Here is a 288,358-nt window from a genome sequence, read left to right as displayed (position 1 = left end):
TGTGAAGTGTAGCGGATAGTCTTTTCACGCAGTGTAGACCCAGCACTATTCTCATTCATCAGCTTGTGTATTTGCATTTTCAATTAATTGCCAGCGTCACGCGCGGCGACTCCGAAAGCAGCCCCAGCATTGTGTGTGACCCTTAATTGCAATCATTACGCAACGCAAGGAACCCGCCTTTGAGTGTTCAATTGTACACTGGGTTTAATTATGGGAACGGAGTTAAAAGCATTACTCAACAGTCTAATAGACCAGATAGCTGGGTTTTTTTTAACTGAATGAACTGATGGTGGAATGCTGAACTGGTAATTGTTACAGATTTGCATAGCTGCATGGTTTCAAAGAGGATGTAAGCATATTTGAAAACACAGACGGCACTAATGCAGCTTAAAGGAAAAGTGTCACATTCAAGCAAAGCAGCTTATTATGTCTCACTGAGAGTTAGTTGAGATTAATATCCATTTCAACACTGTGTGCAATGTAAAGATGGAGGTAACTCTGTGAGATAGGTAAGCTGGTTCCCATCCACTTACTGTCTTTCTGCTAAGCCATTCAAAATGTTTTGCATATTTACACAAAAGATCAAATTAATATTTATCTCCACATCTAATTCTGGCTGAGACAGCAAATAAAGACTGAAAAGTATGAATATTTTTTAAACACTAACACAGGCTGAGTCTCATATTCATTCAGATGCACATACTCGCAGGCAGCCAGACTCACTCTTATTTATTCATCTGCATGCTGGCACGTTCTCACTCACAAATAGATTTCGCTTCTTGCGTGTGAGCGGTTAGGAACAAAGAGACGGCATGATGCAGAGGGATGAAAAAAAGCAATTATTCTGTGCAGGGCTCTGTACCTGGGGTTAGAGCCTCGCCTCTGGAGTAAATAAGTCACTGTGAGTGTGTGTGCTCACGTTGCAGATCTAAGGAAGCCACATACACACACACACGTATATATGCATGCTTCCTAGCGCAGGCACACAAATTCAATCCTGCATCTCGCTACAAATGTAGATCGCACACATATACGCTCCTTCACAGACACGTACGCTCCCCATCCTTCTTTCTGTTGCACAGATAGTCGTCACGCTCCAGTAATGAAGCCCGGTGTGTTGCATTCACACTTGGCCACTGAGCCAATAACAGAAAGACTGCAGCAGAGAGCTCCCCTCTGCTCTCCAACTCCATTTTTTTCCCTCTCTCCCCTTCACCCTTTCCATTTTTGCTTCACGTTTTTTGCTCCCCACTCACTCCTACACTTTCTAGAGCCCTGATGACAAATCATCCTCTCAGTGCCATGAAAGAAGCAAGGACAATTTGACTTGAGCGAGAGAGCAGGAGAGAGCAAGAGAAGAAGATGGAATCAGTGTGCTCGTGAAAAAGAGAGACAGGTAGAAGAAGGAGCAATTGTGTACTTGTCAGTGTACTACTGGAGTCTGATATAAATCTTAATACCCTATTTAAGGCTTTTCTTCATCATGAGCCCTGATTTATTAGTGGGTCTTCCCCTTCAATTTATCAAAATAAACTATGAGCTCACAGACACGGCCAGCAGGGCAAATTAAAGCAAACAGCCAAGTGAGAGGGGGAAGGGGTGAGGAGACTTACACACACATATACTTAGATATGTCTTTTTGTCTTCCTTTCTTTACCTCCTTCCATCTCCATCAGTGGCTCAATGAGGTCAACTAGTGTAAATGGTTGAGCTTCCCAAGAGCCAGACAGACAGAGAGAGGGAGGGAGGGAGGGAGGGAGAGCGATGGGGGAAGAAGAGCGGGAGAGCCGGGTGGGGCACGGATCTAAGACGCCGGGGAGAGATTTGTGTAAAAGCTGGATAAATTTGTTTAGGGATCTCCAGTGTATCAGTTGTGAGGAAGTGAAATCTGAAATCCACTCAATTAGTTCTGTGTGCATTGCTTTGGAGTGTGTGTGTGTGTGTGTGTGTGTGTGTGTGTGTGTGTGTGTGTGTGTGTGTGTGTGTGTGTGTGTGTGTGTGTGTGTGTGTGTGTGTGTGTGTGAAGGAGAGGCATATTCTTGTGTGTGTAGATAAAGGGTTTATTGTATTTGGTTACTATGTATGAATGCAGATCTATGCACAGCAGATTTTGCAAGAAATTCTTGTCATTATTTGTTTGACAATACAAGATGGAGATGTTCAAAACTGGGTTTTTTCTTGCAAATACACAAAATATTTGCACTAGTAGGTAATATGGAGAAGATGATATGATATTGTACTGATTCATTACAAAGAGAGAGCGTTACATTTACTACATATGTTGAATTTTACATGTGAACAGTACTACAGCGCTTTAATTGGAGCCCAACAAAACTATATCCAGTTTGGTCTTAAAACAGGAACGGTGGTCACAATGGTGTCAGATGGTGCAACAATGATGGAGATGGTGGCATTGACAAGAAGACAGAAGACCGACCTGCAGGATTAGAAACCACAGGTGCAGCTTTGGAGACAAAGTTAGAGAAGCAATGCTGAGATGGGTTGGACATGTACAGAGGAATGATGGTGGGTATACAGGACAAAGGAGGCTGAATATGGAGCTGGAGGAGATTCATGGATGTAGTGAGGACATGAAGGGCGACAGTGTTACAGAGGAACATGGGGCTCTAGAGAGAAAGATGTTCAAGCAAAACCTTCATTTGACCTTTAACAACTGCTACCTGACTCTAACGTAGCTATAAAAATGTTTAATAATGCTATAGTTACCCTAAAATCCCCATATTACAATGTTGAATATAGTGGCCCTCGACCAGTAAACTGATTTTAAACATTTCCCCATTATAGAGAATATAAACCGGTTGGCCTTTCTTATTTAACTTATATTTTATTTTTGTTTTCTGTATATACTCTAGAAGTGCCTTAACTTGCACTCATTTTAATGGCCTCCAGGGGGCAGCCCAAGTGGGAGAAAAAAGACTTTTAGTTGTATGGAAAGTTGTATCCCCACAGCTTTGTGACATCAGTAAACACTTTACTGTTGAATTTATGGGCTCAGTTACCATTTTTGGGGTCATATTGAAAAGAACATTAAGTCCATTTTGTAAATTATGGTCCAAGAGTCAGAAAGGAGCATCATCCAGGATGTCATCACCGGAAAGCTTGTGGGTTTGCTGTCAGATGTACCTCTTACTCGTCAGGCTTTAAAACTCTAAGCCAAGGATGGCAGGCTTCGTAATGGGATATCTCAACCCACTGGGTGGTATGATGGGAGGCTACATCAATCTTTGATATTGTACCATTAGACTAAATGTGAAATGAACAACAATTTGAAAGCACTCTAGACACCGATGGCATCGCACCAACTAAGTAAACACCATTCTTGGAACACTCATCTTTGATTGTATTATATGTTTAATTAGGGCTGGGCAATTAATTGAAAATGAATAAAAAATTGACATTCAGAACCTGAATGCTGGGAGCCTATCCCAGCTGTCATTGGGCAAGAGGCGGGGTACACCCTGAATACGAGGAGAACATGCAGAAAGACCGTATCTGAAAATTAAAAATTATAAAATCATAAAATTATATTGTTAATGCTAAAATAATTATTGTTGTTATCCATAAATTTTCACATTTACTTTGTTCAAAAAAGCAGAAATGTTTTTAAAGCACATCATCATTTTTTGATTAAAAAGCCAAATTACGGTTATTTACTTGCATTACTGAACAGAAGAGTTTGTTTTTGTGGTTGAATGTTATGCTTTATTAATTTCTGACTTCTCGGAGAAGTTCATGTGTTTCACCTCAAATTTGGGTGTAAATGTTTTTCTAAATGTGAATTCAGTTGATTTGCCTAATAAATCATTTTAAAGGATTTAAAAAGCTTTGAAATATTTGGGTTTTCTAGTTTTTATGACAGATGGTCTAATAAAATTGTTAATGCTCTTTCTCTATCTGTCTGTCTGTCTGTCTGTGAGTGGCTGTATTTAATTGTTACTTGTTCATTATTCAGAACTGAGATAAAAAATTTATTTGAGGTCATATCACAACCTGTGTCAGATTGGCGACCTGCCCAGGGTGTTCCCCCGACTCCTGCCCTATTGTAGCTGGGCCAATCCCCCCCTAACTCTGAGTTAGAAGTGAAACAGAATGGATGGATGGATTTTTAAATTTAGAGCATTCTTGCAGCTCTATATTACACTTGTTTTGTGCAAGAACTCCTTATATTTCTTCTTCTTGTATTGCTTTATTTTACAATGCAGCAGATTTTATTGTTAAATTATTGAAAAGTCACTTTTGTGGGGAGAAGAGCTCCAAGAAACTCTACGTCGCTCACATCTATGAAAACCCAAACAACCTACCATTCAAAGCCAGTCGATACACTGTACAGCCAGGGAGGCTCTCTGGGGATCCCAGCCTCTGTGTGTGTGTGTGTGTGTGTGTGTGTGTGTGTGTGTGTGTGTGTGTGTGTGTGTGTGTGTGTGTGTGTGTGTGTGTGTGTGTGTGTGTGTGTGTGTGCGTGCGTGCGTGCGTGCATAGCAGCCATAATGCACATACAAGACACAGAGCGGATTGGTATGGGTGCAGACATGAGCACACTGTTGGATGAGGGAGGGCTGCAGGGAATTTACACAGGAAAGGAGGACAGAGATTTAAATGATGCACACTGATAAGGGAGAGATGGAAGCAAGAGATTCAGAAATGGATCAAGTTTTGAAGTGAACAAAGAAAGCTAGCAAGAGATCATGCTCTTATTTTAAAAAAAAACATTTTTTATATAAATACATGCTTTCCATTTATTATTTCAAATACTATTTAGGAAGTATTTTTGCCCTGATGCTAATGCTGTTCTTGTAGGATTTTCTTCCTGTGGGGCAGCTGTGATTTCATCAGACATGATTTCCCCGCAGGCAAGACGTAGCAATGATTTAACCCACCGGTCAATCAGCTGTGGGGTGACTGATCGCCAGCCATGAGTGAAAAGGCTAGATGAGGTCGCCAACCTTGTCACCTTGCGACCTTGCTCTCGTGACCTCTGGCTCTGTTGTGGTGGGAGTCTGGCGTAGGGATGCTGGGTTAATCAATAGCAGGGGCAGCATGTAATAAAACAAGGGCTCCCCAGAGAGGATCCCAAACAAGCTATCAGTGTCCTGAGTGACCAGACTGTCTGTCAGACAACTGCTTTATCTCATTTACAGCATCATGCTTTTTTGTAGGCTTGTTTGTGTTAACAGTAGCAGCAGGAGGGATGTATATATACACAGAGGGGAACACTCCTCTGTCAAGAACAATCTTCGGAAACTCTTTTGCTTTGTTTTATTGCCATTAAGGCTGCAGCAGGCACTATAGGCACAAACAAAAATGTAAAATATATGGCTCTCCTGCTGTGGCTTTTCTCTCCCTCTGCTTCAATCCTTCCCACCAGGAAGGATTCACAGTCAAGGTCACATCTTACGTCCTCTATGAACTGTTTCTTTTTCTGCTGTTTCATAGGGCTCACCTGATCTGGTCTGAGAAGGCACGGCCAAAGCTTCTTGACATTTTTCTAAATCTTGAAAATATGCTCAATTTTTACATCTTCAAATAGCTGATGACACAGTTCCAGATGATTTATATATGGTCAGATTATTCTGTCTGAGGTATAATTTTATGCTAACTGAGGTTTGTTAAACAAAACAAAAAAAGATTCCTGAATGTAGTTTCTTATTTATTGGTAAATCTAGTACATCAATTTATCTATGATGTTACTGTAAACCCCCCTGAACCCTACACCGTAATCTACAATATAAGGTACCTGCACCTCACGAGAAATGTAACTGGACATCAGGTTGAAGGAGCCTGTATCCTGCACATTTCTGAGACTTTTTCACTGTAGTTTTTTAGTTTATCAGTGAGAGAATAACAATCATCACCTCAGTATAAGGAATCATCATCATAGCATCAATATAGGGGTTCACAAATCTCAGCAAATTCCTGGAGGGAGATTGCTGAAAATATCACAACAGTTGTGATAATATTTTGTACAAAGAACTGGAAAAACTGGAGGGGGAAAGAAATGACCACGGCAAAGAGTGGAGGCCCTGGAGGGAAAAAAGTCCTGGCATTTAAAAAAAAATAAAATAAAATATTGAATATGAAACACCGGGACACGACCGGATGGTAATTTAAATGTAACGCAGCAGGACAAACATAAATGTCGGCAGCAACTTTGGCCACTTACGTTGTAGACCGTTCAAAGATTTCCTGCTCAAGTCTAAATCAGCCTGTATCTAAACTGCTGAGAGTGAAAGCCAGAGAGGGAGTCTGAGAAAACAAAAATGTCTCTTAAAGAATGTGTTAGATGAAGAAAAGAGGGGAAGAAATGCCTTTTTGCACATTTGGTAAATGGAGTGATTTTGTATGGTGCTTTTCTACTGTACTTGAGCACTCAAAGCACTTTATGCAACTCATTCATGTCTCATTCCAACAAACTTTTCTCTACGCTTTTACAGATGTGGGCATGATTCTGGGTTTATATCGGATTGTCTGTTTAGTGATGCACTAACTGAACTCACTGGGTTTGTATGCTCGGCTTACGGTGACAAATCACACAAGACTTTTATTTATTTATTTTTTCTCTGTGCACTCTAGTCCTACCAAAATACTGTTTCTAGGCAGATTTATTTTCACACACCCTCCTGCTCCTCCCTGTTTCCCCATTGTGTTTCCATCAGAGAAAACAGTCTAGCTGTTTGGCTTGGCTTCTTCAAAACCTGGGGTCCCACCTTCCATCTCATCCTGCTCTTTCTGTCCGACCATCTCTCCGTTCATCTTTCTTTTATCTTTGTCTCATCAAGGTCTCCGGTGGGAGTGGAGAGGTGACAGGCTTGGCCCTGCTGTCTGCTTTTCTAATGAGCCTGAAACACAGGGGGTCAGCCTATTATGGAGATGAGGAGATGCGGGCAGGCCAAAAGGTGACGGACCTTGCTAATAAGGGCCCTCTCCATTGCTCCACCCTCCTACCCCTCCTCTTCTTTCCTCTTTTCTTCTTCAAGTTCCTCATTCCCTCCATCTATTTATAAGTCTTTCAGTCAGCCCTGCAAGGTCTAATGAAGACACTGGTATGCTAAACAGGAGCTACTGCCTCCTGCTTGCACTCCTCTTCCTCCCCATCCTTCTTTCCTTATCCCTTTATCTTTTCCTCCTGGAGGTTGTTTGAAATTTCTCTCCCTCATCAGTTCAATCATTTCTCTCGGCCCAAGGCCACCTCTGTTTGTCTGCTCGGCCTCAGTGGGGTCTCTTTGTAGCCTCGTGCTGGAGCCTACCACTGCTTCCTTCAGTAGAGAAGTGCGTGCTTTGGTGTATGCATGTGTGTGCGAGCTCACCATATTTCTTCAGACTTTCTTCAGTCATACGCAGCCCTCCCTTTGCCTTCTGGCCAGGCCGCCATCCGTCAGGTTGGCTTTGAAATGAAGCCAAGACTTAGCTATGCAGGGATGACAAAAGACGGGGAAGCTGTTTTATCATCTTTTACATTTTCTTTTTGTTTGTCTGAAGGAGGAGGTGGCAAACACATATACACAGAGACTGGCACATGCAGAGATGAGCGATCTGTTTTTTATCAGATGTGAAATACCTGATACACACTCACCCTCCCCCCGCTTTTTTTAAATTTTATTTTTATTATGCAATTTAGTTTATTTCTCATGGGGGCCAGACAGTGAATTTACCCTGGGTAAATATATACCTGTGACTGTTTAATATTGAATTGTAGCCTTGATGAATCCATGGAGGTGCATTCAATAACCTTGGTGCAGTGTGAAGCAGCAGGGTCACCCACATTGAGTAGTGGCTCATTAAAAAATGAAAAAAGGCTCAGAAATCTGCCTCATTAGCTCTTTCTTCAATATTTGATCTTCGGCGGTCCCAGGGATGTATTCTATTTTACTCATCGGCAGTCAAAAGCTCACCAGGTGCTTTTGGTTGCCAGGTCAAATGGAATGATTAAACAGGAAGCGATTCATTGGTCAGATCAGGTGATATGCAGATTAGAGCTACCGTGCTGTTCCATTGCTTGGCAAAGAGGAAAAAAAAAACACATACTCTGAAATGGTTGTTGCTAGGGGAACTTTTGGGGGTTGGGGGAGCTGTGACTTGTAATGAATTCACCTGCATCATTTTTAGCAGGCTTTGTGCATCATTTGATATTTTCCCGTTTTTGAAAGCTGTGATATTTATGAAGGCGTCCTTCCTTTTTTAGTTTAAAAAGAGCACATTAAAAAGACCGAGTTAGAAAGGTTAATATAAGACTTGAAAATTAACAGCGACAAAAGGGGTGTTAGCACTTCTGAGGCCATTCGCGTGTCATATCAAATCGCACACACACGCTAGTTCAAATATTTGAGACGATTTATTGAAATTTTATTAATATAATGCTCCAGGCTCTCGTAATTATCTGATTGCCTGCGCCTGAGGTTCCTGCCTCTGAGGGATATTTAGTGTCATAGCTGAACTCACAGTGAGAGGTTGTCTCGATGATTAGCTCCTGTTAGCGTCAGGTCTCATCCACTTTTCTGTGTTATCCCTTAGCATTAGTCTAATGGCCCAGGAAACGCAGATAATGGCTTTCCGTACAGATTAGCATCTGTCGCCACCTCTGCTGCTGCTGCTAGACGCACACACTCACATGTTATACAGTGAAATTTGTTCTGGGAAGGTCAAATATTTCCGAGATGCAACATTAAAGGAAACACAAAAACACAGACCTGAAAGTCTGAACTGAAACTGACTATCGCACCAGTCAGTCGGCATTGAAACAGGTGAAGTGATTAACACTGATTCTCTTTTTTACAGGTAAATGTTCAGCTGGAAAAACCACTTTCTTGTCTGTCTAAAGCATCTAGTAATTGCTTCTAGCCTGTCCAGAAACGCTGCTGTGAGGCTTTTGATCCACTCAAATAAATCTTCTCATATCGCTCCATTTTTAAAGCTTTTGCACTGGCTACCTGCCAGGCTTCCATATCAGTTTAATTCTTGGTTCTTACTTTAATGATCTTATGGAGGGATGTGGTCCTCTTGCGATTCCGCACGCTAACGTCTGAAAGCTAACACATTGTGCATTTGAAACCTTAGCTGGAAAACTTTGGAAGAACACCCTTGACTAGGTGGCTTCCTTTACAAAGTAGCTGTTCAGACAGGCGTTTCATGTTTGAGGTGACATGTGCTGGTTTTTATTTACCTTTGGAAAGCACTTTGTGACTGTTTCCTTGCCTTGAAAAGTGTTATATGAATAAATTTTATTTATATACTTGCTTGGTTCCTAGAATTCATGTGGATATTATTTTGAGGTGTACAGTATACCTGCATGCAACTCGGTTGCATGCAGGTATGATGATATGCCTCACCACACTGCAAAAAAGCCCAGGAACAGCTTGAAGAACACAACAAAGAGCCTGAGGCATTGACCTGTCCTCTAAGCTGCCCAGATCCCAATCAGATTAAGCTTCTGCAGAGACAAACCCGGTCCACGGAGACTCCTACTTTGCAACCCACGGGATCCAGACGTTCGGCTGCCTTTAATCACTACAGCTCTAGAAAAATACTTAATCAGCTTCCACTTAAATTGATGACAGTTCTGCTGCGGCTCTCTGCGAGTGTCAGCAGTACAGTGAGTTTTTCAGCACTTACCCGAGAACTAAAAAAACCGCACCGCGTGGCTGTGTTTGTGTGTGAGCGCTTAGAGGAGGCCCAAGGCTTCATCTGTGATGTGTTTGAAGAAGGAGTCGTGTGAGTGTTGCAATGCAAATGAGTGTGTGTTTCTAAACATTCCCGCTCCACCGCATGCCCATGAATGTTTACAACCATATGGGTGAATGTTGTGTGTGTCTGCCTTGTGCATGTATGCATGAATGCAAGCCTCTGTGTGCAATCCCTCCTGCAGGGCAGTGGAGTGGGCTGGAGGGAGGAGGCTTTTTTTCTGTGCTGTCTGAAGTCTAGCCATCTATAAAGAGGCCTCTTCACATGTGGAGCGCTGGTGATAGATAGTCACTTATGTTGCAGCTGACATCCAATCTGGCATCAGTGATTATAAAGCGCTCACCTCTTCATGTGTCCCTCTGTAGCCATTGGACCCCCTCTGCTCAAACACAGAAATCCCATTTTGTGTCACGGGGCAGTGAAATGAGGTTGTGTCTGGGTATGTCTGTATATGTGTGTTTTTCATGTGTCTCTGATAGGAGTGTGTCTCCAGCGTGTGAGAGCCCACAGGCTGAACGCATGTGTGTCATTGCTCATTCTGTCAGTATCTCAGCGCCCCCCCCCCTCTCCTAAAATTGTTTGTGTGTTTTTATCCAGGCTGAACAAATGTTAACATTTCTGAGGCACCTAAGTGGTGCCTGACTGCCTGCCTGACTGCCTGACTCTTTTTGGCTGTTTTCATACACACGAAGAAATATCTGCTGAGTTGACAGGTGTCTCTGTTTCAAGATTGAACAAAGTCTCCTTGTTCATGTTTTATTCTCGTCCTGTCTCACTTCTCCATTCCTCTATTTCTCTTCTGTTTTTTCTTCTCGTCTGACCTGTCCTGTAGCTTCTTGATACTTGATCCTTTTTGATCCCCGTGTGTGACAGCACCTGGCGCTGTGATTCCAGACATGATCAAGACACATGCACACATTGGGTTGGCGTTCACAGGCGAACTGTAAGCCCAGCACAGAAACTCCTTTGAGAGAGCTACACAGAAATGCATACTGGCTATGTCATTAGGCTCGTATGTATCTACATGTGTGAATATGTGTATGTTTTTGATATGGTCACTTTGTATGTGATAATCAGAAGCCTGTACCTTCTGGGTTTTCGCACTGGCCCTCTCAACACCATTCTGTTGATCCTGAGAGAGTCTGGCAGTCTTTTAATGAGCCTCGACTCACAAAGCACAAATAGCTCTAGAGCGAGCCTTCATAAGAGAGCATGAGTTTAACTCCCCCGGGTCAGTCCCTGTGTTCTCTCAGACCAGGTATCTATGACCCCGCCTGACCAACCACATCCATCATTGCTACATCTTATAGTATGCCGTAGTTCTCTACTGTAATTCAAATATTCCCTATCTTTGTTGTAATAACAATTTTACCTTTAAATTTTATGTTAACAAAGGTTTAGATTAAGTTTTTTTTTATATGAATATAGTCACTCATAACAATAACAATCACCACCCCTTTTCATGTTTGTTTTTAGGTCTTATTTCCAACAAAAAGATGAAATAAATCCACCGTTCACTGCTCAGAGTACCAGAGCCATATGTAGAAGTAAGCATAGAAACAGATGGCACCTCAATTTTATATTTTTTTTCTGTTTAGGTACAAGAAACTGTAAGAACAAAAAATGTGCAGTTGTTTTAAAGTATTGACTGAATGTGAATAGACACTGATTTTCAGTCCAGTTTTTGTATATGATCGTTGGAGATTTCTCACGTTTCTTTGCATTATTGTGGGGTCTATACCTGACAATATAAAGTGCCTTGAGGCAACTGTTGTTGTGATTTGACGCTACATAAATAAAATTGAATTGAATTAATTTGACATACATCAGTCTATTGCCTGACATCCTTCCACTGAGATCATTTCTGATGAAGCTTCAGTGAACAGTAGATGGATCCGCAAAAGGACAAGATGCGTCTCTCCGGTCCCGTGCCAGTTCTTTGCTTGATATCTTTTCTATTTCTATTTCTTAAACTCATCTGCTGTGTATAGTTTGGACCAGTGGTCCCCGGGCCACGGACCGGTACCATCCAAGAGTTGTTTGGTACCGGGCCGTGAGAGTTGAGGCTCGGGTGTGAAATACTTGGCTTTCAGGGTTTTTATCGGTTTTTAGCTTTATTTTTAAATTGTTTTTATCGTGAACTCGGTTTCCCTGGGTCTTTTCCTGTGTGTTATGAATAAAAAATTTTTTTACCGGTACTGGTTACAGTGGTGATTGTTCTTATTAAACATGGCCACAATTTAAATATGTGTGTGTGTGCGTGTGTGTGTGTGTGTGTGTGTGTGTGTGTGTGAGAGAGAGAGAGAGAGAGATGAAATATATTAAACAGTGCAAATCTACTCTAATAGACCTCTGTAGTAGAAATATGGAGCCTAATGAGCAATACATTCCCTTACAACACTGCATTACATTACAACACTCTAACATAGTTTAACATAATGGTGTTTTAAAGTTATTACATCTGAAAGCAACTTCACACAGCCTCAAGGATGCCAGTACAGAGGGAAGATAAATGGTGTGTCAGAGACAAGTGGATTTAGATGCAGATCAGAGATTTCTGAAATTACTAGATAACTGTGGTCATGGAAAGTAGTGCTACTGAGTTTACTAGTTTTGTATCCTTTTCATGTGTCTCCACTGCTTTTTGTGCTTTTTGTTTCGCAGCAGATGCCTTATTCTTAGTAACTGGATTTCCAAGGCCGCTTGTATCCCTCTATTTCAGACATGTCAAAACTGATTTTCCTTTGTGGAAGTCTGATTACAGTATACTAGAAACAGACATATCCGTGCCACATAATACTCTACAAGCTCCAAAATGTGTCCTGACACAAAGCCGACGTGATGGCTAATGGAAGGACTTTATGTCGTTTCAGCAGAGGCATAAAAATGGCTTTTAATACCACCTCTGCTTTTTCCATTTAAGAAATCTCTCCTCCACTTTTCCTTTTTCATGTGGTATTTTGAAACTCACCTCAGAGGAAAATGCCAAGAAGACAAAAAAGTCAAAGCCAGGATATTGTATGCTTAAGCAGCTGGTGATAATGATGGTGCATTGAGTCACTAATGGATTTTTGAAATAGCTTTTGTCTGCCAAGAAACAGCTTGACCCCTCTTTGGTTGTGTCTTTTATCAGCCAAAGTGCGTGCCGCATTCTTTCACATTTCCTCACTTTGACTACACTATCTTTGTCATTATGATGATTTTGCCAGGAATTCAGAGAAAAGTCACAATTTAAATATTTACCGGAGACTCTTGAGGGGAAAAAAAGATTTTACCATCCGGCCTTTGGGTCTTCTATTTTAGACTGACTGCCACTAGTTCTTAATGAAAATATTACAATCATTTTTAGCTGAAATAGATACATTTGCTTGATTGATTTTTTTTTTACTCCATTTAGACAAGAAGCTCTTTTAATTTTTTTTTACTTTGAATAAATGTGCCATAACAAGAACCTTGGCATTCATCTCACAACTCGTTTTCTATTAGTCCTAAGGTGGTTAAATCTGAACATTGCAAAAAAACTAATGTTAATATCTCTAAAGTCAATTAAAGATGAGCATCTGAAATGAAGATATTATCTCTCATTCATTGTGGGAGCTTGCCTACAGTAAAGATTCAGTATCACTACTCTTCTTCTTTTTTCAATTTATGTTTTTGAGCATCATAAAATTGTAATAAATTCTCAAAGTATCTGTCCTGTCATCTCTTAATGGGGCTGCGGTAGTAGTTGGGATAAATTACTGCCTCAGTAGCCAGGTGCTGCTAATCTTATAACTTGATCATCAGCAAGTGCTGAGCACCTCTATAAAAGCAGAATCTTTGGCATTTTGCCGGCCTGGAGCATTCAGGTGTTTGTTAACGCAATGGCAAGAAGGGAAGGCTCAGCAGTGATCTGAGAGAAGCAATTGTTGCTGCCCATCACTCTCAGAGGGGTTATGAGGACATTTCTAAATCCATCTTTCTACAGTGAGAAGGATTATTCACAAGTGGAAAACGGCTAATAAGGTCTTGGGTCTTCCCTGGAGTGGACGTCCTCCAAATTTACCCCAAGGTCAAACTGTGCAATGCTCTGGGGAAAAAAAGCTGTCTCAGACTAAATGTTGGAGTTCATGACAGGGGTTCCAGCTTAGCTCACTGGGTCACCAGGCACCCATATGCTTTAAGCCTGAAAAGCAGCAGTACAGGTAAGAGTCTGACCTGCAGCCCTTTGCCACATGTCTTCCCCTTCTCCCTTTATTCCCTGTTCCTGTCTACTCTTCACTACTGATCTGTTTAATAAAGGCAAAGACTTCAGGAAAAATGTCCTTTAAACAGATGACACCAACTGGAGATGTTTGACCATAATGAACAGCACCATATTTGCAGGAAACCAGACACAGCATATCAGCATAAACATCTCATACTAACTGTCAGTCACAGTTGCGGAGATGATTTGAGTTTATTTGCAGCCACAGGACCCTGGCGCCTTCCAGTCATTGAGCCAACCATGAACTCCTTTGCACACCAAAGTTTTCCAGAGTCAAATATGTGTCTGACATCTAAAGACTGGCCGCAACTGGGACATGTAACAAGGTAAAGATTCCAAACACAGCAGCAAATCTACAACAGAATGGCTGAAAAAGAAAAGAATTGTGGTGCTGAAATGGCCAGTTCCAACCCACTTGAAATGCTGTGGTGGGACCTTAAGGGAGCTGTGCATAAATGAATCCCACAAACCTCAAAGAACTGAACCAAGGCTTTAAGGAAGAGTGGACCAAAATTCCTCCACAGTGATGTGAGAGACTGATAAAGTCATACAGAAAATTCACACTTCACGTTAATTATGTAAAGAATTTCTACAAGCTACTGCATCATGAGGTGTACTTTTTCACACACTTTACACTCTTTAAGTGGCACATATACCAATCAGGTTAGCAAGCTGAGGTATGCAATAAGTAGCTTATAGTCATTTAAACAGACTCCCTCCTCTGGGTTTGAGAGCTGTTTTTCATGGTAGCCATGCTCTCCGATAAGGTCTGGGGGCAACTCAGAGCTAGTTGATCATGGTCTAAGGAAAATGAAGATGGTGTCAAATGTTGGAAGCCACTCAAGTAGGACCATTTCTTTCACTTTTGTTTACTAACATTGGCATTTAATCATCAAATTTATTTTATTTTCATCTCTTCAGTACACTTGAATGAATATATGTTGCAGATGTGAGATGAGTCTGCAGCAGTCACACTGGATGCTTTCAGCAAAGACCTTACAAGAATCCCTCATCCTGAGCTAAATGCACTCTCTTCTTCTATCACTTATCACTTTTTATGCCTTAGCACCATCCTAAGAGCTGTTTACTGTTCATTTTCACATGGAAAGTAAAAGGCAAGTTGACTAGTAAGGACAAATGTGGTAGTTAGCGAGTGAGTGCTAATGTCTGTAAATTTGTGACTAGTATATTTTTAACACCCAGTACTTGTTAAAAAAGGAAAATTGAATGTAAGTTTTGAGGATAACAGCAGATAAATGACTGTACCCTGTAAAGTAGGACGTTTTCATCTTGAGTGCAATAACTATTAAACCACACAAACAGAAACAACATTACCAAGCATATTGCACAGTGGGGTGTTGTCACGTTATATTTACTAGGATAAGAAACAGATGCTTTCTTTCTTCAATGTCGTACATCCTGTTGTGTTTTTTGTTCCCCGTGGGCAATTCCTGCCATCATTAATTAAAGCTTCAGTTTTAACAAGTGCTGAAACCACTCTGGGAGGAGTTAAATTAAATGCATTTGGGCTTGAATGACTTTTTTTGGTTTGTTTTCTCAAATTCCTTTTTATGTTTTATATTTCTGCAGATATGTGAGGATCATAATTACTTTTATCAAGGAATTCACTTTGTTATTGTTTATTTAACCCACTTTTTCCGGTGGAACATGCTTTTTTTTTTCTAATTTCTTGCACACTGTAGTTGAAACAACTGATTTTGTAGTTATTTTGACAGAGGATGCATAGTTACCAGTTAATGTGTGGCCTGTGACATTACTATATGTGTGATAAAATTCATGCAGTACTCAATTTAACTCAACCAACTTTTTAAAATTTATTTTCAATACAATTCAAATCACACATATTCTGTTATAGTGGGCTAATATTGTAAATTATCACCTGTTGCATGTTATTCCAGGTTTTCATCAGGACCTGGGAAACAATGGCAGTAGATAATGTACTAAAAAAATGAATTAAAAACTTCTTGTATTTATATTTTTAATCCCACAGAATAATTTTCACATTTACTAAGAAACAGCTTTACATCCCAGTTAGACCTTTGTGGTTACGGATGATCTAAAAAAAAAGAAGAAGAAGAAGAAGAAAGAACGAAACAAATTGTTTGATGCATTTATGGGCACCAAAGCCCTCTCAGCTCTATGGTCTGTGAAATTGTGTTGCTCCATAAGGACCTCATCATCACACCACTTCAGCTGTGTAAACAATCACACACACATGCGCTTTGGTCGGTGTACAAAACACATCCACCTACAGTGCATACACATGCAGTCACACATTATACAAAGAGGGGCTCAGCATTGTCCCCATCCCTCCTTTGATCACACACTAATTTACAGGCCATCATTGCAGTGATAAAAAAAAAAAGACACTAGCCACAGAAAAGGAGGCTCCCTCTCATCGCAGCGGGGTGCCTCATCTTCCCACATGCCTCCCCTACTGTACCTGCTCCCCCAGTCCCCCAGTCTGCTCTTCCCCTTGGGCCCGGCTAGATGCATCCACACTAATTGGATTAGCCATGACAGTAATGCACTACTGGGTCTCAGCGGCACAAACACACACTAATAAATTGTGTGGGTGGGAATTAAAGCTTTCACTATCATTTGCCAGATTAAAAGAGATTATGAGTGGCAGAATTAAGTAAGTGTGAGTGCCCCTTGACAAGAGGAGGAAAAGGTTCCTGACCTTGGAGCTGTGGACCAGCACCATGCCTGGACAGTCAGACGCAGTAATTAGCCTGCAGACTAAGTAGCACACCAGCAGACAGGCTAATAATAGTGTCATTGCTATTAATAATGAGAGTGATAACAGCGCTCGTAATTATGACAGTCATAATCATAATGATGTAAATCATGTTCCGAGTTAGCACTTTAATCGTGTGTATGTGTGTGTTAGGAATAACATGAAGGTGATAGATTAATTCGAGGGTGTGTTTATGATTTAATGTCATTAGCGCCCTGTGTGTATCCATTGGGTTATCATTTATGTTGCACTGCTGTGCTGTGGGAGCTATCGTTATCTGTCTGGTTGTCTATATATAGCTCACTGATACTTGTGCTCATTAAAAAAAACAAAAACAGGTCCTTTTCACTGCTGCTCTCTTTATTTTTTAAGTCACACACACAGAAGAAACACTGAAGTGTAGCTCAGGCTGGCTTTCATGAAACACACACTCATGAGTACTGCATGTCAGCTTCACACTTATTGCAGCCCCTCATCAACTTGCTCATTCTTTTCTTTAGGCATCAGTAAGCCTCTGTGCCCGGTCCTTCCACTGCGGTTAGTGAACATGATGTTCCCATCTCTACCACATTATTTTTTTCACATCTAGCTCATTTTTACTGGTACCAGCCGACCTTTTCCCAGTGCCTCGCTTCCCGTTGACCTTTCGCTAGTCGTTGTGTCTGCTTTGTCCTTTTGTTTCGCCCTGAGGTAATATCTCACATTCATGTCTAGCAAATTATTTACTGCCTTCCTTAACACTGGGCACAGGCGTACGCAACCACACAAATGCCCGCCACAAGTCCAATTTACATCTTTAAAAAAAAAATCATTGCCTTTATACCCAAATGTACACACACTTCAGGGTGTATGAAAGGGAAAAAGCCCGGATTGCCCAGTGGAAAAAGATGGGTTTTTTTTATCAGTTTAGTCCCTGGCTAAAATGAGACGTGGTCTGATTGTGGCATACAACTTGAGCACTTAATTTAAGTCATTCATTGCTCTTTGAATAGGTTATATCAGCAAAATACGCTGCTGATTTGGATTCCCAGAATTTACCTGCAATACTTAAAGAACACTGGGCTCAGATTGCAATCCAGGTTATGGTTGTGCCGATGCCGGATGAGCTCGGGGATCTACCATGATCAGAATAATTACTAATAGCTTAAAAATCAAGGTGTTTTATTTGTCCTTGTTTTCCCGGGAATGGATTAAATCATCCGTCTATCTATCAATCTTCTTTGCTGCTTATCAACTTAAGGTTTGTGGGCGGCTGGAGTCTATCCCAGGTGTGGTAGGATGAGAGACAGGATACATCCTAGACAGGTCGCCAATCAATCACAGAGCTAACGTGGAGAGACAGACAATCATTCATGCTTGCATTCACACCTACGGCCAATTTAGAATCAGCAATTAACCTGACATGCATGTCCTTGGACGTGCAAACTCCACACTCAACCGGCCCAGCCAGCAGATTCAAACGTTAAGTAAATCAAATTATTTTTATTCGATTCCTAATAAATTTAATCTCTTTTGCTATAGCATCATGATGGCTTTCTGTATGTAAACAATACTTGTGACATAGATGTGCGTGTACATGTAAATGTAAATAATCTCATGTTAAATAACAGGAAGCCTCTAACCCACACCAACACAGACTACTTAACATCACAGACAGCAGAAACCAATTCTCCTCAAAATTCAGGCAGTTTTTGGAGAATCTGGTTGGGATTATTTCCACACTTGTCCTTTCTCACATGTAGCACACATTGTAATATTACCATCACAGCTGGGAAGCTGACATTACTATAAACCAGATGATGTCTGATTCACGTGTGTTCTCACATGCACTTTCTTCTGGTGATGTTTAGAAAAGGTTGCAGTATCGGTGAACATGGCTTTGGACTCAGTTGCCCATTGGTGGTTTAAGGGGACCAGGGTTGCAGTCATAGGGGTTGGCACAGTTTTAGACATTGCGGTAAAGTTTGTCAGTCCTCGGGTGAACCCTATGTTCTTGAGCTGCCATGCATATGCCTGTCTTGCTCATTTAAGCTGTTGTGAACAAGAAACATGAAGCAGCCACTGATCCACTTCCTGGAATCCCCAGCCATCAGCCCAAGAAGTGTGAACTGGATCAGACGAATGGCTGGTGAGAAAAGCAGAGCACAGAGAAAGGCACCAGTTCATTACTCCCTCATATCAACTTAGCATGAGTGAGCGTGAAGTTCTTTTAGAAATTTTACAGTTTTAATAAGGAAAAGCAAACTAAACAAATGACTTCAGTTTCACCTTCTTCAACTCTGTTTCCCCTTTTAATCGAGGGACTCGTGCTTCAGTTTTGACTGACTGTCAGTCAGCCTAAGTAGCGTATGATTGAGGTTTATTGCAGCAGATTTGGGAACCTCTGTTTGTATTTGCCGGAGGGTTTCTCTCTGCTGCTGTGTGCTGAGCTGAATTCATTACCAGGCGCGGATTTGGTACATTTCTGCTGTAGGTGGCAGCATCTCTCATACAGTAGCTCTGCCAAAGTTGAAGTTTGCCTCAGGGGCACAGTTTGGTGTAAGAGTTTCTTTACTTTGATTTCTGAGATACTGAGATAGCAGATTCGCTCTGCTATTGACCTAGACTTCTGCACTCACTATTGCAGATATCTCAATTTAAACATCAATCCTCCATCAAGGGAGCGCCTGCCAAAACAAATCCTTAAATCTCCTAAAGATATTCAAGAGAGTAATGTATAAATTTATAAAAATGTTTTCTAACAGGAGTAACTTTCACAGTATAACAATTTCTTAATTCCTTTGTTATTATGATTAAAACAAGACTTTAAATAGTTGGTTGCTTTTTATGTGACGTATACTTCTCCTTATGGCCACATAAATATTTTAATTGATTTGTTTACAGGGTTTTTAAGGCAGCTGTTTCAAACCTTTCTCACTTGTGATCCACCTGTTATTCCTCACCAACTCGACTTGACTTATTACCTCAGTATTGGCAGGACTGTTTTTATAAAATATGGTTTTCCTGTGCTACATGAAAAGGTGAATGGACAGTACTGTGCAAAAGTCTCACGTCACCCCTCACATTTGTACATTTTTTCCAGGATAATTGGAAAGAGGTGCAGCAATTTATTGAAATGGAAATTGAATTGGATATTTAAATGGATATAGAATATATAATCAAACCTTTAACACAGCCTGAACTCTCTTATGCATGCTTTCTTGTCATTTTTGAGTACATCTCAGAAGTATTTCTCCAGGCTTCTTGAAGGACTTTCCAAAGCTCTACTTTGGCTTCCTTTTGTCCTGTTTTCTCTCGAGGTGATCCTAGACTGCCTCAATCATGCTGAGGTTCGTGCTCTGGGGAGGCCAATCCATGAATGACAGTGTGTTTAGGATCATTGCCATGTTAAAAAAATGAAACCATTGCCAATGAGGTGGATCGACTAAATTGAAATCTCTTTTAGCTCCCGTATCAGCTCTTTGCTTGATGCTTTTGCTATTTCTGAAGGACATGACTTTCAGATACTGTTCATCTGCAGCAGATTGTATTTTTGTTTGTTTGTTTTAGGCCCGGCACTACTTTTATCATCCATTTATCCTGTTTTCTCAGTTTATTTTTAAAATACAATGCGCAACATGCCAAGATATGTCAAGTGTTCTTCGAACCTTTTTGGTGCAGAAATACAATGTTATATCAAATTTTGTATCTTTAGCATTATTTTAGGGATCAAGTAAGAAATGGGAACAATTTGTCTGTTTTTGTGTCAGACTGGTAGTAGCAAAGTGTCTTAAGATACAGTTTAAAATTGGTTCAGCACTGGTTCATCCCCTGAGGTCATTGCCTAAAAATAATTGAAAAAGCAGCCAATGTCCAAAGAAAAAACCTCCAAAAGAAAGGTTGGCTCGTTGGAGGTGAAAAGAAATGAGTGGTTGCTCAAAACTTTAGGCAAAAGGTTGAATTCATAGACACATACACATACAATAGATAGATAGATGTCTATCTATCTATCTATCTATCTATCTATCTATCTATCTATCTATCTATCTATCTATCTATCTATCTATCTATCTATCTAGTGACAAGTAAAACAAGGGACTTCATGCTAAGTCATCCTTACTGTTGTTTTCCTTACTAATATAAACAAAAACACCAGAAATAGATTAATTCAAGCATTTAGATAATTGTTTCAGTCAGGCTGTGTGAACAAGCAGACTGTCAGCATTATCCGTACTACAATACCCATAAGCCCTGGGGTTTAGACTGTCAGCCAACCAATTAACTCCAAATGGCTCTGTCAGCCAATTATGCTAAAATAATATTTTGGAATCCACAATCCAGAAACACATACACACAAACACACAGATACCACCTTATTTCATCAACTTTGTGCGTTTGTATGCGTTTGTATGCATTTGTATGCGTTTGTATGCGTGTGCGAGCATGTGTGTGTGATGATGATGAAATAGCCATCTGCCACGGGCAGTTGTGTGTGAATCCCAAATGAAGATGAGTGGCTGGCTTCAAACAGCAAAAGCCTGTAAATTTAAATGAATGGAGAGAATTTTTTGCCTTTGGGCAACCTTAACCTACACAGCACCAACACTGCACAGTGCCTTAGATAGAGAAACGCCGGTCAATTACTCCGCTTTATTCATGTTAATCCCATTTCTCCTCCTTTCTCCCCTTTTTTTCTTTTGATTTTTGCTCCCTTCTCTTTGAAGATGATACTATCAGAAGTGGGTCAACAGAGAGCTGTGTCAGCTGTTTGCTGATATTTGTGGAGCATGATGTGCACTGTGTATATAGTGTGTGTGTGTGTGTATTTTTAAAAAAAAGGAGAGAGAGATTTAAGTGAGCCCTAGGAATGTGTTCATTGAGGTGATACTTAGTTACGCATATTATTGATTTGATGATGTCAGTCCAGCCCTAATAGTTAATGGCATCTTAAGCACCTCCTGGCACTGTGTAAAACTGAAGAAATACATCTAAAGTCAAATTGAACATTTTCATCTTTTTGATTTCAGTGATATTGTTCAGTTAAAGACATTATTTCTTTTTTTCCCTTTTTTTCCATCTTCTGGGGAAATATTATATGGAATAGCTGAAGCACAGAGCTGAAGTTTCACCTCTAATGAAATAATACGTTTTGACATGAATGAATTAAGATTGCAGTTCCCGAGTTTTTACCCTATCCCGACTGTTACCACTGTAATTACTCATAATTAATTATTCCAATGACATTGACCGGCAGGTCTCTGAGGGTGGGAGTGCAACTTTTCATTCGTTTTTCTGGTTGCCCAGAAAACCTCTCCATTAGTAGCATGCATGCATTTTAATTGGCTAAATTAGCCAATAATCCACATGGATGCAAAAACTTTCCCTCCAAGCTGTTTTTTGTGTTTGAAGAGAAAATAAGATTAAAATCCAAAACATAACTGAGGAACATCATCTGGCATAAAAGACTACAAATGTTTGTGTGCGATAGCAAAGCTACAACGTGACAGCAGTGGTGGCTTGTTGCCCTTCAGATCTTATCAGTGTCAGTCACTCTGCAGCTGCTGTGCAGGTCCCATTGTGCTACCATCTTTGTGTGCGTGTCATGTCAATGTGCATATATACCTGTGTTTGCTTAAACGACATATGAGACGATTCCTATAGAAGTGTATGTGTTTTCATATCATGCTGCATATGCATCCCATCCTCTGTGCCTGGGTGTTTATGGAGTGCTGTGGGTGTATACAATTGCTTCTGCATGGGTGTAGACAAGCCCCATATGAGACCTCTCAGACACAAAGAACGTAATGTATGTATAGAAGGGCCTCTATGTCCCAGTCTTATGGAAATACGGTCTAGCTTAGTGTCTCCATGCTTCCTGGTAATGCCTGCTGCTAAACCCCAAATGGACCATTATGTGTCTGCAGAGTGGGAGGTCAAGAGACCTCCATTGGAAATTGGAATGGGGGTAGGAATGCATTAATTCAACTTAGGACTAGTCATACTCAGAAAGGATATGTTCATTTGCGTGAAGCACATGCAAACTAACACACACATACACACCGCAGAAATGCATACACCAACATAAAGAGGATAATTATGTACACATACAGATAGGGTGGACGTATACCATGTGTGATATGCATGCATACATGTATAATTAACTGCACTGGATTTAAATCTATAAACGCACGCACGTGTAAGTATACATATAACCACTTATCTCAAACTCCAAAACTCATCATGGACCTAACTCAGTCCCATAATCTACACCAGCCACATGCTTTCAGAGATCAATACAGTGATTACTCCAGAATCGGCCTAACACCCCCTGCGCTCCCCACCCCCAGCAGCTCTGCTCTCCTCTCTCCTTGGCGACCTTATCTCCTAGACTTAATCAAATTGCCAGCCAGATGTAGAGGCTGTTGCTGAAGGTGGCGGATGGAAGATAGGTTGGGAGAGAGCGTGAGAGAGAGAATAATGAATGCACCCATGCAGCTTCAGTCAGCCTCAGAAAAGGAAAGGTGTTATAATAGATGTGGACAGACGTTCTCTGTCAGCAGACAGGGCTCCGTTCAGCCTCTCATCTCCTGCTTTAACGCGCCCTCGCCATCCCTTCCCTGCCTTCCCCACTTTCCTTCCTTCAACAATCCACTGTAACCTTTTGCTATCTTTGCCCGTCAACCTGTCTCCGTCCCTGTCCTCATCCTTTTTCCTGCCGCTGTCTAACATCACACCTCTTTTCGGGTGTTTTTTTTTTCTTCCCACCCATTCTTCTGGTCTACGTCCTCTCTTCCTTCTTTTTCTCTTCCTTCATTCCCACTCTTTCTCATTGCAGCAGTGTCTCACTCAGATCTACATATCTTCAGCAGTAATTGACATTTTCTATTTGCCAGCCTCTTTTCCTGTCGGCTGCCAGCCAGCGTCACCAAGGCAACTGCAATGGGTCCCTGTGCCTGGCGTGAGAGAGAAATGGGGAAAGGGGAGGAGGGTGAGGGGTTTAGTAGGACTGAGTCTGAACTGGTTTTCCCTCCCCTGACACACACACCTACACAGACATGCACACATGCTTTGACCTGATAGGACCTTCGGCAGCCCACTTAGGGAATAGTTAATAAGCAAAAAATAATCATGAAGGTGCTGTTCAATAAGGGCATTTAAGCTAATTTAAGGAATTAATGAGCATTTTACGATCCCCCAGGGCAGAAAGGGTTGTCGAGAATGGTTATGTGCTCTGTGTACACACACATATAATCCCTCAATATGTTGTGTCCATATGGATTATGATACAGAGGGGTATTAAATGAGTATTTCAAGCCTTTGCTGGGAACACAAGAGCAGTGTAGCTGTTTGATGTATATATTCTGAAGTAGGTTCAGATGGCGCGTCGTTCTGTTTATCTTGGAAGTGTTTGAGGCTCTCTTCTCCCATTTTCCTTCTCTTTCTCACATTTTCTTTGATCTCTCGTTAGTCACTCGACGTCTGTGTCTCCGTGTGTGTGTATTTCTCCTAAATTTATGAAGTAACTAATGTCCTCATTGAGGTCATTTGTGACTTTAATTATCGCACTACATCTGAAAAGCAACTTTTTCAGCCAAACATCCATACGATGCTTTACCCTGCTTCCCTTCAGCCATCTCCAGCTTCAGTAATTTATACGTGATACATGGGTATCAGTGACATAGATGAACAGCTGTTGAGTAATTTTTCTTGTTACGCTATTTTTATTTCTTTTTATTTGATATTATGGTTGTGTTGCCAGATCCTGATAGTGGTTTTGGAAATGCAAACTGGCAAATGAGATCAACTTAAAAATGAAAGTGACAACGGAGATAAAGAAAAATCAGTTTGCCTTAATTAAGGACTTGATTCTCACTCTTCCTGTGTATTTTCCTAATGATCAGCCATTAATGTGAGCAGATTTCAAATTGCAGTCAATGTAAAAGCAGACATAGTAAGAAGATGAAGATCAATGTGATCAGTGGGATAAAATGTGCTATTGTACTTTTTGTGTGTGTGTGTGTGTGTGTGTGTGTGTGTGTGTGTGTGTGTGTGTGTGTGTGTGTGTGTGTGTGTGTGTGTGTGTGTGTGTGTGTGTGTGCGCGCGCAGCAAAAAATCACACACTGTGTCCTCAGACCAAGTAATGAGAGCCCATAGTAGAGAGAGCTGACATTCAGTAGTTTTTCTTCTTCTTTTAGTCATTATTTTGTTTTTTCTATACAATTCCAGAGATTTTATTTGGACTCTCATTCTTTCAGTCACTATGAGCTCATAACAGAGATCAAGATCAACTGCTAGAAGGTTTAACTTTTTCCTCAGCTCGCTCTTCACCACATTTCAGTGCACTACATTCCTCCTAATGTCACACCAACGAATCCACCTGTCAGTCTTTTGTTACATTTTCCTTCACATGTGAACAAGGTTCAGAGATACTTCAACTGCCTCACTTCGAGCAGCGACTCAGCCCCAACCCTGAGGAAGCAATACAGCATGTTTCCCACAGAGTGTAGCCTCTTGGCTAATTTATAATACTGCTTTTGTGTCCATCTATGGAAAGCCTGTGCAGAGGATGTTATAGTCTACACAAACATACAAAACACCAACAGCGTGTATCTCAACCTGGACGATGGTGCATATAGGTCAACAGCTGATAAAATTATCATAACAATCCTCGAGACACCAGTTGTGATTTGGAGCTATATATAGATAACATTGAATTGAAGTGAATAAGAAAAAATACATCTTGAGAAGTTTTTAACACTCTTTAGCTCTTTGTTATGCTTTAACTTTGTTCTTCTCCGTAGCTGGCTGAAGGACCTGTAACAGCACAAACAAGAGTAGCCCACAGACTGATTGTTTGCCACACTGCCCCCTAGTGACTGTAAGCTGCTATAGTTTGTTTTATGGTACCACAAATGTGTCGATTCTGGTCGGACAGAGGGTGGAGAGGGGTTTTCACCCACCCCAGTGCACCCCACCATTCTGCACAGTCCTCCAATACCCTGACTGCACATTGCTGGAAGCGGATGACGTTAACATCTGCCAGATTTTGTTTGGAAAAGTGGGCCGAAGAGGGGGCATTCTACCTTTGCAAGACCATAAAACCAACTTAAGCTGTGCATAGAACTGCAGCATCTTCCCACTCAGCTACAAGCTGAACATTTTGGTTTGCAGCCAGCAGAATTGCATCCTCTGCAAAAAGTAGAAGGGCATTTCTAGAGTAGGAATAAGTGACAAATGGCACCCTTGGCTGAGAAACGCATAGACTGGAGACGTGACTTCTTGATGAGATTATGAAACCTCAACCATACAGAAGCATCTGTCTTCAGTGACAAGAAGACCAAGCAGTGCAAATTCTATGGTTCTCACAGCATTCAAAGGCAGGGGGTGGTTACACTAAATATTGATGGAACGGTGTGCGCTGTTTGAAGTTTGCAAATTACTTTTGAAAGAAACCTAACTTTACTTTTAGTTTCCAAAGAATTTGCTCGATAATGTGTATCTGATTCATGCTGAACACATGTTCTCGGTCATTACTAAGTAGAATATAAATCATATTCTGCTGTGAAATTTCTAGAAGTAGCCATTTACAGCGTCAGTAATAATCATAGGTTGTCACACATGTACTGTTGTTGACAGAGCTGCATATAAAAATGCCTGAATTTGTCGGATTAGACATTCATTGGTCTTTTCCCTGCCAGCTCCCTACTACAAAGTATGTGTGATGTGTAATTGAGCCCATGCAAGAAAAGAGCAGGTAACTATGCAGAGAACTCAAAGAAAGCAAGTGGGAGTTGTGTGTCATGTATTCTGCCTCCTGCATTCACTACACAGGTGCTAAACCGAACAGAGTTTTTCCATTAGTGTGAATTTCCTGTTGTTGTGATCTATGCTTGAGACAGTCTACAAACGGCTTTAGTGTTTGAAACATCACCAAAAACCTCAGACTTCTGTCAAAAGTACAAGACAGAAATCAAACTTGTGCTCTTAAAAGTTACTTCAAAATTGTGCTACTGTCTCTCATATTGTGAGATGTGGGTTTCCCTACCATCATATGGAGACGTGGGAGCTCAGAGTAATGTGTGTGTTGGAAGGTGGGGCGGTGGGGGTGTTACAAGATCGCAAAAGCAGATTATCAGCACGACCGGAAATACGCTTCGTAAACTGCAGCAATGGCTTTATTGAAGACCCGCGTGATCTCAGTTAGTATTGGGCTTTATATTGCAGCCAGCGGAGATGCATGAGATATGGACGAAGTCTTCAATAAAACAACATGCAAAAGAAATGACATACATCCACAATCTAGTCTCCATCAGGTTCATCTAACACATATCTAGTATGTCTTGTCATTAAAAATGCATCTATTTGGCTTCCCTGCAAAGCAGTCTTATAACTAGGTTGTTGGCATGGCAAAAGTACAGCCAAGAATTACTTTCTCCGCTTCCATTTTTATACAACAAGAGACTCAGTCAGCAGCTCCAGGACTCTGCTACTTTTTTTTACACGCATCCGCGAGCCACGGAGAAAAAGCTCCTTCCAGATAAATTGCTCCATTATTTTTCTTCTTCGTCCAAACTCCTGTTTCTATCCACACACGTTGGTTTCCTGCCTGCTTCAAGGTTCAGGCTTCCTCCCTTGATGAGCAGCTAAATTATTTCAATTAAAGTGTCACCTGTCAGTCTTACAGCTTCAGGTGATGCTTTGTAATGTTGAGCCAACATCAGAGATCCCAAGCCAAACCAAACTGCCGGCGGAATTCATTTCAATCATCTCCGCAGCGAGCGGCAGAACCCAGGGACCGAGACAATCCCCCTGCCTCCACTGCTACACACACCTCCTGTACTGTCTCACCTCCGCCACCTCCTCCACCCATCCTCCCCCTCTTCCTAACATCCCCCCTCCCTCCTGTCCCCTCACTTTAATTAGCTACAGATTAAATTAAAAGCTATATGTTGGCGTTAATAGATTTATCTTGAGACAGGGTCTATAATTACAGGTTCTCAATGGAGAGATCGACGCTGTGAGGCTAGAGGCTTCCCTCACTTCATTGTCTGGCTCTCTCTCTATGCGTGTGTGTCTGTGTGTGTGTCTGTGTGTGCATGCATGCACTGCCCGTGTTTGTTGTTTCCGTGTGTGTGATCACCACCCTAAGCATAATAAGCATTGTTTAAGACAGCCAGAGGTTAGTGAGCAGGCACCACTCACCGAGCATGGGAATAAAAGATGATGCAAATAGATGTCGTCTCGCCATAATGAAACACAATTACAGCTTTATTAGAAGATGTAATTGCTTTGTTAGAGCATCTCAATTTGTCCTTGTTGTGCGCCGTTTACTCCTGCCATTATACAATGCACATGCTCATCCGTACTTGACCTGCTATGTAATACGTGACATCCCCCTTCAGTTATTATTCTACAAGCATGGAGAGAGTTGTCTTTATTGTTTTCACGGGGAGTAGTGAGCTCTCACTGGTAATGGGAGGCTTGCTATGAAATACGCTGAGCGAGTCTGAAGGCTTTGGCTGTATCACTGGCTTTTGGTATTCTGCATCATTACACACACACTCACATATGCACAAAGGTAGACACAATCTGACAAAAAACGCTTCCCCAAAACACACTTCAGCATTTCTAGGTGCACAATTTTTAAGACTCACTCAAACACTGGACCCACTCTGCTTTACACGCACATGCTCACCCTTCTCCCACCCAATTCATTTAATGGGGGGAAAATTAACCTGCCACACTCCAGTATTTCTTTCACCCCCATTTTTTCCCTTTCAGTCCACTGTATGCATCCTAATCAGGGCCAGTAGAGTGCCAAGAGCCGTCTGTCTGTCAGTTGTAACACCACGAGCGGCTGACTGGCTGGCATCATGCCCAGAGGTGTGAAATGAGCCCACTGGGGGCTATAGTCTGGCGTGAGCACTAGTCAAACCGCTCAGGACATCATAAGAGAGGAAAAGGGATGGGTTGGAGGCAGAGTGAGCGCAGTGAGATGGAGGCAAAAAGAAGAAGCGGATGAGAGGAGAGAGAACAAAGGAGTGAGGGAGAAAGAAAAATATAGAGCCAACTCATCTGGAGAATGAGGGAGAGGGGAAAAGAAGGGAGGAGGATGGATAGAGGGGGGAATGAGAGATGGAGAGACATGGCTCATCTGCTTCTGTTTTCTGGCTTCTGAGAGATTGCAGGATTTCCTAGATCAGCCAGCTGTGGAAGTGAATTTTTCCCCCCGCTTGTCTCCTCTCACCGCCTCTCTTTCTCCACCTCTCACTCACACTTTCTCCCAATCCCTCATCACATACTGCCTCTCACTGACCAGTGGATTCAATTCCAATTTCTCTTTCAATCCTACTGTGATGTTACATTGTGCTCCTGTATCCCCTGTCTGTATGTAACCATATTTTTATACCTACAGCACATAATTCATAAGAGCCCATTTTCATAATTAAAGCCTTTCAAAATAAATGAAATGATATCTTTCCAGTGTTGCTGATCTCAACTTACATTGTGATGTTCGTTAATGTCATTTTTTTGTCCTTCAAAAGAGGCCAAAGAACACTAAGAGTTGTCTGGTTAGTTCACCAGTTCATTTGTTCATCCAACAGTTCATCATTAGACAGACTGATGTAATTCATTGGGTCTTTTTTTCACCTTTTAGGTAGAAAATGTTTGCAGCACACACTTCTAAAGCGTCTGAGATGTTTATTTCCTTAAGAGGTGTCCAGTCAGAGAACATTTCTGTCTCTGTAGGTATCATTAGTAACCCTTCATGACAACTATACCAGCCATGGATATTTTTATAACCCATCCACTTGGATATTAGACACAGGGAGCTCTTTTCCATGAACTCTGTGGGTTTTTGTCCTTTCTAGATTATCCTAGTGGAATTATCTGATGTATAACTTGTCATTTGTCAATGAGTAATGACTAATGAGTTTGCTATGAATGTAGTAGCCATGTGCCTTTGAAACCCACATAAATATTGACCCCGTTGGTGTAAGGTTTAATGACTAAAATCCTTCTAGCAAGAACTTCTTTTTGTCATCACAGCTGTATTTTTAAATTTGAAAGTTTAAACAATTATCATGTCATGTAGGTCAGCGGTCCCCAACCCCCGGGCCTCGGACCGGTACCGGTCCGTGAGTCGTTTGGTACCAGGCCGCAAGAGTTGAGGCTCAGGTGAGAAATGTATAGTTTTCAGGGTTTTTATCGGTTTTCAGCGTTATTTTGTTATCGTTTTTATCGTTTACTCGGTTTTCCTGGGTCTTTTCATGTGTGTTATGAATAAATTTTCTTTTTTTCGGTACCGGTACTAGTTTTATTTTGCTGTATTTATCCGCGACACCTTAAAGGCCGGTCTGTGAAAATATTGTCGGGCATAAACCGGTCCGTGGCGCAAAAAAGGTTGGGGACCGCTGATGTAGGTCATTGCTGGTTTTGGACAATATGTAGCTTAATCAGAACTTGAGGAGAGTATTAATATAGTTATAATAATACTGTGGCTTCCCTTAATTAATTCTTAGATTTGGCTACATGTTGTCAAAGCAGCATCATTAGTAACTAGACTATGCAATTTTTGTAGAAATCGCAGTATTATTGTTGCTACTGGCCAACTCAGTCTGTAGTTTGCCTCTGGTGCAGTTAAAAACTTGGAGGTGAAAAGGTTGGCTAGCAAAGTTGAAGGGAAATGGCTTATAGACACATAAACACACGGGCAGCTACTTTAATGAGCCACAAGTGTGCTGTACCTGAAATATCAGCTACTCTGTATCTAATGGAATTGCTCTGAGTGGTTGAAATAATTTTTGTCATACAAGTTTATGTATTTGAAGTGTAGCCACCCTCACTGTTCAGGAACGTTTACCTCACTTTAGTGAAGCTGTTCCTCTGCAGTATGAAAGTTTTTTTCTGAGTTCATAAGGAGAAAAAAACATTTATAAAAACTGTGTTGATGTGCAATGCACAGTCCATCCATCCATCATCCATCCATCCAGTTCAATTCAATACAATATAATTTAATTTTACTAATATAGCACATTAACAGCTAAAGCCCATATACACCCATCCATCTAGCCATCCAATTGACAATAATGACAAAAAGTGTCATTGTGAAAAATATTGCATGTTGTACTTTAACTCACAACCTTGAACGTACAGCAGGAGAGGTCAGCAAGTGGTGACTTTGCCACTGAACCACTAAAGACAAGGTGAACGAGGCCTCGCTCTCCAATCAAAATCAACGGGATTTTATCACAAGAAAAAATTGAACGTTTCAGAAGTGATCATTTGTAGCAGTCCCACCAAATAATTGCCAGGAGCTAAAAAATACTGCCTGATTTAAGTTGGGGCTGAGTTAAGTGGGAGGAGTCAGAAAAACGTGATCAAAGTCACCACAGTCCTGATCATCATCGCTAACATCTGTCCTGAGAGGAGTTCAGTAGGCAGGAGGCTAGGAGAATGCACTGTGCAAACTAAATATCAGGTTGTAAATGTTATCATTGCAGAGAGTTTAAACTCTCTGCTCAGAATAAGTGATGATGCGTAAATTTTCCTGTAGTTGAAGCAGATACTTCCTTAATTTATCCTTGTTGTAGATTTATTATCAGAGTGCTAACTGTGGCCTGTGACCATTTCTGGTCAATGAATGCCATTCTGATTATCACGCAGGCTACATGTCATCTGTCAACACTGGTGAACTGGATAGTAAAGGTTAATATCTGTCGTAAACATTAAATCTCAGCAGAAGTCATTAAAACGTCTGATCACGTTCTGTTTTATTGCTCACGGCACTCCCATGAGGTAAGCGCAGCGATCACTAAAAAAATCAACACAGATAAACAGAAATGAGACTTGATTTCTGTTTTTGCTTTGTTCTGTTGTTTCTTTATTAGTTTGCCCACTTTTAGATTAAACTGGAAAACAGCCATTTTAGTCTTTGACAATGAAAATGAAAAACCTGTCAGAGTGAACATACAAGGCTAACAGTAATCTGCTAAAGTGATGGCATTTGCTTACAACACCATTGGTTCCAGACCTTTATGCATTTGAAAAATGGATTTGCAGTGTGTCTGGGACAAGGGCTTCTCAGGGGTAGGTAGTTACCTGCATCATTATTGAACACAGTGCCATGCTGTGTGAAATTCATCAGCTTGGCTCTATTTGAAGGCACAGCCTAGACAAACAAAGCCTCCCCAAGGCGCTCTACCTTTTGTGTGGGCTCTTCAGACAGAAATAAGTGCCTCTGAAAGCTGTAGCATTTCTGCCAGTGGTAAATCTAAATTAAGCAGCAGAAGCATTGCCAGACGTACCTGGAAGTCTGAGTACTCAAGGAAAACTTACCTAAATATGGAGAGAATACAAACTACCGCCAGGAATTTTTATCCTTAGTCTTTCAATAACTGAACCATTCAGTTACCTCTCCCACAATACTACAAACTAGCCAAATGGGATTCTGTTCATCAGTAATGTCACAAGAAATCATATTTTTACTTCATGAGGAAAATTGCTTATCTGTATTAATTTGAAAAAGCCTTTGATAAGTAGCTAGCCTCTATCTTTCCATGCTGGCCAGCTGTCAAAAACTCTAACCAGCTATCCTTCGAGATTGCAGTTTGCCAGCCTTCCTCCATCTATCTTTCTCTTCTTCTGGACGGATGGACAGCAGATTAGGCCTGCCTTCACTGTAGTCCCCATACCCCATCCTGCGCTAAGTGACCTATGATTAATTGCACATTATTAACTTAACTGAGATAGTTCTCCAGATACATAGGCGTCGATAATGTCTGATTCCTCTTTAATAGGCCACTACTGACAGTATTCATAATGTGCCATTTGCCCTGATCTCTCCCTAATGTATTCCCGCTTTGTGAAATTTCAACTAATTTAGGGGTGGGGGAAATGGGCCAAAGGGAACAGCAGATCAGGAGTGGGATGATACTCCCATCGGTTAGTTAGCCCACAGGCACAGACTCATGCCTTTTGGGGATGGAGGGAAAAAGCAAAGTTTGCTCATGTGTGAAATCCTCATTCTGGGGTTTTTTCATGAAGGAGATGAAGAAGAGGTTTACTGAATACAGCTTCTCCATGTTTTACAATAATGTATTTAGAAATTATTGCTCTATTTGCATCTCTCTTTAGTGTTTTTATTTAACTGCATGAATCGTTTCCTTTTCAGTGTTAATCAAGCTAATAATTTAGACTGATGAGCAGCTGCTGTGCAGCCTTATACATTTGTGTCGAATCGATGTTGATTGCTTTACTTTGAAAATCTTGCACTTGACATTTTTTTGCACCATAGGTATTTTTGCTCAGTGATTATTCTGCTCTATCCAACTTGTAATCGTACCATGACTGCGCGCGCGCACACACGCACACACTCACACACGCGCACACACACACACACACGCACTCCGTATCTCCAAATTGCTGTCCTTACAGCTGTCAAAAACACTCCAGTCAAACACTTCAGCTGACCATCGTCTTTTCCACTTTTGTTAATCTTCTTCTCTCCAATCTGCTGTGTTCATCAACCTGCACAGGTTATATCTTCAAATAAGGTGTCCACACAAGAGTGACTTCATGTCTGTCTAGCACTCACACACACACACACACACACACACACACACACACACACACACACACACAGACACACACGCACCTTAACCAACACTTTCCAGTCATTCTAGCAGTATCTCTTGAATTCCTCATCACTGTTAGACATATATGTGTGTTTCTGTGCAAATCTGTCTCTATGTTTTTTTCCTATATATCAGCATTTATATGTGTTGCAAAAGAGCAGCAGGGTTTATCTTTCTCCCTGTATGTAATGGGGCACTAACAAAGGTGTCGTCCACACGGCCCCAGACTGCTCTGCAGCAGGACTGTAAACATTGTGCCACTACAAAGGGAAAACCCTTGCCGCCTGCGTGCCTGTGTAAATCCCACTGCTTTCACCAATTAAAACCCAGCGATGAAACAAACGGCTGATATTTGCCACTAGAAAAAGAGAGAGACACACACACACAGGGAGAGAGAGAGGCAGGGACAGAGAGAGAGAGAGAGAAAACATATTACTTAGTTGTACGGCAACTGTGGGTGGTACAGTATGCGCGAGATGACGTTTATGACAGTTTAGATAACCATAACCACAGCAGGCGGTGATGGTAATAATGCTATGTTAACAATAGCCCAGGTGGGAATATTACACATTGAAATGCTACCATCTAATTGCCACTTCTATTGTTTTGTAATTAATGCTTAATTAGCAAGCTTGCTTCAATCAGCGGTGGGGTCGTTAAGAGGAGTGTCATACATGCGATAAACAAATGTTACCTCTGCGAATGCAAATTGAGCTGTTTTTTTTTTTTTTCTCGTGCCCTCTTTCTGTCCTTGTGCTGCCAAGCATGAGAAGTGAATGCACCGAGGCATCCATCTTGAGAGCTGGATGTGAGTGCTGAAGGGCTGAGTTGAGACAAGGTTTCTCATGTGGTGCTTTACTCTACTGGTGATTTAGTTTTTTTCCTACCTTGTTTCTTTCTAAGGGAACTCTGTTTTTGTCAAGATTTGCGGGTGGCAGATCGTGTGGAGTGGAGAGTGAGGACCCAAATGCAGACAGCGGAGGCAGGAATGAACTTAAACAAAAGGCGAGCCCTTTATTCAGGCTGATTCTCAAAACAGAGCCAAATAAGAAAACCAAACTAAACGAGGAACTAATTGTCAAAACTTAAACTGTGAAAACACTAGGGAACCTGGCCCGCTAGGACTAGAGAGACACAGGAGTCGGTGAACAGTTGCTCTGACAAAGGACCGAGGAAAACAGAGACGATATATAAACTGAGGGATGATTAGGGAAGTGGAAACACGTGAGAGCACAGCAGGAACAAATTAGACATAACGAGACAGGGGAAGCAAACCTTGAATACAATGCACATGAGACAAGGACTATCAAAATAAGACAGGAAGTAGCACGAAGACCGAGACACAAGCTTAAAACTAAGACGGGAATAAACAAACATGCAAACACACAACAGACTGGGAAGACAAAGGATGAAACACAGAGAAGAACATGGGAACCGGTAAGGAAGACAGAACACCGAGACACAGGGGAAGAGGGTGCGCAGGCACAGGTAGGTAAATAAACACGGAGACAAGACACTGACTTCCACAGGAGACACTGAGGAAAAAGAAACAGAGAAAGGGAAACACTAAAGGGAAATCAACCCGAACCACAAGAGATAAAGACAATAATCAGAAAACTCATAAACGCAAGAAAACGAAACTAGGAAAGTAAAGTCACTCTAAGAATGCAACAGTAATGATTAAACAACATTCAAAACACCGGGTCTGCAGAACCATGACAGTTTTGGTCTTTTCTGTTCTCTGGGTTATTATTTAGACAAGCATCCCCTAAGCAACTGGGCTGTCATACTCCAGCCTAAGCAGAGAGGCTGGCGGGAGCAAGGGAGGATGGATGGAGTGGGTGGTACAGGCGTTGGAGAAAAGGCTGTGTGCGTTTATAGATGGGGGAAGCAGAGAGTTGAGGTAGGGAGAAGAAGGAGCATACAGCATGCAGCTGAAAGAGGCAGAGAGGAGTGGAGGCGTGAAATTGGCACTGCACTGTCCACCACCCACGGCCCCCACCCCTCAGTCTCAACCTACTTGCCCCCTCCATTTTGTTCCACCAAGGAAGGGACAACTGTGGTGTGTGTGTGTGTGTGTGTGTGTGTGTGTGTGTGTGTGTGTGTGTGTGTGTGTGCTGGAAGGACGGGAGACCTATGAGTATAGGTCCTATACATGCTCACCCTGAAGCATCAACAACATAAAAAACGCAGGCAAAACCCTCCAACACCTGCGCATTTACCTGACGTAGTATTCATATTATTAGTTGTTCCTGCATGCATTTGTATATGAAGGAGCTCTTCTCCTTTATTCAACCTTTCCTCAGCTGTTCGTTCATTCTGACCTTGAGACATCCCAGTGAGATATATGGAACTTCACATGCATCAGTATCATTAGTATCTTTTTTTTCTCCTTAGATGCTTATCTATCTGCAGCATGATTTCAGTGATATGCACGGAGACAGCCGTATTTGCAAACACATGTCTACACACATGCACGGGCCACCTTTTTGTCTTGTACAGCCTTATTAATCAGTGTCAAATTAAATCAGGGTCATGGGGTGTGAAGGTTGGGGGGCATAATAAGCTCATCAGGCCAGTGAGAAGGTGCTTACCGCTGCTGTGTTGACTGTCATCTCAGGTAATTATTGCAACATCCACAACTATGCTGTCCAGTCTCTATGATTTCTCCATTGTCACTCCATTAGGAACTTACCGAGACAACCTGCAGTCGGGTTGACTCACTCCAAAGCAAGCCGATATGAAGCTGATAAACTGTGGTGGGAGTTTATTGCAGGGACTAATATGGTGTATTTATTAGAACACATCCTAAAGCTTGAGATGAAAAAGGATGGCAAACAAGAAATGGCTTTCATAACACAAGAGAAGGTGGAAAAAACGCTGTCTATCATCCCATGTGTTAGGGTAAGCAAACTGTCTATTGTGAGTATGCTGTCGTTATATCATAAAGCGCGTAGCAGGCAGGGAATTTATGTGTTAACAATAAAGATTCATTCATCAAAAAATATCATATTAGGAAACTTGCAAGATGTCCAACTGATGAACACCCTGTTGTCATTTAAGCCATTTTTATTTGATAGCATCTCAGTCTTTTTCATATATTGGGTTTGATGATATTTCTCTTGAGAGTGAGCTAAAGAAAAAAACTGGACTTTGAAGAAACTTTATGATGACCTTGGTCTTTGTATGTGGGGGGGAAGGGACTATAATAACAGATTTGAACATCTCATTCCTTTTTTGTCTGTGTTTCTCTCTCAGCTGTCTACCATTGCAGAGTTTCTTATAGGAGGACATCATTTTCTCTTTTTTAGTGGGTTTGGCTTTTCTTGTGTTAAGAAACTGAACAAGATCAAATTACACTGATTCTGTGGTAAAAGCAGAAATAAATAGGCTGGTTAAGTTTGATATTTTCATATAAAAATTGTAGAGCTTTATTTCTCATGTTCAGATTGAATTTCAAATATAGTTTGGAAATTCATATTTGGTTTATGTTAAGTGTAAAGTTACATTTTATTGCAGTCTTAAAGGGATTAAACTGTAAATGTAGCATGTGTAAGTGTGGTCATCACATAGTACTTACAGCTAGCTGTGAGTCATTGTGTCTACAGTTAGCTGGTGTTTGGAGGAGCGATGTTCCTTTATCTTTGCAATGCTTCCTGTACCGCCGCTTCCACATAACCACATGCAGATCATTTACACCTGCATGCTGAACAGCTTGCTAGGTGTTCTGATAAATAAATGCTGCTCTAAACATTTTCTCGTCCACAGAAGTTGTTTTTTTCAAAACCATTTCTGGCGTACGCAAATGTTGCTTTGCAGAGCCGTGTCGTCAACTTTTGTGATTCGGTTGCAGGTAAGGTTAGTTTCAGATGATTTTTCCATGTAGGCTGTCTTTGTGCATCATTGCTGTGCACGATATGTTGAAGCGGCACTGCCAGTCCTGTCTCAGCTAAAGCTTCCTGTGGATTCTCTGCAGTTTTTAGCTTTGACTTTCTGCCCAGCAGGCAGAAAGTCAAACTTATCTGAAGTTTGACTTGGTCTTCTAGACCATTCCATGACTGCAACACTGTGCACCCTCTTAAGCTTCAATATTCTCACAAAGGCTACAACATTTCAATAAACAGGCTCTATTTCTGGCTTGTGTCTGATAGTGTGCAATTTCTTCCCCCTTTGTGCCTTTAGCACCTATTTTTTTTTCTTGACAACTCCAAATGTACCCACTGTTTTTTTTTTAAAGACAATTTTTGAAGAGTGCCACTTTCAAGATGGAAGTGCTTTAAATTTCTTTTGATAGACTCACTCGGCTTTACATCATTTAATTTTCATGTTCCAATTAGTTGTTTAGAGGATCCCATGGCTGTTGAGTGTTAGCATAAGGTTAAAGAGTATCAGGCTCTGAATTGTCATCTGTTGACAATTCTTAATGAATTCTTAATTCTTCAGCTGCCTGGCAACTTCTGAAAAGTCAACTGAGGTCAAACTAGTTAATCACACTGCAACAATAATTGTTTTTTAGCCCATGAAATTGTCACAAAATGTGCATTAAGAATACTGTTTTTTGGGGTGCCTAAACTTTTCCATTCAACAAGGTGTATTGTAACAAATGTGTATGTACACTGTATGTAAGCATGGATGTGCCCTGTGTCGATATAATGTGGGCATCTATTTAAAAGGCAGTTTAGAAGACATATAGATCCTGATGCCATCCATTTTTCAGTTTCCATTGTGCTTCCATCAGACAAAGATTTGAAATGATACACTTTGACTTTCCAGCACCCAAGACGAAAGAGAACCAACCTCCCATTGTTATCTCTCTTCTTTTATTCCTCCCTCAGTGGTCAAAAGAAGGGAGGTAATTCCAGCCAGGTCCTACTTAACACCTTCAATTTGTCTTTTGCTTCCCACACCCTTGCACTCCCTCCTCCTTCTCATCCTCCTCCTCATCCTTTCCTCTCTCCACTTCACTCCCCCCCCCCCCCTTCCATGTCTCTCCATCTATCTTTCGATCTCTATCCCTCGCCTTCTCTCTCACTCTGTCTCTTTCCCTCATTCCCAGTGATGGCTTTCCCTCTCTCAAGGTGATGGAGGCGGGTGTGTATAGGTCTCAGAGAGCACGCCTCAGGGATTATACAGCCCGCTCGCATGAAAGATTCATGATGCTCAGGAGTGTCGGTGTGTGTGTGTGTGTGTGTCGCTCACGCTCAGGCACTGACTGGAAAAAGGGAACATGGAGAGACAGAGAAAAAAGGAAAGGAGGTGGGGGATGGAGGGTACAGAGTGTGAGACAAATTGATGGTGCACACCAGGGCTAACTCTCCAGGCTGTGATTATACTGCTGGCTTCTTTGTACACACTTTTGGATGCCATCTTAGTCAGGTCTGTCTTACAGATGACAAAAGTTTTGAACAGAAATAAACTGCATTGACTGGACTGGTGGAAAATACCCAAACATGAGCTACATGAATGAATTTTCAACAGGAGAAACGTGATTGGAATAAAACCCTATCACAGTCAGTGCCGATGTGAATACATGTAATAACTGTCTAAAAATGAGACCTTATCCAAAATGCTATTTGTTTGAATGGACCGAGAGAGAGCTGCGCGATGCACTATCAATTAAGAAGCAGCCATAGTCAGAAAGTGCATTAACTGGATTATTATAAACTAAGAAACAGGTATTATCTATTCATTATGTATTCAAAAACATATTTACATAAATCCATGAAAAGTCTAGTGTTTCATCCAAGAATTAAATATTCTCTAGACAACTGAACAATTAGTAGACAGAAATGAATATTTTTCAAACCAATTCAGTACCTGGCAATGCAAAAGTCATCATTTTATACAATAAATCTCATCAACGCCTGATGATTTCGTATGATGTGGAATCTGCTTACCTTTTTTTGGACCTACTGACTTATTTGATAGCCCATGCCTATTGAACAAGATCCTACCCAGCCTAATAAGAAAAAATTTGGGCCCAATCTAGCTTTAAAGTCATCAGTCAGGTCTTGGACTGAACCAGTAAAGACATCTGATGTACATTTTTACAAAGATCTGCCATGTGGTGCACACAGACAGATAAAAAGACCTGTACATCAAATGCCAAGTTTCCTTTTCACAGAGCTGTACAGGTGCTCAGTCTGAAAATAGCACTGTGGTAAAAAGCAAGCATTTTGTTTGTGTAGTTGTACTGTTACAAGTTCTCATGAGATGAAATGCAATCTGGAGGTTCAGTTTGACCCATACATCCACAAGAACACTAAAATAGGTTTATAATACAATGGAAAAAGAAATGGCTTCCAAGAAAAAACACCTAGAAGAGCCCTGTGCATCGGGACTCCCCACTGTGCCAACCCACAGGTTTCACAGAAACGAATGAACAGGCTATGTTTCAAGCAAGTAAAGCTGATCTGAACAAAGCTCACACAGAGACCGACACGAATACATATTGTGTACTGTCCAGAGGATAAGTGTTGACAATATATTATATGTAGTGAGGATTTCTATAGATGGGGCAAAAGGAGATTAGTAATACAAAACTGGAAGAAAAAGCTGGGAAATTATCAGGTTAATCGGGGACTAACAAAAAACGAACAACTGATAGAGTTGGGGAGTTGAGTAGAAGGAAAACTAACTTTTTCACTGCCCTCCTCATGTCTCAGCCTTCGTCTTTCTCTCTTCCTCTCTTTGTATGTACATGGCTCCCTTCTTGTCAGGTTCATGCCAGGAAAGGCCGTCTGGCACAATAAGTAGCATTTGCTATGAGCGTCTCTGCCAGAGGAAGTGTGTCAGTGCCAAGTGTCTATTGGTGTAGGACAACTCTATTCATATGCCTTCACCTTGGCAGTCTTTCTGTGAACGGAGAGAGGGGAGGAAGTGGTGGTTGTGTGGAGGTGAGCATGTGTGAGAAATGTGAATGTGTTTATCTAAACCTCTTTCGGTGGCCTAATGGCCCTTTCCCGGCCTGTTCTCTCTCCCTCTCGCCAGCGTCTTCAAACACATTGCATTATTGCCACTTTTGATTGCATTTCAGATTAGAGAGTGCTGGTGGCGAGCACATAAGAGTCAAACAGAGGGAAAGAGAAATGGTGGCAGAGAGAAAGAGATGGATGAGGACCAGAATGAGAGAGCCCGAAGAGAGGCGGGACAGAACGAGGGTGGGGAGGGAAAAAAGAGATAGACGGACAGACGGCGAGGATGAGAGAGAGAGATAGAGCTTAAATGAGGGACAGAGAGGAAAGTGGAAACAGGAAAAACAGAGGAAACTCTGGAGGAGCATATTATATGGCCCTTACCCCCCTCTGGTAAAGCAGCAAATGGGAGCGGCTGAGTACCCACTATTCCAGTGACCTTGGAGGTCAGTTGGAGGAAAGCAGCATTAATCAAACTGACGCCCAGGCTCAGGCGGATGATAGCAGGCAGCAATGCTCACAACAACTATGCACACATACACATTCAGCCGACTGCCATCCCCAGCACCCCCACCACACCATCCCTGCTTATATACACATCTACCTCCCTCCACATTTATTTGTATTTTTCCTCTCATTCTTTCTTCTCTTTGCATTATACCCTCTTTTCTTTCGCCTCTCTTTCCCTCCCATTATCCATTTCTCTCCTCCTTCTTCTTTGTATGCCCTAAACTCCCTCCGGATCTCCAGCTACACACAGTGAATTAACCCATCTCCACCCTGTGTTAATGGACTTCTAAATATCAGCTCTTGCCTGTAGATATGCCACCAACATTTACATTGGTTCTGGGATTAAGTCAGTTGCCTTCTGGCCACTCGCAGACATATAGATATCAATTTGCTTGTGTTGCTCATTGGTACATATTCCATGTAAATGGCTGGTGGGGTGTCAAATATGCATATTCTTCTCTGTGTCTGGAAATGTAATGTTTGTATAGAGGTGTGGGGAAAATGATATCCAGTGCCAGACCTGTATATGTATATCCATATGGGCTTTATTCTGCCCTTTTCCATAATGTCAAACACGCATGTAAATACAGAAACAGTCATTCATATAATATTACATTGACAAGCAAGTCAGTTATTTTTTAATTTTTTTTTAATTGCAACATGTTTGCAATCATAACAAGATGAGGGCAGCAATGGGTAGATCGCCCTCTCCCCTTCCTGTAGCTGGGGATAGATACAGCTACATTAGGACCCTTTCACTCTTTATACTGTGCAATAAAAGCCAGCCAGAAAAGTATAATCAACAAGCGCGTACGTGTGGTGTTTCTGCGTGTCAGTCAGTACAAACCAGTCAATACACCCAGGGCCCTGCTAAAAAAGATGCGTGCACGTTTGTTGTTGTGTATGGGAGAGAAAAGTGTGTGCGCACGTGTTTGCGTTGAGAGCTGGGGGTTGGTTAGAGGAGTCTGGGTTAATCTGTGACCGCTTGTCTGTGCCGATGATAGTATTGATCTGATGAAGATCATCTGAAGGTCAGGATATGTTGTCTTTGTTCAGGGGGCGCCTTGATCGTGAGGCGCTGGCTGTCTTTTCGCTGTCTGTATAACTGCTTATAATACTTCATTTTTTAGTAGACATTTTTTAAATACAAAGTGAAAAGTGAAGAAAAATAAATTTCCAGCTTTGGGCCAATACTAGTATGAGATTAAGTGGAAAACGTGCTTGTATCGGTGTTTTGACAGCATTATTATGATCAGTAGATTACACAGGCTGAAAAGCAAATATTGTTATGTTGGCATTTTGTGATTGACACTTCTACTACTTTCCCTTTCTGTGGGTCATTATCATCATTTCAGAATGATGAAACAGAAACTAGGCTTGTTAGTACTTAATTATTCATTTGAATCCATAAAGGCAATCAATTAAGCTTAAGTGTGCAATAAATCTGATTAACCAGTCAGTTCCCAAAACACCATAAAATCCATGCAGGTCTTATATGCTGGTAATGAGTTTGCAAGAAGGGAGGGGGAAGGGGCTAATAAGTGAGAGTGCTCACCCACAAACACACACACACAAACCTTGGTGCGCAAAACACAATTGTGCTTGATGCATTTTCTTTTTCGGGTGATAATTTGATGTATTAGCTTTTGGGGATGAAAGATAAGCAGGGCTTAATGTATGCTAATATTAAGGTCTGCAGCTTGTAACAAAATAAAGCAAGGTCATCAGAAAACGGCGCATGTGTAATTAATAGATGAATTCATTACAAAAACAATGACTCAGTTTAGAAACACTCATTAACAAGATAAGGCATTTGAAATGGAAATACAAATGTTAACGGTAATGTGTTGACAATCAGAGCGGCTAAATTCAACCTTGAAACGTTTTTAATGCAGTCCGTGCCCATTCGATTGGGCGAATGTGCTGCCCTCTTTTCTGCCACTGCTGTATCATTCCTTATTATTCTCTGACATACTTGCTTGCTGATGCTCTCCCTCCCTCCCTCCCTTTTATCCCAGCCTTCATCTATCCTTCTCTCCCTCCCTCCCTCTTTTGCTGGCCTTTACCTGCTCGCTTGTCTCGGGGGAAATTACCACAGCTCAGAAACGCTGTCCTACTGCCTGCACTGCAACGCTCTGCTCTGCTGTGCTCTGCCTCCCTCCCTCCACGCATACAGCACACATATGGACACATGCAAATGCATACACACACACATGCACCGCAGACACACAGTCAAATACAGGCGTGCACTTAAAAGCACCAGCACATACACACAAAGACTGCATAACCCCTTTCCCACCCCAAGCATAAACCCTTTACCAGATGCTGCTTTCTGTTTATTCTTGCTATTATGCTACCCAAAGCAGTACACGGGTACAGAGCAATACAGAGGATTAGAGACACTTGCTGCCAGTGCTTAGACTGAATTTGTGTGTCTTCATGAACTTCATACATGCTGTATGTGGCTACAGCTAAAAAGAGCACGACTTTTGTACATCAGACCTCTTCTTACACTAATTCGCTCTTTAGTCTTAATGAAAGTTAATGAAAAGGATCCCTCCTCCTCTTCTCCTGCACTAGCATGCCTTTAGCTACTAGCAGTCTTCCTTATCTCCCAATGCAATGCTGCAGACCTTGGAGATGAGCAATGAGCAACTCAGCAGGGTTTTCCCACTCTGTGCGTGTATTTAATGGATAGGCACTTCAATCAGCACTGCTAATCAGAGTGAGAAAAGCTTCCCATGAATGTTTCAGTTCAACCACAAAGCAACCCACTTGCAAATTTCGCCTTGAAGTGGCAGAACTGGAGGAGTCACTGTGCAACATTCTTCTTTTATGGGCAGTTAGGAGATGGTCTCTTCCTGTCAGAATTATCATCATGACGGCCCTTTTGCATATGTCAAGTCATGCCTTTGGAAATGTCACTTTGAGAGAAGCGACAGTAGCTCGCTGTCTGCATTTTGATTACTCACATACATAGAGTCCAGACTGATGCAGAGGATTGTGTATTCATAATCAATACCAAAATACTGACATCACCAAGTCATCAGTTACCCCACATCATACACCAAACTGTAAATCTCTTTTTCTGCATTATGTAGTGAGTGAGGTTTTAACACCGAGACCTGCTTTTGGACTTGGTAAATCCTCAGATCATGTTTAGCTAATTCCACAAAATGAAAGCTCTTGGTAGTACCTTTGAAGAGGTGCTTTGTATTTTTGAGTAAGGCAAAGAAACATAGACTGTAAGTGCTATGAATTCATTTAATGATCCCATAAATCTACCTGATCTTTCATAAACTAGATTTTGATCTCAGAAGGAAAAATACAGTTCGGGATTCTGGTTATGTAATTTGTCTGATGCGCCTGCGTTTTAATAATGTGTGTGTGCGCATATTAAAGTCTCAAGTCTCAAGTAGGAGATACTTTGTCTTGATAAGACGTAGCCAGAGAGCACGTGCATTAAATTTGCATGTTGCCTTGTAACATACAAGTGTGTATGCGTGCTTGTGACGTGAGTAACGTGTGCGCGGTAAGCATAGGAATTTGTGGTTTGGTGTATACACATGCATACTTGGGTGAATATGCATGTGTGTGTGTGTGCGCGTGTGGCAGACTCTGGCAGCAGGCTTGAAATTAAAACCTTATGCGGAACAGAGCTCGTGATTGAACTGGAATTAAAACAAAAGGCAGAAGAGCACGGAGTAAAAAAAAAAAAAGAAATGGGGAGAGGAGAAGGAGATGGCGAGAGCAGCAGGAGGAGGAGAGGTGTATTGTCTAAGAAGAGAAGAAGTGAGCGATTGCCACCACTGCAGTACTACAGCTCGTCTGGGTTGTTTCTTATCAGAATGTCAGGCAGACCTTTCCCATTGACTCGCTTCTGTCAGCAGTCTTCTTAAATGTGAAAGCAATTAGGGAAATTGGCGAAGTCAAAGAAACATCTCAAAGACACCTAAAAGAATAGCTGTGATGAGTTGGAGAGCGCATGTGGAACAGGGAGGGATGAGCGCACACTCACATAAAATACATGTGAATGTCTGCACTCAAGGAGAGACACACTCCCTGTCTTTTTTTTTCTTAATGCACATACACCTGAGTAGCTCTTGCCTTTGATGGCTGAGATCATGTCGAACCACAGTTTTCGTCTCAAGTCTGACCTGTCCTTTGTGCTGCATGCATTTCTGTGTCTCTTTGATATCTCCTAAGTAATGCACTTTAGTTTTCTTGACCTAATAAATCACTGAATTGACGCTTCAAGTAAGCGTATTATATTAATTCAGGGACAAAATGATTACTAGGAACACAGCTTATTCAAATGGCACACATTACAAGCGAATTCCTGCATTTTCCCTTTTAATAGCCTGCACTACACTTGCCTTAAGGCGTTTCTGAAGGCATTCCCCTCTGCTCTCACCTCTCTTAACCCCTGAGCATGGAGCATCTGCTTTCTCCATTCAGTTGGAGCTTGCTGATTTAATAGCTCTGGGCATATTGCCTTGAAAAGGAGGAAGAAAAAAAACTTTTGGCCAGGGCACCTGGCTTTCTCATTAGTAGTCTCTCCCTGCGATGTATAGGAGCATTCTCACTGGTCAGCCCTCCTCTTTGTGGAACACAGTCTTGACCTGTTCCCACCACACATTGTCTGTCTGTGTGTGTGTGTGTGTGTGTGTGTGTGTGTGTGTGTGTGTGTGTGTGTGTGTGTGTGCATGGAGCGGTCATTTCCATGAGAAAGGAGTGCAGAGAATGGACAGGGGCTGCGTTTTCTTTCTGTGAGATGGCTGCAGACGCGACTGAGGGTGCACAAGGGCGACCTCATCCATCATGTTGTGAATAGCCTAAAATTATCACCCAGTGTTTCTGGACATCATGTGATGAAGAGATTCTTGACAAAGGTCATCTTGGGTAAGAGCAACCCGGGGCTGGCTCTCTGACCCCAGTTTTTGGGGGGTTTATTTTCACTTGCTTAAATAAAGTTCACAGTGTAACTGCCAGTTGCTTATGGAATTTATACACATTTACCATTTTAGTTATGCATCACATAATGTATTGTACTAGATAAAATATGAAATCTTATGTAAAATATGTGGCCCTTTAAACAAAAACTATAGGTTAAAAGGAGGCTAAAATGATTACACATGGTTACTAACAAAAGTAGCTTTGCAACTATGAACATTGTCTTTGCTATTATATTGAGTAATTTGATCCATTCTTAAAATTAACTGATTGGAGCAACTTTAAGACTTAAATAGCTAATCTGCTGGGTATATAATTCAAAATGCCTATACTTTCTTCATGTATGTTCTTTCCACAGCATGACATGTCTCACATTTGTTTCTTTTTTAAGCACACAGTGCTTGCTGCACGCTTCAGCAATTACCCTGGACATATGAGCTGGCTGCCTCTGTCCCTTTTTTGTTTTGTTTTTTTCCTGGTTGTCCGTCGCATGGTTGTATTAAAAAGGTCCATCCTCGGTGGCCAGTCGGGAGGTTTGAAGACCGGAGGAAGGCGGGGCGAGTGGGCGGGGTTAGTGTTTTGGTTGGTCGGGAGTGACGTATCCGGAGCGACTTCCTGGTCTGTCTGCTCCCTGGGAGGAGGAGACGGAGACTGCAGTGTTGTTAGTTTGAACAAAATGGCTGCGAGACCACTGTCAAGGAGAGCTCACTGAACGCCTACCATGAGTGTCCGCTCCGCCGTCTGGATCAACACAGAATGTATTTCCCCGGAGTCGCTACTCATTTTGCATTTGCGGTAGCCAGTCCGTCGCTAGTCGTCCAACCGACGACTTAAACAACAACAACAAAAATCTTTTGCACTTTAAAACAAGTTGGGTGGCTGGCTGACGGCCGTCGGCTTGCTCCGCGAGAAGTCATCGGCGATTTTTTTTTTAACGAAAACTGCCTGATTTCTCTGGTTTGCAAAACCTTGCAACGGTCGACGACTTACGACGCCAACCAGCTAACGTTAGCTTACATAATTTAGCTGCTTTTAAAAGTCATTTTAATCGTGTTCGTATTTTTTTTGTTTTTGTTATTAGTGGTGCTTCGTCCGCTTCCCCGCCCCCTCCCCCCGTTAAATCGTGACGTTTTAACAAATTGTTTTTTGGTAAAAATAATTTCACAGCGTATGTGTTTTGGGTTTTATTTTTTAATCTTTTTTCTTCTTGCTCAAAGCATAAATTACCGTACTTGCTGTGTATATATCTGGCTGAGTAGCCGTTGTTTACCTCGGTATCTTGTCACCAAGCTGCTACAGCAGCAGTCGGCTTATCTACCAAGTCTGACTTTAATTACGACTAAATCTCTGCTCCATCTCTTTACGGGTAACTTTAGAAAAGACATCGGAGAATGCTTTTATGCATTTCCCCCCCCTGCCATGCATCGACTCTTAACTGAAAGCTGCCAAAGCTGTGATTAAAGCAAGGTAAGTTTATACATGTAATTTATTTATATATATTTTTAGATTCTTGGCAAACTGATGAATAATGTTAATCAACGTTTGGCAATCAAAAATTGTAGCGGCAGCCGAAAAATGAAAATCGCCGTGTTCCTCTATAATTAAGCTAAAGTATATCACTCAGCTCTAGTCTCATTGACATACAGACTAAGCCCGGTTAACAACAGCGGTAATGCCCCGGCAAACGCTCAAGTACTACATCATTAAAACATCCATTAACAGTTTACTAAGCGTGTTTGTTTTGCCCAGATTTCTGCTCACATTGTTTATGCAGGGCATTCTTCGGCAAAGGAAAACACTGATTGAGCCGAGGTATTCTTAGATGTGCCTTTAGACACGGGTTTGATGACTAATTTTAGTGTATTTATTTGAAGGGTCTTGAATATGTTGGGAACTTTTGTGTTATATCATAGCCCTTTTATGATTGGCTGAGTGCGCTGGAGCACACTATGTACATGTGAGTGTGTAATGTGATGGTTTCTTGGAGCCACTGGGAGAATTGCTTTGCCTTTTCCAATGTCTGTGTGGTTATTAGAAGGTAATGGGGCGCTAATTTTATAGTTATAGTTTGATTGCAGATAGCACAGAGTTGCATTAGGGCTGTAACACCTTTTTATATTTTCGTTAAATGTTTTAATTCGTGCCTATCCGATGTAGTTACACTTTTCTTAAATGTGGCAAAGGCACAGTCCCATTTGTTCCCAATTTTCGCTACGCTTCGGTCTGTGGTTCAACTGTATCACATTATGTATCTTGTACACCATTGTACATTCCACTACACTAATTCTTAGTACATTATTAAACATAGCTGTCCTGTCTCTCTTCCCTCCTTTCCTCCACACCCCTCCTTCCCAACTCGGATTGAACTGTCGCTTTCCATTGCTTCCCCCCCCTCGTGCATCCTGTCCCCAGGCGCTGGAGTATAGCTTTTAATATCTCCACCGCGTGTCTTAATTGAAGTACATAATTTCCTGTTCAATTTCAAACCCCCTTTTCCTCCACCCCTCCTCTGACATCTCTGTCACCACTGTCTTATCTCTACCCTCACACATCAGTGAGGTGATGAAATGAAAAATGTGCCCAAGCTGTAGTGGCACACCGTACATTTGCAGTCAGATGGGGATGGTTTATTTTTGTGTATGATGGATATATGCACTGTCTGTGAATGTAAATATTTTTGTGGCATATTCAGCCAGTGTCTGCACATGTGCAATGCCTTTCATTTTTTTGGCCATGGGACTGTGTGACTATTTATGTCTAGCTCAATACCTTTGCCATTAAGTAATGCCCTCCAGTTGTTAATCAGGACTTGAGTGCACCCTAGACGGCCAGCTGACAGACGGGCACAAACACACAGCCCTTTTTTGCCCAGAGCTAAGGGTCCTTCAAGGCTGATGAGCATGCAGTAAGGGGATAGCTCTGAAAAGATGTTTTGGGGGGTGTCCAAAATGAGTGGAGAGAATAGGATGCTCTTCACCGTGGAACAAAAAGGAGGAGGGAGTTTAGTTTTTCTTAAATACCATGCAATTACCTTTACCATTACCAGACACAACTGTAACTAGCACTTAAACCACAGCAAGTGGTTTAAGGCACTAGGGTAAATTTTGGGATTGCACATGGACCTTAGATCACCATTGAGGGGGTCACTCCTTAGGCAGTGCATGTTATGCTGCAATGAAGGTGCAGGTTTTCTGCCAGAAGCAGTCAGGAGCAGTGTGGAGTATCTGGGGGTGTAGCACTGATTTTTGCATGCCACTGTCCACTGTACTGTGATATTGAGGGAGCAGTGCAGTAGTCTCTGTGTACATGCAACTCTAGCAACTGTTGCTAATGAAAGCAGACAGAGAGAGACACTCTGGGGAGTTTATTCCCTACTTCCAGCACGAAGGGAAAGTACTATACCAACAGTATCGAAACATGTATCGAAATACGCTTAATGTCATTCACCTGCAGCAGTAAATTAGGTAGTCTGCCCTGCTGGAATTAGTCAACATAAGCAAAACATTATAAGTTGAACTGCCGATGGGAAAACAGTGTTAAAGATTTGCTTGGTTCCTTTTTACTTTTAACTTTAAAAAAAAAAAAACTTCAATTCATTTGAACTGTATTTATGTGTGGAAAGTGGTTAGCCCACTGTCACTGTTAATGTAACAGTTGTAGTATAAAAATAACCTAAATGTATTAAATATGCAGAAAGTGTGGCATAAATATTGGTATATGTCCTATTGTCATTAAAACATTTCTGAATTAAATTAGCTCGGTCTTGTGACGTTTACCTTAGTCCCAAAATGCAAAAGGATTCAAAATGAGAAATTTCATCTCACAGAGGCTCAGACTCAATGAATTGTATTACTTCTTTTGCCTTTTTGGCAGCATTGCAGGCAGGAAACACATTACCCATGTTGGCTCTGGATCTAACCAGGCTTTAGGCTGTTGGCATTTAGACACTGTTTTGATTAGAGTGTATTGTAACAATGCCGGGAGGACAAATCTTGGCAGTAACTCCATCTGCAGCCCCTTATCACTAAAGGGGCAGGATCATTTATTTGAAAGGAAACCCAAGTTGCTTATCCTTAGTTGACCCTTTGCAGACAAAACATGAACACCAGTGTAAGTTACTATCATTAGCCTTGTTTCCACTGCAGGGCCAAGTGTAAATATACTGTATCCACCATGCATTTTTCTGTACAGTGGTAAAATAGTTTATTTTCCTTGTCAGATATTTTGTTGTGGCCCTGGTGAAGCCCCCTGTAGTTGGACTTGTGTGTTGCTTCTGTTGTCAGTCCTCTCCCCCTGTCATTGACCCTATCCCAGGCTTTAGTGTGGTAGTTACTGAGCCTGTGATTATGAGGCTTTTCAAACAACTGGCACAGTCGCGATAGATAACACGCTTAACACCGCCGCAGGGTGCTCCTCAAGTAAGGGTACATTGACAGTAGAATCAGCTGGATTGAATAGGGGGCTGCCAAAAGCCATTAACCTCTTCCTCTGCTCACTGTATTGCTATTTTAATGTCAAGGGGGGCAGGATCTAGATTTACCAAGCAATGGTGTTTGGTTTAGCCATTGTACCAAATGAGTAGTGTTTATGTGGGCACACCCCTAAGGGGGGAGTGTGTCTGTACTTTGTGTTTGCAGTTGTAATAACAGAGTACCAGAAAGTCATAAATGGTTACAGTGTCCTTCGATGGATGTAAACTAGAAAACAAAGCTTTTTAGGTTACATCCATCCATCGTGTAGACCAGGCTTTACTGTTGTTTTGGTATAAGATGGTGATCTCATGTTATGATAGATGTGATCTCCACGTCTTACACTCTCATACCCATATCTGGCATTTCTTGTGAATTTGCAAAAATTGAAGATGCACTCTAAATAGGCATGGATGAAATTAGTTTAAGTTGTGAGTAAAAGGTGGCAGTTTAAGGAATCTTCTTGTGATTAGTAGCCACACATACAAACTAAAGGGAGGTGGGTGTGTAATTGTCCTCCTTATCTAACTTCTGTGCCAATTGAGGGGGCAGGGGCTTTAGGGGCCCACCAAGGGTAAGCTAGGACTGGGTGGAAGCAGGGGGATGGGGGAAGCGAAGCTGAAACCCATCGAGCTGCTGCCTGAGAGTCTTGGCAGGGATCCAGGGGAATGTTCAATGTGCCGAGGTTTGGTTGAGGCCCCGGTCCCTCCCTCTACTTCATGTTAGCTAATTGGAGAGACGTGGACAGAAGGAGATTGGCATCAGATAGAAACTGACAGAGAATATGCAGGACAAGCAACCATATAATATTCCCATTTCCTGCTCAAAATCAACAGACATCCTTACTCATTATGTAACAGGACTTGGTCCCTACAGCACTAACAAAGCTTTCAGTTATGGCAGTGTAAATCGCACTAGCATGCACTAGCTCTCCCTTCACTGGGGTCATGGCTTTGGTTGATAATCCACGTCAATTCTTACCCCTGAACACAAACTTGAATACAATCAATGAACTTTATCCGTCTGCTTTTACTTTTATTGATGTATGGATGTAAAGTGGTTTTCACAGCTCAATTTGCACTTCAATACATGACAAATTATAACAATAGGAAATAAAAATAAATCATGTTTGTTGGTGGCAAATCAGGTCACCTTACAACACAAAAACAACAAGAACAGTATTAAAAGGTAGGAAGAATAAAAACATATAAAACAAGATAATAGCTGATATGCAAATTAGCATAGTACAGTAGGCACAAACCATTGAAGGCAGCAGGAATGTCATTTTGCAAGTATTTTTCATATTTAAATATCTTTATTAGTAGTTTTCTCAGTTTTTTCTCAACCAATAGCTGCAAGACATTTCTGAGGATTGTTATTGGCCACATAGACCTAGGGTGGGTATTTATTCTTATTAGATCAGTTAAGCCAATTTTTACTTTAAATAAAAAAAAAAAAAAGGTCTAATGTTTCATTTCACTTTGATAGATGTAGGCTTTTTTTTGTGTCAGAATATCTGTATCTCATCTGCTGTCCAAACAGAAGGAGCTGTTGTGGCTTTTTCTGCCATTCTTTTCCTCTAGGCATTGTTCCTGCATCTCTTTGCAGGCTTGCTTCTCACTTTCAGAGACTGACTGATTGCTTATACTGCTGGCAGTCAGTAAATTGCTGATGGGACATTGTGTATGCCCGTGTGCTTAAATATCAATCTTTTCTGAGTAGAACTTTGTCTTTTCAGCCTTGGGTGTGTGATCATTTGGTGGAAAGTAGGGAAATTTTGGTTAGTCCTCACTTCCTGATATACCTTCAAAGGACTCTTTGATGGTTAAGTCTCAGTTTATGACTCAGGTTAGAATAACATTTAGGTGTGGGTAAGGTAGCCAGATGTACTAGCTGACAGAGACAAGTGCCACTGGCAATGGTAGAATTGCTGGTACGCCGACAGTGCAGTCAAGCTATAGAAAGCACTCAAAAATAAACACATACACCAACACATTCAGCTTGACAGCTTCTTCTTGAATTCACTAAGCTTTAGCAGTGGCGATGGCAAGGACCAGGCTTTGCTTAGTCTTGTGTATTGTGCTGTTTTTCAGTTTAATGAGCTGCCACTGTGTTAAAGTTTCATATCTGCTTGGCAGAGGCAGCAGCCAAGACTGTGAGAGAGAATTTTCTGGAAGCAAACCTCAAAGCTGTTATTTATAGTACAACTGACTCCTAATATGTGGTTGTTTGACATTTCTTCCTCCCCAGTATTCCCCCCGCCGAACCAAAACACTGCTCTCCAGGGGCCATCTCTTCTTTACAGGTTTTACCAACATACAATATGTATTCCACAATTCACTGAGCAAGCCTAGTCTAATAGCAATAAAGTGCACTGTATGTTTTCATAGACCATTTTGACCACCGGCTGTAAGCAAAGCCGACATGCACTGTATGCACAGGATGCTTACAAACCGAGCACTCACTGAGACTGAAGGATAGAAAACACAAGAAGATTGTTATTAGCACTTACCAACCGTGGAATTTACAGGCTTGTTTTCCCCAAGCTGTTCAGGTTGAGAAAACACAAATGCACTCCCACACACATTTGTGGAGATTAGTTGGGGTGTGTTGCAGTATTAGCAGGTATTGAGGAATTATTCCCCAGGTAAAGGCTGCCTAAAATGTTCCATGTAATAAGGCTCTGGAGAGTCTCATAGCTTCCATAATACGACAGGAATGGGTGGTTTTCTGAATGGCAGCGGTGGCAGATTTACCACAATCTGTGGTCATGAGTCTTGACTCTGTTATTCTCCCCCTGCCCCAAGAGAGGAAACTCCTCTTCCTACTCTTGTGTTTGTGGTGTTGTCTGTAGCCATTCCAAACATGATTCTCCATGTTTTGATTGCTCTTCTTTTTCTTTTGAAGTCCTGTGTCTCCCTTTCATTGTAACGCAGAGAATAACATTAGCACAGTTATCCTCCATTTTTCCCATTCTCTACCAGCCTTGCATTATCTTTTGCCCTCAACCTTATTTTTGCTGTCTGGTTCTTTTGACACTAGTGATCAAGGTGTACGAATATTTCAGCCCCCCCCCCTCAAACTCCACCCCTGTCCTCCAGTCTCTCCTTGGTCTGCCAGCCTCAATAGAGCTTCATTCAGTTTTGTTTCCAACTCCTCTCCAGTGAGGATTCTTTTGGTCTTTGCCCTTTTCCAGCAGTATTTTTTCTTTCTCTGTGTGCCCTGTCTAGTTCTCTGGCGGCTGTCGTTCTTAATTGGTATTGCTCTGCGTCTGCTTTCATCCTCTGCCTGCTCCCTCCCTTTCCTCCATCCCTCCTCCCTCTTTTCTGCATCCCTGGCGGAAGAAGACAGGCATCAGACTGTCTGGTCCCGTGTGTGTGTCTGTGCTTTTATGCATGGTTGGTGTGTGTGTAGTGAGTTTCTAACCTCTTTCCTGTATAATAGCATGTTTCTTGTCATGTCTCCTCCTCTGTAACTTATCCCCACATATAGAGATATTAAGCAGTTGTATTTAGCATAGTAAGAAAGGGGGATCCTGCTTGGATATGAAATCATGAGTTTCCAGTGGTCAGTTTGGTCAGTAGTCAGTTATAATAGTTATAATACACAATTGAGCTCTGCAGTTACAACATGGAGACACATTAATTTTTATTTTTTTGTTGGGTTAAATGCACCTTTGCATTGATTTTTGTCTTTTTATCTGCAAATCTCCATATGTCATTTAACCATATCTTTTTAAGGGGAAGAATATGAGCTGATTGCTGGTTATTGGCTGTGGTGTTGCAAGTCCCTTTAATTTAAGAGAACCTTAAGTGACACACGCTGGCTTTGTAGGTCATTAATGTCAAAATGGGAAATGTTTCCCTAATTGCAGAGTCTTACTGCCAGAGGGGGTAAACCTGATGCTGGGGAGTGTGGCAGAGAGCGATACAGCCCAGAATCACTGCTGAAGAAGTGCTGCTGTCAGCAGTACTGAGAAAGGGGGAGAGAGGCAGGTAATGCAATATGTAGGGTCAACAGAGGTCAGGATGGAAGCTAACTTTGACGATGACTACATAAGCTCAAAAGTCAACTGCCCGCTCTCTGATTTCACATTCACATGCTGTTAGGACATTACCCTAAATGATATTACAGAGTGTGACACATAGGAAATCAGGATAATAACTTTGTTGTTTTAATACTTGGACCTGTTTTTGTCCAACCCTCATAGTGACAGCAATACTTGTAAACAGACACTAGTGCAATCTTTTGTGTATAAAGACTATCAGGAGGAGCTGTAGTAGAAGAGACTCTGTCACTAGCAAATGAAAGGAAAACAAAAATAGTTTCTGTCACCTAAAACTCCTTTGTCCATTTCTTTCCTCCAGTCGCTCCAATTTGTTCCATCGGCAAAGCTTTTCATTCACTTTTTTCCTATTCCTATTCTAGATGTTTATAGCAGTGCAGCATTTTCTATTATTTTCTTGTTAGGTGGCCAGAAAGAGACTTAATACTATACTTAATAATGGTCTCAAATACGGAAGAGAATTAATAAAGAGTAAGATCACTTCACACTGTTGTCAAAATAGAATTTTTTTTGTTGCACATTTATTTGAAGTGGTTTCAGTGGTCATTTTTCACAGTATCGATGCAGCATTATCAACATCACGAAAAAGGAATAGAATATCATTAATCTATTGGTATTGTGTCAAATGTAGAAATCCCAGTATTGAAATTTCTAACTTTCCCACTCCTATCCACAGTGCACATATTCCATACCGTTATCTGTATGCACACTGGATCACACAATCACATCCACACATAATGGAACCCCTATTTATTCCCCGAGGGCAGCGTTCAGTGGGGCTGTTTGATATAACGATATATATCGGATGACAATATAAAAACATCTATCGTTTCATTTTATGCTATCGTTTGTTTCGTGGTGTGGCAAAATAAACTGTTTACGGTAATATTTTTTCATCGTTTTGATGGTCACTGTAGTGGCTATATTAATTTCTTAAAGTACTCTCTTTCTCTCATATGTAAATAACCACACTACTGACGGACAAGCGCCTGTTTTTATGCGTTGTCATTAGCAACAACGACGGTAACACCATCGCGTGTCTGCTTGTTTATGTTCCACATAAACCTTTCACAATAAAGCTCAAGATCCTGTTGAGACTTTTCAAAATAAACAGAATCACGTGAAAGAGCAGATTATTAACGGATTAGAAGTAAAAAAAGAGCCGCCAGGTGCTAAAAAATAAACCTTAGACTCAAACGTTAGAACAGGCTTTTACCCGCAGCACGCCGTGTAATAAATACAAAGAAAACGGCGGCCGTTACAACTTATGTCTAAAAATGTATAGTTTCACGCATTAGTTAAAACAGTCGACTCCAGGTAAAGGACGCGCAGCTGGAAACACTTCACGCAAGTCGAGCTGCCCGAGATTCACAGAATTTACAGAAAATGTTAAATTTTTGTGATTTATATCGTTATCGGGACGATAGAATTCTTATATCGGGATATGAGATTTTGGTCATATCGCACAGCCCTAGCGTTCAGTGAGCTGTTGAGATAGCACAATGAAAAATGGGATTGTGTTGAGTGTATGCGTGAATGTAAGGGAGAAAGGAAGAACAATGAAGCAGGAAAAGGAACAAGGAAGCTAAAATAATTTCCCCCAGGGATCAATAAAGTATTCTGATTCTGAAAAAAAAAAATACAGTTGGAGGAGCAGTAATGCAAGATCTGTATGTTTGCCCAAACCCCTTTATATGATTCCTCTTCCGTTGCTGCCATAGAGACATTACTGCACCATCAGACTGTCTCATTGAAGCCTCTCCTGTCTTTGTGATTGACAGCTCCCTCCCACTGCCAGTGGGCAACACAGTGGGAGACAGGCCTTCCATTAGTCTTCTGTTAGGAGAGTTATGATTCATTCATATATTCAGACTTTGATTCATATCCATGCTTGTGTAGGCACTTTTTATATTTAGTGTTTTGTTCAGTTGTGGTCGATAACACACATTTATCAACATTGGGATTTTAACTAATGATTTTTCATCATATTGATTATTATTGTGCTAATTGTTTCACTAAACCATATATAATGTCAGTCTTATGTATGTATGTGAAAAAATGCTTTATTCCCTTCACTGAATATGACACATGCATTGATGTCCATTGCACTTGGTGAAGCCTAAAAGCATGCACACAGTCACTGCCTGTGTTCTAGCTCATGCCTTTAATAGTTTCCAGGAGCTGTCACTAAAGCTGAGCCAAAGCAAATGGAGACTGAAATGAAGTACTTAGTTTCCCCTGAGCCCTTAGGCTAGCTATCTAGCTAGTTTGGAACCACACTCCCACTAAAAGGAGATCTTCGTTAGAAGAACTCGTGCTTTATTTTGTCTGTTGGCCTTCATGTTTTATTCCTTTTGCTCCTTTAAATCCTTTCCTCTTTTTTCCCCTTGACTCGTTTGTTGTTTTTAAGCCTTCTTGTTCACACTCACTTCATCTCCCCCTCTGTCCCTTTCCTTTTTGTACTCGAGTAGTCCTCCTCTTTCACCTTCTACATTTTAGTTTCTGATCATGAGGGAAAGTGTTTATCACAAGTTCCTGGATTGATTTTTTTGTATGCAGTGATGCTTGTAGATGGAAATGTTGTTGTTTTTGTTTTTTACGTTCTCTGAGTGCACTTTGGCCCTGACTTACAAATGGCTCATAAGGAAGGTACTACAAGTTAATGTGTGCTTTTGAACATGCTTGAAATCCCCTGAAATTAAAAAAAAAAGTAACAGTAATATTGCATTACCATTTAAGTTCATTTAAAGTTTAAAAATGAACAAAACAAACAATTTACAGTGTGGGGCCAAGATGTTTCTGAATAACTCTTGATGTCCAAAGTCTACAATGCAGATCATACCAGTTATAATGTGTAGAAGTATTCCTTAATTGTGCTCTTCTTTTTTTCTTTTTTACTCATCATTCTTTCCCCTTCTTGTTGAACAGCTGAGAGAAGCTAGCAACAGAAGAAAGAGAACCATTTGATGGAAGAAAAGAAAAAGAAAAAACAAGAAGAAAAGACCAAGAAGGAAATTGCTCAGAAAAAGGTGAATATAAAACCCCTATTAAGGCTTTGCAGACATGTGAGTGCTAATCAAGTGATGCTGACTTGTCCACCATTTTTGGACATGTGACAATCATTGTGATGGTCAAGTTAATAACCGGCAAGTCAGACAGGCCTTTGGACCAGTCAGTGACCCCCTGTCACTAGGGAAACATGTATTCCCCAACCTCTTGGTAAAAACCTCCTTGTGGTTGCTAGCATATTGCTGCAGTCTTGTTTTGAGTGGAAGTGGCAGCCTTGTAGCCTGACCAGCTACTCTCTGAGCTGTGCTGAAACCGTAAAAGTGTGATGCACAATGGAAATTTACAGTTTGCCCTCACAATAAAAGTTGCACACTTTGAAACATGTTGGCTGCAATGCCGAAGTACAGCTTTTACTGTGAAGATGAACCCTCTCCATTTCTGGTATATAAAGTACTTCCACTTCTAGCTGGCAAGTATTTGCAGACGAACATGAAAAACTCTAGGCAACCGTGGCCATCTGTGAGCAACCAAAGTACCACCTTAGTTATGACTGATTTCACCAAGCAACAGCCCAAACATCCAGCGACCTAACAAACAGTGATTGTATCATGTCCGATATGTCTCGCACAGTGTGCGCATGACGTCACGTGAGAAACCTCAGTGCTATCCATTACACACACTTTTCTGTTATTAAAATAGATAGGATACTAGCCTTCACTTAAGTTGCCCCTGTGCATGGAGTGGTTTTATTGTAAGTGCTTAATGGTTGATTTGTTGAAATGTAGGCAGCAAATTTCCATTAAAGGACCAAATGACTACTTCTGTTCACTGATGTCTTGAAACGATAGGCTCACTTTATTCGGTAGCACTAGTCGTTTGATTTATTTGTGAACATCATACTTAAACTATTAATTTCCTAAATCAGTTTCTCTTCTCCTCTGCAGGCTGCTGATCAGAAACCCAAAGGTGAGTGTCATGAGCAGACAAACTACACCCTCTCATATACTTCATTTTCTAACACTACATTCCAGCCACTGATGTACATTAATCAGCTCTGATTAATACATAAAGGCACACACATTATTTATGCATTATACACACGTAGCATTTAGCATTCTTGTACACAGATGGACACACACATTTTGCACATGCATGCACAATTGTGCTGTTTGACTCGGCACACACACATGCAGACGCTCATTAGAGCAAATACAGGGGCGTTTTAATGCAGAGTGACGCTCAGTATGCCAGGAGCACCAGGCAGTGAGGCGTGAGGGGACCCAGACAGCTCACTGAGTGTGCTGTAGGTAAAGCGATGGGGGGATGGGCTATAGAAAGAAGGGAGAGGATGAGTGGGATAAAAGAAGCAAATGGTGTTCAGCTGAAATGCAAAACTAAAGGAACAGTGTCCTCATATCCCCTCTGCAATTTCTTAAGATGTTAAAATAGTTTCTCAGCGTTCTTGTTCCTGTAACAAGTTTGTAATTTGGATTGTTTAAGTAAGACATGTATAACGATCTGTACAGCCAATAGATTTGCATGCTTTTGTTTTATAAATAGATTTCTAAATAGAGTTCTACTTTAATGCAGTAGCTTACATCCACATGCATACCGGTATAAAATGAAATATGGAAGCGTTGTGTCCCAGCTGTCTGCATTAAAAGGAATGAACAATTGTTAGTTAAGAACATCTAAAATGCTCCATTGCCTCCATAATTTGCGATCTGCTTTCAAACCTGAATTTTCATACATCATGGACGAGGATAATTATCAAGCACACCCTCCCGCTTTGTTGTCACTTAGCAACACAGTGAGGTTATTCCTGTGTTGACACTTAAAAAAATGCTGTTAATGCTAAATACCTAAACTAAAGGTTTCTGTTAATGCATGGTAGTGTTGGATTGAAGATGGCAGAAGATTTCATCCTGTCTGGGTTTTTTTCTTAGTGTGTCTCTTAGCACCTGCACTTTGCCAGTTTGAGCAGCAGTTTGGCCATCTGGGTGAAACTGTGAGGCTTTAACAAAGGTCACCACAGCTTGCCTTGGACTCTGACCTGCCTATTTAATTACCCTCCCTGTGTTTCACTGCACTGTCTGTGAGTTTGACCTATTAACCAAGTTTCAAAGCTGCCTACAAAGCTGAATGCATCCAATTTCAATAAGCATTTAATGCCACTGTTCTTCTGCTTCAGTGAGAGATTAAAATATCAGACTCCTCTAGGGCTACAATTCAATTCAACATTTGTATGACTTCTGCTTGCATAGTACTCAGATGGGGGCTTGTCACAAATATTAACAAAGAACATCAGGAGTGAAGAGGCACATTTTATAGTGGGTTTTCTTTTTTGTACACAGGACATATTCACTGAGATCTTTTCCAGAAACAGTTTGTACTAATATACGTTACTTTCACACATGTATGCTGGCATTTACAACAGAAAATGTATGTTTTGGTCACTGATGACGCATTAAAGGCAAGCAGGACTGCTGCACGTTTATTTGTTTTCTCAAACTTTACCAATGATCCGCATAATGCATTAGACAAGGAGCATGGAAAAGATTATGTTGTTAGGCTGTAGCCATCCACCTAACCACAGGATGTGGCCAACAATACGTGTCACATGCTGTTTTGTGTTGTGAAAGCCTGCATTGTTTCTTTGTGCATCTTCCTATTTGTCTTCAGAGATCTTGTATTTAAATATGAGGCAATACCTTTTGACCAGTAATGTGTTTTGGCCCTGCAAATCTGCAGCTGTTGCTATTTTTTTTTTTTTTTTTTTTTTTTTTTAAAAACCAAACCCTCCAATTTAGTGCACTGAAAGTAATTAGATGCATTATATACATGAGCAGAAATGTGCTATAGCCACCGGTGGTGCTCTGAAAAGCATGTTTTACAGCCATCTTCACTGTGCTGCTCAGTTCAGGAGCCCTTTTTACTAACTTGCTTTAAAATGTAGGCACTATATATAAAGCACATCCTGCTACACTGATGTTTCCATTGTTAGATTTGAAAGCCAGTGTGCCAAATAAATGTCTAAATAATGAAAAGCATAGCACAGTCTTCATATTTTCTTGCTGCGCTGTATGAACTGTGTATGTTGGATGTGTGATGCAGCAATTGAAATGCCAAGAAGGGAAGGGGGGAAAACTCTTTTTAGGAGAGAAACCCATGGATTAGGGCACAGTTACGAAGGGAAAAAAGGGAGCGAGAGAGAAGAAATAGGAAGTGTAACGAGCTGTTTTGGTTCCACATAAAAGCAAAAATGAAGAAAGGAAAAGAGGAAGGGAAGTAATGAAGCAGCGAGCAGCAGACAAGTGCCAAAAATGACCGTCAAGAGTCAATGACGACACTAATATAGCAGAGGACTAATGACATGGAGATTTATTTTATGGTGTGTTTAATGAGAGATAGAGAGGGAAAAGGACATGGGATGAGAAACTGATTGCGTTTATGTAGTGGGTAGTCATGCAAACAGACAGATAAAGAAAGTAGGTGAAAGAAGACTAATCGAGAAATCAGGACTTCTGTGAGTTTGCTTATAACCTCCCATCTGCAATAGCTTTTAAAAGGAACGTGGCATCGACTAGAATGAGATGGGTTTTCATGCATGACACTAAATAATAGAGGTGTAAGTGTGTGTGTGTGTCTGCTCACGTGTGTGCACGCAAGACCGGGGAAATCGGTATGCGGTAGTGATTTGTGTCTTTCCATCCATATCAGTGCATTCTGTCTTCCTTATACACTTTCAGAAATTCATAGTCACATACACACTACCACTCCCCACCCTCTCTGCCTTTTGCTGCTTTCCTCTCTGCAGGCCTCCCTGGTCCCAGGCATTTCAATTTGTTTGCGGTAATCGATCTCGGCCTGGCGCGTTCATATGTATGAAAATGAGATAAAGCTTCGGCGCACTGGAATTAACTTCTCTGCCCCCTATTAGGCATGGAGCTTCACAGAATGCAAGGTTCCAGGAGGCAGTGTCCCATTGCCCCAACCCACCCCCACTCCCTCTTACACACACACACACGCACAGACAGGCTGGACCTCTGCCTATACAGAGCCTTTCCATCCTCCCCCCTCTTGGTCCCCCAGTACCTCGGAGACGCTGATTATTCACCCCCAGCACAAACGCACCTTCATCACAATCTTTGCTCCTGCTGCAATCACAATCAGTCGATTTGATTGCTACACATATCTACTAACCTTGACAAAAGCATGTGCACATACACAGAGACACAGGGTACGTAGTGAGTTTGATACCCACAGCCATCAAAACGTGCTCATTGCAGCGACTTGGAGCCTTTCAATATGTTTTCAGTGAAGGAAGCTTACATTGTTTAACTGCAAAACTGCCAAGATAATAATGTCCTTGCCAAGATTGCTCTTAGCATGCACAAACACATGTGCGGACATACAAATATGATTGAATTTGTAAGAAAACATGGCCCAAACAGGAAGTTAGACAAACGGAACTCAAAAATACAAAACAAAAAAAATTTAGAAAACTACATTTAGAAACAAAAAGCCACAAGGAACACCACGCTGTGTCTCTTACATTCCTACTCTCCGATAATCAGAAAATCTGCAGTCTCTGTTTCTCCTGCTTGTGTGCTTTTCCCTGATGAAAGGTTGGAAATTTAATGTGCTGTCTGTCAGTACCTCGTTCCTCACTCTCCTCTTTGACCATGCTGTTACTTCCGCCTGTTTCATTACCCTCTACGTGTCCCAGCGACCGCATCTGAGGAGAAACATATTTACACGGTGTCACCATGGTGGTAACAGCATTATGTTTTCAAAGTGGCAACAGACACACATAAACACAAGTGTGTCCTTTTAATACCGCATTGGATTCATTTGCAATTTCACATGCTATTAATTGCGTCAACACAGCTCAAATGGAATTTCATGAATTGCAATCTAATTAGAGGCTAATTTACTTTAACATTTGGGCTGCTTTTTTTCCGCTGTTAAACACATTTCTAAACACTGAATGAATTAATAGTGAATAGCTTGTGAATTACGTCCTGTGGATTTATGACTGCCAAGCATAATTGTTTTTCCTTTACCCCCTGTGTGCTCACCCCACATGAATGTCAAGTGTTAGGGGAAAGTGAGGGATGTAGGAATGGACCAAGGGAAGCGATAAAGGAAAACAAGGGGGACGCTCAGACTTAAACAATGCTCTCCTCCCTCCGTATTCATGTTGTATGATCACTCACAAGCTGCTGACAAGAGAGCCTCACATACCTCCCCCATCACCTTGTTCTCCCCCACCGGAGAGCTGCTTTATGTCAAATACCAGGCAGATTAATAGGATGTATCGAGAAGGATATGAATGACACTTAAGCCTGTTTTTGAAGCGCGAGGTCTATGCCAATTTGTTTGTTTAATGTTGTAAAACTGTCTGGTCTCCCCCTCATATGGCAGCTTGCTCCCCCAAAAAGGTGATCTTGTCCATATGGCAATTTATACTTGTAGCTGACTTACAGTTCAAGTTCAATGATGTCCATAATCACCGTGACCCATAGGTTTGGGAAGCCCAGTTTTAAGTCGGACTTAAAACTGACCTTCAGCAGCCAATACTTCATCCAAAGACTTTATGGGTGCCTCCCATGTATGCAGAATTAATAATTAAGGGTTCTGTACTTGATTGTTTAGATAGTTGGGCATAGACGTCTATGGGGATTGACTTGTTTTTCACCCATGTAAGTGGTCTTTTGTATAAAATGTAAGGCAATAATGTCTGGGACCTGTAGTCATAAAATACCTATGTATGAAAACATTCTTTTGTAGACCCCCAATGAGTTCTGCTCAGATTGTTAAACTGATACTCAAATTGAGCTCCCTTGACTCTAATAACACTAACATTATAACTGGGGCAGACTTTGTTCCTCATTTATGTATCAGCCTTTAAAAGTTTACAAACCTTGAATCACACTATGGAGCTATCAGAGCCAGAGGGATTCACAGCCGATCGTTGCACTCAGGCACTGACCTCGGAGAGAGGTGTAGTGCGATCTCGTTAAGGCTTTTTACCTCGTTTGAAGTTGGCTGGTATTAGGGTTAAAAAGCAAAAAGGGGTTCTTGAGGCCACTCTGTCATAATACTAACAAGCAGGTGAGACACGGCTGAGATGAACCTGGCACAGCCAGAATATGGCGGCACTAATTATGGAGAGAGTGTAGAAGAGGCGTGGTGGGAGAAGGGGTCACAACAGGCACATGGAGGTGCATTAGGCAACTGTCAGTCTCTATAGTAGTGGTCCTTTTATAGGATGGGTGAGGGGTGAGAATTTTCTCTCTCTCTGTGTGGTTTTTTTTTTTTTTTTCTTTTCTTATACAGACAGATGGGGCTCTCTATAGACACACCCACTTGACCATTTGAGTGCAAAATCGGACGCACGCACATGCATTTGCCTGTAAGTGAAGAGTCATCTCATCGAAACAGCCAAACCTAATTTCTTTGTAGAACCAACGTCTCTTTGCAGAACATTGCCATCTGCTTTATACTCACAATGCTTGTTGATTATATTTAGACATTTATTACACTTGCTATAGAAAGTAACAAATTACAGCAACTGGCGTCTCCAGGTAAACAAGAATATTGTGCCAATTGTGAGAATTGTAGATGAAATGCACAGAGCAGTGTAATGAAAGGAGTCCTGATCAGATTTCTGGGGAGGGACTTGACTCTGATGTGGTGATTGTGGTGTTAGTGCCTCTGCTTACATATTGCCTGCAAATTTAGTCTGTGTTCCACTACTTTTGCTAGGGTATAGACATGCATTCTTTCTTTGCCTTGTTTACATATGCAAAGAGGAAGCACTGCAGCACACACAGTCGAACACAGTTTGTAAAAAGTTATTGTGTGTAATGCACTTTGTAACCTTCCAGGGGTTTTCTTTACCTTTTCTGCTTCTTGGATGTTGTTACATTGAGAAATTTGGCACCGTGTAGGGCATAGAAGCCTGTGCGTTGCGTCTGTCCCTCCCCCCTCTATAAACATGGCTGCATAATAAAGTGGCTCAGCAGACAATAGAAGAGATCTGTGAACCTGCACTGCCTGGCACTAAGCTCAAGGAGCAAATCAGTTCTTTATAATAGCAGATACCCTCTTTTTGTGCTTCATTCGTGGATTTTCAGTTCTATATGTGATTTTGTTATAAACTTCAGTTTGCGGCTGAAGTTTTTTGTTTTTTTTTAATGTTTTTTTTGCAGACTATTCTTAAGCCACTGATCCTTTTGATTGTGTAATTAACCATTTAGTGAAAAGAGTTGCTTTAATTAAAACTTTGGTGCGAGGTTGCAGAGAGTCCTTGAGCTGGAGGGTTTAATGGAATTTGCAGGGCACTTGATACAGATGCTTACTTAATTGGCTCTCATTTTCAGGTTCAGTTAGAGGCACTAAGGGCCAGACCACCACATCATAAAAGCCTAAATTTGGTTTTCACAGCACTAGTTGAAGTTTCAAATAGTTTTGTATTTACAATTGCTAGTAAAACAGTTATTTCCAATAGTCCATTTGTCTTTCCTTGCAGTTTTAAAAATTAGTTTCTTATCGAGATATTGTCGAAAAGTTGTAGTTTGATTTTAAATGCCCAGTAAATATGTCTTCAGATTCTTTTAAATCCTGCTTGTGAGTGAATATTTATAAAATGTTTTCTTTTGCTTTTTTGTTTTTTTAATCTGAGTTAGAATCTCTAAGAAAAGATACTGGACCTTTTAGAAGAGCTTAATAAACAGTGAATTATAAATTATGAATTTATTCAGTAAATTTCATTGCCATTCCCAGTGAACCAGCATATGCTTCACTTTCCTCTTTTAATCTTTTATACTTATACACTTATCCAAGGGACCCCCTCCACCTTCCACACACACACACCTCTTATTTTATTTTTTTCTCCTTGGCTCTCTTTTTCTGTAAACCCCCCCCCCCCCACCTCTTCAAAAGCACTTAACCATCCATCATGGATTAGGAATCTCTCTGAGCAAAATAAAAGACGTGTCTCATTAAATGTATTTATGTTTGTGCAGGGTAGAGGGGAACAGTGTCTGTACTATTTTTCTCACCTCTTACGCACTCAGACAGCCATTTTTGACGTCTCATTTTTGTCTGTCTACACACACACACACACACACGCGCACATTACTTCCCTCTCAGGAGAGCATTAATTCTCATTCTCAATTCTGATGTACTTATTAAATACAGATTACACTGAGGGTGGTTACACATTATCCAGTTTGGAAGTGTTATAGAAGAGATGTTTTTTAAGCTTCCTTGCAAGGAAGTTTTGACAGCATGATTTAAAAAAAAAAAAAAAAAAAAAAAAAAAAGAGTTTAATAGTTATTGTATATGTGTGAAAGACATTTATTGTCTTAAAGTACCCTTGTTACTACCACAACAAACAGATTGTATTGTAGTGTGTGTGTGTGTGTGTGTGTGTGTGTGTGTGTGTGTGTAGCTAATCAGACAAAAAAAAAAGATTTTCCTTTTTGTAACAGAAATGTGGAGAACTGGAAGCAAAAGATGTATAGTAGAAACTTTGGGCTGGAGTTTGAAGAAAGACCAAAGAGAGAAGAAAGAAGGTATAAAGGCAGGTTGAATGAAAGGTTGAGATTCGGAGTGGAAGGATAAGGAAGTGGAAACAAGAACATGGCAAGGAAAAAAGACAGAAACAAGGCATGGGTGAAAAGAGACAGAAAGGCTAGAGATGAGGGATCAAGATGGATAAAGGCCCTGAGGGAGAATAACATAGTGAGCAGTGAAAGACAAGGAGGCATGGAAAAAAGGAATGGCAAGAGAGTGAGTGAGCACTGGGGCTACGAAGTAACTTGCTGGTGGGAAGATGAGGGGAGAAACGGGTGGAAACAGTGGGTAGAACAGAAACGGAAGGGGGCAGGGCGGCGTGTATTCACCATACCGGTGTACGATTGGCTGAGACAATGTCAGGCGGGCAGCGCTGAATTAAATCAGATGTGCGTCACCAGCTGCAGTTCCAAGCCAACAGCCAACCACATACTGCTGGAAGGGGGAAGGTTCTTCTTATCCCTGTCTCTCTCACAGGCTCCCTCTTTCTCTCTTTCTAAAAACTCAATTGAATTGGATGAAAACAACTATGAAAGTGTCTTTTTGCCTGTATGTGTCAAATACTATGCAAAATATAAAATTCTTACCTTAAATGTGCGTTTGTATGCCTGTGGAATAACACTCTTTGTGTATGGGAAGTGGATGTTTTTTTAATTTATTTTTTTAAAGATCATTATGTTTTGATTTCAAATAAAAATAATACAAATACTTAAAATACTCTCTACAGGAAAAAAACATATATTAGTGAGTGGTTGTAATTTGTATTTCTTTCTGATACAGATCAATGCAAATTCCCCTTCTGTTAGTGTGTTTCAGCAGGTAGGCACCCTGAGAGGGCCTCTGTTTTCAGCTGTGCTTTTGGACAAGCTTTTGGCAGCCACAGCGAATACCTCTGCACTCTGATTTATTTTAACCTCCTATGCGGTAATGTTGGCTGGTGTGTGCATGTCACTGTGTGGTTAATTACTACCACTGCAGTATAGGCCTGCTGTAGGAGTAGTTTAGACTCTCATACCAGAGAGACTGAACCCCTAAATATAGCTGCAAGCAACTATGGTCAGAGTGCAATAACCTTCCAGCGTTTGGTGATCTCAGTGGGCAGTTTGACCCCATCTTATCTGAGTGACCTTATAGTACCATCTCACCCCACTGGAGCTCTTCCCTCTCAGACTCTCAGAGTAAAATTTGAAATTGAATCTAATTTAATTTTAAATTGAAGTTGAACATATTCAACCAATTCACACGTGTAGTATTTTGGCAAACAGGACCTTGAATCTTTTTATCACTATAGAAAATGTTTATTAATTACCAATGCAAAAACATGATTGTCAACACACCCAATAAGGTGAGCGTATTGCATTATATTTTATTATAGGTTTATTTGTGTATTTAAATTTATAATGTTTAAATATTGAAAATGTAGGTCTTAAGTGGTTCTCTGCAAATATATTATTTGCTAAGTGACATGTAACTGAGTAATAAAAGCAGTCGCCTCTGTGGATGACCTCCATTTTCACCTTGTTAGACTGCACCTGCAAACTGGTAAGCCTTATTCTGCTCTGCCACCAAAGTGAGCTTTGGTTGGAGCACTGGCCTTCTAGTTCACAGCAAATCTCAGTAGCAGAACAACTACTAGAGTCTGTCCAACCAAGGGACGAGACCCTCTTTGGGCAAAGAGCTGAGTGATATTGGGGAATTCCCCAGCAGTGCCCTGACTAGAGAGAATGCAAAGGTAGGGAAGGACACAGCACATTTTTTAGTTTTAAAGGGACATGCCAGGGTGTTGTCCGTTAGTAAATCAATCACATGGGTTTGTTCTTTGACGAATATAAAAATATAACATTAGTTGCCAAGTATAGATCTCAGATAATGAGTTGCGGCCACAGCTCTGGCCTAATGTAACTAAAATGAGCAATTTTCTTTTTGTTTTATTTCCTCCTGTTAAATTCTAAATTTTGGAGGTACACCGGATAGTTAAAAGAAAATGTTTGGATGCAAATATTATTGTAAAGTTTTTCTTAGCTTGGTCGCAATATAAGAAGATGAGATCACTCAATTATTTTTAAGTAGATAGGCATTTGCAGCCAGTAATGATAAGAATAAGAAATTCATAACTAATTTAATTAACTAAGTAATAAAGAAAGAGAATGTAAGTAAATACAGATAATAGGATATTTGCAGCTTGGACTAATTAATTTCTATTCCATTTATTTTTCATTCGAACAAACTGGCCATCCTACCTCTACAAATACAAGAACTGTCTTTCTGTCCCTCTCCCACTCCCTTGAGTCAAGGCAGTCTCAGCTGTTGTGTAGAATGGTTGTGTCTATCCAGGGACTATAGAAAATAACATCATCAACTATTCATCATGTATTTTCCCTTGGACCAAAAAACTGTAATTCACAGCAGCTATTGAGTTACAAGCTATTGATGTCAGTATGAAAGCAAATATTTCTGTGCAGCAGGAAATTGTGAGGTAGAGTACTTATACATGTACAGCCACAGACTCACACCAACAAGCTGCTCAGTTCCCATGACGATAAAGAAGTGCGTAATCTTACAGCACCCTGTAGAGAAAACTTTAGCAAAGCCAATCTGTTTGGTTGCTGACTATCCAAGTCCTACTAATAATAACACCTTTCAGGCTAACACTCGATTAGATGGCTGGCTGGTCAGTGTAACCACAGGGAAAGGTTCAGACTGAGGCCAAACCAGCAGGGAAGGGAAACGTGTGTAAGTGTGCGTGTCTGTGCTGGGAAAGGAAGAGATAGAGAGGCGAGTTTAATTAGGAGAAAAGGAGGTATCTCATCGTGTTTGTGTGTTGGTGTTCTTTCAGCAGAAAAAATCTGACCTTTTCATAGATTGCATCTGGGTCAGTAACATATGCTCAACAACAGGCTACATGAGGCAGTTAACTTCAGGTGATAGTTCACAGGAGAAGTGCAGAGAAAAGGTTAGATTGCTCACTACCTGGATAGTACCATAAATAAAATGAAATACACTGAATTTACAGAAACTGCATGAACATCTATTTTTAGTAAACTGTCTTTAAAGCTTTTTTCATCAGACTTCAAGTGTCATTAATTGTAGTTAAGACCATTAAATATGCTAGGATATAATTTGATAAGATGACAAGTTTAATGTGCTGGCATGCTGTGGGCTATACATATGGCTCTGTTAAAAAGGTTGACAGCTCTCTTATAAAAAAAGAATAGCTCTATATTTTCAGCCTTTTTCAGTGTTGGTACTGCCCAGACAAATAAATATCTTCTGCTCTGTGTAGTATTAATAGTGACTTAACCCCGACATTAATACCTTGCTACCTGCATCTGTCTTTCTGTGTGTGAATGCTTGTGTGCCCATGTATTGTATCTGTCCAGTGCCAGAGCCTGCTCCCACTAAGCCCAGTCCCGGCCCATCCCACCACCCCGCCAGCCCCACGCTGCCCCTCTCCTCCTCCTCCTCTTCTTCTGGCAATGGCAAGCGCGCCTCCTGCAGTAGCCAGCTCCTGACTCAGACTCCCCCTCAGCAACAGTGCCAGTTGTCCTCTGCCAGTGCTCGCTACCCACCCAGAGAGGTGCCCCCGCGCTTCCGTCAGCAGGAGCACAAGCAGCTACTGAAGAGAGGCCAGCCACTGCCAGCAGGAGCCCTCAGCACTCTCACTCTCTCCTCCTCTTGCTCCTCTTCCTCCTCTTCACCCTCAGCATCTTACTCTTCTTCTACGAGTACCAGCAGCACTACCACAAACTCTACCACGTCCACTGCGAGCAAACACCACCAAGGTTTGTGTCAGTCCAGTAAAAAACATTGCGGCCAAATGGCTTTCTCATATAAATATATATATTTTTTAGTGGTTGCTTTAGGGTGATGTTGTGACTTTTGTCCTTGTTAGATGTGCATTTTAGTGAGTTTAAATAATACAATACATATACATGATATACAAAAACCCTCCTAAAGCATTCAGGAACCATTATCCATCTTGGGATGGATTATGAGAGAGAGAGATGTTTGCATTTGTAGATGTAACTTCATTTCAAACTTTGCATCCTTTTTTCTTCTTAGAGACGCATAAGAAAAGCAGTACTGGCAATACAGTAAAAACAGTGATTATAATTGCACTTTCTCTGTCAGCAAATGTAATGACAAGACTCGCCACCTAAAATTTTGTGGGTAGACTGACCATATTAAAACGGGCCTCAGACTTTTTTAGTTGATTGCTGCTTTTTTCCCCATTTCCCTTTGTGGCTATTCTGAAGTAATGAGGTTCTGGTACTTGGATGCATGTTTTCAAAGCATGTCTGTGTTTTCTACGTGTATTAGTGTGAATAATGATACTTATAACGGTGACAATTATGTCTTTTTTTTCTTTTTCTTTTTTTTATAATCAAAGGCCATCTGGGATATTTTAGTGTTTGAAGAACTTGGTTAAGTGGTTTTAGCCTTGTGCACTGTTTTTAAAATCACCAGCGGTAGGCTTTTAACGAACTCTTTGTTGGCCCTGAAGTTCACTAATGTTGAACCTGCCTTGAGGGGCTCATTATACAGTGGTTTGTGTGTATTTGTAAGCAAGTCATGTGTTCTTAAATCATGGCCATTTATATCAATATTACAACTATATTTCTCTGGTTTTGGACATGAGCATTTTTCATACAGTCACTTTTTATTTTTCTTCTATTTATTAAAGGAATCTTAACCATCTGTTTAATGTACACAGATGCAAAAGTGAGGGTACTTCTCATCCTCCAACGTAACAAGCCGTAGCTTTGAAGACACAGATGTGAGGCTACCTCTGTAGAACACCACACATTGTTTGCGCAGGATCTAGCACGAGCATCTGCTTGCATCTTTGTTGCATCTCCTGTCTCTTTTTTTTCCACTCTAGCTTTTGATCATGCTGCTCTGTGCTGCTTTTCATTATTGTCTCTAAATTTGCTGTGCGAACACGGATTACTCAGTAAACAAATCTGCAGCTGCTGCGGTGTATGGTTAGCTAGCCAGGAGGCTACAGTCCTCAGCATTACAGTCAGCTGGTCTTTCTATGCTCTGCTGCTGCTGCTGCTGTTGTTGTTGTAGTCAAGTCTGTGCCACCAGTCACAGCATCAAACAAAGGCTTTAAGCCTATGCAGCCACCCAGTGACACTCTCTTTGCCAGAAATTGTGCTTTTCAGTCTATTTAGTCAATTTACTATGTTTGGATGTTATTTTTCACTATGTAGCCATTTGATGTTGTTTCACAAATAGTGTTATTAGTTTTTTTTAACTTATTTTTTAATGTATTGTTTTTAAAAATATAATAATAGAGCTAATTAATTAAAAAAAAAAGAAAATAAGAAGATCAAAAAATAATTCTAATATTATGACATCATATAAAAACACAGAATCTATATAAAATGGATTCATTTTAATATTGTCTAAAGAATTTTCACAGGAAGTAAATTCAAGGCAACTGCATCACTGTATTTTTTAAATTCAGTAAATATATTAAATTGGTGCAAAAATTCAACAGATTCAATCTGTCGGCACAAATTTCTTTTTTATTACATTGGTAATAATGTTTTTTTCTCTATGCACAGCTATTTACTGCAGTGTTTCTTTGGCTGTGGGCCAAGAAAAAATTTAGCTGCAGGCGTAACTCTCTTAAGAGAAACATTAAGTCAGAACCTTCAGATTTGAAAGCATATGTTTCTTCTTTGAGCTCTGGACACGTTAGGATGCCCTGGCTGAGTGTGTTACGTTGTAATGCTGTATTATTGTCCTAGTCCAGCACTTGTTGTCCTAATTGGCCTTTACCTACCTCTGGTTTCCCCTGGAGTCTCTCTGTACAACAGCCTGTGACAGAAGTAGCCATTGGCTGGGTTTTCACCTCCTTTTCCACTCATGTCCTTGTCCTGAGGGCATCCAGTCCACAACATGTTCTTTCCTGTCTGCACAGCCAATAGCCTGAAGCCAGTAACCAGTTGTTGCAGTGCGTCTGCGATACATAACTTAGGGATTGGACACTGAAGTTAAGTCTACAATGCAGAGCAATTATTTAAGTCTGTGGCTTCTTTCATTTCAAACATGACTTTTGCTGCAGAAAATCTGAAAAACTTCTCACCTAAAAATGTAAACCCAGCAAATGTATGTTTGCTGGATTTACAAGTTAATACTGGACTGTGATAGATTTAATGAAGTTTTTCCTGATCATAAATACATCTTTTTTTTTTTTTTAAAGTCAAAATGCTTATATCTCAAAGACAATGTCTGCAAATATAGAGGTAAAGTTTCATTTCATTTTGCAAGTTACAGATGAACTTTGTTCCGAGGACAGTGTTTCTATTTTGTTTTCGAGGACAGTGTTTCTGACCTCTGGTGAGGTTACTGAGGCCCTAAGGGTGGCAGTGATGTGATGGTTCACTTTTGTAGTTGCACACATGCAAACACTAACACATGTATATAGATATAATGAATGTGCAGCAGAGAGAGTACTCTAGTCTGACCTAGTTGTGTCCCCTCAGATATGCGTCTCCCTTGCAATCTGCCTCACACTTTAAAGAGGAGTGTACTCACACTGTAGTTTTAGTTAGTAGAAGTACACTGTAAAGATGTTAAATTTATTTCTTTGACACATTTTTGATCACTCCACATTTGGCTTGGAAAGTCAAATTTTAATTATTGTAGAATCTATATGAATTCTGTGTAAATCTGTAACGCTTGAGATTCCAACAGGCTATCCAAGCATCCCATCCCCAGTGTCTAAAATGCAGTCTGCTCTCGACACACCACCCTCCCACACAACGTCTTTTCTCAACCCATTCAATTGTCCCACCAGACAGAGACCCCCTGTCCCATTTCCATCCCCCTGTCACACCCACCATTCCCATCGCTCCAGCTGACTGGAGACCATTTAAGTAGTCCGGAGCATCCAGCAGCCAGACAGACTCCCCAGTAGCAGGTGCTGGAATGGGGTCTCTTAAGACTGTGGGAACTGTAGCCCAACAGCTGTTTGCCGGTCACCCAGACAGCACGCGTAGCCAGAAGGCACTCTGCTGGGTGCGGTTTAAAACACTTGACCCTTTCATAATGCTTCCTTTGATTTTTAGGTAAATTAGCTTAGATTTTGAACACATCTTAAGTAAACTGTTTGGTGTTGCTTTATTTAAAAAACAAAACACGTTTAGAACACTTGCGCATTTTTACATTCTTTAGATATAATCTTATAAAAATGTTGTTTACCTCTTCTGACATCATCAAAAAAATAAATCTGTTATTTCTACGTTTTTTAAAATCAAATGAAAAGATCACTTGGCCCCAAAGAAGCCACGGAGGTATAGATTGGTCCATATGCTCAAGCTGTGACACACACATAGGCACACACAAGTGAGAGAACCCCCTAGTGGCTTCATTAATGCAGCCTCTCTCAGGGAAACCAGAGAAGTCACTATGGTCTCGCTCTTCTATTTTCTCTCTTCTCTCAGCAGAGGTAAACAGACATGAATGATGAGCTTTTTAAACCCCACGGAGACCGTCCCCTCTGTTTTTCTTTTTCTCTATGTTTCCGGAAAAACATGTGCATGCCGTCCTCTATGTGAGTGGGCGTAAAGTTCTTCTCAAAGAGAGATGGAGAGGGTCAGTATGGTGACAAAAGACTAGTAAAGGTTCCCTCCTCCTTTGATTTTGGGTTTATGTCATCCCATAATTTTAACCGAGAAGCCGAGCTGCCTCTGTTGCTCACACTCAAGCTAAAAGAATCACTTTGTCACTACAGTTATTCTCATTCTGTTCATGCTTTCTCTTTCGCTGTCTCCCTTTCTTTTCCCTCACCACTGTATGTGCCGACCTCTCCCCACCCCCACAGACTGTCTTCCATCTCTCTCTACCGCACTCTTCTTCTTTCTTTCTGTCACCCAGCCCTTTATTTCATTCAAATGGGGAATAAAGGCATTTAATTCTTGGCTTATTGCCCATTTCCATGATGGCAGCTAGTGTCATTAGCAGGAATTCACCTCTTGCTTATTTGTGCTTCAACTCCGGCTGGTATCACACAGCTCCACTGCAGTGTTGATGCTGCTTGTCCGTGTTTTGTAGTAAGCACTGTCGGTGTACCTACATTAGGATGTTTTTATTATTAAACTGATGTCCACCATTTCTGTAGTTCAGTGCAGGTGAGAATAAGCTAGACTCCACATACACGCATACAAAAAGGCTGTCTTTCTGTCCGTTTGAAACGTGAAGAGCTACAGAGATGCTACTTTTTTTCCCTTTCCGTTTTTGACCCTTTTCATTCACAAGGCATAATCATAGGCTGCCCTCCTAATTGCAACCAGAATGAAAGCAACACATTACTGACATATGATTGCAAATGGTAGATGGAAATAATTCTCCCCTTGCCTTTGTTTTTCATATTCAGCTTGCTTTCATGCCCTTCCCGCAAATCAATGATTTGCCAAGAATCAGCAGTACCTTTTTCTGGAATGCCTGGAAAGGGAGTTGAAAGGGGAACAATGGAGGCACATTAAGGTGAAAAGAAAGGAAGGCTGTTTTGCATTAGTCCACTCGTACATGTTGGCAAAGATGCACCAACATTAAAAGCTTTGCAGTGTAATGCAACCCTGTAATCCTGTTGTAAACACTCCTTTTGTGGAGCTAATAATGGTCCGGTTTTGTTGAGGTAGATGTCCACATGTGCTGCCTCTGCAAAAGGATTTTTTTTTTTTTTTGCTTCACTGACTAACCTGTTGCAGATGTACTAAGATGATGTCTGCTGTTTCTTATTCTTGCGTGGATCTGTGTAAGCACTCTTAAGACGAAGGCTGCTATACTTCTCCTCAGGTATTTTTCCATTCTCTCGCTCTCTGACCTCCTTTCTTTTATCATGTGCATGAGAGTCACCTTTTCTTTCATATTTTTTTATGTGTGTGGTTTGGGGGGGCTTGTTCAAAATTAGCTTTGTACATTTCCTCTGTGACAAAGGTGTTGAGTGTGATAAAAGAGGACTGCTTTGCAGAGTTTACATTAGTCAAGTAATCTTTTATTTTCAAATTGTGCGAATGAAGGAGGAAGATATGCTGGGTGGTAAGGAACTGACTGAACAAAATAGTTTTACTTTGACTGCCCTCCCCTGAGCTTCTTGGATAGGGTCCACAGAGTGATAAAGTAGTGCTCCTATTTGCTTGGAAATCGACCACGTACAGTTGGACAAAGAGAAAACAGTAAATCAGTGGGCTTTGCTGATCAGGATTTGTTTTCCTACTGACTACGGTAGTAGTAAAAAGTTGTTTTGAACAATTTAATATAAGGCCAATTACTTTTGCAGTCTACATCAGTTTAAACTAGGAGTGCACAATAAACTTTCCCAAGGGGCCAGAAGAGAAACTGAGTATGTTGTGGAGGGCTGCATCAGTAAGCTAAACTCAGTTCTGCTCAGTAGCTCTGGGTTTTGAAAAGTCCTATACAAATAAAGTTATTATTATTAATGTTATGTTTTTATAAGCTGGTGTAGCTCTCACTACCAGTTTCTGAGTTTTGACCCCAAACTTTTTTCTTATATCAAGTTGGGCTGGGCGATATGGCCTAAAATCCATATCACTGTATAATTTGAAGCATGTGCGGTAATATGATATATATCGCGATATATTCTTTTCTTCTGTATTAAGTATTTTACACACTATAGGGACATTTAAAATCCTTTAATTTTCTCAAAAATCGACAGTGTGCCTTATGTACGAATTCTGGTTGTGCTTACTGACCTCAAACTGATTTTATGTGGTTCACACCACTCAAAAATCTGTCAAAAATGTTTTAGTACGACTTTGGTAAGCTACGAAGGCGCACAGCTTGATGGATTGTCGGAGCATTATGGCTGCCGTAGTCAGGAGCCTTGCGGAGTAATCTGGTTCCTAAACTCCGTCTGGTTCAGGTCCCAAAGTCACACGATCACTGCGGCATCACTGAGAGTTAAAACTGTCTAAATTATTTCATCTTTAATAAAATGATCAGCATTTCTGCTTTACCAAGTGTAACAATTAAGTTTAACATCTAGGCATCCATGAAAATCGAATTTATTACATTTAACGGAGTTAGAAGTTAGCAGGAAGTTAGCTCGCTAGTTTTGCTAGTTACCTAAATATGATATAGCATGTTCTGACTGAGAGATTTCTGAAAAAAATTAAAACGTACTGCTCTGCTACCAATTCCAACATTAATGAAGACAGAAAACTAAACAGCAGTGATGTTTGTAGGGTTACTGGAGTTGGGCTAGCTGGTATATAATGATGTGCTACGTGATCGCTAGCAAAACAGCTACGTTAGCATAACAGCTACATTAGCATAACATTAGCACAGTGAAGTTGAAGGATGGCCGCTAACTTTTTTTTCACTCAATAAAAGTTAACGTGAGGGTTTCTGGTGGTTAGGGACCAATGCAATTGCATGGCAGGATGCTGTAAACGGACCAAACTTCAGTCAGGAGAACAACTGAGATAATCCATCCACAATACGAGGTTAGTCATACTGCAACAACATGGGAATAGAGCAGTTGTTAGGGAATTCAGCATGAATTGATTGATAACATTGATTCATTCAGCAATGAATCAATGTTACGGAAGCGCAGTTTTTGGCTTTCCCTATATTCCAAAAGTGCTTTGTCTCTGCTATTACTGTCGCCCAGCATAATTTGCAGATGATGTTGTTTGCAGCCACTGCAATGCTGTCGACCAAAATAGGTGCAGCTTGATGACACCATCAACATGCGCTACCGTTGGCCAAATTTATATCATTTCTACCGTATACCGTTCACACCGCCCACCCCTAATACCAAGCTGTTGTCAGAAGTCAGAAAACCCATGGCAAGTGTAATTTAAAAACTTTCTGATGATAGGCACACATGGCTTTTTTTCCAGCATCTTTTAAATGAACGTAAAAAGAAAAGTACACTTACAGCAAATATGGGGATTACTTTTGTTGTGATGTTTCATTAGTTATTTCTGTTTTCAGCTGATTGCAAACTGACTGTAGATTAATGTTGGTGTGCATGTGTGTGTCATCAGTCTGATGACCCTGAACGATAAGGCTGCCTGGGAAGTGGAGATAAGTGAAAATGTAATTCACAGCCTCTGTGGCACGTTCAAAGTATCTAAAAGTCATACATCTGCCAGAATATGTGTCTTTGTCTTCACACCTCAAATAAATGGACTTTTCCTTCTATATCTAGTTAGTTGGTCTGCGCAATGGTGATATTCGTAGCTCCTACTTCTCATTAGCTTTTCTGTCATTTGCCTGAAGCTACCCTATTGGTTAGAGTGTTTGGATGCTGGATCAATAGCCTCTCTGCTCTCACCCACTAACATTAATAAGATTATTGATTAGCTGCCTCCCACAGATTGATTACCCCTTTGCAGCATCAACCCAGTCTATTATTAGTTCACCATTTGATGGTGGCTGCTTTTGTGCCTAAAGAATCTGCTTGTGCGTGATTCCATCTTGATCAGAGTTGTAAAAAGCTGCGATTTGGTAGCTTGGTGAGGGATTTGTAGATCATAGATCATAAGTAGAAGGACAAAATCTATGGACAATCCCTCATTTTCAGTTTTGTCATACAGATAATTCCTAGATATACAGAATCGCATGTGCAGTATTATGTATATGCAGGTAGTGAGAAGCAAATAGACACACACTTATTCACACAAGCTTGGAGGAACTGTTATGTGGTTTCTTATTGCAGTGCAGTTGAAGGAGGAGTAGGCCCAGTAAAGCGTAAGGAGTGATGGATGAGACTCTGTCCTGGTTTCATTCCAATAAATGAACGGCGTTCCACTTGGGCTTCCCTTCACAGTCCCAGCCAGTGAAGCCACGATGGAGACGGATGGGTCTCTCGCTGCCGGGTGTTGGAGGAGTGCAGAAGGGAGAGAGGGACAGGGTGAAGAAAGTGGTGGGGGGAAAAATGGAGGAGGGAGACATGAGTATAATAGGACATAGGTGAGAGATGGGATAATAATAAATAAATGACTTTAGAGAGTGAAAAGGGAGTAAATCAGTAACCTCTGTTTAAGAAATGGAAGTTAAGTAAAAACTGGGGAGAAAAAGAGAAGGAAAGAACGATGTAAAAAGAAAGCAAAGGCTCCATCTCAGTGTTTCTGTTTGGCTGACTGCACCAGAGCAAGGATATATGGATATCCTGAAGCTGATATGACAAGAAGCACGCTTGGCTGTGCATTCTGATTATGTTTTAAATCCTGAAACATGCAAGCCTGACCATCTCATCCTGCCAAGTCTGATAGCTAGCGTTAACTAACCAAGAAGATAAAATTGGTTCAGGAAGCTAACTGTAGCCTGGTTGTGAACTTGCATTACATGATTCTCCTTACTCTAAACTTATGAATTTCTTTTCTTTCTCCCCTCCTCCTTGTCCTCCCTGTACTTTTACTCCTCTCTATCTGTCTCCTTTGTTTAATCTCTTACCCCCCCCCCCTTTTTTTTTTTTTTTTCCTCTTTAGACATATCCCTCCAGTGTGGCCCTGGTGCCCAGTATGAGATCTCTTATTGGGGAGCCTCTGTACCAGTTGACAGCCCATCAAGTGCCAACAGCTGGGACAAAGTGATTATTGACAAGAGTGATACAGAAGCTTGGCCCTCCATCAGCCGCAGTAGTGACCCCTGCAACCCTGTAACACCAGAATGCCCCTCGGGCTCCACCAGCTCTAACCTAGACACCAGTGCTGTCACTACTACCAGTAGGAGTAGTTTTGTGAGTATGGCCACAGGCGCAGCAGGCCAGCAGGCCCACTACCCCTCTCTCAAAGCTAACAATAACATGATGACAGGACCTGGATCAACCAACGCATTAGTAGGTAATAGAGGCTGGGTTTCAGATGGTAAACAAGATGGTATGAATAGTGGCAGAGTTGGAGCACCCAATAACTGGGGCTCTTCCAATTTTAACTTGAATCTCAACCCAAATGCCAACCCTTCAGCCTGGCCTGTTCTGGGCCATGAGAGTGTTGGAGGTGGTACCAGTGGGGTGTCCAGCTCTTCATCCCTTCCACCAGGCATAAATGGCAATGGAAATTTAGGAAATGGGAACATGGGAGGTGCTGATAACGGTGGGGGAAGTTGGGTTGGCATGATGAGTGCTACAGAAAATGAGCAACAGCACCCTTCAACCAACACAAACTTGTCCTTCAATATAGAGCCTGTTAACCTTAACACTGATGGACCAAACCACACTAAACAACAACAAGCTCAGGAGCCTATGAGCCCTATCCATGGTTTAACTGGTTGGGGAGGCCAGTCACCCACTGAGTCATCCCAGCTCAATGGGGATACAACCGGCAGCTCTGTATGGGGTAGTGGAGAAACCAAGGCAGCTGACTCCCCCAAGGACTCCAGCTGGGACTCAACAACATCTGGAGGCCTCTCTGCTTGGGGTCGCCAAGGCAGTGGTGGTGGGAGTAGTGGAAGTGGTGGCTGGGGTGATTGGGGAAAATCCTCTGGCGGTGGAGAAGCAACTAAAGGTTGGGACAACATAGATGCTGGTAGTTCTGGCTCAGGCCAAGACCAGCAACTGAGCTCTTGGGGCCAGCAGCTTGGAACAGCCCCAGCAAGTGAGGACAGCGGAGACAGCAGTGAAGGTCGATCCCAGCGTAGAGACAGATCCTCCAGCATGGAATTTGCCCCTATGCTACCACGGCAAGACCTTGACCCTAGAGTCCTGAGTAACACAGGTTGGGGACAGACCCCCGTCCGACAGAACACTGTATGGGAGATGGAAGAAGCAAACTCTGATGATGGAAAGAGCAGTAGCAGCTCAGACACCATAGGAGCCTCCAGCTCCAATGGCGGACCCTCATCTACCAATGGCACCATAACTCCTACCATTGCTCAGAGGCCTGGATCTGGAGGGAAAAGTGACAGTGAAGGATCTTCATCTTCTGGGTGGGGAGCTCCAGCATCTCAGCCAGTCCAGACAGGATCAGGATGGGGTGACCCCCCACAGTCACTCAGTAAAGCTCCGAATGGCACTACTAGTGGCTGGGGAGATCCTTTGCCTTCCAGTGGTCCCAAGAATGGGGGTACCTCATCCTGGGGATCAGAGGACAAGTCATCCAGCTGGGACAATGGCCTAGTGAAAAACCAGCCTACTAGCTGGGGAGAAGGCCCCAAAAATGCCCATAAGTGGGGCAACAATAATGGTGGTTCTAATGGCTCCACCACAGGGGAATGGGGAGAGCCAGACATCAAGAATAATGGTTCCTCTAGCAGCATGTGGGAAGGAGAAGGAAGTAACGGAGGAAATGGTGGATGGAAGGAAAGTCCTCGAGGAGCAAATGGAGGAGGCTGGGGCAAAACTCCTGCTGTGAGTAATAGCAGCTGGGGGGAGACCTCACGTGCCAATGGACCAGTGCAGGGTGGCTGGGGCTCCTCCAAGCCACAAGAAAGCAGCAGCAGCAGCACTGGTAGTGGAGGAGGTGGAAGTATTGGTTCTTGGGGAGGTCCCAGTTCTGTGAAGCAGAACAACTCTAGCTGGGGTAATGTCAGCAAACAAGACCAAGGTATGGAGCCTACTGGCTGGGAAGAGCCCTCTCCTCCCTCCATTCGTAGGAAGATGGAGATTGACGATGGAACATCTACCTGGGGGGATCCCAGTGCCTACAACAAGACAGTCAACATGTGGGATCGTAACAATCCCACTAGTAACCCAGGCAACAGCGGCCCCCCTCCAAGTAAGAATGGTGGAATGATTATTCCCAACAATAACAACAACAATCACTCCGTTGGACCTGGCAACAACAATCACCATCACTCTCACCCTCACCATATGCACCACCATACTCATCATGGCCAGCCCCCAACTCACCTGCAACACCATGGAAACAACAATGGGTCGCCCAACAATGCAGCATCACATCCAAGTGTGGGGCCCCAAGGCAGACCCACCCACTCCAACCCAGGTATTTAAAAGACTTAGACATTAATGACCTAAAATCTTATTTTGCTTAACATTCAAGTAGTATTTGAAATTCAAAAATGAATTAAAATTTGATTTCTGATCTTGTAGTCTCCCACCATACTACATTCAATGAAATGTTTAAAAATTTCAAACTGACTTTTACAAAAGTGGGTATTTCTTTCTAACAGCATATGTGTGTTTTATTCAAGGGATACTGATTTTCTTGTCTGTTAACAAGCCAGGGAGACAGACAAAGACAAAGAGATTTTGTTTTCACCTGTTCCCATAAAATGAGAAAATTATAACAAGCTTGGGAACTATGGTCCTTCCTTTCAAAAATAATTTCTTTGAAGAATTTACAAAGTGACTGTTTTTGCTCTCAGAGAAGTTAAAATCTTCACAGTTGTCATCAGCATATAATAGTAGGTTTAAGTTTGCACTTTCACAAGATCTAGTAAGTCTTTGAAAAACAAAAGCCCTGTGAAGCATAGATATTTGCCAAAGCTTTAATGGCAAACAGTTTTAATTGTGAATGAGACCACTGCCATCTGCTGTCTGCAATTTGTGCTGCAGTGACTAAGGAGCATCATGAACACTTCCAAAACACATTTAAGCCAAATAGCTGCCCATTTCTGCTGATGTCATTAATTTAGGCTTTTCCTAATCTGCTGCTTTGCTTTGTCTTGTCTCATTCACCTACACATTCATAGACACAGCTTGGCAGGCTGGGGTGGTGAAAGGCATATAATTATAAAAAACCACAGCATACAATAGAAAAGGTTACTATCACTTATTGATATGTCACTAAAGCTTAGTCTCTTTAGACCTTCATGCTATGTGATGCTGGCCTTGATGGGAACAGTGGTATTATTCCATTTGTTTTCAGGGAAGCACATAAGAGGATTAACTAATGATGTTTTAAAATTGATGAAAATTTCTGCTGTAAAGAAGCTGATTTCATTCTTTTAACTAATTAATTGCCCTTTCTTCCAGGCTGGGGGGAGATTCCAAGTGTTCAGCCCAAGTCAGAACCTGCTTGGGGAGAGCCAGCAGCTCCAACATCAGCTGTGGACAATGGTACCTCAGCCTGGGGCAAGCCCCCAGGTGGGGTAGGAGGATGGGGAGACGGTGGCCATGAGTCCTCTGGCCCCTATGGCAGGGGAAGTGGACCCCCAGGTTCTGCACCTTGCAAGCCAGGTAACACTCAGAATTTATTGTTAGTGCTGGATGTTAATAATAGGAGTTGATTAGCTGATACCACCAGTGCTATATTCAGTGCCATCAATTAGTTCAGACTTACAAAATTACTGTTTTTCTGCTTTAACCTGTGAACACAATTGTCAACTTAGGCACTGGTTTGCTTTGGGTTCACTATTTTGTTTATGGCAGTAGCTCCATAATATGTTTGCACAGCACACTTCAGTTAGGGAACACAAACGGGAAGTTTCTACAGAACTGTACCGTTTGTGCCAGTTTTGAAAGTTTTTGTTAGTGCTGCTGGAGTGTTGCTTGGATTAAAGCAATTCCACGCCTCAGTGGAGCTTGGTTATTTGTGCTGTTGGTTTTAAATGTTGGAAACGATAGAGGGGAGGTGTAGGGAGAAAGTGCAGACTGGCATGTAGCAACAGTGGCACCAAGTGGCTGTGTTTAAAGTTACGTGCTGCTCAGCTTCTGAAATGGTATTGTGAATATAGAGGACACATAGTATCGAGTAATGCACTGAAGATTTTTTTTCTTTTATTCCTCACAACTTAATCCTATATTTCCCATCCCTTTCTTTCAGGCCCCAAACCTATGCAAGATGGCTGGGGAAATGGAGGGGAAGAGATGGGCATGTCTACCAGCCAATGGGACACTGAGGATGGGGATGTATGGAACAGCCCAACCCCCCAGGAGAGCAGCTCTTCTTGTAACTCCTGGAGCAATGGACCCAAGAAGTGCCCAAACAAGGTCAGTGAACTCGCCTGTCACAGTGGCATTTATGACCTTGGAAACATCATGTAATGTTGAATTCATAATATTTTTGCTCCTTTGTTTTCAGGGGAAGATGGGCAACAAGCCAGATGAGGCCTGGATTATGAACCGTCTCATCAAGCAACTCACTGACATGGGCTTTCCGGTATGAACCCTGCATATTTAGAATTAAGTGTCAATGCAGACTCAAAGCACTCGCAAGCTTTCTTCTGGAATTTTTTGCTTTAATGCCTCTGTGCTGGTGGCAGATTTAGCTGCGAGGCATCATTTATTTAGGTTATCAGTTCTGAAAGTGATACTCAGAGATGAAGGTCACTATGACCTCTAACCAGGAATTTGATATTTATTCAACACAGGAAGAAATTTCTTACGATTTAGCACAAGCATGCACTAGCGCTGTGGAATGAACAAATTGGATTTCAATGGTCAAAGGTTATTGTGACCTTAAACAAAAATTTTGGGGCATTATAAATGAAACCTTTTCAGGCTGGAAAAACTATCAAGTGATGAAATATCAGCTCTTCTGGCAAATTAATCCCAGTCTGGTTATGCTAATTACAAGGTTTTTGTACTTCACAGAGAGACCCTGCTGAGGAGGCATTGAAGAGCAACAATATGAACCTTGACCAGGCTATGAGTAAGTACACCAGCATTTTCGTGTGTCAACCTTGTCTTTACGCTTGCTGTTCTGAGATGTTTGTTTTTATTTGAATAAATCAGTTCATTCTCTTCAGTTCCGCTTGGTTGAATACTGAGGGACCTTTTTCTTTAAAATATATATTTTTACCACTAATGAGATTAAATAAAACTCTCTTTTATAGTGACACAATATATTTATTTGGCTAGATTTCACAACCTCTGCAATCACCTCTTCTCCTTCTAGCTGCTCTTTTAGAGAAGAAAACAGACCTGGACAAGCGAGGCATGGGCATGTCTGATTACAGCAATGGCATGAACAAGCCTTTGGTGTGTCGGCCTTCCGCACTCTCCAAAGACCCCTCCGAACGCAACGCCTTCCTCGACAAGGTACGTCGGGTATAAATGCATGGTGGTATTCAATTCAATTTAGTTTTATTTATACGGCACCAAATCATAACAACAGTCGCCTAAAGGCGCTTTATATTGTAAGGTAGACCCTACAATAATATGTACAGAGAAAACCATATGACTCCCTATGAGCAAGCACTTTGGTGACAGTGGGAAGGAAAGACTCCCTTTGAACAGGTAGAAACCTCCGGCACAACCAGGCTCAGGGAAGGGTGGCCATCTGCTGCGACCGATTGGGGTGAGAGAAGGAAGACAGGATAAAGACATGCTGTGGAAGAGAGCCAGAGATGAATAACAAGTATGATTCAGTGCAGAGAGGTCTATTAACACATAGTGAGTGAGAAAGGTGACTGAAGAAAAAACACTCAATGCATCATGGGACTCTCCAAGCAGCCTACACCTATTGCAGCATAACTAAGGGAGGATTCAGGGTCACGTGATCCAGCCCTAACTATATGCTTTAGCAAAAGGAAAGGTTTGAGCCCTTACTGTAACTTTAGGCTTTTCTCTAATTATATGCTTAGATTGTAGCTTTTATGATATGTTAACACATCACATTGGAAGGTTTTTAGATTGTAACGTCTTGGTTAGTACAAGAAATGTTTTTACACACATATAATTAACATTGTCAACGTGTAATGTTTGATGTTGCACTCATCTGCCTTTATTCCCCTCATTAACTGTTTATTTTCCTCTGGTCTAGGATGGCGTCCTGTCAGACGACACCCCCCCATCACCGTTTTTGCCTTCCCCCAGCCTGAAGCTCCCCCTGGCCAATAGTAGCCTTCCTGGGCAGGGTCTGGGACAGGGCAACCCGGGGCTGGCCATGCAAAACTTGAACAGACAGGTAAAGCAGGTTTTCTTTTCTTTTTCTTTTTCTTTTTTTTAAAAATATATGTAGTATAAAATACTACATATGTAGTATGGGGGGGGGGGGCTTTGCACCCTTGGACAGCTGATACAGACAGTATCACTGTGCACAACCACTAATTTGCAGTGCTCTCTGTGGGATTTCCATATACAGATTGCAGTAGCAGCAACAAAAGATGTGTTAAATTGTTTTATACACATCTCTCTATTCACATGCTTTCCCACATCTCCCTTTTTCTGTTGCTCACTTTTGTGTATAACCTTGCCTGAAGAGCCCATTGAAACCAGATAGTTATGCTCTATCAAATATCACCCCTAGAGGCAGGCATGGCCCAGAAAAACTACAGGATGTCCTTGAAGTCCAAACAAAGGCACTGCAAGCAGCCTTTTTTCAAACTGAAAGGAAAGCCCTCTTCAGCAGTATGGGGTTAGAAATTTGAACAAGTGGCTTTTACAGGCTGATTGTTTTTCGTCAATTTAAAAAATGCAATTTCTGACATTTTTATGATCAAACAAACAGTTGCTCTCACCTTTTTCCCTCAGTATATGCTCTGCTGTAAAACACGTGATCTAGACCTAATCAAATTTTGCAATATTGCAGACACTTCACCTTTTCTTTTTTTTTTCTTCATTTCAAATTTTTTTTTATTTATGTATTTTTGTTTTGACGTTTTTTTGTTTATACTGCCATTACATGGCAGTACTCTTGAATATTTAATTGTACCATTGTGATTCCTGCATACAGATACCCAGTGGAATGTTTGGCAGTAGTGGAGCAGCACAAACCCGGGCCATGCAGCAGCAGCCTCCTCAGCCACCAGTGCCACCTCTCAGCTCCTCCCAGCCTAGTCTACGTGCTCAAGTGCCTCCGTTTCTCTCCCCTCAGGTAGTCAAACACATGATAATGCATATTAGATTTATTATGTGCTACTATGTCAAGTCCTAACACATATAAACAATCGCTTAAAGCTTGAAGATTTTGTGATATGGCCGAGGAACATGATTCTTTTCTTCCCCCACGTGTATATTTTGTATATTTTGGGCTTTTTAACTCATTTTAATTCTGTTGAATATGTCGTCTTTGTCCTCTTAAAATCTCCACAGCGTAGATCGCTTTTTACCTTTTTTTTAAAATCACACTTAAAAACTCATGTGCAGTTTCAGTGATGTGGTTGACATACTGTGGCCATAACTCTTGAAATTGCAAGATTGCCTCCCAGACCTTTCACCTCCCTTCTTTTCTATCCTGCACAAATGCAGCGGTGGCTAGTTTCATCTTGCCAGAAGGTGCTTTTATGTACAGTTATTGTGATGTGCAGTGACTAACTTGTCATCTCTCTTTTGTTCCACCTCCATTTTTTCTATTCGCTTCAGGTCCAAGCACAGCTCTTGCAGTTTGCAGCAAAAAACATTGGTCTGAACCCTGCACTTTTAACTTCACCAATAAACCCTCAACAAATGACCCTGTTGTACCAACTTCAGCAACTGCAAATGGTGAGGTGCCATCGCTCTTTGCATTGCATTTGCAGCGCAGCTTTAACCTTTACAGCTTGTGCGAGAGAATATGTCTTCTGGACCTTTATTTTCATTTTTGATTTGACTTTTTAATTAGATTTTACTTCCTATGAATATGTCATTTTTAAAAATGACGATATCTAACAATGCATGAGAAAGGGAGTGTAGATTTTTTTATTGTTTACATCAACGTATTTCTTTATTTGTCTTCATCGATTCAGGCGTACCAGCGTTTACAAATCCAGCACCAGATGATGCAGGCGCAGCGCAATGTTTCCGGCCCTATTAGACAACAAGAGCAGCAAGTGAGTCAATAAATGTGTCATTACAAATAAAGTATGACCGTGAAGGTCTTTTAAAATTTCATGTGTGTGACTACATGTGGGCCATGAGTCATCGTACTGTGACCCAACTTCATTTATTCCTTTTTTTTTTTCTTTTTTTTTTCACTTATTTTTTGTCACATCATTACAACAGCGAAAAGAATATGCTTTGTAACAACAGGAGTTGCTGAAACGTTTAGATAACACAGGAACTTGTTACTTCCCATTATCTGACAACTTCTCCATTTTGCAAAAGGCGATAGTTTGTTCTCCTTTTTGTAAAAGAAATTATGTTTTGTTAAAAATAACCCACAAGATCCATAAGATATAGGTAAATCTTATCTATCTAACATTTTCTGTTTAAGCTTATCTTTGCAAACCACCCCTGCTTGTTCTTTTTGTTTGTTTTTGCTTGCGTATCTTTATCTATAACATTGAAACATTTTATTTTCCTCTTGCTTTTCCTTTCTATTCTCCACTGTCTCGACTTCCTCTTTGTTTTTCTTTTGTTTCATTATTTCCATCCATAATTTGATTAATGTTGTTGCTCTCCTGGCCTATATTTCCCAGTGCTTTCTTTTGAAATACATAATTATGACAGTCCTCCTTTTCTCTCCCAGGTTGCACGTACAATCACCAACATGCAGCAGCAGATCCAGCAGCACCAGCGTCAGCTGTACCAAGCGCTGCTGATGAAGCAGCAACAACTTCCCTCTCATTCCTCTTCTTCTTCCTCCTCCACTGGTCTGCATCCCCCCGGTGGCCCCGCCGGAGGCCCCGGCTCTGGCAAATCAACCCTGGACCCCTTCACAGGCACTCACCAGGCTCCGAGCCTTGCCGATACACTGCACACCAAAGAGCCGCCGTCGTCGCCCAGCGCCTACAGCACCTACCCTCTCTGTGAGTCTGCTCTAGCAACAACACGGGGCTGAAAGAACTACACTATGGTCACTTTGTTTAAAACTCAAATTTTCCCATGACACAGAAATAAAAGAAGAACCCTCATTGTGTATTACAGCCTGTGTAGCACCTGATTTTGTGTCATGTGAAGTAAAAATAAATCAGCAACTCTTTAAAAAAAAAAAAAAAAAAAAAAAAAAATCGTGCAATTGCTAAAATGCTTGCATCTTTTGTCTTATAGTTGTATGTGCAACACAATGTATCAAACAGTGTATCGTTGTGTTGTGTGTTTGAAATATTTGTTTTTATTTGTGCAAATATTAACAAAAGATTCCTGTGTTTTGTGTTCAGCTGGACTGAATCCAAACATGAATGTAAACTGCATGGAGGTTGGGGGTCTGTCCCTTAAGGAGCCCCCTCAGCCCCAATCCCGCCTGTCCCAGTGGACACACTCCAACTCCATGGACAACCTCTCTGGCAACTCTTCAAATCTGGAGAACAACCTCAATAAGCACGGTACTTTGCACAATAACACAGACAAGCATGCTCACATAATGTAGAGGCTTTGAGAAAATTGTTAGATGAAACCAGCCTGACATTTAATGTTAAGTTGTTCTTTTGCATAAATACTTTCCAACGCCTTTTTAAAAATAATCTTGAGATTTTTGTGCAGACATGCTTCACTTGTTGAGGAGTGATTATAAGGCACTATTGCAAACGCCACACCTCCTAACACACTTAGGACTCGTTGACTTGTTTCCCAATGAGTAACTCAACAACTGACAGTAGCTTTTTGCCACTTGTATCATGCAAGACTTTCGACTGTGCGTTTGTTTTTTTCCGCACGTTCTGTTTGCAAGCTCATTAAGAATCCCTGAGTCTGAGGTGTCATAGTTCCACCCAATAACAATGACAGGTGTTGCAGTCACATCCTTGAATATAATTGTGACATTTCTGTGATTTTCGAGAAGACAAATGCAGTCTTATATTTGTGTCAGTTTGAAACCACTGAAGTACACAAAGCACTCAGTAATGATGTCAGTTACTTTCCATAAAAACAATTTCTGTAATGTTTTGAGAAACTAGTTAACTGACGCAGATTTGTCAACTACTGCATTACTTTCATTTTAGCATTTAAGATTTCGTCAGGTTCTGCATTTCATACACATGATCTGTTTTCCAGCTTATACGTAGATAACAATCTGTGGACTGCAAACAGTTATTCTTAGCTCATAGTTTCATCTTTTTTCTCCCACTATGGAAATGTTTATTGAAGATCTTAATCTTACGTCTACTGAAGCTCAATAGGAGCATCAGTAGACTTAAAAATAGACTTAATGTAGACACCATTTTTAGGGTGGTGTTAAATGTGCATTTATAATATTAATACTTGCAAAAATGTGTATATTTTCCTACTAAGTTGGACTAGGTTCAGGTGACTTTCTTACTTTTTCCTTGTGTGTTTCAGGTGCCATATCTGCTGCCTCTACCCTGGTCCCTCCTGGGAAGCCTCCTCAGCTGGAGGACTCATACAGCCCTTACAATCTAATCTCCAGCTCTGAGTCTCCCACCAGCCCCCTCGTGCCCCCTGACTGGGGCCAGGGCAAGAGTCCCAGTGAAAAGATCTCCAATGGGACCAACATTAACTGGCCCCCAGGTGAGAATGAGATGCAGAGGTATAAAGGTGTAGAACAGACAGGTGTTTTTCTTTAAATTGTGTGAAAAAGTCTCTGAATCTTTGGATACAAAGGCATTTATGAACATGTCGGGTGTTTATCTAGAACGCAGTACAATCTCACTGGACTAATAAAATACAAACAGTACTTTTCTTATGTCGTAATTGCTTAATTGCATCAATTAAGGCTGCTGCTAAGGAAGCAGCTATTCAGTCTACAAAATTCAGAGGAAGATTTAAATACGAAGCATAGCATTAGATCAGGTTGGTTCACCACAATACCATTTTACACATTTACATGGCAGCTCTTATATAAAGTAGGCTAAACAGTATTACTGCTAAACTTAGCCTGTCCAGAGTGGACCTCTATCTGCAAGCCCTCTTGCAATTCATCTCACGCACCCCAGTTGCTGCAGTTGCAGTGCACCAAGTATAATTCAGCGTAACACCTCGCTTCACACCTTTGTGTACATCTAACCTTGAAGTTTTAGCAGTCCTTTATTGTGTGCGTGTGTTTTAGAGTTCTGCCCAGGGGTGCCATGGAAAGGCCTTCAGAACATCGACCCCGAGAATGACCCCAATATGACCCCTGGCAGCGTCCCCAGCGGTCCCACCATCAACACCAACATCCACGACGTCAACCGTTACCTGCTGCGAGACAGGAATGGAGGTATGACAACAGACAAGGGCCCAAATATCAGTACGACCGATAGCCCCACCGAAAAGTCGCGCTTTGTAAAGTTAGATGAATATACGTTAGTAACCACTTCCACAAGCCTATCCATGCTACCATATCTGCTTCACCACAGACCCCCACCATCATGCTGCACAGCATATATGAAATTAACCTTTTTGGGGGTTTGTGTCTGCTCACCACACTGTTCTCTACAACCATATAGCCACAGCTTCTCCACTTCAGAATGGCTCTTTGCCTCCAATCAGCAGCGACTGGCCCGTCAGTGGCTACTCTAGATCTTTCAGACTGTCGTCCTGTGATGGGGATGCCTCAGGTACACATCCCACGTATTCCCACTCATGTGTGGACCTGCTGACCTTTCCTTGCCCAAATGGAGAAATTCTCCTTATCTTCAACCTTACTTAACCTCTGAACTTTATTTATACATGTCCTTACCTCAGTCACACCTAAAAACCTGTTCCTTCAGCGCCTTAAACATCCTTTACCAAAACTCTTTGACCAAACCCACAAAAAAAAACAAGCCTCACCTAACTGGTCGTGACATTGGTACACACCCTATGTGTTCATGAATCTTAAAAAAGGATATTTGAAGTTTTTATTTGTAGACATTTTTGCAAAGTATGGTGTAATTGAAGACAGGTGGGTTTGTGGCTTGTTTTGCTGTTCATTTCCACATTTTGAAGCTACTATAAAGAAGTTCCAGATGATCCAGTTGAACGGTCATATTACATATAAAAAAAATAAATACATTAAAAAACATTTTTTAACAGTATCCTCTTTCTCTTTCTCTGTTTCTGCTCTCCATGTACAGGTAAACTGTCTGACATGAAATCCACTTGGTCCCCAGGGCCCATCTCTCAGAGCCAAGCTTCTCTGTCCCACGAGCTTTGGAAAGTCCCACAGGGGCCACGCAGCACCACAGCCCCATCACGGCCTCCGCCAGGCCTCACTAACACCAAGCCCTCCTCTACCTGGGGAGGCAATTCGCTGGGTCTGTCTCAAGGCTGGAGTGGCTCATACTCCTCTGGTGAGCACTCAATTTCTTTTTATCAGAAATAGTGATGTGAAACTATCTGATACGTCATCACTGAGTTTTTATTGAAAATAAGCATACTATTGGAAAAAGAGAAAAAAAACACCAGTATTGACAGTTTAGTGTGTGATTCAGGCACTTCAGGTGTGTGATTACTCCACTTTACATTTTTCTTCAGTTCTTGTTTTTATTTTGTGTCGTTCTGTTTTGAATTGACTTTAGTTTCAATGAGTTTCCTGAGTGAGATTTCTCATTTCAGTATCTATTGTGTCTAGTTTTAGTTTAGTTTTTATTCGGTGTTAGTTTTAGTTTTGTTTTTACTACACGAGGAAGAGTCAGATTGTGTGATTTAGAAAGTTTATAACGATATGATGTTTCTTTTCAAGCTATACAAACACAGTCATGTAGACAGTCTCAATAACCAGATTCCCCAAAGCCTGCTCAGACTGGTTGCGTTTATAAATTTGATTATAGTAACATAAAGTAAAGACATTATTCCTTTTTTATTTTTTAATGACACACTTTACAAGTAATTTTCTTATTTTCTTTTTTTTCTGAAGTCTCATTTATATTTATTTCAGGTGGCTAAAATGGTTTTTAATGCCCAGTTTTAGTTTTCAATTTCATTTCAGCTTTAGTTAATGATCATCATGTGGGTTAAACTGCTTTTTTAAAGAACAGTGTATCATCATCATAACTGCAATATTGGCTATTTACTTCATGAACAAATAAATATCAGGTTGCTTCTAACAATTTCTTTGAAATTGCTGAGCTTAAGCTGCGTACAGTGCCTGTAATTTACAGAGGACAAATCAGGACATTTGAGCAGATTGCCGTGACCACGAATACAGGCGAATACATCTCTATGATGTATTACACGCAAGCCACAGACATGGTTGCCTATGCATAGGTGTGGTGTTCACAGCTGCGACTTAGCACAACCCAACTCTTGGTATTGTAAAGGTTGCCTGAACACACCCTGCCAAACTGACATCTTGAGGTTTACCAGCTTTCGCGTGACCTCGTTTTGACATGACAGATCTATACTTTATGCAGCAAAGAGGAAATAAATTTAGTGTGTGGAATAGATAGCAACTGGTGTCATGTTTTCCTTAGTAGTTGAGCTCTTAGACTTCAAGGCCCAGAGTCTCAGGGCTCTGGAAAAAGTCTCATAATATCAGAGAGTGTTGTATGTTGAATACAGCTATTTTTCTCTTTCTGTTAGAAGGGCACTGTCACATTGATACACACTCACTTTATCTTTCTTTAGAAAGAAGCCATCTAGGCTTCTTGCAATGCGTGCCTGTGCCTGACCAAGATTCAGTTTTGACATTGAGTCAAATAACTTGTAATGAAAGTATTTCTGCAAATCATTATTCCAAGAAAACTCTTAATTTTTAACTCTGTCTGCATCCGTGTTACAGAGGGAACCACATGGAGTACAGACAGCTCCAACAGAACCAGCAGCTGGCTGGTGCTGAGGAATCTCACCCCACAAGTGCGTATGCTTTTCTTTTTTTCTTTTTTTTTCTTTCCTTTTCTTTTTTTTTTTGCTAGTTTTTCACTGATACCTTGGGCCATTATAAGGAATTCGAGTTTAGTCCGCTCAAATTTGAATCTGCAGTTGTAGATTTCTGCTGGTGTAACCTTTTATATAGTTGCAATGACAAAAGAAACAAAGCAAAAGGAATAAAAACAGAAGGTAGACTGTGTTTGAGATAAAATGGTAAGATAGTTGTGACTGCAACTTTGGTGTGCTAATGTCTTGTTCTTTGCTGCAGATTGATGGTTCAACTCTGCGGACCCTGTGTATGCAGCACGGCCCCTTGATCACATTCCATCTCAACCTGACCCAGGGGAATGCTGTGGTGCGCTACAGCTCCAAGGACGAGGCTGCCAAGGCCCAGAAGTCCCTGCACATGTAAGCGTTAGCACAAGTCTTTTACATCAGCAAAAGTGGACTTAAAAACGGGGGAAAAGGGCACTTTTTACTGAGGCAATATAACAGTGAAAAAAAAGACAAATGCTTGGGGAAAACACAGTGTTCCTGATTTCTTTAGTATCTTTTCTCATGAATAGAACAGTTCAACATTCTCAATAATTCCAAGCAATGTTATTTTTGTGTCTGGGACAGTCACATGGGGGTGGGGAGTCACACCGTGGTCAGATGTATTGCAAAATTACAGAGATTGTTGTGATAATTAGTTCATCATGGGAAAAGAGCAGTGTGGAGACACGTGTTTAGGCTGCACGCTCACGTTGTTATTTCTGTGAGTCTCATGAGAGTTCCCTGATTCGGTTTAGCTAATAGTTTGTTGCCATGGAAACAAAATACAAGCCTTGTGACCCACTTTTCATTATCAGCAGCATTAAATGTGGTTACAGTGTAATGTTGGCATTAAGCACAAAAACAATTGAATAACATTAAAAGCAATCATCTGTCATGTCTGGTTTGCTCCTGATCGTAAAAACCATTCATAATTTTTTTTTCTTCTTCTTCTGTGCGTTAAGGTGCGTGCTCGGAAATACCACAATCCTGGCGGAGTTTGCTGGCGAGGAGGAAGTGAACCGCTTTTTTGCACAAGGCCAGTCGCTGGGGGCAAACACCACGAGCTGGCAGGCCAACCCGGGAACCAATCAAAACCGAATGGGCGGGGCAGCGCAGTCCCACTCAATTGGCCAGTGGAGCAGCAGCACCGGCGGAGGCAAGGCCAGCGGAGGCGACCTGCTGTGGGGCGGTGTGCCTCAGTACTCCAGCCTGTGGGGTCCGCCCAGTGGAGAGGATGCACGCGTGATTGGGAGCCCCACCCCTATTAACACCCTGCTGCCTGGAGATCTGCTGAGTGGGGAGTCCATGTAGGATGATGCCACAACACACTAACCAACCAACCAACTAACTCACCGCCACCATGTCATGTAAGCCATTGGTGGAGGGTGGGGTGGATTAAGAAAAGAAAAAAAAAAAAAAATCAATGTGAACAGGAGCAAAACCCAAGCAAATCATGTGGTGATAATCAGTATCAATTTGAACTGTTTGAACTGTGAATTGTAAATCAGAAGGTTGGGGTCATTACCACAGACTGCAGACCCCAGTCCTTTTGTTTTACTTTGGTCCCTTTCTCATTTGGTTTGCCGTTTTTTGTTTTGTTTTTGAGGGAAAACAGCCCTTTTTGTCCTCTTGGTATTTTTTAAAATGCATTATATTAAAAAAAAAAAAAAAAACTGAAGTGAGACACAACACAAAGAAACCTTTTAACTGTTTTATTAGTTTTTCCATAAGTATTCATGGCATTCTGTGGGAGGATTTCTTTTTAGGAGAAGCAATCAAAGCTGCCATCTGAGACTTTCCTTTTCCCTCCTAAAAACAAATAAAAAAAATCATCCCAAAATAAGACTTACAACAACCATTCCCAGCATATCCATGGCCAATGATGTTGTTCAAAGACCTTTACTAGTTATGTTAATGTTTGTTTCTCAGCACTAATATTAGCCTTAAGTGCTCTCTGGCCCAGGTCCTTCCCAAGCCGTCTTTGTTTTTTGTTCTTTTTTTTGTTTTGTAACTGAAGAAAAAGCTGAAATCTTGCACAGTTTCACCTCTGAGCCAGCGAGCGGTACAGGACACAACTGGTGACTGACTTTGTCGCCGGGCAGTAAGAAGGCCTGGCCACGCCACGTGACTGGCACTACCAATCATCTACGTATTATTTTAATTTGTCTTAAAGGGATTGACACAGTTGTTTTTTTGTTGTTTTTGTTTTGTTTCTTTGGTAGGCCTAAATCCAAGCAAAAGTTTTGACACCCATCACAACGAATAAGCTGAGAGAAGATTATTTGTCAGCCTTGCTGCGTTTGTCCATTTCCTTATGAATATGTATGTCCGGTGGCACCTAATCATTGACCTCTGTGAGCCCGGATCCTTCTGGTCACCTTTAAAATCGGAACCCAGTTGCTTTCTGGTGCTTTGTCGAATTTTCTAATGACAGATTTGTTATGAAGCCCAGCGGCCTTTATGGTCGGCCAATTTTCGGAGGAAAAAAACCTCAATTCTACTTTCAAGTGACAGTTACATTGTGCAATATACACCATAGACCTTTCTTCCGTCCACAGTCGATGTCCACCGGAGCTGGTTTGTCTAATATTTTTGTTTTCTTGTTTGTCTTTTATGTTTTGAATGTTGCTGATTTCAGCAAAAAGACTTTGGAACTTCAAAAAAAAAACAAAAAAAACCCACCTTACCCCCATTTTTCAAAACTTGGATTCCCTCCAGACCACCAGTCCCCTTGAAACTGTTGGGAAAATTCTGCAAAGAGGAAGAAGCAGCTGTTGAACTGTGTATGCAGCAAATTGTACTAAAAAGTGACACTGGGGTACACAACAATGCACACTTCCTCTCTGCGTGCCACAGCCACACCCAACAGAGACTGAAACCACAGCGGGATTGGATGGTTCTGGGCATCTGGCACAATACCAAATAAGAGGGGTTTCTCCTAATGCAGTAGACCTACGAGTGTTCCTTGCGTTTGGTACTGTACAAACAGAAGAGACTAAGATTTTTTTTTTGAGTTCTAAGGGTTTTATCATAGCACTTATGAAGAGCAAATCGCTTCAACTGCAATCCAATAAATCAAAAAGGAGCAGCAAAAACGATGAAAACAACACAAAAAAAGTACTGCTCTTTTATGTACTGTATCTATTCCATGGAAACGTGTCTGGCGTTGTTCCTCTGGTAGCAGGCTGAAGGGAAACAAAACTGAACTGTACCATTGGACTTTTGGGGGGAAAAAACTTCACTCTTGGTTTTTTCCCCTTCTTTGAACTATATCAACGTGATTATCACTGTTACTCCAAAAATTGTTATCCTTGCTCTCTTTGGAGGCTCTAGACTTTGCAGTGTCAGTGGTCTCTGACACCCGCTGGACAGCCAATCCGGTCAGTCGGTGGTTGAGTCAGAGTGGGGTGAGGTGGGGGAGTGTCCACTGAGTGCCTCTTTGCTGTGGTCCTCTGGATGTCGAGCGGCAGCCCCACAGCGCAGCACTTCCTCCTGGGCTCCACTTGACCGTCTCTCAGTCTGGCGTGAAAAACAGATCCTCCGGGACTGGCCAATCACGGCTCTCTGCCGCACACACGGCATCTCCAACAGGGGCCCACTACCACTCGACCCTGCTGTCATCCTGCCCTCTCCCCCACCTCCCATCTCTCAGTTCTTTGACACAAAGATCACTTTAGCTGGAAGATGTAATAGTCATATTTCTGGAATTTTTGCCAGTGTACTTTGTATTTTTTGGAAAAGATCATTTGACTTTTTTTTTTTTTTTCCTGTGTGTTATATTGTTATTTTTATCTACATGCAGTGGTCTACAAAGTACTGGCTGCTGAACTAGCCCTTCACTGTTCATATGCAGAAACACTTTGGTCAGAGGTGCCTCTGTATGTTCATCCTGTGTATTGAATGCAAAATGAGGATCAATACTACAGACCGTTAATGATTGTCTATTTGTTTTTAACTGATCATGCTTTCTTCGTTTGACAGTATTCTGTAGTACTTCCAGGTAGTATCTTGAGATGTGTAAGAAAAAAAAAAAGGTGTCTCAGACGGGGGATGTGGGTGTTTGCCGCTCCAAGCTGCTCCACCTGCCCGCAGGCTGTCCCCCCTTGCCCTTTGCCTAGCTGCTATGCTATGACCTCCTCTCCTCCTCCACCACAAGAAGACCCAGTAGCCCTCCCCTGACCAAGCACCTACAGGCCCTCATATCTGTTTCTATGCAAAAAGACGAGAGGCTGGGGCCCTTTACAGCACGCCAAAGCTGTCTTGGGAATGAGCACTCCTCCCAGAGCTTGGCATATCCTAACAATTGTCCCCCACGCGCTCCTGTCAGCACTTCAAACTGGCCGCAGTTTCTGTAAAGTCAGGCTCAGCCACCAGAACACTGTCATGTATCTAAAAGTTAGAACACTTTATCAAAAGGTCGGCCTTTCTCTCTGAGCTGAAGACGCTTCTGTCCAGCTTGATCTCAGGGTAGGGGAGTTGATGATACAAAGTATGAGATGCAGCTCTCCGTATCTGTCCTTTCTACTGTGAGAGCAAAGTCTAAAACTTCGAAGGCCATCTGCACGCAGCAGGACGTACAGACCTCATGCCTCGAAACTGAATCCTTATTGTTGGGGGGAAGAGGCTCGCATTGAATCCTCTTCCCAAAAAGATGGCCTCTTGTTATTGTTTGGGGAGACATTATTGCATGTAAAAAGATGCCAATGTATTGTGCCAATATAAATTTGCTGTGTCATACTGTATATTTATAGAGAGCACTTCTGTTCCCTGTTTGGAGGAGCTTTGATGACCTTTGCAGAGGGTGTAGGGGGGGACAGGAGGGATCAAACAAAAGGGCGGCAGCATCACACCCTGAAGCGACTGAGATTTTTTTTTATGCTTTTGTGGGGAATGCCCCAAGCTAAGGAGAAAATCTTTACTCAGTTGGGGGTTCCGGTTTGCTACAGTGCACAGTTGATGATGGGTAATCCCGGGTACATATTTTTTTAAAACCAAAAATGAAATTGCATTTTAACGTCATTTTTATGAAGTTTGACATAAAAATCTTAAAAATGCTAAAAAATCTAAATGGAAAAAAAAAGATCTATAATATGTTAAAAGCTCTGCACTTCTAGCTGAAACGTCTCTGGTCATCAGCCTCTGCTACCAACATCTAAAGGAGCAGAGCGGTGGCTGGGGTGCCTTTTTTTTTGTGGATGCTGTATTTATCTCGTTTTACGTTTGTGCCCTGCTCAAAGCAGGCCCACTGAACTGTACATTTCCACAGACCCAGGTGGCTTGGGCCCACTGTATCAGCCTCACTCTCTGATTCTGCATCAGCAGGAGCAGAGAGGCACATTTCAAGAGGTACAAAGTCTTAAAAATGAAACAAAAAAACAAAAAAAAAAGCTTAAAAAATATATATTAAAAAAAAAAAATAAGAAAACGGGAAAAGGCTACCTTTCAGGACTTTCAGTCCTGCAGCACACAAGCAAAAATCACTATTGCCTGTTTCTGTAACTGCCTTGATCCAAGCTCAGACAGACCCAATAGCCGAGGACCTCCCAGCATCCTGTACTAACTGGAGAACCCTGACAGTGAAGGGGGTTTCCCATGCTGCACCAGCATCGAGAGGCTCTCCTCTCTACAGCTCTGTTCTAGATAGCAGTATATGTATACACTACATATAAATATATATATCTATATATATATATACTGTGAGTACGGTGTGTGGTATCACCTCTTCAGACTTCTTGGATCGTAACCTCTGAAACTTTCATTTTAGTTTGAAAGGTCTTGGTTTAACACAGCTGAAAATGAGCAATATGTATTTTCCCCGCAAATAAGTGAGACAAAGGAAAGAATTTGGGTCGGGTATAAACTGATACTTGACTGATCGAAAGCAAAGTCTTTCTTGTACGGAGTCAGATATGCACGTTCTGGTTTTGATGACATATTACAGTACTATGAAGTGTTTGTACTGTATATGTGTGTTATTTGTTTGTTAATTAGGCTGCCTAAAAGCCCAACCTGAATCACCTGGTTTAATGCATATTTTACCCAGTTGATTAAAAAAAAGAAATCACAAACATATCAAAACAAAACAAAACATTGAACAGAAATACTTGAATCATTGAACGCCAATAACATAATGTGAAGTCAGTAATTATTATTTTTTTGTTCTTTCCATCTGACAGGTACACTTAGGGGCTTTTAGAGAACACCAGATGTGTATTGCATTAAGTTACAAATACAAAATCTTTGAAAAAAACAAAGTCATCTTAGATGTGTGCTTGAAAGTCAGATGTTTGTATGAATGTGTGCTCAAGAAACTGTGTACAGGGCACGTGGCCTGCTGTTATGTTCCACTCAGTACGTTATATTTTGTGTCTGTTTATATCTTCTTTTTTTCGTTGTTGTTATTGTTGATGATCTGTCAAAAACTATTCTGATAGACGTTGTTATCTTCTAACGTTGCACTGAGTGTCTTCTACCCCTCACTCAGCTAATCGTAGTTAAACGAGTCTAAGTACGGAGGGGCGATGGTGACAATTCATGTGTACATGTTTACTCAAGGACTTTGTTTTTCCATTCTGTAAAAAGTTTATCTACCTTATAGTGGCTTTTATTGTGGAATAATCCAATACAAGGATTATCTTGAGTATTGCACCATTTTGTTCCAATTATATAAAAAAGGAAATAGGAAAAAAAAATTAAAAAAGAAAAATGTGCAAAAAAAAAAATGATAAAAGGAAAAAAAAAGAGTAACAAAAAACAAAACAAAACAAAGAACTGTGGCCATAGATAGCTGTAGAAGGACTAGTAATCCCGATTTTAACTTCATGGAGAGACGGAAAGGGATAAAGTGTGGGAGGTGAGTTTGTTATAAGACTCATTTCAGAGGTGCCTATCTTTTCTTTTTTTATTTTGCAAAAGCCACCTGTCGTTTACAAAGCATTTCATTTATCGGAGTTCAAGGAAACAGGAATGTTTTTTGGTTTCGTTTTTTGTTTTTAAGGACAAATTTCATCTTCCATCAAATATGGACATGAAAATCTTGCAAAATGAAGATTTATGCTACTTTCAGAACTCTGGGATTGATCAGTGTTGTCATATTTCAATTTTTAATTTCTCTTTTAGTATCGATGGACTATCTCTGTATGTGTTACATGGTGATTTTATGTTTTCTGTAATACTGCAACGCAGTTTACTCACTATCTTGCACACTCATTAAAAAAAAAAAAAAAGATGTGGATTTTGTCTCAGGAAGGCCAGGGTTCCAGATACCAACTCCATCATTTCTAGGTTTGATGTTCGTGTGAAAATAAGCAACTGAGAACTATTAAACTCCAAGAAAGCACTGAAGTTTATGAGTTTAACAGAATATAGAGAGTACCATTGTTTCTTTAAAACAACAAAAAATGTTCGTAGCAAGTCACATATTTACCAAATAAGACTAAGAATCAACTTTGAGAAAAGTGGAGCGCTTTACATGTGAAATTTGAAGTAGAAATTGCTTTACATTTAAACGCGATCAGTGGTTTGATTGTCATTATGACAGTGACAGGAAAATGCATTTGTATGTTTTGACTTTGAGTTTCCATCCTGTAGTTCAGGAGCACGTGCAAGACACTCTTTGTTTGTTTGTTTTAAAATCATCTCTCCTGCCTGTTAACATGTCAGTTCCTGTGACAGGTATTCAATAGCTGAGAGATTTCTTAACATGTAACAGATGGTTTTCAGAGGCATGTTGAAGAGGAGGAATAAAGCTGGTTTTTAATGGATCATGATCTATGCACAAGTGGGAGGGAGGAGTCCAAACCCTGCTGCTGTACTGCGGCGTTTGTCGACTCAGACTCTGGGGTTCAGGGTTTGATGGAGGGTTTTCATTTTTTTGTGTGTGTTTTTTGCTGAAATTTCTTCCACTCCCATCCCACCCATTGTCATCTAATGTTTTAGCAAAATTTTACATTGCGTCGTCATGCTGTGTAATCCTTAACCAATGAGCGCTTATCCTTCTGCTAAAGCACTGTGGGTTGTACTGAGGAAAAAACAAAAAGAAGCCCGTTACTTTTAAGGCTGTCTGTTTTTTTTAAGGGGAGGACGGCGGGTGGGTTGTGGGAGTGGGGGTACTTTGCCTTTGCCTTTCTCTTTACTTTGAAGAAAAAAAAAAGTGAAATTGTCTGTAACTGAAATACAAAGTTGTGGCTTTTAATGTTGTTCTTTTTTTTTCTCCTCATAGAATGTGATTGTTAAAGACATGCACCGAAGAAAAAAAAAATGTTTCCATGGAACTTCTTTCGGACTATATTAATAAACTGCAAATTTTCTTGTCTGTTATTTTGTATCTTGTCCTGTTTTTTTTTTTTTTTTTTTTTTTTTTTTTTTTTCTTTGTTTGATTGTATGTTTTTTTTAATAGTAGAAGGGAAAAAAAGCTTTTTGGGGGGCAACTAAAATCAAACTTTTAAAGCTGTTTTTAGCATATTTTACTTGTGATTCCATACGTGCAGATTTTAAGGTCTGGTGAACATTTTTATAATGCTCCAAAGTAACAGCCAAGAGCTATGTTGAAGGTACAATGTGTAAAATCTCAGCACCTTTCGATTGCAGCCAACTGAATTCTGGTTTCTTACCCCTTCCAATTTAATTGCATAATCCTAGTTACAGTGGCTGCTGTAGGGAAAAACACACTGTGGTAGTTTTGGTAGTTTATCTGTTGTAAATGCAGGCTGTTAGTCGGCTGTTTACCTCAGCTGGCAATGCCAGGTGAAATGCGTGAAAACTAATACAAGTCGCAGAAGCTCACTTCTGCTTTTGATGGTATCCTGAACGTTTGTTAGTAAGCGCTGCTGTTGGCTGATATTAGTGAAACTTTCTTTGAAGTGGATCTAACATTGGACATTCCATTCAGTTCAGTTAAATTCAATTTTATTTATGTAGCACCAATAACAATAACTTAAAACCAGCTGTTTTAAGTTATTGTCTAGCCCACTTGTCAGCTGTCCAGAGGTGGAAGGGTGGCATGTCTCAAAGTAAGTAATAATAATGTTTAGGCATCTTTTGATGTGTTACAGCTCTGATGATGAGGATGAAAATAAGCATGTACAATTCTTAAATGATCATACATAGTTTGAAGGCAGTTTAATTCCCCCCCCCCCCCCCCCCCCCCCCCAAAGAAACAAAAAAAAACTTATAAGGTGTACAATAGGTCTGTAAGTGGTCGATCTCTTGCTAGATACATAAAACAAGATCAGGCAAAACGTGTCCGTCTCAGCTGCTGTATTTAAAATAGCAGGACAACATAGCAGCTTCCACAGACCGGCGCTCTTTCCTGTGTATTTTAAATGGATTCTTTTTTTTTAGTTTATGAGCACATCAATTTGTTGTAGCACATAATCACACACTAATCATTGTATAGTTATGAGTACATTTTTTTTCTATTACATAATCTCAAAAATTACTGTATCTTTAAGATTTTGTTTAATTATTTTTATTTTATTATTATTATGTATTTATTTATTTTACCAATAATCTTAAAACTGCAGAGTTGGCTGTAGCTTACGAGGTAGAGCAGGTCATCTACTAATTGGAGCTTTGGTGGTTGTCTGTTCGCTCTCTGATACATTCATTGGAGTATGGATGTCTGAAAATGTTAGAACTTAGGTGCAGACAAAACATACTTGTATGAATAAGTGAATGAGGCTGTTGTTGTTTAAGGCACTATACAAGAACCAGCCCGTCTTTGCCTTGCATTATAAAACACTTTGAGATAACTGTTGTTGTGGTTTGACACCATATAAATAAACTTGAATTGAATATTCTTTTCTTAGTTAATAATTTGGTTCAGTTCTTGACTGAAAGTCAAAGTGATGTAAAATCCTTCAGAACATTTAATTTATGTACGACTTCACGGAGTGTGATGGGTTAGACAGACTCACCTCCCAGAGATGAGCGTTGTACATGAAGTGAAACTTAGACCAAAATAACTCATTGTAACTGGAAACAAACACATTCTGGGCACTACAGCCTCACTTCACTTCTCCTGATCTGAGGAAACCACTGACTGTGTCTTTATAGGGCTGTCTGTACACACACAGTTAGTTTAGCTGGTGCCAGTAGCTAAAGCCAGTAAACCTACAATTAAATGACACTCACTAACTGATGACTGCTACGTAACTTAATAGCACCATACAGAGACAAATGTTCATAGCAATGTATTTTTTAAGTGATAAAACAAAAGAAAAAAGCCCACCGCCACCTGATTTAGCCCAACTGCTATTAAAAAAAGAAATCAGGCTTTGGAGTCTCAGAACAAATGTATGATCAAAGGAATAAACAACATTTAAACCTGCAACATAGTAAAAAAAAAAACTGAGACTGCATTTGCTTTAAAATGACTTTAATGCAAACTGCAACACAATGCTCACACAAACAAATCTGGGATAGTAAGTGAAACAGTGGTAGCTACAGTAAACCACAGCAAATAAACACATTTAGAAAACAGTACGATGCAGCATGTAAAAAAAATGACATATTAACACATGACACAATTGGTGAGAAGTGAGTATTCACCGACCTTGTCCCAACGACGGTAAAATTTCTGATTCGTGTTAGAATTTCCTTTCATCGCAAGTGTCCTCAATCCTATAAACAGTACAGTTGTGTAGATGAAGTTGCAAAACAATCAAAATCAGCACAACTGCCAAAAATTGAGCCACAACAGTTTCTCATTGTTAACAGGTAATTTGCCATGACTGTTTGCATGAACTATATTTATTATATTTAACTATATTGATGACAACACTAACGGTCATGACGGTTTCAAATTAATAAAAGCAAAAATGGCTTATTGTTAGGCAATGATGCTAGTTTTGAATGTTATGCAACTGCTCGGTTTATAAAGCTGGGAAACCTGCGGTCAACTGAGACTGAAGAAATCAGTTGGATGAGTGATGAAACATTTCTCCCATTTCTCCCTGCAACAAGTACAGATTTCTATCTTTTTTTCAGAGCTAGCTGAAATATAATTTTGTGCTGTTCATTTTGCTTTAGGATAAACTGCTTAGTTTTCTGTGTTGTGGTGATGTTTGCAGCCCTCTGTGCTGGACTGGTGCAGGGCTAGGTGTGGTGTTCATTTTAGATGAAACCCCGCCAGATTCAATTCACGTCTGATTATTTTCCATTAACATTTTCTTACTGGTTTCCTTCAAAATGTTACATTGTATTATTGCATGGTTACATTGTAATGCTGGTTCTCTGAGTGAAGAGACTCACTCACATTCCATATGTAGCCGCTTACTTCCACCTATACTGGCTAGTGTACTTACTCAAAGAACCAGTGTTACAATGTAACCATGCATTCTTCATTCCTTCTTCCTGTTATATAACCCAAATGTTCAGTTTAACGTGTAAAAAGGTGACTGAATGTACTACAAGATAAGTTCAGTATATCTTTGTGTTGTCTGTCTTCACAAAACCTAAAAACCTCAGTTAGAGATAACGAGTATTGCAACACTGATTATCTACTTCCTTTGTCAACTCAGGCTTTCTGCTAAGTTGAGTCACCGCACACCAGAACGAAGCCCTTTGACAGATTATTTGGCTCTTTGTCTGCTAAAACAGATCAACTTACCACTATCTACTCCAATCTGAGACAACTGCTAAGTAACTGGAAAGGATATGTATACTGGGATATGTAACGGAGTGCAGAATAAAATTCAGTAATGTACAGAGCATTTAATCACTATGATCACAGCAAAAGCAGCCAAAGTTATTTTATAATAAGGTTAAAAAAAATGTCAGAATGCAAGCTGTCTAGCAATATGCAGGAGATTTAAAAGATATAAGAATTCTGCACACTAACTGGAGTTTAGTGTTTTTGGACACTCTAGTTTATGATGTTGATGAGAGCACCTCTTGAAATTCATAGGGGTTCCCCAGGTGAAGTTTACTTTGTTGGGAAGCTTCTGTTATTTCCCTCTGATGGGCAGGTGCTTGTGTTTGACTGGGAGGTGTTGCCCTACCCATTTCCTCGTAGACATCGGCTTCATGTGACTTCATACTCTGAGATCCTTTGCACTGACAGTCATTGTGAAAGGAGGAGAAAAAAGACAGAATTAACATACACTCACGATTTCCTGTGTTGAAATCAAAATGCATCATTTTCTCTCAATGCAGCATCCTCTGCGGAAATTTAAGAAGAAGTGACTGTAATACCATTTTATTAGCGCTCAAATAACCTGAAATAAACTAGAAGAGGAGGGGGTTTAACTCAAAGGTGCCAACTGGCTGCACAAAGTTTTGAAACCAGTGGGGGTTTCTGTGGTTAGCTGCAGAGGATCTTGATGGCAACAAACAGGCAGTGTAGGTGGAAATACTTGTGACACATTTCCACCTCTTGCCTCGTGTATATATGTATATTCAAAGTGGCACATAAAAAGCTACTCACTTTAGAAATCACCACAAATCCAGTGAAGAGCAGAAGGAGAAAAACCACAGCTGATGACAAAGCGTACACCAGAAAGGAGTAACTGGAGCCACCAAACTGAGCACCTGTAGGCACAAGGTCAAAGCATCCTACGAGGAACCAGACAGAGACGTTCAGAACCTCTGACCCTGTGCTAACATCATACTTATTGCACAGTTGGCACAATTCTTGATTGATACTCCAAATCTCAAAACGACACAAACTCCTTCACAAACATTTGACTTGTGAATACGTTACAGATGATTTCTCATTCATTATTGCCATCTGCAAAAATGTAATAACATTAAGAAAAATGGCGAGTGCATCTTTGAACAATTATTGAATGTTTATTTCTTTACAATCCAAAAGGTCTATTGCATTATTTATAATTAGGTTAACTCTCACACATCACTGATACAAAAATCCCTGACTACTGTATACTATTCGAGACAATGAGTCATACATCCCCATTTATATCAGCAGTGTCACCAGACGTATTTGTACAGTTACTTATTTAAGCTGTCTCTCACATACAACACTGGCTCATTTGATGTCATTTACAGACTTTGTTTCGTCAGTTGTCCACATGCCCACAGACTAACTTGTAAAAAGGCAAACGGTGCTGTTGTAATACAGGGGTTATGTTTTAGAGCCTTTAAGTGCTCCGTAGCACCTGATCTAATCAATTAAAAGTTATCCAGGACCCTCTGGGAACTAAAAAGAGGAGAAAGACTGCCTGTTTAGAGTCATCCCTCCCAAGCCAAGCCTTCCTCCATGTTTGGGGAGGCAGGGGAGCATGGCTGAACCCCAGGCACACATCTCTGTCACCTCCATGTCCGCTGACCTCTGTCCTCAGCTCCATCTCCAGAGGGAAAGGCAAACAACGTGAAGTAACAGACAGGGGTACCAACAGTAAGGATTTTTCCTAAACTTTTAAAAAGCTAGGTTCACACTTTAATTCATCTTTTGATATTGTTGCTGTGTGTATGAATCTGGCACCGTGTGTTAATGAGCAAATTTATATTTAATTTCAAATTCTTACGCAAAAAGTTGATAAAAAACTGCATCTATGAAAAGAGAAGAAACTTGGGCAACTCAAATATTAAAATCAGACCTGAACTTTCAAGATGTTTGAGACACCGTCTTATGCTTTGTACTCCAAGAGACGGGTACTATAACTCAAACTGGCCAAAAAGAAAGTCGATGCTGGTTGTGTGTAGACCAGTCAGAGTGCCCCTGTCGACTGCTGAAATCACTAAAGCATCATTACTGGACACAATGGAAGAAGGTGACCTGGTCTGTTGAATCACGTTTTCATTTACATCACATGGCACTAGGATGAAGTATTAGAAGAAAGCAACATGACAGAGACGATGTGATGCTTTGGGCAATGTTCTGCTGGGAAACCTCGGGTCTTGGCATCCATGAGGATGTTACTTTGACACATGCCACCTGCCTAAGCGGTTTTGCAGACCATGTACAGCTTTTCATGGACATGGACATATTCCCTGGTGGCTATGGCTTCTTTCAAAAGGATAAAGTGCCGTTGCCACAAAGCAAAAACGGTTTAGGAAAGGCTTGATGAGCACAACAACGAAGCTGACGAGTCGACTTGATTTGATGTGCTAGACAAACAAGTCCAATTCCCAATACAACAGCACCACATACTTACTTTGGAAAAGAGTAGAGAGATTTTTGCCTTTATACTCAACAGTTCTGGAAATAAACAAAAAAAACCCCTCTAGTTTGAATAAAAAACAAAATTGCACTCACCAGCACCAACAAGGAGGAAGAATTCCATCTTTCCACGTATGCGGTCATCTGCAGAGGAAAGATTTTCCACGACAAACTCGCAGTAGTAGCGATCTGTGTCGCTGGCGTTCAGCTGAGAGATGGTGATATTCACAGAATGAAGGCTCGGGTCTCCCCTGACGCGAATGCGGCTTTTGTCAGCAGAATTTTTAACTGTAAAGTCTTCCTTGGTGTACTTGAACAGCACTTCTTCTTCAACCAGCCAGGATCGTTTGAGTGAGACTCCCAGGGGCGCTGGGTACTTCTGTTCAATCTCACAGGGAAGAACAACGGATTCACCCTCATACTGCTTCAAGAAGTGAATCTCACTGCAAACTTGATGAAAATTTTAAAAAAGGAAAAAAAAAGAAAGGCATCACAAACAGAGAAGAACCACACGTGATTTATTTTTAGCCCGAATATATTTGTAATTTATCTCTGTCTCCTCTCGCTTTTTTATTACTCGTCTGACCAAAGCTAGCTGGGTTCTTAGGCCCTCAGATAGGGTCCTTCTTGTGATTCTACATACAGGGACGAAACTTCACTCCAGAACTTTAGAACAACTTACCACTCACGCTTTGCACCCGTGACTGTGTGGCCTCTTTTGAAAAGTAGCTTAAAACTTTTGTTCAATAGAAATTTGGGTTGTGGTTGTGGTTTGTGAACTTTTGCACAGTTTGTGTGTGTTCATTTCGCTTTCCTGGGTGATTTTTACTGATACCTATGCAAAACACTTTGTAACTGTTCCTCATCTTGAAAAGGACTATATAAATTAACTCTCTGTTTACTTAAAAGCGCATTTTCAAAAAAGTTGGGCTTGTGTAATACCATACAATGGTATACATTCAGTACATACATATAAATAAACAGTAAACAGCAGTGAAAAGTGTATATTCTAACATCATATTATAACAAATGTAAGAGATTATCCATCAGGACTTTTAAAAAGTGGCTTAGCCCAGAAATTATTCAGTGACTTTTCGGTTCAGCCTCACAGAAAAAAGCAAACGATCAAACTGCCAGCCTGAGCTGTGCAAAAAAAAAAAAAAAAAAACTTACCAAAACCAGTCTGTGTGATGACAAAAGCCCACGAGTAAGCCAGGTACTGAATCCCAGACATCTGGTCCACTACCACAAAGCAGTAAATAAGATCTGGAGAGAATTATGAGATTATAGATGGCAGGACTTCAAAACTAGATTAATTGAAAATGAAACTATGTGAAACTTCATTAGCCCCACCTTCAAACCTCAAGACACAAACAAAAGGAAGTAAAAACTAACCAAGCGGTTAGTGGAATAGTTCTCCCGGCTTTCTGAGTGTAAAACACAAGTCAAAAAAAAGAAAGAAGAGGAAATTCTTTGGACAGTGGCTGCTTTTTCATCCACTTTCAGTCCAGTACAGATCATTTTCATTGACCACTAATTCTTCTTTTTTAATTTGCTTATTTGTTTGTTAGCAACTCTGACCTACACTATATTGCAGAGTCTTCTCTCAGCTTTCCAATTCATTGTATTCATGTGTTCCAGTTACTCCGAAGGCCACAGGTGTATAAAATGAAGCACCTAGGCATGCAGACTGCTTCTACAAACATTTGTGAAACAATGGGTCACTCTCAGGAACTCGGTGAATTCCAGCTTGGAACAGAATTATAACAAAATGGAAGTGATTGGGAACGACAGCACTGCAGCTATGAACAGTTGTAAAGCCACAGAGTGGGGTAAACGGATCCGAGGCAGAAGTTGCCAACTTTCTGCAGAGTCAGTTGCTACTGGGGCTTGTTTTTCACGAGCTGAGCTCAGCCATAACAAGAGTACTTACAGAGAGCAACCCCTGCACCAAAGGGCAAGCTTTCTCCATGTCCTTTCATGTGATATGTTATACTCGCAGGCCTTGCAATCTTACAAGGCCTTGTTTAATGTTGTGAAATTTGATGACTGATAATATAATGTTTTGACTAATTTTCATTTTTGGTGTAACAACCAAAACTGAATTAGCTCGAGCTTGTACTAATAGCTACCGTCGCACAAAATTTGACAAAGATTTTATTCAAACAGTAGATCGCACACTCTTATAACAGAACCAGCCTCAGCTGTCGACTGGTCTGATAAACCTCATTGTGTGGGACCCCAGCAGCTGTTATAAAGTGGGGTGTTTACTAAAGCACAATGGAAAAAATAAAAAATAAAAATGAGGAAGACATGGGTGCAGTGAGACGAGAGGAGGGGAGAAGACGTTGTTTCCTGTTGTTGCAGCAGCAGAGACGGCCTCAGATACAAACTGAGGTTGTTGCTTCTCCACGTGTGGGCTGACTTGACCACAATTTGAAACTGAGGCCCTTAATATTTCTTAAATATGTGTTATTAGAAGGTAGGACTGTTATCATATATTTAGCAAGAGATTGCCAAACTGTCTCGCACGTCTATTTTTAATCAACTGAAAAGCTTACATCAGACAATATCACAAAATACCCACAACTCTATTGCATTACAAATATAAAACCATGCACAATGTTTGAAAGTTCATGCTTTATTAGAATAGAATAGAATTCAACTTTATTGTCATTGCACATGTCACAGGTACAAGGCAACAAAATGCCTTGTTTGTAGCCAAACCCACAGAAATGCGGCAACACCAATAAGTCCATGATGTCTTCCTGACAGTCCAAAAAGACTCGTATAGATTGAAATTCTTTGTTTTTACATTCATCAGAGCCTAGCGTGCCCAAATATCAAAGAGAAATTAAAAATACATGCCATGGAAGAGTTCGGGTCTAAGGAGGTTGAAGAAATAGACTCATGCCACCCACAGAAGATAAAAATCAATTGAAAAGAATTGGAATATTGGAATATTTCAATTCCAAAATGAATGTTATACATTTGTCTATGAGCCTGGGAGTAGGGATGGGAATCTACAAGAATTGGTTCTTCTAGATTAGGCTAGGGATTTGTGTTTCAGGAGCGGGACCTCGCCTCCAAACACACCCCTTCCGGGTCATATATATATATCACCCACCCAGTTCTACAAGCTGTTTGTTCTCATGTTCAGGCTCCACCTTCCATCCCCTCTGCCAGGCCTGGGAGCTGCTGCCAGTCCCCATTGAGGCCTTCCCCAAACCCCAGCTCAATTCTTGATTAAGCCATTCGCCTTTATCTCTTAAAAAAAACGCTGCCCGCCTAAAATGAAGACGTGAGCCCAGCTAGTGAGTTGGTTTGTATTGATAAACGGTAATTTTGAGACAATGCGTTTCAGCTATTTTACAGTAACATGAAAGTAATGTAACGAGTAATGGAAATTAATTACTTTCTCCTGGGAGTAATTAAGTAAATTTTTTGAGTAATTATTGTAATTCTGTGTAACTGTATATATACAGGGAGTGCAGAATTATTGGGCAAATGAGTATTTTGTCCACTTCATCCTCTTCATGCATGTTGTCTTACTCCAAGCTGTATAGGCTTGAAAGCTGCCACTTGCCACCAGTTTGGCCATATTTCAGAGCTGCAACATCACTAGAGTGCCCAAAAGCACAAGGTGTGCAATACTCAGAGACATGGCCAAGGTAAGAAAGGCTGAAAGACGACCACCACTGAACAAGACACACAAGCTGAAACGTCAAGACTGGGCCAAGAAATATCTCAAGACTGGTTTTTCTAAGGTTTTATGGACTGATGAAATGAGAGTGAGTCTTGATGGGCCAGATGGATGGGCCCGTGGCTGGATTGGTAAAGGGCAGAGAGCTCCAGTCTGACTCAGACGCCAGCAAGGTGGAGGTGGAGTACTGGTTTGGGCTGGTATCATCAAAGATTAGCTTGTGGGGCCTTTTCGGGTTGAGGATGGAGTCAAGCTCAACTCCCAGTCCTACTGCCAGTTTCTGGAAGACACCTTCTTCAAGCAGTGGTACAGGAAGAAGTCTGCATCCTTCAAGAAAAACATGATTTTCATGCAGGACAATGCTCCATCACACGCGTCCAAGTACTCCACAGCGTGGCTGGCAAGAAAGGGTATAAAAGAAGAAAAACTAATGACATGGCCACCTTGTTCACCTGATCTGAACCCCATTGAGAACCTGTGGTCCATCATCAAATGTGAGATTTACAAGGAGGGAAAACAGTACACCTCTCTGAACAGTGTCTGGGAGGCTGTGGTTGATGGTGAACAGATCAAAACACTGACAGAATCCATGGATGGCAGGCTTTTGAGTGTCCTTGCAAAGAAAGGTGGCTATATTGGTCGCTGATTTGTTTTTTTGTTTTTGAATGTCAGAAATGTATATTTGTGAATGTGGAGATGTTATATTGGTGTCACTGGTAAAAATAAATAATTGAAATGGGTATATATTTGTTTTTTGTTAAGTTGCCTAATAATTATGCACAGTAATAGTCACCTGCACACACAGATATCCCCCTAAAATAGCTAAAACTAAAAACAAACTAAAAACTACTTCCAAAAACATTCAGCTTTGATATTAATGAGTTTTTTGGGTTCATTGAGAACATGGTTGTTGTTCAATAATAAAATTATTCCTCAAAAATACAACTTGCCTAATAATTCTGCACTCCCTGTATGTATGTTTGGGCTCGCTAAAGTTGTTTGAGTTCATCCAAGCTGGTGAGAGACGGTGTCGGGGTTTCACAGGAGTTCTTCGACGAGGATTTCTTTGCTATTTAGAGGACTCCACTTCCTTTAACTTGAGAGGGGCTCGGTTTTGGGTTGGGACATTTCTCTTTGATCACCTGCTGGTAAATCGAGGGTTCAGGATGTTACTCTGCACGGTGGTGAGCTTCACGCTTACAGTCATCGAGAGAGGAAGGGTGGAGGAAAATCAAAAATCAGTGAAGGGTACAAACAGAGTTAACACACGCTCTTGATTTCCTGTGTTAAAATCAAAGTTTGTCAAATTTTCTCAAGACCACATCCTCAACCGAAACTCTTCAGAAAAGCTTAACCTGAGTCTGACCTGACCCTGAAAAAAAAGACTGCATTTTATCACTAATATGAATGTAATAAACAAGCAAGAAGAGGAGGGTTTCAAAATATGCCTCACTGAACTTTAAGAAAACATGCTGATAACTGCATGCACATGAAACCTGTGTGGTTTTTGTGGTGAGCTGCCGAGCAGGCATGACCGTAACAAGCAGCTACTTATTACACTTCCACTGTGCACGTGCGTTCTTATGTATATTCAAAGCAGCACATTGTAATCAGAAAGCCACTTTTTGCATACATCACCAAAAATCTAATGAGGAAAAGGAGAAGGAGAACTCCCACAGCTGATGACAAAGTGCACAGCAGAGAGGAGAAACTGGAACAACTATGCGACGCAAGGCCAGAACATCCTGCAAGATTCAGTTTCTCGGACACTGTGCTGCTGTCAGTTGCTTCAGCTCAATTTTAATAGTTAGTTAACCTAGTAAAAAAAATTTCAAATCCTACAAAACATTTCATTTATGAATGACAGATGATTTCTCATTCATTTGCGAACATTTCATCACATCAAGACAAATCATGAGTAACAGTTAATGGCTGCATATACTGTCATGACCTAAAAAATATTGTAGTTATTAGTTATTATAGACTATTCCATCACTTCTTTAACCCTTACTTGGCATCGCTGCTACTACTCCTCACTATCAGATACCATTCCCCATCTCCCAATTTATATCACCAGTCACTGCTGCTATCTCATTAAACTTACTCAGACATAAAATCTAAAAACATACGTAAAACTTGAATTTTATCTCTTTTTAATGTGTCTTAGTTTGATCGTGTTATTAGTTGACTGCACAGCCAAATAAGGTGAAATGGGAACATGATGCATAGCATGTGCTTCAGAGCCTCAGAGCACCGAGTCCAATCAATGAAAAGTCATCCAGTGATATTGATAGTGTTCGGAAAAGCTAGAAACTGTGGTGTGACCCACCTCGTACAGACATGCACAATGCTAGTCTCTCTAGGTTGGTACTGCTATCGGGTTGACTGTGCAGGATCAGCTGGCAGCATCATTGTTACCTGTGAATCTCTCCTGGTGTGCCCTAACTAATCAGAAGGATTGGCCATAGAGACAGAAACAGAAACAGACTTCATCCTCCAAGCAACATCCTCTGGGGCGATCGTGGCTCAAGAGTTGGCAGTTCGTCTTGTAATCGGAAGGTTGCCGGTTCGAGCCCCGGCTCCGACAGTCTCGGTCGTTGTGTCCTTGGGCAAGACAGAGGGCCCGGTGGTGCCAGTGCCCAGCAGCCTCGCCTCTGTCAGTGCGCCCCAGCTACAATGTAGCTTGCCATCACCAGTGTGTGAATGTATGGGTGGATTACTGAATGTGTAAAGCGCTTTGGGGTCCTTAGGGACTAAGTAAAGCGCTATACAAGTACAGGCCATGCCATTACCATTTACTCTGTTAGGCCCTACACCCACTGCCCTACATAGTGGACCCTGCACGGATAATAAGCAGAAGGGGAGCAAGAAGTGGCTGATATTAAAAAATAAAAAACATAACAGCAGAGTGCAAGATGCTAGGATGCAGGCATAGATGGAACGTCAAAACCAAGTGGCCAACAGTTATCTGCTGGATTGTTTCAGGGACAGCTTGCACGTAGCAGAGGGCTGCCGTGGTCAAGAAATGACCGCAATCACTCTTCAGCTTCACTAAACATTTAAACTAAAAGAAGAAATCAAATTGTTGTATTACTAGCCTGAGCTGCAAACAAAGTTAGTGCACGGGTAAAGCAAGTAATCAATCCTGGATATCTTTTACACCACCACAAAGCACTGATTAAGCTCTGGAGGAAATCCACTGATCTAAACTATCACAGTATAAATAGTAAATGCATCAGGACTCAGAAGTTAAACCAAGGGAAAATTAATTTGCCTTGTATTCAAACCTAAAGATGCAAATAAGAGGAAGCATGCACTAACATTACAAGCTAAGCTCTTTAAACATTAAAAAGTTACTAAAACCTAGAACATAACAAGAAGATCCCGAAGGAAACCCAGAAAGGTTCTTCAGTGTTCCTTCATGCTTTTGCTTGCAGGTTTGCTATTGAGACGATTATAGTAGCAGCCACAGTAGCGCTGACATTGAGTGCTTTTTCACATTCTTTATTTTATTTAGCCAGACCTAGGAAGCTGTCACATACATTATTCTGCAATAGCCCCATATTATACAGTACTGCAGCGATAGCATCTAACCAGTACTGTGTAGGATTGGGGCTGTTGCAGAGTAATGTATGTGATTGCTTCCTATCACATACATTCATTGTAGACTGCTGTACTAAACTTCACCATAATTTAATTTACAGTTAATTCCATCATATCACAGGCACCATCTTACTTTCTTTGGTGTCAAAAAACACAAGGGAAATCTTTTTTAAGGTTCTGATCAATGTACAAGAATTTCATTTGTATGTCTTTTGTTTATCAGCAACATTTTCATTTTCATTTTTCTTCTGAGAGTCATTGGAAATGTGTTACTTTAACATACTGCAGTAATACTTCAATTCAATTCAGTTTTATTTGTATAGTGCTATATCACAACAGTTACCTCAAGGCGCTTTATATTGTAAGGTAAAGACACTAGAATAATACAAAGAAAACAGAAAATCCTGACAACCATATGACCCCCTATGAGCAAAGAAACTTCCAGCAGAACCAGGCTCAGGGAAGGGTCCCTTCTGTTGCTACCGTTTGGGGGTGAGCGGAGGAAGACGGGACAAAGACATGCTGTACTTGTGATCACTACAATAGAAACTTTGATTCAGTTTGCTCACTGCTCATTTATAATAAAGTCTTTACAGAAATACCCAAATGCAAACATGTTTACAAACTGGCAATATGCACCAGATTCAAAACATATTATATATAATGGAAAGATTCTGCGTGCTAACTGGAGTCCAATTTGTTTGGACCAGATGAGTTGACAAGTTGTTGTAGTTTATGATGGTGTTGAGATGAGAGGCACTCTCTGGGTTTTGTAGTTTCAATTTAGATTTCTTCACTTCACTTCTGAACTTGGAGCACACCATTTCCTCCAGATGGAGGGGGGCTGCTGTTTGACTGGGAGACGTCATCTCCTTTTAGGTGTGAGGATGTCACTTCACATGGTGGCGCACTTTCCACTTTCATTGAAAGAAGAGGAAAACAGAGTTAACGCGCACTCTCGATTTCCCATATCGAAGTTTGTCTCAAGATGTCGTCCTCAACAGGAACTCTTACTTGACTCTGACGTGACTTACCTGGGAAAAAATACTGTATTTCAGCACTAATAAAAATTTACTAAACAAACAAGAAGAAGCGGATTTTCAAAGTGTTTCTGACTGAACTTTAAGACAAACATCCTCGTAACTGACTGAAACCACGTCATGAAACTAAGCTTTGTTTTTAATGTCTCCTGTCTTCGTCAGTGACAGGTATCTTCGTCATTAGACACTTGTACACAAACATGCAATGAAAGGTTCATAGCTGTTGTGAAACTGATGTAAAGCGTATGCTTCAGAGCCTGTAAGAGCCATGAAGAAGCCAGAGGTTGGCTGATGGTCACTAAGAGGATACCACAAAAGAGAAGGAAGACTGAAAATTTCCACTTCGAGCATGTTGTGCTTTATGGTTCCATGTGGTAAGCCTTGAGAGCTGCTCTGAAAAGCAATAACGCTTTCAGTTATATATGTATGTTTGGTTTATATCATTTTACAATCATCACAGTTTTGCTTTCTTTAACTTTTTAAAACTAAAACAGGTTTCTATTTTATAAAAATTTCACCGCTGGTTATTGCTGTGGTGATCAAAAAAAGTTTGGACGGTTGTTCGTGTGTGTGAATTCTTACAACGCTATAGCCGGTGGGCTTCAAGGTATATTTTGAAATCATATTATAAGAAATGTTAGAAAATATCCACTAGCTCTTTAAGAAAGTGACTTCCTGTGGCTCAGCTCAGAAATTACCACAGCTGCACGTACAGTTCCCACTGAAAGTTGACACCAAAATATCGAAATACCGGCCTGAGCTGCACAAAGAAATTTACCAACCCACTTTGTGTGATGACAAAAGCCCGAAGGCATGCCAGGCACTGTAACACCACCGCAAAGCACTAATTGAAGCCTAGAAGGTAATCTACTGACATAAACTGCGAGTATACAGCAAATGGATCAGGACTTTGAACATTTGAGGCAAAGTGAAACTTCGTTGGGCCCACGTTCAAACCTCAAGACACGAACAAAAGGAAATGTGTAACTAACCAACATCACAAACGTTGAAAAACACTCATGTGTTGAACATAACTGCAAGAACTTAATGGAAGAGTTTCACCACCAATTGTTCGAAGAATGACTTTGTTGTGTAATCATTATTAAAATGGTTCTAAGTAGAAGTAGTAGGAGTAGAAGTAGCATACCCAGAAAGGTTCTTGAGGGGTTCTTCAGTGAATCACTTTGTGATATCAGGGGTTTGCTAGTAGCATTGACATTACAGTGGGGCAAAAAAGTATTTAGTCAGCCACCGATTGTGCAAGTTCCCCCACTTAAAATGATGACAGAGGTCAGTAATTTGCACCAGAGGTACACTTCAACTGTGAGAGACAGAATGTGAAAAAAAAATCCATGAATCCACATGGTAGGATTCATGGATAGCACGAGCAAGACAAAACCACCCGACAATAAAAACCAGCACTATGGTGAAAAGCTGTTTACAGCTCATGATCACTTCTTGTTGTATTACTTCTTGTCAGTACTAGTCTTGTCAGTACTAGTCATTCTGAGAACAGCAGGCAGGAAGAGACCACAGAAATAAATAAGCAGTACACTGCACCGTTGGTGTCTGCAGACACAGTGGTTAACACTGTAGTCGTCCAGACTTTAAAGAACAAAATGTTAACTCAGTTTCACAAAGTTGGCTTTTAATCCAGAGCTGCTGCAGTTTGCTTTGTGTTGCTTTCCCTCTTTAATGCATTAGACAGAGATTACTGAGACATGTGACCACACTTCACTTCTATGAACCTGAGTGAAACCTAAGTTTCACTAAATATCTGTCTTCACCACCATTGGTCTTTATGCTCTTTGCTTTTCTGCGTCTGTTGCATCCAGCCAGAGACATGGCATACTTGTTGGAGTGCCTCTCTGGTAAGGGGGCCCCTTCTCACAAAAAAAAATCCCTTCAGGTGATGAGGAAGAGCGCCATTCAGACCCACAGAAAAAGAAGAACGGTGTGTTTTAATGCTACGGTTCAAAAGGACACATGAGGTACAGATTATCTGATGAACCCCTCCACCTGGCTGTCCTTTCAGCCTTTTTGTGCGGCATGTCTCTTTGCAGATGTCCATGAGGTGGTGTGGCTTGTTTTCAGTGACAGTGACACTGGTCACAGCTGGGTCACAGCTGCTCTATCAAAGCCCTCAGAGCTTGATTGAATTTTAGCTGTTTCTTTGCATAGTTAATTTGAGTTGTGCACCTGCAATTGTGGTGTGTGTTGACCCCTGGGCAGGTGTGAGATATTATCAGTTTTGGTCTGTGTGGAGTTTCTCCCTCTCTGCAAGTATAGTAACATAGTCAGTTCATGGGGGGTTTGTTGTGTGCTTGCTTTGGGCCTAATTGGGTTACTGAGTTGAATATTTAAACAGCCAACTGCTAAGCTTCTTAAAGTAGATAAGTAAAGGGAGGATTCCACTTTAGTTGAGGTACGTGTTTGTCTCTTTGCACTAAATGACCTGAGGCCATGCTGGGTTTCCCCCCCTTCCTGGGCCTCATGGCAGCGATAGAGGAATTTGTTGCGGTGCCATGTGAACGCTTTCTGGAAGGGGAACTAGTCAGACATCAACACTGCCAATTGTGGTTTCACCAGGAAACTTGACTAAGAGCTAATTTAGTTGTTAATATTGTATGAAAAGGAAAAAGAAAAGTTGAAGCAAAGCATAGACATGGAATAAAGAATGCTGAATATGGAGATGCCACGAAGGAAGAAATGAGGAAAACCTCAGATGACTCAGTATACTGAAAGGAGGATACTAGTGATCCACTGTGGAGACCCCCTAAAGGGTGATGGATGGACTCAACAAAAACAAGATGACAAATGAAATGAAACGTGTGCAGAAAAAACCTCCGCACGCACATCACGACAAACCAGCTTTGAATTTCAAGATGGATTTTATTACAGCAGGTCAATAAAATATTACAAAGGATGCACATAGCCAGAAAAATATTTACGCCAAACCAGAAAGTGAACTGACCCCCACCAGCCAAGTTCAGGCACAAATGTCCAACTGCAACATTTTCTTCTGTGTGTTAACTGGAGTTGCGAGTGTCGCTCTAGGTTTTGATGCTGTTGAGAGCTGCTCTTGGAGTTTCATAGTGGTTCTCTGACGAGGATCTCTTCGCTGGGCTGTCTCTGTACTCGGAGCACCCTATGTCCTTCAGACGGAGAGGGGTCTCTTTTTGACTGGGAGACTTCATCTCCTCGTAGATAGGGGCCGGACTATGTGACTTCGCATTGTGGCGTGCTTTGCCCTGACAATCATTGAGCGAGGAAGAGAAGTAAAATAAAGACTTAACACACATTCTCAATTTCCTGTGTCAAAATCAAAGTTTGTCATTTTCTCTCAAGGCGACATCCTTAGTGGGAACTCTTAACCTGACCCTTTCTTGGAAAAAATAAAGGCCAATTTAAGCACATAATGTAAGTAAATGATACAAATTTGTTAAACTAAGAAGAAGAAGAGGGTTTTTGAAAGTGTTCTTCACTGAACTTTAAGACAAACATGTTGATAACTGGCTGCACAAAGTTGTGAAACCAGCGCGGTTTCTGTGGTGAGCTGCAGATCAGCCGTGATCTTAACAAACAGGTGCTGCTTGTGCTAATGCTTCAGTTAGATTTCACTCTCTTGCCCCTGTGTACCAGCATACTCAAGGTAGCACATCACAATCAAAAAAAGACACTCACTTTACATAACACACATCCAGTGAGGAGCAGGAGGAGGAGGAGAACGCCCACAGCTGATGACAAAACGTACAGCAGAGAGGAGTAACTGGAGCAACCGCACCAATGACCACCTGAGGAGAAGCAGAAAGAGGAAGGCGTGTTTAAAATGTGAAACTCCATACCATTCCCCTTTCTTCAACATAGACACACAATCAGAATCAGAAGTCACTTCCTTCTTAGTTTTAAGCTGCAGTTTGAATAATATACCTCAAAAGGATATCAAGATAGTGTGGAAACTTCTGCAAACTTTAGGATAAACAGCTCCAAAAAAAAAAAAAATCCCCTAAATGTTCATAAATAGGCAAATGTTATCAAACATCTGATAAGATTTGGTTTGCACATTAAAAGCAGGAGATATGCTAAGCAGCACAATGACCTTTAAAGCCTTAAAAACAAAGTGTACACATCCCTAAACCTGCTGAAGATTACAGGATATCTGTTTACAGAGGGGGAAATGTAGAACATCATGACACAAATGATTACAACTTTAAAATAAGACTTCATTAGAATAAAAAACAAAAAGCTTTCAGTTGTTTCCAAATTGAAGATAAGCTTAAAGGATATAGTTCACACTACATTCAGAAACAACCCCTCAATACCAGATACCATCAAAGGAAATGAGTCAGAAATATTCCTGTTCTCATCACTAGCGCTATCAGATTGATTTGGTTAGCACCTTATTAAACTTATCTCACATGCACAATATATTAATTTCTGCTATTGTCTTTGTGTTATCAGTTTTTCACATGCCTACAGAGAAAGAAAAGGGCAAAAGACATTGGAACATTGTTGATGTGAAACTAATACAGACCATAAGCTTTGCTGGCTGTAAAAGCCCCACAGCAACACAGTGTTATTGATTACATCATCAGTGGCAGCTTTGTTAGTAAAAGCTAGAAATTTTCACAATTAGTATGGAAAGAAGTTTCATCTTGAACAGCAAATACCAGTCAGCTGAAGTCACCTGGTGAGAAATTCTCACTGTGATGTGACCCACCTTGTACAGAAATAAAGAATACACGTCTCCCTAGGCTGGTACTGCTATCGGGTTGACCGTGCAGAAGCAGCTGGCAGCTGTACAAAGCACTGTCTTCTGGCTGCAGCTGCTGCAGGGTGAGGTTGTAGGTGATGCCGCCGGGGCCGGGCGCAGAGGACAACTGGACCCTCTCAACAGGGAACTGAGAGGAGGAGGAAGAACGGCTGCCGCTGTGGTGCTGCTTTGAGTTGTACAGCAGCTCTACAGGTCCCCGACCCTTCTGCCTCTTTAGAATCACCCCCTCCACGGCCAAGCCTTCCCCACGTTGGGGGAGGCAGGGGAGTACCGCCGAACCCCCAGCACATCTCTCTATCACGTACTCTGGATAAGTGTCCACTGACTCAGGGACATCTCCAAAAGGAAAGGGAATAAAAACGATATAATGGATATGGGTGCCACTAGTAAGGATCAAGTTCCAAATCTGATTTTATTATGTGCATGAGTCTGGCATGATATGTTAAGGAGGAAATGTGCCATACTTAGGAAAAAAACAAACAACCAGAACTGCTCTGTTAAACTTTTAAGATGTTTGAGGCACTGCTGAGACGCTATGTTACGCTTTTTACATCCCCAAAGAAAAAAAGCTTCATCGTAGCACTGTAATATGGTTTGGAAAGTGTAAGTGTAGTTTAATGCTAAACCTAAAATAAATCAAAAAGTACACTCACCAGCACCAACAAGGAGGAAGAATTCCGTCTTTGATGGTATCTTTTCATCTGCAGAGGAAAGATTTTCCACGACAAACTCGCAGTAGTAGCGGTCTGTGTCGCTGGCGTTCAGCTGAGAGATGGTGATATTCAGAGAATAAAGGCTCGGGTCTCCACTGACGCTAATGCGGCTTTTGTCAGCAGAATTGTCAACTGTAAAGTCTTCCTTGGTGTACTTGAACAGCACTTCTTTATGATTCAGCCAGGTGCGTTTCAGGTAGACTCCCAAGGGCGATGGGTCCCTGTGTTCAATCTCACAGGGAAGAACGACAGATTCACCCTCATGCCGCTTCAAGAAGCGAATCTCACTGTGAGCTTTAGATGAAATTAAAATGACAAAAAAAAGAAGCACATCACAAACAGAGAAGAACTAAACATAATTTATTTTTAGCCCAAATTTTCATAAAACTGGGGTATGCAAAATGTAAATACCAGCAATGAAGGTGTATGTGTTTGTATACGTATACAGACAGTATGCACCTAAACAAATGTTTCTAGTGAACGATAAGCTCTTTAATGCGCCGCTCTGTTGTACTACATGCAAAATGTGGTTTGGCATTTATTGAAATAAGGAAGATATTCACTGAAAAGGATGTTATTCTCAAACCAAACGGCATTATGTGACAGATTTTCAGGTTACCAGTTCCACCAACTGGCACTCTACGCCAAGATCACAAAGTGGTGAACCACTTCCCATCTTTACTTTTGAAAGAGTGCCTCTGACTCATGATAGTATTGTATAACATAATAAGGCTTTAGCTGTTACATATTAAAAATTCAAAAGATCTCTCTACATTTTTTTCCGTTAAATGTATTGTTCAAATGATTTGCAAACCATTCTAGTTGCTTTTTAATTTCCATTTTAGATAAGCATGTTTTAAAGTGTTGGAAAAATAAAGATAATTTTCACGTATTTTTTAAAACATTTCACAGATAATTACTGCAGTGGGGGGCAACAAATATATTAAATATGAAGAGTATTGTTCAGCAGAATGTAAAACAAATTGTATGTTTGAAGTCTAGATTACAATCTATCATTGTAATAGACATTAGACTTGCCTAGTGACTATATTTCAATTTCACACTATAACAAAAGGCAAAAAGGTTCAATAAATGTGACCAGACTATTTTCACAGATTTCCAGTGCGCTCCTTTTTGCTTCTATCATTTTATCCACCAGCACTCCAAGTGACTTCAGATTCCTTCGCACAGAAATTACCCAAACCACTGTGCCGCATGCACAATTCACATTGAAAGAAAAACCAGTGATCAAACCACCACCAGCCACCAGCCTGAGGAACACAACCAAACTTACCAAACCCAATCTGCGTGATGACTACAGCCCACAAAAAAGCAAGGTATTGGATCCAAATCATCTTTTACATCACACACTTAAGATCTTGTGGGAAGCCACTGATGGAAACCATAACAGCAGAGATGCAAGTGTAAAAAACTGAATTTCAAGTGTGTCTTACAGTAAATGAAACCAAGAGGAACTCCATTAGCTCCACCTTCAAACCTCAAGACATTCACAAGAGGAAGCGCGAACAAATGAACATCACGACTGTTGGATCAGCTCCTCCTACAGCCATGAATTAAAGCATTTAACACCTCAGCTGAAACAGTTTAGGATCATATTGAGTATTTGCTGAGCACTGGCTCTAAAGAAAGAAGCAGCATGTGCTCTCTTTTGTCTTAACTTCAATTAACTTCAATAGCAGAGCTTTATTTGCATTAATTGGGTTTCACATGTTTCGGAAAAAAACTTTCCTCACATAGTATTTCTGTATGTCCCAGAGGAAATGATGCTGAAGACTCGTCCGTGAACAGGATGTGTCTGCTTTTTGATGATAATTTGCATCATTGGAGAGAGACTAGAAAATAGGTCCAGTGACTGAAGGGAGCTAAAAAGATATTTTATTACTGAAAAATTAATCAAGAAACTCAAGAAAGTACTCTGAAAACATTCAGATCTCAAGTTTTTACTGAAGAATGTAACAGCTTCAGTACATGTTAAATAAACTTGGTCTCAGCTATAAGACAATTGGATCATTCTTCAATATTAGCGATTCACCTTCTATCTACAGACAAAACTACCGAGTATTTCGTTAATCTAGATAAGAATCCTCATTGTTTCTGACTTATGGGGAATTCCAGTTATCAAAACATTCATCATGCTATTGTTCACATTCCAATTAGCAGATATAAGAAAAACAGAACAAATAGGACAGCAGTGTAATGTCATTTGAATGCATCAACAACTGAAGCATGGTAGAAAAAAGTGCATTTCGTGCAACCTCGACCTGCACAAACTAATTTCGTGCTCTAGATTTGTATCAGGAAAACCACAATTAGGTGTCAGAGGTGGCTTTATAGCATTTTTCTGAATAATGAGTCACAGTTTGAGAACTCGCTTTATTTTTGAACTGTTATCTTTACTTCAGTGGCTGAATGTGGATGCATTCAAATAAAAATCTATCAAGTAAATCTTAAGTAATACTTACTTAAGCAATTAAGTAAGTCTTACTTACTTAAGATTTACTTAATAGAATTTTATATGAAGACTTACTTAAGTAATTAAGTAAGTCTTCATAAATGAAGACAGAAAACTAAACAGCAGTGACGTTTGTAGGGTTACTGAAGTTGGGCTAGCTGGTATATAATGATGTGCTACGTGACCGCTAGCGACACAGCTATGGTAGCATAATATAAACAAGCTAACTTTCTTTCCACTTGATAAAAGTTAACGTGAGTGTTCTCGGTGGTCAGAAACAAATGTAATCGCATGGCAGGATGCTGTAAAAGGACCAAACTTCAGCCAGGAGAACAACTGAGATAATCCAGCCACAATACAATACAATTTTTGAGATTAAATAGAAGAAAATACAAAACATTAAACATGTTAACAACACAAAAGCCATATTAAACGCAGACTACTTTAGACCCGGAAGTAGAATTCGTCACGTCATCACTTGATAATCGGTTTGCATGTCCACCATGACCAAAACCGGAAGTGACGTCATTTCGCGGAAATGCAGTTTTTTACCATCAGGACCTTACGAGTCTATACTTGTGTTTTTAAAAGTTATGTTTGACTTTATGACTTTCTGTGTCGTTTCTGGAATGCTTAGGATTCATATTGCACTACTGGAAATAGTTTATTTTGATGCATATGCTGTTTTTTTTTTTGCAAATTTGCATTATAATACTTATTTTTGTTTTTCCTGCAGTATATAAAAATTGATGTATTTCAAAAATAAAACTATGAAGACACTTAAAATAAATTTCCTGTGGTGGGAAACTATTTTGTGCAACTTTTTTGTATTTACAGATAAACCTCTTAAATTTCTCTAACTAGAAATATATGTTAAAAACACAAAAACGATTTTAAATTTTTTTGTAACTTTTTTGCAATTTATGTAATTACTATACACTTAATGCATACATATCATTAAAATTTGGGCTATAATGGTTTTATTGATGTATATCAACTTGAAATGCTCCCAAAAATGGCACTACAACATGTAAAAATATAAGCTCTGGCGAACTTGGTTCTATGGTAGGTCTTAAAGGGTTAATACTGTATTGTACACCAACTACTCGATGGCAGGTGAAACAAATACCTTGATGAACTTTTGCACCTATGTGCAATAATGTGCAATAACATGTTTTACTTTAGGAGCCTTTTCAAAACATTCAAGGTCATGTGACACAGAAGAGTTAAAAACGGTAAGAACAAAAGTACCTGACAAGTCAAAACAAATTTGCATGTAAATTAACTCTGAACAGAGGATTCATGTGACAGGTGAGGAGCGGAAACAATACAATATTTAACCGGAAGCCAACAGAACTGCTGAAGGACTAGTGTGACGTGACTAACGGAAGGACTTGAAGTAACTTATTACACTAACAGAAATTAGATTCCACTGAAAGTCAAGGTTTTCACTGTTTCACAATTATTTGTATGTTAATCAGCAGTAAATCACAATTCTGACCTTAACTTGGGTTAACATGCATTTAGTGATCATGAAGTTGGGGTTAAAATCTGACTAATACTCGGAGCAGTGACTCGTAGAGGGGCAGATAGTTTCTGAATGCCTACAAGCATGAACACGTGGATGTTATAAACCAGAATGTATTTTTTTTTTTTAGACCCGTTAAAGAAAACAAGTGTCAACAGAAAATTTCAATTATTTTTATTAAATTGACATGTATTATTTCTGTACTTTATATGACAGCTTATATTTATTTTACTATCTGGAGAGAGAAATAAAGCATCTGATACAGAAAACCGTTATGACATGAATAAGAAGCACATGTTAGACAGACTCATAGCTAAGCACATCTGAAATCCAATAGCTTGGTCTAAACATGAGCCTGATGCTAACCCCCCCTCAAAAAAACAAAAAAAAAAAAACAAAAAAAAAAAACACCTAACCAGTATCAATACTTTCACTTTACGTATTACAGACATTAGCTCTTATGTCAGAATTTAAGAGTTAGTTCACCCAAGTTTAAAACAACCTTCCTACTCAGCTCTCACCTGTGGTGTCCTGTTTTGCTTCTTTTTGGTTCAGATATTCTCGATACAATTTTATGTTCAGGAAAAAATGTGATATTGTTTTGGAGAATGTGTAAGACAGCAAGGTGAAGAAAAAAAAAATTCAAGTTTAGCCTAAATTTTACTGCTATATAAGACTAATCCTGAAATCATGGTGTTTTTCCCAAAAACACTTCAGGGGAAATTCATATTATCATTTTACTTATTACAAGGAACAAAAACAGTGATGATTCTTGAGACTGAAGGGAACTTCCCAGAGAACAATCACGTTGGTGTGAAACATTTGACAGAAATTCTTTAATGTCAATGTGCAAAGTTAGTAAGATGCTGGAATTTACCTAGCAAGCACAAAAACTAAGAGCAATCAGGTTAGACACCACTTGCGAAATCAGGGTGAACTGACCCTTTGACAGAAGCCCCGGTGACACTGGCGGCCCATCCCACGACTACTTACCATGTTTGTAATTTTCAAACTCAGACAGGACAAGAGAGACAAACTCAGTGCACATTTCAATGTCACTTCAGGCATAGCTCTTCTGACATCACACTAATGAGCCACAACCTTGAAACCACTCACAGATGAAGTGACACTAATCATCTTAAAATCTGCTGCTGGGAGACGTGTAGTCCAAGTGTTCATGTGCTGTGGCTGATTGGTGTGAAATTTAATAATACAAGGCCTAACGTCCACATGTAGAGGATGGAGCCACACTAGAACATCATCAGGTACTTACTGAGTTTTAACTGACCTGTCATGCCAGCTGATTGGGTTTTAAGGCTGAAAAGCTGATATGGATGGGCTACAGACAAAAACAAATACAAAGCAGTAAGTGATATGGGCAGAGGAAACACTGTGCCACATCAAATACCTACAAGCACTTCTTTTTAAAAAACCTGCTATTTTTTGTTTTTAATCCATATATGCACTACACTCAGATTTGCACACCTGTGGTGTCTGTTCTTTCACGGATTGCTTTATAGACAGCAATCTGTAACAGGATATCCCCAGATGTCCGACAACTATGATACGTCTAGGATTTAAAACAAAACCACGCAGCAACACAGGCCAGCACTGTGGTAAAGACCAGCCAAACAAAGTGCTTTGGAAAATAATAATAGGCATTGATTTACTGTCATTTTAGAAATATAATGTTAAGGGGTTAGCAGTGGTCACAAGAAGACCCTCAGGTGTCTGTTCTTGCATTTTATTTTTCCTATAGAAATGACAGTGCTAGTTACTCTTTAAATTAAAAAAAAACTGCAGGGAGAAAGAGACTGCAGAAATAAGCACTACGCTGCAGACAGTGATTAACACTATAATGAAGTCTAAAGTAAATAGCAAAGACCTCACCTTAAAAAACAAATATGTTAAACTCAGCTGCTGCTGTTGGCTTTGTTTTGCTTTCCCTCTTCAATGCATAATAGAGAGATGACCACGACAGACACCAACATTATTAAAGCAGTCAACCGTGTGTGTGTGTGTAGGAGTTAATGGGTCAGAAATGAAACTTAGCTTTTCCTTCATTGCAGACTGGGTGTACTGCAACTGTATTGCTTAATTTGCAGTTAATTCCATCATATCACAGGTACCATGCAGTATTTTGGAACATAAAGTTAGCCAACATCTCAGTTTTTGGCTGGAAGTACACAAACTCAAAGCATGTAAAATCTTTATTAGGCTACTGAATTTATGTAAAGAATTTTTTTTTAAATTTATTTTTCATAATCAGTCTATTATTAAGGCAATGATTGATGCACTCAACAAAAAACAGATGATGGCAAACTTGGTCTTTGTCTACCTGATAAGATTCTGCCATTAAACAAATCCCTAAGCTGTGCAGAAAAACAAAAGACATCAGTACAAACCTTCATGACTCACCTCCACGCACGTCAGGACAAACCAGCATTGGATTTCAAGATGGATTTTATTACAACAGATTGATAAAACATTACAAAGGATGTATACAAGTAGACTTAGGACCAGGAAATATTTAAATCAAACCTGAAAAAAAGAATAAAACTAGAGCCTGATGAGTCATGGAGTTTATAGACTACGTAACTGGAACCAGTTTCTGAGACCCTCACCAACCAAGGTTGGGGACGAATGTCCAACAGCATCTAAGCATGCTGTGAGGGCCTCAATCATTCCACCAAAAGAAATAAACAAAAATATGATTAAATGTTTACAAGAGAAACTTGCCTTTGTAAGGAGTTGGTACGTTCATGAAACTCCAGCAGCTTCAAAAGAAATATGAATCATTTAAACACACTTCACTTCTATGAACCTGAGTGAAACCTAAGGGGAAAAATATATCCTCACATGTAATTAGTTAACAACGTTATAGTTGTTAAAAACTTATGTGGTGTTTGGCTCTTTTCAAATAAAGATGTTACATTAAATGTCCATGTGTTCTAACAAATATTTGTCTTCACCACCGTTGGTCTTTATGCTCTTTGCTTGCAGCTAGGTTTGAAAAAGCACAAGGGTGATAGAAAGGTGTTAACCTCAAACCTAATGTGCAGGTTGCTTTGCTGCTTCAGTAGCGTCCAGCCGGAGACATGACGGGAGGCCTCATACCCATGGGAGGGCCTCCCTGGTAAGGGGGCACCATGGGAGGCCCCTGCCCATATGGAGGCATCCCTCCAGGCATGTAGCCTGGCATGCCCTGAGGAGGGGCACCATACTGACCTACAGAGAGAAGAGCACGGAGTGTTTTAATGCTACTGTTCAAAAGGACATCTGATCTCACCTGCTGTGCACCATACACCTTCCTGTCCAAATCTACAAAATTCAATTAATTATATTTTTCTAACAGCCAAATATACTTGGTTTTTTCCTGTTGCGGTTTCTTTTTTTAAATTAAACACCTACTTGACAGAGACTGCTGAGAAAAAGCTAAGCTTTCAATGAAATGTGAACTAAAATGATCCACAGACAGGTAATGAGCACAAGCTGGTAGAACAGTGAGTTACACAAAAAATGAGTTTGCTAGAACAGAAACAATTCTGTACACTGCCAAAAAAAAAAAAAGGATTTTCTTACCATGTATGGGATGCCTCATGCCTGGCTGCTGTGGTGGCAAGCCTTGCTGTGGGGGCATTATACCACCCACAGCTGCCACTGGGGGAGCAGCCACATGGGCCTGACCAGGTCTTGGTGCAAGACGCTGGTAACGAGGAAGTTGGGCCTTCATCTCTTCCTGTTGGCAGGGACAACGCACAGAACAAACATTCAGACTAAAGAAACTTTGTTATGCCCCTTTACAGTACAAAAAAATGATGAGGAACTTGTACCAATGTTGACGTGCCCTGATTTCAGACTGAGGATGTTCAAGTTCAGAATCATCCTTTAACATAACCACAAAAGAAGAACTACTAAGTAGTATTAAGGATGTGCAACCAAAGTGTTTAGCTTCAATCATATTCTGAATATATAGCTGAATTATGATCAAGATATACAGAATCAAGCTGGTGGTCAAATACTGCACCAGTCTATTATTGTCTATTGCCCAATGTGCTATTATAAATATGTATCAGTCATTACTTACTGTGAAAAGGGCAAAATAGAAAGCTCAAGCAACTTACCAGTGAGATATCCTCATCAGGGTGGATCAACTTACTAGTTGCACTCGTGGTGGTGAGGGTAGCAGGCTTACTGGTCACTGTGGCTGGGGGTTTGGCCACAGTGCTGCTAGAGGGATTAGAAGAAGTGGAAGAAGAAGAGACAGAGGGCTGGGTGTAGGCAGGGAATGTTGCTTTGGGTGGGTCAGTGGAGGCAGCTGTGCTGAGGGAACTTGAAGCTCCTGCGACTCCTGGAACAGTCTGCTGGGCCTGTGCAAAGACACCATACATATAACTGATTTTTTTTAAATTAATAATAAGATACTAGCTTAATGTTGCAATATGCAAAAAAGGAATGAAAATAACCCCAAAATAAATTCATTTTAAAAATTACAGTGAAAAGATGACATCTCAGTAACAACATTAAAAAAAATGGAAAAGTTAACTAATCATTTGATTTAAGCTTTACATTTTAAAGCACTGTAATGTACAAGTGTATTATGATTTGGTTACTCTGAAGCTTAAATACACAAATTACACATGATTTTAATAATCCCAATTAATTTGTTTCCATTTTATTTTAATTGGAACAAAGCTGTTGCGCTATTTTGTCTCAACCACAGTGCAATTTTTACATTAAATGGAGAAGAACTAGAAGTATCTATAGCACTTCAGATGGGAAGAACTCGGGTTAAGGGAGAAAAATAAAAATCTTGCAAAATCTGTTGGGTACTAATTGCATCATGCTCCTGAGGTTGAGAGAGAGTGGAAGATTCTAAATAAAGTTCATCTCATCTTAGGCCTATTTTAACTAAAGCGCATGCACACTAATGAAGCTCACAAACAAAACATGTCAGTTCTTGTCAGAGATGCCCATCCTGTGACACCAACATCATGGCCAGCATGGCTATTTTGGTGCACAAGTAGACTTATGAAGCAAATATGGTTAGTATCCAGCCATGTTTAAGTTTGCAAATTCAGAATTTACAGGCAGTGTTAATAAATATTCAACATGCAGCTGCCACAGAGCACAGAATCCTGTCTGTGAGCATACTTGTAGCATATTAGGAAAGGGAGGCTGGGGAGACGCAGACTGAGGGTCTGCAGATGGAGAGGAGACAGCTGCTGTGCTGCTGTGAACACCAGAGCCCATCTGCAGCATGGTGGAAAGGAAACCACAGCGTTTGCATGTAACATGTCTACAATGTTTTTTAATCTGAATTTTACCCTTTACAACATACCCTAAACAAGGTTAGAAAGCAAAGGGACACATCAGAAACAAGAACAAATGGGAAATAAAATATGAGGGTTTTTTTTCCTCTGGTATACAAGACTAATTTTAACCAGCTTATCTGAGTGGGGTTTCTTTTATGTTCTACTTCTGACAATTTGTTTATCAATCAACCAGAAATGTAGCAAATATGAGCAAGTGACACAGACTCCAAGCCTAAATTTTGAGCCTGGAAAAATCCTGTTATGTATACAACGACATCATAAAACACCCTGTTGACGGTTTAACTCCAGATAAAGTAAACTACATTAACAACATGAGACCTAAGAAAACAATAACATCTCTTTGAGGCAAATGTCTAAAGAAGTCACTGCATGTGTGTTAGTGGGGTTACAATGCCCACCTGTGCTGCACTGGGGAAGAGAGGTTTGGTGACAGCTGGCTGGGCCGCAGGTGCGGCTGGTCGAGTGACTGCAGGGGCTGGGGCCATGTGAGGAATTCCTGGCCTTGGGGGTATGTGGGGTGGGACTGCTGTAGGATGAACCGGAACCAGGATCAGAAGTGTTTACATGATCACATTTGTCAAATTTAGTTCTTTGTATAATATAAGTTCAACGGTTGTTTCTGAAATGCAAGCACAACTCACCCGGGGGTATCCCTGGCATCATTGGGGGCATCATCCCTCCCATTGGCATCATACTGCAAAAAGCAGAGACCCACAGAAAATTGGACACACTGATCTGACAGTGAACTACAGTAAAACTGCATTTCAGTTAGCTCCATGATTGTATTATCCCTACAGACAAAACACTGGATAGTAAAGTTACTATTAAATCAAAAGTTAGTAAATGAATTACCCTGGTGGCATTCCAGGCATTGCAGGAGGCATGCCATGCATCATGTGAGGAACACCGGGCATCATAGGAGGCATTCCTGTAACAACGGGTTAGAGAAGATTTATTTAGCAATAACTCATCATGCCACACAAACAATCAAACAAGTAGGCAAATAAACACAGCAAAAGGATACACATACATAAACTACATTTTCACAGGCTCCATTTAGTTTCTTGAATGATTTCAGTCGTATATTTAGATATTTGTGGCAAAAAACTGAAGGAGTGTGTTAAAAGCATACATGACAGATCATCTATAGGGTTAAAATAGATACAACCGCTGAACAAAAATTATTTGTTGGTGCTCTCTGGTGGACAAACTGCATTAATACTGTCAACTTTTTAAGAAGGTAGCTAAAAACTTACAAAAATACTAAGATATATACTGAGGTGGATTTGTTGGTTAATTACGGGTCATGCGTGCCCAACAATTACACCAATTATCTGAGATTGTTGATGAATTTAGAGACACATCCAGCAGGAATGTGTTATGTAACGTGCTACAGAAATCAAATTCCCATGTCTCCTTAAATGCAGCTGTGATTCAGCAGTAAAATCCATCTAGCAAAAACATTTAAAAATATTGTGAATTTGTGGATGCAAGATTTCCTAGCATTAGAATTACAATTCAATTGGAAAGAAAAAGAATACTTTTAAACTGAAATAAACCTGGAATGAACTTGAACTTCTATCGACTGGCAAAAGGAAATGAAAAGGATGTGAAGGATGGCGACATGAGAAACTACTGCAAAACAATTCAACACAATAACGGTTTTAGTTAAAAAGCAGAACTGCAACTGGAATTAAAAGTTGATCAGCTGCGAAGCCAGTTTCATATGTGTAGTTGATGCATAGATTTTTAAGTTTGTAAAAAAAAAATAATAATAAAAAACCTTGCCTTGATATCCTGCAGGAGGAATCACTGGTGCTCCAGCCACAGGAGGGATCCCAGGTTGTGCCATTGGGGCAGCATAACCTGCCTGGGCCTGGACCACAGTGACCTGCTGAGCTGACGGTCCAGCTTCATCATCATCAGACTCATCAGAGTCATCCTGATTGTTTGACTTCTTCTTTTGACTCTCTGAAAACAGAAAATGTTGACACCTAAGCAAAATCTTATGTAACCCATACCATAACACTATATTAGATTACTAAGACTCGTGCATCATATTACAAACTAGGGCTGGGCCATATTATACCGTTCACGGTAATACCGGTATAATGTTAGGCAACGATAGGAAAATGAAATATCGCGATAGAATATGAGTAAAACGCGCATGCGCAGTGCCTTTGTTTTCATACGCACATGGCCGATTGTTGAGTGAAACAGATGAACCAGAATTGGTTTGTAAAAATGGTGCAACTTCCGTGATGTGGAACTGGTTTGGTGTTTGTCCGTCAGATACACGACAAAGCACATTTTTTTGCAGAACATGCAAGCGGCCGTTGTTATTGTCGTATTTGTCGGACTAAGATGCTCTTAAATCTGGGAGTAATCTGGGTCCTAAACTCCGTATTCTTCAGGTCAAACAACACTGCAGCATCACTTAGAGTTAAAAACTGTCTAAATTCTTTCATCTTTAATAAAACGATCAGCATTGCTGCTTTACCAGGTGTAACTATAAAGTGCCTCTCAACTTTAACTTCCAGGCATCCATGAAAACAAAAGTTATTACATTTAATGGAGTTAGAAGTTAGCAGGAAGCTAGCGGAAGTTAGCTCGCTAGTTTCGCTAGTTACCTAAGCATGATATTGCATGTTCTGACTGAGAGATTTCTGAAAAAAATCAAACGTACAGCTCTGCTATCACTTCCAACATAAATGAAGACAGGAAACTAAACAGCAGTGACGTTTGTAGGGTTACTGAAGTTGGGCTAGCTGGTATATAATGATGTGCTACGTGATCGCTAGCGACACAGCTATGTTAGCATAACATAAACAGTGAAGCTGGAGGACGAACACTAACACTTTTCCACTTGTAAAAGTTAACGTTAAGGTTCTTCATGGTTAGAGACAAATGCAATCGCATGGCAGGATGCTGTAAACGGACCAAACTTCAGTCAGGAGAACAACTGAGATAATCCATCCACAATACGAGGTTAGTCATTAATATGCTGCAACAACATGGGAATAGAGCAGCTGCCAGAGAATTCAACATTAATGAATCAATGGTACAGAAGTGGAGGAAGCAAGAAGAATGAGTTTAATAAAGTTTGATTTATCTGACTGCTTTGTTTCGCTTAATGTGCCTTATAATCCCGTGCACCTTATGGTCCGAAAAATGCGTACTGCACACTGCAGTTTAATGTTGCAAAGCACCTCTTTTTAACTTCAGTGGATATTATACATGGTTATGCTCAGGATATGTCAGCCCATTTCTACTGGAAATGCCTTTTGGTTAAACTTTCAGCAAGGAATTTGCATTTGCACTGTTACATTTTTATAAAGCTTTAATGTACATAAAAACCAGCTTCTTATTTAAGTGAAAATAAATGGAAGGTTGTCTTTTTGCGCTAGTAATGTTGTGGAGTTGTATTTTGTCTCGCATCAATTATATCGTCGGTTATATCGTTATCGCAAATTTTCAAATATATATCGTGATAAATATTTTTGGCCATATCGCCCTGCTCTATTACAAACCCTATAATATAAACCAGGTTTTAGTCAACACAAGCACAGCCCTTGCATAGGTGAACAAACCTTGTGATTTCTGTTCTAACGTTCGCCTTCGTTCCTGCATGTCTTTATCTGGAATTCCCTCCATGCCATAGATTTCCAGCTCGATGTCTGTTCTTCCTGGAATTGCATTTGGTACGCTGTCAATCGTCTCTTTGTGCACCTGAAAAATATGCAAAGTGAGTCACCACAAACTCGAATAACTACTCGATTACCTGTAACTAATGTGTGTGTGTTTTTTTTAAACAAAGATGCTACAAATCTTAATAAGGTTATTAATAATTAAAAACCCATACCTGCATGCAATGAATAGCCAAGCCAGGGCCAGTGTACAACTTCTTGTGGCAAATGTGGCATTTAAAATGTTTTGCCTTTTGATGCTGAATGAGGATCTTTTCATCGTCGAAGTCTCGATTACAGTACCTGGAAACTGAAGTTAAGGACTGCCCAGTAACACTGTACAAGATCGAAATTCAGCGACCATACAAGCCGACAAAATAACATAAGAACTGCTTAAAATAACCATCACTCAGCGACTAAGTAGCGCAAATCGTCTGGTTACACAAATCTAAAGACGGATCAGTCCTGAAGATTGAATCATAAACGAAGCTAAATGCTAACATAGCCGTTAATATCCAAGGTATTATTCGATTCCTGTAACCAGCACCACGAACCCAAACTCTACTAGAAATGAAATACAACCGATACCGAGTATTTTACAGCTTTAAAAATATCTCATTAAGTAAAAATCAACCAGCAAAACTCTTAAGTTCGTGAGTGCCAGTCGCTAATGCTAACGCAAGCTTTAGGGCGTCAAGAGGCTAGTTTGGGCCTTCCCTTTGTCGAGCTAACATGTAGCCCCTCGTCTTTCCACAGCGGCACTTTATCGTCGAAACAAAAAGGATACCAGCACCATGGCTTCATCTGCTTCTTCTTTTTTCGCCCCATTTTATGAAATACTGGAAAACCGGTATCAAAACTCTAAACACTTGTCTTATTATCTGTTTGAGAACAGCATGCTGTAATCCCGTGACAAGGCCGAAAATGGCGCTTCAATGGCGGAAGTTGTAACGAACGTATTCTCGCGCGAATACGAAATGAGCGTCACAGACACGCCCAGAGGTTCAAAACAGGAAGCACGGTAGACAGGATAGCCGACAGGTGAAGTAAATAACTGATTTCACTGCAATGCAATATTCTGGCGAACCTTTGGTGCTGAATAGCACTTGGAGACTTAAAATGAAGTGTGTCTCATTCCATCATTCCTTTATAGCAAAAACACTCCCCGATGGACAGACCTCCCAAAGCCAGCTCGCCATGTAACATGCAACTGTCTTGATCATGGCCAACACACTGATGTCTCACGAAAACGTTCATGACTCACGAAGTCTTAAAACAAGAATATTAGCAGATTGGGCTGATAGTCAATGATGTCTTATTTGGAACTTAACTTACAGGACGGTTTTTCTCTTTACATATTATTTATTCTAACAGATCCGTTTACTGAAATAACTGCTGACATTTTCTTGTATTGCTATAACCATTGTTAGAAGCGTTTATCCACCAACATATTTAAAAGCTTTATGGACACTAAAACATAGTTCATGATTGACTGGCAACTGTAACCCAATAAATGTGCAAAGATCTACTTTCACCAGAAAGATGAACTAAAGTTATCATCATGATAGGTATTACGTGTTTCATATATTTTTAACAAGATTAAAAACAAGAAGTAATGATATAGCTGCATGGGCACAGATTACAGCAGGGGGATTATATCATCAATAAATAGCTGCCACATTATCCATATTTTTCTTTTAACCAGTGTTGACTTTTTTCTTGTTGCGTGGAGTCTAGAGGTTTCCATCATATAAATGGAAAAAATATATACTAGGTGTAAAAACTACAGTTTTGTCGATAACAAAACTGGCTTTTGTGCGCCACTTTTGCATCTGAGGATGGTTTTTATTTAAAAAATGGTTTTACTATAATGTAATTTAATATACTTATATTAATATAAGTAGGGCTGCTCGATTATGGCAAAAATGATAATCACGATTATTTTCACTGAAATTGAGATCTCGATTATTTGACGATATTTATTTAACCCTTTAAGACCTACCATAGAACCAAGTCAGAGCTTTTTTTTTTTTTTTTTTTTACATGCTGTAGTGCCATTTTTGGGAGCATTTCAAGTTGCTATACATCAATACAACTGTTATAGCCCATATTTTAATAATATGTATGCATTAAGTGACCGAGGACAAGCTGATGACATAAGCTTGTCACTGGCTTGCCATCACCAGTGTGTGAATGTGTGTGTGAATGGGTGGATGACTGGATATGTAAAGCGCTTTGGGGTCCTTAGGGACTAGTAAAGCGCTATATAAATACAGGCCATTTACATAAGATGTAAGTACAACTCCTCCGGTTTCTTATGCAAAACAAATTATTGCGCTAGCTTACGCGGTTCTGGTTCTACAGGGATTTAAAGGGTTAACAATAACAATGTATTGAATAATGACTTTAAAAAAATAATATAAAATAGTGTGCAAATACTGATAACAGTGCAAATGTTTGCAATATAAAAAATAAATGAAAAATGTAAACATCTATGTTTAGTGAACTTTGCAGTGTTCCTCTGTGGTGCAGCTACTACACCGTAGCAACGTTTACACACTATGTCTACTTGACGTCTGACTCTGCGAACCCATAATGTTTCCACACCACTGAAGGTTTTTTTTACCTCTCTTTTCAACCAACGGCAGTCACTCTCCTCTCCAAATAACTTCTGCTTAGCTTTCCGAGCTTCCCTTGGGTTCTCTTAATCCGGTTGTTCAGTCTGACGTCACTAGCCGTGTCTGGGTCTAAACTCCGCTGCAGGTCCATATATCAAACGATCATATGGCATTACTGAGAGTTGAAAAACTGTCTAAAGTCTTTCATCTTTAATAAAATGATCAGCGTTCTGCTCAGGTGTAACAATTGAGTTTAACATCCAGGCATCCATGAAAACGGAATTTATGACATTTAAAGGAGTTAGAAGTTAGCAGGGAGTTAGCTCGCTAGCTTCTATCTAAATACAATATAGCATGTCCTGACTGCGGGGTTTTGGAAACAAATTAAAACGTACAGCTCTGTTATCACTTCCAGCATAAATGAAGACAGAAAACTAAACAGCAGTGACGTTTGTAGGGTTACTGAAGTTGGGCTAGCTGGTATATAATGATGTGCTGCGTGACCGCTAGCGACACAGCTACGTTAGCATAATATAAACAAGCTAACTTTTTTTCCACTCGATAAAAGTTACCGTGAGTGTTCTCGGTGGTCAGGAACAAATGTAATCGCATGGCAGGATGCTGTAAAAGGACCAAACTTCAGCCAGGAGAACAACTGAGATAATCCATCCACAATACGAGGTTAGTCATTCATATACTGCTGCATGGGCTGGGCTGTAGTTACATCGTAAGGTTTTAAAAACTGAGCTTAAATAAATGATTAGCGGTAATAAAAGCCGAGAGAGGTCAACAGTGATCACTGACTGTTTTAGGAGCTTTTTGAGATCAAATAGAAGAAAATACATAACATTAAACATGTTAACAACACAAAAGCCATATTAAACGCAGACTACTTTAGACCCGGAAGTAGGATCCGTCGCGTCATCACTGAACAACCGGAATGTGACGGGTGTTCGAAATGCAGAGAGGTGCGCTCGATTTGCCACACGGAGCAGCGCGAGAGTAAAGCACGAGGGAGGGGCTAATAATCGGCTCAGTCATTTTTAATGATCGTTGAAAGCCCAGATCGTAATCGTGATTAAAATTCGATTAATTGAGCAGCCCTAAATATAAGGTCTGTGGGACTATTTTGATGTAGTTCTAAAGTTTTGTCACAGGATGGTGGTGTTTTCTCCTGCATAACATGCAGTCACTCCAGTAAAACGTATACAGAACCAAAAAAAATGCTTTATCTTCAGGATTATGTTCACGTAGCCAGACAGCTAAATATCTATACCTTTTGCTATTAAGTTGTTGCAATGCCAGGTGTATTTACAGCTAGGTCCATATATATTTAGACACAATACAAATACAATTATTGTTATATAATGGACATGGGCATAATGTGTAGAACTTTCATTTGAGGGTATCCACATTCAAATTGGATGAAGGATTTAGGAGTTTCAGCTCCTTAACATGTGCCACTCTCTTTTTAAAGGGAACAAAAATAATTGGACTAATTAGCCCATGTATTTCATTGGCAGGTGTGTGCATTCCTTCATTATGCCATTAATGTGGTGCTTGCATTTAGAAGAGTTCGCTGTCAACAGACAATATGCAGTCAAAGGAGCACTCCATGCAGATGAAAAAAAGCCTTCCTTTAACCTCGAAAACAGAAAAAACCATCAGAGAAAGACAACAGTGGTGGATGATCAACAAAAGCCAACCAAGTGAACAACATTCAGAGGGTATCAATATCCAAGTCCACCATAAAGAGAAGACTACATGAAAGTAAATACAGAGGGTTCGCTGCCATCTGCAAGCCACTCCTAAGCCTCAAGAAGAGAAAGGTTAAATTTAAATTTGCTTAAAAATGAAAAAACAAACAAACAAACAAACAAACCCCAAAACAAAAACAAAATCCATAAAAAAACAACATAGTCCTGAAAAAAACATTTTTTGGCAGATGAATCCAAAATCAACCTCTACCAGAATGATGGCAAAAAATGGAAGAGCTCATGATCCAAAGCATACCACATCATCTGTAAAACACGGTGGAGGCACTGTTGTGGCTTGGGCATGCATGGCTGCCAGTGGCACTCTGACACTAGTTTTTATTGATCATGTGACACAGGACAAAAACAGACGAATGAATTCTGAGATATTCAGAGACATGTACAAAGAAATGCTCAAATCCAGCTAAATGCAGTCAAATTGATTGGGCGTCATAATACAGATGGACAATGACCCAAAACATATAGCCAAAACAACCCAGGAGTTTATTAAAGCAAAGAAGTGGAATATTCTTCAAATGCATTTCACTTGATCAAGACTAAACTTCAGACAGAAAGGCTCACAAACAAGCTGCTGCAGTAAAGGCCTGACAGTGTTAAAAAGGAGAAAACACAGCATGTGGTGATGTCCATGAGTTCAAGATGTCAGGCTGTCATTGGCAGCAATCTTTTGTTCAACCCACTGAATTAAAGCTGAAAATCTGCACTTTAACTACATCTGAGTGGTTTCATTTAAAATTCTTTGTGGTAATGTGCAGAACCAAAATTATAAAATAAACATTTGTCTCTGTCCAAATATATATGGACCTAACTGCAGTTACTAAGTAAAATGGAAAATGGGGTTTAGGAAGAGAGACCTACTTTTCTGTCTTTCTGCTTTCCTCCTTCTTTTCTTTTATATCTCTCCTTATTTTTTGTTCTGTTTTTCTGTTTCTTTTTCTCTTTTTGCATTCCTGTTATGTTGCTCTTTCTTCAACTTTTTCACTTTATGTTCATGCTTTCCTAATCTCTTCTGTTTATCTACTACTTCCATTTCTAGCCTTCTCCCTTTTCATCTCGGCTTTGCCTTCGTCAGTTTTTAAGGTAAGCTCCTAAAAAGACACACAAAGCATTTTATTTTCATTTTGAAAAGAAAAAATCTTACAATCCATCATATTATCATGTAACTCAAACGATGAGGTAAAATGGCATTAGCTCAGCGTTTTACATGGCTCGTGAGCCTGATGAGCCTGATCTCCTCCTCCAGCTTTCTCACCATGTTGACAAACTCCTCACCATGGAAAGCTACTTCTCTTTATTGTCTCTTCTCTGTTTCTGAAGCCTTTTCTCTTTCTTTCTTTCTTTCTTTCTTTCTTTCTTTCTTTCTTTCTTTCTTTCTTTCTTTCTTTCTTGCTGCCAGCTCACATCTGAGACAGTCCTCCAAAGCTTTGAAAATTTTCTGGCATTCAGTTTTGCTCTGGTGGTGTTTCGACTTAATTGTTTTCAGCTTGGCCAAATGTTTTTCTACCAGTGCCATCATTTCAAGTTTGAAAATTCAGCTGTCTTGGATGAAGTTTTTCCACAGTGTTCCTACAGAGTTTTAAACTCAATGGTCACCCCCCCCCCCCCCCCCCCCCCCCCGCATCCCCCTGCCAGCTTTGCTGTTGTGTTTAGTGACAGCTTCACCTCATTGCCTTGTTTGCACTCTGTCGCTTGGTGTTTTTTGACCTTCGGCTGGATGCTCAGATTTTCTTTTAAGATCCAACCTTACTTCTCCTTTTCTTTCAGTTTTCTGTCAGTCTCCTCGCACATAGTGTCAAACTGTTTTTCACTGCTTTTACAAAGCTTTCCAAGTCCTGTCTGGCCATTAAAAGTGTCGACACTTTCTTGAGCTCCTTTCCAGCAAATACCTCTCCACACAGCAGCATTTTTTTTCTCCTGTCAGCTCCTTGGATTTTTGTTGTTGTTGTTGTTGCTTGTCTTTTTAAGTCCAAAAGGGGTTTGTAGCAAGATGTGCTGCATTTTGCTGGGGTATGTGCATGTAGGTATGCGATTTCCTTAGCCTAAAAAGTTCAAAAATGAAGTAAAAATACATGTTCACAGTTAAATGCAATAAAACTATTTACATTTTGATGAGACCTAACAAGAATCTGTGAACTATGAATGAATATGAACTTTTAGCCAGCTAAACATTCATCACTTATCTTATAAATAATTTATAAAAGTTAATTATCACAAGAGTTTACTTACATGCGCAAAAGACACAGAGGATTTAATGTCAGAGAAATTTTCCATCATTCACAGATTTTTCCACTTTCAGTCCAGTCGCCAACAGTGTCTTCAGCCCTTCAGATTCAAAATGTAATGCCATGTCATGTATTTGATATCTCTCTGAATTTCCAACTTAGTTATAACTAAAAATATATTTTGCATTCAATTTGAACCCATATTGTGGACGCGGCAGATTTTTGTCCCAGATGTAATAAATTCCCTCCAAGGCATCCTGATAGATCACATTTACAAGAAATTGACAGATTTTTGACCGGTGATGCTGGAAGCTCAGGTAACACTGATAGATGAAATAGAACGGCGCACAACTTGTTTTGGCCACTAGGTGGCGATAGTACTTCAAGAACAGTACATTGGGGGTTTCAGGCTGTGGAAATTGGGTGGAAAGGCTTTCCAGAACAGCTGTTAGTAATGGTTTATATATACATTTCATTAGGAAACGCTCTCATTAGAAAACGTTCGATGGTTACTCTATCTGTACCAACATACAGTGTCGATTACGCTTATGGTCCATTACAATTTAGAGCCAAATATACATGTATTTGAGAGGTTTAGTAACCGTTAGGTAATCAACCCAAACAGGAAAATAAGGTGTAACAACATTGACAATTTTAATGTATTACAATACCCAGTATTTAAAATCAAGTCCAGACTGACCCACTGCAATGTAATAGTGATATTTTTATCACTCCTCATTACTTTTGGTCCTTTAAGTGTACTTCGTACTTGTCTCTGTGTGCACCTTCATGTTTAAACAAGGATAAATAAGTAACAAGTGTTTCTCGCAGCAGGTTGCATAAATGCTGAGATGCAACAAATGTTTCCAGACAGATTTTCCTTTCCTGCGGCCTCTCGTTTTCTTCATCAAGGTGAATGATTACCTCTGAAAGGAAAGATTTATGAAGGGGAAACACAACTGAGGCGGCTTTCCTTGGCTGCATAATGAATTTTTCATCGTAGGCCTTCAAAACTGCTACTCCATGGTTGTACCGGCTAGACAGAGAAGATGTTCAGTGACAGCTTAAGGGGTCCCTTCTCTGAATGAATTATAGCTGATTCTTGTATTCTCACACATTTCATTGATCACTCTGACATCTGCTTTTTTTCACAAAGGCTCTTACCCCAGCTCTCTACTCTCTGTATGGCCCTATAATCGCTTCCTCCAACTTTTAAGTTTACATTTAACACATAATCCTGTTTTAAAGCTGCTCAGTTTGAGCACTTTTTTCTTTGATATTGGACAATATCCTCTGTCCTTCCTTCCTTGATACTGAATCAACCGACATTAATGTTTCCAAAGAAAGTTGTTTAAATACAATCATCATAGGCATGAATGTCATGGTAATTTTTAATTTATTTGAACTGTTCTTTCCCCAGGATGGATAGATAGCAGTGACGTTCCTTAATTTGTTTGGGAACTGCTTCTTTTAACAGACTTTAAATGTTTGGGAACTGAGAAAACCACTTGCTGCATTTCTGAAAGCCAAATGTTTTCCCCATTTCTACTGAACAGCTGTTCAACACTTCAGGGCCTCCTTTGTTGTCATTTTTATTTCATAATGTGTGCAGTGAAGCTCCTCTTTATTACTTCACAAAACAGCATTTGCTCATGGATAAATTGTACACATTGTACAGATAAATGATCACACACACACGCAAAGATTGAGGTTATGGTGTTTTATTGATTAGTGTTGTTGGCAGGGTCCAAGCTGGGAGTCACAAAAATAAAGATTAGATTGGAAATCTTGGTTATGCCAAATAAACAAAATCATTTTAACTGATGTCGCTGAAGTGAAATAAAGGATAGAAGTTAATGAGTGCAATAACTAACCCTTTTATCTGTGTTTCCTTTCCCTTGTGTAAGTATACAAGTATAATAAGTATACAAACTTATATTTTCAATGATAGAAAACAATTCACCGACAAGCTATTTAAATAAAGTTCACAATATTTGTAAATTTATCTAGTACTAATAAAGTTTAATATTAGCAATCTGATTGTGTAATCCATTAGTTTAGCTGACTTTTTAATAGCAGTCCACAGAAGTTCAGCCAGTTCACATCAGAGGATGCTAAACCCACATGCCACCTCAGATCACAAGTGGTGTTTTGTGGTTTGTGATGTTTGTCTAAAAAGGCTCTATAGAAATAACATTTTACTTAATTACTTTTTAGTTTGCTTTTTAATGTTTTGTCCAAATTCATTGAAGCCATCCACAGGACGGGCCACAAGCCAGTGTCAGTCCTAGTGTCACTCCTAGTGTCAGTCCTACACCCAGATAAAAGGGCAGGACTACGTCAGGAAGAGCATCCGGCTTAAAATCTTTGCCAAATCAGACATGCGGATACAAAGACCACAGATGAGGTTCATCGATGGAGTGATGGAGGAGATGCAGAATGTTGGTGTGACAGAGGAAGATGCTTGGGACAGGGTGAGATGGAGGCAGATGATGAGTTAATCTCTAATGCAGGTTTTTGATGCGTCCTCGATCCAGCACAGCTGATTTAAATGGCTAAATTACCTCCTCAACGTGTCTTGAAGTTCTCCAGAGGCCTGGTAATGAACTAATCATTTGATTCAGGTGTGTTGACCCGGGGTGAGATCTAAAACCTGCAGGACACTGGCTCTCGAGGCCTGGAGTTCCCTACCCCTGCTCTAACAGGAGCAGCCAAAAGAAGATGCAGCTGAAAGAAGACCTGCTGGTCTGTACTTCATTTCCTCCTCCTTTAATCCAACTGCCAAATGTTTTGGCATTTTGTGTTTCAATCTTTGATTAAAATATTTGAAATGATTTTATTTGATCAGTCCGGTGTGTGTGTGTATATATATCCATGTATGAAACAAATTTATTTGGTCAAGATATTTCTTGGCTTAAAATATTTGAGAACGTGCTATGACCTGCTGTCAGGATGCTGTAGTAACAGAGAGTTGGAGCCACCCCGAGCAAATGGAAAAACAATAACAAAGGCATGCATGAGTCCAAACACTCACAACAAAGATGAACAGTACACTTATTGTTGGGCACATTCAGATTCTACATTGCTAAAATATATTATTGTAAAATTGTGTGACAGATGGACAAACAGCATCATTAAAAAAACTGGTACAGAAGAGGGCAAAATCAAGCCATACGTCATCTTAACCACTTTTCTAGTTCAGGGTCAGAGGTGGACTGGGGCTTGTCTCAGGTGTTACAGAGCGAGAGGCGGGGTCCACTCTGGTCAGGCTGTCAGTCTATCACAGAGATTGCAAAAATCCAATACATCAGTATTTGTTTCTGTATAAAACTGTTTAATGCACTCCAGTATTTACATATCAAATCTAGAAAATATGCACAAAATAGCAGTGATTTGCCCCTCATTCAGTTTTGTGCCATAGCCCTTATTATATACAATCCCAGGCCATTAATAATCAATCTTTAAATAGGACACATATAGTATATAGCTAACATATCACAATGCAGACCGACCAGACGATTTACACAACATACCAATATCACAATCTTTTTTAAAAAAATCAACAGCAAACACATGTTAAAATATTAATCTGTATGTAATTACATTATGTTTGTGCCAAGCAGTTACCAGTGTAACATGAGGTTAGAATACAGTACAGTTTAAGACTTACAGCTTGGGGCTGGGGTCGCTTTCTGTCTCGGTTCAATCAATTAACAAATTAAGTTGTGTCAGGAACTAATGAGAAGACCATTGATTTCTTTGCCCAGTTGATCCTGAACTGAGAGGGAAACAACCCCAGCCCAGATGTATTCGAGGTCAGGCATGTGTGTTTGTCTACATTTGGTAATGAAGAAAAAGAAAAAAAAGATGTATTCAGAATGGCCCGGATGTCTTTACTGCTGTGTGTATTTATTACATTTCAATAAATAAACTTCTTTTAACTCTTTGCAGATTTTTATTTTCACCTTTGCAAAAACTACTTAAAATGAAAATAACTTTACTCTTCTTGGTGTCAGTAAAACATTTGTTAGAGAAAATATAGCATTCAACTGAAAAAATTAGACCTATTTCACGTCAAAAAAAGCAACACTTGTTACGGGCTGTGCTCTTGCTGCTATTAACAATGTTTTGGCATATTTTTTTAAGCAAAAAGCCTGAATGGCACTTCCGCTTCTTTTTTTTTCGCACACACAATGATACATTTGTTGCACTCCTTCCAAACACACGAAAGACACAAGTTTGAGGTTGAAATTGTGCCGAACACAAATTGACTGAACCCTGAACCCACAGTCTCCTTCAAACGGTAAATTCATAATAACCTCTGAAGGTAAACTGTGCCTACACACTCCTCCGTTTCCTGTGAAACTTGGGGAAGATTGACTATCCTGTTGCCTGTTATATCCTCTCATGCTCATGGGGTGCTTGTAATTATGACAAAACACCAGCTTAGACTAAGTTCTGATATACTCTCCTTCATTTAGAGGAGTTTCAGAGACGTCTCCCTTCAGAAAATGGTTGTAGGATTTTACTGCTGTCACCCTACACTACAGGCAATTGTGCAGAAATACTTTCATCAGGCTGATGTCTCCATGAATAGGCACCATTGGATCGAGGGAAAAGAGGCAGAGAAGGTCAGGCCATGCAGACAGCTCTTCTTCTGCCTTCTGTCCCACTGGTTGATACTCTTGACACCAACATCCAGCAGACATGGAGACAAAGAACGAGTGGAGATTAGCTTGTATGGTGAGTGTGAGCCAATGTAAGGCTTAACCAGAAAACGTAGCACACGTGTCCAAAAAAGTTTAGTGTAACACAGAGGGCTTCTGCATGCCAAGTATCATTGCATCGGAGCACTGGATGTATGAGTAAAGCGGTTGTCAGACAACTCTGACTGGCTCAAGATGAGGCTCAGTTAGTGAAGGCCCGGGTGACTCATCCAGCCGGGCGGTCAGGCGTCTACCAAGGGAGGAATAAAAGGGATACAGTGTCTTCTGTGCCTCTAATAAGCAACTCATGGTGGTGGGGGCAGTCGCACATCAAGCAGGCTGTAGGCAAAAATGTTCCAGAAAACAGCGCAGAGCACAAACAAGGTGTAGACACAGAAAAATATCCAAAACAGGGACTGCTCCTGGAGCCGCTGCTCATAGTTCTGCAGAACAACCACACCAAGCGTCAGGCCGACCACCACTCCTCCCAGGTGAGCTACAAAGCTGGGATTCGGGCATGGAGGAAAGGCCGGAGGGTAGAACCGGAGCCATACTGCTCGACCAAACTCTACACTCACTGTGGACAGAAAGGAGAAAGGAAGACATAATGGCAGCGAGATGTGAGCATGTAGGTGACAACAGCAGCACTTTATTAAAAATAAACAGTCCTGACTTTGAGGTAGATGAGCTATGATAAAAAAAGAAGGATGTCGAGATGTCTTAAAATAAGACATAAAGCAACAGTGAACCTTTGTTATACAAGTTTCAATTGCTCTCATCCTTTCTCTTGTGTATTTGACTTGATCTGCTCCTAACAACCTTCTAGTGGAACTGGGGGTAAAAAATTAGACAGTCCTTGTGCTGCTGCAAAATTACATTCTGAAGTTTTATGCAAAGTTATTATGAGGCTTCAGCTTCAATAGCCAGGATTATGCAAATCAAGTGGATGAGCATGTTACACACTCAAAGTCAATATTAGTGCAACTTTCCCTCTTGGGGTTTCACAGACATATTTTGCTACTGCGTTTATGTGGCAGGATAGTAACAGAAAGAGGGAGGATTTTTATTTGATTTAAGACTGACTGGAAGCAACTCACCCAGCTATTTGGATGGAGTGTGTCAAAGGTTACGAGCAACAGAGGAAATTTAGTTTAATTTCAGTGAATCTGGCACGACTACAGTTTTTGATTCACTGCTTGTTTAGTTGTTGTTTTCTGTTTTTGGAGAAAATCACTTTGAACTTGTCAGATCTGGGTTGCCTGGAATCCCATCTAGCCTTGCAATGAAGTTTGCTTACATCACCCCATTGCAGTGCATCACAACAATCATAGTGTCTTAGCAGCGAGAAATCCTTCATGTGCTGAAGCTCCAAAGCCAGAAAGCTTATTATTGTAGCATTTGGAGAAAATAAACACTTTTTTTTTTCAAGAACAGGAACATTTGTTTTGACATAATTAATTTCTGGTGCTGAAGTAGTAACACAGCAAAACTTTTCTGTTGAACGAGAAGTGTTAAGAGTGGGAGTGTGGCATATTTATTCAGACTTACTGCAAACCAGAGCCATGGCCATCCGAAATAACTTAAACTGACACTTCATTCCTGACCAATTCTGCAAAGAAGAGAAAGAGAGAGTGGAGAAATCATAATGAAACACATTTCTGATGATAAAGACAGAACTAACTCTGCTGGAAGAGAAAGTCCTCCTTACATACACACTCACACACACAAACAGACATGCATGACTACCTGAAATGACCTTAGATTGTGCCCTTTGTCTGAATTCACGTCAATTTTAAAGGCTCCAGAGACACTCTGACCCCCAGTCTGTTCTTGCTGTGTTAGATAATAAGATTTCAATGGAGAGGAGGAACACAAACTCCTCCATACTGACCTCAAGAATGCTGTGAAGGATGTGGCAGGATACATAATGAGAACCCCACTGCACATAATAGAGGTTCACCTTGACTGATATTTGCTACATGTGTCTAATGACCTGCTGAATGGGTTAGACCAAACAGAGTAGGCATAGAAGTCAAAGGACAGCAGAGTGCATTGAGATGGGATGCATTTTATTCGCACTCTGTCACGTAAACATGTGCACACGCTCAGATGGTTTTCTGATCTTTGAAGGAATGGGAGAAAACTGACGGTGAGGAATGCATGGCATCTGTAGATAAAGCGGCACCTGTCGAGGGGCCACTGTAGGCTACTTTGACGATACGACAATGATGTGTAGAGACAGGAACACTGAGTGATGTGGTAATCACTGATACACATGTGCGCACACATAGCATGTGCATGTAAATGGAAAACTTACCATTACTACATTGGCTAAATGTGCAGAGACCAGGGCGTAGACTCCCCCAGACGAGCCAACCACCGGTGCCGTCATATCCGTGACAGACACGGCCAGAGACCCTGCAGTGATGATAAAGGCCACATGTCAGTGAAAATTTATAAATAAATGATGACATCATTTTACTGTCTGATAATTCATTGAAGAATGATCTTTTCAGTCAATCTTTGTTAAAACCTTTGTTTAAAAAAAAAAAAAAAACGCTGGGGGTTTTCTTTCTTTTTCAAAGCTGCCACTGAAATTTGAAGTAATGATCAAAGCCTAGGGGATATTTAAAAGGTGAAATTAGACAGGTATCCAAAATAGTGAAATATATAGGATTTCATTCAACCACACCTAAGAAAACTTTCAAGCGATTCAACTCCCTGACTTTCCTTAGGATTAATTCAGTTTAACTCTATTTAACAAATCTATCAATTATATACTTTCTGTTGAAAAAAAAAAAGTACTTTGAATCTCAGCTTTTAAGCAGGCAGTCACAAAAACTACTTTATTACTAGAGGAAAGACAAACTTAACCAAACCACTGACTGTATCACCGGCAACCTCTGGGGTCAGTGTGAAAGCACAAAAAACTGCAATTACCCAAAAGGCCACTTGAGGACGGCTTCAAAAGCAACTCAGTCAGACCCCCACAGACTCCTCTGTAAAAATCCCAAGTTCAACGCAAAAAGAAACATGTCTGCAGTCTAAATGTTTTGGTCTCTGTAGCCTCTGTTCCTTTACCTTGAGAAAACTATACGAGAGGCTTTTTTTTTTTTTTTTTTTTTACAATTTTTTTCATATCTATAAATCCTCCCTTTAAAAACTATTTTAAAGTTGCCACTTTGAATCATAGGTATGTGCATGCTGTTGCTTCTTGTGGCGGAGGTGTGGTCCCTGGCTCAGCTGCAAGGGAGGAGCGGTGCAGTGAGCTCAATGGGGCGGTGCTGGGGAGGCAGGTGAGAACACAGCTGGTGGCGTTTGGACTGATGATGGTCTTTTTTCCCCTTTTAGACGAGAGAACTGGTTGTTAGAAAAGCTGAGACCAGCGCTGACCAGAGTGTGGGTTGTTGCACAAAGAGCCCTGAATAAACATGACATCTGGGAGCATAAACAGTGTCTGTGCAGAGTGCATTCTACACTTTTTAGCATCTGGTTAGGTATAACAACCTAATGCCAGCAACTGCACTGACCAGCTCAGCAACACCAAAAGGCCTGAAAAGTTGATGATTGCAGAATTGTTTCCTTCTAGAGAGATTGTCAAGGTCTACAATCAAAACACTTTCATGAGTGTAAATAACTGGTACTTATAGCCTCTTTCTACTCAATTTGAGCACTCAAAGCACTTTCTACTGCAAGTCACAAACATTCATACAGTGTTTTAACCTATCTATGACTAAGCGTCTTATCTAACAGTGCACACGCTGAGGGCAGCTCTTGCCCAAGGATGCTTAGACATGGGAACTGGAGGAGCCGGAGATCGATCTACCAACCTTCTGATTGGTAAACAACCACTACCAATGTACTGTAACGACAGAACATATCGCAAACTACTGGTTACACTCAAGAGCAGGAAGATCATATTAGACTTTCTAAAAGAGCCCTGCACAGGTCTGGGAAAAAAAAATATTTGGACAGATGAAACCTGAGCTGGTGGTGGAAGCGGAACAGCTCATGATCCAAAACATACCAGACATTATTTGTTAAACATGGTGGAGGCAATGTTATGGTTTGTGCATGTATACCTGCCAATAGAAACCAGCTAACTAGTGTTTCTGATGTGACTGCTGATAGATGCAGGAAGATGGATTCTAATGTGTAGAGGCCAATATCACCTACTCAGCTAAATGCTGCAACGCTGATTGAGCTACAGAGCACAAATGGATAATGACCCAAAAGCAAAAGCAATCCACAAGTGTTTCAAGACAAAGAAATAAAATCAAGTCAGTCACCTGATCTCAACCCAAAAGAGCATGGTTTTAAGTTGAAGATAGAAAACTGAAGTTAGAAAGTCCGACAAACAAGCGAAGGTGGCGGCAGTAAAGGCTTGGGATAAGTCCTCAAGGAAGGAAACAGCATCTGGTGATGTCCATTTGCTCTAGACTTCAGGAAGTCATTGATTATAAAGGAGTTTCATCCAAGTACTTAAAAAATCTTTATATTTGAAATTATGTTAGTTTTGTCCAATTACTCAAAATTACAAACATTATGTCATCTTAGAAATGGACCAAACTGTACATATGCTGCAAACTTTCTATAATACGACAGAATGCTACATGGTACAAGACTTTGATTTTTGTGTCACATATTTCAGTCTTGAGTTTTAATTTATTCAAGAGGAAATACTCTGACAATATGTCTAATTTAAACTGCTTTCACACCAGCTGTGACCATTCGTGTACTGAATATCTATTGTGAATAGCATTTTGGCAGCTTTGCTATTAGCTATTTAATGTGGGTGTATTATATACAGACCTCCGTGAACTGAGGCTTACTCATACCGTAACAGCACACGCTATAATTTAATGTAAGACAAAAGCAATCCAAGCAAATTGGGCAGCAGCAAGGAGCTGCTCTCTTTTGTGCAACTGGTGGCAATTCATTGCATACACAAAAGATCCAATCACGCATAGCAAAGTTTAAACATGCGGACATTCAGAGGGTGAGACACATTTGTTCTCACAGCACTCACTTTACAAGAGATGGAATAAAAGGAAACAAAAAAGGCAGACATGTTTAGCTGGGCTATTCAAATGTCCAAACACTTACAGTATCTGTTATCGTCCCTTTCCTCTCACTCATTTCCTTTCTTCATTTACACTTTGCTTCTCTTTTCCTTTCCTTCACTTTTTGGCACTGAATGTTTACTGTATTGATGCAAAGTACATAACACACAACTGCCCACACTATGAAAGAGAGCACAAGGAGATGCAGATAAATATTCTCACATTCACTCTGTGTTCTTCCACTCTTGTTCTCAAAGTACGAATACGGATGCATATTACATATTTCTCCTTTAAGCAATACACAATAAAATGTGCATCATATACTCAAACGCATAGAAAATCTAATGGGGTTATTCTCCACCGTTTCTCTTCACCATCTTGATTTTGATACAGATGCTTTATTAACTTTCTATAGATGAAGATTCGATTTTTTTAATGTCTGGTACTGGTTCCAATAAATTCAAATTAAATTTTTAAAATGGAATGGAAACTCTTGAACTGGATATTTTCTATAATTCTGCACCTTTGGCCAATCCCATAATGTTTAAATTAATGTTAAAACCCAGTTTGATCAATGCTCAGTTTTACTTTCTCCTATATTTCTGTTGCTATTGCTATTTCTCCTTGATGTACAGAATTTATTACACCATACTTTATCATTCATACATGCCTTATTCCAAAAATGTTGTAAAATGTGAATAAAAAAATAAATAAAATAAAAGGAGCATCTTAGAGAAGCAGATGTTCACCAGTTTGTTGAACAACTTTAGATTGATGCCCCTCAACATTTTGAATATCTCATCATCTACAGTACATAATATCATCAAAAATCTGGAGAAATCTCTGTCCACAATGGATAAGGCCAAACATTGGTATTTGATGGGAAAAGCATGGGGCAAAACATGAAATATTCTGTCACTGAAATCACTGCATGGACTCAAGAATTACTTCCAGTAATTTCCACAAATGTTATACTATCCACAAATACAGGTTCAAGCTCTAGCATGCAAAAAAGAAGCCATATGTAACATGATCCAGAAAAGTCACCGTCCTGTTTGGGCTAAAGGTCATTAAAAATGCATTGAAGCAAAGTAGAAACCAACAAAAATGTGACATTCTTTTTAGAAAACATGGATGCCATCGTTCAGACTAAGGAGGAGATGGACCAGCTTGTTATCACCGCTCTGTTCAGAAGCCTACATCTCTGATGATCGTGGCTCAAGAGTTGGGAGTTCGCCTTGTAATCGGAAGGTTGCCGGTTCGAGACCTGGCTCGGACAGTCTCGGTCGTTGTGTCCTTGGGCAAGACACTTCACCCCACCGCCTACTGGTGATGGCCAGAAGGGCCGATGGCGCGATATGGCAGCCTGTCAGTCTGCCCCAGGGCAGCTGTGGTTAGCCTCCACCAGTGTGTGAATGGGTGGATGACTGGGTGTGTAAAGCGCCTTGGGGTCCCTAGGTGGGACTAGTAAAAGCGCCATACAAATACAGGCCATTTACCATATCTAATCCTTTACTTTTAAACACTGGCACCCAACCTAACAAACAAAAAAGAACAAATAAAAAAAAGAACAATTGAAAAACAAGATAATCAGATTCCTACCCTAACAGATCTCTCTTTCTCTCTCTTTCACGTGCACGCACGCACGCACGCACGCACACACGCACGCACACACACACACACACACACACACACACACACACACAAAGAGCAACTCCACCTTCTAGTTCCTGTGTTTTGGAAGTGTGTCTCTGCAGGGTGACCTCCATCTCTGTAATTACCTTGGTTTAATAACATTATTTTAGCAGTGTGCTTCTGTGTGCACATAATCTCACACACACAAACACACACACAGACAAGGACACGGTCTCTCATAGTCATTCAGCAGGCCCCAGGAGGCCTGTAGGTTTTACAGTTGAAAGTGGCAGCTCATTTTTCTTGGCTCTTCTTCCAAACTGCAGCGAAACAGCCAGACACATGAGGAGAAATAATAACGCACATCAGTGCTCATAATGAGAAAAATCAACAGCTTGGCTGCATGTTGAGCCAACTGAATATACCGAGCCTTTACAGTAGTGTTTTATGTGTGTGCCCTTTGTAAGTGACCCCCATGTGCCCATAGTCAAGTCTTTGACTTTGTGTAGCTGCTTTATTGTCTGTGTGTCTGTTTTGTCTCGTCTGAGTCTTAGTTATCATTGTCCACTGCTGCACCTGTCTTATATCCTTTGCTCTGAAAAGCCACTTCTTGTCTGTTTTCCATAAGGGGAGCTATGACATTAAAGTGTCAGAGTGTGTGTGAGCCCTAGAGGGTCAGACACCCTTTTCTGAGTCATTACTTGACCTCTGAACTATGCCTTAACCTCTGTATGTGCCAGCTGAGCCCTTTTCTGTTTGATGCAATATTTCCTCACATAGTAACCTATGTGAGGAAATTATGTCATTATGCAGCAACAGAGTAGCTGTTTGTCCCCTAATATATAAGGATTAAGCTAAAATGTTTAAATGGCCTCAAATCAAACAAAACATGTAGGGAATTCAAAGTTTTTTGTTAATATTCATTATATTTGCCTCCCCAGAACCCAGACCTCAACATTTATGGAAGCAGTGTGTCATCTTGACAGAGATGATCCCATGACAGAACAGAGAAGAAACAAAGATATAGAGCTATCACGTGTTCTTCAAAAAATCTGGAGAACTGTTCCTCCAGAGTACTTAAAGAAACTTGCATGAAAGCTTTTCTAAGAGAGGCCAGACCACGTGGAAGAATTCAATTCAGTTCAGTTCAGTTCAGTGCAAATTACAACAACAGTTGCCTCAAGATGCTTTATATTGTAACACAATATAACCGAGAAAACAAAGAAAACCTCAACAATCCAACGACCCACTATGAGCAAGCACTAAATAAATAAAGGTGGTCTTACCAAATATTGATTTAAAGCTTGTTAAAATTGTACACTCTGTTGTTCTGAAGAGAATTGTTCGTAGAGTTGTGATACAAACAAAACCAAAAATAGAAAAACTGAAAACACTTTTGTATACACATGTATGTCTACATTGAGTTGAATTGAAACAGACTCAGAAACTTTATTGTCATTGTAGCAATGAGAAATTAAACAATGCAAAAGAAGAATAGAAATTAGAATAAAAATAGTCAATTATTCCTTATTGTGCAAATTCCCTGCTGACTCGGCCTCAGGATGTCTAGAGGCAAGAACCAAGCGCACCCAAATGAGCGCACCAGTGATCATGTGCGCATCACGCAGAGGGAGAGTGAGGGACGAAAAGCAGCAGCAGAGCATGGCAGTTGTATCGCAGTTTGTGTGATTCCGTGTGCGTTAATGAGACTGTAAGTGTTATTGCCTTTGACAGGTTAACTGGTATGATAATAGTTATAGTTGTTTGTGTATGTTTAAGCTAAAGTTATGCCTCAGTACACTGCTACCACGTTAGTAGGTTTATTTAATTATTTAATTAATAAGCACTAAGTTAATACCAGTGGCCAGAATCTCCCCCAATGATTATATCCCGCGGTTAAAGGATTTTTCTGTTGTTTATTGTTTAGTTTAGCTGTTGTTAGCTTGCCACATGCTTGCCTTAGTACTAGCAACTGGGAAGATATGTGCTATTTAGCCAACTTCTGGTCTTACGGCGACCTTTTTGTAAAATATTGCTGTGTCTGAGTAGATGATGTGTTCTGATTGTTGTTTGGTTGTCTTTGAGCCTGCTAATTATAGTGTTACCTGTTTCTGTTTCCAGACAACCATGCTTATAGTCACCGATACTGCACCTGCCACAATTATAAGTGCATATCTTCTGTGAAGCTTCATTAAAGACGGTGAACTAAACTCCTGGACTGCTGCAGTCTTTCTGACCGAAGACTTAGGCCAGACTTGTATACCCAGCACTTCCAGTATATATACAGGGCTCTAGAGTGCGACCAATTTGGTCGCAAATGCGACCAAATTTTTCAGTGGTGCAACTAAAAATAAATATTTGGTCGTACAGGTGCGACCAACTGTTCCGGTAACAAACAAAAAAAATCTCTGTAACTCTCCGTGTGGTCAACAACAGACACACATTATGCCCCTATCGTGGACTAAACCAATCAGAGATAGTCAGGGGCGGGACCTCTCTGATTGGCCGTGGTCCAGTTGAAAGTGCAGGTGGAAGAGAGAGGTGAGTAGCTTGAATAAAGCGATATCAATTCATTAACGGATTCCACACAAAGACCTAAACACGGAGCGGACCCAACACATCAGAATCAGCTTCGTCTTTCTCGGCTTTCTCACCCGACGGCCTGAACACTACACGCTGTCGGAGCTTAGCGATTCTTCGGGTCCGCGCTGTGTTTACGTCTTTTTGCGCTGATTCTGAGCTGCAGGTTTTGCCTCTCTCCAACCAAAATTCACCGAGCCTGCAGCAAAAGAAGCAGCAAACTGCGCTTCACATTTGATCAATGTCGTCATGAATTCCCTCTGACTTTTGCTGTTTTGCTTCCACCACGATAAAAATCACACTTCCTGCACAGCTCTCTCTCTCTCTGTACTTCAGGAACAGTTTCCCGTCTCAAATCTGTTTTCTGCATTATTCATTCGCTTATTACCCACCAGTCTAGCGTTGTTTACAGCGCTTTTTCTTTTTTCACTTAAATGACCTCGGACAAGAAAGCCTAATTTCTGCTGTTCAATACTGAAGAAATTTAAATTTCTTAAAATTATGCAAAATTGCAGAATATTTTTAAGGTTATCTGCTATAAAAAGCCAGACCAGGAAAATCTCCTTCATGTTTTCCTGTGTTTTATTCTCAGTTACTTTCACACAAAGGCATCTGCTGTGATTTTCACAATTCTGATGAAGTCTCATGTGTATCAGTACTGATAAATGATCAGAATTATAATATTTCTGACTGTCTGAGGCTAAATTGAATCAAATCAGGACTTTGAGAACCGGAATTGAATGGATTATAGAAATCAGTGATGATACTCAGCCCTAGTGAGCAGCCTAGGCCTGAGAGAAGTGGATGTACTGTAGCTGTGGGTAATAAGAAAAGATGAAAAGAACTATTGATAACTTTTTTGTTAAGTTAAGGCCTGATCTGTCTGAAATTCATAGCCAGTGCTCTGACACGGTGCCATCAATATTTGAATGCTGAAAAAGCACAGTGTATCCAGAAAACACATTATATGCTGCAGTAAATGCACTGCCCAAGTGTCCCCTCTCCCCACGGCCTTTCAGCAGCAGACAGCAGCAAACAGGTCGTCAGAGGAGGCCAAGATGATGATTAAGTTTTTAACATTTTCTACAATATTGACAAAGCACTTTAAGCACAAGTTTGTTAGTTAATAATTTAGAAATTAATATTGTCTGTATGGACTTCCCCCCCAAAGAAAGTGCACATGTAAAACTGCGGTGTTAAGCGATGCGGTTGAAAAATTTGAGTGCGCCTAACTTTTGTGCCGGTACGCCTAAATTTTTAAAGTTAGGCGTACCGGTGCGCCCATGTCAAAAAGTTAGTCTAGAGCCCTGATATATATTCTACACTTATCATGAGAGAAAAAATTACTTGCTCAGTGGCTGTGGCTATTGCGCCTTTGATTAACTCCTCATAAACCAGTCAATTATTATTCCTAATGAGTTATGCATGAGGGGCTATATTGCAGGCCATAACTCACTAGAGTCTCTTCAGAGTATTATCCGCCTTAAGTCTCAAACGCTGATTCATGTCAATTTTTATTGTACCGTTTTAAAAGTAAATAAATACATAGAAATTGAGGTCCAGAGCTTGATGACCTCATAGATGTTTATGGCCATGTGTCCCTGTGAACAAGTTCAAATTGTGCCCCTCCAATGACCTCGACTGTTTGAAAGACAAAAAACAATCTAAAGCCGGCCTTATATTTGATTTATTACACTGATAAAAGCATCTAGTGTAAAGAATAAAAAGCTCACAGTAATTCTTTTAAAGATCCTTTACACATATGTTTGAAATCATATACAAATACTCCACAAACAGGTTCATTCATGTTAAAAAAAACTACAGGCACCTCTGAGTAGGATCCACAACAGTGCAAATAAAAGTAAGTAAGTGAGAACAGATAGTAAGGAAACACTTCTGGCAATTTAATGTAAAAGATTAATATAATTTAGGCTAAAAGGGGCAAAAACTAAACATTAAACCTCAGTGAAAACTTCCTTTTTTTAAATTTAATTTACTGTTTACTATTAGAAAGTTTCTGTTAAAGATAATCATAAATCTACAGTCTACACAATACATGTGCTGTATATGTGCCACATACACAAACATCCAGTTCTTGTTAAATATTACAGATTTTGGTTGGAGTCTTTCTGCTGCCCAATTTTACCTGCTGAGCTCAGTCAGACACAAGAAACGCAAACATGGCAGCCGGCACAACCACACTGCAACTCCCCTCTTCCTCTTGGTGGTCGATATCTAATTAACAGACATTTGTGTGTGTGTGTGTCTGTGTGCATATGTAAGTGTGAGTGATTTATGTGCTCCGTCCTCATTTCACTGAGGTTAATGCTACAGGCCGCCGCAGCTGGTATCCCCAGGGGTGTTTGTCAGTGACCCTTGTGCGTGCACGCACAGACACACACTCTCTTACACACAATGGGGGCTCGCAGATGTGTAGAGAGAAATGTTCATGCATATTAAACAAAACCTCAACGGCTGCGATTCATATCACACAATCATTTTTTTTCAGTCTATCAGTAAAAACCCTCATTTCCCGCCACGAGGCATCATGTTTCTAAGTCTCGTCTCAAAAAGTAGCCCAATATTTCCACTCCAGTTGTTTTGCTAAAAATGACACCCCAGGGTACCAAATAAAAGGGGGGGGAAAAAACAGGAAAACAGCACTGGGGTTGATCACTGTGCTGGAGATCACAGATTCAGTGAAGAAAAACGGTGCTTATGAGCTCACACATACACATGCTTTGTCTCAGCTGAACGGGCCTGAACACTCAAATTGCACCAGTGCTTGAGGTTGATAGGGGAGTAGGAAGGGAGCAGTGACATTTTGTTCAAAGCTGTGTCCGCTTTTGCTTTCTCATTGGTAGTTCCTCTCCTAATTCTCGCCCAGCTCTGCTTCACATCCATTTCTGCATTTCTCATATCCCGGCTCTCCTCTTCAGACTCTGTGTTATTAGCGTTTAAGAATTCATCACGTTTCTCTTTCTTCATCCCCCCCGATTTCATTATTACTGTGTGTGTTTCTCTGATTGAGCTTTATTTGAGATGACTCTCTTTGCTCTGCCCTTTACTGAATGAATATGGAGGACGCGGGGGCTTAAATAAGGGCTCTGAGAACCCCCTGCATCCCACCATGTCTGGTAGGAGGACAGAAACAGAAGACCATCTGTCCTGAACATGCCACACACATATGCACAGTTCTCTCCCTGACCAGTATCCACCAACACACGATGAAATCTGATAGGTGATTAAATGCATAAAACAAGCAGATGGAACAACGACGGAGCTGAAAGGGAAAACCCCGCCATGTCTGTTTGTGTTTTCGTCCCTGGGTAGCAGAGAGACAGTGAAGCCACACACCTACCTGCTAACACACCACACACATAGACCAGTCCAATTCTCAGGGCACCGTGGACCATTTCTAGAGGGACGCCCACCAGCAGCTGCATGGCCATGTTCAGGCTCAGGTGTTCAATCCTGTAACATGAAAAATATATAACCCTGCACTTAATACAGTAGCAATATAAAAAGGTCATTGCAGAAATGTGAGTGGCACATGAGCTATTGAGGTCACACTGTGAGGCCTCAAAGTTTTACCATTTGTGTTTTCAATATTTTGAAACAGGATTTTGAAGACCACAACTTTGTCCTCCTTTTTAAATCAAACGAGGACCATGTTTTACAAAATGAACCCTATGTTGCATTAAATAAAACTTAAAACAAGCATTTGAGGAATTTAAAGTCATCAGGGAAGTGTTCTCTCATTAGAAAGTACAGCTTTTATACATTTCTACATCAATTTCAGATGTGGATGCTACATTCACCCTCTATACAGCCTATACATTCAGAGCAGGATACAACAAATGGAGCTCAGACTCCCCAGTTTATAGTGTAGTGTGATTTATTTTGGAAAAAAGTAATGTGTCATTCCAGAAACATTCTTCCCTAGAAACAGCCCCTTGTCATTTTGACAAGTTTCTTGAATCTAAACTGGAAGCTGGTTCCACAGAAGAGGGGCCTGAAAACTGATATGTGCATTGAAGGACATATCCTGGTCAATAATGACTCCAAGGTTCCTTACAGTGTTACTGGAGACCAAAGTAATGCCATCCAGAGTAAGAATCTGGTTAGATACCATATTTCTAAGCTTTTTAAGGCCGAGTACAATAACCTCAGTTTGATCTGAATTTAAATGCAGAAAATTTGAAGTCATCAAGGTCTTTATGAGACATTCCTGCAGTTTAACAAATTGGTGTGTATTTTTTGGTTTCATGGATAGATAAAGTTAGGTGTCATCTGCATAGCAGTGAAAATGTATGCTATGCCTTCTGATGATACTGCCTAAGGGACGCATGTAAACAGAATTGGTCCTAGCACAGAACCTTGTGGAACTCCATAATTAACCTTAGTGCAGGGGTGTCGAACTCCAGGCCTCGAGGGCCGGTGTCCTGCAGGCTTTAGATCTCACCCTGTTTCAACACACCTGAATCAAATGATTAGTTCATTTCCAGGCTTCTGGAGAACTTCAAGACATGTTTAGGAGGCAATTTAGCCATTTAAATCAGCTGTGTTGGATCAAGGACGCATCTAAAACCTGCAGGACACCAGCCTTCGAGGCCTGGAGTTCGACACCTGTGCCTTATTGTGTAAAGAGTACTCTCCATTTACATGAACAAATTGGACTCTATTAGATAGATATGATACAAACCACTGCAGCGCAGTACCTGTAATACACACAGAATGCTCTAATTGTTCATTTGTAACCTTCACTAAAGCTGTTTCTGTGCTGTGATGAGCTCTGAAACCTGACTGAAACTCTTCAAATAAGCCATTCCTCTGCAGATGATCAGTTAGCTCTTTAACAACTACTCTTTCAAAATTTTTGAAGAGTATCTAGAATTTAAATTTTTGAATTTTTGTTGCCATAGACGTCGTCAAATGTTATTTTGAATTAAAACACACACACACACACACACACACACACACACACACACACACACACACACACACACACTTTCTGCTGATTAACATAGCTCCTGGATTTGTTTTTGCCTTTAAGGCTTAAAAACATTTCCATAAAAATTAATATTCCTCCTCCATCTGCACAAAAAGAAAGAAAGATGGGGAAGAAATGGAGGTTGGTCAGTTTGCATACTTCTCCATTGAGGTTTATTTCTGAAGCCAATATTTGCAGTCAGTTTATGACTTAAGAATCTGTGCTGCTGAGCTGTTGACAGGATTACATGCTTTGTTAATGTGTGTGCACGCATCTATTAAGTGTCTCATAATTAACAACTAAATTTCTTACTATATTGTTTATTAGTGGTTCAAAGCAGTTGTTTTTCCATTGCAGCTTTTAAACACTGCATAATGTCATAAACACACAAATCCACCTTTAGTGTATCTAAATAAGCATGCTATATCATCGCATATGATACATTTATAATGATTTTTACCCAAATTTGCAATGAAAGAAACTTGAATATCAACAATTTCCCAGCCAGAAAACCCATTTGGCCTTATCACTCACTTATGAATGTGTAACACAACATAGCATTGCACTCAATTCCAAATCTTAAACATGTATCGTCTGCCTAATCTTGACAAATATGAAAACAGACATGAAAGTGTTGGGTTTTGCATTTCTCTCAAGCGACATGCTGTTTGATCATATTTAATTAGTTTTATGTCGCATTAAAAGTGCAAAAATGACCACTTTCATGACAAATTCCTTGTATGAGACATAGAAGTCTTTAAAAGGCAACTTTTTTCTCCTGTTTCTCTTCTGTAAACTTTAAAAGTGAAGACATGAAAGTGATAAAAAATTCTGTGATGGCAAAACACTTCTTTTTCCTCCTGCGGATGATTGGCAGGAAACGTACTGAACTCTGGCACGAAGAAGTAGTGAAACAGAAACTCTGATAAGAATCAAATTCTGGATTCATGTTTACTGGGATGGGAAATGTTTTTCACACTGTGTAAAAGTAAATGGGAGCTACCTCCTCAAAGAAGAAGAAAACATGATTTCATGAACGCTACAGAGCTTGCAAAGGCATTATCAGAAAAAAAGGGCAACTTGAATGTCACAAAGAAAGGAAAAAAAGCCATATAGGAAGGGGAAAAAAATATGTCCCCAAGAGTAAATGTTTATGTTTTATATCAAAGTCTTACATGACTCACGTCTCATAATTTAATCACAAAAGTGATTAATTCACTTTTCACTTAATTCTCATGTTTTATGACACAACAGCAAAAGAAGCTAAACAGCATAATGTGAGATATGAGTCCTTTGAGATATACAGTACAATATATATAGAAGACAAACGCTTGAATTTTAGACAAAAAAGAGAGTGGCCTCAGGGGAAAAAATCTCTCATTATTTTTATGTTTTTTTAGTAGCATTTCCTTTGTAACTGTCCACTTTGGCCTCATTATTCCAAAACTTTCATCAAAAGGCTGAGTTCATACATTAGTAAGCTGTCAGCGAGGCAAAGGGAGGTGAAAGGATAAACAGCCCGAAAACAAGTCCAAAAAGTCACACTCACACACACACACACACACACACACACACACACACACAGACCTATTAGACACAAGGAATACACAGAAGACAAGAAACTTTTCCTCATCTGACAGTGTGCGCATGTTTATGTAAGCTATATCCTAATTCAAATCAAACAAACAAACAAAAACCCAAACAATCTCTGTATATAAATTGAGATAAAGTCTACTTGACGCCAAGCTGGCTCTCATTTAATAAACTTATCACTACCATAGCTCAACAGGAAACAAAATGCTTATAACCAGAAAAAAAACAAGTACCAAATTTGTTTTTTTTACAGGTAATTTCAGGGTTAACACCGGATTTTCAGGATTATGAAAGCGGTTCACTTCCTAGTGAGGTACATCATGATGGAAACTTGCACTGCCCGTATTCAGGTTATCTTCAGGTTTGATGAATACAATTAAAAAAAATACATTCTTTTGTTTTTTAACTTTGCAACCCTAATTCCAAATAAGTTAAGGCACTAAAATGTAAATCCAGTAAATCCATATTTTATTCACAACAGACCACAGAAAACATGATTAAATGTTTCAAATGAAAAATAACAGCTCTTGAATTTGATGGCAGCAGAACATCTCAGAAAAAGTTGGGACAGGGAGAATAAAAAGGCTGGAAAAGTAAGTAGTAGAGATGGCACGATACAACTTTTTTTATGTTCGATACCAATAACGATATCATAAATTTGGATATCGGCTGATACCAATATGAATCCGATATAGTGTATTTTGTAATCAATACAATTTTTTTTATAAATATCTTGCTGCATTTTGTATAAGTTCACACTCAAGTTTTAAAAAAACAAAACACTAAAACTATTCTGTTATACCTGTATGCAAAAAATACACTGCACCCAAAATATTTTCTAGTTCAGCTACACTGATCAATCTAGCAAACTTAAACCTACACCATCCTCCCTATTCTGGTATTTTAAAGAGTACTTAGCATAAATATTGAACAACCTAACTAATAGGGTTGCAAACCCTATAGTTTAGTTATGCAAAAAGAAAACAGGGAACCACCCTCCACCCTGTTTTCCATAATCGACTTAATGCTAATCCGCGAATCATGAACTAATCGTTCAGTACTCGAGAATCACTTTACTGACTCATGAATCATGATTCACAAGCCCAACTGACTCATCCCCGTTGCAGTTAGCAAACTAATTTTATTAGTAGAAATATATCTAGCTTATAATTAAAATTGTGGAGAAAAACACAACATCCAGTATCTTAACAAAAATATTTCTGCTCTGAGCTGGAAGAAAAAAACCCTGAGTAGAAGCTCACATCAAGACAATAGCTCCTTGGTTCACAGTAGCATCGCTCTGCTAACATGCTAACAGCACATTTGAGCTACTCACCCCCTCCCTCCTGTGCTTCTTCCTGGTTGGCAACCAATGTTAAGGCGCATTACCGCCCCCTGGCTTACAGCACAGTGGACATTTAGATGAGAAAATATATATTTGACACATTTAAGGAAAATACTAATAAAATAAAAATAAACAAAATAAATGTTCCCTTTAGAATTTTTTTTGCTCTATAAAATAGTTGTTTTCTTTTAGAATCATTCATCTTAGCAGTAGGATATACATGAAAAGAGAAACAAATTAAGTTTGAGTAAAAATGTACATTTTTTGCACTCTCTGGTCAAGTGAATCAAATGACTCAAAAAATTCGATTCACTTTGGTGAGTGACTCATTAAAACTCGATTCAGTAAAAAAATCAAATTTACCATCACTAGCTGTGGCTCCAGCAAACAGCACTAGAAATTAATATTAAATCAATTCTAACGACAGCTTATCAAGCTTAAATGTGCTGCTGTTGTTTATCCGCTGGTCTCCTCTTTCTAGCGCAAAGTGGGCGATAAATAAACAAGAAAGACCGGAGTTGCGACAGAAAAGCGGATCACCTGATCAATGATCAGTTTCATGATTGAAGTAGCAACAGGGGAGGGAGGGGAAGAGAATGAGAGAAGAGCCAGCTTTGCAGCAAGGACATAATAACTCCAGCTTTGTGTCTTTTTTTCATTGTAGCTGTACCTCAATATGGAACTCCGATGGCCAGTCCAGCTGTGGCTCCATGTATCAGTTGTTAAGCTTAACGTGGAAATACTATGCAAACATTCTGAGATGAACTTACGCACTTGCTTTACTTTTCTGGGATAGTTTTCTCCGAGACGAAATGCCGCGGTTTGGAAGCAGTGCGGCTCCAAATGCTCCACCAGACCGCAGACAGGTCTTGCAGACAACAGCCGCTCTATCACGTGACACATACTGCTCCGATGCGCTGAGCTGGGTTATGCCAAGCAGCGCGTTTTGTGAGGTAATTTTGTGATACTTCGGATCGGATTACATTTTTTATTTCTCTCCCATATCCGATCCAGTAATTTAGGTCAGTATCGGACCGATACGTAATATCGGATTGGTCCATCTCTAGTAAGTAGTACCAAAAAGAAACAGCTGAAGGAGCATTTTTCAAGTAATTATGTTAATTGGCAACAGTTAGTAAAATAATTGAGTATAAAAAAAGGATATTAGATAGGCAGCGTTTCTCAGAGGTTACAATGAGCAGAGATTAACCCATCTGCAAAAAACTGGGTCTGGAGCAATTTCAAAATAATGTTCCTCAACTTAAAATTGTTGATACTGAATATTTCATCATCTATATTAAATAACTTCATCAAAAAATGTCATAAAAATAATCTGTGTGCAAGGGACATGGGCAAAAATCCATATTGTATTTCTGTCCTGCTGCCTATATCAGACCAGAACGGGACAGCATACCTCTCTCAAAGTTTCAGCAGCTGGTCTCTCGTCTAAACAGGAGGGGATACTAAAGGGTGGCAAACATGGCCCTGTCCCAACTTATTTAAGAGGTGCTGTGTTGCGGATTGCTGTTCTATTTTTCTATTACTATAATCGCGTTGGTCATGAATGCACAATTTTGCTTGGCTTTGACTGTTACCTCAGAGCCCAGACTCAGTCTCCCAGCTATGATGCTTTGAAAGAAGAGAAAAAGAGTCTTTGGTCAACTAGAAAGGGTAAAGCCTATTCATCTGCTTGGAAATACTTTTTATTCAAGGGAACCAATGAGGAACAACAAATATAGAAAAAATTCAAACAAATGCACAATGTTTCAGAAGCCACTAAATCTCCGTGACCTCAGTAGTGACCAAAATGATTACAGTGTCAGCCATGATTAAGCAGCTCTATCACAGAGTCGCAGAGACATGCACCCAGCATTTAAATATTTCAAAAACAACAAAAGATAAAAGAGGTGTGCGGCTGCCATAAATGGACCCTAATCTGCTCACAGCTTGTGGTTCAATGTGATGACTGTAAGCAAATGATAGCTTTGCACACAAATACGTACACCCACACACACAAACACAGACACCCTGTGCCCTTCACAGCTAGAGAGTCCTTCCAGCCAAACCTCAGTCAGCAGCTCAGGCACGTTCGGGTGTCACAGCAGAATCCAAAAGGAAAGCAGCTAGCATAATCTGGCCTCTCAGCTTCTCTCTGCGTCTCGGCTTTGATAACTCTCTCTCGCTCTCTTCAATCACTTGGTGTGTTTTTCTGTTTCTAAATTATCCTGACGTCTCTTTTTCAGCGAATGTGTGAGAGCACTGACAGAAACGAAGAGAAAGACATGGCGATGACTCTTGTAGGAGTCCCGTTTTTTCCCCTGTTTGACAGGTTGACAGAGGGTTCCAGTAAACGCTGCGTTTACAGACAGACTCAAACAAAAATAAACAAAAACTTTCCTAAAACAAATAACCTCTCTCTCTCTCTGTGTCTGACACACATGCTATTCCTTCAACTCAGGCAAGCCCAGTAATCTAGTTAGCTTGAAACAACGCAGCCACCTCAACTACAACGGCGACATAAAGCATCGCTCAGCGATCAGAAAGACAATGGGGATATTGATTGGCTGGGAGAACCCTGTTCAGAGAACAACTCCCCTCCAGATAACAGCAGCTATATATTTCTATACCACTAATGAGGCTGTGAGGAACAGGCTGCACTGTCAGGCAGATCCGTGGATACCCATGAGAAGCCCTATTGTGTCGAGATAACCGTGGCCTTTCAGGGCACTCAACAAAAGCACTGTTGAATCTTACTGTCTTTATCGCTGCTTCACCAAACTACAGAAAACCTTATTGTTAGTTCACGTTAATGGAACAACTTTAGCGCTGAACTGAGTGCAATCTCTTGCCAGTTTTCCACAAATTATTACACTATCATCAGGTGCTCAGGCTCCTCTGATTATTATTGTAGGTTACATCTTCCCACATTAGACTGAGAACTCGAGAAACACAACCGGGCAGAAACTTGTCCTGGTTTAATCTCAAAAAGCACTAATCTTTCTGAAGGCTTCACACTTGCTACAGACATCCTTCGTGTGCTTGTGATGGAAAGTGAGAGCGAGGGGAGAGAGAGCAGAGCAGGCTCTGTCTGTCTGAGAGGCTGAGAGGGATGTTTTGGGGCCAATATTTACATTTTGTTTTAGTGTTGGGAACTGGAGGGATCAGTGGTACTGAGCTGTTGACAGGATTACATGGTTTGTAGATGTGTGTGAGACTCTCACTCTCTGTTTCTGTGTGTGTGTGTGTGTGTGTGTGTGTGTGTGTGTGTGTGTGTGTGTGAGTGAGAGACACAGGGAAACAAGAAGAGAAAGCGGGCAAAATTCAAATATGGAAATATTGGTATCAGTCAGTTGCAAAGCTTTGTCAGTGCCACTTTTAATGTGAGCGCCGAGTATTATCTTGCAATACACATCAAAGTTCGTCTGCATCATTGGATAAATGAATCAGAAAACCAGCCTTGACTTTTGTTAAAGGGCACTCCATTTCTGTGTCTGTGCTCTCTGTCAGTGTTAAATCAATTACAGCTAAATAAAGAAAGACAAGACTTGTGCACTTTACACTCGATGATGCATGAGTCTATCTGAAGTGACATGAATTGGGTTACTTTGTCTCTAAAATCTATAAAAACTGAATGTATTTCAACATTATTTAAAGATCCAGAGTGAATCAGTGATTAAAGGTTTATATTCTCTGAATAAATAAGAATATTGATTTTCAGTCTGTAGGCGTTAGAATATCTTTGACAAAACACGATCCATACAAGCTGAAGAAGTTCTGCTGCAGTGTGATATAAACGATCATTCTCTGCATCAAAAAGACCAGCATCATGGATTTCACACAGCTGTGCGGTAGCTACTTGTTCAGCTATTAGCGATTAAATTATGTGGACTATCATCAAGTGCGACCTGGGCTACTGCTGCTGAAAGCAAACAGCACAAATCAGCAGCTTGATTGCAAATATGCAATATATCTGTTTAGGTGAGAGCAGCCAGCTACAGATGATGGAACATTTAAGGATTAAATTATGCAATCATAGTAATGCTTTTAAAACATGTTTGTTTTTTCTTTGTGATTAATCAATAAACTGTTCGTGCAAAAACTCACACATTCATAGGTCTCCGCTATGAAAAGCAGCTGGTCCATGTTTTCTCCATTATAGCCGAAGTCCTAAAAGCAAATCTTGTCACCCAGCAGCCATCTTGAATCTATATTAACTTTTAATCAGGATTCTTTGAGCTCTTTCTCTTCTGACAACGCATAACAGGGTTCCTGCGTACATCACATGACTGCGTGAAGCTGAATATCGTGATCATCTTTCAAACTTTTTTAAGGGCACTGTGCTGAATTCATGTCACTTTGTGTGATTATACATATGTCTGTGAAGGTTCTCAGTCATCCAGGTCATCGTAGTCTAAGGAGCTTGGAAAGAAAAGTGTCTTTTATGAGACGTTTCACCTCTCATCCGAGAAGGTTCTTCAGTTCTAAGAGTCAAATGGTGGAGAGTCCCAGATTTAAACGACACGACATCCCAGTGCATTTCCGACCCAGCAACGCACTCAGACAAAAACTGGTTCTCCCGAAAGACAAAACGCCAAAACACAAACTTAACAATGTGGTGTATGCTGTACAGTGTAACGAGGAATGCCCAGACCTCTACATTGGAGAGACCAAACAGCCACTTCATAAACGTATGGCACAACATAGAAGAGCCACCTCCACAGGACAAGACTCAGCAGTCCATCTGCATCTAAAGGACAAAGGACACTCTTTTGAGGATGCCAACGTTCACATTTTGGACAGAGAGGACAGATGGTTTGAAAGAGGAGTGAAAGAAGCCATTTATGTTCACTGTGAACGACCATCTTTGAACAGAGGCGGTGCTTTATGACACCAACTGTCTGCCATCTATAATCCAGTTTTGAGATCCCTTCCCAGACGCCTTAACAGCCACTCACACCCTGGGCCATCTGACCTCAGGAAATCACATGATAGGGTGGGGCCAGGTTTCACAATGAGCTCACCTGAAACCCTGGCTAATTGTGACCTACACCCGTCTTCACACCTTGGCTCATTGGACTAAGCAGAGGATCATCAGGGGGTCCTTTTGTCCATCTTTTGGGGGGATACTCCCACTGGGTTTAAACCTGGGGCTCTCCACCATTTGACTCTTAGAACTGAAGAAGCTTCTCGGATGAGAGGTGAAACGTCTTCAAGCAACTTAAAGAAGTCCAGACGCTTTTCTTTCCAAGTGATTATACATAGTTTCCTCAGTCAGACTGTTTAAATCCCAACAGTCCCTTTTCCCGCCAGCCACTTTCCTTGAGAACCGTAATCATTTCAGTGAGTTCCTCTGTGATTGGGGTGTGTTAAACATCACTCCATCCTTTCCAGTTTATCTTCTCACCGTGCACGAGCCCTTCCCTCGCACTGAACCAGGTTCTCTTAAGTAAATTACCATTTTATTAGTTCTCTTTATCGCCTGAAACTACATTTAGCCAGAAGAGTAATTAAACCTGGATGACCTGGCCGGAACTGAACAGATAATAATATAGTCAGAGAGGAGAGGAGCGGAGGAGGGAAGGAGGAGACTGAAGAAATGTAGAGGTGGTTTTATTAAATCTGTCAAGTTGATATTTGGTGTTTTCTCTTTTTTTGTGAAGAGTACCTGTAAAGATAACTGTTTTCTATGGTCAAATATGAGCACACATAACACACGTTACAATAATCCAACTACAAACAGTTATTAGAGGACCCGTTTCTTTCAGTCAACATTATTGGCTGCATCCATCGACTACGTTTCTCATCTCTTACTTCTTTGTCCTGCTCGGTGTGTTTGAACGAAAAATCACTGCTGTATATTTCTGTTGATGAATCTGTTGCATAACTTGTGCTGATTCACTTCAGCACCTCACATGCCTTAGGTAACACCACCCCAAGGCATCACAGTTATGCGGCACTTCAAATTAGTGTTCATCAATATGTCATATCCACCTAAAATGCTACAAGCGTACCTCCTTGATCTAAAGGCTGACATGAACACACTGTAGCAGATAACTTCATCTAAAATATGTCACCAAGTTGTTTCCAAGATCAGAAAATCTGAATGGTGGCAAAGTTATGAAAAGCAATAGATTTAAACTCACCCAGTGTGCATGAAAATGTAGCTGAGATACCTCCAGGCCTGGGCTCGTAGCTGAGGATGGTAAGGTAGGGGACTTTTAAGGAAGGATGGACTGGAAACTTGCAGGACCAAGCGGTCCATCTGGCACCCATAGTACATGAACACAGCTACCTGGGAGAGCAGAGAACAAACAATAAGTGACTTGCTGTAGTATTTATGATAAGAATAACAAATACACAAATCCATTCATAGATTATTATAGAAACAATGCAAATAAATTACTTCAGTAATTTCACAGGAGTTGAGCAAAAGCTTCTGATTTAATATTGTTTCAATCAAATTAACCTGGAAAAATCAGTGGTGGCATCAACATCAAATACTATTGTTTTTTTTGCTTTGTTTTGGTTTTTTTAGGGGATTTTGGGGGGCGGAGCCATCCCTTTCTCACAAAGCTTTGGATGTTTTGCATTTTGTGTTTTGTTGTTTTTTTTCTAAAATTTTTAATTTGATGATATGAAACATTAAAGTGTAAAAAACATACAAAAAACAGGAAACCAAGAAGGTGGCAAACACTTTTTCACACCACTGTATGTTTATCCTATTATTAAATGTTTTATATACACCTTATATGGGCAAACTATTATATCACCACCACCACTGACACAAGCCGGATGGATCCATGCTTTTATGTTCTTTATGCCAAATTCTGACCCCACCATCCCAATATCACAGCAGAAAAAGAGACTTCTCAAATAGGTAACATGTTATTCAGTCTTCTGTTGTACAGTTTTGGTGAGTCTCTTTTTCTCAGCTGACATCAGTAAAAAAATATATATATATGTGAAGAAATAATAATTTAAACAAATTTATCCTCTCCCAGTTACATCTCCCATCCATCGTCCATCCTCCCACCCACTACCCCCCTGCGTGTGCAGTGATTTTTCTCCCTTTGTTTGGTAGAAGGGGCAAAAAGGGTTCTTTTGACACTAAAAGTTGCAAACCACTCAGCAAGAAAGATGAAACCTGGACACATTTGGGTGTCCCAACAGAACAATGATTGCAAACACACAAAAACGAAATGGTTTAGGAATAGATAAAGCAGGCTAACATTAAACTTCTGGAATGATCTTCCCAAATCCCAAACAGATTTAAATATAGAAGAGTGTCCAAATACCCGACGAAAATCATGCCAAGAGCTTGTTGATGGCTAGTTCAGGGACATCTTGCTGAGGGACATTTAACCAAATATTAGTGGCTGTGTTTGTATTTATTTGCACCTTTATTTATAATTTTAACCCTGTGTGAATTAGAGAAAATCCATATTAAATTCAAACTTGTGCAGTCAATTAAAGATTACATTATACTAAAGAATATGTCGTACAGTCATTCCACCTGGAAAAAGAACAGCTCAGAAATCAGTAGCTCAAAATTACTACAATGATCATGTCCATGATGAGTGTAAGTAAACGCCTGACCACAACTGTATAACAGGCACACTGACATCATACTAGAGGTGCACAAGAAGGCACCATTGAAAAGCATCATGGTCAATTCATATTAAAATGTACTATTACTAAAAGATTCATCACATTTTATGTTCCATCAACTTACCTCTGCGATGGTGATAGCCAGGATGAACCAGGGAGGGGGACAGTAGGTATAGCTGTCAAAGTACCACTTGCGGTCGACCTCACGGGGTAGCGTCTCATAGGCAACGTGGCGGACCAACCGCTGGGACAGTCCTAAGCCTGCCTCGTCTCTGAGACTGCAGCCTTTTAGCTGCCTGCTGCCCTGCAGAATCGCCCTCCGGAAACTGTTGGAGCGCTTGTTGCTCATCTATCGAAACAAACATAAAAAGAGGAAGAAGAAATATTAAGAATGGAAGAAAACTGAAGAGGAGATGGAGGTAAGTACAAATAGTTTAATATAACAGTCTAACTATAACCATCATTATTAAAACTCACTATCAGAAAGTTTTTTCAATTGCTGTATCTGTGAGAGCAGGTACGGTCATCACAAGTACACAGCTCAGAAACCCACCCGCTGATCAAATCTTCTGTTTACAATGGGCAGCCAATCGAAATAAAGTTGCTTCAAAGGCAATGACAAGGGAGATAAAACGGCTTGTTTCATGCAGTCGATGAACTGAGGGACTGCACCAAGGCCCAGGATAAAAAAAGGATTATATTGAACCGTGAATCATTCAAAACTACCCAGGCTGAGAGTCTAAGGACAAAAAAATGAAGCAGGAATGTGTATGATTTGGTGTTGTTGGCTGAACAAAGGCATTTTTCACACTTTTGTGATATCCAATAGGTCAAATGATTGACTGACTAAGAGAATAATCTGCAGTGAACTGATAATGAACACTGCCAGCCACCCTACATTAAACAGTACAGACACGTACAGGCATTAAAAGCTAACACATCTTTTGCTGAACAAACATGTCCATCAGAAACCCGTCCACGGAAAAAAGGTGCAAAATCCACAAGAAATGAGGGTTTCCAGGCTTTATCGCATTTGTAAATGTTTCGCCATTTTCAGCAGCCTTTGTTTGAGCGTAACAGTACATTAAGAAGGTCAGAAAAGTGAGAATAATAATAGGAATGTGTTTTAGCTATCTGCCACTTAATTATCTTTACATTTTCCACAAATAACCAGACGAAAAAATGTTTGCACAAATCTTAAGAGTAACTGAGTAAGGCTTTTTGTTTTGCATAGATGGCAAAAGAAATTCTAGTTTATCCTTTCCAGCTGCCTAAATCACAGCCGTCTCTATGCTGTTTATTGCACTTGCTGTGTGTTTTATAAGATTCTTGTCCCACATCTCCATCCTTCTCTCACTCTGGCTATCGGTCCCAGTCTTTCCCTCCTCCCCCAATCTGTTTCCAGCTCCGCTCTGTTTATGTGACACTCCATAACTCAATTTTACGGCTATGTCTGTGTCTCTAGAACTGCAGGAAGCCCAGATGTGTCAGTTAGCAGATGCTACTTTAAGGCAATAAGGATGAGTGTTATTGTTTTCAGCAAGGGCAGAGATTGGGGAAAAAAACATAAATGTGTTGTGGCAGCGGAGCTGTTGGCAATAGAGGTAGATGTGGACGGTAATACTGGATCTTCAAAAGCTACAACTTTAAATTGGCTTCAAAATTGCGATGTGTAAGAAAGCTTCAATTGATGTTTATTCAAGTACGAGCACTGGCTTATCAGAAGGAACATTTTAGTTTAAAGCCAGCAGGCTTATCTTCTTGTTTACATCTTGAAAGCAAAGACATTTATCACAGCTAAGCTCAGTTTAACAGAAACTGCACGAGAAATAAAGATAAGAAGGAATACACGAAATCAGAAAAACAATAAAATCTCTGAACAGTTGTCTGATAGTTCTTCTGACGCTTTTTAATGAGACTTTTAGAGTCTTAGGACTCATTGTTTGGAGACAAACTTCAAAAAAGCCAATTATTTCAGCCTTTATATCAGTCACAGAGAACTGTGGGAAAATGATTACAGGTTACCATGGCCACTTCGAGACCGCACACCGAAGCAAGCGCTCTCACAGACATCCCCCCCAGGCAGCCATGCCCCATAAAGACAGTCAATTCTTCGTGTGAAGCAACTGTGATTCCTCTCGTCTTTGCGAGGCACAAAAGAAAGAATAATGTTCTGTCTGTTTTCTCGCTGCCAAGAGGAGAAGGGAGAGGGGCAGAAGAGGTGAGAGGCACTGATGAGCGTTCGGCTAGGAAGAGACAATTTCTCTGTTTGATCAGTGGAAAATACAATCAGAGAAAAGAGACGGAAGAAGAGGCAGAGGAAGAAACAAGTACAACAAGAAGGGGACAGAGAAGGACAAATAGGCGGAGGATCAGAAGAAATATGATGAAGGCTGAAAAGAGACTATAGAAGTGTGTTAGTATGCGGTTTATGCCTTAATGCCTCCGTTAGCTCCACCAGGTCAGCCCTGAGTTTCATCTGTTTTGTTGGATTACCCTCAGTTTTTTGGCAGAGCGCACAATGTTGGCATCAACAGAGCGGCTTTTAAAAAAGCACAGGCAAAGACACACACGCACACAAGGTGGTCACACTAAAAAAAAGTTCAACCAGGCTTAACATTTACCGCAACACACAAAACAACGTCATCCGTCCACATTCCTGGTGGACTGCTTTCCAAGCCAAGTGAAACAATTAAAACAACTTCCACTGTCATAACAGAAAATCCTTTCTCATATGCCACTGTGTGTTTTGGCATTGTCGAATCACAAAAACAAAAAGATGTTGGGAGATCTTACATCAGCATAAACAAACGTCCACATAAAAGAAGAAAAAAAACTAACATAAAGCTCAAGCTCTCTCAGGTATACATAACACAAAACAGGACATGCGAGCATGCATCATAAGTTATGAGCATTACCTGAATTTATTCCACTCGGGCGAGAAACTGAGTGGTTAAAAGTGTAGATATTTTGTAAAGTATAAACACATTACGTAGCTATTTTCTGCCCAGGAAAGCTGTAAAAAAAATGCAACACATCAGGGTGATGTATGAGAGAGAGTTAAATACAAGGAGACAAATGTAAAGGAGAATGTAATAAGCATACAAAATAAGAAAGAAATAAAGAGCTGGAACCTGCTGGTTTATTCAATGCAAGAAAGGCAGGTGGAAAGGTAAAGAGTTAGAGAGGATGAAGAAAGCGAGCGAGCAGTGATATGAAAGCTAACTGTGATGGAGCAGTGAGCAGGCAATTACTGACAATCACGCTGATGGAAGAGCTGTGGTGCAAGGGAGAGATGGCGCAACAAATAAAACCCTCACAGTTTGTCTCTGTCTGTCCTTTCCTTTGCCTCCTTTTCTGCTATTCCTCCCTACTCCTCTACTCCGCTCTTTCTTTGCTGCAGTCCTTCTTTCTCTGCCTCAAGCTCCCAGTTTGCAGTTGGTACTTTTGAGCATCGTGCCTGCGTGTTTACATACCACGCATTTCTTCAGATAGTCATAAAATGTTTCACAAGCCTTTTCACAGAGCTGTGGGTTCACATGTGAAGGATCCCACCAACAACATTTTTACTGTTGACCAATCGAAACAGTTCAATGTTAGTGTTAAGGTCATCGAAATTCAACTTACTATAAAAAAACCTTACTATGTTTTTTACAAAGCTCAGGAAATGTCTAAAGATGGTCAACCTTTGTAATCCACCAGTGCAAAGCAGTGAGTAACTGGAAGATGATGATAAATGCTTTAAAAATCTGAAATTTTAGCACCTATTTACTCAAACATGCACACCTTATTACCATAACCATGAGTCACTCCTTTCTCTCTTATGTGTTTAGCTGCTGTTGGTGCTGCCTCTGTGAATGTATAAACTATACTTCACTATATTGTACACAAAGATCCACACGCACGCAGACCTCCATTCCTTTCTGTCCCACTTCCAGTTGCACACCATGACCCACAGGCTCTCACGTGACATGAATGCACCAAATAGAAAATGTCCTTTTGACATTTTTCCAAGCTTCCTACAGGCCTCATTCCTCACCCACTGTATCACACAATAAACAGCTCCGAAGAACAAGAGAGACAGGGAGAGATGGACTCTCTTACAGTCAGAGACAACAATGAATTCCCTACAGTCTGTACAGAGATGTACACCCCCACCGCATCCCTTAGCCACCCAGTAGTTATTGTGTACCACATAAGACCACTTCACAGTATCCTGGGTCAGCAGTTGAGTCTCCCACGAGGTATAGCAGCAAGAAAAAAGAAAAGAAAAGGTTATGAAGAAGCTAGCAAGGCTGAAGAGACTTGAGTGAGACCTTGGACAATCAGCGGCGGGCTGTGGTTTGAAGGTGAAACTGTAAGTGGGGCAAGGTGAGCCTTAGGAGGGGTAATTCTCACCAGACAGGGAGTTATTTCCTATTAGGAGCAATCTTGTGTAGCTGAGGTGATTTTGGAATATGGTGGATGTAAAGCTGAAAAAGTTCCAGATGTGGCAAAAAAAAACAACTGTTCCACAAGTCACAAATAAATCTCAGTTGCTGCACATTAGGAGACAATTAACAAGTCTTGGCCATACTTCAAACAGTTTTGGCCTCATACAGAGTACTATGAACAATTTTTAATCAGTCTTTTTAATGTCTCTAGTGTTTAGAGTTGTACTCTACTGCTTGCAACGTATGTTTTGCTTTGGCGTATTAGATATTCTTTAGCCTTCGGGTTTGTGGAAGCTTTAATGTCATCACAATTAAGAGAAAAGGTGTGACGTCCACGTGAAGTCATAAGTATTGAGTCTTTGACACTCACCAGACACTTTATTAAGTATAGTCGTTCAGCTGATCAAAAAGCAAATATCCAGTCAATCAATCACATGGCAGTAACTCAAGTAGACATGTCGACGCATATTGGTGCTAGGCACAGTATTTCAGAAACTGCTGATGTAGTGGGATTTTCTCACATAACCATCTTTATGGATAATACAGAGTTACAGAAAGTTAAATCATCTCACCAGGTTGACAAAGTCCTGATAACAGATCTTTCCATCAGCATTGCCATCAGCAAGGGCCAACAGGACTTCCAGTTTGTGGGGGTCGAGCTCAGAGCCATGGGTGGCCAGCAGGTCCCTGAACCGCTCTGTACTGATGAAGCCTGAGTTTTCGGGGTCATACTGCAAACAAAAACATATGGAAATGCAAAAGATTATTATTGATTCATTATTTGATTGATTATGTGATGATTACCTGTTTAAAAGTATTATTTAAATAGAACAGACAGAAAAATACTAGACAAACGAAACATGGTGTCTTTATGGGCACAACACTTGCAGTATATCAAACAAATAAAATAAAATAAACGTTTTAAAAAGTCTAGAGTAGTCAGTTTCACCTCGTGCACAGTTTTCTGCAAAGCCAAATATCAATACCCTAAAAACCATCAGCAGCGGTTTAGTCATGGTTTGAAGATCTTGCATAAAAGAGCTCTAATTGCTCTAAAAGGCCCAACTGTGGAGATGCAGTAACTTATAACAGCTTTGAATTTCACTTTGAAATGACACCCTGCACCGCATTTAGCCACAGGCTGCTTTTTGCTCATGAGAGGAAGCATTCAGACATATCTGAAAAATAACATACCCAAGATTTTCTGACAAATCCAAATATGTCAAAAGACCTTCAGAGCAGTGATTACTAAAGCACTTAAATGGTAAAAGAGCTTTGCTTTTTTCCTCCACTCTTTTCTTTCCTTTGTGCCGTGTGGCTTCAAATCTTAAGTGCCAATTTATAGTGAAGTTGCCACTCAGCCTATGCATATATACATGCACGCACACAGACATTTAGGGGGCCAGAGGAAGGACCTCTTACAGAGGCTTTCTGATTGCAGAGAAGTGAGCAGTGTTTCTGGAATAATTCTGAGTGAAATGTGAAAAATCGAGCTGCTCATGACGCCCTAAAACAAGAAAAACAGAAAAAAGGTACAGCCATATGCGACAATATCTGTCTGGCCTCAAATTACACTAGAAAGGACTTGAATGTGTTATTTGGATGTTGGGTTGATTGTGGATTCAGACAGAAGACAGCTGCTGCCACTCTGCTTGCCTCTGTGCATGTGAGTGTGTATGCACATGTAACTCTGTCTTTCTCTATCTGTATATTTGCAAATGTGCACATCCATGCATAAAGATGTGGCATTCAGACAAGATTAGCCGCCTGCCAGACTTCAACACCCCTGAACCAGATATAGTTACAGCACGCATGCATGCACGTGTGTATGCAAACGTGTGGTTGCCATATGACAGCGCTAGCAGAAGCTGAGCACAGCCAGTCTGGCAGCAGGTGGTCTATGGTTGACCAAGGGACAACAGACAGAAGAGGTTCTAGCTCTCTCTAACATTGTGTGTCTTTATTTTTACATGTTATCTAACAGCGATGATGCAGTTTTCATTTAACGCAAGCCCATTTGTACATTTTCAAGCCAGTGTTATCTCTGAAATTTGCATCTAGCCTGAAACTTGTTTATATGCAGTTCGTCTGGCAGCAGACAATTAAATGCAGCTCGTTCCAGCAGGCAGTCATGTGTAGCAAGCATGCCGGTGCTACAAAGTATAGTAAGTAAAGTGTATGCTATGGACTGACTCATCAGACAATGACAGATGTTTTTAACATATGCAGTCCTTTGAAAAAACTAAGTTTACCTTCACTTGCAAAGGAATAAAGAGGTTAAGAAGCAGCAAGTGCTGATGACCAAATACACTTAATAATAACACTTAGATAATCAGCAAGTGTGAGTTTATTAGTCTGGAGCACTCAAGCGTATGTTAACACAATGCCACAATCTTCACAGGTTAGAGGTCCTAGCAAAGTGACCTCTAAGTCAGATGTTCAGAGAACATGCAAAAAATCCAAATGCTACATCTCAACTTTACAGGCCTCAGTTAGCATGCTAAATCACGGCAAAAAAAAAAAAAAAAATCATGATAGAAGAATTAGAAAAAAAAGACTAAACAGCACCTGGAGAAATCACTAGACCTCTGACACAATGTCCTGTGGACAGATGAAACTTTGACGCACAACAGAATCTTTCTGCCAAAACCAAACACAGCATAGCACCACCCATCCACCACTGTCCAGCACAGTGGTGGATGGGTGATGATTTCAGCTTGCAGTCACTGTGACCATGAATTCCTCTGTATATCAAAGCATTCAGAATCAAATGTGAAATTGCAATGAGCTGAAGCACACCAGCAAACTACAACAGAGGGACGGGAAAAGAAAATGTAACTGGACTTGGTCCAGATCTCAGCCCGATCAAAATGCTGTGGCAAGACCTGCGGAGAGCTGTGCATAAACAAATGGCTGAAAACTTCAATGAACTTAAGGAACAATGTAAAGACGAGTGGGACAATTTTAATCTATCACAACGTGAGGAAGTAATAAAGTCATATAAAAAATGATGACCTGTGAAAATGTTTTTTCCACTTGACAGTAAACAGAAGAAATGACTGACAGCAGATAGTAAGTGAGACCTTTAGAGTATAGAAAGCATGATGAGAGGCTCACACGATTAATGCATGGAGTTCTCAAATGTTGAAAAGCAGTACAGTTGCAACAAAGCTGTACATTTGCAGAAGAGGAAGTAGCATGGAAAAGTGTCTAGATGTCTGTATTTTTTAAATAAGCCATAGGTTTTCCCACTTCACTATATAATCGCTGACAATCTGATCCCCTGAGAATCAGCTGTTTTCGTTTTGTTTTTATACAACAACTGATTCATTGAAACCATGCAAAATGAGTATTTTCTGATGCACAGACCCTCGAAGTACATCAGGTGGTGCATTTGAATTTGTCTTCATTTTCCCAGCCTTTTTGAGCCCTCTTACGTAAAGGAGATAGCTACATGAATTTTCAGGTGTGAAAAATGCATTTAAACTCTGATTTTTTTTAAATGGCACAAATGTTCATAGTAGGAAAGTACAATTTTGCATAGCTTCATTAAATATGTTCTGAGGGGATCAGATGGAAACCTTATTTTAGATTTGACTGATTTTACTTGGAATGGTACGGAAGAGGATTAGGGCCACTGGAAAAAAAAAGTGGGCACATCTTTTTTTTCCAGTGGCCCTAATCCTCTTCTGTAGAACGGCCTTACTACTATTCAATATTATATTCAATATCACATGAGTAATATTACATTTGATGATGTGACTACTTACTTTCACATACATATCTGTAAGCAATGTTTGGAAAATGTGACAGCAATCTGAGAAAAACCATAGTTTAATGCTAACAGATGTAGCACTGAGAAAAGACAAAATAGGACCACAAGAGTAACCTCACCAGAAGGGAGCCAAGTGCTCTTCGTGCCTAATGACCTCAAGCATACAGTGCTGTGAATAAGCATTTGCCCCCTTCCTGTTTTATTATTTTGTTGTGTATTCGTCACACTTACATATTTCAGATGATCAAAAAATTTTAATATTAGACAAAAACAACCTGAGTCGATACAAAATGCAATTATTTAATAATTAAGGGAAAAACAACTATCCAGACCTAGCAGGCCCTGTGTGAAAAAGTAATCGCCCCCTAGACCTAATAACTACTTGTGCCACTCTTGGCAGCAAGAACTGCAATTAAGCATTTTCAGTGACTGGCAGTGTGTCTTTCACATCGCTGTGGAAGAATTTTGGCCCACTCTTCTTCGCAGAATTGTTTTAATTTAGCCACACTGAAGGGTTTTCAAGCATGAACAGCCCATCCATTTTTGCATTTTTCAATATTAGACAAACAGTCACCCCTGAATATGCTCAAACTTGCACTTCTGAGTGCAACATGCTCTCTTTACTTTATGCACCACCAAAAAATCTCACTTAATGCGTAAAATGTAAACTCTCCTCTACAGAAGTAAGAACAAACCTTCTTTTGCAGATCAGTGAGCTCCCGTTGAAGACATTTTGTCATGATGAAGTAACGTCAGCCAAAGCCAGTCTCACCACTCTGAGCCAGGCAATATGTTCAGTGTGTGTGTGTGTGTGTGTGTGTGTGTGTGTGTGTGTGTGTGTGTGTGTGTGTGTGTGTGTGTGTGTGTGTGTGTGTGTGTGTGTGTCTGAGAGAGAGAGACCCTGTCATATTGTTTGTCCCAGACTGTGCAGGGTTATTTCAAACCAGGACTAAAGGATTACAGTCCAATCCAAGACCCCCGCCACATACACCGCCCCAATATTATCCCACACCCACCCTACTTACGAAACCCCCCCCCGGCCCCCATCAACCTCCTATCACCCCCCTCCATCTATCCCCTTCACACAACACCCTCTTTACCCTACATCCATGCACCTCTCCTTCACTTATCCCCTTTACTTTCTCACTGTAAAGTAAAATACAAGAAATCCCTCAGAAGAAAAATAAATAGTTCAATAAATGTGCCTGTTATCTCTTCCCATGTCACTCACAGATGCAGACAGCCATGCATTATTTTCCTCACACACACAAACATCTTCCTCGCTCCACCCTGCAACACCACAGGCTTCATAGCTGAGTGAGCACCCTCTGAAGTCAATGGGCAGACTGCTGGGGTGGACCTGCAGAGGGACACACACTCAACAATGGACCACTGATGGCAATTTCATGCAAGGTTTAGCCAGTTCCTTCACTCCAATTAGTGATCGTTTCTTTCGATGCAGGTCCACACAGAGAAGGACATTATATCGCACAAAAAACATTTTTGACCAAGACTCTTGGCACAAGCTAAAACTGGCACATTTAAGCAAGTTTAGTTTGTTTGTGTATCATTTAATCAATTTAATTAATTAAGTTATGAATTAAATGATTAACATTTAATTGCACTTTGCAAAGGAAATGAGTGTGAGCTGCACATAAAGATGTACTAATGCTGTTTTTAAAATTATGCACCGACGTTATTATCATCTGTCTAGCAGTTATGAAATAACTTTGAGTTTTGTTGGATGCATTTTGGCTTGTGTTGTAATAATATTTCCCAGATCTAGAATTTGAATTAGCTTCTATCCCAACACATTTCATTTTCATAATTATGTTATTGTCTCTGCTTCATAAGGCCTGTTTTGCAAGCAGCAAAGGGAGTGTGATGCAAATCTCTCAGATTAAAATAAGCACACACACACATACTCTCAAATCCTGGTACAGACATAATACCATAAAACATTCACAACCAATATTAAGGGCTTCTCAGCAGCCTGTCAGGGGGAAGAGGAGGAAAACAACAGAGGGAGGGGAGTGTGAGGGGTGTTAATGCTGAGGCCGAGGGGTGCATTTTGGACACAATGCAGGGCTTTTTGTCTTCATCCTCATTTTCACAAAGCTGAATATTAAGGAAGCAGAGGGGAGGCAGCGTGTGAGGGTCAGGGACTTTTTTTTAAGGATTTAAGTTTGCATTGAGAGCCTGGAGAAACAAAGCAGGCTGTGTAAAATATACTCAAAACAACTCGAGGATGATAAAATCGAACCCTCATTTATTTTAAGTGGCTGAAAAGAATGAAAACACTGAGATCCTCTGCTGTACTCTGGGCCTGGATTCCAAAATATTGATCACAATTTGTGTTGCTGTGTTAAAATATAAGACCGAAAGCCTTGATCTGTCTGACCTTTTAGTTTTTCAGTGACCATTGACCATGACCCCACACTGTTTTGAATCGCTGTCTCTGAGTCGTGAGCTACTAATTAGATGGCGTCTGGAACAAGAAGCACAAGCTAAGAAGAAAATTGGACAGATGACGACGTCCAAACGATCATCTTGCTCTACCACAGCTGGTGGCCACGCTCAAATCCTGCTACACCTGTGATGGGAATTTTCAGCTGCTCACTAATTTCCCAAAGAAATTCCACAGCAGATGGACATGCACGTTTGATTTGGCACAGACTGTTAGATAGGATGCCCTACCTGATGCAGCACATCCATCTATCTGGGCCTGGGACCGGCACTAGGAGTACACTAGTTTTTGACCTCATGAAGCTGATCTCAAACCAGATATCTTTTACATGTAAGGCTAATGTTTAAACGACCACATCACAGAGCCACTCAACGCCTGCTACACCAACAGTTGTGGCCAGAAGTTTACATACACTCATCCTGGGCATAAATGTCACGGTAATTTTGGGCTTTTAATGATTGCTTTTCTTGGTTAGAAAAACATCTTTAAATCACTTTAAATACAAGAACTGGGTGCACATGTTTGAATCTATTCTGGACTTTCTCGAATCCACTCAGGGTCAAATGCATACAAACAAGCTCAAATATATACATATATCGACTTCCTTAAATCTTCCACAGTGCCTTTTAACTTGTCAAGGTCAAGGCTTACTAGTGATCATGTCTGGCTACAACTGGCAGTTCTTCTTTGACAGCAGCACTCACTGGATTAACCAATATCCACAACTATTGGAGAATCCAAGGAACTCAGTGAAAAATACTAGATCTACACAGACTGGGAAGATCTTTTGGAGCTATCTCTAAACAGTTTAAGATTTCAACATCACCACTTCAAACAATTGTATGTAAGTTCAAGTTATTCTGATGTATCACCGGTTTGCCAAGGTCTGTAGAAGACCCAAAGTGTTACCCTCAGATGAGAGGAAATTGGTTAGAATATTCAGGAACAACCAAGGAGCCAACAATTGCACAAGCCTGCCATGAACTAGAAACTCCTGGAACACCACCGTCACTCTCCACAGTGAAGACAGTTTGAAATCGCCATGGACTGAGAGGGTGCAAAACCCACACCTCCAAGTTTGAGTGAAATTTGTAGCTGCCCACATGGACAAGCCAAATGCCTTTTGGAGAAAAGTTTTATGGTCTGACGAGACAAAGACTGAGCTATTTGACCACCAATGCGAGAAGCTTGTTGATTGTTACCAAAATTGACTGATTTCGGTGCAGATTGATAGTAGAGATTAAACCAAATATTAGTGGGGGATATATGCATATATTTGGGTCTGTATGTATCCCAATTTAAACCCAAAATACATTAAAACTTATTTTTAGTTCAAAGAATGCCTTAAAAGCCCAAAACTACCATGACATTCATGCCCATAATGAGTGTATGCGTATGTCTTACCACAACTGTACATCAGTAAACAGTTAATAAGCTGTCAAGCCGTTAAGAACTGATGTGTTGAATGCTGAAATGGGATAATTGCACACAGTGGGAAAACTTTTTATTCTGTGTCTGACAAAACCTTTTTAATTGTTTAGGAAGAAAATGAGATCTGTTGTTCCACTGCTGACAGTAAACTTATGTATGATTTATGCAACATCAGCGGAAAACAGACTGCCAAAATTTTTGATAACCTCATCTACATTTTAGACAGGATGTACCCTGGAGGCTCTGCAGGAAGAAGTTCATACTATAGCATGTAATCACAAAATGTAGGCTGTGAGTCATTCTGACAGTCACTCTTTTCTCACTGCCTACATCAGAAATGTGGTGAAACAAACTAACAGGACAGGAAATTGAAGCTGCATCACCACAGAGCTAATTTCACACTGGAAAATAATTCATTCAGTCATACGGGTTGGTGCAGTAACAAGCGTGACATGTGTGACCTGTCTCACTGGGATGGAATGACACGCACGAGCCATTTTTCCCATTGATAATGTCACTCTATCCCATGTAAAGAATTGTTAAGTACCTGGATTACCTGAAAGCTGCAAAGGTTTGCACATGGACAAGGACGTGAGGAAATAAACAAACATGACTGCTGCCCGTGGAGTCAGTAAAGATTCCCAGTGTCACACATTTTAAGAATAACATCCTCCTGGTGGTGTAGGTACGACTATGGCTAAGTAGCAAAGCACCGCGCTGTGGCAGCACATCCAGGTTGAGAATGCAATTACATGTGTTTGAGTGTGTGCAACCACACACTGCAGGTGGTTTTAAGGAGGGATTGCTAAAAATAGACACTATCTTTAGGATGCAGTAGACTTACTTTTGGTAGTGTTATTTGATATTAAGAAGAATTAGAGAGCAGAATGCATGTAAATACAGTCAACATACAACTTTGGCTCTGCAGATGTATGCTCAGCTCAATTATTTTTTACCTAAATATTGTTATTTGGGGTATTAAGGAAAAATATATATTACATCTACATACAGTGTATCATTTATTACTTCCTTCCAGTTAAATACATGGTGTGGCATAATCCATCAGCAAGCAGCCTGTTCAGCAATATAATTACCTACAGTCATACCACACAGTCAGACAGTGTTCAGTTGTTGCTATTTTAAGGATTGTGCAGTACAAAAAAAAGCAGCTTCTGCCCGCTCGAGTTGCTGACCCACAGACAAAACAAGATTTTTGGTTATCCAGCCACTGGCATCTTGTATTTTCTACAGTAAATCAAACATCTCATTACAACTCACAGCAATGAGGCTATTCTACCGTGTCCTGTTAAATTCTTTCAGAGAACAAGTTGCTTTGCTGTAAAACACTTGGAGATGTTGAGGTTCTCCCAGATATATATATATATATATATATATATATATATATATATATGTATATAGTGTTACAGTATTTTTATATGTAATACATCATGAAGGATGGAGCATGAAGGCAGAGCAGCTAATTGACTGTGGCTGACATTACAAAAGGCAATTTAACGAGCTGGCAGATTCTCTTTCCTAATGACTTTTGTAAAAACAGCATCTGAACTTCAACCTGCTGGTGTTAGAAACTCCGAGACACCCTGTTAAAGATTCAAAATCTGTCTCAGTAAGACTACATGACATGTTTGATCACTGAGTATGAGGACAACACTGTAATTAATTAAAAGATATGTGTGCATGGAGTCTAGAGGGAATCAGAATCAGTAATTAGCATATGAAAAATAAAAAAATCAAGCAACTTTTCTCAGGAAATCAGAGCTTGTTCAAAACATCCAGTTCCTTAACAGCTCGTCCATTTCGTGGCCCTGATGTAGCTGGAGCTTATCCCAGCTGTCATGAGTAAAAGGCAGGGTAAATCTTGGACAGGATGCCAGTCTATTGCAGGGCCAGCACAGAGAGTCAGACAACCATTCACATCCAAGTTCACACTGACACTAACTTCATATCACTAATAAAACTAACTTGCATGTCTTTGGACTGTGGGAGACGCAGTGACAACATGTAAACTCCACACAGAAAGGTCACAGCTGGCCAGCTGATTTACAACCAGGAGATCCTTGCTGTGTCCTATTCAAATCAATCATAGTAACCAATGAATATTCTTCATTAACTTGTGAATCTGATAAGAATGATTACCGAGGCCTAGCATGCAGATAAACAAGTTTATACGAAAAAGAAATTCCTGAATGAGAGTCAGCTAAAAAGAACCTTATAATTTGAGTTAACAAAGTTCAGTCAGGGCAAAGAGAAGGAACTGCAACCATTTGAAACTTGAAATGATTGGAAGAAAATCTCAGTTTGATTAGAGCGTTACATCAAACCTAAGCACACCCAAACAGAAGCACAAATACGCAAAGGTAACTGAAGATGCTAATTTTTCCTTTAATTTGTCTCACCTATAAACATGGAATACACATGTGAATTCAAAAGGGAAAACGGGAATGTAAATAAGCATGTGAACAATTTTACATGTAGATTCCTGTCTAAATACAGTCTTTGAGTGTTATTGTCTTTCTGAGCAGATACTGCACATTTACACACACACACACACACACACACACACACGTATTATAATTCCACTTCCCTGTGCTTCCTGAATATTCCCCTGGCATGGAGCAATTAGCAGTTCTAATAAAAAGCCCGCCTCGTTAAAGCTTGTTAGTCTCCTTGCTAATTACACTGAAGCACCAGGGAGGACAGGCAAAACCAGCGGCACCTCATTCACTGGCCATTACTCAGACCCTACAACTGAATCCACTCAAACACACTCACCTTCTCATGTTAATCAGGCTTTTCAGGATGTGACCTTGACAACAGGAGGGGTTTCCCTGTGTGATTTTTTTCCTTCTTTTGCCTTCTCTTTCATCTTTCTCACACACTCCCATTCTTTTATTTCCTTTGCTTTTTTCTTTTGCATTATCTAGCCCAGCTGAAAGAGTACATTATCAGAGTTATTGCCACTGTAAGCTGGGAGACGCTCTGTGGTTTTAGAGCTTGTCATAAGCCCCGCTAGCAGGACCCAGCCTCATTTAGCAGACTAGTTCAGGTTGAGTGGAGCCGACAGCTTGTCGGCGGGAGGCAACCCTTAATGGTAGAGGCGGAGCAGCGATGGAGAGGTGAAAAGTCAAACACTCAGACCGACAGCTGACATCACCCAAAAGACCCCAGTCAAGATTATGGGGCTATGAGCAATCATGGATGAAAATCTTCATGTTGGTGATGTGTGTGTCTCTGCACCAATTCTGGCCATTTCCATGCGAAGTGATGCATTTGAAAAAGCATTTTTCCATATTTTCCCTTTAGCAACACAAAACCACATATACAAAATTGCCATGACACATGTGTAGTATGCAGAATCCTAATGATCTATGGTGATTACTTTATTATGCCCTGATTTTTTCTTTGCCCTTTGGGTTTTTTCATTTCAATGTTCTAATAGACAAGCTACTATCAACACCTTTGTTAATATACTTTATCTGGGGCTGCACAGTTCATTGAATTTTAATGTTCACGATTTTGGCTTCCCACAATTAAAGGAACGTGACCGAGAGACACTGAAAATGCATGCTAAACTCAAAGCAAAAGCTAATGAGGCACTCCCTAAATTAGATCCATAACCTGTTCCTGCATGTGCCAGTCACAGCTGCTCCCTGCATCACACAGCTTGAGTTTTTCCGGACGAGTGTGGATGAGCAAAATTACATTAAAAGACAAATATACAACAAAACTGAAATGTCTGGCATAAGAGAAGATGAAGAGATTATCCTCCAAATGGATCACCCTCTGTTGTTTGGAAATACTTTTGATTTCCAAACAACAGCGCTTGATTTAGCCCAAGTGTTGCTAACCGAGAACTAATCATGTGCAAAAAGTGCTGTAGAGTTGTGTCTGCAATGAGCTTATTCAGCCACCTGAAAACAAACCACAAACTGTATAAGTATAATGAATGCATGAATATCAAGAAAAACTATAATAATAATAATAATAATGGATTGGATTTATATAGCGCTTTTCTAGGCACCCAAAGCGCTTTACAATACCACTATTCATTCACTCTCACATTCACACACTGGTGGAGGCAAGCTACAGTTGTAGCCACAGCTGCCCTGGGGCAGACTGACAGAAGCGAGGCTGCCATATCGCGCCATCGGCCCCTCTGGCCAACACCACTATGAATTGGTCACTTACTTAAAACATCCAATATCAACTCTGATGTCCATAAAAGTGAGCCCGTACAGCTGACAAAACTTACTGAAATCACCAACCAAAGATAGGAGCCCACTGAACACCGTGTGCATTTTAGTCATATGCATCATGCATGTACAAACACTTCAACAGGCAAGGTGAATAAACACCCTGTTTTAATTAACAGGTATGTAGCTTAATGTAAAAGTAGTGTGGTGTTGATGTTATCCGGATGCAAAGATTTGTACAGATATGAAAATGTGAAAGGAGTGTTTACATGACAATGCAATGAAAACATTTTTTGCCAACACAATTGAAGAATAATTGTGATAAATAACCACAAACAATACTGAACAAACTAAGCATGATAATCATTTTGGCCATAATCGTGCATCCCTAATTTTATTTGTTGGTTTTAAATTTAACACTACAAGGAAATAATTGGATAACAACTTAACAATTAAGTATTTTTCAAACGTGATCATCATTCTCAGAAGTTTTGTCTTGGTGCAAGTATGCTCAAATGCATGAACATCAATAATAACTCATTATTTTGAAAATTCATTTACCGAAAGGTTCAAAGCCTTGCAAACACACACATTGTAAAGCATATATACATGTAAGACAGCACAGCAGTCAGCTCTCTTTCGAAGTAAAAAGTGCCAAATTGACGTCGGTCAGTCTGACATCAGCGGTTCTAATCTTTCCCACAGCCTGGGGCCAGTTTGACAGCTTCCAGCTCAGGCAGGCACTGATGCAGACGGGCTACCAGTCAGTAGCCCGTTTGTCGTATCATTGTTTTCTGACAGAGAACAAATTCAGTTACCCAGACAAAACCAACACCGTTCAGAGCAGAAGAATTCAGCAGCATCTAATCGTTACTTTAATTATGCTCTGCAGTGCATGTGTTATTTTTTTAAACCTCAAAGGGTAGAACTTTTTACTGAAATGAAGGAAAAACAATCAGCTCAAGTCAACTTGTCTCACACTGAAGCTGGATGACTCGCTTTAGTCTTGCTGTCACACAGATCCTCTTTTCAGTTTCATTATCATCCGTGTTCAAAATGAACTTTGAAAGCATTCAGCTGGGGAGAGATCTCCACCTGGGATAAACACAGAAAGGAAGATCCATTACCTCTCTGCTCCTCCCAGGTGGATCATCCGCCGGTGTCACTTGAAGGCTGAGTGACAAGACGTCGTGAAAGGAAGGGATGTGATGAGCAACCACAGTTTCACACCATTAATTACTCAGACTTCACCTCTCTTGTCGTGGAGGATTCTGCTGGAAAAGGTCAGCCGTCTGGCTCGCATAGAGACCAGCTCACCATGCACGTCACGGCCCCCGCTGGCCAAGCCAGTGCTCTGCCCACATCACACTTCAAACGCATGACTAATGACTCAACAAGACTTCTAATAGCCCCCCAAATGCCAAGCAGTGCCTGTTAATGCAGCCATAAAAACTTAAGACTCAAAGGCCAAGGCCACAGATGAGTAAGGGAGAAGAGAGGGAGGAAGAGAAAACAAGGGAAAAGCTAGAAATAAAGCAAAGAAACTCAGGAAAGGATTAAAAGTTATAAATATGCTGACCACTGATGGGGGTTAAGCTGGCTATCCAGTTGAGTCTTTGATCTTTTGAGATAATGGTAACATTTCTTTTGCTAAGTCGTGATAAAATAACATGAGGATGAAGTTTAAAATTATAATACTTAAAAGAATGTCCAGACTGTAGCCTACAAATGGAAGCTTGCAGGACAGAAAGTACTACAGATTCCAGGTGCCAGATAAAATTACTTCTTTTGATGCAATAACCTTCAGCTGGGCACAAAACAAGTCAATTAAGCAACATTGTGACAGAGCATACATCAGCAAGTTCAACAAGCTGAGGGAGGACCTTTCTTGTCCCAGCACAGCTCTCTATTACAACCCACTTTCATTAAATAGCAGGACCAACAATTTCTCACCCACTCCGCTTTCTTTACCTCGTTACTCATGCTTGAATATGAGCGGTGTTTTCCCCTGGGAAACTCGGGTGAAACACTGAGGGGCAAGTGTTGCACAGAACGCACACTTGAACTTGTTATTTCCCCGAGCTTGTAGCGCAAAAAGATGATTGTTGTAGGACAGAGAGCAGGATGAAGCCACTTTGCTTTGGAGTGTAAGAGACAAAGGAGCAACAAGAGAGACAAAAGAGTAATCACTGAGAAGTGCATGCAAGTAGCTCGGGGATGTGAAATACATATAATCAGAATAATAATATTAAGAACAATAATTATTCAAATGTCAATTTTATTAAGGCTGGCATTTTACAAACCACTTAAGGACGCAGAAGAAGATGCGTAGAAGAACAGTGTGAGAAATAAAGAAAGTCACTTAAACATAAATATGTGATATATACTACATTATATTCCAAACTATTGCTAATATTGCGTCTCTATCATGTTTGCTGACGAGGTAAACAAAACATTTACTAGTGATGACAACGGTTATTTCTGTTTATGTCTGCTCTCTGGTGAAATTACAGACACAAAAATAGTCACAACATAAATGCAACAACCTAACAATTGCAGAGCGGGCCAGAGGTGCACAAGGGTATGACCCTGAAGAGCATACTGGCCAAATGTCTGTGGGCAGAATGGTGTAACATTAAGGTCCTCACTCATTGTGACGTTCACCTGAAAAACCAGGAGAAGTGGGGAAAGAACAAAAGTAATATTTTATATAATGATAATGTATTGATAATGCTTATCTACTCCATTACCTGCTAATCTACAAAAGTGTTTTGCCATACGGGATAGTTCTGTAGGAAAAAACTCAACTTTTGTCAACTAATTCAAAACAAAAGTGTATTTCAAACTAAGGACTGAAACTATGGCACCATCAAGAAAAAGCTTTGCACTGCACTTTTGAATAACGTACAATTTAAATCCATGTATAGAACATGCACAGTATGTATCAGATCAAGTAGAAATTGAATGAAAATTTGTTTCTCTTTTTACCTTCGGCACATGTATATGTATCTATGGATATGTGCAGTTACCTGTATATTTACAGGCTTGTGTGTTCATGTACCTGTACCTGTTCATGTATAACTTTCCATGGATTTACATACATATTTGTATGGCTTCTACTACTGGATGTTACCTTATCGTAAGCCATTGCTTGTTCAAAGTGTTCAGGTTGAAGACAAAGAGACCAGGAGGCAAAAATATCAATTAAATAAAAGTTGTTATTAATAATTAAACTAGAAAAGAAGGACAAGGAGCTAACACTATCAAAAGAAGTAAAAATACAACAATGCCTAGAAGCTGCACAAAAAAACAAAAGAATCAAAAAGGTTAAATGGTCAAAAACAACCTTTCTTCACAGAGCAGGAGTAAGAAGTCCAGACACAAACATCGCTCACAAGCTGTTAAAAAAAAAAAAAAGGCTCTCTGGCACTGAAGCTCTGGCCTTAAGCACTCCTGGCCTAATTGCTGATTGGAGGCAGCTGCACAGAAGGGTGGCACTTAAGGCAGGAGACACCCACACAGGTATAAGTCACAGTAGTCTCAGCTAGGGTTGTAACACTCATATTGAATAGAACAGGGTTACACAGGTGTTTCATAAGTGCTCAGAGAGTGTGTGTGTGTGTGTGTGTGTGTGTGTGTGTGTGTGTGTGTGTGTGTGTGTGTGTGTGTGTGTGTGTATACATATATTTTGGTCATGTTCTAAAAGAAATACTCAGACAAATAATACAAGAACAATGCAGAGCTGTGTATGGTAAAAGTGAAGTCACTTGATGTTTAAGTCTGAGCATTAAATTGAACCAACTCTCATGTTTTTAGAAGACGAGAAAGAGTCCAAATAGAAAAACTTTCTGCACCGAAGCTAAAGTTCACTCGGCGGAGCAGCTGGTTGCACCTGGACATGTCATCCCTTCCTCCTAGTAATTCAAACTCAAAGTCTCAATATCACCCCCCCCCCCCCCCCAAAAAAAAAAAAAAAACCTCGAAATTTCAAATGCATGGCATTACTTCCAAAACTCTATTCACTCAGATTAGTCTTATCAGCTCTCACAGAGACAGCTGACTTGCAGACTCTTTCGGCCACAGTATCTCCGCTCTTTCCTTTTTCCTTTCCTTTTTTTCCTGATACAGCTTCCGCTCCCTTTTGTCTTCATTTCTCCTCTCTCCACTGCTTTCCTGTTCTATGTGATGGGAAGTGCACGTAGCCGTCCACAGGTAATTGCTTTTTCTTGCGCGTAGTCTAATATACTCTCTCCGCTCGCCTTCTTTTACTCTGTCTACTTCAACATGAAACAGACAATTCTGACACAGTACATATTTCTGTATCAAAAAGCATGCAAATAAGAATATGTGAGAATACACTGCTTCATTTTATTCTTTTAATTAAAAAAATCTTTTAAAAAAGATCAGAATTATGCACTGCTACTTCTTTTAGGACCACTTCAGTATCAAAATATATTTTTTGAGTTAAGTCAGGTAAGTTGCTCATTTTGTCGCTATAACATAAATTGATTTTAGAGAGTCTGCTGTTGTGTCTGGGCAAATCAAAGCCTTGCTGGGTCACCTGTCTCACTTGACAGATTAGAAACCTTCATTGATCTTACACATACACACACACACGCGCGCACAGACACGTAGGCACGAACAGAGTCATCTCAGGCCATCACAAATTAGCATGGGCTGTCACCGTTCCCTTGCCAACTGGCCAGTAACCAGGCAACGTTGATCTACGTGAAGATGTCTTCAGTGGGTACATGTGTGTGTGCACACACAGATGGAGTATATGGATAGGTGTCAGACGCAAAGGTATTACTTTAAATCTGTAGACATCTTACTGTGCTGCACGGAGATAGCATATAAACATACAACTACACACTGACATGGAAACAGCTTCGCAGTTAATTCATCTGTAAACCCTGATCAAAACTACAGGAGTGGTTTCACATTTAGTTATCATTAATGGCAATAAGTACAGTTCCCAGGTGACACTGTTTATTAAGAGATCCTCGTCTACTTAAGGCTGAGGAGGAAATCCTGCCTGAGTGGGATGCTTATTGCAAATTTATCCTTTCTACAATTGCAATGGTGCAAAAATCCGCTTAATGGTATCATTATGATACGATTGAGACATACAAGTGAAACATTAGATCAGGCTAGATATCTGAAAAATGTCAGAAACATCATTTCAGTCAGTTTATTCATGGCTGGAAGACTAAAATGATAATTGGTGTTTCATTTCTCCAAAGTTTAAGGTGGTATTAAAGTAGCTTTTTTTAAAGTGTCTCCGTCTATATTTAGTGCACAGTTTTTTTGTATTTTTTATGGACTCGCTAGATTTTAATAGTGTCTGTAGAGCTGTTATGCTGTGCAACCTGTGTTCAGTGGGTCTAAGCAAACCTCTACACTGTAATATTAGTTTCTGCTGAAGGTGTGAAATTGTACAACCTCTCTCTTTTCTGTGCAGCCACTCACTGCTGTAAATACTGGCATCCTCTTTATTCTGCTTCACTAAGTAAGACCGAATAGAAAAAACATAGGCACTCTGCCTTAAGCAAATAATCTTAATAAGCAAATAATCTTAATAAGAAAACTCACTTCCATGTAACTATAAAGCACCTTGGAGCAGCTTAATCTAAACTGAATGTTTCTGGGTAACACAGTATCAATACCCTTGATCACCCAGCAGCATGCTGAGTATCTGTCCCATCGACATCTCTGCTAATTCCCAACACATCACAGCAGCTCACTGCACAGACAGCTGAGATCTATCACCGAGCGCCACAAAAGAGGGCTGCATACCAACTGTGTGTCCCTGAATACCCATTAACACACCCTTAGATGCACACTTCATTGCACTGTTAAATCACAAAGCCTATGTACTCTTAAAGTTTAAAACCACATTCCTTCCTGGTTTAAAGCTGTTGCAGACAAAGAGCTACTTTGGTCTGTGGGTGACAAGATGCAGTCATAATATCATCAGCAGTTTTCTTTGACAGATGCTGAATGGGGAGACATTACATTCAGGCTCTACATTTATTAGCAAGTTCTGCGGTGCTACTTGTTGGATGAAGCTTACTCCATGGAAGCCAACTGTTGCAATAACTTTGATAAACCGAGTGTGAATGAGACAACAAACTAACCATAGGTGAGTGTTACTACTGTTATTCCTATGGGTTCAATAGAGTTCTGTGATTGGATTCTGTGATTTACATCAGCGGTCCCCAAACCCCGGGCCTCGGACCAGTACCGGTCCGTGAGTCGTTTGGTACCGGGCTGCGAGAGTAGAGGCTCAGGTGTGAAATGTATGGATTTCAGGGTTTTTATCGGTTTTCAGCGTTATTTTGTTATCGTTTTTATGGGTCTTTTCACGTGTGTTATGAATAAATCTTCTTTTTTTCGGTACCGGTACTAGTTTTATTTTGTTGTATTTATCCGCGGCACCTTAAAGGCCGGTCTGTGAAAACATTGTCCGGCATAAACCGGTCCGTGGCGCAAAAAAGGTTGGAGACCGCTGATTTACATGCATGCATGCTTAGGTTTTGTTTAGTTTTTGTAAAGATTTTACTATATGAATTAAAACAGCTCAATCAGGACCAATTGAAATGTATGGCTCTGGGATCACCCCTTCAGTACAAAACATAAATCGCAACAATGAGAACAAAGATGACACTGACACATGATGCTGGGGTGGAGGTGGGTTGCAAAGCAGCCTGCAGACGGAGCAGAAACTGGCCTAAATAGAACACCCCTTAGCTTATTAGTTCGTTCTGCGAATCACATGCAAGACTTTTTACAGCTTTCAACTTTCACTGCTGTAGGGATGTCACCTGAACTGATATGTGTGGTACCATTAGTTGTCCCAACCCATAGGTATGTATCGAGACAGTACATACCTATGGGTAAAGGTATGTTCCAGTCTTCTGGAACTGAAGGAGGCAGCGTACAGCTACAAGTGGTCTAGTCTATCCTTGCATCCAGAAGAAGAAGAAGACTAGTGCGATTTCAACATTGGTTCTGCTCCAAATTATTGGTAAAAAAGGCGGAGTCTGCAATAACAGTACTGTGGCGTGGACGTGGTCTCTGGCCCGCTGCAGAGGAGGGGTGGCACGGTGAGCTCCCGGGGCAGCGCGGAGGCGGGGCTGAACAGGTGTTTGGGACGAGTGACTGATTGTGTTTGCTGTCACTATACCGCTGGTCTGTGTGCGTGTGTTGGGGTCCGACATGACAAGTACTGTGTTCAACGGGGGTTTAATAAGGGATCATAACTGATTCACCAAAGGCAAGATGCAATTGATGTTGGGCGGAAGTATTTCCAATGTAGCGAAGCACCCAAGACCTATTCAAAGAATTCAGTTTGAGTAAGTTTCAACTCACAGCAACAAAATGTGATCTTTCTTGGCCTTGTAAGCTCAACTTTTGTTTCATAGATCAAAATGTTTACAATAGCAAACGTTAAACTCTTATGCTAATGTAATGCAAATGTAACATTTGTAGATTACTCAGGAACCATCTTAACCTTTCACTCTGTGTCTTGTTAACAAAATATAATTTAAAAATTGTAAACTTTTCCACCATGTCTGTGTTTTAAAATGACTTTTTAATAAAGGAGTTAGTGTCCGCAGGATGATCGTTTTGTTTTGACATTCAACTGGGTATCGAGAATCTTGCAGTTCTTCCGGTATTCGTACCGACTACTAAATTTCTGGTAGTGTGACATTCGTATAGTACTGAACACTGAATTCAGAATTACATATTATAATTGCATTGATGGTAAAAGCTGGTTTACCAATATTGATCTCTAGTCACGAGCATGTGTAGACTTGGATGTATGCTTGGATATCTACAGGTGGTTTTTGACATGGGGTTTAGAGTATCCAATGTCATGTGAACTTTGGCAGCAGTGGCAACAAGCTTATGGAGGGGACAAGGTATAGCAGCAAAAAGCACATTGCTAATTAAATTATACATTACATGCCAACAAACACTTTTGCAGATCCTAAGTGCATCATTGACAGAATGGCATTAATCCATGCAAAACAAAAAACTGCAACATTTTCTCCTTAAATACTATTACCTGCATTTTAGAAAGAATTGGGAAAAACTCAAATTTAAGCCTTGACATCCACGAGTGGGTGTAAGAAAAAGATGTGCTTTCAGAGTTATCTGCATTAGTATGGATGGGGTTTGATTTTGTCTGACAGAAGGCAATATGGAGCGGGACAGACTGGTTGATAGTTTAAAAGATGGGTGAAATGAGAGAGAGCTGTACTGCCCCCAGGGCATTTCCAGAAGCAGAGGGGATTGTAGCAGACAGAATGGCCCTCAGCAGGCTGTCTAACATGTGTTCAAATAAACACTTTACCTCCCGTCTGTGCTTGTGAAAGCATTCACACTGGAGAAAAGCATGTATGGAAACACAATTAAACACACAAACAAAGACACAAACTGGACACGCAAGACAAGACATGACTAGGAAGAAAGCTTTTTACACCACAAGAGCACAAATGTCACTTTTACAGACACACACACGTGAGCTAATCTGCCAGGAGGCATGGAGAAGTCAAAATTCATGTCAAACACACACATACACCAACAAAGTTATAACAGAGCATCCATGTCACTCAGGCAAAGGGCACAGGCAGGTCAGCGCTGAGACAAAGATGGAGATTAGTGACCTTTTCTCCCCAAACCTCCCCTTTACAACGAGGTGAGAACCCTTCATTATAGCCAGGCCAAACCCTCTATCAAACGTCCCTTCAGTGCTCAACACATTCAGCAGCTCCTCACAGGATAAGAAGGGGAACAAAAAGTGGGGAGAAACATTTGTTTAATGAGCCATTCCCCAGGCTGTCTTTCTCTCGCATTCATTCCTCTCTTTTGCTACAGGCCTGCCCTCAGGTCAGCTCTCCCCAAAACACAATCAAATCCCTGCACCACTGATGGCAGCGGTTCCATTCACCACAGAGATTTATGATCTATAATAGCTGGCAAATGGACCCGAGCTTGGGCTGCCCCAAGGGGAGGCCCCAGACTTATTTTCTTTAAATCTCAAAAAGAAAAGGGGGGAAAGGGTGAGCTGCGAGAGGCTGGGGGTGAGGATGGTGGAGTTAATCTGGCTCTCAGAAACATTTTCAAGGTAGCCATCTGGGCTGGGTGGGACTTTTGAAACTGTCTGTCAATCTTAAACAAGAATTTCTCCCTTAATAGAAGAAACACACTGCATGCAAAAGGACATGTTACACCAGTATACAGAACCCTTCATTTGCTCTTTGGAGGCCACTCTGCAAGCAGTAGCTTTTATTAATCAGCTACAATCAGGCAGCCAGCCAGTTAGCTGTCTCCTGATCCTTGGCAGTAGTGGAAAGTCCCATTCGGGCACCCTCAACTTCATAATCCTATTCCCATAATCCTTAGAAATCAGCGAGCAAGAGACAATCCCCACTCTCTCCATGGTAGACTCCCCTTTCCTTTTAAGGCAGAAGAAGAAGGGAGTTCTTTCAACCCACATTACTCGAGTTTCAAAAAAACAAAAAACAGAAAAAGCAGTTCAAGGTGTTTAAGATGTGAGGCAGTTATGTTGCATTCATACAGCAACCAAAGACCTCACAATCAAGTTTTTACAGGAAGTGTAGGTTATTATATAGTTTTTTCCAAAAAAACACCATATCTGACTTCTTTCAGGTTTTTTTTGTCCTTTTACGTAAATATTTGAGAATAGTTGACAAATAGAAACAAAATGCAACACATAAAGCTAAGTCGATCCCCATTGACTCCCATGTTCAGATGTGAAAACGTCTTCAGCTTCAACAATGGCATTAAAAATACATCCTACACTGGATGAGAGGTCTCAATTGTCTTTGTGATGCTAGTGACTTTGAAGCTTTTTAACTGAATTATTGAAGTCTTTGTTGCAGTTTAGGTGAGTAAAATTCAGGTATTTTATTAGTGCATTACTCGTCACTAAATAACAGATATTTGTGGCGATGCACCATGCAGTTTATGGATGCAGCTTGCTAAACATGCATGCTAGCCTTAGGCCTCAGACTTTCTGGCAACCGCTAGTCACTAAGGATAAATGTGAATTCTTACTAGCAGTTTCTGGATCAAACTGAGATATAGTGCTGCAGTGCAAACCTTCTTCCTGCGGTCATTAGAAGACTATGGTGGCCTACGATTTGCGTTAAAGATGGTGACTGGGCTGAAAACAAATGGCAACTGCTCTGTGAAACACATAACACAAACTGGAAACAGAAACAATTCGCCTTCAAAAAGCTGCCCCCAATATGTTGGTTGCAGCTGTAAGACAACTTTTACTTTGAAGACAAACTTTTTATATTTCTGGCTTCTGTTGTACTTTTACAAGTTTCACTTCAACTCAGGGACCATCCACAGACCAGTCCATGCAAGCTACATGTGAAAGTGGCAATCTGCTAATGACCAAAGTAACTGCAAGGTTTTTGGTGCAACATCCCCTTTGTGACTGGTTTCATCCGGAAAACAGCAAGCAACCATCAGCAACCACTCACCAACCAGTTGGGGAATACACATTATTCTCCGGCCACTCTGTAGGCTTGTATGACAGGGGTCTTCATTGAGGAAGTCAGGGTGACATGTTACTCGTGACCCTTAAAAATAGCAACATGGCAGCGGCCAAAAAAAAAAAAGTTGAAGTTTTAAAATTGGAAATCCAGAAAACAGTGGCTAATGATGGCTACTTCCATCATTTATATACAGTCTATATTTGTAGTTAAGTGCTTGAACACAAACAAAATGACTTTAGCTACCAAAATAAAAGAGCATATTTCACTAAACACTATATCTGGTTAGCTGTTTGAAATAAGTTATAAATCAGAGTTAGCTAGGTAACAGATATGATTAATAACAGCTCCATAACTCCATTTTGCACACCTGAAATTGAACTGTAAGTTATCGTAACCTTGGCAGTTTTTCCCCTGAAGGAGATAAGCGTTATCTAATGGCAACTTCAGTGTCAGACTCTGATAGGCACTCTGACGAGCCACTATGTCTGCAAATGTGGCTTCAGCAAACCCAGTGACGACCATAAAAATACCCCCATCTCCTTCTGTAACTCTGAGAAGATTTCTACTAAACACTGCAACAGAGGAGACAAGGTGATGGTGTTGTCACAGAACAGGCCCTGTTTTCACACTCAGCATTAACATGCAGTTTGTTTGATCTGATTCCAAGTAAACAGAGCGACTGCACCAAAATGCATTAAGGATGCGCTGTGATCACTACAGCCACATTTGGAAGTGACACAACCACATAAAAACGCAAATACCCCACTGGGCTGGCAAAGGATTAGGGATGGATTTACAGGCTGAGAATCTTCCATTATCAATGCTGTGAAATGAATCTTCTCTCACTTAATGTCAGGTTACAGCAATTCCCTCTTATGTTATCCTTACGGTTAGTGTCAGCACTCAAGACAGCACTACGAGACCAAGTGGATATACAAAAGATTTTGAGATTGCAATAAATGAGGTTTTTACTGCCCCACAGCACAAAAGTGATCGCAACAAATCCGGACAGAGTAATAAGCTGAAAGCTGAGTAACATTCATTCTGACTACAACATATCAAATTCTGATTTTTTACAGGAACGGAGCTAACTTTAGATCCACTGACTAATTATTGAGGTAAGCTGAACACAAACACATTACAACTACAAAAAAGCAACGTTGAAGATCCACAAATACTATTTATTTCTTTTAAAAGCTTTTCAATCCATATCTAGAAATATCTGCACTTTGCATGTTTTCTATTGTTGAAGGTTAATTCAGCTCAATTTACAACAGTAAAAGCTATATGAAAATTTCTATGTTGCCTATTATCTATTTGAAAAGCCTCTGTTATCTCAACCTCTGACCACTGTGTATCCTTATACATAAAAAGCCTGTTTAAGGATGTTCCCCCATGCTAACAATTATTTGAGAGACTGTATCTCAGTCAGCCAAAATATAGTCCCTATTCAGTGACATAATGTGACCAATCTATATTAAATACTGTTTGGTTAACAGTGTAATTTTATTGTGTTTCATCTAACAGTTATAATAATCAGTCATGACATTTCCCAGTTTTTAGCACAGCAGTAATTCCCGTCCTCAATTTGCCTTAAATGAGAATTACTAAGCTGAAAATTAGCTCCCTACAGTGAGTTCAACAGATATTAAATTAAACAACACACTAAGACTCAGTGTTGGTAAATTCTCCACAGATAGTGAAATGTTAGGATCAAATGCAGTAAGCTTTATTAGTCCTTTATGTTCTTGACTGGCGGGTCTTTATTCAGGGTGTGTCTAATAGCCAAAGTTCAGTCATTCATTAATTTTACCGTCATGTGAAAAATACAGTTGGTGCAGGACATTGTAGCCCTGTGGAAAAAGCAAGTACGCCCCATAGTTCAATAGCTTGTAGAAACACTTTTAGCAGCAACAAGTTGAAATAGTCATTTTCTGCATGACTTCATCGGTCTCTCACATAACTGCATAACAGGTTTAGTCCCCTGTTCTTTACAATGGTGCTTTGATTCATGGAGATTTACAATCATTTATTTATGAAAAGATCCAACCACAGGCTGAAGTCTGGACGTTGACTGAGTCATCGCAGCTCCTTGATGCTTTTCCCTTTCAGCTATTCTGTTGTAGATTTGTTGTTGTGCTTGGGATCCCTGTCCTGTTGCGTGGTCCAATTTTGGACCAAAATTTAGCTAGTGGACAGATGGCTGCACATTTGACTCTACAATACTTTGCTATACAGAGGAGTTCATGGTCTAATCAATGACTGCAAGATGCCAAGGTTACTGGAAAACAAGCCCAAGTTATTACCCGTCCACCACCGTGCTTGGCAGCTGGTATGAGGTGTTTCTGCTGATATGCTGTGTTTGGTTTTTGTCTAATGTGGCGATGTGTATTCTGGTCAAACATCTCCATTCTACGCTTATGTATTCAAAGGGCATTGTTCCATTTGTTCCATCAAGTCTTCTGGTTTGTTCAGATACAACTTCGGCTTAAACTTAAGCCATGATGTCATGTTTTAGAGAGAAGAAGCTTTCTCCTGCAAACCATTCCTAATAAGTCATAATTGTTCAGTCTTTTTCTAAGTGTACTACTAACTGAGATGTAGCTCTTGAGTCTGCTACAGTTTCTCTGAGTACTGGGGTGAATTTGCTGGGATGTCCACTCCTGGGAAGATTGTGGCATTGTGTTAAAACACACTTAAAGGCTCCAGACCAGCAAACTGCTAAAACATCTGCTTTCATAGAGGAAGTCACACTTTATGATAACTGATGATGTGCATTTGATAAGCTACACCAGTGCTGCAACTTACCCTCTAAATTCCTATGGAAACAGTACGGTTATACTTAGATTTTTACAGGACTGCATAGAGCCCTGTGAAACCTTTCATTTTCACATGACAACTGGGGCACATCAGACCCACACAGCATCTGCCAGTGCCATAGCTGAGCCATGAGAGTCAAAAACAGCTCAGATAAGCCCCGCTGTGTCTGCATTATAGGTCTGAGTTGAGAAACTGAAATGAAAATGTAAGATGCAATTTCTTGCCATCAACAAACCCAACCATCAAATCTATAAATTTACAACTTGTGTCCATGTAATGAGCAAGTGCCATAAGAGATCTAGGATCAAGCCCGAGATCTATTCTAACTTACAGCAGCGATTTATTATTTCTTACTAATATCTTAATTAAGCACACAGTCTGACATTACTGTGCTGTAAAACTATGGCAACAGTTTTTTCCCCAGTGCTGAACAACACAGGCTATTCTCTTTGAGGAGTACAAAATATATTTTGTCTAAAAACAGTTACGCCTGTCCAACCATGAGAGAAAAGGGAATCAAAGTATCTTCCCTGAAGCTCATGCTTCATAGTAAACAATGCTGAAAAACTGCTGAAATTTTTATCATCAGTGGGAACAACTCCATCTATGACCTAATTTCATATCCCTGTATTTTACCATGGGCCTTGATTGTAAAATTACATGCAGGACGTCTGGATTATGTTTTATAACCTGAATGATTCAGTGTGCAGTTTATCTTATTTACCCCTTTATGAACAGACGCCACTGCAGCAGTCAGCAGTATCAATGCTAATATTCAAAAGGATGCTAGAATTCAGTAAACATCAAATCAGAAAGTTAAGGAGTTACAATGGCTGCAGATCCTGTTTGTCTAATTTTGTGTTGCACGCTGTGATGTGGTTTTGCCCTTGGCACTGTTAGCCACTTCAGCACTTTGGACCGGCTGGCAGGCTTTGGCATCGATGCCCTGTAAGACGACACAGGGGAGACAGGATGGTATCTGTGTGAAAGCTAAGCACTGTCACTCACCTTGGACATTTGCTGAGCCTGCCGGGCTGGCCCAAGATGTCTGAGAGTTACTGACCCATCCTCTCACCCAAACAAATCAAGCGGTTATGTTGACATAAAAGAGCTTTTATATAAAATATAAAAGCTCCAAAATCTCTAATAACCCCACTAATATTTAACGTTTACTCTCAGACGCATAACAACTTTTTCTCTAACAAAATTATGTTTTAGTGTGTAAAACCTCTTTTCATCTTTTAAGGTTATATAGAGTTCAAAGTCAGAAGAAAAACTCAAATCACTACATAATAGCCTATTAAAAAGCCAGTTATTACCTTCCTTTAGTGTAAGATAGTCCAAATACACTTTGTACACTTATATTACTTATGTTAAATAAAAATAAAAAAATAAAATTACTACCCATGCAATTTCAACATAACTCAGTTTTTTTGTAACTTTTTTTGATATTCATTGTAATTGCTTTGCAAAGAAACACCGATGTCATGAATCACATAAAAACATCAGGAAGCTTCCTTTGCTTTGCTGTGGTATGGGTAACATAGTCAGTAAGAAGGCTGCAAAAATGTGAATGATCTGGACTCCTGACTTAAAAATGCAATTCACAGAGCCTCTCTCCTGATGTGAACAGTCTGACACAACAGCTCCTGGTCCAAGATACAACGAAAAGCTCCAAAGTTTTGCCTTTCTTATCTGCAATATTCAAACTTTTGAATAAAACCCATCCAAAGTTACAAGCATTTTCTTCAATTTGACTTTCTTCTTGAAATCTAAAACTGCCAACATTCAAAACTCCTCTGGTTTACTCTGAAACTGTATACAAAAGATGGAGGAAGCCATTATGATGTCATCCATCGGTGGATGATATCCCAGAGTGAACCTCATGCTGAGCATTTTCATCACCGTCATCTTGATGTGCATAATCTTAAAGTACCGCCATTCACCAGGATGACACCCTAAGGCATACCCTTTATGGGGGTTTTATTGGTCAATGTTACATTACATTACTTTATAGGTATAACATCAAACATGGCAATAAATAAATGCAAGGGAACCTTATATACTTGAAAATAAAATAAGAAAGCAGTAAGGAAACAGTAGGATGGGGCTAAGTATCAGTATCACGTATCACTTTCTCTAGGGACACCATTATCATTGTGCTGTCACCAAATACCAACATTTCGAATAAAACACACAGACACTCTAAAGAGAATTCTCCACTAATGTGACCTACTGAGGTCCCACACACACACACACACACACACACACACACACACACACACACACACACACACACACACACACACACACATATACACACTGACAGCAAAATGCAGCTGCTAAAAATATTTTCTTATTTAGTTATTTACTTAGATGCCATGATGTATCAATTGCTACAAAATCAGTGCAATACCATCGTTACTGTGGGTAATGTGTGATGATATTATCATCTCAATCGTGACTCTATGATTACCCACATTAGTAAACAGTAAACATCTCTCTCCCTTTCTTGAAGCCAGCTTCCTGATCTTGAAACTGGGGCAGGCACCGAGTCTGAGGGAAGTCACTTGTCTGCCTAATTTATTTAACCAATCTTGATGTGGCAGACAGAGGAACCTGATGTGAGGGCTGCAGAGAGAACAACTGCTCTGCAAAAAGTTATAACGAAGCGTCCAGGCCCACAGTCCCACCTGTACCGTGTCAAGTAAATTGTTTATATTCTTCTAAGTGCGTTATTAAGTAAAGTGACACCAGTTTGGGGGTTATATACAGTCTGCTTCTGGAAAGTTGTCATGTGAACACAAACCAGAGAAGCCACTGAGCACAGACAAAAGAGAGAATGGACACATTTTCTGTTCATTTTTAAAGTGGTGTTGAGCAAGAGTTCTCCAGGCTTTCTGGAGGTCTTATATGTTTTGGAGGGGTTTTTGGACATTGGCTGCTTGGCTCCAGTGTTTATCTTTCTTATATGTGTCTATACATAGAAAAGAATCCATTTTAAATTGTGTCTGTACACATTTTACTACTAGCAGCCTGTAAAAGATAAATAAGTAAATAGATAAATAAAGGCAAACTTTGTTCCCATTTCTTTAGCAGAACTTGTGAAAAATATGAGAGACAAACAGAGTCACGTGACCTCAAAGCTGGTACAACTGTGAGTGTCTACAGCTTGGAGCTGCATTTCACACAGTGGTATTGGGAATGGTGTTGGTGTGAAAACTGATGGAAATACGGAGATAGAAAAGTGTCTTCAGATTTTGATTTACCCTGAATTATCATCTGGAAAGGTTTTGATTAGCAACAGCTTCATTTTTCAACAAAAGCAGTAAAAGCATGAATAGAAGAACACACAACAGAGCACTATCGGCCAACATCCAAAGCATTTAATGTCCTTCAGGAAGCCTGGAGAACTACTCCTGAAGACTACTTAAAGAAACAAAGAGAGTTCAGGCTGTGCTGAAGAATAAAGGTGGTCACACCAATTATTGACTTGCAAGCTCATTAGAACTGAACAAACTTAGTTTTTGCCTTCTATACTATATTTTAATGTATGTGTGCAGATATTTCAATAAATAACTGTATCTACTTTCCATTTTCCTATAAAAAATATAAAGAAATGTCAGGTACTGTATACTGTACGCACATGTATCTATCTTCTCAGCTATGCCACCACCCATGATGTTTAAAGCAAACGTCTGCATACTTTCCATGAAAGTATGCAGACATGTGAAAGTGTTTAATCACTAAGCTTCTAAAGATTTTCATACCAAATATTGACTTTTAAGCCTATTAGAATTGAACAAACTCTGCTTTTGCCTTATGTGCTATATTTCCATGTATTTTTGGACATGTTTCAATAACATATTGCACCTATTACACCTTTAATCAAGAAATTCAGATTTTTTTTCACAGTACTGTTTTGTTTTTGTGACAAATGTATGGATGGAAAATGCCCCTAAACTAAGAAAAAGGTTTTAGTAAATTTAGAGAAGTAAATCCAGAAAAATGCGATCTGAGCTCACCACCTAAAGTTTTACTGTGGGCGTAAAAAAAAAAAAGCAGCAAAAAAGAAAAAAATGCCATTACCTTTGAATTATGCATTTTTCCTCTTGTCTGCACAACAGTCTGTCATGACTGCAAACTCTCCGGAGAGACAAGGAGGTGTGGGAATAAACAAGGAGTCGCTGGAGAAGCACTTTGTTAGAACAGCGCTTCACGGACAGCTGAGCACATAGTGAGACAAAGTGATCTGAAAGCCAACAAACAATTTAGAGTTCAAACTCAGCAAATACAGCCAGCATTATGAATCCAGCACATGGGCCTAAACATCTGCGGTAGCAGTTGTCAGCTTTCGTTTGAGGTGGTTGTCAATGTGCCATCTGTCTTAGTGAGCACTAAACGCTTCTTCTACTGGGAGAAGAGAGGGGAATGAAAGAGTTGGCTCAGCTGAACACTCAGTCAGAAACATTCCTTAATGGGAAGTGCTTGACTGAAGAGGCAGAAATCAGAGCACTGAAACACACAGACAGGTATACACAGCAAACACAGGGTTATTGTACCTGTGTCAACACCACACCTGCAAGGCTTCATTGTGGACCTGCATGGCCTATGGCATAGGAATGCGTCCTAAAATTGTGGTTTTCTTGATATCTCACTGGGGAGAACATTCACACAACATCTATAAACTGAGAAAAAGGGAGTCATTTTGTATTTCATGTGCCACAAGGTTCAAGAACTGCTTAGCTTACAAGTGTGCCACACATGTAAACACACACGCACACAGCTGCTAGTTGCTGTAATGTGTAATGGGTCATGACCAGATCTGTCAACAGCTCTGCAACCTGTGGGAAGACCTGTTGATACAATGAGGAATGAATGGACCTGCAATGTGTCTTTGATCCCCTGGAGGATCAGAGTGATGACCTGCTACAAGGAAACCGGACTCTGTTAAACAGTGATCCTGCACTGCTACGTTGAAATAGACGAAGAAAGTAAACTAGCTGTCATCTGTGGAAGAATGAGCAAGATTTTTACAGCTTTTAATTTTTTCATATGACTACTTCTGTAACTCATATTGTATATCATCAATACCTACAAAGAAAAAGTGAATATTGAGTGTTCAAATGTATCCTCTTATCTAAATGAGTTTTTGCCATCTTACATTTGTGACTTTGGAGCATCTCTACATCTGATTGGTTTGGACAAAATGGTTCGCACTTAGTGTCTTGAACGATACAAATGTAAGCGCATATATAAAGTAAATAAGAGAATAAGTATATTTTATTACATTTGTTTCTCCGTGCATGATCAACTTTAAACGACAACAGGTGAAACAACTGTAGGCAACGCAAAGTGGATGATCCTGAGTTAAGCCCGTCCACTTGATGAGTGGGATTCACTCATCAAGCATCACTTTGTCGCTGATGGTTGATCACTAGTGGTAGGGCTGCTCAATTAATCGAATTTTAATCACGATTACGATCTGGGCTTTCAACGATCATTAAAAATGACTGAGCCGATTATTAACCCCTCCCTCGTGCTTTACTCTCGCGCTGCTCCGTGTGGCAAATCGAGCGCACCTCTCTGCATTTCGAACACCTGTCACAACAATTAAGAGAACCCAAGGGAAGCTCGGAAAGCTAAGCAGAAGTTATTTGGAGAGGAGAGTGACTGCCGTTGGTTGAAAAGAGAGGTAAAAAAAACCTTCAGTGGTGTGGAAACATTATGGGTTCGCAGAGTCAGACGTCAAGTAGACATAGTGTGTAAACGTTGCTACGGTGTAGTAGCTGCACCACAGAGGAACACTGCAAAGTTCACTAAACATAGATGTTTACATTTTTCATTTATTTTTTATATTGCAAACATTTGCACTGTTATCAGTATTTGCACACTATTTTATATTATTTTTTTAAAGTCATTATTCAATACATTGTTATTGTTAACCCTTTAAATCCCTGTAGAACCAGAACCGCGTAAGCTAGCGCAATAATTTGTTTTGCATAAGAAACCGGAGGAGTTGTACTTACATCTTATGTAAATGGCCTGTATTTATATAGCGCTTTACTAGTCCCTAAGGACCCCAAAGCGCTTTACATATCCAGTCATCCACCCATTCACACACACATTCACACACTGGTGATGGCAAGCCAGTGACAAGCTTATGTCATCAGCTTGTCCTCGGTTACTTAATGCATACATATTATTAAAATATGGGCTATAACAGATGTATTGATGTATAGCAACTTGAAATGCTCCCAAAAATGGCACTACAGCATGTAAAAAAAATAATATAAGCTCTGGCGGACTTGGTTCTATGGTAGGTCTTAAAGGGTTAAATAAATATCGTCAAATAATCGAGATCTCAATTTCAGTGAAAATAATCGTGATTATCATTTTTGCCATAATCGAGCAGCCCTAACTAGTGGACTTATTTATTTACTACCTTGTCATATGTCAATGAGTGCTATCCTGCGCTCTCAATCATTTGCCTCAACATTGAGAAAAGTTTAAATTGGACCCGCCCACTTTGCAGGTATTTCGCCCATCCTCTCTTGAAGTCATTGAATGTAACTGAGTTCCTGTGTGGACAGGGCTTTAAACTTTTCTCAACTTTAAAATGAGATATAGAAAATACCTACCAATAATCATAAAGGACTGTACACCTACAGCAGCCTCATGGCTACAGGTAACCCATCCCACGAAGCTCCTGGTGCACAGTCTTTATGCTGATGTTAATAAAAGAGGATATGTGGAATGCTGCAGTTACTGAGTCAGCAGAGCATTCATGACTCTTACACACTAAGCACCTCAACATACCTCACTCGGAAACTCTGTTCTTGACTTTATAAAATCGGCCACTTCTCAGCTGAGCTGAGATCTATTTCTTTCAGTGGAATTGTTCTCCTGAGCACTGGCATGTCTGGTTGATGATCTATTATGCGTGTTGATACTTGAGTTGTGCTTTCTGTTTAGTAGAAGTGAATAATGATTCATGAGTTAACCTGACTCGATGACTCCATCTTTTTTATATATGCTATGTTCCACACTGCAATAATATCAGTTATAGTTGATCATGAAATATCTATGACAACTGGACCAAAAACACTTGAATTCAAAGATTAAGAGGTGCAACCCAATACTTTTGGCCATAAAGTGTAGAGCAACCTCGAGCCTAGAAGCTACCAGTTGTCAGCAACAAAGCGATGTACATTGAGCAAAGTGCTTCCTTTGCGATTGCCCCTTAAATCTGGTTTTCAAACCTAAAAAACAGAATTTTTGAAATCTTAGATTGGCTTTATTTATGGGTGAAAATAAGCTTTGGTTATTTTTTTCTCACTAAAACCTTTTGCAGCATGCCTGCTAATTGGCTGTGTTGAAAAAGCTAGATCTATCTATTTTCTTCTATAATTTTCAAGGTTGTATTCCTGTTTGATAATTATAAAAAGCAAATCCTTTTGGCACTTTTGTTCAAATAACAAATAAAAGATGACAGCAAAACATGCTTGTGTAAAGCAGGAGAGGACAAAACAAGTCTGGATACCTGAGACTAAACAAAGTAAGCAAATGTGTTTGTTTGATGTCCGAACATTGGCTGATAGCTAAATCTTGTTATTATGATTTATTATGATGAATAAATAAGGAGAAAAGGAGAATTTGGAGAATTCTTTTCATGCTGCAACATGAAAAGATTTTTTTTCACGTATAAATCGTGTTTGCAGGTTAAGCTGGCTTTCGGGAGCACACTGGATGTGCTTTGCCCTATGCAAAGCCCAGTGGCTTAACAGGACCATAACAATCAAACAGTCATTTTGTGTAGCTTAGGCCAGAGCCTGCGGGCTGACTGCAGGCAGCCTACAAGCGTAACATTGAGCAATAAAGGATCCAGAGTTTATGTCATGCTGGCACATACAGCACAGAGCGGGACCAAGCTTTTCTCTTAAAATTAAACTCTTCTGTTTTAACCATCAGAGCTAACTAAACCATCCCAACATTGATAAGTGGTGTTGAGAAATGCCACCGCATTAATGGTTAAAAACAGTGCAAAAATGACAGGTTACCAACAAAAGCCATCATTCAGGAATAAACTAGAACCCAGTTTCAGCCAAAACTCTCACAATCTCACAGCTAGAGAGACTACAACATGATCTTCCAGACAAAAAATAGCTTATTGTGAGCTGTGTCAGCAGTGACATAGACACGCACTCGGCTCACAATCACAATATATGTAGCCTTGCTGAAAACAATACCTCAGGCTCCTTTATCAGCCACTGATTTGATGTTTTTCGTCTGTAGCCCTTCAGTTTTTGGGCTGTTATTGTATCATTGATGAGCTAGTGCATGGTGATGTGTGGATCTGTGAACAGAGCTAATGGAAAGAGATTAAATAAAAGCACTGATGAGCAGACAGAGACTGAAGCCTTGTCACATCTGCAGTGTCATCCACTTAACTCTGATGGCAAATCGCATTTCAGAAGAACGAGACAAGAGACAGAGAGGTAATAAGTGAGATGAAAGAGAACGTAGAAAGCAGACCAGTCAGGGATGATTTGTGAAGAAGCCCCATCAGAATGTACGCACTGGCATTGGTCCTAAAAGGCAATAGGCATACCCCGCCTTCTTCACTGCCCTCCCTTGACTTCTAGTAATGGATTTACATTCTCAGGACCGGTGTGTACAAATCTACTAGATGCACATGCATACAAACACACGGCATATGGAGGTTGCCAAATTACCGAGCCATTCAGCTATCAAAAGAGACACCTCGGATTCATGTCACTGCTGTGTTTTGCACACTGTAGCCAATTACAAATAAACCGGTGCATCGTCTATCTCTCATTTACAGATCGACAGACAAGGCGGCTATTTTTACCTCTGCAAAAAAGCAGAAACTGTTTTCACACTCCGCCAACTGGAACTGTGCCTTTCATTAAGGAAATCTATTTAGAGCTGAGCAGGGGAGCGGCAAAGGAGTGGGGGAAAGATGAGCACTGATTAAATCTTTCAATGAAAATGTTTGAGGCTCTCTCTGTTATTTCATCACCGCACAGGCCAGGCGCTTTGCAATAAAAATGAGGCGGAGTGTATTTTGCTTTCAGGATCCTGAATCGAGACAACACACTTCAAAAAGTGTTTGTCGTTGGCTCATCTCCAGGACTCAGCTGGTGTCAATCACATGTGTGCCGTTGGATGAGCAGGTCAGCAAACTGTGACCTCGCCATCTGTGTATGTGTCAGAGGCAATTAGGCTCATAAACACATCAGGATACTAAAAATAATGTGGATAAAAGAGAGAAACACTAATAAGTAAATTTATACACAGAAAGCAATTAGAAGCTAATTGATATCAAGGACATAAAAGGTACAAATACAGGGAAAAAACGCCTGTCCTGGAAATATTTTGGTCAAACATTGACCATCTGATCTAGTCTCAGATTTCTTGAAAATGGGGAGCGGCAAAGATCCTTATGATTTATCCTTTACAGTCTGCGGGTGCCATTCTTTGAAATGATGCAGGCCTTACCCTCTTCAAACACAATACCTAACTACCACTAGATTCACTCACTGCTGTTGTCTCATTGTCTAAACCTCCTTCTGTTTTTAGTGTAAGTAAAACTGATGGGGCGTGTCGAGACATCCTCTCCCTGCATGCACCGCTAATAGCAGCTGAGGCTTCCCAGTTGGCTTTCCATTAAGTGCCAGTCAACTGGGTGGTGGACCATTCGCTCATTTACTCAGACAACATGATATCCTTGTTTCCTATGGTGTGCATTGTTTCAGATTAAGTGGCAACAGAGTTGCTAAATATCACCTTTAAGATTTTTGCTTGATAACTTGTTTATCTGCATACTAGAATTAGGTGACCTCGTGTTTGAATGTTACTTAACACTAATTATAAGATATGTGTCTGTGCAACGACAGCATCGGCGGCCAAAAATTAACGTTGAGCCAGAGCCCAAATCCAGTATATGATGCTAGGAGGCTACGCCCATCATTCACAAAGTTCGTGGTTTCCCCTCGATCAGTCATGCTTGACATCTTTTAGAATATACGGGTCATGAGGAAGGAGGCACTAACCAGCAGTTTACAGGAAAATATACACTAATGTGCAAAAGTATTGAGCCAGTCTAATTTATTTGGATTTTGCTACCATGTAGTCAGACTTGCTTGTCATTTTTATTGTTGTTGAGCAATAATTCTCCACACTTTCCTGAAGTTTTTCTTTTGACATATCCACTTCTTTGCTTATGTTCAAGTCAGAACGTGTTGCCAATCCCTATACCTGGCCATTTTCACTGTTAAATCACTTTACACTGAGCTGTGAATCATTGAAGCACAAAAAAGGAACCTAAATCAAGGGATGAACCTTTTTTTCTAGACTTAACAGACAACTTAGCAAAGAACCAATCTCTGTGTATTTAGGTATTTCGTTATTTGCAGCATGTCGCTAAAACACAAAATGTGTTCCAATTATTTAGCTGAATCTATTTTTTTAAATTCCAAAAATAACATCATCTGATACTTTTTCTTCACCAAAAACATGATTATTGAAGAGCCATTGATCAATATTTTTGTGTGCCGCGTGTCACTAAATAATTTGAGGAAACTGGACATGTGAAGGTGAAAAAAAGACACTACAGAAGATGAGCAGTATCTTCAAGCCACATCCAAAAGAAAAACAGCAACAAAAAATAATAATAACAATCCAACAAAGGCCTTGCTAGAGTTGGCCCTTCAGTTGATCCATCTATGGTTCACTGAAGCCTCATCAGAAATGGTCCCAAATGAAGGATGGCTGTCAAGAATCCATTCTTAAGGAAGTGAAACAGGGAGAAAAGGCTGAGGGATGCCAAATGACACACAAATTGGACTGAAAATCACTGGTAACAGGTCTTATGGAGTGATGAATCCAAACTTGACATTTTTGGTTCAAATAATCAGAGGACTCAGGAGAGAAGCCCAACAGTGAGAGTCTACAGCCATCTGGAAAACACGGTGAAGGCTCGTTCATTTTAGACAGTGGGGTTGGGGATCTTTTGAAATTGATGGATTTATGAATTCGGATTTGACCAAATGCAACACCATCTGTAAACATTGTGATTGGCCATAGCCTTATCTTTCAGCACAATGATTCCAAACGAACTGCCAGTGCAGTAAAAACATACCCTGACAGAAAAGCACACAATGGAACAATATCAGTCATTGATTGGCCTCCCCGGAGCTGTGACCTCTCTGGGATCATCTTTACAGAAAATGTGAAAGAAAAAAGGCAGCCAACATCCAAAGAAGAGCTTTGAATCTCCTTCAGGAGGCCCGGAGAACTGTTCCTGAAGACTACTTCCAGAAATAAGAAGAGTTCAGGCTGTGATGAAGAATAAAGGCAGTCATACCACATACTAATTTCAAGCTCATTAGAACTGAACAAACTTTGTTTTTTCCTCACGTTTTGATAAATAACTGTATCTACTTCCCATTTTCCAGGAAGAATAAAAAGAAATGACATGTACTGTATACTGTATCTCCCCAGCTAGACAACCTTCCTAAAAGAACTATAAGACATTGATTTATGTGGCTCCAGTCAGTTGTTTTGGGATTTTCTTTGCCACCAACCATGAAGTTAAAAGGGAAACACTTTCACGGAAAGTATGCAGACATGTGAAAGTGTTTAATCACTAAGCTCCTGTGGGCGCATGCCTGGGGGATTTTCGAAGTGGCATTGGGAGCATGCTGTCAACACAAAGGCATCTGTGGACACACTTATGGATTGCACATAAACAAACACACACACAGAATCAAAGATGTATTAGTATTCACTGACAATTTATGAGAATTGACAAACAATCCTGTTGTGCGTCTTCAGTCGAGAGTTAGCTAAAGAAAAGTTTCTAAAGAAGAGGAAGACAATCTATGGTTTGTATATATCCTGCCTTTACAGGTGCTTCATCTCATTTGAGCTGAGCCACGTCGCAATCAGTACATCTGGGGACTTCTACTATCAGCAATCGCAAACGCAGATATAGTCCCAGCCCCGGTAAATAATAACTTTGAGTCTTTGCTGTGTGTACGTAGCTCTTCACAATCAATATTGTAAGAAAATCACCATCTAGGTCAAGACAGCTAAAGGAGAGAGACGCTTTTTAGACACTTTTTTTACCAGCGGGTTGAAAAAGAAATCTTTAGCGCTCCCAGTCACACATAAAAAGCCATCTGATGTGCCTTCCCTGGCTGAGCAAAACAAATGTGTTTCCTCCATTTTACCGTGTGATTTAAACATGCTTAATATGGTTTATCAAATAAATCCTAGACATAAACTGGATTGATTAAATCCACAGAAACCTTCAAAAAAAGAAAAAGAAAAAAAAGAAACATCATTATCTGAGCTCTGGTGTGCAAATCAGTCAGGGTAGAAAGAAGAATCTGTAAAGGGCCCTTTCTTTTTCTTCTGATGACATGTGCCGTGTGTAATCACGCTACAATGACTGCAGCCTTTTCAGATTTGTGTGTCTAGAGGACAAACAGAGGCTGGGACACTTTGATTATGAGGGAGAGCGAGGGCAGTGCAGCTGCTGTCCGCGCTAACAGCATCTCCTCTGCTTCATTAGATATCGCCTGTGTCTGTGTTGAGTCTCGATGTTTGTTTCAGGCGATGGGAAACATGAATCAAAGCATTCTGAGGTTTGCTCTCTTGCTTCCTGTGTGCAGAGAAAGAAAGCACTTATACAGCAACAAAATCCTCTCCAGGGACTGGAGAGAGGAGTGAGGGGGAAACAGAGCAACGCAGCACTTTGATTCCTGTCCCCAATGGTCTGAAATCCAGAAATGATAGCTGTATGTACAGAGTCACGTGGGAGCTGGTAAAATTGATAGGATGGCAAAGGGTTGTTTTTTTTTACACAGCTCAAACTGCTTTAAAGAGTTGGGAGCAAAGCCAAAGAGTGAGGCTGAAAAGAATGAGAGAAAATGATCCTGTAGTTTCTTTGCTGTGCAAACATCACTGAGAGAGATGACAGGATAAAATGCGCGCTGTCGAGACCATACAGAGGTGTCAGGACTGATTAACAGAAAAGATGCATCATTGTCCTCAACATTAGACGCTGTATTTTTAGCTGATTTGTAACATCTAGTTATTAGAAGGTGAGATTTTCATTCGTGAGGCATTTTCAAGTTTACATACTGGGATATCTTTTAAAGAAACAAATGTATACAACCTGTCAGCCAAGAAAAACTGCTCTTTTTTTTCCGTTTAGAATCGACAGATGTTCTCAGCTGTCCTCAAATACGATGATAATATGTTATAAACGTGAAGAAAGGACTTTGTTACCTGTACTTGATTGACCTCTTACCGGTCAGTCCACTAAGTCATGACTTTTCTTTGTTTTGAAAACTTGTTTGGTGACCTGTTGCATGTCACACCCCTCTCTTCCCTTGTTCCACATCTCTGAACCATACATATTTCTATTCATTCACATCTTATATTTACCAAATAAAGTATCCAACACATGAAATAGACTTCCACACATACAGATGAACTTTGAAATGTGTATCTTTACTCATAAATCTTTGGATCTTGCTCTTTGTTTTTCAGTAGCTTTCATCTTTTGTTCCACATGCAGTAACACGGGCTGCCAGGGTGGATTAAAAGCCTTCTTTTCCTGGTCTTCAGTGGCCCATCATTTCTCTTGTCGCTTCACAGAAGCTGGGGGTCCCCGAGGTCAGCCCCTTGACAAATGGACCAACTCATTGTGTGAACCAAGAAGGAAAGGAGACCGAAAGAGTGAAAGGATATTTGTTGCTACCACGGTGAGTAGAGACCCTGCCATTTGCTTTTTTCTGACCGACGCCCACTTGAGGAAACTCCAAGCTGTGCAGCACACATGGAGACAGCGGCTTGAGAGGCCCACTTAATGCCGCCATCACTTACACACACACACCATAATCCCACGGGACCTCTGTCTCCCCCTTAAAAGTGAGGCTGACACGAGCCTCAGTCTCAACCCTAAAAATCCCAGCTGACCACTGCAGTCACGCACACACACACATAAATATGCACACAATTCCCCACATGAGAAAGTGGGGGGCCCTATGCCGAGCAGGTGATGCAGTAGTCGCACACACTGCAAGCTGTGTGGGCATAAGTGTGCGTGTGTTTGTGTGATAGAGGGGGGCTCATTTGCCGTCTGTCAGTCCTGTCAGACCTGCTGCTTGCATGATCAGCCAGTCGCTGTTTCTCTTCTCCTGGGGTTTCTCGGTTGTGTGTGTCTGTGCATGTGTGTGTGCATGGTGGCATGTGTTTCTTACAAGACTGCTCTGACTCACAGATCAATCCATCCAGGTGTATCGTCCTAATTGTATTACTGGGGCCGATATCAGTTAATGACACAACCACCACAGCCCCCTCTTCTCCACGAGTTTGGTTTGACAGCGATTCAACCTGGTTACACATTATGCCGTCATACCCAGCGGGCGAAGGATTTAAAGCTGCACTAGGCAAGATTTTGATCTGAAAATATATTTATCAACTCATCCTAATTCATAAACTGGGACTGGAGGGAAAAAAGACTCAGGATTCAAGTCAATTAACCCCACGAAACTCTGATGCTACTTTTTTGTGGAACTGATCAAAGTTTAGCAGTATTTTGAAACTATAAAAAATATTAAGTAGGCACTTGTGATAGCTGAACAGAAAATATTTGCATCATATTTCTAAAATCTAAATTTTTTTTTGTTGCTTTTGTATGTCATTTCCTTTACCAGTTTGCAAAATCCCCCAGCGCAGGTTTAAATCACTTCTGTTAGTGATTAAGCCACTGTTACAGCACATTTACAATGATAAGGTCATGATCCATGGGCAATTCACACTAAAGCGCACTAAATATGGAGTTTTTAATATTAAATATCGTTGCCTCTGGTGCAATCCTGCAATCCTGATCTTGCTAAATCTTTCCTATGTTTCATGACCTTTAAGCAAGACAATGCCGTTTTTAACAGATTAATATATCTGTGTTGCTTGGAGCGGATAATAAAGATTAAGACATAGGTCACCAACAGTTCACACACAGATGAGCACCTTCAGAGACAACACAGTTCCACGATGAGTGAAACATGCATATGAAAAGTCAAGCCTAAAGGACTAAAGGTTGTGATACATACCTTGTCAAACAGAGACTTCCATTGCTGAGACAAGTAAAAAGAGAAAAAGAGCGTGTGAAGCAATGAATAAGAGGAATAGATGGGAAGAAAAATAAACTCAGAAACAGGTACCAGACAGGAGGGAAGCACCTGTTTGATAATGATGAATCTCGGCCAAAAGGGCTTCCTTCACTAAGCATTTGCCATAATTGCAGTCTTGCGATCACATGCAGCTATTATCTGATCATTACAGTCAATGAGCCGCAGCAAAAGATAACAAGGTACCAAAAGTGTGCCTCATTATGTGTAAAAGGTAGTATGCTGTGAGCGTGTGTCTTTGGAAAAGATGAAGCAAAGTGCTGGGTGCTTTTACTAACTCGGCTCTCAAAAGAATAAACAGTATTTTAAATTCCATCTCGTGTCTTTGTAAAACGCTTGTTTTTGTCAGTTGTGCCACTGAATTTAGGGACAAATGACTTTCTGAAATTAATTTTAGAGGGACTGTGTTTAACTTCGCTCAAAGAAAAAGAAGCTGAAGGTCCTGATTCATAACTGTGAAAATGTCAAAAGGTTACAGGGGTCATGTGTTCACTTGACGCCACATTGTGTAGACCTACTTCTTCTGGAGCCACTGGGATGACTTCGGTACTTTCCAAAACCTCGATCTCCTCGCCTTCTGCGTTGGCCGCCACCGCCGGAGAGATGTTCACCGGCGCCTCCCGGGTTCCGCCTGTCATTCTCAGGCTGCTCTTCTCCATACACCCACGGAGAGCAGCGATGCGGTCCTTAGGAACGACTCCACATGCTGTAGTTTAAAATCCCATGCCCCCGCCGCGATGAATTAAACGTGTGCGCACTCCGGTTATGCCCGACGCACTTTCACATAGACAGAGCAAGCAAAGCTTCATCCGCAAGGGAGAAGTTGACGTCTGACAGTTTAGTAAAAGCCAGTTAGGGGATAAAAAAAGTATCCATACAGTGTCACACAATTTGTCAATACATCGTTAGTCAGCAGTGACAAAAGGTTTTCAGAGGTGGAGATGAGTCTTTCCGCGAAAAGAGGCGACGATCCAAGTTTGCGATGCTGGGGACGCACATTGGCAGAGCGAGTCTTCTCACTTCGAGAGGTGCGACGCAGCAGCAGCAGAACGCAGATCAAACTGAAAAAAAAATAATTACATCATCAGTAGTGACAACAACATGAAACCCTGAAAAGGGATGACGACATCGACCTATGAAGTCTCGTATGGCCTCTCCGGGCAGAGGTAAAAGTCTACTTCAGAAGCGTGGGCACATGGCACACTGGGAGAGAAGTTCAGTTATGTGCCAGCTTCTTTTTTGTGGTGCGTCACGTTACCTGGCACGCTGTTTTCTGCCGGTCGACGGCGCAGAGCGGGAAAGGCCGTCTGGTTTCTCCACCGTGCGCCGTGCAAGAAACCTCACTAGGGGGCGGGGGGCACAAAACGACCGCCTCAGACGGGATGGTTGGATCAGCTCCAGGAGACGCCGCGACTCTGCTCCATCCGCATACGTCCTACCAGGCACAGAGGGAGTGAAGAAGAGAGGGAAGGTGGGGGCGGAGAGATAAGGGAAGGGAGGGAGAAAGGGAGAGATTTGGCCGGCGGTGAGGAGGGATCACCAGCCACTGCCTCTCGGGGGTTTCGAGGAACTCTGGCTCCCTGAGCGAGCAGCTGGCTGTCGCTGGCTCGTGGGGTTTAGGGTGATTTGTGCACGATCGTAACGACTTGTGTTCATCTTTACTGCTTAAGTGTGACCATATGGAATACAACATGCTCATTTTTTATTTTTTACTTATTTTTATTTGTATTGTTTGTGGAAAAGTCTTGTTTTAAAAGACTTTTGTAGCTGTCGAGCACAGCTGTACCCAAAAGACAAGCCCCATCCACCCAACAATTAGAACATGCACTTGCCCTAATCTCTTCCTCCCCGTAAAACATTAAGGAAGCAGATGGTTTATTTTGGGAAAACACGATAACATTACTAAGCAAAGAATACTTCTGGAGCAGGCAGGTGTTTGTTCTTAAGCAATTTGCTCCCAAAATATAAATATTAAGCATAAAATATTCATGCAAAAATAAGGTTTAACCACAGAATCTTCTGAGGTAAAGGTAATTATGCGCCAAAAGCTGACAATTACTCTTAAAAATGATGGAGAATACCAGAGAGAATCACTGCATTGTAATCCACTATGTGTTTTGTTTTCCATGCATACACTGGTGAAGAAATTCATAAAGTTAAGTTTATGACACTTAAAATTTCCTAAGGGAGGACCCTCGCTTAATGTCCCACCATATGCTCAAATAAAAACTACAGACATAGTATCTTGGTTCAACATTTCCCTGTTAATATTTGCAGCTAGAGTGAGCATTTCACGTTTGGTCTGATCCATCTAATCTAAAACAGTCCATTCATTTAACTTTATTTTTATAGCACAAAATTACTGTAAAAGTCTACATTCACGATTTTATTTCAAGGTAAAGATTCCAAAAAAATCTCGAAGACAAACTCAACACAACAGTAAGCAAGCACTTGGCATACAGCTCTATTGTGCTATAAACACTAATTAATCATGCCCCAAAAAACAGCATACAAAATCGCTTCAGTCTAAAAGCGGGAAGGAGGGAGTGTCCAAAGCTATAAATTCCGTTTTATTTAGAGGGATATAAAATGTCCCCTCCAGCCCGCAGCTACAAAAAGCAGGGGCCCCACCTCAGACAAACACATACCAATTACCTGAGGAGACATCAAACAAACATAATAGTTGGGTGGAAGCCATGTATGAGGAGAAATTATGTGGTCTGCAGTGTGTGGGTTGATCAGTATCCATCAAGTAAACCTCCCCCAGGTACTTCGTGTTCGCATTACCATGGTAACCACATGACCAGTTGATATTTTTAACCCTGGGGGTCTCTCCCTGACTCCCACACAACAACGTGGGATTAAAGCTGAACTTTGTCATGTTGCTTAAAAAAGGAGGAAAACAGAATAATTGGTCAAAGGTCACCAGACCCAGTGTTGAGATTCTGTATTCTTATTTTGTGCTTTTTGTGCACTGGAGAGAAAAAAGTTTAATGGCAGTTTTTTGAACTTACTGTAGGTTGCACAAATAATTCACTCTTCATTACCTCACATGACCATCTCCGTGCAGGTGAAGCAGATGCATGAGCGACACCTTACGATCTGATTTGCACTTCTATTTATATCCTGAAGCAGAAACACAGCCCCAGACCATCACACTACCACCACCATGTTTGACTTTATGATGTTCTTTTTATAAAGCAGCATTTGTCTCTTCAGTCTACAGAATATTTTCTAAAAGCCTTGGGTATCATCAAAACATTTGATGGGTTTTTTACAAATCTGAGATGAACCTTTGTGTTCTTTTTGGTCACTAGTGATTTATTCATACTGGATCTCTCCCATGGATGTGCACTTCTCTCTTGTTGCTAAATTGTGAACACTGAACTGAGGCAAGTGAGGCCTGCAGTTCTTTAGATGTTGTTCTGGTTTCTTTGATTTGTCATTGAGTCTCTGTTGTTGTCATTGTCGTAGGATGGGCACTGCTGGGAAGCTTCACTACTTCACAAAGGTTCACAAAGTTTGGATAATGGCTGTCTCTGTGGTTCGCTGGAGTCCCAGAGCCTTATAAAAATGAAACGCTTTTTTAGATGGATTGATGTCAATGACTTTGATTCTCAGCTGTTTCTTTAGATTGTGGCATGATGCTTTTTGAGATCTTTTACCTGCTTCACTTTGTCAGAAAGATTCTGTTTAAGTGGCTTTAATTAGGCTTCAGTGTGGCTAATGAAATTAAAGTCAGCTTTCAAACAAACATGCATAATCACAGTTAATTGTGGGAAATTTGTTTTTCACACAAGGCTGACGATGCACTGAATTGTGACAAATATGCAAAAACCTAAGAAATCAAGGAGGTGGTAACTACTTTTTCATGACACCCTGTCTTATTGTAAAGCTCAGCCAGAATTGATCTTTTCAACTATAAAACCAGGCATAAAATCATAAAAGACACCAGAGAACCGGCAAACTTATTGTCTCAACAGCTGCAGACAGCCCAGGAATTTCCATTTAAAACAAGTACAAAACCAGCTTTGAGGTGGCTTTCACAGGTCATGTGTTAACATCAGCTGAAGAGCTGTAACCCAAGAGACAGAGGGAAAGGACAGAGGTGATGAGGAAAGAGAGTGTGAAGAAGAAACAGAGAGAGACAAGATGTTTGGTTAGAAAAACACCTGCTATGTGGGGGAACTTAGCTCATCTATAAATGAAGACCTGAACTGTATCACTTTCTTTTCGCATCCGTGTAGCTCAGGGCTGTTTGCAGGCACCAACTGCTCTTTATTAACACCATTCCTGATGGTGTGAAAGTGTTTATTTGCACTGAAATTAAAGTGACTGAGTGAATCAGTGATGGACTCATTGATTGTTAATTATTTAAATGTTGTTTTTCTTCTCTCCATTTTTATGTTTTGTATTCATTTATTTATTTGTTTGTGTATTTTGCATATCCCATACTTGCAGTAACAGATGCTGACTAAGTTTAATTAGGTTAAGTGTTTTAAAAAGTTTCCATTATTGAGTAGTTTTAGCTACTATGACCACTGTCTGCTGTAGAAAACACTATTTTTTTTATTTAACTTCATATTATCTGTTGCTATAACTAGTCTGCTATTTAAAATGTATACAAGCACATTAATTTTAGCTAGACATTTGAACTAATGGCAGAAGTTATTTCACTCATTTATTCATTTGCTTTAACCAAGAACATCACAAATCTGTTATCTTTTTATATAATATATAAATATATAAAAATATATATAAGAAAAAAGACTTAAAGACTTTAAAACAGTAGTAATTAATAGAAACTAAAATTCCCAGAGATTTAAACGGAAACTCCCAGGAATTTCAATGTAGTTTATTCTGAAATACATACCAGAAAGTGCACTGGGATAAGGTGGTACTAATTTGGGTTTTTACAGGAAGGAAGAAACATTTTGATTGTAATTTTGGGTAGCAAGTAACTTCAGGTATTTTACAGTAAAGAAGAAATAAACTACACTGTATGTGACTTCAAGTAGTGAGTATCTTTAGTTATTTTAGCTGAAAAACTAGCAACAACATTAAATATATAACTATGCAGATTATGGAGTGACTTAGAGTGTTTGACCAGTCACCAGGGTAAAACATATGACAGTCAACAGTTCAAATGTTGTGGTTCACATTAATTAGGTGGTTAATATATGCCCAGCTAATTCTTGCTGGTGCCTCATTGGTCGATATGTAAGTATGTTGAATCTGATGTTGTATATCATTGGTTGTCTTTGGTTGGTTGCCTAAGCCACTTCATAATATGGCCCTTTCCCTAAAACATGCAGAATATTACTTTATTTTTCTGCTTAAAAAAACTGAATTACCTGCTAATTACCTGGTAATTAAAATCATCCATCCATCCATCCATGCTTGTAGGACTTTAAATTACTTACAGTATAAATTTTGCTTTTTTCAAACTTTGTAGAAAAACAAAAAATTTGAGAAAAAAATATTGAAATTTTCTAAGCCACAGCCCGATCAGGTTTTCAGTAGGAGACATCACAGCTAGAGAGTAAGAAGTAAGGCTGTTATTCTAAGCAAAGACAGGTTTTCTCACGATTCAAGTTTCTCAGAGAGCAATAACGGCGCTCTCTGCAGAGCCGCAGCAGACAAAAAGACAGCACATCGAGCTTTGTTCACAGAGACATAGAAAAGTACCTTCCACAATGAAGATGAGACACCAACCAGAAAAAAGCAGTCAAAGGAAGGCTGCCTCAAAGTAGTCTCTAAAGACAAGTAGTGATTTCTAAGTTTCCCTTTAAATGGAGTTTAAAGTTTTCAGTGGGCTGTGATATGCCAACATTTCACAGCGGATGACTGGGGGAATAACTAATGAAGCATACAGCATGAGATATTGCTGCGTATTGTGAAATCAATCCTGTGGGGTTCAGTCATCTGCAATGGATCAAATTCACCAAGAAGCTCTACTTCATTATTTAGAAACTTCCAGCAACCTCTGGTTTCTGTCCTTATGCAGTTTATGATGCTAAACACATCTCAAAGGATTTATACATTTTCCAGAGGTCTGGAAGATAACTTCAGAAGTTCAGCGTCTCTTATTTAATAAATCTAGGATAAATTATGGTTCAGTTTAAGCCTCTTCTGGGGTGTAGGGAGATGCTACTTTAACACAGTACTGGGTCTCACTTTAAAACATTCTGGGAGAAAAGCCCTCCACCACATTCCTCATGAAGTTATTCCAAATAGTTACAAAAAATACGCAAATTTTTTTACCAAAGCCCAAAAAAGCCTGCAGAGATTTTTCATCATTATAATTCTGTTAAATTATAAATGAGTCAGAATGATGAGCACTAATTCTAACTTGTATTTCACTGCACAGAATGAGTTGTTCTCAATTTAGGGAGAGGACCACTTGCTGAAGAGCAAAACTGGATTTAATAAGCCAAGACATTATGTCGATAACCGCAACACCGTGTGTGTGTATATATATAAAAATATAAACATGGACAGTCTTGAGTCAGAATCAGACTGTATGGCTCACAATCTGGTTTTAGCCACTGATGGAGATTTTTTTTTTTAAGCAACGCTGCCCTCTTGTGTTAAGGTAAACCTTATTTCCAAATTGTTGCATACCGAATATAATCTGGAGAAAGACAGGCCCAGAAGAGGACAAGAGGAAAGTTAATAGTGTAGTAAACATCCTGAATATAAAAGCATGAATAAAGTTACTGTTTTTCAATAATTTAATTAGTTGTGAATAAATAACGGAGTCTTCGGGAGATAACAACTTTCAAAAAAAGAAAATCTTTGAATAAAATAACTCCAGTACACCACATTGTTCAGATATATTTATTCAATGTAAACTCTTGGAAAGGCAGGGATGAATGAATACAGAAACCAAGCAGTGAAGCAAGTAGCTGCATGTGGTTGAAAATGAGCATCTAGAGAAAATTATTACACCTTTTGTAACCAGGAGAGATCAGCGAGTCCTCGATTTTGGGGACTTTACAAGCAATGAGGAGAAGCTGTGAAGACGTTGGGCTACAATAATTCTTAAAACACTGAACTGTCATCAAAAAGTTTGAAGCATGCAAACTTTATGACAAGTACTTGCATACATACAGATAAAATGTAAAGTGACCAACATAGGAAGACATGAGAGAGCGCAGCAGACCTTTCGTTTCACACATTCACTTCCACTGATATAATCTTGATCCGCTCAGGTAGCAACAAAAAATAAAAAAAATAAAGCAAACATTTAAAAAATAAAATTAAAAAAAATAATGTGCATCCAGGCATTTGGCCATTAAAGGAAATCCTCATTTCTGCCAGGTGATAATGATGAAAGATTGTGCTGTTAATAGCTCTGCAGTCAGTGCTGAAATGTGACTCAAAAGTGGCCTTTTAGACACAAATAAATCAAACGTACACATAGTCTACGCTATATACAGTATTTACATCTTCTTCTAAAGAATTACTTGCATATGGTACACATCACAAGCCTTATCGTACTGAAAGTGACACTAAATTGTTCATCATATCAGCAAGCAACCAAAAAAAAATAGCTTTTTACGTAACTCAGTATGACTAATCAACCTTGTTTCTTTTCATATAAATATATTATCTTTATTTGCACAGGACAGATTGAGCAAATTAGCATTTGGTAGAAAATTAAATATTTCTTTGTATCGTCCCCAAAGAGAAACAGAAATGAAAATGCAAAAAAACAAAACCTAAATGTTTGCTTATTTGCACATAAATCTCTTTTTTTTTTTTTTTTTTTTTTTTTTTTTTTAAACGGGGCTTATTAAACAACAGAATTATGAGTGATTTTCCATAAAGTTAATTCAATGAAAACAGGAAAATCAAAACTTCCGACTGGTCAAATTAGCTTTTATGTACCCCGGGTAGTGAGGGCTGGACTGAATGCTGAAGGATCACCGCGTTTTGAGCAGCACTCTGTACATGGCAAATCCCAGCACTGCAAACACTGTGGCTCCAACGCTCGCTCTCAGCCAGAAGGTCGAGCTCTTCAGGTCCGCTTGGCTAACGTGTCTGTTAAATAGAGGGATGCAGAGTGTAGAGACATATGTAAAGAGTTAAAAAACAAAAAAAACAACTGATTTTCCGTATCATACAACCCTGTTTTCACTTGGCTTTAAAATTCATTTTTGTGCGACTGGGTTAAAACAGCTAAGATGTAGTTACATTTGTCGCCATCATGTGTATTCATGGTGTCCGATTTAACTCACATCGTGTTACTGACTATATGACCGGTACGCCTGTGGTGGATGAGCATGGGAAAAACCACTGAGTTAAACTGATTTAAGTAGGAAACTACACTACAAAAGACATGCGGCTAAGTTTCTCCCAGACAACCCGGGCAGGTTGTTTGAGTGACTCGTGTGTTGTTGTTGGGTTATTACATCTGGATTTAACGCCGTCAACTTGTGACTGATCACCCAAGATGATGCATTTTAAAACTAAGTGTGAACAGGATCACAGATAATTCATCACTAGGACAGAAGTGACTCACAGACATCTCATCCTCTTTAACATCGAAACAAAAATTAAACTATTTCTCTTCCCCGATTAGCTCTCAACTTTCCAATAAAAGTGACAAACAGATCAAATAAGCAGTGACATTAGTTGTAAAGAAGGATCGCATAGAAATGAACATTGAGAAAATATTGATGAGCGGATGACAGAACAAGCAGAGAGCTGTGACATATTGAGACGCTGAAGCAAAAGCCAGTCAAACAGATGAGGGACTTAGAGGTTTATAGTTACGGATGCATGAGACAGCGAGACCAGAAATGAGTTGTGACAACTCTGTTAGATGAGACGGCTGAGGCACAGTGACATATGCAAAGCTGATACCAACAGAATGACAATCAGATTGAAGTCAAACACTGGGAAAAAAATGATGATGATGAAGTCTTTATAAAAAAAGAAAGCAATATCAAGATTGAGATGAAAAAACAGAATGAGCAAAATGAGGACAACTAAAAAGGACTGTAGAGGGAAAGCGAGTAAACTTAATGGCCTTTCTATTCTTCATTACAGAACAGCAGTATAAATGCAGTATAAGAAATAAAGTATGAAAGACTGGAACTTCAACAAAATCAGATTAGACAGAAGCAAGCATCATATATGCCGTGAGAAGCATTTAAACAGATCTACAGCAACACTGAAGGCTCATGTTGCTCCAGAGGAAAGTTACTAATATTGAGCAAATCGAATATTTTCTGTACATTTGTATAGGAATGAGGATATGAGGTTTTTGCATGGATGAGTTAAGGTTCACCACCATCCTCGAATTTGGCGATTAAGAATTAACGGGAAAGAACTGGTCCCTTTGGTGCAACCAGCCGGGTCTGCTGCTGTGTTACAAATGATGATGCCACAGAAAAAAAAAGCAGCTTAAGAATGAAAACGTGAAAAACATAAAAATGATAAACGCCAACACGTCAACAAAGATAAGAGAAGTTTGTAAGAGACCTTCGGAGTACGACAGCGTAGAGTTTGGCCCTGACCGTCTGCAGCAGCTCAGAGTTGAGGAAGTTCTGACACAAGCAGAATGTGCACCGGTTACAAGTGCACATGCAGCGCAGCCGGGCGTGGCTGAGGAGAGACACAGGGTACGTACACGCACACACGCCAACAAACATACAGACAAACAGGACACATACGACAAACAAAAACAAAGTTAAAAGCTGAAAGAGGCCGCCACCATTAAAAGGCTCCAGTGTAGTTCAGATCACAAGAGAAGCAGCTTGATAAAAGGCTAAATGTTTCTCCTTTTGAGAGAAAAAGAAAATGTTACCTAATATGCTGATCTTTTAAATATTATTTCTACAAAAACAAAGAAAAGAAAATTCAAGCAAATTAAAGAATTTTTAAGAAACCTGAGAAAACAGAAACAGTGATAAAAGCAAAAAAACAAATCTCAATCTACCTGAAACCGTCACTAGAAAAGGCATTGGCCATGGAGGCGCCTCCAGCTTAAACACTTGAATCTCAGACAATAAAGTTGACCTCCTCAAGATTAAAGTCTCTGTGCAATCGTATAATAGCACAACGTGCAGCGAGGTGATTTACGTTGACAGTAAAGTGAAGCCTGACTGATGGCATGAGTGTGATGCTCAGGGAGAGATCACTATTACAGCTCAGCAGGAGGCCCCTGTATCCACAGTGGAAAACACAGTGGCATCAGACTAAAAGCAACATGTCCAGAGACCAGTGAAGTGCATTAATGCGTGTCGAGTGAGGCGCATGATGACAAATACTGACACTTGCAGACAGCAGGACCATCCCCAGAGGGGACCTGGGAATATTACACAGAGTACAGCTCTGTATTTAAACTGTCAGACTAATCTTAACCATATGGGGGGGGGGGGGGGGGGGGGGGGAGTATTCTATGATTCATCAGATTTATTTCTACAGTTGGGTCTTAAAGGGCAGAAAATCCTCAAGGACTACAGGAAACACAATTAAAACTTTGCAAGTTGCCTCCTTTTACAGCAGCAAACGAGAACTGTGACTCAGCTACTTCATCACCTCAGACCACAACATCCTCTAAAACTTATGTTTGGAGCCAGAGCGAAGGATTTAGAGGACTATATTGTCGGTCCGCATTTCCAGACCCGAGGGAGATATAAAGAATGCTCTAAATTGTATTAAAAACCTCATCCAGCACCAACAGCTTTAATAAAAATTACCAAACATAAATAATATAGGATTTATGTAATCATTTGCAGGAAACAAGAAAACTATGAGATTACATCTGCAGTTAATAAATGCATATAAATCTTCCTCTTCTGGGTGATGATTTATACTCATCATATCCTTATATCATAGTTAAAGGGTTAACAATATATAAATAGAAAAAATAAAAACAGGATATCATGAAGAAAAACATATTTTCCACAAATCTTCTCATTCTAATTTGTCAGCTAAGCTCATCTCAGAGCTGCGAAACTAAAGCTGCACTTCAATTAAAACTCAGACAATGCCCTCCAATAACAGACAAGACAGCTAAGTGGGATAACTTCAGTTAGCACTAATAAATAATTGGATTTCTCTGAATTAAATACAATTCACTATGTTCTTAGTTACCTTTTTACCCTTTCGGGAATCTAATCTGAAAATGTGACTCGTAACAAAGTATCACATTTACAGTCAGGTTGATGTTTCAAATTTCTGCATACTTACGGATACATAGCCATGGTGGTAAGTTTGGTGTAGATGTCTCTGTTGGGTGCTGAGGCTGCGTTACAAGTGAAAGACTGAGGCGGGGGCATCTTGTGCCTCCGACAGAACTCCAGAGGACTGCAGCCATACATCTGCTTGACCTCTGGCAGGTCTGACTTTGCTGCAATCATCATACATGGCGTCTTGCTGTCCATGAAGTATTGCTGAAGGAGAAAGACTCGTTAATGAATGATTATGGTTGTGGTGGTCTTTTGTTTTAAGTGGACAAACATCTGTGTTTTGGTACAATGTGAACACTAAAAACAGTTTTACCTTGAAAACCTTGGCGCAGTACTCAAAGGAGTAAGGGTTGCTGACGTCATAGACTAGGCAGACGATGTCACAGGCCAGATCAGAGTCAGACAGGTAGTCGAAGTCAGGAAACACTTCGTGAAGCTGGAGAGGTAAGGTGGTTAGAATTAAGTGGTTAAAGTGGAAATACTCTCTTTTCTAAATCTCTTAATTAAAATCCACTAAGCTAGAGGAACACAGCTGAGTTTGAACCTTAGTTCCTTTAATTTGACTTCAAGGTGGCACATCCCTAGTGGTCACAGTTGCTTAAATAGTTTGTAGAATGTGTGTGGACTTTATGTTAGATGCTGAGTTTGACTCAGTTTAATGTGATCTCATTCGGCAGTGCTGCTGGCATTTTTCAATTGCTTCCTAGAATTCCAGTTTTTAAAATTTGTGTGTCTAGGAGGTGCGTTGGAGTTCATCTAGTGTTTGGAAACAGCAACTCTTGGAATGAATTTCATTTTAGGGTAAAAGTTGCAGGGACACAAATCCGTACACAGTGAGAAGTGTACAAGAAAATGTGTTTTCAGTGCATTGGTGAGGGACACACAAAGTGCTGGTTTCCCTTAGACCAGCAACTTTGTGTGTCCCTGTCTTACCCTGCTAGCCAAGTTAATGAGTGCAACCAAGTGAAAAAAAAAACAACAAAAAAACAAAAAACAAATAAAATGAGCATTCATTGTGCTCCAGATCTGATGACCAGATCACCAGAGGGCCCCATAGACCTTTGTTGTTTCTGTTTGACACAGACATTGATGTCTTGTCTCAGTGCAGGTTTGATGTCCATGATGAAATTGCAGACACACAAGTTGAGGAATTTGTACAGGGAGCGATCTAAAAATAGCAGCTGTGCTGTAAGCAGAACCAGTGCAACCCAGAAGTGCACAAGCACATGACATTACAGAGGGAAAATGGTCAAAGTCAGATAGATAGATACTTACTTTTAGTTAACTACTGTACAGTAAGTATCTAACCAGTTTAAAAACCAACCCACAGTGATGAAAACCAAAGTGATGAGAAGCACACAACCATCCAAGGACAACAGAGTGAATCACACTCATTAATTATTTGTTCTCCAGCTGCCTATAAGTGCCAAGACAAACAGGGTTGTTGTGCTTCACTATGGATGCCAGGACAGAGGGAGTGGAATCCACCCTGGAGGGTGAACCTTTTAAAGGTCCTTTAACCAGTGTCAAAACAAACAGTGCAGTCAATGTGCAAATCAATACCATTTCAACTATTGAGTTTCATCTGCTAAATGTTGCCATCTAAAAGAAGCCAGTTTGCTATGGTATTTGATATTTTGCCTACAACTTTACAACAACTGTTCCTCTGTATCCCTACAGCACATGCACTGTGCTTGCACTTTGTCAAAATAGGCACAGCAGTGCTAATGCCTTTGTTAAGCAAGTACAAATGCTGGCTTGACAAAAGCATTAGGCGAGCATGATAAGAAGCTTACATAGAGCGAGCTAAGAACAGCCAACCTCAAGCTGGGCTGGCCTTCATGGATCACAGTTGACAACCTCACGTACAAGACACAGCGGTACATGCACAGTACAAAATGTATTTGTACCGTTACTGAAGGTCAGCACATACATAATGTGTAATAAAAGTATAGGAGCTACATTAAAGTGCCCAATATGAGAAATAATTAGAGTAACTTTATGTTAAAAAAAAAAATCTGCCTGGAAGACAGTGTCCACACTGCAAGGATAGAAGATATATGTGCCGTCATGTGTTTTCATTAATGATTAAAGCAGTGTGTTTGATACTCACGAGAAGGTATTTCTCCTGGCCGTAAACATAGGTTGTATTGATGGCATAGTAGGATCTGTGCTCCTCTTTAATGGTCTTCTGGCGCTGAGAAGACAGAAGAGGATCTGGCGTTAATTAAAACATGATGTGAATGACATTTTCAATACATGCAGCAATGCAAAAATATATATATTGACGTAATTTCAAATGTACAGAGTTAAGGCATTTAAATAAACCTTTTTACTGGAACTTTTTTTTTGATACTTGCTGTGTCTCAGAGTAAACACGTCAGTCAGGGTAAAGCAAAACATGTTTATGGCAAAGCCTGAAATCCAGTTCAGGCAGCCGAATCTAAGCCTCTCACATAATACACCCCACAAACATGCAAAACACCTTTCTGAATACCTCTTCAATATGTTACTGCATGCCTATGTGCACTGCTCATTCTATAGCTATTGCAATGCTGGTGTAGTGGATGGCTGAGCTGGTGCTTAGTTCTGCTTACCATGAGGTTTCTACCCAGAAAGGCTTGTAGGAAGCCACTCTTGCCACTGCCAATGTCTCCAAAAACATTACAGCGGAAGACGCTGCGCTGGGTCTGCTTCTTCTGCAGGTCAATCTTCTTATCCCTGGTCACTGCACGAAGGAAACCACATACAAACACAAGTACCAGAGGATCAGTTCAGACAGCTGCTGTGCACAGTCCAACAGAGTCAACTACACCATTTAACTGTTCTTAAAACAGTTTTGTGATTAAATGAGGATTACATGGTAGAGTTTACCTGTAATTCCTGCAGCTTGGGACTCCTGCTCAGCAATTATTGAGTAACCAAGATACCCCAAATACTCCAAACATCTTTGGACATCCAGATAAGTTGTTAACCTGAACAAAAGGCAGCTGAAGTTAAGACACATGAACTCATATACAGTAATGTAACTAATATTATTTTATATTTAAATGACAATATTAAAATCATCAGTTTATTATTTAAATAGTTCTTCGTTGTGTCCCTGAATTGTCCTGACCCATCAGGGCAAGGACACAGGACGTTCCTGTATCAGAATTTGGCTGTAGGGTTGTAAGTGCTGTGGGGTGGGACCTCTATTATTTGGGCTTTCCCTGACAGATCCTGCAGATAGCTTACTCAATTCAGATGCCACATGAAAACTTTGGACTCTTTGTTATGCTCTCTCCTGTCAGTGCTTTTTAGAGTGTGGTGAAAAGCACTGGAAGTGGGAGACCATTGCCACCGGGGAGGAACATTACTTTAGGGATATGTTTGGTTTACACTGTGTCCTTGTAAATGCCAGTTTCAAAGGTTTCTGTACAGGTGTCAGTGGTTTTATTGTTGTGGCTGATCAGTCAATCGGAGCAATCAACAAGCAGAAACAAATAAACATGGACACCAGTTTAATGCCTACTTACGTCCACTGTGAGAGATACCCCTGGTAGGTGATCCAGCCTTGGTCATTAGTGCAAACTGTGTTATTGACATCTGGCCCCCAGGGCATGTAGGGAAAAACATCAAACAAGTCCCTCAGCTCCTCTGGTGACAAGGCACAGTCACGGTCCTAACAGACACAAGGATCAGTTACTGTGTACAGCTACACCTAAATAACGAACGGGGTGCTCGTGGCAGGAATAATTTCCTGTGGGATTTTGTGGGTGAATGTACACTGAACAAACTGCTCTAGTTTGATAGACTTCAGAAAAAGAATGGCCTAAGCTGGCTGGCTGTCACTTCTACCTGAGAAAACAAACATGACAGACTGAAGGCACACATTCACAGCAGGACACTAATCACTATGAGAGAAAGCAGATCTTGACACAAGCTGTCACTTTCACTCTTTGACTCGTCTAACCTCATGGCTAATTCTCCCTGCCAATCCCTCCTCAGCTGCAAGGAGTTACATCACACCTCAGCAGGTGGTCACACTTGACTGTGGGAAAGTGCCTTCCTAAATGTCAATCAGCAACTTCTTGTTTGTGTCTCATCAGGGTGAAGGCCAACATAAATACAGAACCGGATATACAGGACTGTACCTTATCGTGTTTGTCAAAGACGCTCTGGAGGAAGAGGTAGGCATTATGGTTGAGCTCAGTAGTGCAGTCTGGGGGAATTTTCAACCTAGAGAGGGAGAAATAACATTTATTCATATTTAACACATAAAATAAATGCAAGCATATTTACAAAATGTATCAAACAAGCAAATACGGAAGGAAATGATTCAACAGAGTGCCACAAACCAACAGACGAATGGAAATATAATGAGGTGCAAGAGCAGGAGCAGATTTTAGTTGCTTAGATGTCAAAGTAAAACTCACGGAGGGAAGAGATAGTCCTGATTTAACTCCAGGTCATCATCATATCCAAATCGCCTGAGTACTGTCCAGGTTGTTTCATGGCGTCCTCGCTGAATGAACAGCGTGTGGAGAAACAAAAATCCTGGAGAGGAAAAAATAAATAGATCTCAGGAATCCCACTGTGAGGCGAGCTTGTATATACATAAGCATCAGAAATACGTCCCATCACTCCTACCTTTAAGAGTGAGGCCGTTGTCACACACGCCATCAATTAAATTCTTCCTCACCACATTTTTTACATCCTCTAACGCCTGAGGCTCCAACGGGGTGTTGAAGCACGTCCGCTATGGGCAGACAGGCAAATGTTGTTATCTGAATTAGCTCAGCGTCTCCCACCGAAAGGAGGGAACAATAAAGACCGCCTGGATATTCTATTTTAACCAGTTTACCTGAAAAAAGTTGAGCTCGTTGTCGTTGAGATTACCATCGTTATCTAGGTCTGACACTTTGAAGATTCGAGTGAGAGCTTTTACACAAAGTGGCTTCATCTGAAAAATCAGGGACACACATCAAACGTTCTTTAAACAAAAGCAGGTTCTGCTAAGAGTTCAAATCCAGCCCTTAATGCAAAACAAACTCAGAACACTAAACAGCTCAAGAGTCATGTAGTGTACATTTATCCTTACATCTTTTTTCTCTGGACAGTAGAGGGGACCAGTGGGGTGGAGAACTGCCTTTTGAGCATAGTAGAAAAGCTCGGAGATGTTCTTCAGGTTCTTTGCTGAACACTATAAACAACAAGGAAGAAGAAAATGTGCACACATGTGCACACACACAGACACTATGTTCAGTGCTGTAATGCAGTTCTGGTATCGAAGTGGTTCATTTGAAAGCCCCATTAATACGCAGTGTGAGGCTTCTTGATCTCATAAGTATTATATGCGGCACTGTGAGCAAACAGTCCAGTCAGCAAAGGGTCATCCCTATTTACCTACCTGTGTGTGTGTGTGTATTTTGGTGACTAAGTAGTTGCCAGACAGGCTATTAACACACGTGATCTGTCTGAGCGGCGCGCCCGGTCCAATTAACAGACTGAAAAAAACCCCCACAGGTGTCAGGAGGTAGTGAACTAACTTCAACAGAAAGCAAACTTGGTAGAAACTGGTGAGGGTTTTTTGGTTTTTCATATCGAGGAGTTGAATTCGTGCTGAATTCAAAGTTCTAAACAGGTTATGGCTTAAACTCGTGACCCTTTACAGTTGTTTGACTTCCTAGATTTAAATACTTATGCAGAAATACCACTATTTTCAGGAAGAATTAAAAAAGGGAACCAAAAGGCATCACTCACACAAATGCAACAGGCCAAATTAGGTCAGTGTTTACAAGCAAGACAACAATAGTCAATATACTGTAAGTGGCAAAGATTATCTTTAGGCTGTTATCCTCCCTAGTTTATACTTAAATATCAAGTTAGCCAATCACACTGCAGCAACTCTGTTTCTATATTAACATCCGCAAGACTTTAATTGTTTAACTGTTTAAATGACATGTCTGTTAAGATCCCTTAAAAGCAACAATGGCTAAAGTGTGGATGTCATTATTAAGAGAAAAAAATGCCGTTCTTCTTTGTTCCTGTAAAGATGGAAGTTTCTGCACAAAGGTCATTGTAATTAATTGTTATTAACTCTGTTGTGTTTCTTCCTCTTTAGGTTCAGCACAAAATAGAAGAATGTACTGATGTCCACTGTCTGAAGCAAACTATTTAAATACTTGAATCTAAGCAGATGATTGTTCTTGCAATCTGCCATTCTGTGTTTTATTGTTGAGAAATGGTGGCAGCAATAAGAGTGGTGACTGTCTCACCTCAACGCAAGTCTCTATCTCACTGTACTGATTCATAATGGGAAGTATGGTCTCCATGCTGCTGTGCTCCACCAAATCAGACTTGTTCCCCACCAGGATCAGGGGAACCCTGAAAATGTCAACACCACAAAGCAAAGTGATTAACAGACAATAACTGCTTGATATACACCAACTAGCCCCTTTATTAGGTATACCTGTTCAAATTATTTTTAACACAAATGTCTAATCAGCCAATCACACGGCAGGAGCACCATGCATTTAGACATGTGAATCTAGTTTGTGGCATTTTCCCCACACAACCATCTTTAGGGTTTACAGAGAAAACTGGCAGATCTTTGGATGAAAAGGCCTTGTTGATGCAAGAGGTCAGAGTAGAATTACCAGTGTTTCAAACATCAGCAGAAAGGCAACAGTATAAAGCACTTAAACAACAGCAACCGCTGACCAAAGACGCTGGTGGTGATGTAAAGGTGTGAGGGTAATTTTGCTGGCAAACTTTTAGGCCCCTTAGTACCCACTGAGCATCGATTAAACACTTCAGCCACCTGGGTATTTTTCCATGTCCATCCCTTTATGACCACGTCTTCTGTTGGCTGCTTCTAGTCACAAAGTTCAAATTGTCTCAAACTGATTTCTTGAACACTTGACACTGAGTTCACTGCACTCAAATAAGCTTCACAGTCACTAGATCTCAGTCTAATAGAGCACCCTTGGAATGTGGTGAAAGGGAGGAGTCACATGATGGATTTGCAGCAACTGTGTGACGCCATAATGACAAGATGCAAATCGCTGAGGAATGTCTACACCAGGGAGAGCTATGGTAGTTCTGACTGGCTCCAACCCAGTACTAGCAATGTGTACCTAATAAAGTGACCAGTGAGTATACATATCAGTTCTTTTTTTGGTGAACCTGCTTGTGTGAAATGTGACACTTCTACTGCTGCTTTTTGCTTAGAGTGAAGACACTGTAAGGGGGAAAAAAACAAAAAAAAAACCAAATAATCATCCTGGGAGTGTAGGTCATTACATTAACCACTACTTGAAAATTACCAGGTTTGGCTTCCTGCTACAGGACCTAATATTTTGCAGCTGCCTGTCCTGTCACACACAACTGCACAAACTGAGAATCTGATCCCACTCTCTTCTTATATTTGGTGGAAAACAAAAGCCCAGAATATTTCTGTATGTACCTGCTGTCCTTGTCTGTGTTCTCTGTAATGAGGGGGATCCAGTGGCTCGTCACCTATGAAAACACAAGTAGATACGATAAAAGATTTTCTCAGTTCAGAGAGACATGATACCCAATTCTTTAGTATCACGCTGTCACACCAGAGTCTTACATATTATACAGTTCAGCTGATATACAAACTAAATATGGAAATTCTGGCAGCAGAGGAGCTCACCTTCTCTATAGACTTCTTGTTGTTGACAGCGTAGACAATGCAAATCACATTTGCCTACAGGACAGATCAACACATAAGCATTAAGCTTTTACATGAACCCGAAAACTTTTCACTGAGCAAAGCAAAATCCACAGACTCACCTTGGAAATCTCCTGAAATAACTGCTCATCCGTCTGCTCTGCCTCTGTGGAGGGAAGATGAGCTTGCTTAAGTAAAACAAGGATGCGCCAATTCTTTATTTATAAAACACACACGCACACACACAAAGTAATGTTCCTTCAAATACCAGAGTAATCCACAATGTGTGTGGGAACTCTCTCCGGTGTAACATCAGCCGGTATGGTAATTTCTTCAGCTCGATAGGGAACCTGGGATACAGAGATGTTTAGAGCTGGCTACAGAGCGTAAATAGCACAGTCAAATCAATGCAAAATAAGGTGAATAGTGGGCACGTTTAATCCCAGATGGGTACAGTAACATTAAATTATTAAGTGATTAAGTTTCTGGCAAAACAGGAATGCATTCATACCACATCTGGGAACTCCTCACTGACCAGTGACATGATGAGAGAGGTCTTCCCCACCTTGGCTGCAGATGGAGAGAAGGAGACATATTTAGTGTGTTTAGCAAACCCTCATTACTCATAAGCATAATGTATTATTATTACTGAGACACGTTTCTGTAGATGTTTAAGAAAATACAGGTTAGATGTGTGACCCATCAATTTTAGCCTTCATTTTTGAGGACACCAGATGTCCCACTTTATGGGAGCAACTTTGGAAGTCTGTCATTTCTTGTGCAAAGAGAAAGTTGCCAATCACTGGATGCACCTCTTCTGAAACTCAAAGATGACCACCAGTCAGATATCAGATAAAATAACAATAAAAAAATGGAATACGCAGGAGTACAAAGAGCATATACCAGACTGTTAAGTACTGTATTTAGCCTGAAACTGAGAAAACGTGTGGAGACAAAGTACTTCTTCCTGCACAGACATAACCCCAATGTGTAAAACAAAGCCCATCACATTCCAATAATTCAGATGCTTGAAAGGCTGTGATGTTACCTGATAGAACCCAACTTTCAAGGAGATAGATAGATAGATAGATAGATAGATAGATAGATAGATAGATAGATAGATAGATAGATAGATGCAAAGTGCAGTGAATTCACATGTATACTGTAGAGTACATGTGAAATTAGGGCAATCAGATTGCAATACCATCAAGAGTGTTCACCATCAAAGTGGTAAACTGAGGTTAGGTGAATAATAGAAAAGAAATTATCCGCCTAACTGCTCTAAAAAGCTACAGTGGGGGATAGCATGGCCAAGATAAGCTCCAATAACACATACAGACCTCTAAAGCACAAAGCAGTTGCAGAACGAGTGGCCTGAAACAAATACAGAGCTCATCGCGATGAAGACACTGCTCAGCATCACATGTCCAGCTGTCTGGCAGCAGCAGTGCAATTCAAAGTGTGCACTAAAAGGCTGACTCTGCAGTCAACAAACACACTGCAAACACAGCTTTATCTAAAGCCTTACTTACGCTCTCCCACTAATAATATCCTCACGTCTTTGCGCATCTTCCCCGGCGTCGTCAACCACGTCGGCAGACCGGTCTGTGTGCAACATTTATGCTCCTGTCTGTCTGGATGAAGGATACAGCCAGCCACTTCTACGCGGCCTGGCTCGCTTGCTAACAGCTACGTTCGCATTTCAGCCCCCGTCTGCTCAGCTTCAACGCAAACTCCACACGGTTAGAGAGAGCCCTACAAAACGCTGTTCTTCTTTCTTACTGTACTCTACCGTGCATACTGTCACACAGCCAGCAGGGAGCTCACACGAACAGCCAGATAACCACACAAACTTGACTGTTACAACACCATCGGCTGCTAGCTGTCGGCCACGCCCCTCCTCGGGTCAGCTGAGTGCGTAAAGCCGAGATGAGCTCGCGCAACACTTAAAAACAAAACAAAAAGTCATGTAAAAAAATAAAAATAAAACTATCCCCCATGTACTTGACCAAGAAGTGCGGCATTAATCTGCGGGTTTGAATTAAGACAGGTGTGAGCTCTATCTGCGATATTTTTTTTAGTACTGGGAAACTGGAGTGGAGTGAGAGATCTTACTTTTTCCTCTAGCTTTGAATTTCTGTCAAAAGGCGCTATCTGGAGGAAAAGAAAAAGCAGCACGTGCAAGTCTGAGGTATTAAAAGAGTGGCGGTTATGGTCTGTTTTTCTTTTTTAAGTCAAGCGGCGATACCTGCGTAATACATAGACAGAATAAGATTTATGGTAAGAAGATTGAGTTATTTCTTTTCTTACACACACACAGACTATGAAATAGACTTCTACCTTATACTGCAGGGGGTGATTTAGTTTTTTTTTAAGGACATCGGGTGTTTATTGAGATGCTTTCGGCTATTTTGCCCTTGTGTGCATTAAGGTGGATTCCACACTCCATAAGACTCCATCACTACTGATTTCCAGTCCAGGCTGCATAATTTGGCAAACCTCGGCCTTTTCTCCCTGTTTCTCTTCCTTAAGAATGGCTTCTTTACAGCCACCCTTCCACTGAAACCATTTCTGATGAAGCTTCAATAAAAGGTAGATTGATCAACTGAAGGCCAGGTGTATCTCTCACATCCTGTGTCAGTTCATTGCTTGATATTTCTCCTATTTCTTAAGAACATGACTTTCAGATACAGTTCATCTGCTATAGATAGCTTTTTTTTTTAGACCTGGCACTTCTTTTGTTCTCCATATGTCCAGTTTTCTAAGAACACACTGAACACTATTCTGAAATATGTCATGCTTCTGGCCACTAGCTCTTTGGTAATCACCTTGTTGATGCAAAAATACTATTTTATGTCATCTTGATGCATTCTCAATCATCCAGGTAAGTAAATCTCCAAAAGTTGATTCTATTCATCTGGACGTAGTGTTTTCAGTGGGAGAAACGTTTCATCATTCATCCAAGTGACTTCTTAAGTCTCAGCTGACTGCAGGTTCCCCCACTTTTACGTGAAAAGGGAAAGACCATCTCTGAATCGAGGAGGGGGTCTAAGGGTACATCTTTCACCATCTTACAATGCTGTGATTGCAGCCATTCCCCAACTCTCTGTGAATGGTTCTCATGGCCATTGATCAGTGTTCTTTGATCAGTGGTTGTTGATCAATGGTCATGAGAATTTGCATAATCATAATCAAGAAACTGACCTCGCACCCCATTGTTCCTTCAGCGGGCTGGTTTCAGTCATAATGCACATGTACTGTTTATAAGATTGGGGAAACCTGCAGTCAGCTGAGACTGAAGAAGTCACTTGGATGAGTGACAAAACGTTTCTCCCACAAAATGCTACGTCCAGATGAACAGAATCAACTTTTGGAGACTATTTTATGTCTTCTGTAACTTTGGCATTTTTCACAAACCCAGCTAGAGAAATGGGAACAAATGGTGTGTTTTTCTTAAACGCTGCTAGTAATGAAGTGCCTAAAGATACAATTTAAAATGGTCACTTTGCTAATTTGTCAGGTACAAGCAGCTGACTGAACATGAGTGAAAAAGCAGCCAGTGTCCAAAGAAAAACTTCAAAAAGTCTGGAGAACAATATTACTCAAGACCACAAAAAAGAAAGTCTGGCTCCTTGGGATGGGTCAGGACTTTCACACTGCACAAAGTTTCTCTGTACTGCAAAACTGTCAAAACAGAAGATTTTCTGGTACACTTTCTTAATCCTTTAGCATATCCTTGTGTATGGAAGAATCAAACTTTTAGATTGAAATGTTCACTTAAAATAATAATACTATTAAAACAGCTTTTAATAAGAGATGGAGCATAAAGTAAGTGTTTCTTTAAGGCTAGCAGCTAAATTACTGTAAACTAATTGATAAACAGTGATATGTGGTCCTGGTGGTTGTTGTGGTATTCCCATCAGCCCTGATGGAACCCGCTACTTAAAATCAAAACATCTCAACAGAGGCACATATGCCTCATACAATGCCCAGCTGCACATATGTTACTGATGAGGAAGAAAGCCAGCATGTTCCCCAACAACTGGTTAACAAAAAAAGAAAGAAAGCAGTTATTTATCAAGTGTATTTAAATTATGAGTTTGAGAAATTCACAGACAGCTACAAACACAAAAAAGTATCTAAGTACATCAAAGTTAACAAAAGTATTTACAAAATAGCCATTTCAGTCTTTATTTTAATAAATACAATGTCTGTTTTCAGTGACTTTATAATGTATTACAAAAGAACGCTGACATTAATTTCAACAAAAGTGCATCAAAATCAGGAGACATTGCTTTTAATGTGCGTGGATCTTACAGAGAAACAAAGTCTCTACGGTGACAGTAGCTTCTCCACATTGCAGACAGTAAGCGCCTTAGTCAGTCTGTGGTCCTGTCTCTAATTATGTTTCTAGCCACACAGGTTCGGGCGCGTCTTTGTGAGAAAAGCTTCAGGTCTGTTCTGTCCCCAAACGGTATTTTAATTTCCTTGCAAAAAAGGAAACGATTCATTTTCCTCTCCTCAGGTTGGCCTCATCTGAATATCGCAAAGAGAAAGAATTAGGAATGCTTGACAACCAAAGGAGCAAAGTTGATGCATTTTAACAACACACGGGACAACAAATTCCTACTAGAGTAGTCTTCTGGTGTCATGGGTTGAGAGATGACCTTTCTGAAAGCCATTATCCACTCGCTCTGCTCCTGCTCCTGCTCACACATAAAAACAAACTGCCTCTCCGGAGTCTCCAGTGAGATCCCGCAGCACCACCGGCTTCCCCTCGCGTTGCGGCTGCTGGTTTCTGAAACAGAGTAGCCGTGGCTCTCTGTGCCGATGAAGACAGCACCCAGCTCTGTAGCATCCTAACAGTATAAATAAACAAGGTACAACTAAATAGGATCATTATGATTATTCATTGTATTTTATGAGCATTAGAATAACTTCTTAATATCTCCAATTAAAAGAAAAAAAATGACAAATTTTTATGTTTCATTTATTTATGTAGGTGTTTCATTTTCACAAAGATATGAGCAACACAAAGATCTCTGTTCTTCATCTCTGTTCATTACCAGTGGAGATTTAAAGTATAGAAGCTTTCTGTTCATTGAGCACAGCGTGAACCAGCGCTTCTTGAATGGCTCCCGTTGCTGAAAACACATATAAACACACCAATCCAATTAGCCAGGCAGTTAAACTAAAAATAAGTAGACCCAGTAAATCCAGTTAAAAATTTTGGATAGTTCACAGACCGTCGGACCAGTTTTCTCCATGTATCCCTCCTTCAGGCAATGTGCTGTTAGCTGATGTTTTAACTGTGCAAAGAAACACCAACAAATACTGTGAGCTGAACAACAGCAGCAGCTCACAACCAGAATGATTCAACCGTGCTGACGTTGTGCGGGTTTGCACATTAAATGTAATGTGTTTAAATGGGGAGAGAACAAACCGAAATTATTATTGAATTTAACTGCCGCGAGTAGCATCATGTTTCATCTGATATATTTGTTCATGGAATAACAAGGCCTCGCCTAGCCATGTAACTGCTCTTCAGTCAATTGCCCAATTACTTTAGAGCGTTTGAAAAGACTGTGTATAAAAATGGCTGTGATTCCTAAACAGTTCATACTAATTTTTTTGTTACACCAATTAAAATAAAGCTAGGGGTCTGCACTTCTATCATATCCTGACTGTTTGGTTGAAAATCCATGGTTGTGGTGTACAGAGGATAAAAAAAATTCATTGTCCAAATATTTATGGACCTAAGTGTATAAATCCTGCCTGTGCTAGTTTTAAAGTGTATATTAAGTACAATAAAGACAAAGGAGCTTTCTCAAATGCTAAGACAAAAAAAAATTATATAAACACGTGGTACTAAAAACAGAAGACTTGTGGTTCAGCAGCAACTTTCTTGGGTGTGAAAGGTCATTTTAAAACAATCACTGAGCAAAAGCTGCGGCATTAGTAACAAAGACTTGCAGATATGAGCGGAAACTTTAAAAAGAACATTAAACAAGGCTTCGGTCGAGGCCTTGAAACCTCTGCACACTTTCTTGAACAGAAAGCCATTAAATTGGAAAGTTCTATGTAGTTAATTACAGAAAACGTTTGATGTATGAGGTATGACTTTGAGGTTGTATAATTTTACTTAGCGGCTTTTTGAGGATAGACATCACTAGCCTGAAGTAAGAGGGGTTTACATAGCTGATGACCTAATGAAAGTTTGTCTCACGTCTTTTTCTTGAAGAGTGGGGTTTTTCTTCAGGAGGTATGCCAAACGTGTTGCCCGAATAGCATTGAAAAAAGACACAATCACCTATAAGAGATCATAGACATAGGTTTTGCCAGGAAGAGTAATTGTCTCAAATAAGGTATAACTCTATGAATGTGGGATGGAAAAGAGCATGCAGCATACATCTGGGAAGATGCCCTCACCTGCCCGTCCTCGTGGTACACAAAAAGGTTCTTTGAGCGTTCATCATCCACATAGGAGATCTGCAAACCGGTAGCATGACCGATCTTCTCTGGTTGGAAGACTGCATTCAGATCCTTCATGTTGATGACAGCTTTGGGAACCTTGGACTTGGTTTTAATGAGATGATTGAGGAAGATTAGAAAAAGAGGTATTTGGCCAGAGTCAACTGAAGAATGCTTATACAGCTGTAAACTAAACGGTCTTATGACTGAAGAACTGCTCACATCCTCTTTGATGAAGTATCTGAGGGTGAAGTCTTTCTGTGAGAGCAGGAAGGTGCTTTTAAAGAACTGCTTACTGTCTTTGCCTTTCTTCCATAGTGTTGCCTCAAACAGTTCTGGAGTATCAAACAGTTCAAAGAGGTGAAGCAAATAAACTGCAGGTTAGACTTTGATGGGAAAACAAATGCTGGGTTGTCAATGTTTTGTTGACGGGGGAAGGTTTCTTTTTTTTAATTAAAAATATTGCGAGGATAATTACCTGCACTGTACACTTTTTGAAAGTAGATGTTTTCTCCTGTGAATTCCCGTCTTTCGTACTTGGCACGGATCCACTGATCCTTAAGAACGCTGAAAACAAACAAGTCCGTGAAAATGTGTAGACCTGTCACTGAGCCTTTACACTTCTCTGCTGTTCCTCTTTCTACCTGAGAAACGTGACTACTCCACTCCCATTCACTAAACAAACCGTTTGTTGTCTTTGCTTCCCACTTCCGTTGAGTTAATGAAATGAATGGGTGCCAAATGCAGTGAAAGTCACTTACATGCAATCTTTCTGCTGTGGTTGGTAGAAAAAGACCGGGACACACTTCTCAAAAATAGCTTTGGCAGCAGAATTTCCCTTCTCTTGCATGAACTAAAACCGCATAATGTGAGAGTTAAAAATAAAGGTTAGAACAAGATAATATTGTTTACATGACGAACAGACTCAAATTAGAAGGATTTATTTTAAAATGAAGCACAAAATGAAAATCTGGAGGTAACGGAGTAATAACAGAGGGAACTGGGGGGAGTGAAAAATCAAAGAAATCTAAAGGTATCCAACACCCTCTTTATAATAAAAGGAAAATGTCTAAATTTAAGAGAACATGAATAAATAATTAATCATATGAATTCATGCTAATAATTAATACCTCTACAAGTGAATCTTCCCAATGATCCAGCCGTATGGATTTCACTTTGCTGACTGCAGGCAGATTACGATGCATCCCCGAGCAGTTCAGGCACACAAAGATGCCGAGAGTGTAAGAAGCCCAGTCAGGGTCTGCGAGCAAAAAGTGATCACAGTGTTTATTTTATAAGAAGGAACTAAGTACAGTGCAAAAAAAATAAATAAAAGTAGTCCTATGAACTGCCTAATGACCATAATGTACAAAGATTATAAAGCAAAAATCAGTGTTTCTTTTCTGCACAATTATAAAGTCGATAAACAGGCGAAAGAGTAAGCGTATAAAGCACTGTTTGCACTACCTCTGTCTTCATTTCACATAGGTACACACTGTATTAACTGTCCTCATACAGTGAAGGTGAAAAGTGGTGGAAAAAAGGAGGAACAATAAGGTCATACCACCCTATACAGCAGTTTTCTCTTCCCCTTCTGAGAGCTTATTACAGTTTTACTTGGTTATAAAATAATATTTTGGACACAATATTGTTAACTAAATAAAGCACATGACTCAGTCAGATGGGCCGTCTATTACCACTTGTGACGTAGTGAAATAAGGTAAATAAAATGTTCTCTGGAGAGAAAGTTAAAAAAAAGTATAAATAAATAAAAATCTATCAGTGCTAATCTATAAATTAAACCTGAGTCTGTTGAAGTGTACTCACCAGGAGCTCCACAGTCAGCACACAAGTTGTTACCCGGCTGTTGCACCAAATCAAGGAGAATTTTGTTATTTCTTTCAGAAGTGGCCATTGATGAAGGGCGTCTGCTTCTCTTGGGCTGACAGTCAAATCCCAACAAAACATCTACTAGGTAGTAACTCCATATTGACTCTACACACTTCACAGTACAGAGCTATTCTGCCCTGTAGCAGGTACAAACATCTCCGTGGCCAGTGGGCCAGTATTTCCTCTTAACAATGCCGCATCATGAAGTTTATTGTTCTGCACACAAACACATATATCCAGAAATAACAGAGAAAGGAAGTGAAACATACGTCACTCAGTTACTGGGTGATTGACTTACAGTATTAGGCTGCTAGGCTTGTCGCTGTTCGAAAGCTGTGAGAGCAGCAGTTTTGTTTTTAAAGTTAAGGTCAGCAGCAGTAGCAAGAAAAAGGAGGGAACTTTCCAGAATAGCTCCAAGCTTATGTGCCAGTTTTACAAACTGTTGCAAACTTATAGCCAGACCTTTGTCCTGCATCTAAATTTAACTGCTGCTGTTGTCACGAGTGGCATTCATTTGCTTTAAGTCCTGGGCTAGAATTAAGACTGGATAGGCAGATGTCAGTGAGACAGACAAAACCCACCTTTAAAAATGTACTTTTACACATCGGATAAAAATACCTCCTGTGGGGAGTTGCCACTATATTAATAAAATGTCTATAAGATGTATCTGGTGTGCCAAAATAAATCGTCAATTGCGTTCATACAGCAGATAAAGAAAAGGGGGAGATGCAAATTGCACTATTAATTTAAAAATTACAAAACCCAGAGTGAAACAGAGGAATGAAGTGGGAAAAGTCTGTGTGTCAACTAGCCTGCTTACATTTTATGACCTTGACTCACTATTCTTCAAACTCGACCTTCATCTTGGCCCCAGCTGCACAACTGTAAAATTTTGTGACTATATTTTGAATTGTTGAGGTGACAAATGCTTTTTGTTGCAGTTTCCGCTGCAGTACGTATCTTCAGCACTGCGTGTTGACAAGCTGACAAATGCACGTAGGGACAAATGCATAAGGTAACAACTGCTCAAACAACAACAGCTGCCTGAACCCACTATGAACATGAAAGTTAGAAGAACGGTGTCTCTCTTAGGAAAATTCAGTCCAAGATATGTGGTCCAAGACTCCCCTGTTGGGACCTTAAAAAGAACTATTTCCTTTCATTGTTTCCTCCACAGAAGTTGGCTGGAAAACTTAAATATAAACAAAGAAAGCTTTATTAAACACACTTGGGAAAAATGTGTTTGTTTGGTTTATAACTCTATAGCTCCTGCATAGTTCTGCTTAAACCAGTTAAATTAAACTAGAGGAAAGTAGTAACACTGAATAGAGTTTATTTTAAGCTAACCGGAACAAAAAAAAAACTGTTCACATAGATGCAGAACAGATGGACATTCTTACTTAGTGACTGTCTGACGATTTTTGTGTCCATCCAGATTTAGAAGCGAACGTCTACTTTCTATACTGTTTATATGCAGAGAAATGGATTAAATGGTGGAAACCAAAGAAGGAAAAATGTTGCACAGATTTCAGGGAAGAGTTGAGATGGGCTCTGGGTGGTAAGGAAGAGTTAGCAGATGACTGGGAAAATACAGCAGTAATGGAAAATGGTAAATGGACTGGTTATTATAGAGCACATTTCTACTCTACTCTTTATACAACAAGCCTCATCAACCCATTCATACAAGCACCTTTTTCTATGCTGAAGTGCTTTCTAATATTCACACAAATTCACACTTTGATGGATGCATCGGAGAGCAGCTTGGCGTTAGTGTCTTGCCCAAGGATATAGGGCATTCAGATTGGAGTAGGCAGGGATCAAACCACCAACCTTCAGATTTGTAGATGAATTTGGGATTGTGGAAAGAGTTGTTGAAGCTAGGTTATTGAGAGAGGTGCTGATCAGAGCGCAGCAGTATGGCTTTATGCTGAGAAAGTTTGCTTGAGAGTGATGACGGAGAAGTATAGAGGTCACAAGGAGTTGCACTGTGTCTTTGTGGATTTAGAGAAAGCATATGATAGGGTGCCAAGGGAGAAACTGTGGTACTGGATGAGGAAGTCACAAGAGGCAGAGTATGAGGGAGTATTTGAGGGGGGTGCAGGACCTATGAGAACAGTGACGCAGTGGTGAGGTGTTTCACCAGGAGTGACAGATGGGTAAAAGATGGGGGTGGGATTACATCAGGGATCAGCTCTGAGTCCCTTCTTGTTTGCATTGATGATGGACAGGTTGGCAGATGAGGTGAGGCGGGAGTCTCTGTGCACTACGATGTTTGGAGACAATATTGTGATCTGTAGTGAGAGCAAGAAGCAGGTGGAAGGGAGCCTGGAGAGGTGGAAGTATGCACAGGAGAGAAGAGGAATGAAAATCAGTAGCAGCAATACAGAATACATACTTATTTATTTATTTAGGACAGTGCATGTTAATGAACATAAATGTAAAAAAAAAAATTTACATGAATGTAAACATACCAGATTATAGCCAAGGGCTAATTTCCATCTGTTGTCCTTAAGCATAAAAATAGACATAATAATTCATAAAAAAATCATCATTCATTCATAATAAAAACTCCATCACCAAACTTACACATACACACCATTCTGTTCCCAAATAAAACATTAAAACTATATAACTCATACATGATCACACACTTGAATTGTCCATAACCAGTTTTTAACCTTTGCCTTAAACAAATTGAATGTCGAGCATTCTCTAATGGGTTGAGGAAGACTGTTCCACAGATGGCCACCCTGGACAGAAAGGACGTTCTGCCCAAATGCTGTCCGTCTGTGGGGTATAAACAAGTCTCCTCGGATTGTAGCTCGAGTGGTCCTGTCTGAGCTTTATGCCTAATGAACTGCTTTAGTGGTGGTGGAGCAAGGGAGTGTAAGACTTTATATATTAAACTCACTCTTTTAAGTTTCACTAAGTTATTGATATTCAGTAATTTATGTTTTTTTAACACATGACAGTGGTGGTGGGAAGTCGGTTTTTTGTCAAGTAGTTTTAAACTTCTTTTATAAATGTTTTCAATAATTTTAAGTGTTGTTGGACAAGCAAGTGACCAGGACGTCAAACAATAGTCCATATGAGAGATGATCATTGAGTAAAAATAAGTTTTTGCAACATTCATATTTAAATTATTACGTATATGATTAAAATTTCGATTATTAAATGTAAGTACCTGGGACACTTTATTTATGTGACTCTTGAAGGACAATGTTGGGTCTAGAATGACCCCAAGATATTTAAATTCTGGAGCCAATTCAAGCTCTACTCCATCCAGGAATATGTTTGACTGCTTCAAGTTTAAGGGGCGTTTTGAAAAATACATACCGACAGTTTTTGAGGTGTTCAACATTAGGCATGAGTCCTCCAGCCAGCTATGCATTAATGCTAAAGCAGCTGTAAGATCTTTTGCCACCTGCTGGACACTATTTGCTTGCGTATATATAACTGCATCATCTGCATACATTTGAGTAAATATATTTGGACAGACTTCAGGTAAGTTATTGATAAAAAGAGAGAACAATAAGGGCCCAAGAACAGATCCTTGAGGAACCCCTGTATCACAGTCTAAATATGGAGATTTAACCCCATCCAACACCACACACTGTTTCCTGTGTGAGAGATATGAAGCAAACCACTGAAGAGCCTGACTGGAGATATTAAACCGAGTCAATCTGGATAACAATATCTGATGGTTTACAGAGTCGAAAGCCTTCCTCAGATCTAAAAATACAGCTCCAACACAGGGACTCTTGTCCAGCAAGCTCTTCAAGTTCTCCACTAACATACACAGGGCAGTATCTGTGGAGTGATGTGCCCGAAAGCCAAACTGCAATGGATGTAATGAGGGTTGGGTGTTTTCTAGATGAGCAGTGAGGAGTTTAACCACCCACTTCTCAGCTATTTTAGATACGACCGGGAGTATGCTTATGGGGCAATAATTAGCCATGTCAGTCTTCACACCTGCTTTGAAAATTGGTGTAACTGCAGCAATTTTCCAATCTGTTGGAACAATGGAATGTTCGAATGACATATTCAAAACATGAGTTGTTGGATACTTGTGAATGACACGGACAGAAGTGTAACAATGAAGCTGCAAATAGTAAAGGTATTGACGGAAAATTAGTTTAAGTAACTGAGGTAAACCATCTAAAGCACTGGACAATGCACAAGAGGAGTAAAGAAAAGAGTGGAGGCAGGGTGAAGTGGGTGGAGATGTGTGTCAGTGGCGATTTGCAACAGAAGGATACCAGCAAGAATGAAAGGGGAGGTTTACAAGATAGTAGCAAGACCTGCTATAATGTGTGGTTTGGAGACCTTCACCCCTAAATGCAGCAGTCGAAAAAAGATAGTTTATCATTATGTATTAAACATTAAAAATAAAAAATAAACCCAGCTCGGGAGTGGACGAATAAGCATTCTGTTATTTATCAGTTAATATTATTATTTATGGTATTATTATTTACTTATTTTGTTTAATTATCTAATTCTTTATTTTTGCCTTTATCTCTACGACGTCCGATACATCGAGGCCTGGGAGGGATTAAGCAGCATTCCGGAACCATTTAAAGTGTTGTTGTTGTGCCACACCGACCAGTTAAAACCGTTGGACACCAAACAATCAGAGGGCGAAGTTGTTCCACCTGCATTATGCCGGCGAGCAAAACCGTCAAATATTCATTTTAACTTCAAGTAACGATAATGTGGGTCGCCAGGCGAGTTTTGTCGTCGCTGGTCAAAAGAAGTAAGAATTTTTAATGCACATATGTCGTTAGCTAGTATCGCCAGTTGTAAAATGTCGTTTCATTGCAAGCCTTTAGAAGTTGCATCTTCTTTTATGGTCTTAAATGTTCATGAACAGGTATACCTTAAGTAACTTTGGCTGAGCTCCACACTCATATTGTAAAAGTTAACACCTTAAACGTTAGACAACACATGTTGCCCCGTTGTGTTTCCAGGTCAGTATGCGGGACAGTCCGGTTTGTTTTGCCGCCCTCAGTACGGCTCCTTCCCTGAGCTGCGGTACCTTCAATGCACATGCTGCTGGAGAAGCCGGGTTCCCGTGGCGAGCTTTGAGACCCTTAACGCTAATCTGTCCTCCAGTAATGAATCCTGCAAGGATGACGCGAGCAGAACGCTGGACACCTGCTACACCCCAGAGCAGCGAGACGCTATCCTCCAGCTCCTCAACACCGCCACGCCAGGAGAGCTGGCCGGGATAAAGCTGCTGCGAGGTCGCAAGTCCCTCAACATTGTGGAGTACAGGACTAAAAACGGACCCTTTAAAACTCTGGAAAGTGTGGTGAATGTTCCACTGCTAAAGCACAAAAGTGCTGTCATTGTCTTCAACTCCATTCTCAACCCGACGGTTAAGAAGGAGAGGAAAGTGAGGATACAGCTGGCCAAGTTCATCAGGCCAGAGGTCGACAAGTCTTGGTTAGAGGTGAGCTTTTCGTGTTAACAGGTGATTTCCGGTGTGTGGTTTGTTTGTTTTTGTTTGTTTTTTTTGTGTGTGTGGGGGGGGGGGGGGTCATATGATTGTGATTTGGTGGTATATAAGTAAAATTCAATTCAATCATTATTTGACAAATAACAGAAATCACTTCTTGATAGACGATCAACATTTGACACATCCGTGTTTGAAATATCTACATTGGTCTGTATGATCACGGGCAATTCTAGGATTTTTTTTCTTAATTGTTTGCACTTAATCTCGTTTTATTTGTTGATAAGCCATCCTCTGTCAACAGTGCCCATATTTTGGATGACACAGATGTTCTGTTATGTAATTACATGATCTATGAGAATTATGAACCACATAAGTGGGTTCTTCCTGACTCAAAGTAGGCTTTTTGCACATGATATGCACATAGGTTGGTACACGTGTACTGTTCAAGACTAACAATCTGCCACCCTGCTTAGAAGTCTTTCTCCCTGTTTTTTTTTTTTTTTTTTGTAATAAGTGTTGATAAATGTTTTCATGCTTCAGTAAATTAAACCCCACGTAAACAAATGTAATCGCAGCCCCATTGATTTTCCTTTGGCAGAAGTTTAAATCTTTGGGGCCAACTTTTATGCTTGGAAAAGCATACATGATATTGTAATCAAATCAAATATCACAGGATGTTGGATAGCTGGTGATGGACTTTGCTGTGATAGGGTTTACTGTCTACTTCATAACCTTGAGCTGTTAAAAGAAAATATTAACTATGAAAAGAAAGAGCAGGATAATGCTCTCTAATCATGATTCTGTATTTGCCAATGCAGGATGCCAGTTCCATAGTGTCACTCATATGTGGGACTAATAAAATTGCCTGGGCACACGTGGACCGTGGAATGAGTGTACTGGACTGGCAACAGGTGGACTGTCCGAATTTCCTGAGGGGAACTTACATGGCTTCTGCTTATTTGCATGATGTAAGTACTTTTGTAGAGCATATTATTTCTAGTAAAGTCTAGCTAAATGAGAACGTTAATGTAGACTAACAGTCACTGTGTTTTGGAACTTTGTTTCTGTAACATAATTCATTAATTCTGTGATGCCAACAGGTGTCTTCAGTTGTGGCCCTCCTGCCATCAGCAGATTTCTACATAATAGAGAAATCTTCCATTTCAGTCCAAAACACAGCTCTGTTCCCCATCATGGCACATATGAGGGCTGTGGAGGCCATGCTTTTTGCTCTGCTGGAGCCCAAAAATTCCCTGCCAGAATCCAACATTCCTCCCAGGTGAAGTTAAAAAAAGATATCAAAAGTATTTGGTTTGAACTTGTGCTGGTCACATCTGTAATCCTGCACAAGCGAGCGTGCATGCAGAAACTTGACCCAGAAATTCTCTCCTTTCCTTTACAGGGTTCTCAACATGATGAGGACTGCTGTAGGGCGCCACTTTGGACTGATGGTGGGTGAGTCTCGAACAAGCGGGGCGCAGGCAGTTCGACAGCTCATGACAGAGTCGGTGACGCAGAAGCTTCCCAGAATAAACTTTCCCCAGGATCTGCTGGTGAAGTACAGGAATTCCTTCCAGATGGGCAGCAGAAGAGGAGGGGAGGAACTCTGTGACGCTCTCCTTCAGGCTATAGCCTTTTATGAGCTGCTCAGCGACTGTTCCTGAGAGCCACTAGCTGGACTTGTCTCGTCACCACACAACCAACAAACCTCAGAAATGGCATTCTGAGTTCTTTTGAACTTTTTTTTCCTTTGAACTTTTTGGAGATTAATGATAACTTTCAAGAATTAAATATTTTTATTGTGACTTAAAACACTCAAATGCTGTTTTCTGGGTACTGTTTGAGTATAAGGGCTGCTCCTGTGTTTATTTCTGCTACTAACCCTGACAGGGGCAGTGACAGCTGTCGTCCTAGCATTTTGTGAAAAACCTGTTTGTGGATAAAACACAAAGGATGAAAAGCATAAAAGTTTGTGTCAAAAACCCATGTGAGTACCTGAGTACTTAAAATGCTCAGTATAATTTACAAAAAAAAGGCAAACTTTTTATTTACTTAATGGTTGCACTTGCATATAAATAAAAAACACGATTCCTCAAATAAACCATGTTAATTTCATTTCACAGTATCTGACTAAAATAAATACTGACAGGAGTAAACTGAGGTAGAGATGATGTACGGTTCAATAGTCTTTTAGGATTCACGTGAAACCTTCTGCCAGGAGCTGCATAGTTGACTTTGAGAGGCCCAGGTGAATGTTGTTGAGGTAGTTCATACACCTATTGTGGGAGAAATTAGTATGTAAAGTATTAGATAAATGCACAAAATGTTAGATATATTTTAAAGGGATTATTCACTCTTAAACTAAATGTACATTCCTCCACTCCCTTCTGGGGTGTAGTGTTATCTATCTATATTTCTTATTATGTCAGGCTTATGATTCATGACAGAATCATAGCAGCAAGGGAACAAGTTGTTTTACAAAATGACTTCCTGTGCGGTTTCTCTACAGGTACCTCTGCTTCCTCCCATGGTCCAGACACGGGCTAGTTAGGTTAACTGGAGATACTAAATTGGCCATGTGAAAGTGAGAATGAAAGGTTCTCTGTCTCTGTGTGTTAGCCCTAGTGTGAAGAAGCGGTGTTATTTAACTCTTGTCCCCTTGAAAGCCTACTATGAGTAAATCTTTAAGCGGTTTTCTGAAACGAGTGGTTTCTGCTTATAAAACTAAATGACTGGGTGTGCATCAGAAGTTAGTGAGGGTGGTCTCTGCAGATATACTCCTGGACAAACTAAGAAACTGTTCTAAATGTTGTCAAACCACATCTTCACTGATCTACACTGAGGTGTTCAGGGAGGTTATCTGCCATTCTCTCTCACATGAACTTATTGTGATATTACAACCTCACTAGTAACATAAAATCCATCTCCATTTCCTGTCATTTATGATTGTCCCCTACTTTCGGACTCTTAAACCTTGTGTCTGACTCACCTCAGTGGCTCTTGTTTCTGTTGCTGTGCTTTATGTAAGCGGCAGATGGAGCGGAGGACCGGCATGTAGTCGACACACACAGCCCGTCTGTTCCCCAGCAAAACGAAGGGTTTACTGCTGAGAACCGTCCTGTTCAGTCTGAATCTTCTTTGGGACAAACTGGAGGCACGGGAACAAAGAAATTGGTGTTCTGCTTTATAATGTGCACAATATTAGAAATGTTTAGTGAAGCATCCACGTGCATTCATGAGCCCCCCCTCATCCTGGAGCGACATTGCAGGTAGAATGAAGTTCTATGTACTTTTCCACTAAAGATGCTTTGAGTTATTTAACTGAAATTGTTAACCTTTCATTGGTCAGTGTCTTGCTTTTTAAATGGATTTGGACAAGAATTTATCAAATGAGTGTCATGTAATGGCGCTTTCCCTTATACTTACATTATAAAGCATTTAAAAGAAGTCAACATCCTTGAAACTTAAGCAACGATAACTAAGTGTATGACTGGACAACTGAAATGGAAAGATGGTAAACAACTTGAAATGGCATTCAGAAGATGAGGTGGAGAGCAGACTCACCTTGGCTCACAGAGAGGCTGAAAACTAAAGCTGAGACTGTGTCTTTTAGAAGAGGTCAATGCAAGTCTCTCCATCAGCCTCCCCCACCTTTTGTTCTCCAGCACCTGTCTGATTTTTTGCACTTCAGTCCATGCTTCAGACGCTCTGCACAAGCACCTGTGACACCCCAAACCTTCAGCAGCAGCCTGAATGTCCAACAGCCTCTCCTGACTGTAGCTGCTGTCCTCTTCCTCCCTCATCTCATCCAACAAACCAGCCTTTAGCGCCGCTCCTGTCCACACAAATGACTCGGGTGCGCAGGAGTCGGAAACACGTGTCCCTGTGGGCGGCAGGGTGGCATCGAGGTAGGACATGATGTCAAAGAAGTCAGTCAGGGCGTCTAAACACTCACTCTCCTCTTTAGCTGCAATTTGTTGAGCCGTACTGCCTGAGTGCAGAGCTTTTGAAGGAGTCCCACTGAATGAGAATGTTTTTTCAAGGCCCAAACTGTCAGATGATGTGTTGTTATACTTCCTTCTGCTAAGCTTTGACGTATGGCTTACAGATTTGCTGTTGGTCAGTGAAGCCCTTTGATAAATGCTTCTATTGTGCTGCTCGATGTGAAGCCCAACATCAGATTGCTCGCACTGCAGCCTGGAATAAGCTACTGTTTCCAAGCATCGAACCGTAGTATGCTGAGCTGCTACAGACAGGAGAAGCTCCAGGTTCAAATAGAGAAGCGGCACGCCTCGTCTCCAGCTCTCAGCGAGAAGCATCAAGAGCTCGTCCATGTGCTTTTTAGACGAGGACTGAGAATCAAAACACGATAGATCGGAAACGTTAATTTCATTTGGAGAAATGATCATGAAGATTTATGCAGAGAAACAAATACTTGCCTTTAGAAGGTTCAGCAAATGTTCTGGAGTTACACCGCAAAGACCCAGCATGTTAGCAGAGCAGCCCGTTTTGTACGGAGGCAATGAGTCTAAATGTTCTCCTTCAGCAGCATCTGAGTCTAAAACAATAAGATTTACAGAGAATAACATAAAATTTGTTTTAAATGTTATTTATGCTTTATGTTGGAGAAACTTACACTGCACACAGATGGGTTTCTTAGACCTTCCACCACTCTGCACCCAGACCTGCAGCTGCAGCAGGCAGCGTCTGACATCACCACAGGTGAGTCTGAGTAGGCTGCTGACGTCACCTAAATCCAGCTGCACTCCCTCAGCCAGACACACCAGCTGCAGGTAACTGCACATATTCACCTTTGAAAAGATGGAGTTAATGACAGACTGAGTTATTTTTCTATTAATGAAGTTCTAATAACATTTTTCTTCTTCTATAGCACAAACATGCAAGAAGAGTGCGGCGCTACTGTCAAACACATGCATGCAGTTGTCATTGAAGCTGTGTGAGGCGGTCGAGGTAACTTTGACTTACTGCTGATGGAGTTTTGAAAATTATTTCATCCAAGCTGCCGTCGAATCGATCCTTGAATAAGGGATCTGAGGAAGACACTAGTTTAGAACCAACAGCTCATCTTTAAAAGTGAAATTCAAACTCTGCGTGTGCGTCTTTACCGTTCGTAGTCAAAATGACTGGTCTTTTAGTGGCACTCATAAAAGCCTTAATGGCTGCAAGGAAACCGACGTCATCGTCAAATATAACGTCAACCTGCAAGAGCAAGCGATAACAGTGAATCTGAAGCAAACACGGTTAACGTGTGGCTTTATATGCCAAACGGTGTCGTGCTCAGAAATGGTTTACCTCTTCAAAGAGAATAAGTGAAGTGGCTGTCTTTTTCTCTGCTACATCAGAGCCTGACGATGAGTTGCCCAGTTTCCTGTTCTCTGGCCTTTCAGATGGTGACAGGAAACCAGACTGTAAGTGATCTGCTTTGGCCTTCATCCTAAAATAGCGAGTCAGAGTGACTGTGGCTGATTTTGCTTTTGCGCTGCGACGAGAGCCTCTCAAATTCTGTGATGTTCTTCTTTTTGAGGTGGAAGTGACATTTTTAGGAAGCACCCTTTTTCCTGTTAACAGAAAATATAATTACCTGTACGGTAAAATTGTGCCTCTGTTGTTTTTCAGTAAAAGAACTGAGGGCTCTGATTACTCGTGTTACAATGAAAACAAATGATCATCACCTAGTAAAATCTCAGATTTAGAAGTGCAGGTGTTGGTGTTGAAGTAAGCCGGTTTCAGCTGGTCTTTCCCCGACGTCTCCACTAGGTGTGACTGGGTAACCTCCTTTAGCTGGGACAGAACATTGCGCCCATTGCGCTGTGAGGAACAGTTCACCTCAAACACCTTGGTTGAGAAGAAACCAAAGCATTAAGACTAGCGGTGGAGAAAAAACCAGTAGAAAAGTAATATATTGTGAGAAGGATTCAATTTTAAATTTGAACTTCTGTACATTTCATATTACAGCTGTCTGTTGCCATTTTAAATTAGCTGTTTAACCACAGCTTAGTTTCATAGGGGTCGTTTGTTTTTATGTAAAGTTAGTGAAATCAAACTCATGTTAAGGATCATCGTTATTAATATTACAATGAACTAAACAGGTTATCTACAGGGATTCTTTGCTTTACTTAAATGGGAAAAAGGTTTTATTGGACATGTTTGGGATGGTGAACTGGCATTAAGATTCATCCTAACATGAATCCATGTTTGGTGGAACTGATTTCTCACAAGCCTTTGACAGCATCGCTTAAAAAGCACCGGACCTTTTTGCAAATCCCACCTTGAAGCCCAGCTCCTGAGCACAGGCGTACACCGAAGCAGTCTTGCCCACACCCGACGGTCCTGTAATCAGCAGGGTGTTACCCAGTGGGTCCTCTCTGCCATCGTCTGATCCAGCTTCACCCTGGAAGTCTCCACAATCCCATGACTCTGCTCAAAAGGATACTTGTTACTTTTCCAAAAGTCACACGCATGGAATAAAAAAAGAATAACATGTCTGACTGAGCAAAGCTTCACAGTGAAGAACCAGTTCATACCATTACTGTTTTCCCGTTGCTTCTTTTCCTCCATTTGTCTCTCCTTGTCACGGGCGGCTCTTAGTTTCCATTTCCTTAACCAACTGAACTCCAAGAAGAAAACATCCATAAAAAGTTTACACTCCTGATGCTGACTTCAAAAGACTAATTAATCAATTAGACTTGTGTAAATATCTTAAATTCACCTGTACAATTTATTCACAGATGCAGGATTACCAATGACCTCACTCGAATGCTGGGGACTGTACTTATCTGTCCACAGCGTATCCTCAAAAAATAAATCTAGACAGAAGAAAGAAGAGAAAAAAAAGTACATTTCCTGCAATTTAAAGGGAATAAAAGCACATGTCAAACTGTTCTGAATGAGACAAGCATTACTTCTTTGAAGAGGATCACAGCTTTTCATTATGTTCGGCTCATCAAGACTTGGTTGGCTCGCCCTCTGTTGCTTCAGTCTGCGAGTGCGACTCAGCTTACTGCACCTGGGCTGTTTCTCTGCAGGGTGAACACTACTGCTTCCCAGGACATCCTGATGTGACGAGTGACCCACATCTGCAGCACTCTCTGCAGACCTCAGACGCTTCGGTACCCTCTGCAAGAGTTCATCTACCCGTTTTCTCTTTTCTTTTAAGGGATAATGCGGATATGAGGAGGAAAGAAAGGGGAACAATTATATCCTCACTGAGGAGCAAATGTACAGACAGTTGTTCAGTCTAACCTGTGAGTGCATGCTCCTGCAGCCCTTCTCCTGCCTTCTTCCTCAAAGTGTTGAGCACAGCTTGGACTGGAAATGCTGGATTAGAAGTTTGGATTTTTTCCAGGCAGCTGTGCAGAACTGAGGGTGACAGCTGTCCCTGACACCCGTCCTTTATTGTCACGTGAGAAACTGCAGGTGGACGTTTTACTGGTTGCACGTTATCACCTTGAAGAGGGAGCACGGATTGCTGCGTGCTATCCAGAGGCTGGTCCAGCTCCCCGTCGCTGCTCCGCTTTCTTTGCTGTATCGCTCGTAAGAAAATCGGAGCAATTTTAGCTCCTTTTGCGCACAAAGAATCTCTTATCTCCAGGACTGGTTGGGGGTGTGTTCCCGAAAGCCATGTAGCTGAATTTGAGCCGTTTTTATCTTTTGCATCCAGCGAGATTTCCTCTTTAGAGCAGCTCGACTCTGATAAAACTATAACCCCGGCAGTTTGCGTCACGTCTTTGCACCGGAAGTTTGAGTCTCTGACTGTTTTGACCTTTCTGAGTTTATTTCGCATCGTAAAACACGGCAAACTAATTTTTAAAAAAGGCTTTAGTTTGCAGGCTGCAGGCTGGCTATTGCCATTTTGAATTTGGCGCTTGGGTTTTACGTATGACGTCATTTGTGCGACGTTCGCGTAACACAGAAATATCGGGTTTTTTTGTTTCTTTCAAACGAAGCTAGCTAGTTAGGGCTGTATGTAAGAAGAAAATGGTATGAGGAATATAGGACATGGAAATACACGAGTACAGTCAGTGCTACATTCATCCGCAGAGCTGAAGTGACGCTTTAAAAGTGCGCAGTGTTTCTCTGCAGTCAGAGATCGTGCGTACACAGATATCCCACACTGATACAGATTTGCCGCACTAGTTACAAAAGTTCCCAAAACCACACAAACCTTTCTCTAAAGTCTCAGACCAGCTAGTTACAGATGTTTTTACTCAAATAGAATAAAGTGCAGTGTTAGATTTTACAGCTTTTGTCACCTGTAGTGCATTTTTGTAGCATAGACATGTATTTATATGAAACCATCCAGTCTCAGTCTTGTGTATCTACTTCTATAGACTCACTTGCCACTTTGTTAAGTACACCTGTTCAGCTGTTTATTAAAATATCTGAAATGAGGCAATCACATGACAGCAACTCAGTAACTATAGACTTATAGAGGTGATTAAGAGGACCTGGTGAGTTTCAAACTGAGCACCAGAATGGTGAAAAAAAGTGATTTACTTGAACGTGGCATGGTTGTTAGTGCCAAACTGTTGGTCTTCTGGGACTAACAACCATCTCTAGGTCCCCAAAAGTTGATTCTGTTCATTTAGACGTAGCATTTTCAGTGGGAGAAATGCACAGAAAGTTGCAGTTTTGTCATTAATTGGCTGTAATGCACAAACTAAAGTGATCTTGACTACAATTTGATTGAAGGCCTATTAGATGTGTTCACTGTGCACAGGTTTCACTAAAATCCGTACAATATTCGAGCAGCAGTAGTGATTCTTGTGAATTGTGGAAGGGTAGTCAGTCAGTCCTGCAGCCAGTACATCTAAAAACAGTACAGGAATGGATAAGGACAAATGTTTTATTTCTTTAAATATAAAAATCCCCTTATCCAGAGTGTATATGCCACAATTTTCCACAGGGTGTTTTGACAACAACGTTTTTGTTTTCCACATGGACACAGAAAGCCTCCACGGATAACGGAGGGCAGAGGGAGAAATATACTGTTAATCTGGTTGTCCACAAGGGAATTCTGATGAAACTGAATGGTGATGTTCACCAATTTATGTGCACACTACTAAACACAACTACTGCTTCTTTTTTTCCCTCAAAAGAAGTGTTATGAAAAAAAAATTATACATACTTTAAATTTGTTTTTTTTACAGAACTAAGAGAATGATGAAAACATTCCCCTTTGGCATCAACTGAAACTAAAAGAACAACTTAGTTGGACCTGAAAAATCCTCCAAACAACACCATATTGCTTTGAAATGACAACTGCAACCTGTTCTTTACTAGATGCGAAACGGGGCACAGCTAAACGGGGCACAGCTAAACATTTGATGTGATTACACTATACACATTTCTGTCAGCTACTCGTAACCCACGTTTAAAAATATAAAATTCAATTAATGTGTCTCCAATGTTCTCAGAGCTTGAAGTAGGGGGAAGGAAAAAACAAACAAACTGCAGGTGCCTACAACAGAAAACAGCCGACATTGATTTCTCTGATGCTTTGCACGGCACACGGTGTGATGTGCTGCTGGTTGTCCACAAACAAAATACTCAGAAAACTTGACTTCCTTGGCTTTCCTTGCACTATCATCAATGTCAAACATGATGAAATGTAATTTCGGTTTTGTTTTGTTTTTTTAGCCTGGACTGAAATCTTACTTTATTCTGTAGTCCAGGATCCATGCTTACAGTACAACACTGACAACCTTGTCAGGAAACCCCACAATCCTTTTACTGTATCGCCCTTCATTTGAAATGTCATCCATAGCAGCGAATCCAGCCCTCCACAGATGATCATGAAAAAGCTGCATTCAAGTGCTGACGCAGCATGATCACATTTTTTTCCCCCCTTTCCAAATGACAATTTCAAGGTAAGCCTTCTAAATACAAACACCAAGTGCTAAAATAACCATCTAAAAAGGATACATTTTTAATCAAGGTTATTGTGTACGTGTACAAATAAACAGTGACAATGTTACCAGTACAGTTTTAACTGTAGCTGTCTATCATACCGAAGGCAGTCGTGCCACAGTAAAAGACACTCCATTCGTTTACTCTCAGTGACACAAGGATAATTCAATGGCTCCTACAAAATGCATATTAAGTAGGTTCAACTTGCATCATTCAGTCCACAAATTCCTGGTTTGTGTAGAAGTGGGCAATTCACTTTTATATTGTTCATATTTGGTTCAGTTCAAGTTCCGAAAACTTGTTTACCTTGTATACTGATCTGTGTCCAGTCAGTTCATCTGCTGCTCAGTTCTCCCACCTATCTAAGCACCAAAATGTCGGTAAAGTCCATTTAAGGGAGCAGGGGAGGGGGGAAGAAAAATACAGAAAAATACAACAATCATAGTTCCCTCCAGCCAGCTTTACATCAGTCTGTTAGAGCGCTTTTTGTCCTCTTGCCCTGCTGTCCCCCACTTGGGGTGATGGCATTTCCATTACAGGCTCCTGCTGGATTCTGATCCTGCTGGTCCAGCTCAACTTCCGGCAGCTCTTCTTGTATCTGCCGCAGTCGGGCCATCGCACGATCGATGGTGGATGTGCTTACCAGGTTGAAGTCGTGCATGCTGACTAGGTGCAAGAGGAAGTTGCGGCAGAGGTTGCGCCGGATGATGTGAGCGCCGCGGTCCTCCACGAAAAGCATGATGGCCTGATTCATCTGGTTGTCTGCAATGAAGCTGAAGGGGGGAATAATCAAATTATACGAGTCTAGCATTTCTACAGTCAGAGGCTGTAAAAACACCATCAGCTACTTTGAAGTCACTCATTAATTTGCGGACTACCATTAGAAGCTTTGAGCTCAGCAGCTCCAGCACTGATGTTTTGGAACCAGATTTCATGAGTGTGTGTGGTAGCTACATGTCAACCAAAGGCTGCCCTGCCCTAGAGGATACCCTGCATTACTGATTTTACTCTGGGACCACTTTTAACATAATGTACAAAGAACCTTATGTGCCTTAAAAACAAAAAACAGACTGGAAACTGACAATCAAATTCAAGGCTTTTTGACACACTCATAATGGAGACATGTTTCTCACAGACATCTATGATCTGACTCTTTTACAACAAAATGTGTCGCCACCTGCTGGCTACTGAAAGAATGCAGGTTTTAGAGGCTCCACACTGTGACCAAAATATGTAAAAACTACAATATAACTGCTGGGTGGTTTATTAAATTGAGCATATTCTTGAGGATTTTTTTTTCTGATTTGTTTGGAATTGTCTGTGACGACATCCTGTTTAATCCCATTTATTATTTGCAAAAAGTTTCCCAGAGCAAAAAGTTAAGAAATAAAATAAAGTAAATAAATAAAGTCCAATATGTTTTCCCCTCACCCAGTTGAGAAAAAAAAAAACAACAACAAAAAAAAAAAACCCTGACACAGTTGAATATAAACTAGCTACACCGTTATAAGCATCCTGCAAAATCTCTGCTTCAAACTGATATATTCAGCATACCCATGCTTCATGACGTGCAGGTTCCACAGCTTCATCACCTCCTTCTCTCCTTCATTAACGTCCGTGAACTCATCCAGTTGCTATAGTAATTAAAGAAAATAAATAAATGATACTCAATTAAGATACACTCCAATATGAACAACTTGCCATATAAGCCAAATGTAACAGTAAAACAGTGTAATGTGTGTCGAGTTTTACATCATTACAATTTCAATTCAATTCAATTCAATTTTATTTATATAGCGCCAAATCACAACAAAAGTCGCCTCAAGGCGCTTCATAGATACAGAGAAAAACCCAACAATCATATGACCCCCTATGAGCAAGCACTTTGGCGACAGTGGGAAGGAAAAACTCCCTTTTAACAGGAAGAAACCTCCGGCAGAACCAGGCTCAGGGAGGGGCGGCCATCTGCTGCGACCGGTTGGGGTGAGAGAAGGAAGACAGGATAAAAGACATGCTGTGGAAGAGAGACAGAGGTTAATAACAGATATGATTCAATGCAGAGAGGTCTGTTAACACATAATGAGTCAGAAAGGTGACTGGAAAGGAAAAACTCAATGCATCATGGGAATCCCCCGGCAGCCTACATCTATTGCAGCATAACAAAGGGAGGATTCAGGGTCACCTGGTCCAGCCCTAACTATATGCTTTAGAAAAAAGGAAAGTTTTAAGCCTAATCTTAAAAGTAGAGATAGTGTCTGTCTCCCGAATCCAAACTGGAAGCTGGTTCCACAGAAGAGGGGCCTGAAAACTGAAGGCTCTCACTCCCATTCTACTTTTAAATACTCTAGGAACAACAAGTAGGCCTGCAGAGCGAGAGCGGAGCGCTCTAATAGGGTGATATGGTACTACAAGGTCATTAAGATAAGATGGGGCCTGATTATTTAAGACCTTGTATGTGAGGAGCAGGATTTTGAATTCAATTCTGGATTTAACAGGAAGCCAATGAAGGGAAGCCAAAACAGGAGAAATCTGCTCTCTCTTTCTAGTCCCTGTCAGGACTCTTGCTGCAGCATTTTGGATTAACTGAAGGCTTTTCAGTGAGTTTTTTGGACATCCTGATAATAATGAATTACAGTAGTCCAGCCTGGAAGTAATAAATGCATGAACTAGTTTTTCAGCGTCACTCTGAGACAGGATATTTCTAATTTTAGAGATGTCGCGCAAATGGAAGAAAGCAGTCTTACATATTTGTTTAATATGTGCGTTGAAGGACATGTCCTGGTCAAAAATGACTCCAAGGTTCCTCACCGCGTTACTGGAGGCCAAGGTAATGCCATCCAGAGTAAGAATCTGATTAGATACCATATTTCTAAGATTTTCAGGGCCGAGTACAATAACCTCAGTTTTATCTGAATTAAGAAGCAGAAAGTTAGCGGCCATCCAGGTCTTTATGTCTTTAAGACATTCCTGCAGTTTAACTAATTGGTGTGTGTTATCTGGCTTCATGGACAGATAGAGCTGGGTGTCATCTGCATAGCAGTGAAAATGTATGCTATGTCTTCTAATGATACTGCCTAAGGGAAGCATGTATAATGTAAACAGAATTGGTCCTAGCACTGAACCCTGTGGAACTCCATAATTAACCTCAGTGTGTGAAGAGGACTCTCCATTTACATGCACGAATTGGAGTCTATTAGATAGATATGATACAAACCACTGCAGCGCAGTACTTGTAATACCTACAGCATGTTCTAATCGCTCTAATAGGATATTATGGTCAACAGTATCGAACGCTGCACTGAGGTCTAGCAGGACAAGCACAGAGATGAGTCCACTGTCAGAGGCCATAAGAAGATCATTTGTAACCTTCACTAAAGCTGTTTCTGTGCTGTGCTGAGCTCTGAAACCTGACTGAAACTCTTCAAATAAACCATTCCTCTGCAGATGATCTGTTAGCTGTTTGACAACTACTCTTTCAAGGATTTTTGATATGAAAGGAAGGTTGGAGATTGGCCTATAATTAGCTAAGACTGCTGGGTCTAGAGATGGCTTTTTGAGTAAAGGTTTAACTACAGCCAGCTTGAAGGCCTGTGGTACATAGCCGATTATTAGAGATAGGTTGATCATATTTAAGATCGAAAAATTAATTAATGGCAGGACTTCTTTGAGCAGTTTTGTAGGAATGGGGTCTAAAAGACACGTTGATGGTTTGGAGGAAGTAATTATTGAAGTTAACTCAGAAAGATCAATTGGAGAAAAAGAGTCTAACTTAATATCAATGAGTAAGAGTAACTGTAGATAATATTACATCTGTGGGATGATTATTGGTAATTTTTTTCTCTAATGATAAAAATTTTATTTGTGAAGAAGTTCATGAAGTCATTACTAGTTAACGTTAAAGGGATGGTTGGCTCAAAAGAGCTCTGACTTTTTGTCAGCCTGGCTACAGAGCTGAAGAGAAACCTAGGGTTGTTCTTATTTTCTTCAATCAGTGATGAATAGTAAGATGTTCTGGCTTTGCGGAGGGCTTTCTTATAAAGCAGCAAACTATTTCTCCAGGCTAAATGATGATCCTCTAGATTTGTGACAATTGTGAATAAGCAGTAATGAAAACTCATCAGGGGCTAATCTCACAGGTTTTCTGTCACTCCTGTCAGAAGTGTAACTAACAGACTTTGTTCTACAGGGTTCGGTGAGATCAATAATGAAGTGACACATGTTGTGTATCAGTTGAAGAACAAGCTGAAGAGGTGTTCAGTGTTGGCAGCAGTTTTTCTGCCCTGAGCACCTCCAAGTTATTTATGGGTGACCGGCCCGACCCAAATGATTTCTCACTCTGTTGCTATGGTAACTCTGAAATCTTTGTTTTGCCATTTCTCAGGTTTTTTTTTTTTTTTTTAATGTTTCCCTCTCATCCCAATTGTGGGGGTCTGGGAAATTCAAGGACACAATCACAACTTTTCTTTGGATTTATTTCATTGGTGAATCATTTCTCCTTTACTGAAGTTGATGACAATCAGCCTTTTACTGGGTAAAAATGACTTTATGAGCACTGGTTTCTCACCGTGGCAGTTTTCTCCCTGAGCCACTCTGGATCCCTTTCATCCTCGCTGTCTACATCCATTTCCTGAGGCCGCAGGGGCATGCAGCTATCACTGTGGAAATAAAGGCGGTTATGTCCACTGACATAGGTCCTCTGCTGCTCCAACTCTCCGTCCTCAGACTCCAGGAACTCTGAAAGACTTGGTTTGGTCCTTTTGGGCCTAGCAAGAGAAGAAGAAAATTCATTTTGTATTTAACACTGTGTAGGCTGACATTTCAGAAATATATAATTTTACTGTCGTACATATGAAATAATATTTTCAAAGCATCCCCAGTTTGAGGTGGAATTGAGGTAACCTTTAATAAAATGTACGTAACCTTGCATCCTCCCCAAAATAAACATTTGCTCAGTTGTTAAAACTAGGATATAAATTTATAGGGGGTTTTTATACACTTGTCCGGATTTTTTGCCATAATTTGCGTATGAAGTTTTACGTGTTAAGGTTTGTGACTTTTAAAGTAAAGGTTTATGATAAATATGAAGATACTCCCCTCAAAGGAATCAAGTAAAAACTCTTCACGCTATTGTCGGTGTATGCTTTCATCAGACAATTACATCTCGGCTTTCCAGACTATTATCAACCAAACTCATTTCTACCAGATACATTAGTATAAGAACATATCAGAGCTAATCCGTTTAGAGTTGCCTTCCTGCCAAGTTCCTCAGACTTTTGCTCCAAGTCTGTTTAAACCATGGTTAGTGTGCATGATCACGTCATTAACGTTAATTCAGCTCATTACCCCTTCATTAACAGACAAACAAAGAGGAAAATGAGTCAGTTCTGTTAACTCTGACTGAAGGTCGTGTGTCTACCTGGAAACCAGTACGTGAGTCACAGCGGTCCTCTTGACTGGGCCGTTGCGGCTAAAAGCAAAACCTGGCTGGCTGTGGATGTCCTGAGGGTTGCCAACGTATGAGCCGTCATAGCACTCGTTGATGGAAACGTCTATCCTTGCTCCTTTAGGGTGAGGCTGCAGATTAAGAAACAAATAAGAACTATATCAACCATTCAACTGGTAAAACAATCATTCAATGGTTAATATTTAATATGGAGCAAATGATGTGATTAGATAACAGATTAAATATTTGAGGAAAAAAATCAGGAATAACGACAATTAGAATAATCCCAGTCTCCTTGCACTCTTTAACTGACAAGACTGAAAACACATAACACAAGTGTATAGTTTATACAAGTGTTTTAAGATACAGCTTGCAGATTACACCCCCCCCCACACACACACACACACAGCATCTTTGAACTTTAAGACTGTGTGAGATCCCATGATGTCTTGTGAAGACTCATGACTTGCCCAGCCACACACACACTTATTTCTTACCACATAGTTGAAGATAAAGCGGGAGTGGGAGAGTTTGAGGTGTTTGAGCAGACTGTAGAGTTTGCTGCAGTTCAGGGTACACCAGGGACAGTGAAGATCATCTCTCGCCTCCGTCTGCTGCCGCGTATTATTGTTGTACAGAAACTGAGGAAGAACAAACCATTGATTTACTACAAGATAAACCAGAGATGGTGAACCTACAGCAGATGTAAAGCAGGGTCATAAAAATCAGAGTTACTGTCACTTATGACACACTAAGGGCAAGCACCCAAAAGCTAAAAATAAGATAAGATAAGATAAGATAACCTTTATTAGTCCCACACGTGGGAAATTTGTTTTGTCACAGCAGGAAGTGGACAGTGCAAAAGTTATGAGGCAAAAATTAGAATACAATAAGAATAAATACAGTACACAACTGTACAGAATAGAATAAAATAAAATACTATATACAGTAGAATAAAATAAATATACAATAAGATAAAAATAGAATACAAATACTATATACACCTGAGTAAAAATACAACGATGACAGAAAGGATTATTGCACTTAGTATTGCCGCTACATTAAGTTTTAAAAAGGTGAATGATTACTAGTGGTGCAACGGATCACGGTTGATCTGTAATCCGAACCGTGAGATTTTTTGATCTGTTGCACCACTAATGATTACAAAAAAAAGGGGGGAGGGGGAGGGGGGGGGGGATCAAAACATGACAGTAATTCTAAAACAGCTCCCAAAAAAAAAAAAAAAAAAAAACATACCACAAAGACACTGCACATTTTTATCAACCTAAACAAATGGTTCTTATAATAAGTGTGCCAGGCTCAAATGTATTCCTTACTGTTGTGTGGTGTACCTGATAAAATATACGTAGCTTCTGTCGCGGCTCACATGGGACCTGCTCTTTCTTCGTCTGAATGTCTGTGCTGACTGACTCTTTCACTGCTGACAGGAACAGATGGAGAAGTTAATTCTTGGAGAGTCACCAAATAACAAATTATGTGGACTTTTTTTGTAAACACACTGAAGGGCTTCTTTGAGAAGGAGAAATTGCATTTCCCCCCCTCCCCGCCCAGTAACAAAAGATACACAATCTAAGTGCAAATACACCTGTTGATAAAGCCCATTTCAGACATGGAATACGCAGCATTGTTGTAGCTTCACCTACATGTTTATGTAATGACCTGATGACATTAAAAACACACGGTCACTGAAGAATTTCACCTTTGTTACAACACAGAGCACAAAAAGAGTTTCCTTTCCACCACAAGAGTAGAAGCACACCTAATGAGCAAATAAAGGAGGATGAGTGCTTACATTTCTGAAATGGAGAGCATAAGTGACAGGATTTAAAACTTGATGTGCAGATGAAAGGTTAAGCCACAGAGAAACAATCACAAGTGCTTAAGGTGAAAGAGATGAGAGAGATACTAACCCACCCCCTCACTAGGCAGGTCAAGCGTTCCTTTAACTATATCGTTAGTTATATTTAGTTGCATATAAGAACCCATATTGAATACTGACATTCATTCGCAAAACAAAGACTTTAGACACTCCTACTCTGTGCGCAGAAGTCCGAGAGATCTTCCAAGAAAGGTGTTGCCATGTTCCAGAAAAAAATAAAATAATTATTGCTCAATAGTCAGCGATTTCATACCTGTTCCTCTAATCTGGAACATAACCTGTCCTGGAGCAGGTTATATACGCAGCATAAGTTACCATGGCGAGCTACTCCCGTAAGAAGTAATCCACCTTTGTAGTACTGAAAACCCAAGGTTAACCCTCAAGTTGCTGAGATAAGCCAAAATCCAGCTTCACAGCAGAGACCTCTGGTCCCCTGTTCCAAAACCAACCTAAATGCAAACAGATCATTTATGACATGGTTACACTATCTTAGCATTAAATAAATTGAGCCATTAGGGGCTCTGACTAATGCTAGGGGACACTTTGGCTGAGGAGCACCACTGCAAAATGGTAACATTAGTAAGTAAAGTATATCAGTTAGCACTGGAGTCAATGTAAATAATGTTACATCCAAACAGATGGCTAGCACTCACCATATCAAAACAACCCGAGCTTTTAGAGATAATTAATAGGACCAACTCATAACTGTGTGTATGCACACATGTCAGTCCACACACAGTTACTAATGATGAGACGTCAGGCAGTGACTCATAACTGCTTTTTGCTCATTTGGAAGCATTATGCCAAATACTGATACATATAAAATACTCCCCCAAAAAATAAATAAATAATTAAGTAGCAACATTGTGCCTTTTACAGAAGGATTGACGGGATTGTTCCAACATGATGGTGACGTGCAGAGGTGCCTGCACATTTATGGGATGAAAAGCATGTCTGAAAGGGACTCAACAGCTATTTACACAGCGCCTTTTGCCAGATTCAGTTACAAATAGATCATCCCACACCAACATCATAGTGGGCGAATAATCCAAAAGCATGACCCACTCGGGTTTGTCAGAGAATCTGTTCAGGAAATCTCTTTATTTGGTGTTTTGTCTGAACCCTTTTGCAGTGCTTTTAATTAATTAGAAGATCTGGCCTTCTCTTGTCATCTGTGGACATTTTCTGGTCCTCCTCTTGAATGTAATATAAGATAAAATGTAATCCAGGGATTTTGAAAAAACCGATAGCATCACACTGATAGAATTTTTCCACGTCATTTCATTGCTCTAAATTTCTAAGTTCAAGCTACCGTGAATTGTTTTTGTACTTACTCATGAGGGCAGTTCGGTGGTTGCTGGTTCTGGTCTCCATAGGGCTGGAGCTATCCGAGTTGCGCGTAGAGAGGGGTTTAGCCACAGGAGCAGTGGACTTTCCACTGCCATCACCTGTCCAACGCAGCGTGAACTGCAATGTGGGTCCCTGAGAAAATGTCTCAAATGGTGGCAGTCTCTGTGGGACAGTCATGGTCAGTGAAGCAGTGAGGTGGACAAGAAGGAAATTAGCATTCAAGTTCAATATGACAAACACAATTACACCTTCCTTTCAGAGACCGAATCCAGCCAGCCTACCTTCCCATCAAGAATGGTTTCCCATGTGGCTCGCTTCTTGCTCACAGGGCTGTCGTCCATCCCTTGCATTGACACCTCATACTCCCCATCCAGCAGCTGCAGTCTCCTGTGGACAAAGCAGTGCATGTTTTGAGGAGTACAGGCAAAAGCGACTGGAAGAGGGACATATTTAGAACTTAAAAAGGAAAGAAAGTACAAATCCTTACCTATTCTTATCAAAGACGGTCATCTGTGCAACATAGGTCTCTGTGGTCTGTCCTTCATCCCTATGGGATGAACTTCGCTTCTTTCTATTAGGAGTATCTGTTACATCTTCATGTTTAAAAATAAATAAACAAATAAACAAATAAACAAACAAACAAACAAACAACAACTGAGACCAAGAATGTAATATCTAGCCAGCAACTATTTCAGTTACAGCTGGTATCATTTTCAGATGAGATGCTCACAGAAAGAATATTCAATCCCTTATGCTACTCTCCCAACAAACTGCACTGTTAAATTATTCATCTAAATGGTGCACAGTCAAAAACAGAGCATGAAAAGGTTTTACTGTGGGATTCCTACCAATGTTTTCATTGGCCTCTCCATTCACTAGACCACTGGCATCCCTTCTCCCTGTGTGTGATACCCTGAACAGAAGCGAGTAGGACTTCACCATGTGGCTGTTGCTGGGCTCAAATTCATTGCTGGGAACCAGTAAGGAAGGGTAGGAGCCGGGCTTGGTTTGGTTACTGTCGGGATTCAAAGGCACCTGCTTTTTACCTGTAGGCACTTGCTTTATCGGGCAGCTGACATCCTGAAATACAAAAACAACCACGAGTGAGCAACGGCAGATGCATTGACATGTTGCCAAAAGTGACAGACCCAGTGTTTTACTTTACCTTGCGTTTTTTATGGCAGACTTTGACAAGTAGCACCTCTAAGGACACAGAATTTTGTTCATTTTCTGAATTCTGAGATGGCTTTTCTAGAGGGAAACAAGAAGAGTTTGTGTCAATCACAAACAACTGTATATTCTTCTTCTTTCTTATATACATAAGAAGCATCTCTTAACATCTAAGGAGCTTGGAAAGAAAAGCGTCTGGACTTCTTTAAGTTGCTTGAAGACGTTTCACCTCTCATCCGAGAAGCTTCTTCAGTTCTAGGGTCAAATGGTTGACCTTGGACTGAGAACCTTCACAGACATATCTCTTAACATCAATTAATGTTATCCTACATGCAACTGTAAGACTGCATAGCAGTATGTTGGCACAAAAAAAAAAAGTGTGACTACTTTTGTCATTTCTATCAATGTGGTTGTTTAACATGTGTCAAAGCAAAACCAAATTTCAAACAGCTGAATATTGTAGAAATTTCTGACACACCTAAGCATTTGAGTCATTTCTTTCATAGGGAAATACACAAAACACAGGTACTTGGTGAAGATTAACATGTGCTTACCATCCTTATGGAAGAACCCAGTGAATGTTAACTGTAGATGTGAGGACAAGCTAAAATAAAAAATAAAAAAAATGCACAGGTGAAACTAGGTCATATCAAGTGCTACAACTGTTATTAGCTTTGTTCAATACAAAATACAGAAAACAGATGCAACACTTGTAAAGCTGTGTTACCTTGGAGAATCCTGCTCCCCCTTCATCTTCACCACTGTCTGCAACATATCATCCACTTTGAATGTTTTCCTGGAAAGAAGTCAGAGAACGTTTGTTCACAAACATCGTCAGGAACAAATCATCTTTAACCAACTATGACAGTGCATCGTTATGACAAAAAATAAATAAATAAAGAAAAAAAAAGAAAAAAAAAAAAAGAAGGATTCCTGTTTCTCCAGACTCCATACCTTCTGGCATTTGTTCGACCATTTCTGTGAGACATGAAGGTGAGTGTCCTGTGCAAAAATATGGGCTAAGAAAAAAAAGAGGGTGGGCGGATATCAGTCATTTTCCATCAGCAGTTTAAAGCAGTTAAATTAAGATATAAATGTGTAGAGTATTCACTTACTGCAATCAAATTCCTTGTGCGTAGAAATCTGTATATCTGAGTTGGTTCTAGAAATACAACAAGTCTTGTTTTAGACAGTATCACACCCCTCTCATACAGACTTGATCTGAAAAACCCATCTATGTAGTGCATTTCTCACATGCCAACACTTCTTCTGGTATGTGGTGACTAATTTGACATGACCCCCCCCCCCAAAAAAAGAGAAAAAAGTATTGGGCGTGTGTTTTAGCCTGATTTCAGTCTGATAATTGTTACCTTACTACAGTAGTCATTACGTTAAGTTAAAAACAATATTTAGGACTCCATTTGGAATTAAACCAAATGCCAGACAGTCAAAAAGGCAACTAAAAAAAACCCCACAATAAATCACAGTAAAAATGATCAGAGTAGCGGAACAATCACGCAAATCACAGGAAAGTCTCTCGTGAACCCAAACCGTAAACTTGTACTATAATGTAACAAGTAGTGAAGTCTCACTTTCAAAGGCCTGTAGGAACAGCTCATGGTCGGCCTGAATCTGCTCCATCTTGGGCTTTTTTACAGAGTTCATCATTGCTGATGAGGCAGGGTAGACGGCGCCGTTAGCTTTGCAACTGGCCCCGCTCATAATATGACCTGAGTTCTGCGGAGTGAGACAACACCACACGTTAGAAGAAAAAAGATTAAGGCATAGGTGCGGGAAACACAACAAGTTAGCTTAGCAAAACACTAGCATTAGCACGCGAGCTAACGGCTAGAAGCACAGCGCTAACACGCTAGCCTGCCTTTTACCGCACTATTTATTCGGTTAATCAAACCGCCGTTAACAAAGCTTCCAAAATTTGTAAAGTGGCAAATATGGGGTATATAAAAAAAAGTAACGTACCCTGGCTGATGGCATTAATTTGCTGGCCTCGCTGCCTCTAGCACAAGCCTGGCAGACTCAACAGCAGAAACCTGTGAAGAGGAGGCGACAAGACGCTGGCTAGTTAGCTAGCAATGCTAGCATAGTTTACTTCAAAACAAACCTCCGGACACTCGAAGCTGTTCTGCATTCATCCGTCCGAAATACTACCAGTAGTTCTGGGTATATTGGACCCGATTATTGATATTCTATCTATAACTTGTTCTCAATGCGGTATCCCTTCAATTTGTACTGAACAACAGAGCACTGGTCAGTTGTCAGCCAATAGGAGATGAGCGGTGCCAATGCAGAACTTTGATTGGCTACTCGCTTCAGTAACGTCAGACAACGCGCTCTCGCTTTCCACGATTTTGCGGGAAATCGAGTCCATCTGCATTCATCATAACCAGACGAGCACACAGCAGCCAGAGCTCTGTCATTCACAAAATGTACTCAAGAATTCACAATATAAACCCTACGAACCCAAATATATTCCGTCTGACTATTTATTCAATGAAAAATCAATAGCAAATCAAAGATCGGAATTAATATTTATATTTTCTGTTTTATTGCATTGACCCATTGTTGTTGAGAGGTACTTCACATTTGTACGAATATTTTCAGTAGAACATAAGGATACAGGTGCTGTAGGTTAAATTGTGCTGTAAAAGTAGAAAAGTGTGGATAAAATCTATGTTAGTAATAAAATGTGGACGCTAAGAACATTAAACAAATAACCTAAAAACCTAACATTTACTTTTTAGTTTTTAATAATGTCGACATTATTCAAACAGATTGTACTCTTCCAGCAGGTTACAATAACTGTAATATTTACATACGTGGTATAAATGCTACGATTACTGTAATTTTTAAAAGATCATATTCTAATCCATGGAAGACGTTAGAAAAAATATTACTTTATATCACGGGCGTTTCTAGGTTTTTTGTTGTAGTTTTTTTTATTAATGGGGTGGCACAGGGAGGAATAAGAACACAAAGGAGACTAATGTGTGAACCCTTGTGTCCTATTATAGATTTATTACATGAAAAGTGCTGCTGTACTCCTTCTTTTTCCTTTCTTTCTTTCTTTCTTTCTTTCTTTCTTTCTTTCTTTCTTTCTTTCTTTCTTTCTTTCTTTCTTTCTTTCTTTCTTTCTTTCAGATACTCCCTTTTGGGGCCACCACAGTAGATCATCTGCTAAATCTCACCTTTTCCATCTCACCTGTCACGCCAAACTTCTGCAAGTTGTCCTTCACTACATCCACAAACCTCTTCTGAGGTCTTTCTCTTTTGTTCCTGCCTGGCAGCTCAATATTCAAAATCCTCTGTCCAGTATATCCACTACTTCTTCTCTGCACATGTCCAAACTACGTCAGCTTTGTCGCTCTAATTTTGTATCCAAAGCGTTCAACCAGGGGCGGATCTAGAGAAATTTTCTGGGGGTGGCATGATGGTAGCATGGAAATCAAATAGGGTGGCAAAATCAAAGCCTTTTTTGAAAAACACACATGCAAGTGTTACATATGGGTAAAATGATTCAAATGCAGTAAGTATACACGTTTCATACAAATATAGTCTATCACTTAATTATTTTCTGTAGCCCACATAATTAAAAATTTCAGTGACATAAAACATGTGAATTCACATTTTTATGTACTTTTGATTTACATTTGTATTTCACCTTCAAATTGTTTTAAATTATTTTTTCCCTTGCGTTGCTTGGTATCATTCTTTTTAGCTTAACCTCGTGTATCTGAATTTACAGTTATTCTTTCATTGACATACTATATTAACACAACTGATCTGAAATCAAACAAAAAACATAACATCCGAGAAGTTGTTTTGTTTTTTGTTTTGTTTTGTTTTTTTTGGGGGGGGGGGGGGGGGTTAACTGTAAAAACCACAGACACGTTTAGCAAATTATTTTCATAACTTCAAATACAAATATAAATTGTAAATTTTGAAAACTTATGCACAAATTTTGAAAATTATAAAGTTATATACAACTATTTATCTAAAAATGTAGCCAATGCATCTGGCGTTTTTTGTTTGTTTGTACAGCCATTTAAAAATACTACTATAACTAAAATGAGAGAGAGAACAATCAGTTGTCACAGTAAGATGCCCAATAAAATTATTTGCGCCAGTAAAAAAATTGTTTGTCTGACACAAGACAGAGGAGAACACCGCAGGGATAAACTCTGCAGGCCTGACAACAGGAGATGTATCACTCCTCTGGTTTTCCACCTGGAGATGGTGTTTACATTGAAATCTACCTTTGTGGCCTTCATTTGTACCCACTGACACACAAAACAAAACAATGACTACACAAGACACTAACTACACAATACAACATAACACACAAACTATAAACTCCATGCTAAACGTCATAAATCTCTCGCATCTCAAAACTCTCTCTCTCTCACTCGTTGGCTTTTTTTCCCTTTTGCACTGTAATTAGAAAATGCTTTTTTGTTTTACCGTTTATTCCACGCTAAACGTGACGATAGTATTTAAAAATATATATATATATTCAGTTTAACCTGAGTTTTTCTTTTAATATATTCATTTCTCATCATGTCCATCCTGATCACTCCCAGTGAAATTCTGAACATCTTCAGCTCTTCCACCTGTCTTTTCATAAAATGGGGCTCCACAAGATTTTTAATATATATTTTTTTGTTGGATAAACCTTTTGCAACAAAAAGAAAGTATGTAGACTTTTCATTAAGTAAAATGTATAAATTATCCTACCCAAGTAATGTAGAGTAGTAAATAGTGCATTCTTTAACTATATTTAAAGTACCTAAAGTAAGCAGTTTTTAGAATTATATGCAATACTATGTACATATGTACTATGTACATTGGATCATAATTACTGATGCATTGATGTGTGTACATATATACACATCAATGGTCCAGCTATTGATTATTTTATTATATATATATTGGAGGGTAGCTTGATATATTGCATTATTATGATGCAATTAATGTGAGGAGGCTTGTGCCAGCTCATTTCCCCCCTCGTTCATATAGTACTACATTCTGGAGAGAACTTGAAAATTATATATTGTGCAAAACAACATACGAAGTCAAAATTGAAGGGAAGGACATTATCAGTTATTTTGAAACCAAAGGAAAAAAAATTATGTACCATTGTCAATCTTTATATCTTACTAGGGAAATTCCACATACATAAATGTAAATTTTAAAACTCAACCCCATTATTGAATTTGTTTTTTACTTGAAATTGAATATTACTTAAACTCTCTTAAATTAACTTCAAATAAAAGAGGTTCATCATTGATTGAAATTCATTCAGAAATTTTCAACAAATGAACTGTCACAGATATAATTTTCAAGTACAAAGCTATTATGAAGTCTGTCACATCCCTCTTTTTTCCTTTTATTAATTATTTACCCTTCTTATTTTCATTGTAATACTTATTGTTACTCTTATTTGCCCTGTATGTTTACTGTACAAACTGAGCTGGGATGACTGACTGTTCACGTTACAATTTCAAATAAAGTTCTGAAAAAAAAGCTTTCCCCACTCTATATGTTCCCCTGGTGTATATCAAAATTAATCTGAGGTGAGAAAACATACACCAAATCGTTTTCGAATATAAAAGGACAGGTAAACTTTCGTTTCATCTTTAATACGTTGTGAAACAGGGAGTTTGGGAGTTTAAAACTCTGAGTTAACAAAGGTTTCCTCCAGCTCAGATTTCCTGTCGGACCTATTTGCAGACGGAACCGGAAGCTCCGCTAGTCACAACTTCCACACATGTGTAATTGGGGATAGAGTTGGCCTCTCGTGGTGTTCTGTGTACAGTTGTTATACCATTATTAAGTTTTACCAAACAGCAGCTGAACACGAGCGTTTAACGGCTGCTTCGACGAGATGGCGGAGATCGTTCAGCAGCGGATCGAGGACAGAATCCCTGAGCTGGAGCAGCTGGAGAGAGTGGGACTGTTCACCAAGAAAGAAGTCAAGTAAGGCAGCACCGAGCCTTTACACGCTGTGTCTTCCAGGAAAATAGCAAAAGAGGTGATGGGTGAGCCCATCACGTACTCTCGGACGCACTCTCAGAGAGGGCCTCGAACCTGTGAAATATTTAATTATTTACATTACAGGGCCGAGAAACTGCGAGAGATGAAGCTGAGAAAGTCTATTGATCATCTTCTTGTTCTCCAAAAAAAAAAAACCCCAACAAAAAACGGTTTTTACTACTGATTAAATTTTGGATGATTTAGAGAAAAAAAAATTCCCAAATAATTCCAAAATAAAGAGCAAATATAGTTAAGTGCTTAATCTGGGCAGCTGAACTTAACTTTTTGACATCTATAGTTAGCAGAAATACATGGAAGATATCGTCCTGAAGATTTAAGGAGGAAATATTGAAGATCCCTTTTGCAGATAGTTGCACATCTACATCCTTAATTAAAATCAGTGTTAGGGTTGTGAATCTCAAAGTAACTGGTGATGATCAATACATTATAGGAATATCGATACATCACCATATTTGTGTAACATCACAATAGAAATCAGCACTTGTCAGGAGAATTCCTTCTGTCTTAAACACCCCAACAAGTCATCACTTTCCAACACTTGACCTCTTCTTCAGAAGTCTCTTGGACACAGCTCTATTTTCTTTACTGGGTGTATTTATTACAGAAGCTGTAGTAGTCGGGCAAGAAGTTTGATACAGGAATGGCACAGAGAATGAAAGATCTGGTGCAGACTACGCGTTGTGCTTCTGTAGTACTCCCAGGGTGATTTGAAGCCAGGCAAAGGAAAGAAAATTAACTCAGGAAGTCCAGCGTCACAGAATATGCTACCTTGATACCACTTTTCTACTCTAGTTAGGCATCAATGCACTTTCTAGTATAACTTTCATTCACAAAATCACGCATGTTTGTTTGAGTGCTTTTTTTCTGCCATGCATGTATGGCACACTGTCTTGCCCAAGGATACATGCAGACTAAAGGAGCCAGGACTCCAACCACGGATCTTCTGACTGCTGGACAACCAGCTCTACCTCCTGAGCCACAGCTGTTGTGGGGGTTAAACTTTTATCTACTAGGAGTTATTCCCTTTACTAATAATGAGGCTAATGTTTAAATAATCTCTTTAAGCGTAAAACTAGGCTCCAGATTGCTTTAAATACAGTTTTTCTACTGTTGGATTTTTATGATGTCAGAAAGAGCAAATAATACCCAGCCCTGTACCCTCTTTCACCTGCTGTTCAATCGTCCTGTTTGCAATGAGCAGCCAATGAGCAGAAAGCTGACCTAATGGAAAGCTCTGCTTTAAATTCAGTTGATCAGTCCTATAATTTGATTTCCTGTGTGGTCTGAAGTTCAAACTGAGCATCTGAATATGGAACAAAGGTGATATAAATGACGTAGCATGGTAGCTGGTCTAAGTATTTCAGAAACTGGTAATTTACCTTGATTTTCTTATGCAGCTATCTGTAGAGATTGTTCTGAATAAGAGAAGCTATTGAGTGAGTGACAGTTCTCTGGGTGAAAATGCTCAAATAACCAGTTGTTTCAACCAAGGTATGCAGAAGAGCATCTCTGAACGCACAATATGTTGAATCTCGAAGCAGCAGAAGACCACACCAGGTGTCACTGTCAGCTAAGAACACTAAACTGAGGCTACAGTCTGCTCAAGCTCGCCATAATTGAACATTAGAAATTCAAAGAAGTGTTTGCGGGTCTGTTGACCCAGTTTGATGTAACACCATGAAAGCCCTAATCCATCCTGCCCTGTATTAACGTTTCAAGATGGCGGTGGTGTAATGGTGAAACTGAAGCTACAATTCACACGGGGTCATTTTCTTGGCACACTTTAGCCCCAACTGAGCATCGTTTAAATGCTACAGCCTGCTGACCATGTACGTTCCTTTGGGACCATAGTGTACCCATTGTTTTGGCTGCTTCCAGAAGAATAATATATACTGTGTCTCAAAGTTCAGATCTTTCCAAACCAGCTTCTTGAACATGACAGTGAGTTTACTGTATTCAAATGGCCTCCACGGTCACCAAATGTACGGGTCATGGATGTTCTCTGACAAACTGCAGCAACTATGTGATGCTATCATGTCAGTACGGGCTAAAATCTCTGAGGACTGTCTCCAGCATCTTGTTAAATCTATGCCCCAAAGACGTAAAGCAGTTCTGAGGATAAAAGGGGTCCAGTGTTAGCAAGGTGCACCTAAAAACTGCCCGTGAGTGTAAATTCAGTGTACAAAAAATGCATTTTATGCTGTATTTCCTAAAATTGACTTCGAAATGTCCCATTCTTCTTTTGTGCTTTCTTTTCTCCTAATAAAAAAACTGTTGGTCAGTATTAAAATTTCCATGTGAAAATATTCCCGTGTGTGTTTATGCAAGTCCTTCTCACTGATTCAACATTATTCTTCTGTTCTATTTTTCATTTAGATCAATAATCAAGAGAGTAACAGCCCTGGAGTACAAGCTTCACAGGCTGATCGTAAATAAGGAGGACTTCATTGCATACATTCAGGTAGGGGGCTGTGATGATACATCATGTTTCTTCTAAGTTTCAATAAATAAGTAAAGATCGTGAATCATGTTCAGAGACTCTCCTTTTGTTTATAGTATGAAATCAACGTTTTAGAGCTGATCAAGAAGAGAAGAGCAGTAAGTATCCTACATACCGAATCTGGTATTTTAAGCTCATGTGATTAAAAACTATATTTGTCAGGAAACCACACCTGAGAGTGACTCTACTATCCTTTTCATTTTCAGCACATACACTACCAGTTCAAGCGAGAGGAGATTGAGTACCCCATCATCCACAGAATAAATAGCATCTTTAAAAGAGCAACAAATAAGTGGAAGGTAGTGTAAATAGAGCATTTGTAATCTGTAATTATTATTCTGTATGGTTGTAATAATTAATTTATAACATCAGATTATTAAATTCAGCCATGTGTATCGAATATTTGTAACATTTTTAGACATTTTTTCCTCTAAATTTGTATGATATTATCTAATGTGTAACTGAGCCATTGCTGGAAAGTAATATGATGCTTTTTGTTAACAAACATGGCAAAAAAAAAAAAGTTAAAATTGTAGATTTTTACATTGGATTTAAATTTACAAAAGGAATGAAAGCCGAAAGGAGTGAAGAGTCACACGTCTTCTTTCTCCCGCAGGATGATGTGCAGCTATGGCTCTCACACGTTGCTTTCTGTAAGAAATGGGTATGTAAAGATCTCATCACTTGCCTTCAAGTCAGATAAGTCTGCTCTACACCGTGTCTTCTCATTCTTATAATGATCCCTTTCACTCATCAGGCCACCAAGAGCCAAATCAGCAAGGTGTTCTCAGCCATGCTTGCCATCCATCCTGACAAACCAGGTACAGAAGAAAGGGGGCATTACAAACACACGGCAATTTGCCGATGTTTAGTGGCTGGAAATGTGCGTTAAAATAAATTAAACCAAGGCAGGAAATCTGTGATTGCAATCTTGGAGATGACCAAGACGAATGCTGTTAATAAACACTGTTTCCGTCCCGCTTTAGCTCTGTGGATCATGGCTGCCAAGAGCGAGCTGGAGGATAGAAATTCTTCTGAGAGCGCCAGACACCTGTTTCTGAGGGCGCTGCGATTCCACCCAAATGATAAGAAAGTCTACCAGGAGGTAAAAGATGCCAAATATCTTCTTTTTATTATTGATATTTAAGGTAACCCAGACTTAAAACTTTAAGCAACAGTTTATTCATTTAAAACATGCTCGTCTAAAATTCTCCAACCACTCTGTGTTAGTATTTCCGTATGGAGCTGCTGCATTGTGAGAAACTGAGGAAGCAGAAGATTCAGCTGGAGCAGGCTCAGATGGACCTGGTGAGCGTGAAACAAAGCAAACACAAAACAGTAGGAAGTAAGCGCGTGCATATGCTGCTCGTTGTATTTAAAACTCACTGTTCACACCTTCCAGGGTGAATATGAATTTTCTCCAGAGATCCTGAGTGGTAAACTGGCTGAGGTTGTATACAAAGATGCTACAGGGAAAATCAAAGGTAAGCTTGTCAATGGTTATTCACAGGCCTGTGCAAATATGAGAAAATATAAAATAACTTAAGTGTTTATGCTGCAAATACATTTGAATATTAAGAGCAGCATAATGCTGTCGCACTCTCTCCTGTAGCCTCCAACGCACATAGGGTCTTAACTGCTCCTCAAGACCCAGATGTTAGAAAATTCCAGGTGTAACAGAGAATATTAAAAAACAAACTCTTAATGCTAAAGTGCAGTTGTGTTGTGTGTTAAGAAAACAGCTCAGCTTTTATAAATCGCCGTAAAACTAAGCACACCTGTGTACACTATATAGGGATTGTGCTTGCATGATCTTTAGGCCTGTTTAGTAAATCTGGGCTTTAAAAATAACACATTTATTGTTTAAATAAAATGCACATAATTTGTAGAGCCGTAGATTTAAACTCTTTCTGCAAACTGTTATTTATTTAGTTTTTATTTCAGTTCAAGACCACCTATATTGTCATTAAAGTGAATTCCTTTAGCAGTGGGATATGTAAAGACTAAATGGGGATAAGAATTGGCAATTGAAATCAACCCTGAGCACAGGATACCTGTTAAAAAATGCTGAAATCACAGACTTACATATGTGGAAGGACTTTTCATGGAAAAAATGTGTAAGATTTTTATTTTTAATAATAACTCCGAAACAAAAGTCCAGACACACCAGTGCACAACTTGAATGCTTTCTGGGATGTGATCATTGTTTGGCAGATCACTTTCATGTATTCTGGCGCAGTCACATTCTTAAAACTGTTCTGGGACGGCGTTCCCACTACGGCGAAGGAGGTTTTGTCTCATAATATTGAATTTATATGTCTGACCTGCTACCTGGGGAAAATTGGACCTTAGTTTAGCTAAATGTGACAACTGTCTATTAAAAATATTTATGGTGGTGAGTAAGAACAAGCCATTGGCTTTGGAAACAACCTAGCGTGTGTCTCTACTTGTGCATCTTTTCATCCTACAGAAGCAGAGTTTGTCATCTCACTTCTGAACATAGCGGCTATTTTTGACTTCACCAAAGACCTCCAGGACTCCATCCTGCAAGAGTAATTTACTTCCAAAAGGCTGTCATTTAACTCTCTTTTACATGAACTCTGAATTCCTCAACTTCCATAGTGTTACCTTTAAGCAGTAACCTCATCTCACCTCTTGTTTCCAGCTTACAGACTAACTACACAGATGACAGCTCCACGTGGGATTTCATGGCTAAGAGGGAGCTGGAGGCCCCAGGAGCAGGAGAGGAGCTCCAGACTGCCAAAGGCAGGGCCTCAGATATAAACCGCAGAGAGGAGCGCTGCTGCCAGGTCTATGAGGAGGGCGTCAAGAGTCTAAACACTGGTAGGAGCTTCCTGATACACAGAGAGAACATATATATTTCAATTTTAAAATGAATTGTTGAGACATGATTTAGACTTTGGTGATTAATTATTAATTGTAACAATCTTCATCTGCAAATGAAGTTGGTGGGTAAACTAAGAAGTACGAGAAAGACGCCACTTTGTTAGGACATCTTACCCCTTTTACGCTCAAACCTCCTTCATTTTTCATGGCACCGATTCAACAAGGTGCTGGAAAATTTCTTCTGAGATTTTAGTTCATGTTGACTTGATAGCATCACACAGCTGCTGCAGATTTGTTGGCTGCACGTCCATGAAGTTAATCTCGTGTTCACCCCCACATCCCAAAGCTGCGGTGACTGCGGAGGCCGTTTGAGTACAGCGAACTCGTCAAGTCACGTCAAGTTTATTTATAAAGCACATTTAAAAACAACCAAGGCTGACCAAAGTGCTGTACAATAAAATACAAATATAAAATACAATCGTCATGTTCAAGAAACCAGTTTGAGATGATTTAAGCTTTGTGTCACGTGCCTTGTCTTGCTGGAAGCAGCCATCAGAAGATAGATACACTGTGGTCATAAAGGGTGGTCAGCAACAATACATACGGGTGGGCTGTGGCATTTAAACAATGCTCTGTTGGTATTCAAGGGGCCAAAGTGTGCCTAGAAAACATCTCCCACACCATTATGCCAGCAGCCATAAGTGTTTGTGGATCCATGCTTTCATGTTGTTTATGTGAAATCCTCACCCTGCCATCCAAATGTCACAACAGAAATTGTGACTCAAGATTTTTCCAGTCTTCTGTTGTCCAATTATAGCGAGCCTGTGTGAACTGTAGCCTCAGCTCCCTGTTCTTAGCTGATGGGAGTGTCATCTGTGCATCAGAGATGCTCTTCTGCATCCCACATCTGTAATGACTTACTGTTGCCTTCCTGTCAGCTTAAAGAAGTCTGGTGTAGTCTCCTCTGATGTCAGAAAGACATTTTTGCCCAGAGACGTGACGCTTACTGGATATTTTCTCTTTTTCTGGCCTTTCTCTGTAAATCCTAGAGATCACTTAAATCACCTTCCTCATTCTTATGTGCAGTTTGAACTTCAGCAGGCCCTCATGAACATGTCTGCGTGCCTACATGCATTGAATTGCTGCCATATGATTGGCTGATTAGGTATTTTCTTTAATGTGCAGCTGAGCGTGTGTGTAGCTTTTTTATGTGTCAATGCACCCATATTACCAAAACAAGAATGATCTCTTCTTGTTCTCTTCTTGTTCTTTTATTTAATTTGCACATGCTGGCAGTGGGTTAAAAGCTTTAATGGAAGAATTTTATTTTGGTCAAAACTCCAAGAAGGAGCCCAGAAAGTTGTAAAATGTTATCCTTGTTCCTGCATGTATTCATTCACTGCTTCCGTTAGTATAAGAAACTGCTGCTTTGCCTCCCAGAGCCAATGTGGACCTGCTACGTGGCTTTCTTGTTGGAAAGGATGAAAAGGAAGACCAACGTCCAAGAGCTGAAAGAAAAAGTAAGTGAAAAGTCCTTAAGTTTGGCCTGAAGTTATTTCCTCCTCAGGTACGCTGAGAAATGTCAATGGCTTCAGTGTTTTCTGGAGTAAAAACAAGTGTTTGTATCACAGAGGCAGGAGAGGCTGCTGGGAGTGCTGCAGCGTGCCCATGACTGCTCGCTGTTGAAGGAGAATTACTACAAGAACTGGGTGAGATAAAGCCTCTTTTCAATGTGTGAATGGAATTTTAGGCACCCGTAAGCCTGTCTTCTCTTTATTTGAATGATGACCTGTCGGCTCTCATTTCGCTCAAACCACGTTTCGTTTTGGTCGGGTAAGAGCAGCGCCAGGCAAAGTCTGACAGGAACAGCAAAAATCTTTAAAACCTTGCAAGTCGTCTCTTCTTTCAGATATACACTAGCAGAGGTAACACGGAATGAAAATGTAATTGCACTGCACCGAAAACACAACATGTTATTGGAAAAGCAGAAACAACTGAGGCCGACAGCCAGAAGTTACTAACACACTGACGTTCAGGCAAATGAAACCAGTTCTATGATGATGAGAATCTCAATTAGAATAAAAATGTGGTAATTGTTGGCCTAGTGGTTAGAGGCTAATACCAAGCACTCTGAGTAATTTATGGGTTTGTGTGACTATTATTTAATAGCTGTATTTGTTTGTTAATTTATTTGGTGGTGCGACAAACACACATTGTCCAGCAATAATGAATAACAAAGTAAACAGAGTGCACATTTAGACCCAGCACATGGTGGCTTTATGGATATCCTGGTGGTTGTAAGCCTGTATTTTTTAAATCAATTGCTATGTTTCCTGTGTAGGATTATCAGTTTGTCTGGTAATGGGACTGAAATTGTTTAAAAAAACTGAAAATGGTGATAGTCGAAAAACTCCTTTAACATCAGGTTATATTCAAAAAGGAAACGATACCTTGCATTTTACTGATGTATGAATCAACCAACCTGATGTTGTCCACGTGACCAGCTCCAAATCTTGCTCTCATCGGGAGATGCTGAGGGAGCAGCAAGCGTTGCCATGACAGCCACGCAGCGCTACAGCCAATCAGTGACCATGTGGAGTTTGAGCCTGCAGACGCTGATGGAGCTAGGGAGCCGAGACATAGGCCGGTGTTTCCAGGACGCTCTCAAACACGTTAATCCCAAGGTACACACACACTGGACCGGGAGAGCCACGTTTGCTTTTCTGAAATCACATAATGGGGTTCAGTAATTTTCTCATCTTACACTATCATATAAACACTGTTCAGCACACTGAGTGGCAGCACCGCTTTAATTGTTGTCCTTGGAGAAAAGAGACATATGGATTCACTTACACACATACACACACTAGCCACCAGCAGTGCTGTATAAGTGGGCCATCTCCTTGGCCTAATTAGTCTCTGTTCAGTCATATTAATTTCCTCAACTGTCTTCATCTGCCTGAGCGCACATGAAGGCAGGTGAAAAACTAAATTTAATCGTGCAGATATTTGTGTATCAATTTACCTTTTTTAAAGGTAAAAGCTACCCCAGTGATGAAGCTGGGGACTGTTATGGTTTAGGGCAGGAATCTGTCACAAGTGTCAAGTGCAGAGAGAATAAAGGGAAACGGTAGACATGCATGTGTATATATTAAAAAGACATTTTGCAGGTTGATGGGGCCAATAAATATGGACCAGGAACAGCAGGTCCAGAATTAGAAACGCATGCAGACGGGTACAAGGAAAGAGGGGACAGAGAAGAAGGTGCCAACTACAGAAGAGAGCAGATAGAAATTAATATCAGTTAATCAGTTCAGTGCAGACAGGAAAAAAAAGGGAGAATATTTATGGAGGCCACGCAGCAGCCTGAGTCTGACCATTAATAATTTGAAGCCCGATTTCCATCTCGGCTCAGTTTGACCTTATAAATTAGCGTTTAGAATTTCTTATGTACTCTTCTGGTCAGTGGTGAATTAAACCTTATCTTACAATCTCTCCTATATTTCAGAGTAGTCAGAACGTTCTTCTTAATTTTTCTGTTGAACCTCCCTCATAGTTGCACAGTTCTGTACAACTATGAATACGCATGCCTCGACTGAGCCGCGGGCCTTTGTAGCAGTGAATAGAATAGCTGATTATTGTTGTGGTGGGGGTTTCATAAGTCCACGGCCCTGAGAAGGAGGATTAGTACAGCTGCTTATTATGCAAGTCTTTTCTTTTGAACAAAACACCCTGTTTGAGCATGGAGAAGTGGCACACACCTCCAGGGTTGGAGGCCTGTGTATCCAACAATGTTAAGTTTCCGCATTGAAAAGCACAGAAGTGCAGATAAATCAATGGTGAAAATGTAAGCACGTTCTTTATCCTGTCATTCTGTACTCATGCCGATTCCAGAAGGTATATTGATCCTTCCCTCCTGGCTGAGAACAGATGCTGCCTGAGTGATTATTCATTTTTAAAATCTCTGCATATAATGGCAAAACCCGGTAACTAATTCTGATCTGAGCTTTGCATGCTCTGACACGTTCACTGGAGACTGAGAAGGCCAAATCCTTTCTGGTTCCTGCTGCTTCTCAAATGTGAATATCAGCTGTAGTGTCATACCGGATGATGCATAGTGTCCCTCACTTGCTATATTTACTTTAAATGATACCAATCCCACTTACGGTACTAGAAAAGATCAGAACTGACCACCCAATTGGTAGCTGTGTTTCTTACAAGCTAGCAATGATGTGCCAGTTTAAAATTGACATTAGTGTTTAATAGAAACACTCAGTCTGATGACAGATATCCCAGGTTGGACTGTCAACACTGCTTAAGTGTTTTAACAGTGAGGCACCTCTAATACAAACTCACGATAATCCAGAAGTTCTTTTATTGACTGTTTTACGTTGTTGTTATTCATCAGTGTTAAGTCGTGAAAGTTTTGTGTCTGAACAAAATGCGTGCGCCTAATGGTTGCTTATTAATGAACAGGCGTAAGGTACATTCACATTTTTTAAGGTGGGTGAAGCTCATTCATGTAACCGCGTCTTGTCTTGACAGGAGAGTCTACCACTGTGGCAGCTGCAGTTTGAGTGGAGCAAGGCCAGCCAGAGTGCCGAGGAGACAGAAGCCATCCTCAAGGTAGTGCACCCGAATCCAGCCGTTTGAACAGCTGCAGTGTGATCTTGCTATAGCCTGCAGCATTTAGAGCAATTTATCCGCTTCATTTTTTGTGGATTTGTTTACACCGATATTTTATCGATAAGAGTTACGCTGGAAACACAGTTTTGAATTGTTAGAAATGAAATGCGCAACATAAGAAGTTAATGACAGGATAAAATATGATCCTGCACTGTAATATAAAGTACAGCAGGCAGACTGTGATCAGAAAAGGCTGAGTAAGCTAGAGATGAGATAAAGAGTAAACAATAAAAGCTAAAGCAGGCAAGATTAATAGTGTTTTTGCCTCTGAAATGAGGATATGCCTTGCAGACAGTTTGTTCTCTTGCTTGTTCCCAGAGAGGTCTGCTGTCTGCAGTCCCGGCTGTTGCCATGGAGATGAAAGAGTGCTACCTCGATTGGTCCTACTCCACTGGAGGCTACAAGAAGGCGAGGAAGACCTTTACAAGGTGAAAATCAGATAACTCTGTCTGCTCATGTAGTTTTTAATTTAGGTGATGAATGAAGCAGGAACATATAAGTTTAACGGGTCTCAAAGCACTGACCTGCAGGTGCAAAATAAACGTTCAGGATCTTTAATACCTTTTAATTAAATTGCATTTTTCTTATGTAGCTTACAGGAAAACCGCCCATTGTCCAAGGAGTTTTTCACCAGAATGATTCAAATCGAGAAGGAACAAGTACGTATATGAAGCCCAGTGACATCCTCATTCTTCTGCCTGCCACCAACTATAATGTTTATGTTGTACTGACTTCATTGATAGTTTGACACTGGAAAGATACCTTTGATGTTGCTGATAAGTGAAAACAATTAATGTGATTACAATGTTGTTTTTTCAGGAAAATCCAAAGATGAACTATCTGAGGGACTACTATGAGAGGGTGCTGCAGGAGTTCGGCACCTCCAATGAAGGTGAATTTAAATCAGGTTAAGGAGCTGGAATGAACCGGAAAGCTGGTGTTATTTATGCTTTCAGCTCAGCCAGCAAGCTCAAGTTTTAAGACGAATATTAAAGTTTGTGAGCTCATTGCTCCCCATTAATACAAACAGACCCAGGTGGATGCTGGGGTGGTGGAGGGTGTTGAGTTTATCTAGGCACAAACCCCGCTGGAACACGAGACACACAATAACTGCACGACAAAACAAGTCAAGACAGAGCTCTTTGTCTTTGTGGCCCGTGAGGGAAGTCAGCCCAGGCCTTCACCTGTCCTTAGCCAACTTCAACTGATTCCTTTGCTACAGCCCTTTTTTTATTGTCAGCAAGCAAGCAATCATTCATGAATGTGCAATTACAAATACATGTGACATTCTTAAGCAGGCATATCTGAACAACATCAGTGTCTATATTCTGTGTGTGTGGGTGTGTGTAGGTGCATGTGTGTGTGTTTACAGCTGTACCATACATAGGCATATGACCTTTCAATGAACTTAAACTGTGTATGAGGTATGCAGAAAGGCAGAAGTAAGCGTCTCGCTAAATGATAAGAACAGGAACTTGCAACAGGTCATGTCTCAGACGAACATTTAAAGGTGTGAAGTCTCGCACTTATAAGAAACAGAACGATTCTGGTTTCTAAAGCTATAATGGAAATGATAACGTCGAGGCTGCTTCCTCTCAACTCATGGTACACACGCGCACACAGAATCTTATCAGACCTAATAAGGATATGATTTTTATCAGCGTACAAATGATTATATATTTCTAAGCACAAATGACAATATAAAAAATATCAATTCCAACAGAGGGGTTGAACAGCAGGAACAGTATTTACAAATTAGAGGAAGAGATTAAAAAAGAGATCGCCAAAACGAGAGGATGTGTCTTTGTATGTTATGTGAGCACAAATCAAATACAGGTTTGGACTGAACAGCTAATCAACAGTTAGAGTTATTTGATCAGACTGAGTCAGAGGACAAGAGTAAAACACGTTCAAGAGAATCTGTATCGCTAAAGAACAAAGTTAGACGAGATGGAAAATACCGGGCCACCTCCATATTGCACCTACAGGAGCTGCTCAGCCATGGAAACCCATGGCATGAAGGTCTCGGTGCATTATGTGCCCTTGCACTTGGTGACCCAACTCACAACAACAATCACCTCAACGCACTCAGTTTGACCTATATATTAAAGGAAAAAATAAATAGTATTATGCAGAAAACAACAACAATCAAATGATCCCCTTTGAGCAAGCACTTGGCAACAGTGGGGAGGAAAAACTCCCTTGTGACAGGAAGAAACCGCTGGCAGAGCCAGGCTCAGGGAGGAAGACAGTGAGTGGCATGTTACAGTATCACACTTGTAATGCTATAAGCTCTATAGAGATGTGGCTCAATACTTCTGTCCTTGTAGTGTAAAAGTATGGATAGATACAATTAGATTAAGAACCTTTAGGTTTTTTGTTTTTTTTAAACATAACTGTTTCCTGTTTCGTTTTTCTAAAGATCTGTGGCTGCAGTACATCCGCGAGGAACTCGGACCCCTCGGTCAGCCAGAGAACTGTGGAAAGATCCACTGGAGAGCCATGAAGTTTCTGGAAGGAGAGAGTGTAGAAAGATTCATTTCCAAACATGCACTCCTTCAGACTGGACACTTATAAGTAGCAGAAAAACAAGGCTGTGAGTTCAGACAACAAATACCTTGTGGAGGTTTGTCAGCTGATGAACAAGCACGTTTCCGAGTGATTCTTCCTCCCAGTCTAATTGAAGACTGGTCCCGTGCTGAATTTCTTTCGTTCCCAGCTTTGCAGTTTCTGTTGTTTGCGGTTCATTCAAAATAAACCTGCTCGTTCCTCTTTAAAGGTTCCAGCCATGTTACAAGAACAATTCTCATTTTCACAGACTTGTTTTTTTCTTATCGATTGCAGCCGTAATTTACAACAGGTGTTCGTTTTTGTTTTAAGGTCTGTGCTGCGTTTGTTAACCCCACAGTAATGACGCCCAGAGTCATTAAATACACGTTTGTCATTTTGAGAAGGTAAATTTTAATGCTGTTATGAAGATGATATTAAAACAGTCTTTCATTCTTGGGTGTTTTCTCGGGTTATGGTCTGTCTGACGCAGTAAACTTACACAACCACTTTTTTCTTAACGAAGCAGTCATGTAACGGTAGCTCTCACTGTTCCAACACTTATAGATTGGAGCGGTTATTTTGATAAAAACATCCTTTTATCCTCTGAAGCATACTTTGCATCACACATTGTTTGCTGTTAGTATCAAGTATCACTTAATTCTCACCTTTTATGGTACAAAATGTTGCCTTTAAAGGTCACAAACCATAAATACGAAGCAGCAGCAGCAGTACTCTGTGAGGGAATAGCACATGTATGTTGAGTTCAAGGCCAACTAAAAGGGAAAAAACCCACACCTGCCAACATCAAAATATATTTACAGTGTGTAAGGACACTTTAAATTGTTACAGTTTATACAGCAATGTAGGAAAGTTATGAGGTATAACAATATTAATGGAAAAAGCTTATAAATAGATCATGTTACACATTAAAATCTAGTAGAAAATACACATGTAGACCTACAGTATCAAATTGTATCACTAGACAAAAGCATGTTTAACTGAAAATGATAAATACAGAGAGCGTGCGGGTGTTTACTCTTCACACCCTACAGGTTGTTAACATGAGGTCCACGTGGCAGTTTTGGGGGGAGCTTGAGATAAATTAATGACAGTCCTCTGTAGAAGATCTTTGAGACAAAACTACATCATCTCTGTCCTGAACTGACTTTTCATTGAATGAAAATATTAATTAAGGCAGAAAGTGGTATGTTTAATGATCCCACTACAAAAACAAGCAGAGCTGCAAATTTCTCTGTAAGTGGAGTTGAGCTACTTGGGTTTCCTGTTTCTAAAATTTGGGTGGGGTGGGGGGAAGCTAACCTGAGAAATATTAATGCAGTGAGGGGTACATTTTACTCTGCAGCTTCAGTCTGCAAAATCTGCAATAGAGTGCAAGGGGAGCCATATCAGCTCATGATGGTCTTTAAGGATTTATAACCCTTAAATTTGTGGAAACTGTTACAATTTCAGTATTTTAGCTATTAAAAGAAAAAAAAGTTAACATTTTATGAATATCAACAGACGAATTTCAACTTCAATCTATTGTAGCCTTTTAAAAATAGTTGGACGCTTATTAGAAGGCGTGTACTTCAGCACGTTTTAACCTACAAAACATGTTTAGGAAAAAAAGTTGGACCACATTTTAAAACAGTTAAAAATGAACTTAATATCTTGATGATCTTTAGTGTTTTCCACATTTCTACCACTTTTCTTATTTTAGGAATAAATACAATATATGCTTGTATGTGTTCCCCCGCCAAAAAACACAAAGAAAAACCTGAAACTATACTAACGTACCTTCCATGAACACCAAAACCGAGAACCACGACTCCTGTGAGCATTTCTAATGTACCCAAAATTCTGGTTACATCACCTCCCACATGCCAACCCCAGCCCTCCACATCACACATCTTCAGAGCTTTTTAAAGAAGATGTAGGTGAAGAGTACCAACACGCCAGCAGACAACAGCCCAATCACAAACTGGTGGATGGTGATGACGTTCTCCAAGGCGTGGATGCGCTCCTCCATCGCACTGGTGTGGATGTAGTCATAGATGGAGACCCCGATGCTCCACACCGCCCATACGGCATCCACCAGCGCCTTCATGGTGGGAGAAACCATTGAGAGGGCCGCCTGCAGCTGGACGCCCACCGCATCCGCTGCTTATTGGCCCCTGCTGCACTAAAGAGAGAGCAAGAGAAGAGGGTGACACATGGTGCAGCGAGGAGATGGCGATGTGTGGGCATAATGACTGCCTGTGAAACGGCAAATACAGTTAAAGCTCTACAGCCACGAACAGAAAACATCACACAAATCAGGTTTTAAATAAACCAAACTACTGAAAAATCTGAGGGTTTCTGTGTGGAGTTTGCATTTTCTCCACGTGCCTGTGTGGGATCTTTCTGGCTACTTGGACTTCCTCCCACAGTCCACAGACATAAAGGTGAAAGAAAGGTGTAAATGCTAGTCTATGTTTTAGCCTGCAACACAACCACCTACCTGTGGAGTGAGCTCCAGCCACACCAAGACCCTGAATTTTGTTTTGTTTAATTTATTCAGGACACCTTCAGATTTAGTTTGTGTATCTGAAAAGGAGTGGGAAGACATGCACATCCACTTGGATAAGACAAGGAAAATGGATGGATGGATAGCTGTCTGCAAGTGAAACTCTTCTGTTCAAGCGATTGAGGTACGTTAATAATTATCATGCAATTACTGTATTTTTTTAATTAATTTAATAATGATAAAGACAATTTGCTTTTTACCTTCAGAATAAACAATTGTATAATATTAATGATAATTTGTTTTTCGATATTATTGCATTCTATTGTATCCAACAGAGAACT

At 40.3% G+C, this 288,358-nt stretch overlaps 11 protein-coding genes across 24 annotated transcripts; 3 read left to right on the top strand and 8 right to left on the bottom strand.

Annotated features, from left to right (window-relative positions):
* The first annotated feature begins 46,237 nt into the window (after window positions 1-46,237).
* tnrc6c2 (trinucleotide repeat containing adaptor 6C2) lies at window positions 46,238-100,656 on the top strand. Of its 3 annotated transcripts, XM_086296148.1 has the most exons (23): window positions 46,238-47,164; window positions 54,041-54,161; window positions 57,161-57,261; window positions 58,186-58,207; window positions 69,209-69,610; window positions 78,302-80,755; window positions 81,748-81,951; window positions 82,538-82,704; window positions 82,796-82,873; window positions 83,308-83,365; window positions 83,612-83,754; window positions 84,479-84,622; window positions 85,391-85,531; window positions 86,020-86,139; window positions 86,382-86,465; window positions 87,104-87,383; window positions 87,735-87,899; window positions 88,852-89,040; window positions 89,579-89,728; window positions 90,567-90,782; window positions 92,213-92,286; window positions 92,570-92,709; window positions 93,300-100,656. In XM_086296148.1, exons 3-23 carry the CDS (start codon window positions 57,199-57,201, stop codon window positions 93,646-93,648), a joined length of 5,643 nt encoding a protein of 1,880 aa, XP_086152274.1. In that variant the 5' UTR covers window positions 46,238-47,164; window positions 54,041-54,161; window positions 57,161-57,198; the 3' UTR covers window positions 93,649-100,656. The 3 variants fall into 3 exon arrangements, with proteins under 3 accessions (XP_086152274.1, XP_086152273.1, XP_086152275.1); XM_086296147.1 differs by lacking the exon at window positions 54,041-54,161 and having other exon boundaries at window positions 46,239-47,164; XM_086296149.1 differs by lacking the exons at window positions 54,041-54,161; window positions 69,209-69,610 and having other exon boundaries at window positions 46,249-47,164.
* A 1,644-nt stretch (window positions 100,657-102,300) lies between these two features.
* Window positions 102,301-107,866, bottom strand: LOC147328028 (uncharacterized). Its single transcript, XM_086296150.1, has 4 exons — window positions 107,634-107,866; window positions 106,557-106,910; window positions 104,766-104,893; window positions 102,301-104,395 (listed from the first exon to the last, which is right to left on the bottom strand). Exons 1-4 carry the CDS (start codon window positions 107,692-107,694, stop codon window positions 104,210-104,212), a joined length of 729 nt encoding a protein of 242 aa, XP_086152276.1. The 5' UTR covers window positions 107,695-107,866; the 3' UTR covers window positions 102,301-104,209.
* Window positions 107,867-117,684: 9,818 nt separating this feature from the next.
* Window positions 117,685-126,597, bottom strand: LOC147328027 (uncharacterized). 3 transcript variants are annotated; one of them, XM_086296143.1, is made up of 5 exons: window positions 121,588-126,597; window positions 120,234-120,587; window positions 119,527-119,916; window positions 118,491-118,600; window positions 117,685-118,057 (listed from the first exon to the last, which is right to left on the bottom strand). In XM_086296143.1, the coding sequence occupies exons 1-5, from the start codon at window positions 121,646-121,648 to the stop codon at window positions 117,860-117,862; spliced, it is 1,113 nt and encodes a 370-aa protein (XP_086152269.1). In that variant the 5' UTR covers window positions 121,649-126,597; the 3' UTR covers window positions 117,685-117,859. The 3 variants fall into 3 exon arrangements, with proteins under 3 accessions (XP_086152269.1, XP_086152270.1, XP_086152272.1); XM_086296144.1 differs by having other exon boundaries at window positions 125,568-126,597; XM_086296146.1 differs by having other exon boundaries at window positions 125,583-126,597.
* A 142-nt stretch (window positions 126,598-126,739) lies between these two features.
* Window positions 126,740-135,039, bottom strand: znf207b (zinc finger protein 207, b). 3 transcript variants are annotated; one of them, XM_086296142.1, is made up of 11 exons: window positions 134,104-135,039; window positions 133,493-133,619; window positions 133,221-133,359; window positions 131,419-131,601; window positions 130,483-130,558; window positions 130,272-130,324; window positions 130,029-130,156; window positions 129,449-129,547; window positions 128,419-128,664; window positions 127,877-128,033; window positions 126,740-127,522 (listed from the first exon to the last, which is right to left on the bottom strand). In XM_086296142.1, the coding sequence occupies exons 1-11, from the start codon at window positions 134,142-134,144 to the stop codon at window positions 127,371-127,373; spliced, it is 1,401 nt and encodes a 466-aa protein (XP_086152268.1). In that variant the 5' UTR covers window positions 134,145-135,039; the 3' UTR covers window positions 126,740-127,370. The 3 variants fall into 3 exon arrangements, with proteins under 3 accessions (XP_086152268.1, XP_086152267.1, XP_086152266.1); XM_086296141.1 differs by lacking the exon at window positions 129,449-129,547 and having other exon boundaries at window positions 130,029-130,153; window positions 134,104-134,779; XM_086296140.1 differs by lacking the exon at window positions 129,449-129,547 and having other exon boundaries at window positions 134,104-134,777.
* A 6,862-nt stretch (window positions 135,040-141,901) lies between these two features.
* On the bottom strand, window positions 141,902-217,137 carry rhbdl3 (rhomboid, veinlet-like 3 (Drosophila)). 2 transcript variants are annotated; one of them, XM_086296137.1, is made up of 11 exons: window positions 217,015-217,137; window positions 215,618-215,794; window positions 214,878-215,420; window positions 214,282-214,305; window positions 174,460-174,618; window positions 169,579-169,803; window positions 167,990-168,138; window positions 157,277-157,389; window positions 146,955-147,055; window positions 146,186-146,246; window positions 141,902-145,214 (listed from the first exon to the last, which is right to left on the bottom strand). In XM_086296137.1, the coding sequence occupies exons 3-11, from the start codon at window positions 215,016-215,018 to the stop codon at window positions 144,943-144,945; spliced, it is 1,245 nt and encodes a 414-aa protein (XP_086152263.1). In that variant the 5' UTR covers window positions 215,019-215,420; window positions 215,618-215,794; window positions 217,015-217,137; the 3' UTR covers window positions 141,902-144,942. The 2 variants fall into 2 exon arrangements, with proteins under 2 accessions (XP_086152263.1, XP_086152264.1); XM_086296138.1 differs by lacking the exon at window positions 214,282-214,305.
* A 4,052-nt stretch (window positions 217,138-221,189) lies between these two features.
* Window positions 221,190-235,206, bottom strand: rhot1b (ras homolog family member T1). Of its 4 annotated transcripts, none has more exons than XM_086296136.1 (20): window positions 234,802-235,206; window positions 233,756-233,814; window positions 233,513-233,594; window positions 233,367-233,410; window positions 233,227-233,280; window positions 233,014-233,066; window positions 231,824-231,932; window positions 230,647-230,748; window positions 230,410-230,508; window positions 230,196-230,304; window positions 229,982-230,102; window positions 229,700-229,784; window positions 229,082-229,227; window positions 228,438-228,538; window positions 228,161-228,291; window positions 227,677-227,760; window positions 225,877-225,999; window positions 225,565-225,767; window positions 223,852-223,974; window positions 221,190-222,405 (listed from the first exon to the last, which is right to left on the bottom strand). In XM_086296136.1, exons 1-20 carry the CDS (start codon window positions 234,860-234,862, stop codon window positions 222,288-222,290), a joined length of 2,007 nt encoding a protein of 668 aa, XP_086152262.1. In that variant the 5' UTR covers window positions 234,863-235,206; the 3' UTR covers window positions 221,190-222,287. The 4 variants fall into 4 exon arrangements, with proteins under 4 accessions (XP_086152262.1, XP_086152258.1, XP_086152259.1 ...); XM_086296132.1 differs by having other exon boundaries at window positions 234,777-235,204; XM_086296133.1 differs by lacking the exon at window positions 234,802-235,206 and adding an exon at window positions 234,585-234,751.
* Window positions 235,207-237,314: 2,108 nt separating this feature from the next.
* On the bottom strand, window positions 237,315-241,823 carry LOC147328023 (arf-GAP with dual PH domain-containing protein 2-like). 2 transcript variants are annotated; one of them, XM_086297624.1, is made up of 11 exons: window positions 241,543-241,823; window positions 240,846-240,976; window positions 240,477-240,568; window positions 240,194-240,282; window positions 239,938-240,050; window positions 239,674-239,820; window positions 239,471-239,554; window positions 238,491-238,553; window positions 238,311-238,388; window positions 237,875-238,103; window positions 237,315-237,780 (listed from the first exon to the last, which is right to left on the bottom strand). In XM_086297624.1, exons 1-11 carry the CDS (start codon window positions 241,628-241,630, stop codon window positions 237,752-237,754), a joined length of 1,143 nt encoding a protein of 380 aa, XP_086153750.1. In that variant the 5' UTR covers window positions 241,631-241,823; the 3' UTR covers window positions 237,315-237,751. The 2 variants fall into 2 exon arrangements, with proteins under 2 accessions (XP_086153750.1, XP_086153749.1); XM_086297623.1 differs by having other exon boundaries at window positions 239,674-240,050.
* A 4,378-nt stretch (window positions 241,824-246,201) lies between these two features.
* tefm (transcription elongation factor, mitochondrial) lies at window positions 246,202-249,183 on the top strand. The gene is made up of 5 exons (XM_086296131.1): window positions 246,202-246,358; window positions 246,573-247,057; window positions 247,882-248,031; window positions 248,164-248,342; window positions 248,466-249,183. Exons 1-5 carry the CDS (start codon window positions 246,316-246,318, stop codon window positions 248,725-248,727), a joined length of 1,119 nt encoding a protein of 372 aa, XP_086152257.1. The 5' UTR covers window positions 246,202-246,315; the 3' UTR covers window positions 248,728-249,183.
* Window positions 248,203-254,972, bottom strand: atad5b (ATPase family AAA domain containing 5b). The gene is made up of 15 exons (XM_086296130.1): window positions 254,327-254,972; window positions 253,987-254,232; window positions 253,794-253,890; window positions 253,609-253,691; window positions 253,353-253,501; window positions 252,757-252,919; window positions 252,377-252,642; window positions 252,190-252,283; window positions 252,050-252,114; window positions 251,700-251,874; window positions 251,503-251,621; window positions 250,628-251,415; window positions 250,053-250,211; window positions 249,211-249,339; window positions 248,203-248,992 (listed from the first exon to the last, which is right to left on the bottom strand). Exons 1-14 carry the CDS (start codon window positions 254,970-254,972, stop codon window positions 249,261-249,263), a joined length of 3,129 nt encoding a protein of 1,042 aa, XP_086152256.1. The 3' UTR covers window positions 248,203-248,992; window positions 249,211-249,260.
* A 943-nt stretch (window positions 254,973-255,915) lies between these two features.
* Window positions 255,916-269,165, bottom strand: suz12b (SUZ12 polycomb repressive complex 2 subunit b). Of its 3 annotated transcripts, none has more exons than XM_086296129.1 (17): window positions 268,837-269,161; window positions 268,449-268,593; window positions 267,972-268,018; window positions 267,811-267,875; window positions 267,584-267,652; window positions 267,411-267,460; window positions 266,852-266,937; window positions 266,535-266,766; window positions 266,174-266,279; window positions 265,968-266,073; window positions 265,671-265,848; window positions 263,789-263,874; window positions 262,934-263,077; window positions 262,410-262,567; window positions 261,558-261,756; window positions 258,548-258,627; window positions 255,916-257,766 (listed from the first exon to the last, which is right to left on the bottom strand). In XM_086296129.1, exons 1-17 carry the CDS (start codon window positions 268,849-268,851, stop codon window positions 257,460-257,462), a joined length of 2,073 nt encoding a protein of 690 aa, XP_086152255.1. In that variant the 5' UTR covers window positions 268,852-269,161; the 3' UTR covers window positions 255,916-257,459. The 3 variants fall into 3 exon arrangements, 2 of the variants coding, with proteins under 2 accessions (XP_086152255.1, XP_086152254.1); XM_086296128.1 differs by having other exon boundaries at window positions 263,789-263,877; window positions 268,837-269,160; XR_015129909.1 differs by having other exon boundaries at window positions 257,698-257,766; window positions 258,548-259,007; window positions 263,789-263,877; window positions 268,837-269,165.
* A 3,416-nt stretch (window positions 269,166-272,581) lies between these two features.
* On the top strand, window positions 272,582-285,967 carry utp6 (UTP6 small subunit processome component). The gene is made up of 19 exons (XM_086296127.1): window positions 272,582-272,850; window positions 275,305-275,389; window positions 275,485-275,526; window positions 275,635-275,727; window positions 276,045-276,092; window positions 276,186-276,249; window positions 276,415-276,533; window positions 276,659-276,736; window positions 276,831-276,912; window positions 277,899-277,980; window positions 278,094-278,272; window positions 279,716-279,795; window positions 279,907-279,984; window positions 280,780-280,959; window positions 282,821-282,901; window positions 283,280-283,389; window positions 283,554-283,620; window positions 283,781-283,853; window positions 285,384-285,967. Exons 1-19 carry the CDS (start codon window positions 272,759-272,761, stop codon window positions 285,536-285,538), a joined length of 1,788 nt encoding a protein of 595 aa, XP_086152253.1. The 5' UTR covers window positions 272,582-272,758; the 3' UTR covers window positions 285,539-285,967.
* The last annotated feature ends 2,391 nt before the right edge of the window (window positions 285,968-288,358 follow it).

Source organism: Aulonocara sp. 'chitande type north' Nkhata Bay, linkage group LG6, assembly GCF_057382095.1.
Source record: "Aulonocara sp. 'chitande type north' Nkhata Bay isolate Kocher_YH1m ecotype deep benthic linkage group LG6, A_spYH_male_GT1.1, whole genome shotgun sequence".
NCBI classification, from domain to species: Eukaryota; Metazoa; Chordata; class Actinopteri; order Cichliformes; family Cichlidae; genus Aulonocara; species Aulonocara sp. 'chitande type north' Nkhata Bay.
The sequence above is the reverse complement of the archived record's forward strand: the minus strand, read 5'-3'. Positions and strand labels throughout refer to the sequence as shown.

Coding starts and splice junctions, on each gene's coding strand:
- utp6 (XM_086296127.1), top strand. CDS start 272,759: ATGGCGGAGATCGTTCAGCAGCGGATCGAGGACAGAATCCCTGAGCTG. Junction 275,390..275,484: donor ACTTCATTGCATACATTCAG/GTAGGGGGCTGT, acceptor TTTTGTTTATAG/TATGAAATCAACGTTTTAGA. Junction 280,960..282,820: donor TCAAACACGTTAATCCCAAG/GTACACACACAC, acceptor TTGTCTTGACAG/GAGAGTCTACCACTGTGGCA.
- LOC147328028 (XM_086296150.1), bottom strand. CDS start 107,694: ATGTCTGGGATTCAGTACCTGGCTTACTCGTGGGCTTTTGTCATCACA. Junction 104,894..106,556: donor CTTCCTCCTTGTTGGTGCTG/GTGAGTGCAATT, acceptor GGTTCCTCGTAG/GATGCTTTGACCTTGTGCCT. Junction 104,396..104,765: donor GATTTGTGGTGATTTCTAAA/GTGAGTAGCTTT, acceptor AATGACTGTCAG/TGCAAAGGATCTCAGAGTAT.
- rhot1b (XM_086296136.1), bottom strand. CDS start 234,862: ATGTTGCACACAGACCGGTCTGCCGACGTGGTTGACGACGCCGGGGAA. Junction 233,815..234,801: donor CGGGGAAGATGCGCAAAGAC/GTGAGGATATTA, acceptor CTCCATCTGCAG/CCAAGGTGGGGAAGACCTCT. Junction 230,103..230,195: donor CAACGGCCTCACTCTTAAAG/GTAGGAGTGATG, acceptor TTTCCTCTCCAG/GATTTTTGTTTCTCCACACG.
- tnrc6c2 (XM_086296148.1), top strand. CDS start 57,199: ATGGAAGAAAAGAAAAAGAAAAAACAAGAAGAAAAGACCAAGAAGGAA. Junction 58,208..69,208: donor TGCTGATCAGAAACCCAAAG/GTGAGTGTCATG, acceptor GTATCTGTCCAG/TGCCAGAGCCTGCTCCCACT. Junction 83,755..84,478: donor GCAACGCCTTCCTCGACAAG/GTACGTCGGGTA, acceptor CCTCTGGTCTAG/GATGGCGTCCTGTCAGACGA.
- znf207b (XM_086296142.1), bottom strand. CDS start 134,144: ATGGGGCGAAAAAAGAAGAAGCAGATGAAGCCATGGTGCTG. Junction 133,360..133,492: donor TGGCTATTCATTGCATGCAG/GTATGGGTTTTT, acceptor CATATTTTTCAG/GTGCACAAAGAGACGATTGA. Junction 130,325..130,482: donor ATGCCTGGAATGCCACCAGG/GTAATTCATTTA, acceptor TGCTTTTTGCAG/TATGATGCCAATGGGAGGGA.
- tefm (XM_086296131.1), top strand. CDS start 246,316: ATGTGGGTCGCCAGGCGAGTTTTGTCGTCGCTGGTCAAAAGAA. Junction 247,058..247,881: donor TCGACAAGTCTTGGTTAGAG/GTGAGCTTTTCG, acceptor TTGCCAATGCAG/GATGCCAGTTCCATAGTGTC. Junction 248,032..248,163: donor CTTCTGCTTATTTGCATGAT/GTAAGTACTTTT, acceptor TGATGCCAACAG/GTGTCTTCAGTTGTGGCCCT.
- LOC147328027 (XM_086296143.1), bottom strand. CDS start 121,648: ATGATTTGGATCCAATACCTTGCTTTTTTGTGGGCTGTAGTCATCACG. Junction 118,601..119,526: donor ATTCTTTATTTCTGTACAAG/GTGGGTCACATC, acceptor GCTTCTCCTCAG/GTGGTCATTGGTGCGGTTGC. Junction 118,058..118,490: donor CTGGATGTGTGTTATGTAAA/GTGAGTGTCTTT, acceptor AATGATTGTCAG/GGCAAAGCACGCCACAATGC.
- suz12b (XM_086296128.1), bottom strand. Junction 267,653..267,810: donor GGTCGAACAAATGCCAGAAG/GTATGGAGTCTG, acceptor ACTTCTTTCCAG/GAAAACATTCAAAGTGGATG. Junction 266,280..266,534: donor AGAGGCCAATGAAAACATTG/GTAGGAATCCCA, acceptor TTAAACATGAAG/ATGTAACAGATACTCCTAAT.
- atad5b (XM_086296130.1), bottom strand. CDS start 254,972: ATGACGTCATACGTAAAACCCAAGCGCCAAATTCAAAATGGCAATAGC. Junction 251,416..251,502: donor ATTTGCTGAACCTTCTAAAG/GCAAGTATTTGT, acceptor TTTGATTCTCAG/TCCTCGTCTAAAAAGCACAT. Junction 249,340..250,052: donor CAGAAACAAGAGCCACTGAG/GTGAGTCAGACA, acceptor CTCCCACAATAG/GTGTATGAACTACCTCAACA.
- rhbdl3 (XM_086296137.1), bottom strand. CDS start 215,018: ATGGAGAAGAGCAGCCTGAGAATGACAGGCGGAACCCGGGAGGCGCCG. Junction 147,056..157,276: donor TGTGTGTGGTGTGTTAGCAG/GTAGGTGTGTGG, acceptor TCATCACTGCAG/GGTCTCTGGCCGTGTCTGTC. Junction 145,215..146,185: donor GGCCATGGCTCTGGTTTGCA/GTAAGTCTGAAT, acceptor TTCTGTCCACAG/TGAGTGTAGAGTTTGGTCGA.
- LOC147328023 (XM_086297623.1), bottom strand. CDS start 241,630: ATGGCCACTTCTGAAAGAAATAACAAAATTCTCCTTGATTTGGTGCAA. Junction 240,283..240,476: donor CCACAGCAGAAAGATTGCAT/GTAAGTGACTTT, acceptor GTTTGTTTTCAG/CGTTCTTAAGGATCAGTGGA. Junction 239,555..239,673: donor TGTACCACGAGGACGGGCAG/GTGAGGGCATCT, acceptor GATCTCTTATAG/GTGATTGTGTCTTTTTTCAA.